This window comes from Pseudorasbora parva, chromosome 6, assembly GCF_024679245.1.
Source record: "Pseudorasbora parva isolate DD20220531a chromosome 6, ASM2467924v1, whole genome shotgun sequence".
NCBI classification, from domain to species: Eukaryota; Metazoa; Chordata; class Actinopteri; order Cypriniformes; family Gobionidae; genus Pseudorasbora; species Pseudorasbora parva.
In genome coordinates this window covers 1903579-2173138 of record NC_090177.1, presented here as the reverse complement: position 1 = coordinate 2173138, position 269560 = coordinate 1903579, and the positions used below count along the sequence as shown (strand labels likewise).

Genomic DNA, 269560 nt, shown 5'->3' with positions numbered 1-269560 from the left:
CAGACTAACAACGCTGTAGTTTGCATGCCAGGCCAGTGTGTGGCGCTGTAATTCTGCCACAGAAAAACACTAAAAACGGAGAAGAAGAGTTGTGGCTAGGCAGGGGTATAGCAGTGGTCGGAGGTGAGGCAAAATCTCACAATAAAATAACAATAAATACATTTCCTACTTAACAGATGTGTTTTATTAATGCCTACACCTACCCCGACCCTAAACACACCCGTACAGTACTGCAGATACGGTCATTAAATGAGGAGATATTGATGTGCCAGTGCCCATAGTTGTATCCCGTAACTCTTCACCATGCTGGACGTAGTGTGATGAAATCACCAATTAAGGAAATATCCGGATTCGCTGTACACAAGAAAACAGAAGATTTTTCAGATTTATCCACTTTGGGACCCGGTTCCAGAAAATATTGGATTCATGCTTCAAAAACGCCGGATCAGTGTGGACGAAATGCTGATACGGTACAAAATGTATACCTATACAGCTAAACGCGTCTCCGTGTGGACGGGGCCTAAGTGACACATTTTGGACATGGGGGTCAAATGTTAAAATTGTGTCAAACTCAAGGGGTTAATCTAGCGCTCAGAAAGCGTTCCACCCATTGCTAACCAAGCCATCACCTGCTGTTAGCATCCCATTGACTCCCATTCATTTTTGAGTCACTTTGACAGTGAATAACTTTACATCTGAGGCGTTTAAAGACTCCATTTGTCCATTGTTTATTTCTAAAGAAACACGACAATGCATAAAAGGCTCCATTACCTTGTATCTTACACTATCGCCCCGCAGAAGCTGTTTTTGTAAAAATAGGCTAACGATTGCGTCATAACCAACGCGACTCTGTCGCACAGTTGAGAAATTACCGTATAGACCTGAGGAGACGCTCGCAGGCAATCTTTTACTGTCTATGAGACCGTCGGGGGGACGTGGAGACATAAAGTCTGATAAAGTCAAGGGGGAAGAATGGGGAGAAGCCCATAGTGAGCCAAAAGCAACGGGAGAAAATATTTAAACAACGGGATTCAGATTTCACTTTCCACAACTACTAGAAGACCTACAGCTGTCAGACAGGAGGCTCACGTCACATCTACGCAGGGCCGTGCACAGACATTTTGAGGGGCAGTGGCCCAAACTAAAATAAAAGGGGCACTATAAGGGGGTTGAGAATCATCTTAATATAGAGAATGAATTACAAACCTTTTACAATACTGTAAATACAACTGGCTTTAATGCTTATTCAATGTATGTTGCTGTAATTATGCTTCCAAAAAGTTGATTCTGCGCTAATTTGATTTCTTTTTTTTTCTAATGGAGATTTAAGTAGCAAATGAGAATCATTAAAATTATTGAATATATTTTGAGACAAAGATATTTATGATTTTTGTAAATCATACACAACTGTTTTTTAATAACAGAATATGTAAAAGTATGGTATGGGGTAAAAGACATATTTAACATGATAATAAACAGCTGACTGACTTTTGTTGATATTTGTTGACATGACATGGTTATGATTCAAATGGTAAATATCATATATTAAGTTGGGTGTCCACCTTAGAGATAATCATCATATTTATAATAAAAATATGATAATAATCATAGGCTATCATAATGCAAATATCTTTAGTTGTTACTACTGTAAAACTTTATTAAATTATTATGGGATCTCATCCATTCAGTGTTTTCAGATCATTTACTTAAAAATAGTTTCTGTATTTGAAAAATATTTTTATATTAACATTATTTTACTGAACAATAATAAACGATTTTATTCATCAAATCAAACAGAAAACTGTGCAAACTTTGCTAAAGAGATTTTTTTTTTTTTTTTTTGCGCAAGTATGACCTTAGACATGATTAAAAGCAAATTTTTCTTAGGGTGTGCATTTAGCTCTATTGTAGCCTGTTTTTTATTTATATCCTTTATTACCTTTTTTTTTTGAAAATTGTGTATTAATATGGTCTTTTTAAAACATTGCATGTTAAAAATACTAGTATTAACTCATAAAATGTATTATAATCGGAAATATATTTTAGGAGTGACAAACTTTCAGATAAATATTCAGTAAACAGTGTATGATGATATACACGCTGGCATGCTGGAGCTTTGAATCCATGTTTGCAATGTTGAATTAAAACAAACTACTAATTCCGCTGATCAACCACTGTCTGTAATGTGGATTGTAGTTTGTAACATACCTGTTAATGGGACGACATTTTTGAACTGCCGTCTCCACAGACACCGGACACAGCAACAGACTTGTGTTATGAACGATGCTGCGGAGCGAGCGGGAAAACACGGAACGGATTACCGAAATTAGTGGGTTTCTAGCGGAATAGTGCACTTTTATGGGAATCTTCTGGGGGTGAGGGAGGGAAGAGGGCAAGAGGGGCACCTTAGCCGATGAGGGCAAAGGGGCAGTGGCTCTAGCCACCGGGCCACCCCCCTGTGCACGGCCCTGCATCTACGTTCTCAAGCTCAGTCTGAGCCGGGGCAGTTCGCTCCGCCATCAGGGAGTGAGTGCCTCTGATTGGCCTCATTTTCCGCCGTTGAAGTCAATTGGATAGCTCTGTCCATTTCTTTTACTGTCTATGGTCAAATATCACCCCCAAATGTTTAAATTTAGCTTGAAACTCCAGAGCAGAGCAGAGCCTTCAATTTGTAGATCCAAAAGACTAGATTTATTGATATGATGGGGTGAACCAATAAGCATTACTTTTAGTTGTATCTCTACTGAGACATCCAAAATGTTACCTCAGATATGCAGTTGCAGAAAGCGTACGGCTGCATTATCACCCGGTTTTGTGTGGCTGTAGAGATTGTAAACAGTGGCGATAATTATCTTAGACACTTACTAGGACCTGGCAGACACTATCTCTGTTTTATCTACAAGTAAATGTTCCTTCCAAGTTTAATATTACACATTAAGACCAGAAATACGCCACCTACGCTCCGTCTTATGACAAGCCGGCTTCAAAGAGAGCAGCTGGCTATCACACCAGGGAGCGGAGTGGACAAAGTCCACCGGATGTGATTTTATAGGTCTAAACGTGCCCAAGCCTGATTTATCCAGATGGCGAAAAACTATTCAAAGAGGCATTTAAAGTAAAGAAAGCTAACACCTCCCAATTCAATTAAGTATTAAATATCCAATTAGTTTAATGCCAATTCTAGATAACACACTTTAGAATATTTTCTTAAAGTAAAGTGAAGTATTTTTAGTAGTTCAATAGCATTGTCAACACTCAATCTTAACTGCATCGAGTTGCTCTTACTTAAACCGTTTAAGTTTTGTCAACTTAAATCTATCTGTGATCTGAGGAAGCGTGCTCCCAGAATGCATTGCGGCATGACTAAATTAATTGCTTTGTTTTACTATTTTTTGGCTTAATTTTACCACTTGTCTTTTGTCAGTATAAGCCCAATAACGACTGCAAATAAAATTGTAAAGGTCTTATTAATAAAAAATAATAATACTAAAAATAACAAACCATAGTTGTGTTTTGCATGTTGAGTGTTGAAGTTTGTGTGACGCATGCACGTTCAGCTGCAAGATATTATTACAAATTAAGAGGAGTTATATCATCACAATTACAAGTTTGTGCCATAAGTGTTAGCATTTTTTTTAAGGATCATTATTTGACATGAAATATAGTTATGTATTTATCATTAAATATTATATATATATACACTCTAAAAAATGCTGGGTTGAAAATGCACCGACCCAACAATTGGGTTGTTTTAACCCAATGGTTGAGTTGTTCTTTTTACAATAATATGAATGAAGTCCCAAGAGCCCAACCAAAGGAAACACCGATCTCCATAATGGTGAGCGGAAGGAGGAAATGAGTCAAACGTCCATAAAATTTTATTTATTAAGAGATATTTTATTAAACAGAAGTTCCCTTACAAAGCCAACAGCGAGCGGCCGGTGTGGACTACGAGCGGCCGGTTTGGACTACGAGCGGCCGGTTTGGACTACGAGCGGCCGGTGTGGACTACGAGCGGCCGGTGTGGACTACGAGCGGCCGGTGTGGACTACGAGCGGCCGGTGTGGACTACGAGCGGCCGGTGTGGACTACGAGCGGCCGGTTTGGACTACGAGCGGCCGGTGTGGACTACGAGCGGCCGGTTTGGACTACGAGCGGCCGGTGTGGACTACGAGCGGCCGGTGTGGACTACGAGCGGAAGGTTTGGACTACGAGCGGCCGGTTTGGACTACGAGCGGCCGGTCTGGACTACGAGCGGCCGGTGTGGACTACGAGCGGCCGGTTTGGACTACGAGCGGCCGGTGTGGACTACGAGCGGCCGGTTTGGACTACGAGCGGCCGGTGTGGACTACGAGCGGCCGGTTTGGACTACGAGCGGCCGGTTTGGACTACGAGCGGCCGGTTTGGACTACGAGCGGCCGGTGTGGACTACGAGCGGCCGGTGTGGACTACGAGCGGCCGGTGTGGACTACGAGCGGCCGGTTTGGACTACGAGCGGCCGGTGTGGACTACGAGCGGCCGGTTTGGACTACCAACGGCCGGTTTGGACTACGAGCGGCCGGTTTGGACTACGAACGGCCGGTTTGGACTACGAGCGGCCGGTGTGGACTACGAGCGGCCGGTGTGGACTACGAGCGGCCGGTGTGGACTACGAGCGGCCGGTGTGGACTACAAGCGGCCGGTTTGGACTACGAGCGGCCGGTGTGGACTACGAGCGGCCGGTGTGGACTACGAGCGGCCGGTGTGGACTACGAGCGGCCGGTTTGGACTACGAGCGGCCGGTTTGGACTACGAGCGGCCGGTGTGGACTACGAGCGGCCGGTTTGGACTACGAGCGGCCGGTGTGGACTACAAGCGGCCGGTTTGGACTACGAGCGGCCGGTGTGGACTACGAGCGGCCGGTGTGGACTACGAGCGGCCGGTGTGGACTACGAGCGGCCGGTTTGGACTACGAGCGGCCGGTTTGGACTACGAGCGGCCGGTTTGGACTACGAGCGGCCGGTGTGGACTACGAGCGGCCGGTGTGGACTACGAGCGGCCGGTGTGGACTACGAGCGGAAGGTTTGGACTACGAGCGGCCGGTTTGGACTACGAGCGGCCGGTTTGGACTACGAGCGGCCGGTTTGGACTACGAGCGGCCGGTTTGGACTACGAACGGCCGGTTTGGACTACGAGCGGCCGGTTTGGACTACGAACGGCCGGTTTGGACTACGAGCGGCCGGTGTGGACTACGAGCGGCCGGTTTGGACTACGAGCGGCCGGTTTGGACTACGAGCGGCCGGTGTGGACTACGAGCGGAAGGTGTGGACTACGAGCGGCCGGTGTGGACTACGAGCGGCCGGTTTGGACTACGAGCGGCCGGTTTGGACTACGAGCGGCCGGTGTGGACTACGAGCAGCCGGTTTGGACTTCACCGCTGCACTTCCTGCTGTAATGACGTCACTAGAACCGTTTGTTAACTAACGCTCCGCCCACAAGAACACACAAAATAGGGGGCGTGGTCTCGTTGCTCTCCCGCGTGGAGAAGAGCGTGCATTCAGCGCTTGCATCGCCCCGTTATGGTAAGAGGCGGGACCTTTCTGGGCTAAGCTGCTGTCCAATCACAACACGGGAAGTGCTGGCCCAATCAGAACTTGTTACGTGTTTCTGAAGGAGGGACTTCATAGAACAAGGAAATCATCAGGACGTTTTTAGGACAGAGGAAACAGCGCTGTACAGATAAGGCAATTGTGTGAAAAAATACTGTGTTTTTTTACACGTGAAACATGAACTCATGTTATATTGCACACTGTAAACATAATCAAAGCTTCGAAAACGTGTGAAGAACAGGACCTTTAAAAACCCTTTTTTATTTTATTGTTTGTTTTGCTTTGGTAAAATGGTACTCAAATCAGTCATGTCATGTTTACTTTGGTTTTCTAAGTAACAAAGGCATAGCATGCAAATAGCTCGGACTTCTTAATTTTAAGTAAATTCATCAGATTATTGGACATTAAAGGGGGGGTGAAATGCTGTTTCATGCATACTGAGCTTTTTACACCTTTAAAGACTTGGATTCCCATCCTAAACATAGACAAAGTTTCAAAAACTAATGTTGGACGTTTGATGGAGTATTTCTGTGTCAAAAATACTCCTTCCGGTTTCTCACAAGTTTCGGCGAGTTTTTTTCGAGTATGGGTCGGCTTGACGTTAATAGAGCGGAAGGTCCTTGTATGGGCCGTACGGGCTCTTCTCCCGGTAGGGTGCGCGCGCGTGACTAGAGCGAGAGAGCAAATGCACGCTGTAAACAGTCTCTCAGGTACAGATCCAGTCGTCCGTGAACACTTATGTCGCGCCGCGCTCCACTTTATTCCTATGGGTGACGTCGAGCGACTTCAACGCTTCAGCACAGCATTCCGGGAAGGCAGCGCTGCATTTGAACCGATTTGAACGCAGAAATGACGGGAAGCTTCAAGGCATCGCTTCAGTCGCGTCGCAAAGTGGATTTCCACGGTCACTGCTGTCACAGGACTTCACCAAATCATACCAAAGAAGTGTGTTTTTGACAGAGCGGTCCTGCTTTGGAAGATGCCGGTGAGTAAATCAACTTCAAATGTCTCTGCTATTGGCTACCGTCGCATGAGTAAACATCAGTAAACGATACGATCGCGTGCTTCGTCATTCAAATGCGCTAACGGTTACTCCATTGTTGTTCTGTATAACGTTACACTATTCTGACTCTGACGTGCAAAACCGTTTTGCTTGCTACCTCTAAGGTCTAGTCACATACAATAGTCCATAAACCGAATCATGTCCTCATAAACTGCACACAAAGGCCCCTAAATACAGTCCATACCACAGAGACGGACATCCTGATGTTGCCGTTTCTCCTGTTCAGTTTATTTCAGCCTCCGGATCTGATTCTGGATCATTATCTATATTAGCTGAGATAGATGGGTTTCTCCACGCTTGAGGACGTCACCGCTTTGCGCGCTTGTCATTCTTTAGCTCCGCCCACACGATACGCCTCCAGGCGCTCGGTTTTTTCCGGAAAGACTCGGTACATTTCTTTTATAAATATAATAAAACTAAAGACTTTTCGGAGATATGAAGGATGCAATACTACTCTATAGGTACTCAAGATTGACATGAGATTGACTGAAACTGAGTATTTCACCCCCCCTTTAAGTAACTTTTACAAAAAAACGTCTGTTGGATTTTACAGTGTATTCAGTAACAGTCGGTTATGTAAAGCTTAAATGCTCATTTAAAGCATTATGATTTTACTAAACATTAGATTTTAATCGACTAAAGCAAACAATTCAGGTGAGTAGATTTGCTGTAAAAATGAACAGCTGCGTCACTCGAGTAACAATTTGTCAGTTAGTTAATAGTTATTATTGAGGCTAATCTTAAGTAGATCTAAATATGAGGACATTACCCATGGCCCCACTTTTCAAAAGGCTTATAAATCACACAGGATGTTTAAACTCTGATCCTGTAAATGGTAAAGCATGTGTGTGAAAAACTGAAACCTCAGTCGCCTCGCTCGAAGGCCAGGCTAAGCCTAAGAAAAACCTGATCTCTGATAAGAGAGAATTCAGAGCGTGAGGAATGAACAGAGAGTGTATGCAAATCACTGACACGTTCGGCCGATGGCAAGGCCTAGAGCAGAGCTGTCTTAAAAGACATAATGGACACGAGTTAAGGTGCCACTTACTCTGGAATCCAGACAGTAAACCATTATTATCTAATATTTTAGAAGTTATGAATTGTCGTTAGAAACTATCTACTAACTAAAAATGTGTTTGATAATACAGATTTTTAAAAAATCATCTTGGTATTTTTGTGTCTTGGTATTCACACTCACTCAAACACACACACACACAGTTTTAAATAATGACTGGGAACAAACACACACACACACTTGCAAAGCTCCAGAAACACAAACTGCATCCACTGTTCCCTTAACGCTGGTTATTTGGGAATCTGAACAAGCTAATCTTTCCTTCACACAAGGGGCCTATTGCACAAAACATGGAAAAGGGATAAGCCGGGATATCTTGGTGATCTTATCATCTTTATGCAATATTTAGTACACTGCTATCTCGTAAACGTATCCTGAAGGCACACTCACACCAAGAACGATAACGAAAGATAACTGTATATTAGCGGATAAATTGAGCCAGGATCACCAAGATATCCCGACTTAAAGCACAACTCCGGTGAGAAATGAACCTAGGGGTAATTAACAGATGGTTAGCGAGTAGATCGTTCTCTGGGATGCGTTTTCATGAAAATCGAATGTAAAGAGTTTAATCTCTAAACACAGATTAGCTTATAGTGCTTGTCTATGGGGCACAGAATAAGTTAAATTAAACCGCTAGTTAATACCACTAACAAGGCTCAATATAGTCTCACACTAACACGGCAGCATGATGAGGGTCCCTACATGCAGACCGAAGCATTGAGAACTTTGTAAGAGTACAAACAGTTTAATAAGAAGATACTTTATAAAGACAGTACATTACGCATTTACAGACGGCAGCCATCTTGGAAAACAGTCTCGACCCCAGAGAACGATCGACTCGCTAACCATCTGTTAATTACCCCTAGGGGCATTTCTCACCGGAGTTGTCCTTTAATCCCTTATCCTAGTTTTATGCAATAGGCCCCAGAAACACACTTCTTTAGTGGCATTGTTGATCTCGTGTCTAAACACACATAACCCCAACCAGGCTCAATGATGGACACACTCTTCCTCTTCCTGGAGAATTGCCCATATAAGGAATTCCGCCCTTTATGATGTCATACTCGGAAAAAAAACTTTCGGAAACTTGTTTGAATCCTGAAGGAGTGTATTTGGCACAGAAGTACTCCGTCATACATCCAAATCATTTTTTTAAATTTCGTCCATGTTTAGCCCGAGAATCAACTTTTTTTCAGTGTAAATAAAGAAGAATGCATGACATAGCATTAGGACTCCCCCTTTAACAGCTTCACGACAGCATGCACAATATCAGCGTGATCGTCATGAATTAGGATTAAAAAATATATTTTTAAGACGTATAAACCATCTTAGACTTCATTAAAACCCAGCAAAACAAGAATTAATGGTAACACTTTAGAAGAATGGTCCGTTATTAATAGATAACTATGCAGGACTAATAAGCAGCACTACATTAACACTTCAGCTACTACTATTAACTAATATAGAAACAAACTGAACTAATAATTTCGATTTTAGGAGAGTTCCTTATTAAGTAATCAATAATTACTGACTGAGATTAGCCTCATTAATAACTATTAACTATCTGACCAATTACATTATTGTGTGTCTGACATGTAATTAATCATATCCATTACTCTGAATAAAGTCATAAAATGCATCACTAATTACTTAAGTGTTATCTAGTCATTATGCAGGAGCTACTGGCGATCTGGACCATTATTTTAAAGTGTAAAACATGTTTTTTTTCACTTTAAAATAATGGTCTAGCTCACCAGTCGTCCTTGAAGAGTGATTGGGTACTTGGGTAATTAGTGATGCATTTTATGACTTTATTCAAAATAAAAAAGGACAATTTTTAAGAACTACTAGTGATCTAACAATTTTTTCCACTTTAAAATAATAGTCCAGATCACAAGAAGTTTGTGCATAATGACTAGATAACACTAAAGTAATTAGTGATGCATTTCATGACCACATTAAAGGGTTACTTCTGCGATTAGCATATGGCTTTGTGTCAGTAGAAACCCTGAAGTATAATCAAATGATTGTGCTTTCCCCCCTCATATCCCCCTGAGACAAGAGATTTATGCTTTTTATTTCTGGAAAAATAACACCCATGAAGCAAATTAACGATATTTGCATCATCGGAGTGTTTGGCCAGAGGCTAAAGACTCCAGCCAGCAGAGGGAGCCGTTTCCGCATGTTTTCAACTCACATATGGGGATAGGAGATCGTCCTTACGGTACGTTCACACCGAACGCGAATAGAGCGCCTGGAGCGAATGATTTCCATGTCAAGTCAATGGAAAGGTGTGTTGACGCACGTCTGGAGGTCCTGCGGTGCGATACACGCGAATTTGAAGCGAAATGAGCGTCTTGCGCGAGTGGTCCTTTTTGTTAGCCTGACAAGCCGGACCCACATCAAGATGTTTGGTCTGGAAACTCTCCATTGACGGCTCAATCTGAGGGGCGGATAAACGGCTGTCTGTCAAACTCCCTCTGCACGCGATAGGATAGCGCTACACCAACCAGAGCAACGAAGGTGAAGCAGAGCTCGCTGACAGATTAAACATTCGCCGTATCCGGTCGGCTAAACTCAGAACACATCTTCCCTTTTTAAGAATGACTTCAGTGCCGTTCTTTGTTCTTTTCTCAGAGAAAAGCTTAACTCAAGTCTTCCAGAGTCGCGGTCAAAGCTGATTCGACAGACCGCCGCCGTCCGCCAGTTTCTTTGTTTACTAGAAGCACGCAGCGCAACTCGGCCGTCGTCATTATGGCCCCGCCCACCGACTCTATACACGATGTGATTGGCCCGGCAAGAGTTTGGCGTTTACAGCTCAGAAGGGTATTGAGAGTTGCTAGACGACACTTGCGGCAGATTAGATTTGCTGCCGCTAGGGTGCGTCTAGATTTCTAGGCTCTCTTTTTGTGCATTCACGCTTTGAAGCGAATTCGCGTCTACCGAGTTGAAAAATTTGAACTTTGTCAATTCGCGCCAGGTTAACCAATGAGGAGCCTTCTTGCTGCTGTCACGTGGTAAAGTGACGTGATGAGAAACCCTGCATATCATTAAAAAAATACTGATATTCTGTCACTAAATGTAGATTTAATGCTTTTCAGTTGATAATGTAGTTGTTTAAAGCTAAAATATGTGGTTTACCTATAAAGGCAGCGCCTATTTATAAAGAACACTCTTGCGTTTTTGGAGTTGTGAGCTCCAGGCGATCTCCGGGTGCTCTGCGCTCGTTAACCCCGGCGAGAGCAGCCTTTCCTCGGTCAGTCCTTCTGGCGTTTGCCGCTGGCTCGGATGTCTCTGTAGAGGTTAACCATCTATGGTACGGTGTTGCCTCCAGGCAACATAGTCTATTTTAGATTATTCTTAATCAAATGAAACACCAATGTATTGTTCAAACCTATCCCTGGGAAGAAGAACTCAAAAACTAACCAATGAAAGTGTAAAAAAATGGGTCACATGACCCACAGGGGTCCATTGTGTGTCCTGTTTCAGTCATGTGCACAGGTCACATGACTCCATATTTTCTCCAATGAAAACGGCATTTTTCACTAATTTCCTGTCCAGATAATCACCCACAAAAATATGAGTCACCTTCACTGGTTAGTAAAGAAGTATTTTCAAGAACTTTACATTATATATCATCAAATGTTTTAAAGTAAATAACAAAAAACTGTGTGTTGCCTCAAGGCAACATTGTACCATAATGGAATCGCGTAAGGCCATAGCAGAGGAAAAGGAAAAGAGTTAGAATTATCTAAATATATCTGCATTTTTGCACAATATTGTAATGCATGTATAAAAATAGTAATACACATACTATAACTGCATTTATTATGATCTGCACATTTTCTATAGCACTCAAAAAAGGTATAAAACACCACTGATGAGGATGAGGATGAGGTGTCGTGATGAGGAAGATCAGGCCATAGTGACAATCCGGCAGGGAGAGAGTGAGGGTGAGATCGAAGATGGAAATGAGGATGAAGATGGTTATGATATGATATAATAACTTGATGTAATAACTTGATGTGATGGCTTGATGTAATGGTTTGGTAATACATGTTCCACGATGGTACAATGTTGCCTGAGAGCAACACCTGAATTTGAAATGTTGCTTTTTATTAAATATGAAATTTGTAATACATTATAAACTGGATAAATGTGTTTGTTCAGGTCTCTGGTTAAAGAAATTGATTTTTTCAATACATTTATTCATTTTTTTCTACATGAAAACGTAAAAAGTTTAAATTTGTCCGTTGTGGTACAATGTTGCCTTGAGGCAACAAACTTTTAAAAAATAAATAAAAATAAAAATTATGAATTTTTTTATTGCTATTGTTAAAGTGTCCTATTTTAAGCAGGAAAAACACCACAAAAAAATTTTTTCTCATTTAAATCATATTGCGTACCATGACAAATAATTTGTCTTGTGTACATCTAATGGGCGATCTTTGGTAAAGTGAAGTTTCATAACTTTATATTTTATTTAAATATACATGCAGTGAAGATAATCCAGGTAGTGCGTTAGCTGAACCACACGTGTGGCTGTTAATGCTTAATATATATATTTTTGAAAATGAAAAGAGGCAGAGTGGTGTTTGAGGAGATATTTCACATGGAGCGCCTTTACCGCGTGTCTATTTCACTTCAAATGGTCGATTTATACGCGCGTCCAATTAGCTGTGAACGCGCGAATAGATTCAAAATGTTCACGCGTCAAACTAGACGCGATTTTGACGCTCAATTCGTGTTTGTTGTGAACGCAGCGTTACAGCTCAGCTCGCAGCTGCAGGCATTACACGGAGCTATGCTGAGCAAAGTGTTTTAACTTCTCAAATTAATTTCTATGAAAGTTAAGCTTCCAAAGGCATGAACTGAACTCGCGTTGTGAATGTATGCCGCGAATGTGGTCGCGATTACCTCAGCTCTCATCACGAGAGCTCATCAGCTCATTTATGACGTTAAATGTAATCTGACTCCTAATCTGAGTTAGTGCTGCGAGACTCACGCAGCGACTCGATCGTTATATTGAACACACACGTTCAGTTTTTAATTGTAGTGTCTGTTCTCCATCTCAGTCACAGTAATCCAGTAGCGGTGACTTTGGGAATGGCCTCACAGGGCAGTGAAGCATTCTGGGAATTGTTGTCTTTCATCCCCATGAGACAAAAATACATTTTCTGTCTTTTCTCAGGCTAGAAAGCACCAAATTCAAAAATAATTTCACATTTCTACTACATAATAAAAGCGCTCTCACCTGGACATATATGTGTCAGTTGTGCAGTAAAACATCACACACACACCCTGAAAGATGATCAGGACCATCAGCACTGTGAAGATCCACTGGAGAGAGACAGAAGCCATCAGAGAGACACGAGTGAGTGTGTGTGTGTGTGTGTGTGTGTGTGTGTGTGTGTGTGTGTGTGTGTGTGTGTGTGTGTGTGTGTGTGTGTGTGTGTGTGTGTGATTCAGGGGTTTAAGGTGACAAACACACACATACCAATTGCATAACTCCACACCTCTCACACTTTGTTTGAGTCTGCTTCCTTTGGTCGCCTTTGGTTTGACTCGCTCAGTTGGGGACACTTATTCAACTAAATATACAAATAAAATATATTTAATGGGTCTTAATTACTTGTATAAACTATAATAGTGATCTGCCAACATTGTCTCTCTCTGATAAATTAAAATAAGCTGATAACATCACTGTTTACTCCAGAACGACTGTACAGCCAAATCTAATTCTGCTGCAGTATTGTCCTGTTTAACACTGAAGCTGCTCTGACACAACCGCCGTTGGAGAAGAGCGATAGCAATAAAGATGACTTGACTTTATGTCTTAAAATTTGACTTGTAAAAAAAGTGGAAGAGATGTTGTTACGTCCCAGGACGTATAATTATGGTCATTTATTGATATACTGTGTTCTTGCCAATGGACCCAACGGCCTGCTGGCAATAGACCTTTTTCACAAAAAACGGAAATACGTCACTGACGCGTAGGCGGTCTTCCGCTTCGCGCTTATACTCGGCAAAATGTACACCAGCAGAGTGTTTTCTCTGAGCCTTATCAACCTGCCAAAGGTCACCTTTGCTGATGTGGCGAAAAAAGTGGACGCAAATTCCTCCACCAAGACCAATAAACTGGACAAAGGCTACTTCGCAGACACCATAAATACCATTAGAGGATGATCACATTTTAAACCACTTAAAACATGTTGTTTTGCAAAGACTAACAATAAAAAGCGTCAATATGGCAAGAAAACTTGCAAATGATGTGTACATTTTATATTTATAACACAACTGTAAAGTTTAGACGTTATTTAACCCTTACCTGCGGGTGGGTGTGTCACATAATCGTGATCCATTTTAGCAGCTGCACCGATGTCATCCGCCTGGGAGGGACCAAACGTTATAAAGGAAACCCGCCTTGAAGTCTTCCATTGTAGCCCACGGCTGTTTAAGCCACAAGATGGCGCCAGCGTTAAGCACAGAAGTAGAACCGGTCAAGATAACTCGCAGTACCCGGATGAGCGGGTGTTATCTGGAAATAACATACCGCTGGAATGCGCGATTGACCAATCAGAATCAAGTATTTCACAGAGCCGTGTAATAACGTTAAATAATGTTCCACTAGAAGTTCCTGCAGAGTGATTAGGTAACATTTGCGTAATTAGTGATGCATTTAACTACTATATTCAGAGTAAAAAAGATGATTGATTAGGGCAAGAGATGAATTCTTCCTCCTAAAACAAACTGGTCCTGTCTAAGTACGGGCCACAAGGCACGTACAGGACACACAGTGCTTAAACTCTGATCCTCTGTGAATAGGAAAGTAGGTGGGTGGGTCACCATTGCATGAAGAAAAGCTTTAAGTAAAACCTGATCTCCACTAAGAGAGAATTTAGTGCGTGAGGAATGAACAGAACGTGCATGCAAATCACTGACATGTTCGGCTGATGACAAGGCCTAGAGCAATTCTGTCTTAAGGGAAATATTTACCAGAGGCTCAGCTACATAACATCCACCAACATAGAGACGCCCCAGTCTTAGCATTTAGAGACATTTAGGCAGCACGTGTCAGGGCCTACTGGCTGTTCTCCTACTTTAGATCTAATATTGTCACATGGAATCAATAAAAATCTGCAGTAAAAATATGACTTCTCAGATCATTATCTTGTTTTGCAACCTGTCCTCCAAAAATATGACTCTATAGGTCGTTTTTTAAGCACCTTATTACAAACTATATTTACGTTTTAAAGTCATGCGCTCTCTAGTTGGCGTAAAAATAATGAGTGTCGTGTTACATCTGACGTCATGAAATGACGTATGACTGTTGTTACCAACCAAAATACGTGTTCATTTTAATGCAATGTCTGGACTTTTTACCACCATTTGTCATTTTTCAACTTAGCAAAAATATTTTTTTTTATTTACAACTACACCCACCCCATCCCTAAACCTACCCAGTGATTTATAGTGCATACACACTTTATGAGCACGTGCTCCCTGGGATCGAACTCATGATCGTCCAATCACATGTTGGTGTATAGACCCCTTCAGTGTTTGTAAACGTCGTAGTTGCGCGCGCAGCATGGGACAGTCTGCAGCATGCCACAGGTCAAATGGCCAGATATCAAACTTCACCGAATTATTGAATCAGTCTACAGTTTACAGAAAACATTTTGTTTACTTACCATGGCTTAACTGTACCGCCGTTGTCACAATGTTGGCGCTAGACTGCAGCTAACTACTAACATTAAATTATCACTTTTTTTTCTACCTTGGCTTAAGTCAGGTAATGGACCAGCTTATAGGTTCACTACAAAGGGCAAGTATTTATAAGGCACATATAAAACACAGACAATGACTATAAACATACCAATTTATATTGTTTGTGCAAGATTAGGCTAATGAATATACAAAAGCATCGTTAGCCAAAAGCATTATTAGTTTCATTGTCATCAACATAGTTCGAGTCTGTTTCCCGAAATCATCGTTCGAACGAACATCTATAAACATCATCGCCAACTTGTGTGGTGGCAGCGATAGCTCTCGACCTGTGCAGCAGATTGTCTTGTTTGCATGACGTGGATTTAATAAATCCTTATCTTTAGCAAAATGAAGCAAGCTGACATTCAGTACGATCATTTATTTTATTTTGAATACATACAAATGTCATTCATGTCTTTTAGTTTGTCTATGCACGTTTTTGAAGAGCGCGTGTGCGTACATTAAGAACGAGCTTAAGCGAATCTGGAAATTAAGCAAAATAACGGAGAAAAAAAAGAGGATTAGTCTTTAGATACCTTGCCTATAATTTATAGCAAAAAAATCTAGCATAAATTCGATCTCAAGCTAATTCAAGCAGTTATTACTCCACCACCTGCATGACATTAACACACCCCAGCCCGTTAAAGTTTGCAGCCACATATGTCGTCCATGTTCTTTAACGGCTGAGATCCTGCTGTGGAAATCCTGAAAAACTTGACTCCACAACTGGTGCGATTTTCACAGTTCACGATGCTAGTAGGCATTTTTTTCTTGATGAGAAATTCTCTGGTTAACATACAATTCAATGGGATGGAATTAACTTTCTGACCCTGACATGCGCACTGCGAACTGTGAATTTTCCTGTGACGTCACCCGTGAAGGGGTTTATAGTGCAATGCTTTACCAACTGAGCTATGCAAAATCTAAAATATTAAGTAGATAAAAGGGAAAAATGCTTTAAAATGAAAGTGTCCTGCTGTCAATAGGAGCACACCTTTAGAATATGATCCTATGCGTCGTATATAATTAAAGGGGGGGGGTGAAACACTCAGTTTCAGTCAGTGTCATGTCAATCTTGAGTACCTATAGAGTAGCATTGCATCCTGCATATCTCCGAAAAGTCTTTATTTTTTTAATAATTATATAAGAAAGATGCGCTGTTCCGAGTCTTTCCGGAAAAAGCCGAGCGGGTGGGGGCGTATCGTGTGGGCGGAGCTAAATAATGACGTGTGCAGCAGCGCGCTGCTATTGTGTTGAGTGCGTCGTAAAGCTGTGTCATCCCTAACAGCGGGAAAAACTTTATTCAAAATAAAAATATGGCTTTTAATCAGATACAGCCATACATCTATGATCCGGAATCAGACCCAGAGGCTGCAGTTGAACAGGAGCAGCAGCAAAAACGACTAGAGCAGGACGTCTCTATGTGGTACAAGTTATACACTAACTATATAATATGCTGAGCGGCTTGTGTTATTTACATATTTATACTTGAATTATATCGTCGTATTTTTGTCTTTGAAGGTGTACATGTGGGGAGTGCAGTTGTGCACGTGTGTGTGTGTGTTTACGCGTGGTTTGTGTAGACAACACGGAATAGTAGCGCATTTGAATGAAGAAGCGCGCTTATTTAGTTCAACATATTTCCCCCCTCTTTGTGTATTGTTGTTTGGAGTGCTTTTACAATACACAAACATAAAGTTACACATATAGTGGCCAGCTAAACAAATGTACACGCACTACACATCGCATGCTCCATTGATCAATTAACTATACGGGCTATTTGGGCTACTTGATGAGCAAAGACACAGACATTTGAAGCAGTCTCACTCACCGCCCGCGGTTCTAACGTTGGGACTGCTCCATCCTTCAGCATTAGGCGATCGGAAAATCCGGCGTCGAGCTGGGCCTTGTTTATGAAACAGTCGGCACCGAAATGCAGTGAACAGGTATAAACATTCGCGCAACTCAGTTGCTGATCCGGAAAAGCAAATTCCACCCACTGTTGCCTTAACGCGGGGTTTTTGGCGAATCTGTGCAGGACTGTCTTGGTCTGGCAACCAAAAACGCACTTTTTGATGTCATTGTTAATTGTGCACATCACCTGTGCAGCGCAGCCTACGAGCCAGCGCTTTGATGGGCGTAGGCTGTTGCTTTCGCTCTCTCTCTCTCTCTCTCTCTCTCTCTCTCTCTCTCTCTCTCTCTCTCTCTCTCTCTCTCTCTCTCTCTCTCTCTCTCTCTCTCTCTCTCCCTCCCTCTCTCTCTCTCTCTCTCTCTCTCTCTCTCTCTCTCTCCCTCTCTCTCTCTCCCTCTCTCTCTCTCACGCGCTTCCGGTAGAATTGTCCGTACGGCCCATACAAGGAAATTCCGCCCCCATTAACGTCAAAGGGGACGCATGATCGCAAAAAACTTGCCGAAACTTATGACTAACCAGAAGTAGTATTTTTGACAAAGAAATACTCCCATCAAACGTCCACCTTAACTTTTGAAACTTTGTCTATGTTTAGTATGGGATTCCAAGTCTTTAACAGTGTAAAAAGATCAGTATGCATGAAACAGCATTTCACCCCCCCTTTAATTAAAATATTGCCGATAGGGGCGCAACTTTAGTAAACGCTCCTATGGGTCGTATTTCAAGGAAGTGACAAACAACCTATATAGGCGTATTGGTTGGAGGACATGTTGTTTTTCGTGTGTACTTAATTTAGCCAAGGTTGCAAAACGGACTCCGTTACAAATATGGTAGGACTATCACTTCTACCACTAAATATTGCTTTATAAATAATCTTCCTGATAAGTTAAATCTACTCAGCATTTCAGAGAGCCTAGAGGGAATCGATGTTGCAATAGAAACTATTGACTCTCTTTCCAGCACTTTAGACAGTTTCTCCTCTGCGCATTAAAAAGATTAAAGAAAATAGTGCAACGCCGGGGTACAAAGAGCACACTCGGGCCATTAAAACAGCAGCCAGAAAAATGGAGCGCAGCTGGAAGAAAACTTGAGGTTTCTCGCATTTCATGGAAAGAAAGCATTATTGGATAGCCTGGATGCCAGCCGAATTTAGCCCCGCCCACAAAAATTTTAGGTCGGGCAATTCGGTCTGGCCTTGCTCCATAGAGGAGTAATTATCCCCGAACAGAAACTGTTCTGACCGATGAAATCATCAGGGCGGGCTTTAGACGGTGACGGACAGATGATCAACAGAAACTGACCAATGAGATCATCAGGGCGGGCTTTAGACGATGACGGACAGATGATCAACAGAAACTGACCAATGAGATCATCAGGGCGGGCTTTAGACGATGACGGACAGATGATCAACAGAAACTGACCAATGAGATCATCAGGGCGGGCTTTAGCCGATGATGGACAGATGATCAACAGAAACTGACCAATGAGATCATCAGGGCGGGCTTTAGCCGATGACGGACAGATGATCAACAGAAACTGACCAATGAGATCATCAGGGCGGGCTTTAGACGATGATGGACAGATGATCAACAGAAACTGACCAATGAGATCATCAGGGCGGGCTTTAGGCGATGACGGACAGATGATCAACAGTAACGTAATCATCACGTCATCAAAGGGGCTTGGATTATATTTGTTTGAATCCTAAACGGAGAGCTTGTTTGTATCTGCATTCACCATCACAATTTCTCTCAGAAATGATGATCATGTTGGGTAAGTACTCTGTGTATCATTAAATTATTTTACAACTCTGGCAAAGATCGTGTATTCCAGCCTGATTTCAGCGCGTGTGCAGACAGGGTTGCCAAGTTTTTACAACAAAACGCGGCAAAAACGCGGGGGGGTTCTCCGGTGAAAAAATGGCGTTTGGGGGGTAAAATGTGTGTTATTGTGGCAAGGTTGCTGCTAAAATTCGCACTCCAGGGTCTATATATCACATAATAGTCGCTTCAACCCGCGGACATAGAAAAGAACCCGCGGAAAAAACGCGGACTTGGCATCACAGTGCAGTTGAGCTCTGTTGACATTTGACAAGTAACGTTATGCGTCACTTCGTTGCTCTGATTGGTTGTCGGTCTGTCCAATTGATGTCTTTCCTAGTTCGGTTGAAACACGCCCCATAATCACAGCCTAATGGAGCATCAGACTCATATTCTGACTAGAATTGAGCATGACCACGTCAGGCTAATTATTGGATACAGAAAGGTCTTAAAAACTGCAAGATCTGCTTATTTTTTAATTCTCTTAGAAGAAGACAAACACAACCCTAGGTATTTATTTGATACAGTGGCTAAATTATAATAATAATAATAATAATAATAAGTTTTATTTATATAGCGCCTTTCCAGAGCTCAAGGACACTTTACAATAAACAAACAACAATAAAGCCAAGTGACAAACAGAGTAGACAGAACAACAGTAGGCAATTGATAGTGCAAGTATAATAATACAGAAATCGGAGTGAGAAGAAAAAAAAAAAAAAAAAAAAAAAAAAAAAAAATTAATCTTTAAGACCTATAACATTCAGAAAAGAGGTGTGTTTTGAGCATGGATTTGAAATCAGAGATAGTGGCAACAAAACGGAGTGGTCGGGGTAGAGAGTTCCATAATTTGGGTGCTATTACACTGAATGATCTGCCCCCCATTGAAGCAAGGCGATGGCGAGGGACAACGAGAAAGTTGGAATCAGCAGATCGTAGAGAGCGAGTAGGGTTGAAGGGGAGAAGCAAGTTACAGAGGTAAGGGGGAGCAAGGCCGTGCAGAGACTTAAAAGTGAGAAGAAGAATTTTGAATTTAATACGGTAAGACACAGGAAGCCAGTGAAGATCATGCAGAATTGGGGAAATATGAGCAGAACGTTTGGTGTGTGTGAGTAGTCTGGCAGCAGAGTTTTGAATATATTGTAATTTTGAAATGGAGCTAGCTGGTAGGCCAATGAAAAGTGCATTGCAGTAATCAAGACGTGATGTGACAAATGCATGGATGAGTGTTTCAGCATCAGAGATACTGATAAAGGGACAGAGCTGAGCGATGCGACGTAGATGAAAGAATGCTAATTTGGTGACGGAATTAATGTGAGAGTGGAAAGATAAAGAGGAGTCAAAAATTACACCAAGATTTTTAACAGTAGTAGATGGTTTGATAAGAGTGCCAGCAGTCTCACAGGTGAAGTTGGTGGGAATTTTATTAGTGAGTGATGAAGGTCCAGTGAAAATAATCTCAGTTTTGTCCATGTTGAGTTTTAGAAAATTTGAATGAAGCCAATGTTTTATTTCATGTACACAAGCAGAGATTTTGTCGGTTGTGAATGATAAAGTGGATGTACAGGTAGTGTATAATTGAATGTCGTCAGCGTAAAAATGATATTTAAAACCATGACGGCGTAGGATCTCACCAAGAGGTATGATGTAGATTATAAATAATAGTGGCCCAAGAACGGATCCCTGAGGGACACCATGCTTCAGGGGGACAGTGGGTGAGCGGAAATTCTGAAGAGAAACATAGAACAGTCTGTCAGAGAGATAGGAGGAGAACCAGGAAAGAGCAGCACCAGAAATACCCACATCCGAAAGGCGAAGAATGAGTAGTTGATGGGAGATGGTATCGAAGGCTGAGCTGAGGTCAAGCAGCAAAAGCATGGATAGAGAACCAGAATCACCAGAGAGAAGCAAATCATTAAGTACCTTAACTAGAGCAGTTTCAGTACTATGCAAAGGGCGGAAACCAGATTGAAAAGGATCGAAAAGATTATTTTCAACTAGAAAAGACTGAAGCTGGGTGGCAACAGTAGTTTCCAGTAATTTGGCTATGAAGGGGAGATTTGAAATGGGACGATAATTAGATAAAACTGTGGGATCAATGTTGGGTTTCTTGAGAACGGGGGTAACAGCTGCAGTTTTGAGTGATAGAGGTAATGAAGCAGAGGTAAGAGATGCGTTGATGAAATGAGAGATAGGTGCAGAAATGACTGAATGGCAACGTTTTAGCAGAGTAGTGGGAGCAGGGTCGAGATGACAAGATGTAGGGTTAGATTTCAAAATTAACTCGGAGACAGAAGAGGGAGTAGACAGAGAAAAAAGCAGCAAGGATTGACCAGGTTGATTCGGCAGATAACTAGTGTTAGTGGCATCATTAAAGAGACACTGGTTTACGGCATCTGTCTTTTCAAGCATGTGAGCTAAAAATGAAGTACAGAGTTCATCAGAAGCTAGAGCAGCATGAGACGGAGGTTTGATAAGTTTATTTATTGAGTTGAATAATGCTTTTGGCCTGTTGCTTGATTTATTAATTGTAGCCGATACAAAACTGGAACGAGCCAGATTCAGTGCAGATTTATAATTTTTCATATGATCTTTGAATGCCAAATGGTGAACAGTCAGGCCAGTTTTCCTGTAGTAACGCTCAAGCCGTCTACCAGTGGCCTTTAAGATACGGAGCTCAGGAGTGTACCAAGGAGATGAATGTGTGGAAGGGACACTTCTGGTCTTGAAAGGAGCATGCTCATCTAGGATATCCGAAATTATGGAGTTATAGTTGGATAGTATCAGTGAGGGTGGGGAGATATCAGAGACATCAGAGAGATTCGAAGAGGAAATAGAGTTACAAAATAATGAAATATCAACAGCTTTGAGATTGCGGTAAGATATGACAGTTGTAGAACAGTTTTTAGGGATAGGCAGGCTGAAACTAAAATCAAGAAATGTATGATCAGAAATACCAGTGTCAGTAGACGTGATAGAAGAAATATCAGTTTTTTTTTTACAAATATTTACAAATATTTGTTAATTAAATTAACAAAAAAATAAGGTTTCAACTTCTCAAGTGTCCAAACAGCACATGAAATTCTTTCCTTGCAAGACTGATAATATTAAGGCATCTTTACATAGCCGAGTTAAGGCTGCTATAAAGCGGCTCTATCCATGTGCTCAAAAGTTTGTGAAAAGATGCAACGCCGCAGGCTTAAAATACGCCAGGTTTCACCTATCTCAGCCCCCAGTTTTGATTTGGTGTAAATGAAATGCGAAACAGTGCCGCCCTAACCATGTTTTTTTGTCATGACAACCAAAAGCACGCCAAAAACATGTAAGACAGACGTTTGTTTTATGCTAATTAAAAATAATGTTTACAAATAGGGGAAACAACTGGTCCGATAAAGAAGTAAGGTACAAGATCAGAAGAAGAGATTAACATTATATATTGACAGAACTATAAGAGACAGAGACAATTGCAGAGAGACTTCAACTTTGCGGTGTGCAGAGAAACAAAAACCAGGTTACAGCTAAGATCAAAAGTCTAAAAAAGTTTTAAAGATCACAACACCAGTGGAATTATCCCAGAGTCATCCTCTTTCTATGAAATGTGTGATACTATCTGGGGACATCGTCCCTGTGCTTTGGATGTTTGACACAAGCGTAAGAAAGAGCGCAATATCTAACTGACTGCGCTACTGAAGATGGAGATGATGTAGAAGAAATTTGTCCGCCAACAAGGAGTCATATTTCTGATTTCAGACTCTTATTATGGTTACATTACTTTGTAAATTGTAATATATTAAGGACTTTTTGAAATACATTAATGACTAGTTTGTTCTTAACTGAAGATCCAGTTGTGAACTTCAATGCATTTGCAAAGGGAGTCAATGGGGCTGTAGTCATTAGGGGATAGGGGTAAGTAGATCTGCGTTTCGTCTGAAGCTGTGGTAAGCAATGTGTTCTCTCTCATTATTCGGCTCAGAGCATGTACCGGTTAAACCGGAGTGGTGCAAGAACTGAACCTTAAGGGACTCTGCATCTCATGGATGTCCACTCAGACTTATGGTCACCTATACTCACATAATAACCTCTCCCTTTTAAATATGACCTATGAACCGTTTTAGGACCATCTCGTATCAGATAGGGGTGGGGTAGTGTGTGTGTGTGTGTGTGTGTGTGTGTGTGTGTGTGTGTGTGTGTGTGTGTGTGTTGTGTTGTGTTGTGTTGTGTAGTGAACTGGTTGCTCCTCCTGAAAGAGCTGGTCCTGTTCAAGTATGCCCACGAGGCACGTACAGGACACACAGTGTTTAAACTCTGATCCTGTATGCAGTATTTCAGGTCAAAATAGAGGCTACACCTTTAAAATCTTTTTTAAGGCAGACTGGCGCCATCTGTTGACATAATTTAATATTTTTAGCAGGAGAAACGTTTAAATATATATTTAAACAATCTCAAAAACATCTTTTTGTCAAGTTTTTTTTTTGTTAGAAATAGTGATTTGAAGTGTGAGTTTATGCATTATGAGTACAGTCAAACCTGAACATTGTGTTAGAAAGAGAATGCAATGCGCATTGAGTGACCTGACACCTCCACTCGCTAATTGGACGCAGACTGTCCTTATGTTAGGCCGGAAACTCTGGTCAAAGAATGGAAAGCCCCCTCTGCACCTGCACTGAATTTGTGGCTCGTTGCTCTGGGCCAGCTGGCGGCTCTAGAGCAACTGTCCAACAGGCTGCTTGATAAAGTGGAGGAGTATAACTTAAAATGGGGGAAGTATCATGCGTATGTTATGGGTGGTTAATGGCGTTCTGGCTCATAAACATAGCTTTCAACTAAAATACACGATGGAAGGAAACTTTCTGATACAATTTTGTACCTACATGTATGAAAGTTTGTAAACTCAAGGACTGCATCACTGACATGTTTTTGTTTTTTTGTTTCTTCATTTATTTTATTTTGTTCTAGGTGTAGTGTTGTTGTTTTTTGCTTTTGTGTATTTGTTGGTTGTATGTGTGTGTTTACATCTTTTGAAAAACCAATAAACAGTTAATAATCACCCTGTGACACCACATTACCACGGTGAGCTTTTTCTGCATTATTACTGAAATCTGGAATCGATTTCACATGCTCTCAAAACTTAAAACAGTGGTTCATAGGTGTGTGTGTGTGTGTGTGTGTGTGTGTGTGTGTATATACTCACCTAAAGGATTATTAGAAACACACACTAATACTGTGTCTGACCCCCTTTCGCCTTCAGAACTGCCTTAATTCTACGTGGCATTGATTCAACAAGCTGCTGAAAGCATTCTTTAGAAATGTTGGCCCATATTGATAGGAGAGCATCTTGCAGTTGATGGAGATTTGTGGGATGCACATCCAGGGCACGAAGCTCCCGTTCCACCACATCCCAAAGATGCTCTATTGGGTTGAGATCTGGGGACTGTGGCGGCCATTTTAGTTCAGTCAACTCATTGGCATGTTCAAGAAACCAATCTGAAATGATTTGAGCTTTGTGACATGGTGCATTATCCTGCTGGAAGTAGCCATCAGAGGATGGGGACATGGTGGTCATAAAGGGATGGACATGGTCAGAAACAATGCTCAGGTAGGCCGTGGCATTTAAACGATGCCCAATTGGCACTAAGGGGCCTAAAGTGTGTCTGGCTAAAGCCCATCTGCCTCAAGGTTGTGTGTGTTGTGGCTTCACAAATGCTTTGCTGCATACCTCGGTTGTAACGAGTGGTTATTTCAGTCAAAGTTGCTCTTCTATCAGCTTGAATCAGTCGGCCCATTCTCCTCTGACCTCGAGCATCAACAAGGCATTTTCTCCCACAGGACTGCTGCAGACTGGATGTTCTTCCCTTTTCAGACCATTCTTTGTAAACCCTAGAAATGGTTGTGTGTGAAAATCCCAGTAACTGAGCAGATTGTGAAATACTCAGACCGGCCCGTCTGGCACCAACAACCATGCCACGCTCAACATTGCTTAAATCACCTTTCTTTCCCATTCTGACATTCAGTTTGGAGTTCAGGAGATTGTCTTGACCAGGACCACACCCCTAAATGCACTGAAGCAACTGCCATGTGATTGGCTGATTAGATAATTGCATTAATGAGAAATTGAACAGGTGTTCCTAATAATCCTTTAGGTGAGTGTGTGTGTGTGTATATATATATATATACAGTCTTGTTTAAAATAATAGCAGTACAATGTGACTAACCAGAATAATCAAGGTTTTTAGTATATTTTTTATTGCTACGTGGCAAACAAGTTACCAGTAGGTTCAGTAGATTCTCAGAAAACAAATGAGACCCAGCATTCATGATATGCACGCTCTTAAGGCTGTGCAATTGGGCAATTAGTTGAATTAGTTGAAAGGGGTGTGTTCAAAAAAATAGCAGTGTGGCATTCAATCACTGAGGTCATCAATTTTGTGAAGAAACAGGTGTGAATCAGGTGGCCCCTATTTAAGGATGAAGCCAACACTTGTTGAACATGCATTTGAAAGCTGAGGAAAATGGGTCGTTCAAGACATTGTTCAGAAGAACAGCATACTTTGATTAAAAAGTTGATTAGAGAGGGGAAAACCTATAAAGAGGTGCAAAAAATGATAGGCTGTTCAGCTAAAATGATCTCCAATGCCTTAAAATGGAGAGCAAAACCAGAGAGACGTGGAAGAAAACGGAAGACAACCATCAAAATGGATAGAAGAATAACCAGAATGGCAAAGGCTCAGCCTATGATCACCTCCAGGATGATCAAAGACAGTCTGGAGTTACCTGTAAGTACTGTGACAGTTAGAAGACGTCTGTGTGAAGCTAATCTATTTTCAAGAATCCCCCGCAAAGTCCCTCTGTTAAAAAAAAGGCATGTGCAGAAGAGGTTACAATTTGCCAAAGAACACATCAACTGGCCTAAAGAGAAATGGAGGAACATTTTGTGGACTGATGAGAGTAAAATTGTTCTTTTTGGGTCCAAGGGCCACAGGCAGTTTGTGAGACGACCCCCAAACTCTGAATTCAAGCCACAGTACACAGTGAAGACAGTGAAGCATGGAGGTGCAAGCATCATGAGATGGGCATGTTTCTCCTACTATGGTGTTGGGCCTATTTATCGCATACCAGGGATCATGGATCAGTTTGCATATGTTAAAATACTTGAAGAGGTCATGTTGCCCTATGCTGAAGAGGACATGCCCTTGAAACGGTTGTTTCAACAAGACAATGACCCAAAACACACTAGTAAACGGGCAAAGTCTTGGTTCCAAACCAACACAATTAATGTTATGGAGTGGCCAGCCCAATCTCCAGACCTTAATCCAATTGAGAACTTGTGGGGTGATATCAAAAATGCTGTTTCTGAAGCAAAACCAAGAAATGTGAATGAATTGTGGAATGTTGTTAAAGAATCATTGAGTGGAATAACAGCTGAGAGGTGCCACAAGTTGGTTGACTCCATGCCACACAGATGTCAAGCAGTTTTAAAAAACAGTGGTCATACAACTAAATATTAGTTTAGTGATTCACAGGATTGCTAAATCCCAGAAAAAAAAATGTTTGTACAAAATAGTTTTGAGTTTGTACAGTCAAAGGTAGACACTGCTATTTTTTTGAACACACCCCTTTCAACTAATTGCCCAATTGCACAGCCTTAAGAGCGTGCATATCATGAATGCTGGGTCTCATTTGTTTTCTGACAATCTACTGAACCTACTGGTAACTTGTTTGCCACGTAGCAATAAAAAATATACTAAAAACCTTGATTATTCTGGTTAGTCACATTGTACTGCTATTATTTTGAACAAGACTGTATATATACAGTCCCTGACAAAAGTCTTGTTGCTTGTGTACAAATTGACCTAAAGTGCCGCTGAAATATATTTCTAATCAAGATTTTTTTTTACAAGAAATGGCTCATTTTAATCCCACCAGCTTTTGTGATAATGTTTCAGTGAAAAACTAAACTTTCAAAAAGTATTCTAATATTCACAGCTTGGTAAAGCCCATTGAGTCAATTTTTGCAAAGACATACGTGTTGTCACCTTGTCATATGAGCTTCACCTGTGACTAATAATGGATCAATTAGGTCTCAAGTGTGTATAAAAAGAACCCCAGTACACTAGACCTTCACATCAACTGCAACTAGACCTCTGCAAACATGCCTAAGATTCACCCTGAGACTAAAGTTTTGATTATCAAGAGGCTGAAGACCAGATCCACTGCTGATGTGGCAGACACCTTCAATGTGTCTCAGCGTCAAGTACAGAGGATAAAAAAAAGATTTGAAGAGACTGGAGACGTTTTTGACAAGCCCAGGTCAGACAGACCCCGCAAGACAACTGCTCGAGAGGACCGTTTGTTGGCTTGAAAATCCAAGGCCAGCCCATTTTCCACTGCAGCAGAGCTCCACGAGACCTGGTCACCTGAAGTCCCTGTGTCAACCAGAACAGTTTGTCGGATTCTGTCTCGAAATGGCCTCCATGGTCGAATCACTGCCCAGAAGCCAGCACTAAACAAAAGACAATTGAAAAACCGTGTGGCATTTGCCAGGGCCCACAGCCTGCTAAAAGGATGGACGCTGGAAAAGTGGCAGAAGGTGGATTTTTCAGATGAATCTTCTGTTGAATTACACCACAGTCGCCGCAAATATTGCAGGAGACCTACTGGTGCCCGAATGGATCCGAGATTCACCCAGAAAACAGTGAAGTTTGGTGGCGGAAAAATCATGGTCTGGGGTTACATTCAGTATGGGGGTGTGCGAGAGATCTGCAGGGTGGAAGGCAACATCAATAGTCTAAAATACCAAGAAATCTTAGCTACCTCTTATTCCCAACCATAAAAGAGGCCAAATTCTGCAGCAGGACGGTGCTCCATCGCATACTTCCATCTCCACATCAAAGTTCCTCAAGGCGAAGAAGATCAAGATGCTCCAGGATTGGCCAGCCCAGTCACCAGACATGAACATCATTGAGCATATGTGGGGTAGGATGAAAGAGGACGCATGGAAGACGAAACCAAAGAATATTGATGAACTCTGGGAGGCATGCAAGACTGCTTTCTTAGCTATTCCTGATGACTTCATCAATAAATTGTAGGAATCCTTGCCAAACCGCATGGATGCAGTCCTTCAAGCTCATGGAAGTCATACAAGATATTACATTTGGATCTCACAGCACCACAACTTAATTTGCTGACATATTTTTGTATTTGCAGTAAATTTGTTCAATTTCTGTATAGGCGACAAAACTTTTGTCTTGCCAAAATTTGACCTTTCTGTCTTGATTAAATTATAAATATTTTTTCTATGAAAATTATTTATTTCAGTGCATTAAACATCATTTGGGAGGGTTTTAGCTTTTCATATGAGCTATTTCTAACACCAATTAATTAATTAAAAGTCAGGTTAATATCAGGTATTTCTAGAAAATAGATAAGCGACACGACTTTTGTCAGGGACTGTATATATATATTAACTGCATGGTTAAAGAGAGAAAGGGTTGCCATTAAACTGAACTGTGTGGATGCATTTCCGACACTTACATTGTTTTTGCTCCGTCCAATGCATCCTTTGATGAGCTGAGTTGGCTGTTTACTTCAGCTGCAGTGTTCTGATAGTAGCAATGATTTAAGAAGCTGCAAAAAATCTTAAAACCATAGCTCATCATACTTAAACGCGAGCACCAGTGATTGAAAGTCATGGCGCTGTTTAAAGCCCCGCCCCCCAAGCTGAACTGGAAGATTTGATTGGTCAGTGAATCGATTCATGATTCGGATCGCCAGAGTCACATGATTTCAGCAGTTTGACACATGATCCGAATATTGAATCGATTCACTGACTCATAACGGTTCGAAGCTTTGTCCTGAAATCGGCCATCACTATATAAGTCGTTATTTAGTGTTTTTTGCGCACTAACTCTATTCTGGCCTCTTCATCAATGATTGTAGAGCCGCTGTAGTGAGATGGGCTTTGTAACGACGTCTTTAGTGCCTTTATGGGTCTTGAGAGAGGAAATGACATTGGTGTCAATGAAGGCCTTTCTGAGCCATCGGATTTCAACACTAATATCTTCATCTGTGTGTGAAGATGAACGGAGGCCTGACGGCTGGCCATCCATATGAGAATAAGTAATTATTGACAGAATTTTCATTTTTGGGTAAACTAGCCCTTAAACACAGCTCAATGAGATTCTGCTGCTTCTGGCCAGTCGATGAATTACAGTTTAACCACTTCTGTATTGGCTTCAAGAGAGCAGTGGTGGAATGTAAGGAAGTACAAATACTTTGTTACTTTACTTAAGTACATTTTTCACGTATCTGTACTTTACTTAAGTAGAATAAATAGAGCATACTTTTTACTTTTACTTCGTTACATTTTGCAGAAATTATTATCCTTTCTACTCCACTACATTTCTACAGCGTTTCGTTACATTTTCTGATCAGTTTCAGGGCTCGAGATTAAGGCTTGCCCGGATAATAATATATAATGTACGTTATAGGCTAATGAATGACGGTTGCGCTGTTGAGGCTCGCGCAGCCTCTCGAGGAGAAATGGAAACAAATCAGCCCCGCTCTCACAAAGAAACTCAGTAACATACTGGATTAAAAATTCTAAATGTTTCGTTTTTATATTTTATAACAGTTAAAAAAAACATCACATGACACGACCAACGAGTGTAGTTTTCCTGAATACCATCACGACAGAAAATGTGACACTGATTTCATTTGACAGTTCCATAAACAGTGAATTAACATCAAGTCACTTACTGATTGCTTTATTGCTTTTGTTCTATTTCAGCAGCGAAAATATTTCCAAGATCAGATTTCCACATCCGAACCATAACGTATTGCACCGCAACAGCGCGTTACTGAATCAAAGATTCAATGCCCTATTCATAAACGACTGCCTCATTTATGAACGAATCAGCCGTTTGAACGAATCGACTCAATGACTCTCTCATAAGGATTCACCTGCCGCCATCTACTGGTGGTTTAGTTCACTTTTTTTAGTTAAAACAATCTCATAGCATTATTTAGTGCAGTTGCAATTTTTCAGTGTTAATTATTTAATTTGATTGGTAATCACCCTATTGTATCTTATTCTAATTTAATTTATTAATCAAATTTAAGAATATAAAGGGAAAGCTGAAGCAAAGCCTATATTTAATAAGATTAGGGGAAAATGTCCTTTATAAAAGGTAAAACTATCATAAATATGAAGATTTAAATACATCAAAGCTGATGAGAATGCTGCTTCAGAAAAATGACATTTAACTTTGCAGATAAGCAGAATTGTAAGTCAGAATGTAAACTGGGCAACAGATGGTAAGAACAATGACATTAACCCAAAACTAACTCAATTAAAATGCCACCGCTCATAATGTTTTCTTCTTTTTAATTATTAGAATTAGACATTAAGAGAATTCATGTTTATGGAAGTACTTTTACTTTTAATACTTAAAGTACATTTAAAATCAAGTACTTTTTACTTAAGTAGGGTTGTCGTTGTAGTACTTCTACTTTTACTAAAGTAAATTTATTTCTGGTTACTTGTACTTTTACTTAAGTACTGAGATTCAGTACTTCCTCCACCACTGCAAGAGAGACTGGGGGAGGAGCCGCTAGGTTTTACCACGCAGGCATTGTAATAAATAAATAATCTTTGATACGGCCAGCTTTAATCCTTTATTAACATCAAATACCAAAATAACAAAACTCAGAGGAACTACTCCAGCAAACCGATGGCATCGCCGGACAATGGAGCATACACTCGTAAAAATAAAGGTTCGTAAATGGTTCTTTGGCAGGGTTCCATGAAGAACCTTTAATATCCAAAGAACCTTTCCATCGCACAAAAGGTTCTTTAGACTATAAAATGGTTAGAAAAAATGGTTCTTCAAAGAACCTTTCACATTGGTGGTGGTCGAGAAGATTCCCCGCTTTTAAATGTAAAGCGCTTTGAGGACCCAGAAAAAGCGCTATATGAATGTAACAAATTATCATCATTATAAATCGGTTCTTTGGGGAACCAAAAATAATGGTTCTATGGCATCACTGGCAAACCCCATTTTTGGTTCTTCCTGGAACCTTTATTTTTAAGGGTGTAGGCGCCAAAGCTGTTGTGGATCTGCTTGTCAAAGTGGCACTGATTTAAAGAAAAGGACAGTCTTTGGCAAATAAATAAATTACAGACAGTTAAATATTACCACGTAAGCTTTATGTTACACCTCAAATGGAATTTATAGTTATTTACAGTGTTATATCCACAAACCCATTCTCTCAAACGGCTTGGGTACTTAAAAATAAGGTTCTTAAATAGTTCTTTGGCAGGGTCTATGATTCTATGAAGAACCTTTAATATCCAAAGGACCTTTCCATTGCACAAATGGTTCTTTGTAGTGCAAAAAGGTTCTTTAGACTATAAAATAGTTAGAAAAAAATGGTTCTTTAACGGACCTTTCACAAAATGGTCCTTTGGGGAACCAAAAAATGGTTCTTATATGGCAAGGCTATTCAAATCTTGCCCTAGAGGGCCAATGCGCTGCAGAGTTTAGCTCCAAACCTAATCAAACACACCTGAGCATGCTCTTCAGTGTCTTCAGGAACATTAGAAAATCACAGGTGTGTGTGTTTGATCAGGGTTGGACCTAAACTCTGCAGTGCATTGGAATCATAATGGTTTTTCTATGGCATCACTGTGAAACCCCTCATTGGTTCTTCCTGGAACCTTTATTTTTAAGGCTTAAGGCTACAACATTACTCCGCAAGAACAGAGAAAAAAGTTCTCGCCCTGGTTTGGGAGTTCCTTGTTCTCGACACATCATCTGAAACTTGGAACATACTCTGCAAGAACAGATCAATTTGTTAGTTTTCTCGAGGTGGCAAGAACAAGAACAAATAACTTTTTTCTTGCGGGCGTCTAAGAACTATTGTGTGATTGGTCAGACATTTAAACATGGCATGGTTAATGTGGATAAACTCAGATGATCGGCACCCGCTTTTCCCGTGAAGTATGGAATGTACTGCCAGAACGAACTTTGTTCTTGTTCTTGCCACCTCAAGAAAACGAACAATTGTCTTTGTTCTTGCAGAGTATGTTCCAAGCTTTAGTAGATCAGTGGTTTTCAAACCTATCCTGGAGGCACCCCAGCCCTGCATATTTTGTGTCTCCCTCATTTATCACACCTGATTCAACTCATCAGCTCGTTAGTAGAGACTGCAAGAACAAAATTGGGTGTCTATAATAAGGGAGACATAGGCCATGTCCACACAAATACATTTTCATTTGAAAACATATATAGCCCCGTTTCCACCAAAATTACCCGGAACAATTTGTACCAGGAACTTTTTTTACAGGAACTTTTCTCCCCCCAGACCTGCAGCTGTCTGCGTTTCCACCGCGATCTAAAGTACCGTGAAGATTAGGCAGATTAGTCCGGTGATGTAGGACTGCGCGTGACTGCTCCTCCAAGTCAGTGACGGACAGTAATCATTTTTGCGCGACACTATAGCCACGTTTACAAGCACACTTTTTTTTCATTCCGATTGAAAGATTTAGTGGACTGTTTACATGAGACCTTATCTAAACCGATCTGGTGTTTACATGTGATGACTTTCAATCTGAGGACTAATACAGTATTATATAAGCTATTATTATTTGTTGTAAAGTGTAATAATCATCTCAGAAAAAAATCAATTCTTCTGTCAGGCGCAGTTAAAGTAAAAACTGCCTGGGGCAATATACGCTGTGTCATTACTCCAACATTATCTTCATAACTTACGAAATAAAAAGTTTACCCCTCAGAAAAATGAGCTTTCCTCTCTGGTCAACATGAGCGCGGAGCGCGCTGTCACGTCATGTAAGGACGCACACTCTAAAGTAATCGGTCAGGTCGTTTACATGGTGAAAAACAGACTGTAAAAAAATTAATAACGAGTATTGAAGAGATTCAAGCTGTGCTGCTTTTGCTGGTTATGTATAACGTTAGGTTTACTAAAGAGGAAATTAACAACGACAGAAAAGAGCACTAATATGCAGATTCAGCAGCATATTCAGAAAGCTTGTAACGCTAGATTTAAAATGACAATGTATATTATTATCAGCTATTACGGGCATTGCACGTGAGATGGCTGAGACGAACGCGCGCCATCAGACAGAGAGCAAGACTGATATTTACTGAACGCAGACCGAACCTCGCAAAAGACTTTTAAAAATGCCGGTTGAAATAAAATGCTGCGTGAGCTCAACCTATCAGCACGTTCAGCGCCCAAGTCCCGCCCTCGAAAGTTCCTGAACTTTGAAAAAGTACTACCTCGCGAGCAGGGCCGTTTGGAGGGGGAAATATTTACCCGGAACTTCATTTAGACCCTGCGGTCGAAACACACCGAGTACCACCCAAAGTTCCTGCGGTAAAGTTCCTGTGGTGGAAACGCTCTCCAAAACGGATAAATTTGAAAACGCCCTCTTCGCGTCGTAGTGTGGACTGTGAAAGCGGAGGCTTTTTAATACGATGACGCATTTTTAGCCATGTGATGCAGTCATATGACCAATTCAGCCAAGATGGTGAACGACACTGTACAGCAGTTGTTTTGTATGCTTTCTGTTTTGTCAGCCTTGTTAAATATTATTGTCAGTTTGTACATACTGTTAAAAAACTCATTTTCTCGACATTGCCGCAAAATTTCAAAGAGTAAATAAACGAGTAGCGGAAATGACGCAAGCGTCTTCGATTTGCTCATGCGCAGTACGGGGATGTAAGCGCTTTCAGACGTTTCAGTGCTGATGAACGTTTTTTGGAAAACGATTGAAAATGATAGTGTGGACGCGGAGCGTTTTTAGACGAAATCTCCGTTTTTAAATGTATCCGGATTAGTGTAGACGTTGGGTGCTTTCACATCTCTAGTTCGGTTCATTTGGTCCGAACCAAGGGCAAACAATTATACATTGTTGCATTTTTCAGCTTTTTTAGTTCCTTTTCACACCACACTGATTGCTTCGGTCCGAACCAGTTGAAACGAACCAAAACTCAGGCACGTGACAACATCCACATCACTCATTGGCCATGGCGTATTTCCTAAACTGCTTTTCGATTGGTCAGAATTTAGGTGTGGAAAAATTCCAACAGAAGAGGCAAAGCCAGCAAACTATAATAACACTATGGAGAGACGACTGCGGGCTGGTTTTGTCCCTGGCCATAATTTACTACACTGTGTGTATTTACCAATACCCAAACAACACATTTCTATAATGAAGCGCGGATGCGACATGAAAACAACGCTCTAATGCACTGCAGACAGCGAGCGCGCATCGCTCGTCACTTCAAGAGGAGGCGTGCATTAATTATTCTTGACATGCTCATCTTCCCGAAAATATTTCCAACAATCTATCAGGTAATAATCTCATGCACAGCTAACTACGGCAGCTGGTTTAGTCCAAAAATGATCAGTACTTTTGCAGTTGGTTCTGTTCGAGGTCGGATCACGTTCTTACCACAAACAAACCGCTCCAGAGTTCGTTTGAAAGCGTACCCAGACCAGCTCTTCAAGGAGGTCTCGGTACGTTTGTTTGGTCCGCTTTTGGTGCGCACCCGAGTGCGATTGCTGCTTTCAGACCTGACCAAACGAACCGCACCAAAGAGGGAAACCAACTCTAGTAGGATTCAACCGAACTAAATGAGGCAGGTGTGAAAGCACCCGTAGACATACAAAATGCGCAGGGGAGGGGTGTCTCCAGGAAAGGTTACAAAACCACTGGTGTAGATGATCGAATACTTTTTTGGTTTGGTGTTGCCACCTCTCAAAGTCCTCCCTATAAATTATTTTCTTGATCCGCCCCTGGTGAGGAGCAGGGCTGCAGGTGCAGCGTCAGCGCCCCCTGGCTGTGGAGCTGCAGCAGCCGCACAAACTCCTCCGGCATTTTGTGCATTCGGGGGTGTGGGCGCAACAGATCGTAATAATGGTATGGAATCGGCCGCTCCTGCAGGTCGCTGTCGAACGGCCAGAATCCGTAAACGTGCACGTGCTCACACAGTTCAAGTGCAGTGCTGATCAAAAGAAAACCCGTGGAGAGGCGGACCTCCTGCAGGCCACGCCCCTTCCAGAACCGGTCCAGTGTCCGCAGGTAATAGGGGCTGAAGAACAACACCGGCTGCTGAGGTCTGATTGGCTGCAGGACTCTGAGTGCTCTGATCGACACTGATGTGCAGAATGTGTAGGCAAAGGCGGGAATAATGAGGGAGGCGTTTCCGTACACACTGACCCGCTCCACCAACGGATCCGGATTGGCCTCCAGGTTTTTGAATCTGCAGACACAGAGTTTTTAAGAAATGCTGCTAACTGTACACTAGATGATCATACAGGTGCTGCTTATATAATTAGAACATCCTCAAAAAGTGAAACTTGTTCATTATATTCATTCAGTTCACATAGACTGATATAGTTCAAACGTTTATTTCTTTTAATTTTGATGATTATAACGGACAACTAAGGAAAATCCCAAATCCCTCAGAAAATTAGAATATTACTTAAGACCAATACAAAGAAAGTATTTTTAGAAATCTTGGAAAAGTATGAACATGAATAGTATGAGCATGTACAGCACTTAATACTTAGTTGGGGGTACTTTTGCCTGAATTACTGCAGCAATGCGGGTTGCTCAGGTTGCTCAGATAGTGGCCTTCAGCTCTTCTGCATTGTTGGGTCTGGCATATCGCATCTTCCTCTTCACAATACCCCATAGATTTTATATGGGGTTAAGGTCAGGCGAGTTTGCTGGCCAATTAAGGGCGTTTTCACACCTGAAAGTCCGCACCAAGGTCCGAACCAAAGTTTGTGTTTGGACATTTGGTTCTTTTTAGTTTGCTTTCACATTGCAGTTATGCGAGCGCACCAAAGAACTTTACACTAGCACTGGCGTCCTGTCGTCATCATCTATGTGGGCTGCATCTGAACATTGATTGGTTTGTTAGCGGACGAGCGTCTGACGTCAGTGTGTTGTCAATTCAGCGGCTAACTTTGACAAGAATGAATGAACAGACCCATCGTTGCCAATACTGTTAATATTATGGCATTACTATCTGCAGCACCAACTATACTCGAGGCAAATCCACCAAATGAATGTCCTCGCTGTGCAAACATTTTATCGGCGCCGACAGAAAAGGAGGAGCTCCTAGAAGATAGGCTTTTTAGCCAAACAATGTATTTGATTTTATAGTTATGATTAAATATTATAATGTTATTTTTAAATTTCATCTAGGCTATATTGGTTATGAAACGTGCACAGATGTGCAATATATGTCAAAGACATCGAGTCAGAAATAATTTTGACCACTTCATTAAGATTTGTTTTGTAGAAAGCTTTGTATTTTGTATCTTCATTGTTTCATCATTTGCCTTCATCAAACCGTGAAGGAGTGATCATTTGCGTTGCACATGAACTGGAGCGGTCTCATAAATATACCGAAACTCAGCATACAGGCTACTTCTCAGAGCACGCTGTTCACGCAAGCTGACATGACTACACAAGCGGTTCTGTTTAAAATGCTGCGTGCTCCATCACTGCATGTGCTGTGAGTTTAATCTGTGTTTTTTCACTAATCCTACACCAGAACTTCCTGTAAATGCTCTGAAAGTCCGAACTATACAGAAAATGCTTTCACACAAGAAACAAACCGAACCTTTGTTCTGTTTGGTCCGGACAGAGACTACCTCTTTTCGTCGGACCAAATTTCATCTGTTTGGTCCGGACCATGGTCCGAGGGAGGTTTCACACCTGTCATTTTGGTTCGTACCAAACTGAAAAGTTTGAAAATCCGGACCAAACAATGTAGGTGTGAAAGCACCCTAAGAACAGGGATACCATGGTCCTTAAACCAGGTACTGGTCGCTTTGGCACTGTGAGCAGGTGCCAAGTCCTGTTGGAAAATGAAATCTGCATCTCCATAAAGTTGGTAAGCAGCAGGAAGCATGAAGTGCTCTAAAACTTGGACCCCAAACCATCACTGACTGTGGAAACTTTACACTGGGCCTCAAGCAACATGGATTGTGTTCCTCTCCTTTCTTCCTCCAGACTCTGGGACCCTGATTCCCAAAGAAAATACAAAATTTACTTTCAACAGAGAACTTTTTGTCTTTAGCCTAGGCAAAACGCTTCTGACGCTGTCTGTTGTTCAAGAACGATTTGACACAAGAAATGCGACAAACCTATGTCTTGCATACGTCTGTGTGTAGTGGCTCTTAAAGCACTGACTCCAGCTGCAGTCCACTCTTTGTGAATCTCTCCCACATTTTTGAATGGGTTTTGTTTCACAATCCTCTCCAGGGTGCTGTTATCCCTATTGCTTTTACACTTTTTTCTACCACATCTTTTCATTCACGTCACCTCTATTATTAATGTGCTTGGACACAGAGCTCAGTGAACAGCCAGCCTCTTTTGCAATGACCTCTTGTTTCTTCCCCTCGTTTGCAAGGTGTCAGTGGTCATCTTTTGGACAACTGTCCAGTCAGCAGTCTTCCTCATGATTGTGTCGCCTACAGAACTAGACTGAGAGACCATTTAAAGGCCTTTGCAGGTGTTTTGAGTTCATTAGCTGATTAGAGTGTGGCACCAGGTGTTCACAATATTCAGATTTTCTGAGATACTGAATTTGGGATTTTCCTTAGTTGTCAGTTATAATCATCAAAATTAAAAGAAATAAACATTTGAAATATATCAGTCTATGTGTAATGAATGAATATTTTTTTGCAGTTTAACCAGAGTATAAATTTTATGTAATTACAATACATCTTTAAGAAAACAATACAATCTGAACAGGACCTGCATATAGTATTTTCATTTAGAGTATATAGGGATGCCAGTAATGGCGAATTAATGTGTTTTTGAGTAAAGTGGGAGTTAAGGCCCTTTCACACTGGACGCGATTTTGACGCGCGAATGATTCGCGCGATGGTTTTATTTTTTGATCAGCTGTGTGTGTAATGAGCTCTTCCACACCAAACGCGAATGTTCTAGGTCGAAAAAACAGCATTTTTTTTTCCTGCTTCGATGTCGATTTTTTTTACTTTCGCGGAGACAGAAAAGGCTTCAACCAATCACATACACGGAGACAAAGGTGACGTCACAGCAACAATGACAGACCTTCTTATTGCTTGTGTGTCTACTCATCCCTTTTTGTTTGATAAAACAAACAAAAATTATAAGGACAACGACATGAAAGACAATGTGTGGCATAGCATTGCCAGCCAACTCGGATATCATGACTGTGAGTATGTTGTGTGTTCGTTATTTGTTGTGTTGTTGAAGGCTAGCAGGCTAGACAACATTTGGGATAGAAAGCTAACACAGAGAGCATGTTTACTTTATAATAAGGAAACAAAATGTAGTGAAACTATCTAGGGCTGCTTGTACGATACTATACATTACAAAACGCACTGTGTTTTAGTTAGATGCAAAAAAAACTGTGGAAAAATCTCAGGGACACCTATGTAAGAAAAAGGAGAGAGGAAAAGGAAACTAAAAGTGGACAGGCTGGAAAACAGAGGAAGAGGTGGAAGTACATGGAGTGCATGAACTTCCTTGAGGCTTCTACTTCTTTCAGGAGGTAGCTGTAGCCTGTTAATTCAGATGAATAAACTACCCCCCCAACCCCCAATATATCTGAAATACAGCGATGAAGTTGTATTGTTTGTATAATGAGGTGGCACAGGAAAGTTTACAGAATGCTTTTGAACAGGGTCTGCAGCAATCTTGAGGAGGATCAGGTGATTGATGATGCAGGTCAGGGCACATCTGAGAGTGAGGGAGAGCATTCCTCTCCACCTCCTCAGAAAAAAAAAATCTAAGGACTTTTTTGAGGATTATTTATTGAGGAAAGAGCCCAGGGAGGAGAAGAAAGTCAGGGAGCGAGAGGAGAATAATGACACATATCATTTTTAATGAGCCTGGCCCCAGCCATGAGAAGACTGCCGTCAGAGCGGCAGTCCTGGCTAAAAATTAAATTTCAACAAATGGTTTATGAGGCGGAGTTTAGCCTTCCATCTATATCCACATACACTGACCTATAAATGATTCTTTTTTAAATATTGTGTTATCGTTTATTCTTATTTTGTGTCCTTATAGTAATAATTTCAACAAATAAATAGAACCCCAAATCAGAAAAAGTTGGGACAGTATGGAATGTGCAAATAAGTGATTTCTAAAATTACTTTGACTTGTATTTCATTGCAGACAATATGAACACAAAATATGTCATGTTTTGTCTGGTCAACTTCATGTCATTTGTAAATATGCATCCTTTCCTGTCATTCAGACCTGCAACACATTTCAAAAAAAGTTGGGACAGTAAAGCATTTACCACTTTGTAATGTTGCCATTCCTTTTCACAACACTTAAAAGACGTTTAGGGACTGAAGACACCAAGTGATGAAGTGTTTCAGGTGTAATTTTGTCCCATTCTTCCTGCAAACAAGTCTTAAGGTGGGCAACAGTACGGGGTCTTCGTTGTCGCATTTTGTGCTTCAAAATGTGCCACACATTCTCTATTGGAGACAGGTCGGGACTGCAGGCAGGCCAGTCAAGTACCCGTACCCTCTTCCTCCGCAGCCAGGACTTTGTAATGTGTGCAGAATGTGGTTTTGCATTGTCTTGTTGAAATATGCATGGACGTCCCTGGAAAAGATATCTTCTTGAAGGCAGCATATTATGCTCCAAAATCTCGATGTACTCTTCAGCATTAATGGTGCCTTCACAGAAGTGCAAGTTACCTTTGCCAAGGGCACTGACACAACCCCATACCATGACAGACCCTGGCTTTTGGACTTGTTGCTGGTAACAGTCTGGATGATCCTTTTCTTCTTTGGTCCGGAGCACACGGCGTCCATTCCTCCCAAAAAATACCTAAAATACTGATTCATCTGACCACAGTACACATTTCCACTGTGTGATGGTCCATCCCAGATGCCTCCGAGCCCAGAGAAGTCGACGGCGCTTCTGGACACTGTTAACATAAGGCTTCCTTTTGGCACAGTACAGTTTTTACTGCCATTTGTGGATGTAACTACGTATTGTGGTACTTGACAAAGGTTTGCCAAAGTAGTCCTGAGCCCATGTGGTGATATCGCTTCTAGATGTATGACGATTCTTGATGCAGTGCCGCCTGAGGGATCGGAGATCGGTTGTTCAGCTTAGGCTTGCGGCCTTGTCCTTTACGCACTGAAATTCCTCCAGATTCCTTGAATCTTGTAATTATGTTATGCACTGTTGAATGTGAAATATCCAAATCTCTTCCTATCTTTCTTTGAGGAACATTGTTTTTAAACATTTCAATTATTTTCTCACGTATTTGTTGGCAAACTGGCGATCCTCGGCCCATCTTTGCTCCTAAAGGATTAGATCTTTCTTGGATGCTGCTTTTGCACCAAATCATAATTTCAATCACCTGTTGACATCACCTGTTTCAAATCACATCATTATTTAACCCTTTTACCTCATTACTAGCCCTAAATTGCTCCTGTCCCAGCTTTTTTTGAAATGTGTTGCAGGTCTGAATGACAGGAAAGGATGCATATTTACAAATGACATGAAGTTGACCAGACAAAACATGAAATATTTTGTGTTCATATTGTCTGCAATGAAATACAAGTCAAAGTAAATTTAGAAATCACTTCTTTCTTTTTTTATTTGCGTTTTCCAAACTGTCCCAACTTTTTCTGATTTGGGGTTGTAATAATCAAGACATTGGAGTTTTTTCACTGGCTTCAAAGGTTTTAAATTATCAAAGTACAAATATTAGCACATATTTTTCATGTCGCTTTTTCTTTACGCGTCCTGTGTGAAAGGGCCTTAAGAATGATTTTATTTAAAAACGGCAATCATTAAAAATAAGAATCTGAGAGTGTGTGAGAACACTGACCGAATCTGACTGGGGTTGATGGTTATCAGATCTGTCTTCAGCCCAACATCACTGTCATTAATAGCTGCCAAATTAAATCTGCAGGAGAGAGAAGACTTCACATTAACATGAAGAATGGATGACTACAGATGGATGTGGTCAGTGAGTGAGCAAGGAATGATGGGATGTGTTTACCGTATGACGAAGTCTGCGCTGTCAATCTCATTCCCACAGCTGCTGTTTTTCAGAATCCCACCGCTGCCGACCACAGCACACCGACCCAGATGACGACCGGACCAGGGGAAGTCCTGCACACACACACACACACACACACACACACACACACACACACACACACTAAGCCCCTAAACCTACATATCATAGGAAACATTCTGCATTTTTACTTTCTCACAAAAAAACAAACAATAAAAATACGATTTAATATGTTTATAAATCCATTTACATTGTTGCTGATCTCAGGTTTATATTACATTGTGGGGATATTTGGTTCCCACAATGTAATATAAGTACACACACGCACACATACACACATAAACACACACCTCGGGCAGCATACTGTGAAGTGCTTCATTTATTGTGTATGTTTTTATTGCACTTGTTTCATATTCGATGGATTGATTGATGGCTGTGTTGCGTTTGGTGAGGATGAATGATTCTGTGGCGTTACAACAAAACTGCAGCCTGAGTCTGTCATAAACACAGAGAGAGAGAGAGAGAGAGAGAGAGAGAGAGAGAGAGAGAGAGAGAGAGAGAGAGAGAGAGAGAGAGAGAGAGAGAGAGAGAGAGAAGGGGAAGAGTTTATGAAGAATTTCCTGTCATATGACACACTTCAGTTTTCAAAGAGTTATTGTCTGAAGAGTTTAAACATCTTGTCGTTTTCTCACAACATTTAAAACCAAATCCAATCTTCAAACTACATTTAAAGAAAAAAAAACTCTTCTGGCAAAATAAACATTCAGCTCAAAACAATTTAATCTGTTCTGAAAATCAATCATACACGTCAATATATAAACACTACACATCATTCATTAGACATTACATTAAAAGAATGCTGATCTCTACTATAGCAATCGTAAATAGTAATCAGAAAATATTGTATACTGTGTATGTATGTTCAGTGCTGCAATGTATTAAATAACAAAGAACACTGCAAAAAAATGCTCTTATTTAGTTTTTTTTTTTTTAAATTTTGTAAAATTACATTAGATATTTGTTCTTGTTTTCTTGGGGAAAATATCAAAATGAAGAGAGTTTTTGAGGAAAATAATCTTATTTCTGATTGGGACGGAAACAAGAAACAAGTTTATTTTTCTCACCCCATTGCAGATCATTTTGCCTGTTTTAAGCAAAAACTCACTTCATTTTGATTTTATTTTCAACAAAACAAGAAAAAAATTCTTGTGTCGTTTTACTGATCTAGTAAATGCAGCTTGATTTAAGAATTATTAGATATTAGACTAGAATTATTAGATTATTAATTAATAATTAGATTAATTATTAAGAATTATTAGACTAGAAACAAGACAACATGACTGAGTAAGAAGAGCATTTTTGCAGTGCATCCTGGATGTGGGGTACTAAACTAGCAGTGTAAATATTTAATACGTATCAAACCTGAAAAATAAGAGGCTAGCAGATCAAAGAAAGCTGGAAGTGAAGCTCCATGATCTTCGAGTTAGATATGAAAATACCTTCAGATGAGCCATTGGCACAAATCAAAACTGCAAGAACTTCTCTTGAAGCCATTCTTACAAAAAAAGCTAAGAAATCATTATTATGCAAAGCAACGTATGTATAAATTTGCTAATAAACAAAATAAATATATAGCCAACTTTTTACCGAGGCTCCTTCAGGCTCAAATCATCTCTACTTTGAAAGACAATGCTGGAAATATATGTCATGATAATCAAGCAATTAATAGAGTTATTTGGAGTATTATTTAAAGCTACACTGTGTAACTTTTTTAGTTTATTCTTAGCTAAAAACACTGTTCAAAAATATATGTGCTCATTAATGTATATTTACTTCTTTCAAGTAATAAAGTATTCTTGTAAGTTTATAATATACCATTGAAAACACATACGGGTGAGGGGTTCGGATGCCGGCCGCCATGTTGCTCCTCCATCTTGAAAGTACAGTAGCCAAAGAGGGACATACCCGTAAATTCAAGCTTCGCCTTTCGCGTTTTAACACTCGATGGCACCGTGTCGAATGTGAAGAGGGGGATTGCCGTGTTAATCTTGGACTAAACCGGCCACCGTAGGAGTTAAAACGAAATCAGAACTGAGAGGAACAGAAACTAATATTCACTGGAGCTTTAGAGAACTCTACTCTTTACAATTGGAGTCCGATCCAAGTGAATTACTAACTAATTGCTTTGCTAATTTATCTGAGGAGCAATAGCAAGTTCTTAAAAGATTATTTTTCTTACCCCACTGGCAGATTATATTGATTATTTTAAGCAAAAACTCTTAAGTTTTAGTTATTTTTTCCCAAAACAAGACAATAATTTTTCATTTGTCTAGTAAATGTTTCTTAATTTAAGAATTGTATGATATTTTGACTAGAAACAAGACAAAAATAAGTAAAAAAAGCATTTTTTGCAGTGTATAGATCAGATGGGCTTTGTTAAGGGAGCTCTTCATCCCATAATATTAGTTGGTTACTGTTGAATTGGCCATGAATGGTCAATAATTGGTTGAAAGAGAAAAGAACTATAAAAGCCACAAGAAAAGAAAACTTCTCCCGGGAGAGAATTGACCTGGAGAGGAAGACAAATGTTCCCCCTCATTGAACAGATGAAGAGATCAAATGGCTGTGTGATATATGCCATTAAAAATCTTATGTTGCAGAGTGAACTTGAATGAGCAAATTGTGAAATGTTCAAACTGCAGGAGAAGTTCAGAACTCTAGACACGTATAAGGAGACCCAGTCTTGCCCGGCAGAAAATGTTGAGTTTCTTTTATGATCCTATAGATGTTGTGTAATCTATTGTTTGCTAGATATGCAATGATTGCTTAAAACATTTAACTCCTATTGCATCATATGGAGAATTGGGGTTTAGCGTTTTGTAAATGTGCTGAGAAGAAAAGGGAAGTTCAACCTAGCTATCAGGCCTATATCAGGAACTGGTAGTTTCAGAAGAACAGGGAAGTTTTACCAAACTGCCAGACATATATTAGAAGCTGGTAGTTTTAGAAAGGTGTGTGTTATATACACTCACCTAAAGGATTATTAGGAACACACACTAATACTGTGTTTGACCCCCTTTCGCCTTCAGAACTGCCTTAATTCTACGTGGCATTGATTCATTAAGCTGCTGAAAGCATTCTTTAGAAATGTTGGCCCATATTGATAGGAGAGCATCTTGCAGTTGATGGAGATTTGTGGGATGCACATCCAGGGCACGAAGCTCCCGTTCCACCACATCCCAAAGATGCTCTATTGGGTTGAGATCTGGGGACTGTGGCGGCCATTTTAGTACAGTCAACTCATTGTCATGTTCAAGAAACCAATTTGAAATGATTCAAGCTTTGTGACATGGTGCATTATCCTGCTGGAAGTAGCCATCAGAGGATGAGGACATGGTGGTCATAAAGGGATGGACATGGTCAGAAACAATGCTCAGGTAGGCCGTGGCATTTAAACGATGCCCAATTGGCACTAAGGGGCCTAAATTGGAAAAATGTTGCCTGGTCTGATGAGTCTCGATTTCTGTTGAGGCATTCAGATGGTAGAGTCAGAATTTGGTGTAAACAGAATGAGAACATGGATCCATCATGCCTTGTTACCACTGTGCAGGCTGGTGGTGGTGGTGTAATGGTGTGGGGGATGTTTTCTTGGCACACTTTAGGCCCCAAGGGGCCTTAAGTGTGCCAAGAAAACATCCTTATTTAGTTCTTTTTGTGCACAAAAACTATTCTCATCTCTTCATTAATGATTGTAGAGCCGCTGTAGTGAGATGGGCTTTGTAACGACGTCTTTAGTGCCTTTATGGGTCTTGAGAGAGGAAATGACATTGGTGTCAATGAAGGCCTTTCTGAGCCATCGGATTTCAACACTAATATCTTCATCTGTGTCTAAAGATGAACAAAGGTCTTATGGGTGTCAAAGGACATGAGGGTAAGTAATTAACGACAGAATTTTCATTTTTGGGTGAACTAACCCTTTAATGTTATTAATCACTCAGGTCTCTCTGCAAAGGTAATCTCATTAGATGCTGAGAAGGCATTCGATTGGGTTAAGTGGTCATATTTATTTTCCGTGTTTGGTCATTTTAACTTGGGAAACACTTAAATGGGTCCAAATTTTAGATACACTCCCAACTTCCTGCCTTGTCACAAACGGCACCCGATTATCTGAATTCGTCTCTTCTCAAGGCACCAGACGAGGGTGTCCACTGTCACTATTATTACTTGTTTTGGCTATTGACCCAGGCCAGTAGCAATTTGTCATCAGAGAAGACTCTGATATGGAAAATGATCTATAACATCTCTCTTAATGCGGATGATGTTTTAATCTATCTAGACTCACTGCAGAATTCTTTTACCAAATGAATAGATTGCATCTCTGAATTTGGTGCCTTCTCTGGACATTAAATTATTTTTGCGTTCTTTGGGCTTGGATGTCTTTTTTGTTGTTGTTTAAGTGGTCTTCCTGTGGTTTTACATATTTGGGCATAAAGATTTCACCTAATTTGGATTGCCTTTACAAATTAAATGTTACCCCGACTATCTATATGTGGCAAGGGGGGCGTGGTTCAGCGAGGTCTGCAGCGGGAGAGAGAGCCGCGGGACGAGCGGTAAGTGAGTGGGTTGGACGCAGATTAATAACACCTGTCTCTTGTTCCAGTAATGAGCGCGGAGACGGGATAAAACACCAGCGGAACCAGAGACCAGGGAGAGAGAGAGTTCGGACGGTTGATGCCAAACCCCCACAGAGACTGAGTTACCGGAAGCCGGAAGTGCCGACCCGGAAGTGATCGTGTGTTTATGTGAATCCACACCGCAGTGTGTGTTATTGAAAGTTTGAGTTAATAAACAAGCATCAACCGTCTAGCCGACCCCCGTGTCCTCTTCCTTCCTCATACTATCGAACTTTGCTACACTGGTGCCGAAACCCGGGAAGGAAGTAGGACAGCGCCGCCGCCATGACAACGCCCTCCGCCTCGCCATTTGCGGATGTCATCAACTCCCTCGCGGTCCTCCACCAAGAACACCACCAGGCGTTGCTGGACCTTCGGACCGAACAGGAGCGCCGCTTCGAGGCGATCGTCCAAGGCCAGCAAGAGGACCGCGAGCGGTTCCGGAGCTGGATGGACCGGGAGGTTCGCGCCGAGGCCGCCGGGCGGGCCAGCGCACCGGTTCACGTGCCCCTCCAGAAGATGGGGCCGGAAGACGACCCGGAGGCCTTCGTGGATCTATTCCAGAAGGCAGCGGAGGCCTGCGGGTGGCCCCGGGCACAGTGGCCGGTGCGCCTCATCCCCCTACTATCCGGCGAAGCCCAGGCGGCCGCGCAACAACTACCGGTCGCGAACCTCCTGGACTACGACGACCTGAAAAGGGCCATCCTTCAGCGGGTCGGCCGGACCCCGGAACAACACCGACAGCGTTTCCGGTCCCTGGAGTGGGGTGAGTCCGGTCGACCCTTTGCATTGGCCCAACAGCTCCGGGACGAGTGCCGCAGATGGCTTCTGGCCGCCGGCAGCGACGTGGACCATGTTGTCGATCTGGTGGTGCTGGAGCAATTTATCACTCGGCTTCCCAGGAAGACCGCCGAGTGGGTCCAGTGCCACCGGCCCACGTCGCTGGAGACGGCCATCAACTTGGCGGAGGACCACCTGGTGGCGTGCCCGGGGGTCGGCGAACCCCCATTAACTTCTCCCTCTCTCTCTCCCCCCTCTCTCTCTCTCTCTCGCCCTGTCCCTCTCCCCAGGTCCCGCCCTCCAGGCCCTCCTCGCGTCCCCCCCAGAGGCCGGGGTGGGATGGGCCTTGGACCGTCTGGGAGTTCGCGGGCCCCGCCCAGGGGGGCGGGGCCGCTGGGGGCTGGTAGTGACAATGGCTCTGGTTCCGCCCCCTTTCCGCGCTCATCCTCCAACCCACTCCCCGCCGCCGGGGCAGCGGGTAGGCCTGGGCTGGCCTGCTGGCGGTGAGGCGATCCGGATCATTTTGTGGACCGATGTCCGATGATGGACATCGGAACAATGATCCGGATCCCGAACGTCCAGCGGACCACCCCCGATCAAGCAGGAGAGTACCAAATTCCTGTGAGTATCAAGGGGGGTACATATCAGGCCTTGGTGGATTCAGGATGTAACCAAACCTCGATCCATCAAAGCCTGATGCAGCCTGGGGCATTGGATACAAGCCGCATGGTTAAGGTGCGGTGTGTGCACGGGGATGTGGTGGAATACCCGGTTGTCCCGGTCACGATACAGTTTCGGGGGAAAAAGCATAGTATAGAGGTGGCGGTTAGTCCACACCTCCGGCATCCGCTAATTCTGGGGACAAATTGGCCCGCCTTTTCGGCGTTATTGGGGTCGTTATGCGCGGATGCCGCTTGGGAGAAGAAGGCGAGGAGGGGGGCGGCGCGAGTGCAGCTTGGGGAGACTGAGACGGGACCCTTGGGGACAGCTTCAGCGGAACCGAGCGGGATCGAGAGACTGATTCTCTCGGACCGCGATGACTTTCCGCTGGAGCAGTCACAAGATGAGACCCTCAAAAATGCCTTCCAACAGGTCCGATCGATTGACGGTCAGTCTCTCCAACCTGCCTTGCCTGTCTCGTATCCATATTTTGCCATAATCAAGGATCGGTTGTATCGAGTGACCCAAGACACTCAGACAAAGGTAGATACAACCCAGCTGTTAGTACCAAAGAGCCGCCGGGAAATGCTTTTCCAGGCGGCTCATTCTAACCCAATGGCGGGCCACCTGGGACAGGCGGCCACGGTGAATCGTTTAATGACCCGATTTTTTTGGCCAGGCATTCATGACAATGTGCGCAGGTGGTGCGCGTCTTGTCCGGAATGTCAGTTGGTGAATCCACTGGCCGCCCCAAAAGCGCCATTGCGCCCCCTTCCATTAATGCAGGTCCCCTTCGAGAGAATTGCGATGGACCTCATCGGGCCATTAGAGCGATCCGCACGCGGACATCGTTTTGCGTTAGTTATCGTGGACTACGCAACACGATATCCGGAAGCAGTGGCTCTCCGCAACATCTCGGCGAAGAGTGTTGCGGACGCCCTGTTTCGTTTAATCTCCCGGGTGGGGATTCCGAGGGAAATCCTCACTGATCAAGGCACGGCGTTTATGTCACGCACGTTAAGCGAATTGTACGGATTATTGGGCATTAAATCCATTCGAACCAGCGTCTATCACCCACAAACAGACGGCTTGGTCGAACGATTTAATCGCACTCTTAAATCCATGATCCGTAAATTCGTACAGGAAGACGCCAAAAATTGGGATCGGTGGTTAGAACCCCTCTTATTTGCTGTGCGAGAGGTCCCGCAAGCCTCCACGGGGTTTTCCCCCTTCGAGCTTCTCTACGGTCGGCAGCCACGGGGGGTGCTGGACGTCCTACGAGAAACTTGGGAGGAGGGGCCTTCTGTGGCCAAAAACGAAATTCAGTACGTCATGGACTTGCGAACAAAACTCCACACCTTGGGGCGGCTATCTAGGGAGAATTTGTTGCAAGCCCAGGACCGCCAGAGCCGGTCATATAACAGGGGTACTGAACTACGCAAATTCACACCGGGAGAGAAAGTGCTCGTTCTACTCCCGACGTCGAGCTCAAAATTAATGTCAAAGTGGCAGGGGCCGTTTGAGGTCGCACGACAGATAGGAGAGCTCGATTATGAAGTGATACGATCCGATAGGAACGGGGCACGTCAAATATACCACCTCAACCTGCTAAAAAAATGGAATGAGGTGGAATCAGTGTTGTTGGCAACGGTGATCGGGGGAGAGGATGATCTCGGGCCAGAGGCGAGCATTAAAGCGCAATCAGTCGCGCTGGCCCCTGGGGGAGATCACCTCTCACCGTTACAACTCACTGATTTATCGAAATTGCAGGCGGAGTTCGCTGACGTGTTCTCGCCCCTACCGGGACGTACCGACTTGATTCAGCACCATATCGAGACCGAGCCGGGCGTGGTAGTTCGCAGCCGGCCGTATCGCTTGCCTGAACACAAGAAAAAAGTAGTTCAGGAAGAATTAGGCGCAATGCTCGACATGGGAGTAATCGAGGAGTCCAACAGTGACTGGGCGAGCCCGATAGTTTTGGTCCCCAAAACAGACGGCTCGGTCAGGTTCTGTGTGGACTACCGCAAGGTGAACGCTGTGTCGAAATTCGACGCGTATCCAATGCCGCGGGTTGAAGAGTTGCTTGATCGGTTAGGCACGGCTCGATTTTATTCGACACTGGACTTAACAAAGGGCTATTGGCAGATCCCCTTTTCTCCATTGTCCAAAGAAAAAACAGCTTTCACCACGCCGTTTGGATTACACCAATTTGTCACGCTTCCTTTCGGCTTGTTCGGGGCGCCCGCAACCTTCCAGCGACTCATGGATAGGATTTTGCGTCCCCATGCTGCATATGCTGCTGCGTACCTGGATGACATAGTGATTTATAGTCACGATTGGCAGCGGCATATGCAGCATGTGAGGGCGGTCCTGAGGTCGCTGAGGGGAGCGGGGCTCACGGACAATCCAAAGAAGTGTGCGATTGGGCGGGTGGAAGTAAGGTATCTGGGCTTCCACTTGGGTCATGGGCAGGTGCGTCCCCAAATTGATAAGACTGCCGCAATTGCAACCTGTCCGAGGCCCAAGACCAAAAAGGAGGTAAGACAGTTCTTGGGGCTGGCGGGATATTATAGACGGTTTATACCAAATTATTCGGACCTCACCAGCCCTTTGACTGATCTTACTAGAAAGGGGCTACCAGATACGGTCCAGTGGACGGAGCCGTGTCAACAGGCTTTTACCCAAGTGAAGGCTGCTCTATGTGGCGGGCCGCTTTTACACTCCCCTGACTTTTCTCTCCCTTTCTTGTTGCAGACTGACGCGTCGGACAGGGGGCTGGGCGCAGTCCTGGCCCAGGAGGTGGAGGGGGGAGAGCGGCCGGTGCTGTACATTAGCCGTAAGCTCTCCAAGAGGGAAGCTAAGTACAGCACCATAGAGAAGGAGTGTTTGGCCATCAGATGGGCCGTTCTCACTCTCCGCTATTACCTCCTGGGGCGGGAGTTCACTCTCTGTTCGGACCACGCTCCTCTCCAATGGCTCCACCGCATGAAGGATACCAACGCGCGGATCACCCGTTGGTATCTAGCTCTTCAGCCGTTTAAGTTCAAGGTGGTCCACAGGCCGGGTGCTCAGATGGCTGTGGCCGATTTCCTCTCCAGAAATGGGGGGGGGGGGGCTGCGTCGGAGCGAGTCGGGCGGTGGGGGTATGTGGCAAGGGGGGCGTGGTTCAGCGAGGTCTGCAGCGGGAGAGAGAGCCGCGGGACGAGCGGTAAGTGAGTGGGTTGGACGCAGATTAATAACACCTGTCTCTTGTTCCAGTAATGAGCGCGGAGACGGGATAAAACACCAGCGGAACCAGAGACCAGGGAGAGAGAGAGTTCGGACGGTTGATGCCAAACCCCCACAGAGACTGAGTTACCGGAAGCCGGAAGTGCCGACCCGGAAGTGATCGTGTGTTTATGTGAATCCACACCGCAGTGTGTGTTATTGGAAGTTTGAGTTAATAAACAAGCATCAACCGTCTAGCCGACCCCCGTGTCCTCTTCCTTCCTCATACTATCGAACTTTGCTACACTATATAACTATTCACTTTGTTAAGATGAACATAGGTTTTAGTGTCTGAGTTTTTTTTTCATAGGTGATGTAATGGAAAAAAGATAAGTTGATGACCTTTCATCAGCTTCAAAGTGTAATATTGACAGTAGACACATCTTTGCATAACCAAATACATAGCTTTGCATCAAAGCAGTTAAAATACCATCCAGATGGCCTCAGCCTGTCAACAAAAGAGCTGAACAAACTTTCATCTTCTCGGTCAGTACATAGTCATTTTTATAATATGCTGATAAGTTTGAACAAGGATCATTTGGGAGCAGAAGCAGATTAGGGACTGGTGTGTCAAACACACTCTTATTTAGCAGGAAATGCAGTTTAAAATATTGCACAGATTACATATTACTCCGGTTCCACTTCCCAGACACAAATTGAACCCCAATTTTTCCAGCCTATGCAATAATTGTAAGGTTGCTGATGGATTCTGGGCAGAGTTTGTCTAGAAGGGGATCAAATATGTTCATGTGCTTTACAATTAAGACCTAAGATCTGTTTATTGGGACTTACACTGGAACTCTCTTGTGCTTTTAAAGGGTCAGTTCACCAAAAATGAAAAATATGTCAATAATAACTTAGCCTAATGTGGTTGGACAGCCGTCATATTAGTGTTGAAATCCGATGGCTCAGAAAGGCCTTCATTGACACCAATGTCATTTCCTCTCTCAAGACCCATAAAGGCACTAAAGACGTCGTTACAAAGCCCATCTCACTACAGCGGCTCTACAATCATTGATGAAGAGGCCAGAATAGAGTTAGTGCGCAAAAAACACTAAATAACGACTTATATAGTGATGGCCGATTTCAGAACAAAGATTCGAACCGATTCATGAATCGGATCACCAAAGTCACGTGATTTCAGTAGTTTGACACTTTCAAATTCTGTTACATTGTGCCCGAAAAAGTTTTTAACTCAAAAAAATATTTTATGATGCTGTTCATCTTGATTTAACACCATTATATCAGGTTTCTGGTTACTGCCATTAAAGGGGTGTAAGTAATATTTCTAAGTAATAGAAATTCTAAGTAATATTACTTACTAGAACCACTTATTTTTTAAGTAAATTGCACTGGCGATACTCATCTATAGATTGTAACTTTCACTCAGATACCCATTGCATCCAATTACAAAACCCAAGTGAACATTGCTGATATTTCTGAGTTTTGCATGATGCCCCCAGAATGCATTGTGGCATGAAGCATGTCACCATTGTTGAGATTCATAGGCTGAACCTTGATATCTGTGTGTGAGAAAAGCTTGCAGGAGTTCAAAGTGCTGTACAGTCTGTTATAAAATGTATTCAACTTTTCTGGTTAAAACTGTGCTGGATCTTTTCTAGAATAAAACAAGGTTAATAGTATATTGCTCATACTCAGGTATAAGATCTGTGAATTAAGCCACTACACAGTGATCATATTCTGATCATCAAGTGGCCGGCAGCATCTGATTGTGTTTTCTCTGCTTTTCTTGCCATAGCAAACGCAGATAGAGCAGTGAGAGAAACACTAACATTAAAAAGTCATCAACTGACTTGTAACCGGTGTGGCGCTGAAGCAGATGGCTGCTTGAAATAACGTCTCCAGACCGGTTGATTGTAATCCCCTCGAAAATACACTTGGGAAGTTTAAAATCAACTGAAATTTAACATGGAAGGGGAGAAGCCAAAAAGGGTTAAAAATAAGACAGGCTCTAAACGGGAAAAAGGAGAAATAACCGAAGATATTGACGGCGGCGAAGACGGCAGTGGAAATAATGGCGACGCAGGAAAAGCTAACGAAGCAGTGGCTAGCTCCGGTATACAGGCAATTCGAGACGAATTACGAGCTTTTAGAGCGGACTTCAAAAGTGATATGGGTGCATTTCGACTCTCGCTTCAGGATGACATGCAGAATCAGTTGAACGATTTTAGAGAAGAAATAAATCAAAAATTTAAAGACTTCTCTGGCGAATTGCAAACTAAGAACAGCAGAGTGAGGGAAGCAGAACAACGCATGGCCGACATGGAAGAATGGAATGTGGAGGCAAGTAACACACTCCTTGAAGTGTTGGAGAGTCAGGATGCTCTGCAAACAAAGATAACCGACATAGAAGCTCGCTCTAGACGGAACAATCTCCGTATCTACGGAGTCCCGGAGGAATCCGAGGGAAGCAACATACTAGTTTGTGACGAGGCTTATAAAGTCTGCTATCCATGGAAACGGAGATTTGAATACAGCCCTGCCACAGAGCACTTGCACCAAAGCCTCCCCGTGATGCACCACCCAGATCGCTGGTTCTCTGCTTCCAAGAGTTTAAAGTGAAAGAACAAGTACTGCAGACTGCATGGAAAAAGAGAGAGGTTCGGTTCGAAGGAAAGAGGATTTATTTCGACTCGGACTACCCTCCAGAGATACTGAAAAAGAGAAAGGAATATGTGGAGATTCTGAAGGAGCTCAAATCCAAGGGGATTCGGTTTCACACTCCATACCCAGCAAAACTGAGAGTGTTCTTTGAAAATGGTACCAAAACCTACGAGAATGCAGCAGAAGCAGTTAAAGACCTGAAGAAGAAAGGATTCTCGCTTGATAACTTCAAGGAACCTGAACCAAAACAGCGAAGACTTGCACCGTGGGGAAAGAACAGGTGCAAATCGACGCCGCCAAGCACACGTGGATCAAGAACGGATACGGGAGAAGTTACGAAGCTTTCAACGTGTCACTCCGGGATTAACTGATATGGATGCTTGATAGTATAGAATTGAATGTTCGATCAGGATATCTGTGGCGGAAAAAAAAACCAGGAACCTTTAAGACAACGCATCCTGATGAGCGATATTGAGCAGTATCTATATTAAGGTAGACCTCCTTTGGCATATCTAATCCCGAGAAAATTCTTTTTACAAGTCTTAAATAAAAGGATTAATATCTCGTTAACTTATTTCCATTTAATCTAGGTTAAATATTATTATTTATTTATTTGTATTTTTTATTTTATTTATTCAAATTTTACTGAGCCTGTTTGATTCTAATATTTAAACCGGTTAAGTGGGAACGGTTTAGAAATTGGCGGTGCATCGAATATTTTGTGAGTATCTTCATTCGCACTGATGAGAGGCCCTTGACGGACACAAGGATTTCCTCTCAAATTGAGGACCTACTTTAAATCTCGGACTTGGAAGTCTTTTTTTCCTTTTCTTTTTTCTATTTTCTTTTTCTTTTACTTTACTGTTCTCGCTGTTACGATTGTTCATTGTTCATTTTGTTTAGGTTATCATGGGAAATGTTATTCAAAGTTATGCGTATTGAAACAAATAAATGCATAGTCAGGAATATAAAATAATTACACTTAATGTTAATGGGCTACATAATCCGATGAAAAGGAGCAGAATTATTGCAAAAATGAAACGAGAAACAATACAGGTAATTTACTGGCAAGAGACCCACATACCTCCACAAGAACATGAGACACTAAAGAAACTTGGTTTTCAAAATACTTATTACTCATCTCATAAATCAGGACGCAGAAGGGGAGTGGCCATCCTGATTTCTAATAAAGTGAATTTTGAATCTGAAATTAAAGATAAAGAGGGAAGATATATCTTAGTTAAAGGCAAATTAGATAATAAAGAAGTAACGTTATTTAACGAATATGCTCCACCAGGAGACAATACATCCTTTATTAAGAAAATATTTGATTTAATAGCCACAGAATCCTAAGAAAACCCTTATATTTGGTGGGGATTTAAATGTGCAACTTCAGCCTCTACTGGATACAACTAATCCTTCCAAAAAGAAAAACTTAAATACTAAAATGGTTCAAAGAATGCTCAAAGAACTGGGTTTGTTGGATATATGGAGAGCATTGCATCCCAGGGAGAAACAATTTACATTTTATTCTGCAAGCCACTCTACATACTCAAGAATTGATTATCTATTTATGTATAACTCAGATAGACATACAATTAGAAATTGTAATATTGGACCCCCTTACGAAACAAAAATATATTGCCATATATTTGAAAACATCATGCAATATATTCACATATATGGGATTTAATATTTATATTTTCCAATATATTGCAATATATTGAAAGCGGCAATCATTTGTATATTTTGCAATATATTGCATGAATATATAATATATATATTATTCCAAATATATTTTAAGAAAATATGTTGGTAAATATATTTTCCTTTCGTAAGGGACTAAGGATGTATCAGACCACTCAGGAGTGTACCTTACTCTAAATTTAGATAATCAACAGAAACATACACTTTGGAGACTTAATACGAGTATCTTGAACGATACAGCGATAAAGAGGCAAATTGAGAATGAATTTGAAAGGTATCTTCAATTCAATGATACTGGGGAAGTATCTTCAAGTACACTGTGGGATGCCGCAAAGGCTGTAATTCGAGACAGAATTATTACTCTAACTGCTTTTCGTAAAAAAGAGAAACAAAAAATGTTATTATCCTTACAGGAGGAAATGAAAAACTTAGAGCTTAAACACAGCAAACAGAAGGACCCACAGATACTGATGCGATTACAAAAAGTTAAACAAGACCTAAATGGGATTTATGATGAGGAAATAGAAAGACAGATCAAATTTGCTAAACAAAGGTACTATGAAACAGGACCTAAAGCTATGAAACTTCTGTCCTGGAGGATAAGGAAACAGGCAAAAAATAAAATTTATGAAATTAGAAACCCTAAAACCCAACAGGTATGTAATAGATTAAAAGATATTCAAAAATCATTTGCATTATACTACAAAGATTTATATACTCAAAAAATTAGGGCCGATTCCCCAATTATAAAACATTTTTTTAGATTCTTTAGATCTTCCATCAATAGGGGAACAACAGAATAAAATATTGCAGGGTGAAATAACAATTGAAGAACTAAATTATGCCATATCAAAGTTAAAAGCAAACAAGACACCAGGCACAGATGGATATCCGGCTGAATGGTTCAAAATATTTAGACCCCAAGTAACACCTGTATTGCTCAACTGCTTTAATCATATCTTAAGAACAGGGAAAACGTCCCCGGTTACGTATGTAACCTTAGTTCCCTGAGAACAGGGAACGAGACGCTGCGTCAGCTGACGCTACGGGGAACGCCTTCAGCGTGACAGGTGTCTGAAATCGCTATCAAATCACAATCCTACTGACCGTCGGCAGCTGGTGATGTCATCACCGTGCGACCAGGAAGTATAAAAAGGCACCGTGCCAACATGACAACATCCGCTTCGTCTGAAGGGACTGTGGGCAGGCACACCTTGAAGCATGGCCATGTGACGCAGCGTCTCGTTCCCTGTTCTCAGGGAACTAAGGTTACATACGTAACCGGGGACGTTCCCTTTCGAAAGGGAACTCGCGCTGCGTCAGCTGACGCTACGGGGAACGATATACCCACGCCGCCATGCTGAGGGGAGTGCACGCCCCTTACTGGCAGTGAGAACTGCCTGGACGAGTGTTCGCGGAAAGTCTGAACCACTCCCCCTCTAGCCACACAGGCTGCCAGTGACATCATTCCCTACGGTCATAGCCCAAGCTATATGCCTAAGAGAGAACCTAAGTAAGTTTTACTGAGGTTTCCTACTCTCGGCTTGCTCGAGGGCCTGGGACCTACTACGTTCGAAGGAAGGAGTCCCTTAAGGGAATGTGGCTAGGGGACCCGAGGGCGCCACCAGCCGTCACTAATTCGGGAAAACCCCTCACCGAATGCCACCAGGGAGGCCTCACCTGGCATCACTTCTGTGGGACACCCCAGCTTGGCCAACCCTGTCTGTCAAAACAGAGCCTCCGGACATCGCTCTATTCATGAGCATCCAGACTGAGGGACTGCAAAGTGGCAGTGTCCTCCTCAGACCGGAACTCGGAGACGGGAATCCTGGAGAGCAGTACTCAGCTTAGTGCTTCTTACCCTTGCCATCGAGGGGAGTCTCTTCTGCTCGATCCTAGGATCTACTGAGCACATTTATTACAGGGGTGCTCAGGAGGCCTAAAAAAGGCCTATGGACTGATCTACCCGGGAGGCCCCGAGGGGGGCCTGCCCGTCTGATCAGACTCAAGCGGCCTTAAGCTCGCAGACGACCCTCAATGAGGGGAGCTCTTAAGCCAGCTTGGTAGGTAACCCATGCTGTAGGCTAGCCAGTCCCTGTCCTGAAGGGACTGCGCAGCAGAAACGGAGTCTCGTTGTGCTAGGGCATAAGCCCGCCCTTGAGTTATACCGGCGCAGGCCGGGACCCACCGGCGGGCAGCCGCTAGCTGTCAGCCCAAAGCCAGTTATACGTTCCTGTTTCAAGGAACCGTTTCCCCTCCAGGGAGGCCATGAGGCGCCTCCACCCAGCACCGTTAGTGTTAGCTGTTTGCTGTTAAAAACCGCAGGAAGGTGGCTTTACTGGTTCCTCAGAGGGCTCATGAGGCTATAACGCCAGAAGCCACCCACGCTAATGGCTAGCGTGTCACCGAGACCTTGGTCCGGGAATCCTCTCCCAAAAAGGCCAAAAGAGGCCTGACAGCATAATACACTGGCCTAACGAGCGTCCCAGCTCGGGGCTCACCCTCAGGCGGCCTGCAGGCAGGTGGCTTTACTGGTTCCTCAGGGGGCTCGTGAGGCTATAGCGCCAGAAGCCACCCATGCTAATAGCTAGCTTGTCACCGAGACCTGGTCCGGGAATCCCTCCCAAAAAGGCCAAAAGAGGCCTGACAGCATAATACACTGGCCTACCGAGCGTCCCAGCTCGGGGGCTCACCCTCAGGCGGCCTAGAGCGGCCTACTTCCTGTCAGCCAACGTGCAAACTGTCGGGAGCTGTTGCGTTCCCGGGGCTCGCCTCCAGGGAGGCCTGTTTGATGCCTACGTACAGTCCGGTCTTTTTTTAGGGCGGCCCGGAGAGGCCTATTGCCGAATGGCAGTTCCCTATTAGATTGGTGACATACGGTGCTTATCCGATGGCAAATCCCACCGGAAACCCCGCAGGGCCGGGAAACGATCATAGGACGGCCTGAAGCGGCCCGTCCCTGATAGCAGACTATGCTAGCCGCCTGGCTAGCACCCGCGCACACTGTTGCAAGACCTGGGAACCGGGACTCACCCTACAGGCGGCCTCAAGCGGCCTAGATCCTGTCAACCAATGGTCGGAACCCTAGGTCACCCCCTCAGGGGATGCCATGTGAGGCGTGCTGAAACTCAGCGAGCCCTTAAAGTCGGGCTGACAGTGGCTGTCTGCTGGCTGATGAGGACTGGGTATCCAGTCACTACCTGGGGACTCATCCCCAGGGAGGCCGTTAGGGGCCTACTTATGACGAGGTTTCTACTGCAACCGACATCGTTGGGGAGAACCCTCCCCGCTCACATGGGCCACGACGTCGGAACTCACCCGCAGGGAGGCCTACTGAGGCCTACCACCTGACCCAGAGTTAACTGCCCGGACTGCCTTGGCTGGCGTTTCCCGCCAGCCAGCCTTCTATAGTCGGTCCGCCCCAGCGGCCCATAGCAGCCTTCTGCGACGGCGCAGTCTCTCAGGCAGCGCCTACCAGCGTGGACCTAAAACACAATGCCCACAGCAGTGCACTCAGCATTAAGCGCCTTGAACCCTCTAAAGCGAGGGGAGTACAACTTACGCCACCTGCCTCCAGGGCGGCCGTCTGGTCGTCCAGCGGTCCGCCGTCCGCGCAAGGGCATCAGCCGTGACAGTGTTTGGACTCCAGGGGAGCATCCTACCAACCGATGCTTTCAGATGGTTGCGAAGTACAGCTCGACCCGGGCCTAAAAGGTGAAGCAGAAGACACAGAGCAAAAAGTGAAAGATATTGAACACACACACACATAACCGGCCATTTCCTGAACCAAGCCGGGGGGCCGCCCAGAAGTGGCGGCCGCACTAGCTCTGGGGGGCGGGGCTAGCAAAACCAGTCTAACTGCGCACCGCGAAGAGACGCCTACCCCGTCCCCACGACCACTGGCTGAGTCGCGATTCATTCTGCTAAACACCTTTATGCATTAATAATAACCCCCAAATGCAGAAGGGGGGTGGGCATTGGCCGGACGACCCTACTGCGGGGAGGCCGGGTAGGGATATAAAGCTCCTACGGGACCACCGACCGGAGCCCGGGGCAACTGCCAGGGCGATAAGCCACCGCGAGACGCCACCGTCATCCCATCAACAGCCTAGGCCAACCTGATGCACTAGCATCGGTCTGATAATCCCACACACAACGGCCCTAAATAGGGCTGGGACAGACCTTACTGTAGTTCATGCGCTAGCCTAACCTCACAAATTAATCTAGATATTTCACTAGCAGAGGTGCCAACGCTACCCAGAGGTGGCTACAGCTAAAAACGTTCGCCAGGAGAACATACGTCAGTTTATATCGCCGCTACATGCCCGCGGCATGTGCGGTGGCCTCAACTGCTCATATTACACATATCCAGAAGAGAAACAGCCTTATAAACTACTGTTGCTACACAAGCAAACGTACAACCTACATAAACACACTGTGTTTATACAAAACATCGTTCTAGCCACCTTTACCGGGGAACTACAGGCCCACTGTTACACTTTACTTCATCTTTTGTAGACAAAATATCCCTCAGGGACGCATAGAGTCCAAACATACGGCGTTAAAAAGAAGAATGTTTGCCCTAAAAAGGGGACTCACCCGCTGTCTTCCGTGCCTCATCGCTTCATGTAACATGCATGCTTCGGCGCACTAACCTGAGGGTGGGGCGCTTCATTCTCAAGCAAGGCCGATTTTGGAGGCGGCCGCGAAATCCCGCTATTCCCAGAGACGATGCACTGTGTGCGGGCAGAGCACACACCGGCCTGGCAGGCCGTCAGAGTCTCACATCCGCTCATCATCGGCCCGCGCGGCCTGGTGTGAAGCGCGCCCGGGGAGAGAAAAGAAACACAACAGAAAACAAAGGAGGGGACATATTCACATCACTTCCGCGCCCTCGGGGGCGGAGACTCACCACCCCGCTTCCGGCGCTGGAAGCGGCTCTTCTCCCCGATGTCCCTCCTCCTGTTGCGGGTGTCCCGCCTCTTCTGCGTCCTACTCCTCCACGGAGGGGGCGCCCGAGAGGCTACGCTGCTGCGTTGGCCCAATCGATGCTCCTCGGACCTCGAAGGGCCAGGGACACCCTCCTGCCTGGGCGCCGCCCCGGACCTCAGCGGAATACACGTTCTATACGCCGCTGAGCGCGCCCTCGCCTCTCTGAACTTTCCCACCACCGCCTCGACGGAGGTGCCGAAAAGCTCAGAGGGCGAGACCGGGGCATCAAGGAGAAAAGCCTTTTCTTTCCCCCCGATGTCCGCCAGGTTCAGCCACAGATGCCTCTCCGTGGCGACCATAGCCGCCATCGACCGTCCGATGGCGACTGCTGTGTGTTTGGCCGCCCGGAGAGAGAGATCCGTGGTGCGGCGCAACTCAGCCATCGCATCAGGGGGTAGGCCCTCCCCCTGATCGAGGTCCCTCAGCAGATCGGCCTGATAGGCCTGCAACACTGCCATTGTGTGCAAGGCCGCCGCCGCCTGACCCGCCGACGTGTATGCCCTGCCGTTAAGACGCGAGGTCGTCTTTAATGGTTTAGACGGCAGGGCAGGAGCTCTTAGTGTCGATGGCCGCCCAGACGCGAGATAGTTCGCGAACGTCTCGTCGATGGGCGGCATCGACACATACCCTGCCTCGGCCAATCCCTCGACATCAGCGAAGTTAAACCGCTGATGCCGATGGATTCGCGCCGAGTAGGGTTTCTTCCATGCCCCCACGACCTGCTCGTGAAGGTCGGGGAGGAATGGAAGGCTCCCGGGAGCTGGGCGGCTATGGTCGGGGAGAAACCGATCGCCCAATCTGTCTGGGCGGGCGGCCTCTCCCCTGGCTCTCTGCCACGGCAGCTGAAGTCTCAGCGCCGCGCGCCCCATTACATCATACAGCTCCCCATACACGGGGCAGGATGGCTGGGAGGATTCAGCCTCAGCTTCATTTTCCCCCACATCCACAGCCATCCTCTGATCGACCGGAAGAGCATGAGCTGACGACGAGGAGGAGTCTCCATCCGACTCCTCCTCCGTCAGCCTGCTCTCGCGACCTGGCTGATCATCCGCGAGAACTGTACTCTCTAGACGATGAGCCAGGTCCATCTGGGAGCCCCAGGACAGACGGCGCCGCTCAGCCTCAGCTTGAGCGGGACCGCTCCCAGATGCTGGCTCTTCTTCCCTCGAGAAGAAGGCCAGGCGAGAGCGGAGCGTCCTCAAGGGAAAACGCTCGCAGTTCGCGCAGGAGGCCCCCTCGAGAACCTCCCGCGCGTGCTCTTCCCCCAGGCAGAGCACACAAAGGGTGTGTGTGTCCTCAGGCGTAAGAAACCTGGGACACGGATCAGCGCACTTCCTGTACGCTCCCTTAACCTTGCGTGTGCACTTCATTTTACGACTTTCCAGCGAACCAGACAAAACAGTCCCTGAAGACGAAAGGATGTTGTCATGTTGGCACGGTGCCTTTTTATACTTCCTGGTCGCACGGTGATGACATCACCAGCTGCCGACGGTCAGTAGGATTGTGATTTGATAGCGATTTCAGACACCTGTCACGCTGAAGGCGTTCCCCGTAGCGTCAGCTGACGCAGCGCGAGTTCCCTTTCGAAAGGGAACCCCACAGTCATGGAGCGAAGCGGTAATTTCAGTTATTCCAAAGGAGGGGAAATATAAGAAGGAATGCAGTTCATACAGACCAATTTCAGTCCTAAATGTGGACTATAAATTATTTGCTTTAATCTTATCTAAAAGATTAGAGGGTATCATCCCTGAGTTGGTGGATCTTGATCAAACTGGCTTTATACAAAATAGGCAAACACAAGATAATATAAGGAGAGCATTGCAAGTAATGAGTCATGTTGTAACAGAAAATATAAGCTCAATGTTGATGAGCCTAGACGCCGAGAAGGCATTCGACTCTGTTGGATGGGATTACTTGTATCAAGTATTGGCAAGATTTGGGTTTAATGATAATTTGATTCCATTTATTAAAGCATTATACTCCTCACCAGTAGCCAGGATCAAAGTTAATGGCCACTTGTCTGAAACAATCCATTTGGAAAGAGGAACACGTCAAGGCTGCCCCTTAAGTCCTGCTCTGTTTGCCTTATTCATTGAGCCTTTGGCCCAAGCAATAAGAGAGGACTCAGAGATAAAAGGGATCTCGATTAGAGGAGATGAACATAAGATCTGTGTGTATGCAGATGATGTCTTAATGTTTCTGACAAATCTAAACTCTAGCATCCCTAAATTGATGACCTTTTTAGAAACATATACATTTTATTTTGGGTATAAAATAAATATCCAAAAAACACAAACTCTTATTTTTAATTATAGACCTAATTTGCCTATAAGACGACAATATGACTTCAAATGGAAATCTCGGTCAATAAAATATTTGGGTATAACTCTAACAAAAGATATATCAGAACTCTTTGAAAGTAACTATGGTCCTATTAATAAGGAGCTAAAGTCCGATATCTCTAAATGGACCCTGCTCCCAATGGATATGAGTCACTACCATGGATACTTTATCTCTTTCAATCATTACCTCTGGAAATATCGCAAAAAAAATTTAATGAATGGGATGGCATGATTTCTAGGTTTGTCTGGAATGGTAGAAAACCTAGAATAAGGTTTAAAACTTTGCAGTTGACAAAGGAAAAGGGAGGGAGAGCTCTACCATGTCTTCAGGACTATTATTATGCTGCTCAATTAAAACTAGGGATGTCAATTTTCACAAATTCCCATGATCGATCGTCGTTTAAATTAACGATCAATTAATCGATTAATCGTTAACCATAATACTAAAATATGCGTCTAGCATCCAGCATGACAGGATGTACAAATGATGCTCAAAACGCCATGTTCACCAAATGAATGAGAAGGATTTTTTTTATCTAAACAAAGAGCTATGGGATTGTAAAACTAGTCGATGTTATTTAAAATTTAATTAAATGACTTATTTAATAACCAAATATAACCTGTAGGCCTAATACAACACGAACGCCGCCTCAGATCTGATTATTCAGAATTTGTGGACGCACTTCCAAGAACAACGTGCTGAAACGTCACCTAAAGCCAATTAATTCAAACGATTTATTAAAATATTGTTTTCATTAATGTTATGTAATGTGACAGTCCCAATCATAGCTATTATTAGTCGCGCGTTGCTGTTTGAACAGCGTGAGGTGAAGCGGATGCGCTGAATCAACACTGGTAAGTTACACTGAAGCTTTGCTAGCGCGTTATTTAACTCAACAAAAAGCTTCCTATATGAGATTAATCAGATTTATATAAAGTTAACAAAATATTACAAATTATATATCTTCACAAAATGATGCGAATGCACAAGTGAACTTGAATTGAGTTGCTGATATTCATATTCAGAATGGGAGACGCGTACACGCGCTCGTCCTGGAACAACGCTCTGAACACGGCACCTAAACCCGATGACTTTACAACTATTTATTAAAATAGTGTTCTCATTTCTGTTATATAATATGACCATCCCAATCATCGTTATTATGCATTGCTCTGTATGCGCTAAAGCCGAAGCACTGAATGAAAACCGCTAGCCATCACTGACTGAAGCCACTTGCTAGTGCGTTTTATTTCACTGAAAGAAACGCATCCTATATGATTGATCACATATATAACGTTACAAAATAAATGTAATATTACAAATTACTTCAGCACAATCTGATGCGAATGCACAAGTGAACTTGAACTAAGTTACATGCGCGAGTCAGAATGCGTGACTCATGTTGTGCGCGCGCTCTTCCTGGATCAACGCAATGAAACGCACGGCAAATAAACCCAAATAATTAACAATCGCAATGTTTTATTACAGTAGTGTTCTCATTAATGTTGTGTAATATGACAGTCCCAATCATAGTCATTATTAGCTGTGCATTGCTGTTGGAGCTGAAGCTGATCACCGCCACGCTTTTACTACCGCTCGCCTCTAACGTTAATTATTAACCAAATGCATCCTTATGAGATAAATCAGCTATAGATGGGCCTGCACAAAATAAACACAATATTACAAAATTTGCACAAAACAAAAGGCTGCGAATGCACATGCAAGCTTGCAGTCATGATGAAGGTGTGACTCCAGCTGTAAAATGGTCCTAGTAGAACTCGGGCGCGCTCGCTTCATTTTTCCTCCCGTTTCGCGGTTGAGCCGAACGCACGCGCACGACCCTGCTTAATCGATGATCAATAAGTCTTATCGATCAAATGTCTTATCGACAATTAATCGATCATCGATTAATCGTTGACATCCCTAATTAAAACCCTTAGTAAGTTTGTGTATAACGAGCTATGAATCAAGATGGAAAACCCTAGAAGTTACACAGATGGAGACACCTATACAGTCGATACTAGGAAATAAAAATCTAGCTGAAAGGAGCTATAACAGATTGAACAGGACTGTATTTTCATTAAGGACATGGTTTATAGTATTAAAGAAATTGCAATTAGAGGAACAAGCTAGAGTTTTAAATTGGATAGCATATGACACAGATTTTGAACCAGCCAGGGTAGATGAGAGATTTAAACAATGGGTTTGGAGAGGTATCACATCTTACTGTTCAGTCATCTCTAATGGGAAATCACAGAGTTATCAGACACTTTCAAATACATTTGGATTAGAAAAAGAGGATTTTTATAGATATTTGCAGGTCAGAGATTATTTTAACAAAAAAATTAAAGATCAATTGACCGAAGATTATAATTTAATTACAGTATTTTCAAATGCTTACACATTAGAGGATAACAAAAAGCTGGTTTCAAGAGTATATGGAAGTATACAAGCATCTAAGAAACATTCGTCAAAACACATTAAACAAAAATGGGAGAAAGAGTCTGACTCACTAATAACAGATGAGGACTGGACAGATATATGTGGGATACAGGTAAATACCACAAACTCAAGATCCTGGAGGGAATCTGGATGGAAGTATTTAGTAAGATTATTTATAACTCCCAAATTAACAGCGCTACGTACAGGCACACAGAGCCATGGCTTTTGTTGGAGGCAATGTGAAACCCTGATGGCTAATCATTACCATATTTTCTGGACCTGCCCAAAGATTAAATCCTTTTGGCAAGAAGTACTGGCAGAGATTGGGAAAATTATTGGAGTAGAGATTAATTCTTCTGTCATTACATTATATTTAGGCAAAATACCAGAAAATGTGTTAGACATGGATAAATACTTAATTAAAGTATTATTAGTAAGCTGTAAGAAAGCAATAACCCATAAATGGATGCAGATTGACCCTCCAACAAAGGATCAATGGTTAGGGATAGTAAAAGAAATATACAGTATGGAGAGACTTACATTTATATTAACACTCAAATCTGAAAAATGTAACAAGCTCTGGGAAAAATGGATTATGTATGTAAACCAATGAAGGAAGTGTGATATTGTATATGAAGATTAGGCATGTGCCGATATCAGTTTTTCATGTTGCGATTAATTGCTGACGTTTTATCACGATATACGATATTGAAATAAGTTGCAAAAAAAAAGTGTTGCCATAGCATAACAGCTCTAAGAACTATTTTAGTATAACTGAATGTTTAAATACAATAATGCACCAAAAATATATACAGCTCTGGAAAAAAATTAAGAGACGCCTCATTGAGAAATCAATGTTATGTGGTCTCTTGATATTTTTCAGAGCTGTAAAAGTACAATTTTCAAACAGATTAAAGTGCAAAAGAATTAGGCTATAAAGAACAACAGGTAGGCTAACACATTACAATAAGGTCTCATTAGTTAATGCATTAACTAAGATTGAGCAATAGCTACATTTGGTACAGAAAGTATAATGTTTTTGGTAATGTTAGTTCAGAAATACTGATCATTGTTAGTTTTATCTTAGGTCCATTAACAAAGTTATTTTGATTTTAATGTTATTAAACAGTAGAATTAACATAGAATGATTCATTCTTTATAAGTATTTTTCATTGTCAGTTTGGTAATTATAAATTAACATGTTAACTAATGAAGTCGCATGTCTCAAAGTTTTACTGAATAATAACAAATAATCAGAACAGTTCTAATCATTAGGGCATGTTGTAGTCAAGATTAAAACATCAAAATGTTTAAGCTTGAAAATAAATAGCCTATTAAGTCTTTAAGTATTAAGTAAAAGGTGCTGTGATGAACAACATTGAGATTACATAAAACGAATGTCAGTTTTAAAAACTCCTTCACTAGCGCGGATGCTTTTGTTTGCGGGGTTTCCAGGGGTAACCGCCGCATTCTGCAGTTCATCAGCGCCCTCTGCTGTCACTGAGCGGCACTTCAGCAGCGCGTCTCCTTCACCCGTTCATCAGCGCCCTCTGCTGTCACTGAGCGGCACTTCAGCAGCGCGTCTCCTTCACCGGTTCATCAGCGCCCTCTGCTGTCACTGAGCGCCACTTCAGCAGCGCGTCTCCTTCACCGGTTCATCAGCGCCCTCTGCTGTCACTGAGCGGCACTTCAGCAGCGCGTCTCCTTCACCGGTTCATCAGCGCCCTCTGCTGTCACTGAGCGGCACTTCAGCAGCGCGTCTCCTTCACCCGTTCATCAGCGCCCTCTGCTGTCAATGAGCGGCACTTCAGCAGCGCGTCTCCTTCACCCGTTCATCAGCGCCCTCTGCTGTCACTGAGCGGCACTTCAGCAGCGCGTCTCCTTCACCCGTTCATCAGCGCCCTCTGCTGTCACTGAGCGGCACTTCAGCAGCGCGTCTCCTTCACCCGTTCATCAGCGCCCTCTGCTGTCACTGAGCGGCACTTCAGCAGCGCGTCTCCTTCACCCTTTCATCAGCGCCCTCTGCTGTCACTGAGCGGCACTTCAGCAGCGCGTCTCCTTCACCGGTTCATCAGCGCCCTCTGCTGTCACTGAGCGGTACTTCAGCAGCGCGTCTCCTTCACCGGTTCATCAGCGCCCTCTGCTGTCACTGAGCGGCACTTCAGCAACGCGTCTCCTTAACCGGTTCATCAGCGCCCTCTGCTGTCACTGAGCGGCACTTCAGCAGCGCGTCTCCTTCACCCGTTCATCAGCGCCCTCTGCTGTCACTGAGCGGCACTTCAGCAGCTCGTCTCCTTCACCCGTTCATCAGCGCCCTCTGCTGTCACTGAGCGGCACTTCAGCAGCTCGTCTCCTTCACCCGTTCATCAGCGCCCTCTGCTGTCACTGAGCGGCACTTCAGCAGCGCGTCTCCTTCACCGGTTCATCAGCGCCCTCTGCTGTCACTGAGCGGCACATCAGCAGCGCGTCTCCTTCACCGGTTCATCAGCGCCCTCTGCTGTCACTGAGCGGCACTTCAGCAGCTCGTCTCCTTCACCCGTTCATCAGCGCCCTCTGCTGTCACTGAGCGGCACTTCAGCAGCTCGTCTCCTTCACCCGTTCATCAGCGCCCTCTGCTGTCACTGAGCGGCACTTCAGCAGCGCGTCTCCTTCACCGGTTCATCAGCGGCCTCTGCGGTCACTGAGCGGCACTTCAGCAACGCGTCTCCTTCACCGGTTCATCAGCGCCCTCTGCTGTCACTGAGCGGCACTTCAGCAGCGCGTCTCCTTCACCGGTTCATCAGCGCCCTCTGCTGTCACTGAGCGGCACTTCAGCAGCGCGTCTCCTTCACCGGTTCATCAGCGCCCTCTGCTGTCACTGAGCGGCACTTCAGCAGCGCGTCTCCTTCACCGGTTCATCAGCGCCCTCTGCTGTCACTGAGTGGCACTTCAGCAGCGCGTCTCCTTCACCGGTTCATCAGCGCCCTCTGCTGTCACTGAGCGGCACTTCAGCAGCGCGTCTCCTTCACCCGTTCATCAGCGCCCTCTGCTGTCACTGAGCGGCACTTCAGCAGCGCGTCTCCTTCACCCGTTCATCAGCGCCCTCTGCTGTCACTGAGCGGCACTTCAGCAGCGCGTCTCCTTCACCCGTTCATCAGCGCCCTCTGCTGTCACTGAGCGGCACTTCAGCAGCGCGTCTCCTTCACCCGTTCATCAGCGCCCTCTGCTGTCACTGAGCGGCACTTCAGCAGCGCGTCTCCTTCACCCGTTCATCAGCGCCCTCTGCTGTCACTGAGCGGCACTTCAGCAGCGCGTCTCCTTCACCCGTTCATCAGCGCCCTCTGCTGTCACTGAGCGGCACTTCAGCAGCGCGTCTCCTTCACCCGTTCATCAGCGCCCTCTGCTGTCACTGAGCGGCACTTCAGCAGCACGTCTCCTTCACCCGTTCATCAGCGCCCTCTGCTGTCACTGAGCTGCACTTCAGCAGCGCGTCTCCTTCACCGGTTCATCAGCGCCCTCTGCTGTCACTGAGCGGCACTTCAGCAGCGCGTCTACTTCACCCGTTCATCAGCGCCCTCTGCTGTCACTGAGCGGCACTTCAGCAGCGCGTCTCCTTCACCCGTTCATCAGCGCCCTCTGCTGTCACTGAGCGGCACTTCAGCAGCGCGTCTCCTTCACCCGTTCATCAGCGCCCTCTGCTGTCACTGAGCGGCACTTCAGCAGCGCGTCTCCTTCACCCGTTCATCAGCGCCCTCTGCTGTCACTGAGCGGCACTTCAGCAGCACGTCTCCTTCACCCGTTCATCAGCGCCCTCTGCTGTCACTGAGCTGCACTTCAGCAGCGCGTCTCCTTCACCGGTTCATCAGCGCCCTCTGCTGTCACTGAGCGGCACTTCAGCAGCGCGTCTACTTCACCCGTTCATCAGCGCCCTCTGCTGTCACTGAGCGGCACTTCAGCAGCGCGTCTCCTTCACCGGTTCATCAGCGCCCTCTGCTGTCACTGAGCGGCACTTCAGCAGCGCGTCTCCTTCACCCGTTCATCAGCGCCCTCTGCTGTCACTGAGCGGCACTTCAGCAGCGCGTCTCCTTCACCGGTTCATCAGCGCCCTCTGCTGTCACTGAGCGGCACTTCAGCAGCGCGTCTCCTTCACCGGTTCATCAGCGCCCTCTGCTGTCACTGAGCGGCACTTCAGCAGCGCGTCTCCTTCACCGGTTCATCAGCGCCCTCTGCTGTCACTGAGCGGCACTTCAGCAGCGCGTCTCCTTCACCGGTTCATCAGCGCCCTCTGCTGTCACTGAGCGGCACTTCAGCAGCGCGTCTCCTTCACCGGTTCATCAGCGCCCTCTGCTGTCACTGAGCGGCACTTCAGCAGCGCGTCTCCTTCACCGGTTCATCAGCGCCCTCTGCTGTCACTGAGCGGCACTTCAGCAGCGCGTCTCCTTCACCGGTTCATCAGCGCCCTCTGCTGTCACTGAGCGGCACTTCAGCAGCGCGTCTCCTTCACCCGTTCATCAGCGCCCTCTGCTGTCACTGAGCGGCACTTCAGCAGCGCGTCTCCTTCACCGGTTCATCAGCGCCCTCTGCTGTCACTGAGCGGCACTTCAGCAGCGCGTCTACTTCACCGGTTCATCAGCGCCCTCTGCTGTCACTGAGCGGCACTTCAGCAGCGCGTCTCCTTCACCGGTTCAGTCGTGTGCAAACGCACGTTGGGCTTGTTTATATCGGAGCGTGTGTCCCTTTGACGCAGAATACAGCGGTGTGGAGCATTTATACGGTTGATGGGCAAAGTATTCTTGAGTGCATTATAAAAAAATGTATTAATTGTTAATAAATTATTATTTACGATATTTTAAAGTGCCCACGATAACAATCTTGTGCATATTCATTATCGTGATAAATCGCATTATCGAAAATCGGCACATGTCTAATGAAGATGTTGGAAATATTCTATGTAATGATATTGTAACATCCATGATAACTGTGTTCTTTGTTTCAATTTTAAAAAAAAAATAGTCATCAACTAAAGGAAACACTAATTGCCATAATAGTGACATAAAAAAACTCTATTAATTCTCAATAAGAGCTTATGTAGCTTTAGTTACCGTTATTGTGATTAAAACTCACGTTCAGTTAAAAGTCAAAACGTACTGAGAATAAGTCAGCCACAGAAAATCAACATCCCAAAATGGCCGTCTCTGCCACCACTGAACAAGTGGGATCTTTTTGTAAAAAAAAAAAAAATCTGTGCACATTTTCAAATGCACTTTCCTTTTTAGATTAAAATTTACTTAATATTTTAGGTGAATGTGCTGTGACTATAAAACATTAAATATTATTTGTAAATATATGATAAAATTTACTCTTTTTTTCTCAGTTAAGTTATTACATGAATAGACTTAAGATATATAGTTCCGACTTAAACTTGATTTTACAATGTAATAATTACATGAATTAATGTAATAGATTTTACCATACCACAAAGTCATTTTTTCAGTGTATTTAGTCTCATCTCGACTGACGAAATTAACACTACTGACTTGATATTTGATGACGTGTGTGTGTGTGTGTGTGTGTGTTTTGCACTTATATCCATTGATCAGGTGTCAAAAATTTATCAATCGCGGGTGGATGAGAGATAAATCATTGTGTTTGTTTGATAAAGACGTTTAGCAAGCCCTGCCAGAGAATCGTTCCGGTGCCGCTTTTAAACCAATCCTGACAGCGGAGCTGAAGCTCATTAAATATGCAAATCTTACCCAATCCTAGCCGTGGGCGTTTACTTCCAAGCCTCCAGTGACACGCCCATCAAAACCCAGTGTAGAAAATAGCTTATTACTTATTAGTTATGATTTTTTTAAATGTAAAAACCCCACAAACAACATACGTTGACCTCAGACAACAGTATAAAAAAAGAAAAAAGGCCAGTTCATGAGACCTTTAAAGGAATGTGCAACTGAACATACAAGTTGTTCCAGTAGTTAAAATAGCAGATTATGACACAAACAGTCCAATTCCCAGGTAATACATCAAAGCTCGAATGCAATGCATGTCACTTTTGGACAAAGCATAAGCGTGAATGCAGACATTAAAGACACTTACCTGTTTATCTCCCGCTCGGTTTCGTTGGATTTGTACGGGCAGCTCATGAGATCCGTTAGCTCAGCCGTGAAACTCTTCAGTTCTATACTGAGAGGGAAACAAAGACATTTAATTGGTTATTTCTTTGAAACACAAGTAATGCTGGTAGATCTTTATTCTTATGCACCTTTTGGCCGGTTTGATGACGGAAAACTTGCGTCTGAGTTTCGCGCAGCGCAGCAGCTCAAGCGTCTCTTTCATCGCATCTCTGAAAGAAAACAAGAGCAAAAGTATAAGTCTAATGCCCTTAAATGATCGATCTGTTGCACACAATCTATTGCATTCTAGTTGCGCTTGTTGTTTCTGTGGGATCCACCTCACTCTTAAAAGTTCTTGTTCAGCAAAGATTCCTCTTCCCTTTAATGGGTAAAAACAACCCAATACGCTGGGTTAAATCAACCCAATCCGGTGGGTTTAAACAACCCAATTCGCTGGGTTTAAACAACCCAATCCGCTGGGTTAAAACAACCCAATCCGCTGGGTTAAAATAACCTAATCCCCTGGGTTAAAACAACCCAATCCGCTGGGTTAAAACAACCCAATCCGCAACCCAATCCGCTGGGTTTAAACAACCCAATCCGCTGGGTTTAAACAACCCAATCCGCTGGGTTAAAACAACCCAATCCCCTGGGTTTAAACAACCCAATCCGCTGGGTTAAAACAACCCAATACATTGGGTTTAAACAACCCAATCCACTGGGTTTAAACAACCCAATCCACTGGGTTTAAACAAACCAATCCACTGGGTTAAAACAACCCAATCCACTGGGTTTAAACAAACCAATCACTGGGTTAAAACAACCCAATACACTGGGTTTAAACTAACAAATCACTGGGTTAAAAAAAGAACAATCACTGGGTTAAAACAACCCAATCTGCTGGGTTTAAACAACTTTCAATGGCTCGGTAAAAACAAACCAATCGCTAGGTTTGAAAAGTATCTGTATTTATGATTAATAAACCACTTTTATGGTGTATTTGCACACAGAATCTGCTGCTCCATAAATGTCCAATACAAACATATATTTGTTTGCACCGTGGGCGCAGTACAAAGAACATTTTTGTCTGAAGGTGCGCCTGAAGCCTGTAAGCTATACTGTCTATTGCCCAGCTCTAATCTAATACATGCGACTATATACATATTAAGATAATCATAAACATCACGATTTTCTGTAAAGCTGCTTTGAAACATTATGAATACATTAACTGGCACATTGTATGTATGTAATATGCATCAACCTGTATGTAAAAATGAAGCAAATGTTTTATTTTAAAATATAGCAACATAATATTTTCAAGTCAGTAAATCAAAAGATTAACACAGTACAAATCTAAAACATTTCTATTTGGATTAAATTTGTAATCTAAATATCCTCAATTTAACAAGACAGCAAACACATTATACTCTATTAGCGTCATCAATATACGATAGAAAACTCCCTTATTAAGATTCTTAGACTTTATTAGTTATGCACTGTAAAAAAAAAAGAAAAGGAAGGTTGAGAAGTTTCAGGCAACCCGCTGAAGAACATTTTTGAGTCTTCTCGCCTTAGGGTCAATAGTTGTACAATCTTTGTTTGAGTTATCGCAACTTGTTTCATGTCAAATAGTTGAATAAACTTTAAAAGCTGAATTTGTCATACAAAACATAAGTTGTGGCCAACTTAAACACCAGCGACATGCAGCCCGAATTTAATTCATTTAAAAGCCAAATGTGATTATTTCTAATTATAATGGCATATTGAGATAAAGCACACTCACCTGGAGTGTGTGTCGGATATGCAGTAAAACATCACACACACACCCTGAAAGATGATCAGGACCACCAGCACAGTGAAGATCCACTGGAGAGACACCGAGGCCATCAGTGAGGCACGAGTGTGTATGTGTGTGTGAGTGAGTGAGTCAGGGGTTAAAGACGACACACACACACACACACACACACACACACACACACACACACAACTCCGCCCCTGTCTAACTCACTGACTGTAAAATGTTCCCACAAACTTAAACTTGACTCTGACTCATTTGTGCTGTGCAGATTTGTTCTGCGGTTCTTTGACTTTGGGATTGTCTTTGTTTAAATTATTTTCGAAGGTATAATATTTTTTTTTATTTGGCAAGGCAAGTTTATTTGTATAGGACATTTCATACCCAATGGCAATTCAAAGTGCTTTACATACACTGTAAAAAAATTTGGTTGGTTTTTGTTGGTTTAACTTATAAAAGTAAGTAACCTGGTTGCCTTAAAATTTTTATTTTATTGAAATTAAAACTTTGAGTTGATACAATGAAGGAAATTTGTTTAATAAATAGAAACTCAAAATATTATTGTGTCTGAACCACATATAATGTGATAAATCATGAAAATACCACAATTTGGCTGCGTCATCAGAAATAAAACACACAATTACCCAATATGCTTACAACATCTGTTAATAATATTTGTATAAAGGTTGTCAAATCTCAAAAAATGTTCATTGTATTAACTCAAAAAATTTATTTTAATGAACTCAAAAAATTAAGGGATTAATTTATTAGGAATTAATTAAAATAGTGGTAATATATATAATATATATATATATATATATATATATATATATATATATATATATATATACATATATACATATATATATACATATATACATACATATATATATATATATATATATATATATATATATATATATATATATATATATATATATACATACATATATATATACACACATATATATATATATATATATATATATATATATATATATATATATATATATATATACACATACATATATATATATATATATATATATATATATATATATATATATATATATATATATATATATATATACACACATATATATATACACACATATATATATATATATATATATATATATATACATATATATATACATATATATATATACATATACATATACGTTCGACGCTTTATTTCCACTTTTCAAACATTTTCTCACTTTTTATTGAAAATAAATGCCTTTCCGATCTGATTTGTGATGGGGAAAGGGAATAGAGCGAGTGTGGCAAAAGGCGCGATCGAACCTCTGATCGATTTACATCATATCTTGATGCCGTGCGTCTTACCACTACACCACAGCCACTGTACAGGATTTGGTGAACGCAGCATATTTGTGCTTAATGTAAATAATATGGCATCTTTCGTTAGTCTGCTCCAGTAAAAAAACAAAAAAAAAAAAACAAACGAGAGGCCGTATTTATTTCCTTCCGACGCCCACGTAGAGAGCATTTGTACTTTTCATAAATAACATGCATACGTTATCCATATTCATAACGAACTGGACGTTTGATATTTAAATGACATCCATGAAGGTTATTGTAGATTATTGTCAGTGAAGTTATGTTTGCAATACGTATAGTAATTATGTAGAAAACTAGCAAGTGATAGCTTAGTGACAATATTAATAATATTTATAAAATAAATATTAGTTGATAAGATTGATACTAAGTAATTTTATTTTGTTTGACAACTTATTGGCTGAGATAAGAAGACTAACCTCTATACTGGGCTTTCTTTCGATTTTCTTCCTTTCTTTTTTTCTCTTTTTCCGTCCCTGTGCATCCGCGGGGTTTAGACGCCTCATTTTGATGAACGCGCAAGATGAGCACTGACCTGAGCTAACGCCTGAACAAATAATCAATAATCACCATCAATTCAATCCAATAATCAGGTTGATAAGTAATTAAACGTGTGGCTGAGGGGGCGCCCTATGACGATCATGTTTAATGAACATTATGTTGTATTTCGCTTGTTCCGATTCGATGCTTAATGAGTAGTAATGGGCGGCACTAGAGCGCGCTCGCGCCCCTAACACAATTGTCGCCCTAGGCAACCGCCTAGCTCGCCTATAGACGGTTTCATCGAACGCACGCGCGTTGCTACGGTTACGCGCCTGGCCCGAAGTTAACTTCCGGTCTGTGTCTGTTTGTATGGTGCACTACTCAGTAGAAATACATTTTGACGTACTATTCTTGGTTAACATGATATAAATATTAAAAATCAAGCAGAGAGCACATGACACAAGTTTCCCAACATTATTCTTATATTATGAAACAAAGAAACATGTTATGCCGACGCATTGCATAATTGAAAGGCGAGTGCGCATGCATTTATATAGGCTACTGTGAACCCACCGGTAAAATTATGTTCGTTCAAATCCAGCTCAGACATGACATAAATCTGTAGCTTACTATACTTGTTGTAGCCATTAAACAATGTTTTTTTTTCTTCATATTTATGTTTAAATATTATAATATTATTTTTAGATTTCATCTGATTATGATATAGGCTATAAGTGCAAAGATGCGAGTGGGTCAGAAATGATTTTGGTGGTTATATTTAGTTTAATATTAAGTTTTGTTTTGTAAAAAGCCTTTCTTTCGTTTTGTACAAATTGTCTCTTAATTTTAATAAAGGGTTATTCGGTTAATTGCATGTATTTAATTAATAAGAAATAAATAAGTAGACTAGGTCGCGGAAGCCATCGCTTTCATCATGAACTGAAGCGCGTCTCAAACTGAAACTCGGCAGGCTTGCCTCACAGACATGAGGAATAGCCTAATATGTGTAGAAACGAAAAGATTTAAATAAGCACATGGTCGTTTTCTCTAATGATTTCAAAAACATCTTGTAGTGCTTACCTGCTTGTAGTTATCAGTAGCTGTACTGTTATATTCTATTATATGATTTTGTCATTTCACACGGTGGCCAATTTAAATGTTACCAACTAAATGAGACATACTGAGTTTATAATTAAATTTATTAATTGCGTTTAATTATTGCATCTAAAGATTTTTCACGTGAATAAAGGCAAATAGATTTGCACACTTTGTTTAATCACTGGTCTAGTCTGTTAAACTTGTCAGAAGTTCTCGTTTCTAATCTGCCCTCGTGGTCTATTTTTTCTCTCATCAAAACCGAATACCATCAGTGGTTGTACATCAAGAGCAGGAACAGTTTTTGTGCGTTTTGTTTCGCGATCTGACCGGAACAAACAGAAAGTCTCTGCAACGGCGTTAAGCGTTAGATTAAAGCGCTCGTCTGTGTGAAGATTGCATGAGCCGCGTTTGCTGCATTGAACTGCATTGTTTGTATTAGTTAGGTTAATCCGTGAAGCAAGATGTTTTAAAAAAAGTGGTAGGGACATGTCCCACCTGTCCCACCCGCAAATTACGCCTATAAGTTAAAAAATTGGTTGATTGACGCCAATCGGACGTTCATGTTTTTTTTCCGTCTATTTGAAAGTTCGGCTAATAAACATGGTCATTTTTTTTTAAGTTACATAAACTGCTTTCAGGAGTTTTTGACCGGCATATCATCAAAATGTCCGGCACCATTTTTTTTCTAGCGGAAACTCTGGGATCAACGTGAAGGTGAGTAATGACAGGATTTTCAGTTTTGGGTGACCTACCCTTTAAGTGGGGCGTTTTCCCACTCTATATTAAAGACATAAATGGGAGATTATTTATAATAAACATGCTGAAACAAAAAAAAAATCTATACATTAAGATAATGGTGCACAATCAAAATTAAAGATGCTAACGCATAAGAAAGATAACGCATCCTCTGGTGTTATTGATGTCTACCGGAAGTTAAGTTTGGGCCACAAAAGCGCGCATGCGCAGTAGCGTTTGTTTATGTTGTTACCGTTGAAACCGTCTATAGCAAACGCCGGCCCTGTGCAGGTGTTTGTAATCGATTGCCAGGGCGACGCTGATGAGAGCTCGGGAGACTTGTCACAATATATATATACAGTACAGGCCAAAAGTTTGGATTACTATTTGTAATGTTTTTGAAAGAAGTTTCTTTTGCTCATCAAGCCAAACAACATTTAATGTTTTATCAAATCAATATGATTGAGGATAATTGATGCACTGTAAAAAATTATTTAGAAAATAAGTTACCTGGTTGCCTTAAAATTTTGAGTTCATTGAAATAAAAATTTTGAGTTAATACAATGAACATTTTTTGAGATTCGACAACCTTTATACAAATATTATTAACAGATGTTGTAAGCATATTGGGTAATTGTGTATTTTATTTCTGATGACGCAGCCAAATTGTGGTATTTTCATGATTTATCAAATTTCTTATGTGGTTCAGACACAATAATATTTTGAGTTTCTATTTATTAAACAAATTTCCTTCATTGTATCAACTCACATTTTTTATTTCAATAAACTCAAAATTTTAAGGCAACCAGGTTACTTACTTTTATAAGTTAAACCAACAAAAAACAACAATACTTTTTTACAGTGTGTGGTTCATATTATACACACACACGCTGTAAAAAATATTGTTGATTTAACTTTAAAAAATAAATAAAAATAAGTTACCTATAGTTGCCTTAAAATGAAAGTCCATCGAAATTAAATTAACACAATGAACAATAAATTTGAAATATTGCTAAAACATTATTTAAAAAAGTACGTTACCTGGTTGCCTTAAAATTGAGTCTATTAAAATTAAAAATCTACAATGAAGGAAATTTGTTTAATAAATAGAAACTCAAAATATTATTGTATGTGAACCACATAAGAAAGGTGATAAATGAAATTTGGCTGCGTCATCAGAAATAACACACACAATTACCCAATATACTTCTTTAAAAAAACTAAATATGTCTCTAAAATGTAATATTTTAATACGTTTGTAGATGTCATTGTATTAACTCAAATTTTTAATTTAATGAACTCAAAGGTAAACCAGGTAACTTTTTTTACAGTGCAATATTTAGAATTTCTATCTATTGTTCATTATGTTAATTGTTTTTTTCTCCAGTGTATTTATTATAATTTATGAATTATCATGATGTATTGGTAGGGGACAACACCATGAGTCAGGAGTGCAATTAATTCAAGAAAAATGTAATAAAGAATAATTTCTGTAGTTATACTTTTATCAAGATCTATCCACACTGCAGGATGAATGATTCTGATTGGCTGAGAGAAGATAGACAGTCAAATTTGGCATCCTGGCCAAATTTGCTCATTGGCCTCTGTCCATCATGGCCTCCTAATAATCCCCATATCCTGATTGGCTTCATCACTCGGTCTCCTCTCCACCAATCAGCTGGTGTGTGGTGGGCGTTCTGGCGCAATATGGCTGCCGTCGCATCATCAGGTGGTGCTGCACATTGGTGGTGGTTGAGGAGATTCCCCCCTTCTGTAAAGCGCTTTGAGTGCCTTGAAAAGCGCTATATAAATTGAACGCATTATTATAGTAAATGTCCACACATTGTTGGCCAATCAGATTCACGTGTCCGTAGATCGGAGGAGAGAGGGGTAAAGCTGGGCATACACTGTGCGATTTCTATGGGATTTCAGCAAGGTTACCTACTCACACTGTACGAGTAGATCGCATGCGATGTAAAGCCAGAGCGCACGATTGATGTGCTCTCACTGTGCGGTCCGACCGTCGAGCGCGTCTTGACTGCTCACACTGTACGGGTGAAACATGTGCAATAAAACCCCCGTGGCGACGATAGACCATGGTGGGTTCTTCATTTATGGGTCACACTCAGGACCTTCGGGTCTAAAAGGACCCGGAGGTCGGGAATAAAAAATAAAAAAAATTGAGTAAAATCAATGAAATATATTTTTGTTCAATAATATTTTTTCTTTTCTTTTTTGGTGTTTTGAGATAATTTTATGATTTATAAATAATATTTATGCAATAATTATGACCCATTTTTTCCCATTGAATATAATAGAATTTTATTTTATTTTATTTTTCCTTTTTTTATTAAAGCTGTATTTCATTTTAGAGTCAAGCCTAGGCCTCATGAAAGCATTTTTTTTTATTTGATTGGTGCCATCTGGTGGACACAGTGAGCATTTTTATCACGCAATAGCACATTTTTACCACTAGAGTGCATTACAGAACCTGTGTGTGTGTGTGTGTGTGTGTGTGTGTGTGTGTGTGTGTGTGTGTGTGTGTGTGTGTGTGTGTGTGTGTGTGTGTGTGTGTGTGTGTGTGTGTGTGTGAGTTTTTGTTTGTCTGTTTTGCACTCTTGATGTTTTAGAGATTCACCCCTTCACTGTTGAGTCCTTTTTTTCTGCATCCTGGCTGATTTGTAGATTATATGCACAAAAAACTCTGTATTTTCATTTTTTTGCCAATTTCCCATTCATTTCCTATGGGGGTCTTTTTTGACCCGAAGGCCCCGAGTGTGACTATTTTTTTTACGACCACTTAGACTTTTCCAATCCTGTCCCCAATTTTTTTTTCTGTCCATATACCAAGTACCAATACCCTCACCAAGTTTCGTACCATTCAGATGAAGCTACGATTTTTAACATTTCTTTCAAAAAAAAAATCGGGTCAGAAATGACCGAAGAACCCCAGAGGGTTAAAGAGAGGTAGCCTATCAAATGCATCAGCTATTGATATCAAGAGTATTTAGAATTTATGTATAAAATTATTATTATTATTAGAGTAGGCCTACTTTTATTATTAAATCAATATTACATTAATTTGCCCCCTCCCCCCAACAATAATGCATAATCGACACACTGCATACTAAAATAATAGATTACTCCTCACTATTTAAAAACATTTAGCCCGATTAAACAAGGAATTATAGGTCTAATTATATGATTATAATGTCAGAACACTGCAATAATAATGTCCGTCTCAATGAAAAGGCAGATTTATCTAAAAACAACTTGTTTAATACAAAATGGGCCTACTTCTCTTCTATTTTTTTCTCACAATATGGACCAAAATAGAAATATTAAGAAAATAAATAAGGAAGAAAAGGCAATAGGCTATCCGTGAATTACATTTATCTCTCGTTGTCTGAGAATATGCTCCGAAAGCTTGTCAGATTTTACTTTCACTTTCTGTAGTGAATAATTGACTGCGTTTAAACTGCGCATTGCGTGATATCCACTGACTCGCGTTCATGAAGAAAAAGAACACAATGCAACATGACATTATGTCAAGATGGAGAAGGTTAAATATTAATTAATATTAAAAAATAAAAATAAAATGTGAAAGTAAAACAAGTAGCCTAGCTAAATTAATGATCAACTAGCTAAATGAATAAGATGCACTGGATATATACAACACAAACTGGAGGCACAACAGTTTACTTAATTTCTGCTATTTGATAGCTGCCTACATAATTAAAGATCTCCCCCTTTTCGTTTTTTCCTTAATGCTTTAAAAAATTAAATGGTTTAACTTCTGCTTTCGTGCAGGCGCAGTGAGGGGAAATAGTGCAGTCAGTTCGTGGCTTTGCTTCAGCTGTGCGATAACCTCACGAGGGGCGAGCAGAATATCTGACATGCCAGAAATTCATCCGACCATCCGATTCCCGATCGTGAGAGGTTTGTCGCTCCTCGTTTCCCCCTGTACACTGCACGAACACCTCACGACAAACGACGCACGATAAACCTGAAAATCGGCCCGACCCAAAAAAGAGTCGCACGAGTCAGAATTCGGCTCGAAATCGGACGAAAATCGCACAGTGTATGCCCGGCTTTAGATGAGTCAGTTTTTACTCATGTGGTTTTATCTTATAGATAAGATAAAATAAGACAGAAGTGCAATAAAAAAGTCTGAAGTAAGTTCAGGAGGTCATTCTAAACGCTCAGAATGCATCTCTGACAAAGGGTTCTGGAAATATGGCTGTTCCTGTGGCTCAGTTTACCCCAGGTTAGGGGTAAGTTGATCCGAGTCAGGGGGTAAGTTGCACCATGTGGTTGTGAACGGACCTTCTGATTGAAACTGGTTTTGTATTTGGTTTTTTCGGCTGTATGTCTTGTGCCTCTTATGGTTGTTTTAGCTGTTTATTTGCCATTTCCAAGTTTGTTTTGTGTTGTTATTAACTATTTATATTTGTGTCATATTTTATTGCTCTTTTAAAGGACCGCTCCGGTGAGAAATGCCCCTCGGGGTAATTAACAGATGGTTAGCGAGTAGATCTAATTTATACATACATAAGTGCTCCTGAATCAGACCCAGATCTGATTTTTTCCAATGCGCCCACAGTGTGAACAACCAAGGCGGATTTGATGTGACTTTTACGTCAATCTATGTCGACATTTGTCACAATTATGTGCCGGCGAGTTAGCCCTACACAGACCACGCTTGTTAATCAGTTTGAACTTATTACATTTCAGCAGTTAGGAGAAATTGTAAGTGGATTAAAACCTACTGGGTCAGTTATTGGTGTGTTTCCTCCATGGTTTTTGAAAGAAAACTTTGAGGCTATTAGACCTAATATTGTTCAGATTGTAAATAAAAGTTTAGACACAGGGAATTTTCCTAACATGCTGAAAAAGGCCTTTGTGCAACCTATACCACAAAAAAACCTAAGCTGACTGATTTGACTAATTTTAGACCAGTTTCTCACCTATCTTTTTTGTCAAAAATTTTAGAAAAAGTGGTGTTTAGCCAGCTACATGTCTTTCTAGAACAGGATAAGATAGGTGACCTTTATCAGTCCGGCTTTAGGAAGTATCATTCCACGGAGACAGCCATTGTAAAAGTGTTTAATGATTTACTGCTGACTGTGGATGCTGGAGATTCAGCACTGTTAGTTTTATTAGACCTAACGGCAGCATTCGATAGATCATATGGTGCTGCTTTCACGGCTAGAAGAGAACGTGGGGTTGCAGGGCAAAGCCCTAAATGGGTTCAAATCATACCTGACTGACAGAAGCATGGCAGCACAATATGGAGAATGTACATCGCGAGCGACATCGCTTATATGTGGTGTGCCTCAGGGCTCCATCCTGGCTCCCACGCTTTTTTCCCTTTACATGCTCCCATTGGGGGATATTTTTAGAAATATACCTACCACTAACTAATAGAAACAGCCTACAATCCTTGATGTCATGTCTTTCTGATATTAAAACATGGCTGGCCTCTAATTTTTTATATCTGAATGAAAGCAAGACAGAGGTTGTAGTGTTCGGTCCCAGAGGATCTAGGGGTGCAGTAGAGTTGAATTGGCTCGCTGTCAATGAACGTTAAAGAAGGTGTGAAAAACTTGGGCGTTTTTATTGATAGCTCTATGAATTTAAACAAACAGATCAATTATGTTGTAAAGTCTAGCTTTTTTCATCTGAGAAATTTGGCAAAGATGAAATCTTGCCTGACATTTAAGAGTCTCGAATTTGCAATCCACGCTCTTATATCTTCAAGACTGGACTGCTGTAATTCTTTATATAAAGGAATTAGTCAAGCCTCTATTGCACGGCTGCAGAAGGTCTGAAATTATGCTGCGAGATTATTAATGAATATTAAAAAACATGAACATATCACTCCGTCGCTAGTCTCTTTACATCCACTCAAAAAAATGAACTTATGATGCTGTTCACTTTATTTAAGCAATTTGTCTTGATTTAACACCATTATATCAGGTTTCTGGTTCAAATGTAATTGAATCATGTTAAACTGACTTAAAACCGTCACTCTTTGACATAACTTGTCAAATTACATGATTCAATCAAGTACACTGTAAAAAAAAGGCACATTTTTAACTTTTGCAGTACAATCGACTTAGATGCTTAAATTATGTTAAACTGACTTAAAAAAATTAGTTACATCTTGTATAACTAATAAAAACAAGTTTAACATTTCTTAACTTATTTTGATGAGTTAAAACAATGTTGTCATAATTTATTGAACATTTTTTACAGTGTAACCCAATCAAACAGGACTTTCACTTCCCATCATGCTTTGCAAACGGCTGAATTTGGAGAGTCAATGTTTAAATAAAGTGCTATTTTATGCATTTCTAACGAGATGAGAAAATGGAGAGCCTTTTTAATGTTTTGTTTTGTTGTTATTTAAAAGTGTGTGTTGTGTTAGTGTTTTTGGACGTTATCACTGTGGTGAAGTGTAGAGCCTGTGCTCGTGTTTATATATACATATATAAATGAATATATATATATATTCATTTCAGAGTAATTAAACGTAATAGTTTTGGACAAAATTAAGAATGTTAACCTGATTTAACTTAACTTATCTGTTCATGGAAGAACACTGAGATCAACAACTCAAAATTTGCTTAAAATTTAAAGGACTAAATTAAGCCGGAAGGGGGATCGTGCATCTGCGGCAGTAGCACCCAGACTTTGGAATAGCTTACCAATAAATGTCAAGGATGCTGATTACACACACGTTTTTAAAAGACACACTTGTTTTCCATGGCGTATCCCTACTGTTTAAATAGATATTAATACATACAGGGAGTGCAGAATTATTAGGCAAATGAGTATTTTGACCACATCATCCTCGTTATGCATGTTGTCTTACTCCAAGCTGTAAAGGCTGGAAAGCCTACTACCAATTAAGCATATTAGGTGATGTGCATCTCTGTAATGAGAAGGGGTGTGGACTTGACAGGCTCAGAGAAGTCAAAAATAGTGAGATATATTGCAGAGGGATGCAGCAGTCTTAAAATAGCCAAGCTTCTGAAGCGTGATCATCGAACAATCAAGCGTTTCATTCAAAATAGTCAACAGGGTCGCAAGAAGCGTGTGGAAAAACCAAGGCGCAAAACAACTGCCCGTGAACTGAGAAAAGTCAAGCGTGCAGCTGCCAAGATGCCACTTGCCACCAGTTTGGCCATATTTCAGAGCTGCAACATCACTGGAGTGCCCAAAAGCACAAGGTGTGCAATACTCAGAGACATGGCCAAGGTAAGAAAGGCAGAAAGTCGACCACCACTGAACAAGACACACAAGCTGAAACGTCAAGACTGGGCCAAGAAATATCTCAAGACTGATTTTTCTAAGGTTTTATGGACTGATGAAATGAGAGTGAGTCTTGATGGGCCAGATGGATGGGCCCGTGGCTGGATTGGTAAAGGGCAGAGAGCTCCAGTCCGACTCAGACGCCAGCAAGGTGGAGGTGGAGTACTGGTTTGGGCTGGTATCATCAAAGATGAGCTTGTGGGGCCTTTTCGGGTTGAGGATGGAGTCAAGCTCAACTCCCAGTCCTACTGCCAGTTTCTGGAAGACACCTTCTTCAAGCAGTGGTACAGGAAGAAGTCTGCATCCTTCAAGAAAAACATGATTTTCATGCAGGACAATGCTCCATCACACGCGTCCAAGTACTCCACAGCGTGGCTGGAAAGAAAGGGTATAAAAGAAGAAAATCTAATGATATGGCCTCCTTGTTCACCTGATCTGAACCCCATTGAGAACCTGTGGTCCATCATCAAATGTGCGATTTACAAGGAGGGAAAACAGTCCACCTATCTGAACAGTGTCTGGGAGGCTGTGGTTGCTGCTGCACGCAATGTTGATGGTGAACAGATCAAAACACTGACAGAATCCATGGATGGCAGGCTTTTGAGTGTCCTTGCAAAGAAAGGTGGCTATATTGGTCACTGATTTGTTTTTGTTTGGTTTTTGAATGTCAGAAATGTATATTTGTGAATGTTGAGATGTTATATTGGTTTCACTGGTAAAAATAAATCATTGAAATGGGTATAAATTAGTTTTTTGTTAAGTTGCCTAATGATTATGCACAGTAATAGTCCCCTGCACACACAGATATCCCCCTAAAATAGCTCAAACTAAAAACTAAAACTTCCAAAAATATTCAGCTTTGATATTAATGAGTTTTTTGTGTTCATTGAGAACATGATTGTTGTTCAATAATAAAATTAATCCTCAAAAATACAACTTGCCTAATAATTCTGCACTCCCTGTAGATAGAGAATATTTTTATGATTATTATAAATATGTGTATTGTCATTACTAATATTGCTTTTATTTCTTTAATATATAGATGTTGTGAAGCACATTGGTCAACGTGTGTTATTTGAATGGTGCTATATAAATAAAGTTGACATTAAGCTTGCAGCGGTTCTTCTTGAAAACAGGACGCATGACAGAAAGACAGGCAGTCCACACCTGGCTCTTTGACAAAAATCAACCTCTCACCCTTTACTAACATATGATCCATAAACATCAGACACACCACACGACATGCAGAGAAACCGTCCGCAAATTACAGTTCTTTTGTTGTACAGCCTAACAAAGCTAAAAATAATGTTTATAATAATGACATATTTCAAGTTAAACCGGATCTTCAAATTCCAAAAGTTGTTGAAAACTTGGAAAGGATGTGTAAACTTTTAAACAGGGGCTTTTTTATTTTGTGGACTGTATGTAAAATATCTAATTCAGGACAGTATGAAATAAAACAAATTACATTTTGTATGATCCCTCTTATTCTGTCAAAATGATTAACATTTTGCAGATTCTGTAAGGGGTTTGTAAACTTTTGCACAATACTATATATATATATATATATATATATTAGGGGTGTAACGGTTCACAAAATTCACGGTTCGGTTCGATACGATACACTGGTGTCACGGTTCGGTACGGTTCGGTATGTTTTAGATACAGCAAAAAGAAAAAATTGGCAGATAAATTATTTTTTTTACATTGAACAAGGATGGAGCTATACTTAACCCATCTTCTATGTAGTTACAGGAATAAGACATTAGCTCTTTACATTAGCGTGTGCGGTGCAGGAGCCCCACACCCTGTAGTGCTTTCACATATGCTGCGTTTGCAGTCCGCAACTGATCCGCTGTTGCATACCACAAACACAGCATTGATTCATTTTTTTATTTAAAATCCAAAAGTTTTTACTGATCATGCCTCGTCAGAATTCCAATTATCTTTGTTTACTCTTTAATAGAAGTCAGGTTACGTAGCCTACTACATTTAAACTTGTGAAAGAAGCTTGCGTTCTGCGAGCGAGCGGCGCCTCGTGGTTCCATCCCAAAGAGGCATGAAATCGCTCTCACGGACATTTTCCTGGACCGTTCCCACCTGGTGGAATGACCTGCCGATCTCAATTCGTGCTGCCGAGTCTGTAGCCATTCTTAAAAAACATCTTAAGACACATCTTTTCCAATTGCACTTGACCAATAAAGAATTGCACTTACTGATCACCACAGCAACGACCAAAAGCGCACACTCCTGGATCATATCTACGTCTCTCATCCGGATTTGTGCCTTCAGGCGGGAATGTTACATAGTTATCATAACTATCAGAATCCAGTGTTCTGTATCTTGCGTACGTGAGTTTTTGTTGTAGATGGCTATTGCTGCGCGTTTAGCTAGAATACAAAACCAACCCATTGGGCCACTGAATCTGCATTAACGACAACAGCTGGGGCATCAGCCTTAGTCCTAATGGGTTGTTATCATAGCTATCAAAATCCAGTGTTCGGCACTTTGCGTACGTGAGTTTTTGTTGTAGATGTCTTAAAAAAAAAAAAAAAAAACCTTGTTGTGTACTGTGCTAATTAATTGAAATTTCTTACAGCTCTTACAGGTTGTTGGCCTTGTCTGTTCCGTTGCTTCTATTGCTCTCCCCTTTTTTGTAAGTCGCTTTGGATAAAAGCGTCTGCTAAATGATTAAATGTAAATGTAAAATTTAAACAACATTTTATTAAATTCATTTATTCATATTTATATACTTTAGATTTAGCTCACACAAGTGGCAAAACATTTAAACATAGTTTATAGCCTTAAATCACAAACATTTTAAATTAGAAACTTACAATAGTCTATTCAAAAACAGCCGACTCTCGTCTTTTCTTTCGTTTTTACACCCTTTTAAAAGAAATCCTGCAGGTCAAAAAGAACTTTGCTTTTCACCTCAGAGAAAGTACGAGTGCTCTCCATTATGGCACTTTTTTTTTTACCTAAATGCCAGGTAAGGTGTCGTGTGTTGCCATGTGATGACTTTGAAACAAGAGTAGGCCTATATTTTAGATAATATGCATCTGTGGTGAAATTACTACATTTTCGCGTCAGTACATGTTTATTTTAATGCGAACGATGTTCTATCGCTTTAATGCAGCAACGCAGCAAAAAATAGACTCGTACGAAAACGATCCGTGCACTGCTGCAGACGCACCGCTCCTGGAACGGACTGACGGACCGCATCCGCGTGCAGTGTGAAAGCTGTCACCCGTTAACATGGGTACATTTCAGCAGTGGTGGAGGAAATACTGAATAGAAGAAGTACTACAATGACAATCCTACTTAAAGGCACAATATGTAATGTTTCAGCATTAAAAATATAAAAGATCACTATATCTATGCTATATATTTTTTAAAGTTGTGTGTTTACATTATCCCGACAGTTCCAATTAACTTCTAAATCCAGAGAAATTAATATTTTAATTCGAAGACACGGACCGTGTCTTTATTTCCGTTATGTCGCCCGTCTTTGACGTCATATCCACGTTTGCGTCTTGCTTCCTGCGGAACTCGGCGGAACCGCCAAACTCAAAGAGGAACACTGACAGTATAAGGGGAACCCCCGTATAAAAAAGTCTGTATGATAATGGATCATGACTACTCTTTGCCTGTATGTTTTGCCAGCTCAAAGCGCAAACGTACGGGTGAAAAAAATGACCCGAGTAGATTTTGGGACAGTAGAAGAAGCAAGAGGCGTGTAAACCTTGGAGAAGCCTTTGAAAGATGGCGAAATCTTCGTGACAAGCTCGGACTGCAGAGAGATATGCTGATCTCGCTTGCGTTTTAATAAACAGGTCATTTAAGTAACCATTCAGCTAACATAATAATCATATAATCATAACATGCTGTATGTTTGCATATTGCATAGCGATCTTGACCACATTGAGACGCGTTTAGATGAATACGTATACATTTTGTATTGTATCGGCTTTTCAAACAGGCGGATTCTGTGTTTTTGGAGACTGAAACAGCTATTTTTTTAAAAACTGATTGAAAAGTATTTCTATCTGTATATTTGGTGACACGATGATGTCATGTGTAAAACGCAGATGGACTAGCTATTATTGGTTTTTATGTAGCTGGAGAAAGTAACGTTAGCTTCATAAGGTAATATGCCACTATCTCGGTCAATTAATATAAGGTGATTGTCACTTTTATCAAATGTTAATACTAGCTAGCTACATATAATATTGATTTAATAATGATCTACTTATTCATATATCTCTGAGTTCCAAAATAAATGTTTATTAGAATGATTGATGAACGTGGGGAGCGACACAGCGCGTGTTCCAATGAACAACGCATTGCTGGTGCTGGTTCTCTCATTTACTGTTTTATGTTGTTAATGATAAACGTATATAAATATACACACATATACACACACTCCCCAATCAGGCATAATATCATGAACACCCTTATAATATCGTGTTGGTCCCCCTTTTTGCTGACCCGTCGAGGCATGGACTCCTCTAGACCCCTGAAGGTGTACTGTGGTATCTGGCACCAAGATGTTAGCAGCAGATTCTTTAATCAGACTTGTTTGTTCGGCACATCCCACAGATGCTCGATTGGATTGATATCTGGGGAATTTGGAGGCCGAGTCGACGCCTCAGACTCGTTGTTGTGCTCCTCAAACCATTCCAGCTGTTCCTTATATGTACATTTTAACTTTTCCGGCCTTTTTGCTATACCCGTCTTAACTTTTTAGGAAAGTATAGCTCTCATGAAATCCAAAATGAGCCAATATTTGGCATGACGTTTCAAAATGTCTCACTTTCAACATTCAATATGTTATCTATATTCTATAGTTAATAAAATATAAGTTTATGAGATTTGTAAACTATTGCATTCCTTTATTATTCACAATTTGTACAGTGTCCCAACTTTTTCAGAATCGAGTTTGTAGGAAGAACACCCTGCTTCTTGGCTGGCCAGTTGATGTTTAACCTGGCCAAGCGTGAGTCACAAGCTTCATGAGCTCCACATACTGTATGCAAGAGTGTGAGGTGACAAGTCCGTAGCATCTGAATCGATGCCATGGGCGTCGCTAGGCCCTTTTTAGGGGGGCTTCAGCCCCTAAACTTACGCCTCAGCCCCCCTAAAAAATATGTGATTAACCTTTAAAACATATAAAATGGCGGGAGGCTTCGGCCCATATTTTAGTCTGTGTGTGTTCTTCAATTCGTAGCAGCACCGAGCGGAGCAGAGCGCACGTCAGAAACAGAGGTGTGTGTGTGCAGGGCCGTACCCAGGATTTTCTAAATACTGAGGTCCAAATATGAATTTTGGTGGGTTTGAAAAAAAAAAACATTTCCCTCCTTTACAAATGCATTTTAAGACATAAGAAAATCAAAGAATCAGCTAACTGTAGCTTTAAAACCATGCCAGTGTGCAGTATAAATTATTTTAAGAAGACAACAGATTTTTATAAATGAGAATCTGGTTAAATGTTGCAAAAAATTAGACTCCAAATTAGAAAATCAGAAAATCAGTTTTGTTGTTAAATTGAGCCAAAGACGACACGTGTGTGTCTCCGTCTTTGAAAACCTAGCTAAAGTTAATTTTTGTGATTTACATTATGTAAAGATCATTATTTGAACATATAATCCTGATATATTTAATGTTGAATGAGTAAGATCATGTCAAAGATAGAATAATATATATAACCAATGAGTGAAATCTAAATGTGATGCTCCTGATCTCAATATTAGATGATGAGACTTTAGTCTGGATTTCACAGACCAGAATCACATTATGTGTAGCAATCAGGAATATATTGTAGGCGAATGCTTTCTCTATTCTGAGCACAGTGGGCTACCTGCTCTTTCTGTCTCATCGCCATCATCTTCTCTCTTTCTTTCTTCCCCAGTCTCCTTCTCTTGCCCTGTATCTTTTCTCTTTTCAGAGCTGAGCTTTGTTTGAAGCAGTCTTTTCATTTTCATCTGTATCGGTAAAAACAAAGTTGTAAATGTAAATTTACTGAAGGCTTCCAAGAAAACCAGGTCAAGAAACCGTTATTAGTTTGCATCCCTGATTATTAAGCGCTCTCGCGGTGTTGTGATGTCAAACATCAGTCGTTGTTCGAAGCGCCGGTTGGTGGTTGTGGCATTTGTCCCGCCTCTCCTCCACTGTGATTGGACATTGATGTTCACCCAAAGTTGAACTGTGGGCGCTCAACGCGTAAAAATGGACAAAACCTGCCAGCTGTTGGCGCTATTGAAAAGTGCGGCGCATCCATTGGAAACAATTGAAAACATACGCCGGGCGAGGCGAGAACACCTGTTTGTACACGCCGCCTTAATAGGCTATTATTTTGCAACTTCTATTATGTACACCACGGAGAATTACCGAGGTCCCGACCTCAATGGTGGGTACGGCCATGTGTGTGTGTGTGTGTAAATCTGAGCGTCATTGGTAGTGTTGTAGTCAAGACCACCTAAACCGAGACCAAGACAAGACCAAGACTTTGAAGGGCCGAGACCAAGACAAGACCAAGACTTTGAAGGGCCGAGACCAAGACAAGACCAAGACTTTGAAGGGCCGAGACCGAGTCAAGACCGAGACCAGTGCATGTCCCCACACTTATGATAAAATGTGGAATATGCATATGATTGGCACTTCTCTCGTATGTGTGGGTGTGTAAGTGTACCACGAGAGAAGTTTTGATCAAATAATCAAAAGGCATTGCAGCTTTGTGGGAATTAATCTTTTTCTTCTAATAACACTTAACTTTTCATCAATGGGAGGCACTGAAGACGACGTGTCCATATTGTTTACAGTCTATGGTGGACACAAACACCAAACTGACAGAGTTTTGTGTTTTGTTTTGTGAAAAGTGCTCACTCCCATTTTTAAACTCAAAGTTCCCTAAGAATGCTAATCTGGATGAGGTATTAATCTCAGACACAGTCCATTATGTTTTAAATGAATGTGAATAACAGGAGGTGGAAGATGTATCATACAGATATGCATTAGTATGCTGCTTAAGCTAATTATTTTATATATGTACATATTTTTCATTTACAAATTGAAAATGTTATTGTGCAGCTTTATTGTGCAACAGCAAGGAAAAGAAACCCTGTACTTGCATTTTTTGATTAACTACAGTTTGATTTAACAAATATCTCTCTTGCAGGGTTTTTCCTGGGTCAAAAATGGTCTTTGGTGGTGGCTGACAGACCTAAACATACACACACACACACACACACACACACACACACACACACACACACACACACACACACACACACACGCACCATTTTAAAAAAATGCAACGAAACAATCATTTTTTATTATCTTACGTTTATATCTATTATTGATCTCTTATCTTGATGTTTCTTTTGTTCCAACAGGTTGAATTGTTTTGGTATATAATCATATCAATATTAGAAATAGCATTAACAGTTTACAAATAGCCACAATTTCTGCCATATACAATTTAATAAAATGATCAGCTAGCTAACAAACAACTTTGTTCTGTTTTCACCTCACTCCAGTCTAAACTAAATGATTTTAGACTATTTATTTTACTACACATTCAACATACATAAGCTGAAATACTGTGGATAGTTAAAACTAATAATTCTTACTCTCCACTCTTGCTAAATTGGGTAAGCAGACTAAGCACACTTGCGTTCTCATTTCGGAGGTGTTCTGAGTAAATGATTAAACTGATTCGTTCAGTTCATTGTTGAACAGATCAGTTCTTATTACTGTCGTTAAAATGATTCGGTTCAAATGAGTCATTTGGTCGTGAATCGGACATTAGCAGACCCGTTGTGTGTGAATCACGGCTGTTAGAAGATCACGGAAGGTTTGTCACACAGAAAACACTTCATAACTGGATAGAAATTGTTTCCTGTTTATTTAATGTATGATTTATGTCAGCTGTTTAGCTGGTCAAACGTTTTTTTGAGCGCAATTCACACCGAGCGGTACTTCAAAACAGTTGTCCGAACGCGCAACGTTCAACATGGATTCGGTTTTCTGAACTTTTGATTTAGCTTAATATGTGAAGTATGAGAGAGAGCTTATCTGCTTATTTTGAAGACAGAGAGAGTGCGCGCAGGGTGGAGTTCTCTGCTCTTTATTTGCCTTCAGCTGTGGTCTTGACCGGTCTTGAGACAAAATCCCGAGTCATCTTCGCCCGAGACCGAGACAAGACCGAGTAAAAATGCGGTCGATACCGAGACGAGACCAAGACCTTTAAAAAGTGGTCTCGAGACCGGTCTCGAGACCAAGACCGATCTCGAGTACTACAACACTAGTCATTGGTCTGTCACCGCTCGTCAATGTCAAAGTATTTGATAAAACCAATCAAAAGAGAGTAGGCGGGCTTTATGTTCACACAGAAACTGCTGAGCCTGAGCGCGATTTTAAGCAGCACAACTCGACGTCAAGTAGCCTAATATAAATGAAAGCAGCTAAACTAAACATTAATGTTTGACAGCTACTGATTTAAGTCAGAAATCTTAAACAAAAGACATATTCAGGCAAATAAATAAACTTTTGTCAAATTTTGCCCTTTTTAACTGAAAATATTAGCCTAGAAATCTAGACGCACCCTAGCGGCAGCAAATCTAATCTCCCCGCGAGTGTCGTCTAGAAACTCTCAATACCCTTCTGAGCTGTAAAGGCCAAACTCTTGCCGGGCCAATCACATCGTGTATAGAGTCGGCGGGCGGGGCCATAATGACGACAGCCGAGTTGCGTTTGTGTGCTTCTAGTAAACACAGAAACTGGCGAACGGCGGTCTGTCGAATCAGCTTTGACTCTGGAAGACTTGAGTTAAGCTTTTCTCTGAGAAAAGAACAAAGAGCGGCACTGAAGTCATTCTTAAGAAGGTGTTACGACCCAGTGTGTGTTTCTTTAGAAGGACAATGCTTGTGTGCCCTGTCCTGTTGTTCTCTCTCTCTCTCTTGCTTTGTCTGTGTCTCTCTCTAGCTCTCGCAGGTTAATTACCATCAGCTGCAACTCGTTGTGAGCATGCCTAAGGTTGAGCAGAGGGGTATATAAGGATCATTCAGAACCTGCAACGGAGAGGAACACTTCTTCCCCAGCCTCAGACTGCAAATGATCTTTCTCTCTGTGTGTGTAGCAGAGATCACGTGTTTATCCTCGAGTTAGAAGTGGAGCCTATACTCGATAATTGACTATTGTCTAGTCTGTCTTCTAGTGTGTGAAGAGGTATCATTTTAGCTGACTTTTGTGGGTAACTAAAAGGTATTGTCCTTTGGTATCACTTGTTATTTTGTTATTTGGGAACAGTAGGGGGAGAGTGCCTTTTTATTTTGTGTAATCTTTTCTCCTGTTTTTTGGTTAGAGAGGAAGCTCAGGGAAGTTTATGTTGTTGATTTTCATCTTTGTTTTTGGGCAGGGTAGGTAGTTCTTTTAAAACCTTAGTTAGCCTCTGTTTTGTTTATTGTTTTAGGCTATACTCTCTCCTGATGATTTATTCCCATGTTTTTGTTAAGCCTTTGGTTATACCTAGCAAATAAATACAATTACGCTATAAAGTCTTTTGTTTTCACTCTGAGACTGAGGTTGAAGTGTATTCTCCACGTTTCTTTTGTTTATTTACATCTCTAAGTTATTTCCAGGTAAAATATTTTGCTTTTTCACTTGTTATTTCCCCTTCTGGCCCCTAGACTCAGAGGGGAACGTAACAAAGGGAAGATGTGTTCGGAGTTTAGCCGACCAGATACGGCGAATGTTTAATCTGTCAGCTCTGCTTCACCTTCGTTGCTCTGGTTGGTGTAGCGCTATCCTATCGCGTGCAGAGGGAGTTTGACAGACAGCCGTTTATCCGCCCCTCAGATTGAGCCGACAATGGAGAGTTTCCAGACCAAACATCTTGATGTGGGTCTGAAAATATGTGATTCATAATGTAGGCCTCAACGATCAAGAAATTTTAAAGCTATTTTCATCAGATTAGGCATAAGATTAATAATGAATGTGTATTGTAAATGTATTTGTAAACTTTAGTACAAAAAAAAAAAGCTTGTTTCAACCTGTATTGGGCATAAGATTAGTGGGCCTAATGAATGTGTTTATATTGGGAATTAATAAACTTAAAACTTGAATAAACAGTAAATTAACGTGTCTAAGAAAATTATTCATGAAACATAAATATCAGTATGTTAATATGTAAACTATATGTTTACTTTAATCACTGATGAAAATGGCAAAACTAGCCTATATCAGTCAAAGCTCAGCGTTATGAGGGGAAGAGACAGGGCAGATAAAAACAGAGAAAGAGAGAGATGTGGAGATCAGAAAGACAAATAATCTACTGCCCAGAGACATGGTTTTCAAGCTATTGTTATCTAATTTTTTGGCCTTCAGAACATCTTAAAATGCACATATGTAGATCATAGAAATCAACATTTTCTGGGGGAAGCATGTGCCCGAACCACCCTAACATTTGGGGTATCAGTGATTATAAACCAGCCTATACTATTGGGTATGATTAATGCATACAGTATGGCCATGCAAAAAAGGTGTTAATATTTGCTTATAAATAATAATAAACAGCTAATATCCTATGGGTATGCATGATTGTAAGCTACTAGTTAATAGCGCAGTTTGGACCCTAAACTAAAGTGTGAAAAAATTTTCCATAGGCTACCCTCACAAATGAAAATCCTAGAAACGACCCTGATCGATGCCAATAATATCCAGAGCTCCCTCACGGACCAAAATAATGTATTCAATCAGAGACATTGAAGGAGGGACCTGAGCCACATTTACAGAGACTTTGAACTCTTGAAGTTTCATTAGGTGATCTTGTGGATTTGCTCCATTAAAATCAAATTCAACGGATGTGCGCTCACTTCAGCTGAATTTTTCCAAACAGTTCAGAACATCGTCAGTCACTTTCTCTGTGAATAGTTCAAATAGTTAATTACTTTACAGTTGGTTAATATTTAGACAGATTTACACTAAAACCACAAGACTTTCATCAGCTGAGGGCCTTATAATCAACCGGCTATATTTGCTGTTGCTCTGCAGTGAGTCGTTAACACATTATTTGACAAATCTAAAAAAAGCGAATGTTTTTGTGAATGCTTAACTAGACTTTGACGTGTCACTCAAACAAACAACACTTGAAGACGTCACACACTTCAGGAAGTCGAACTATAACAGCGTCTGTGAAGATAAACTCACACACCACTAACTTTTAACAGGGTTGTAATTTTATAATTGTCTCTTACTAACAAACAAAACAAAATCTATCATTTTTAGATTATGTCATTAACAATGTACTGAGTTGCAGAATGCCACTAACTAGCGCAACATTGATGCTTTAATCAAGTCTTTTTCCATCGATTGCCTTAAATTGTCGTTTGTTGAAGAGCCGCTTGTGCATGTATTAGAGAAATAAACTTTAACCGTATAGTTGTGTTTGTGTGTTTTGTGTGTCCTCCGTTAACACGTTATCCATTATTTAATTGTAGCATTCTGCAACTCAATACATTAATGATGTAATCCAGAAAATGTTAATTTTGTTTTGTTTGTCAGTAAGAGACAATTATAAAATTACAACCCTGTTAATACGATTTTATTGTAAAGTTATTATTGAAAATGTACTCAAGGCCCTCGATGAACGGTCTGATGGGGGCGAAAATGCTCATAACTCCTAAACTGTCAGGTGTAGATTCAAGAGTCTTATTTTGTTGGAATCCTTGGCTCTTTTTTTTAACTTACTACTTTTGCAAAGTAGTCCTAGGTTTTTTGCCCGAACCAAACCAGTGCAGCAAGATTCTCTGGAGTCTGATTGTCAATAATTACCACAACAACAAAAACAAAAGTAGATATTTAGATTTAAGGGCCACCAAAACATTCAAACATTTAGTAAAATGGCAAAGTAATCAGATATTTTCAATCAACTATTGGGACACCCCTCAAAATCACTGAGTTCAGGTTTTCAATACCTTCATAAATCAAGCTGTAGGCCTGCAGACGCTTCTACACACATTAGTGAAAGAATTGGTCGCTCTCAGGAGCTCAGTGAACTCAAGCGTGGGGCCGTGATAGGCTGACACCTGTGCAATAAGTCCATTCCTGACATTTCCTCACTACTAAATATTCCACGCTCAACTGTTAGTGGGATTATAACAAAGTGGAAGCCATTGGGAACAACAGCAACTCAGCCATGAAGTGTTAAATCACAGAGCGGGGTCAGCGCATGCTGAGGGTCACAGTGCGCAGAAGTCTCCAACTTTCTGCAGAGTCAACAGCTCCAGACTTCTGTGGCAGCGTAGAGAGCTTCATGGAATGGGTTTCCATGGCCAAGCAGCTCATCCAAGCCTTATATCACCAAGAGCAATGCAAAGTGTGGGATGTAGTGGAGTAAAGCAGCCGCCACTGGACTCTAGAGCAGTGAGATGTGTTCTCTGAGCGACCAATCACGCTTCAGTCTGACAATCCCATGGAGGAGTCTGGGTTTGGCCGTCGCCAGGAGAACGGGACTTGCCTGACTGCTTTGTGCCAAGTGTAAAGTTTGGTGGAGGGGGGATTGTGGTGTGGGGTTGTTTTTCAGTGGTTGGCCCCTTAGTTCCAGTGAAATGAACTCTTAATGCTTCAGCATACCAAGACATTTTGGACAATTTCATGCTCCTAACTTTGTGGGAACAGTTCTTCCTGGTCCTGTCGGTCCATAAAGACATGGATGAGCGAGTTTGGTGTGGAGGAACTTGACTGGCCTCACAAATATGCTTCTAGAAGAATGGGCAAAAATCCCCATAAATACGCTCCTAAACCTTGTGGAAAGCCTTCCCAGAAGAGCTGAAGCTATTAGAGCTGCAAACCCTACGGATTAAGAATGGGATGTCATTAAAGTTCATGTGCATGTAAAGGCATGCGTCACAAAACTTTTGTCAATATTGTGTGTTAAATTAACTATAGATGACGACACACAGTGCGAAGTACAGTTAAAGATAAACTCACAATGATAAAATCATATTTGAATCAAATATAATAAAGAATAAAACCTGTTAAGCAAATGTTTGCAGAGACAATACATTTCTGATGATGACGAACAAATTCTCGCACAGCATCTGCCGGAAAAATGGTCAGCGAATGGTCAACTATAAAGTTAAAGGTTAATTTCAGAGTGTGGTGTTTGCTGCAATCTCCAGCACCACACCTTTAAAAGAAAATCATATTTACCACATTTGTGAACGTCATTTTGCAGTTTAAACTAATAAAACACTCATTAAACACACTCATTCACTTGAAATTGATTTACATTAGCAGAGCAAGTTCCTGGTTGAGAAAAACATCTGCGTGTAAATTACAGTAAAGAGTGCTCAAAACATCACTTCTGGAAATGCTGTAAAAAAAGTAAACATCCCTTTATCGGTGAACATCTGTGTTTACATCAAGTTCATCTCCAGTCCTTGACAGAAACACTAATCCAAATGATGTCATGTACAGTTGTCTCAAAAAGTGTTTGGACACTTGAATGTCATTTGAAGATAAATATATAAACACAGAATACGTATGTAGGTGTGTTGAAAAGGAACAGTCAGTCAGAGTTGACTTTATGGTTTGTGGAATATTTCCATAGTTATTGTGATGGACACTGTGAACTTGCAGTCAATGCAAAAGTATTTCCCATGGACTATTAAAAAAAATATGGCCGTAGTGTCGTCACACGCGTGACGTCACCCATAGAAATGTGAAGAGCCGTTCTGAAGTGTAAAGTAGATACGAGCTGGCCGTCGCCATCTTGGGAGCGCGTCACGTCCAGATAACTGACAACGGGCAAAGAGGCGGATGTGGGTGGAGCTTGGTTTGCCGTTTGTCTGCTGTCTGTTAGTCATCATGTCACCTGTCACTCAAAGTGGCCACGCCCTTAATTATGCAGAACTTTAAGGCTTTATATAACGTAAACGAATGAGTTATAAACACATTCACCCCCTCACAGTCGTCACGAAGGGCAAAATTAGCCGTATAGACCAAAACCACAATTTGTCCCAGACTGTAAACATGTGTTTTTCTGCTGTAAAGTAGGGCATTTTAACAAGAGCTCAATGAGATTCTGCTCCTTCTGGAGCCGCTCTAGTGGCCAGTGGAGGAACTGCAGTTTAAGTCACTCATACTTCATGATTCAAAAACAAAATTCAATTATTCACTGGCTTACCTGGTGACTCGATGAGGTGCGAGTAAATGTCCTCTGGCAACTCTCAGACAAAAAGGTACCCTAAGGTACAAAAGTGAAAATCTTTTTACCCAATAAAGCCTAGTTCACACTGCCCGATTTTTGCCTCGATTGAGTCGCGACTGGTTTTGTGAAATCACAGACAAATGCCCGAGATCATCGGAAAGATGATCGCTCTCAAATCATCGGAAAGATGATCGCTCTCTGCATTCGCTCTCAAAACGAGAAACTTTGGGTTCGCTCTCAAAACGAGAAACTTTGGGTTCGCTCTCAAAACGAGAAACTTTGTGTTCGTTTACAAAACGAGAAACTGCGTTCGCTCTCAAAACGAGAAACTGCGTTCGCTCTCAAAACGAGAAACTGCGTTCGCTCTCAAAACGAGAAACTTTGGGTTCATTCTCAAAACGAAAAACTTTCCGTTCGTTCACAAAACGAGAAACTGCGTTCGCTCTCAAAACGAGAAACTGCGTTCGCTCTCAAAACGAGAAACTTTGGGTTCGCTCTCAAAACGAGAAACTTTGCATTCATTCTCAAAACGAAAAACTTTCCGTTCGTTCACAAAACAAGAAACTTTAAAAACCCAATAAAGCCTAGTTCACACTGCCCGATTTTTGCCTCGATTGAGTCGCCGACAGGTTTTGTGAAATCGCAGACAAATGCCCGAGATCATAGGCAAATCGGACAATCACGCAGTGTGAATAATCAAAGACGTGATCAGAGAGAATCGCCTGGGGGAAATATCTGGACCTGTCGGCGATTGAAACTCCTGCTGTGTGAACTGCGTTCTGACTGAAAATTACATCGGGAATGACCGACAGCCAATGAGAGCATGAGATACATAGCAGCGGGAGGTTCAGGGAGGAGTTATAGAACAGAATATCAGTATTTTAATAGATATATTTACAACTATATCAAACAGAAACAAAGGCCAAACATTTGCACATCCAGCCACAGCAGCAGCACATTACAAAATTATTAATTTACCTCAAACTGTCTTTGCAGAACACAATCCTGGCTCCCTCTGTCTCTCCAACAATTTCTTCTGCAATAATCTTTTTTCTTTTTCTCCACAAATCAGCGCACATACAATTTGAAGCAAACTTTGTGCAGTTTATCATTTAATAACAATTCCAAGTCTCACGCGAGAACTCTACATAGTTTGCGCATCGGAGAGAGAGAGAGTTGTCGGCGATTCTTCCTCTTGTTTAGTCATGCAGTGTGAACTCCTCTGTCGTCAAACCATCGGTCAGTGTGAACACAGCAGAGACTGAATGATACCCCAGATAGTCATGCAGTGTGAATAGAGCAGAGACCCGACGAGTTTGAAAATCGTGCAGTCTGAACTAGGCTTTAATCAGAGGTGGGGAGCGTTGATCCAGAAGGGCCACTCTCTTGCAGAGATTAGCTTCAACCCTGAAAAAAACCCTCACCTGTCTGTAACTTTAGTAATCCTGAAGACCTTGATAAGCTTCAGGTGTGTTTGATTAGGGTTGGAGCTAAACTCTGCAAGAGAGTGGCCCTTCTGGACCAACGGTCCCCACCCCGGCCCTAAATATTAGTACCTGAAAATAGTGGTTCTAAAACCTGTTTTCACACCTGAAACACAAATCATCAGCTCATTAGTAGAGACTGCAAGACATGAAACATAAAAAATAGGCGTGTAACGGTTCACAAAATTCAGGGTTCGGTTCGATACGATACACTGGTGTCACGGTTCGGTTCGGTACGGTTCGGTATGTTTTAGATACAGCAAAAAGAAAAAATTGGCAGATAAATTACCTTTTGTAATTATTTTTTTATTAAAACTAACAAAGTATGATTTTTTTTTTTACATTGAACAATGATGGAGTTATACTTTACCCATCTTCTATGTAGTTACAGGATAAGACATTAGCTCTTTACATTAGCTCTCTCCACACTTTTTTCACACACTACTGCTTCTGTCATCCCTTTGTCCCTTGTCATCCCTTCTCATTCATCGGTAATGTAATGTGCCGTTACAGTCAGGTAGCTTTGTGTAGCCCTTGACGTCCAGCCGTCTGTTGTCAGAGCAGCCGCTGTTGCTTTGGCCAATTGGTTCTCTGTTTGTGCTTTTGTTTTTTGGGACAAAGCAGGAATTACTGGCTGAAATGGGCTCGTGAAGGAACATTGTAACAGGGCTCAATTACTTTAAGCATGATCTTAAAACTCCGTCTGCAGTGCGTTTTGCGCTGCGTATGCGGTGCAGCAGCCGCACACCCTGTTGTGCTTTCAAATATGCTGCGCTTGTAGTCCGCAACCGTTAACATGGGTACATAGACTACGCACTGCAGACGGATTTAGTGTGAAGATGGGCGTAAGGTCTCATATCCGCGGCTATAAATGGGCCACTCGCCGCGGTGATGTCTTTTGCCATTTGAATAAGTTGGAAATGTCTGCCTTAATGCTGCGGGGATAGTTTGTGGCTGTTTCTCCTTTTTATCGTCTTGTTCTCGGCGTAAATGAGTTGACATGACATGAATTATTCCCGCTGCTGTACCATCATGTAGCAAATGCGACATACCGTTGTTTTTTTATCCATCACTCTTGCCAACACCATCATAGCTTACAAAGAATCCAAAGTTCACCCAAACACCAGACCTGTTGGTTATAGGAGGATCTTCTATTTCTGGTTTGTTAAACGCAATAGTCTTTTTGCCACGAACATTCAGCGCGTAGCCTACTGAGTAAGCGAGCACCTGACTGAGCAGCCTAAAACATATTTGGTGTTTTGTTTTGTTTTTTCACTTCGGCGGTGTCAGGGGCATTGCCTGTTATGTCGTTTTGGTTATTGGGCTACCTTGTTGAACGCATGTTATTATATTTCACACACTTTTTTATTTTTCCAAGTCTAATGAATTAGTCCGAGAACCGTTCGGTACATAATGCGTACCGGGTACCGAACCGAAAGCCTCGTACCGAACGGTTCAATACGAATACGCGTATCGTTACACCCCTAATAAAAAACATACAAAATATGCAGTGGTGAGGGGGTCCTATGACAGGTTTGAGAACCACTGCATTAAAAGGTACATATCAGTACTTTAAGAGTCTTTATTAGTACCTTAAAGGTACATAGTTTGAGTTTTCAGTATTTCACCTGTGTCGCTCTACACTTACCGATGAGTTTGGTGGGTTTGTGGGTCTTTCGAAGGCTTCCTTTATGCCGGTGATGAAGATGTCGTTCCTCTTGAAGCAGCACTGGCTCACAGGGTCCATCTTGTCCTTGAAGTCCAGCAGCTCCTGAACCATCTCTTTATCCTTCTCTGGAGAACTCAAGATCTCTCCGCTAGAGCTCTGCAGAAGAAACCAGAAACTTTGAGTTTGCTCTCAAAACGAACCACTTTGCATTTCCTCTCAAAACGAGAAACTTTGTGTTTGCTCTCAAAACGAGAAACTTTGCGTTCGCTCTCAAAACGAGAAACTTTGCGTTCGCTCTCAAAACGAGAAACTTTGCGTTCGCTCTCAAAACGAGAAACTTTGCATTCATTCTCAAAACGAAAAACTTGTCGTTCATTCTCAAAACGAGAAACTTTGTGTCATTTACAAAATGAGAAACTTTGAGTTTGTTTACAAAACGAGAAACTGCGTTTGCTCTCAAAACGAGAAACTGCGTTCGCTCTTAAAACGAGAAACTTTGCATTCATTCTCAAAACAAAAAACTTTGCATTCATTCTCAAAACGAAAAACTTTGCGTTCATTCTCAAAACGAGAAACTTTGTGTCCGTTTACAAAATGAGAAACTTTGTGTTTGTTTACATAACGAGAAACTGCGTTCGCTCTCAAAACAAGAAACTGCGTTTGCTCTCAAAACGAGAAACTGCGTTCGCTCTCAAAACGAGAAACTTTGCGCTCGAGAAACTTTGCGTTCGCTCTCAAAACGAGAAACTGCGTTCGCTTTTTAAAACGATAAACTTTGCATTCGCTCTCAAAACGAGAAACTTTGCGCTCGAGAAACTTTGTGTTCCCTCTCGAAACGAGAAACTTTGCGTTCGCTCTCAAAACGAGAAACTTTGCGCTCGAGAAACTTTGCGTTCGCTCTCAAAACGAGAAACGTTGCGTTCGCTCTCAAAACGAGAAACTTTGCGCTCGCTCTCAAAACGAGAAACTTTGCGTTCGCTCTCAAAACAAAAAACTTTGCATTCATTCTCAAAACGAAAAACTTTGCGTTCATTCTCAAAACGAGAAACTTTGTGTCCGTTTACAAAATGAGAAACTTTGTGTTTGTTTACAAAACGAGAAACTGCGTTCACTCTCAAAACGAGAAACTTTGCGCTCGAGAAACTGCGTTCGCTCTCAAAACGAGAAACTTTGCGTTCGCTCTCAAAACAAAAAACTTTGCATTCATTCTCAAAACGAAAAACTTTGCGTTCATTCTCAAAACGAGAAACTTTGTGTCCGTTTACAAAATGAGAAACTTTGTGTTTGTTTACAAAACGAGAAACTGCGTTCACTCTCAAAACGAGAAACTGCGTTCGCTCTCAAAACGATAAACTTTGCGTTCGCTCTCAAAACGAGAAACTTTGCGCTCGAGAAACTTTGTGTTCGCTCTCAAAACGAGAAACTGCGTTCGCTCTCAAAACGAGAAACTTTGCGTTCGCTCTCAAAACGAGAAACTTTGCGCTCGAGAAACTTTGCGTTCGCTCTCAAAACGAGAAACTTTGCGCTCGAGAAACTTTGCGTTCGCTCTCAAAACGAGAAACTTTGTGTCTGTTTACAAAACAAGAAACTTTGTGTTTATTTACAAAACGAGAAAATGCGTTCGCTCTCAAAACGAGAAACTTTGGGTTTGTGTTTGCTCTCAAAACGAACCACTCTGCATTTGCTCTTAAACCAGAAACTTTGCGTTCGCTCTCAAACGAAAAACTTTGCGTTTGCTCTTAAAACGAGAAATTTGCGTTCGCTCTCAAAACGAGAAACTTTGTGTTCGCTCTCAAAACGAGAAACTTTGCATTCATTCTCAAAACGAAAAACTTTGCATTCATTCTCAAAACAAAAAACTTTGCGTTCATTCTCAAAATGAGAAACTTTGTGTCCGTTTACAAAACGAGAAACTTTGTGTTCGCTCTCAAAACGAGAAACTTTGTGTTTGCTCTCAAAAGAGAAACTTTGCATTCATTCTCAAAACGAAAAACTTTGCATTCATTCTCAAAACGAAAAACTTTGCGTTCATTCTCAAAACTGCATTCACTCTCAAAACGAGAAACTTTCCGTTCGGTCACAAAACAAGAAACTTTGGGTTCGCTCTCAAAACGAGAAACTTTCTGCTCATACTTAAAACGAGAAACTTTGCAATCGAGAAACTTTGCGTTGAAAAAACTTTGGCTTTGCTCTCAAAATGAGAAAGTTTGCATTGCTCTTTAAACAAAGAATTTTGTGTGCGCTCTTATTTTCGAACATATGGCAGCAGTCGCATTCGACAGAGTTTCCAAAGAGAAACTGTTTTGTATTATTGGGGAGCCAGAATTTGCATTCATCGTCAGAAATGTACATTATTTTTACGTGTTGTTATTTTAAACAAACCATATTATAGATGCTTTGCCAGATTTGAGGTGAGTCGCGGTGCAAGTGCATGACAAACCTAGGGTGGACAACGATACAGTTTGTTTTATGTTTTTTAATTGAGTAACGTTACACTCCTAATTTTACCGCAAGAATAGTTAAAGACTAACGAATTTGAAGTATGCTATTGAAAATAACATTGGTCAGCAGTGTTTGAGATTTCAGTGTTTGTGTCGTTCTACACTCACCGATGAGCTTGGCGGGTCTGTGGGGTCCATCTTGTTCTTGAAGTCCAGCAGCTCCTGAACCATCTCTTTATCTTTCTCTGGAGAACTCACAATCTCTCCACTAGAGCTCTGCAGAAGAAACCAGAAACGTTGAGTTTGTTCACAAAACGAGAAACTTTTCATTCGCTTTCAAAACAAAGTGGCATGTTTCCCTGATGTTTTTATTTATTTATAGTAAACTATTGTAGTTTCTCTAAGATTACTGCAGTGCCGTCAGCCTAGGGCTGGGGAAAAAAATCACATTTTGTATATTTTGTTGTTTATGATTTTTTATTTCAGAATTGATATTAATTCAAACACTAGTCCTTACTTATAGGCAAAATGGACACTTTTGTTCCAACAGAGGGTGAAATGTCTCACTTAATGAATATTAATATAGTAATGAATACACTGAAAAGCCCTCGTTGCTGAGAAGATTCATCTTTAAAAGAGTGTGATCTCGAATCAAACCATTATTCCTTAATGACAACAATTCATCTGTCTTGACTTTTGACAAAATCATATCACAACATTAAAATCTGTTTTGGCGCTGCCGCTGAACCAGAGAGCCGCTGTCATTATTTCAACCTAACAATATCAATAGTTCTGCAATACAATAGTTCAATTATCATAGAAGTACTGGGATACAAGTTATAGTTCAGATATAAACACAGATGTCTACGGTATCGAAAAGTTTCCACTGTTTCAACACTAGGTGACTGTTAAATAATTGTATACATAATATCTGCACCAAATTATCGTAATGATAGTATCGAATTTGGAGATACCCTTACGAAAGGAAAATATATTTACCAGTATATTACTTGAAATATATTTTAATATATTGTAAATATATGGAATAATATATTGATGGTATTATAAAATATTCATGTAATATATTGCAAAATATACAAATGATTGCCGCTTTCATATATTGCAATATATTGAAAAATATAAATATTAATTCCCATATATGTGAATATATTGCCTAATGTATTGCATGAAATTTTCCAATATACTGTAATATATTTTTGTTTCATAAGGGTAGAAGCAAAAAATGGATATGAGCAAGCCCTTTCACATTACTATAATTTTAAAGGTTACAGTTAACAACAGAGCCAAAACTATTAGGCCTTAATTTAGTGATTTATTTTTAGATATAATAATTTGCACTTCTAAATCTAATTATATTATTTATCCTACTCCGTCAAATACATTTTTGAAACGTAATAATTTACACAGTTACTGACATGACAAATGTAACATAATAAATAAGACATTACTAACAAGTAGATATAATAAATAATAGTGCATTTAGTAAAATAGTGTGGAGACTAAATGACTTGCCTGAGGTAAATGTAATGCGAGATATTGTCAACAACAAAGATGATATTACTATTATAAACCATTGTTAATATCATGAGGGGTGAAACCAGTCCAGACAGCAAGTATCAATAACACAACTGCTTAAAATAAAAAAACGTAATTTAAAGATCCACATGCTTTATACACTAAGAAAACATTCATGTTGAAATGTAGGCTGGCTAACCGTCAACACGCGAATAAAGCCCGCGCCGCATTTAATCCTGAGGGAAGTACAACATATTTTTGAGCAAATAGTCCATAATATATGAGCTGGCTTAAAATATACTTTATTAATAACCAAAATCCTGCGCGTTGAAACCATGCAGCGCTGTTCATCCGTGATACCGAGTGTATTAGAATCTAGTGTTTGTTTTTAACGGAAGAGAATGAAAATAAAAGAATAAAGGCTTAAATTAATGTGTGTTCATCATAAAGCGATCGGACGTCTCTTCAGAAAATGTGGATTAACCCGCTCGATTAGTTTACCGATCTCTTAAACTTTTAAACTCTAGCTTAGGCTTACCTCGACTGTCAAAACAAGATTTCATTCAAAATATCTCCATCTGTGCTCAGCACGACGCGAGGGTGAGTAAATTACTCTTTAATGAGTTTATGTTCGCTATCGTTGGTTTATAGCAACAACACAAATCTGAATTTAAAACGGCAATAAACCAGCGCCTATACGTATTAAACTGAGGAAAATTAGCTAATTCGACATCCTTCTTAATGAAACGAATAACTAAGCGTTCAATAACATGCAATGTTTACACAAAATGCTGCATATTTCAGTTATATGACTTTAAAATGCCTAAATATCACAAACTGTATGACGATGACGTGAGGAAAGAAGAGAAAATGGCGCTGTGTGGTCTTACTCTTTTTGTTTATTTTTTATTTTTATTAAGAACAATTAAACATTACAGATAAAGAGAGAAACATTAATTTAAGAAAGAAATATACAAAAAAGATAGATAACAAATTAGTGCCGTTTTTCTCACTCAGCTTCACGCTCGAATGGTCATGTGACGCCACAGGCGCGTCTACAGTTCTACTCGTGACGTAACAGGCAGACATCTTATAAGAGTGAGTTTAGTTCGGCGATTATCAGAGTAGATGTCCCATAGCGATCCAAGCGGCGGTTTGAAGACAGTGGTAGAATACATTTTTAGCGCAATCTAGCTGGTAAAAATATTGTTAGACATGTTCGAGAACGCGTTTAAGAACTTACCTGTGGAGATGGAGAGCAGCGACATATTCGAGGAAGCGTTTAAGTATATAGCTGAGAGCACAGATGTGTTCGAGGACGCGTTTGATTACTTACCTGTGGAGATTGACAGCAGTGATGTGTTCGTTGATGCGTTTGAATACTTACCTGTGGAGATTGACAGCAGTGATGTGTTTGAGGACGCGTTTGAACACTTACCTGTGGAGATGGAGAGCAGAGATGTGTTCGTGGACGCGTTTGAACACTTACCTGTGGAGATGGAGAGCAGAGATGTGTTCGTGGACGCGTTTGAACACTTACCTGTGGAGATGGAGAGCAGAGATGTGTTCGTGGATGCGTTTGAACACTTACCTGTGGAGATGGAGAGCAGAGATGTGTTCGTGGACGCGTTTGAACACTTACCTGTGGAGATGGAGAGCAGAGATGTGTTCGTTGACGCGTTTGAATACTTACCTGTGGAGATTGACAGCAGTGATGTGTTCGTGGACGCGTTTGAACACTTACCTGTGGAGATGGAGAGCAGAGATGTGTTCGTGGACGCGTTTGAACACTTACCTGTGGAGATGGAGAGCAGAGATGTGTTCGTGGACGCGTTTGAACACTTACCTGTGGAGATTGACAGCAGTGATGTGTTCGTGGACGCGTTTGAACACTTACCTGTGGAGATGGAGAGCAGAGATGTGTTCGTTGACGCGTTTGAACACTTACCTGTGGAGATGGAGAGCAGAGATGTGTTCGTGGACGCGTTTGAACACTTACCTGTGGAGATGGAGAGCAGAGATGTGTTCGTGGACGCGTTTGAACACTTACCTGTGGAGATGGAGAGCAGAGATGTGTTCGTGGATGCGTTTGAACACTTACCTGTGGAGATGGAGAGCAGAGATGTGTTCGTTGATGCGTTTGAACACTTACCAGTGGAGATGGAGAGACCTGAACACACTGCGAAGAACAACCCAACAGGTGACTGATGACATTAACACAAATCAAAACTGATACAGAAATAATAGTAGGATACGGCTAACACTTTGGGTGCGTCTCAATCAGCTCCCTAGTTCAGTAAGCGGGACATTAATCGGGAAGTCGGCCATTTTATACGCGACATGTCATTTACATTGGCGAAATGTACGACAGTCGATAACAGCGTGCTGTATATTTTTAAAAATAGATTTACATTTACATTTATGCATTTGGCGGACATAGATAGCATTATTTTATTAAATTTCAGCATAAACATACAATGTTAGTGCCTTTTACAGTCCTTACCAGTGCCCGAATTCATGAACATGAGCTTGAGACGCGCCATTTATGATAACATTCAGACATTTATAAGTTATTAATGATGCATTTACTATAGTTTGAATAGTCATGTTTTGTTAATAAGTGATATGCTAACATTGTATAAATGTGTTGTTAACTCAGTTTTAAGAAATGTATAAATGCTTAGTTAATGATGAGTTAATAATTTACAAAACATGATCATACTTTCATAAATGATTAATAAGCGATATGCTAACATTAATGACCACAAATAGACATGAAAATGCACTATCCAAACTTAAAGGGCTGTAATTCAAGAATGCTTTTGGCAGATTATTGCTGATGTTAAAGCAAATCATGAAAAGGTTATGGAAGTATAAATTTACTGTAAAAGAAAAATACTGTACTAAATATTTTTTATTTTATGTAAATATTTTTACTCTAAAATTACTATAAAACCAAAGCCATATGTCTAACCAAGTTGTGTTTTGAATTTGATAGAGTTGATATCACACAAATTGAAGTTCCTAGGAGATTTTTGTTTCGGCGCTGTACCAAAAATAGCCACAGAGCGTCGTCCACATTCCATTGTTGTTTTTCTGATGCGCTTTCCTGTACATTTCTGTCCAAATATCACTTCCATCACAAAACAGTCTCAAAATATTGAACCTTGAGACTTTCCGACGATATACGTTTTGTTAATTTTTGATTATAAAGTAGCTAAAATATATTTTGTAATATGAAACATGCGATGCTGTCTAGGGGGGGAGACGGCTAGAGTACCGTTTCCATGGTAACGCAATGTCCGATTTCAAAATGGTTTTCACAGGATGAATTTTGAGTTTTTAAGCTTTCGAATGACACCTAATTTATGATATTTTACTAAAATATATGATACGGGGAAAAAAGGTGATCAAAAAAGAGCACCAGGCGTCCTGCCTAGGGGTTAATTGGTCCAGGCAATTAGTTAATAAAACATCGATAAAAATTAAGAGACAATATACAAAACGAAATGAACTTTAAAGAAAGGCTTTCAACAAGACAAAACTCAATGAAGTGGTCAAAATCATTTCTTCTGACATATTGCGCATCTTATGATGTGTCCTGTTCACTTTTCATAGCTAATCAGCATAGATTAAATAAAATAAAAAAACATACTATTTAAACATATGAAACTAAATGCATTTTAATGGCTACAACAAATACAAAAGGCTCCAGTGTAGAGAAATGTCCTGTCAGAGCAGGATTTGAGCGCGTGTCGTTTTATTGGTGAGCAGTTCATGAGTGGAGCTCCGTTTCGCTCACATGCTTGGGTAAGGTAGGCAGGTTTTTCACATTCATTTTTATTTCCTGCTGCTATTTAGGCTCTTTTATTGTATATGATAGTGTAAACAGCTCAACAGACCTTTTATTTTATCTAGTCCATTGCATTACGAATGTCAAAACTGTGATGTGCAGTTCAAACGAGTCTTCTCACAGATACGCTTGTTGTGCTTTCGTGTTTTATAGACTCGATATCGTTTCTTATTCAAATGTGCTGAAAGCAAAGTCTCTTCATTTTTAATGAATGACACGTGGATAGTGGCAAATTAGGGGAAGTCTCTGTGTGCGCACAGCTCTTGGTAGCGGTTATAGGCTAAATATTATCATCAATGGCATCCCAGCAAACATTGGTCTGATGGCAACGTTGTGTCTCTGGCCAAAAATAGCTAAATTTCCAAAAAATGCATTCAGATACGCTCAACGTACATCCAGTCAACTTTCATTTTGGAACTATTTTCCAACCACGACAGGACATTAGGGGTGTAACAATACACTCGTGTCACGATTCGATATTAATCACGATACGATATTTATCCCGATATTAAGCCGACATAAAGAAGAGGGTTGTTTTTTTTTATTTGTTTTTTTCAACGATAAAAACGATACAGATCGTCACATTTTTATATCGCGATATATCGTTTCCATCTGTTGTTTCTGGTTTTATTTGTAAGTTCAGTCTCATGCTGTGTGTGTTTTCCTCAGAGAACTTCAACCTTTATGATGAAACGAGAGTGCCACCTCAACTCTTCCACACTCTTTATGAAGTGGGAAAGAAACTGGAATATAATGGCCGTGTCCATGAAGGAATCAGAAAATCGGACGGCCAAAAGGTATGTTACTCTTTCTCCATAAACCTTTGACCTCTGAGTTCTGCCATAAACATCAATGTTTACAAGTGTAAAAACCTGCAAAACATTTTTTCTTTTTTAGGTGTTCATCAAATTTGTTGAGAGGCAGCAGCGCGGGGAACCATCGGAATCGGTAAGTTGACACGACTTTATTCTTCATGAATTATTGATCAACTTTGCAACATTGACACTGTTATTGACCTGAATTGAATCACATTGAACTGAATTGAATTAATTTCATAATTGACGAACTTTACAACATTGATGCTGTTATTGACCTGAATTGAATCAAATTGAACAATTTTTATTACATTTGTTAAATTCTGTAGTCAAAGCCTAGAAGCATCAGTGCATGTAAAGTTCACTGAAACGAGCTAACCTTTAGTTAATCTCTTCTCTTCTTTAGCCTGAGTTTTTCAGTGACGAGATTACTACAATGCTAACATTGCAAAAGCTTCCAACATGCGACCATGTCATACAGTTTTATGACTGGTTCGTCATGAAAGATGACGACGTGCTTGTAATGGAATATCCTCATCCCTCGGTGACCTTGGCTGAATTCATCAAGAGTAAAAAAGGTCACCTGACCGAAGACATGGCGAGACGCATCATGTGGCAGCTCGCCGATGGACTGCGCCACTGCTGGGATCGGGGGGTTTTCTTTCTCTCTGAGGGACAATTGCTCATCAACCCTGACACCCTGCAGCTGAAGATAAACTTTAGTTGCGAGGCTAAATGTCTAGGAGAAGGAGTTAAATTATCACACGCTCCATTCTTCTACTTTGTCATGAATGCGCTCATCAAAGCAATAAGACGCCCGTTTTGGAAAAAAACTGTGTCCAGAGGTGAGCTCAATATCATTGCTTGGAAAAACATACAATGCTTAAGTGTCAAACACTGATGATGAAATGTTATACACTCTAGAATAAAATCTGGGTTAAAAACAAACTAAGTTGGCTTGAAAACAGACAAACCCACCGGTTGGGTTAAATATTTGCTGAAAACAATCCAATTGCTGGGTTAAAAATAACCCAAGTGGGGTTGAAAATGGACAAACCCAGCAACTGGGTTGCTTAAACCCAGCAGATGGGTTAAATATTTGCTGTAAACAACCCAATTGCTGGGTTGAAAACAATCCAAGTGGGGTTGAAAATGGACAAACCCAGCAACTGGGCAGTTTTAACCCAGCAGTTGGGTAAGGACAAACATGGCTAATCCGCTCTCCTCTGATCACTTTCACAGAATGCGTCAGACTTCTCAAGCGACTTCGTCCCAAAGGAAAGCGGCCAGTTTACACCTTAGAGAACATTTCACATGATCCCTGGTTCGCGGGTATGAAGGAGAACGAAACCTGCAGAAAAAAGTGTGTGTTTTGTGTTTAATCAGAACGACCTCTTTTCGATGTGAAACAGGACCTTACTTTAATGCTCTGGTTATTTGACAGGTAGATGTTTCCCTGTTCACCAGCTGTAGTTCGACTCAGGATCATCCGCTTTCCCCAACGATCTGCCTTCCGCCCCTCCAGACGAGCCTCAAGTTAGACGACCTCAACGCCATCCACAGCCAAAAGCTGCTCTTCTCAGCCTCTTCAGCTACGAGGTGAGAACTCTTCCTTTATTCCACTGATCCACAATTTAATGCAGAGATTCACCAACTGGCTTTCATTTGTGAATCACAGCATCAAGATGTGCACGTAAGACTCCGCCCACCTTCTGCTGACCAATCGGAGCACTGCTGACCTCATTCGTCTACGTTGGCGGAGATAGGAAGAGTTGCCAAGCCACTGCATTATGATTTAATTCTGGTTCGCGGGTATGAAGGAGAACGAAACCTGCACCTGCAGTGTGAAAGCGCCTCCGGGAGCCGGATGGCAGTGCATTTTGGCACCCGGACTAAGAATTGTTCCTCTCTTCCCTCTCTCTTCTCTCTCGCTCCTCATGCTTCTGCCTCTGATCTCTCGCCTCGTCCGTTCTGACCCACAGGTGTTGCGGATGCCGTGGCTGGAGCGGTGTGGAGTTAAGTCTCGTGAGTACCCTTGACCTGCGGGGGGGTGTGGGGTGTTAGTCACGTTCCTGGGTGGGGGTGGGGGGAGGGCTCCGTCGCGGTATATGTTTCTGGGGGGAGGGGGGAGCGACGACAGTAAAGTTGGGGGTGTTGTGGAAGTTAGTGACGTTCATGGGGGGGTTTCGTCGCGGTATAATTTGGGAGGGGTTGTGGGAGTTGGGGGTTCCCCATTGGTGGTGGGCGGTGTTGTGGGTAGCTGGGGGTGGATAGGCGGTGGGTGGTGTTGTGGGTGGGCAGATTTGTGGGTAGGGATGGGTGGTGTTGTGGGTGGGGGTGGGCGGTGTATGATAGGAGTGGGCGGTGTTGTAGATGGGCGGTGTTGTAGATGGGAGCCGTATGATGGGAGTGGGCGGTGTTGTAGATGGGAGGTGTAGAAGGGCGCTGTTGTAGATGGGTAGTGTTGTGGGTGGGGGTGGGCGGTGTTGTGGGGAACCCCCGACTTTCACAACACCTCCACCCCTTCACAGGCCGGAGGTGCTCATGGGGCGGCGCTCTACACCCCCCAGTCTCGGCGTTCGTTGCACTCGGGGTTTGGACAGACGAGGAGAGGGAAAAGAGGTGGAAGCGGGAGGAGCAACAGAGACGGGAGAGGATAGAGAGGAAAATAAAAAATTTTAAATTTGTCCGTTCGCAAAATTTACTGACATCCGGCCATTTTAAATAAAATATTTATCCAATTATCCATGTTTTTTTTATTTCAAATATCATTACACAACACATCTAACAGTCTCAAACTGAAAAAAAATTAAATACGTTAGTACACTCACCTAGAGGAACGAAAACCCTGAATTTCAGACTAGAGCTTTCACAGACCTCCAAATATATATATATATATCTGTGTGTGTGTATGTTTGTGTGTGTGTGTGTGTGTGTGTGTGTAATGGTTAAACAGTGTAAATGAATGGTGTGCTGGGCTAAACAGAGCTCTTTTTAAAACATACTTTGTTCTTATGTTTTTATAAGTATTTGCATTCTTTAGGTAGGCATAAAATACATTCCCGTTTTTATTTGTATGTATACACTTCAGACTGTTGTCTGTCTGGATTTATGTATAAATGCAAGTTGAATTAGGCTATCTATTTTTTTAGTTTTTAGCCTGGTCATAGGAAAAACGTAGCTCTGGCAACGGTTTTGCAAACCACAAAATATGTACCAATACATACATAATGTGACGATTTCAAAGTGAAATGTCCACTGGGTGGCGCTAAAAGCTTAGTTTTCCCCCCGGAACAGATGTGCGTGAATCTGGCATTTGTTACGTTGGGTTTTTAACGTACACCCACACTGAACCCTAAACCTACCCGATATTGTTAACAAAAGCAAATGTGACAAATAATATTGTATCCATGTAATTTTAGCCTGAGTTTTGATCTCGTCTTTGAGCTCTTTTATCATGACTCGTTCCTCAAGGGGTTCGTTCCCAAGTTTGTCACATTGCAAATACAAATCTGTCTCAGCTGAGCTATCATGGACCATGGTAAAACAAAACGAAAAAGAAAATGCTGTTTTTCTGCCTAGTGTTCATTATTGTTGGAAACACTCGGACAGTGTGTGAAATATTATTACAATAAGGGAAAAGTGCCCATAGTTACCAAATTACCATTAATAGTGTCCAAATATAAGCAACATTGTTACACTTACCGCTAAGTTACATGTTTTTTCAGGTTGGAGCTGCAATTCTTGTATGCTGAGATGTCTGTTCGTTTTGGTGCACACAGTATAGCATTATGAAACTTCTTATTGACATCTAGGAGTGAAAACATGATGAACTAGAGGGAACAGGTGATCTGCCTCCCATAGCTCACACACACACCTTCGTGATCTTCCTCTGCTTTGGCCATCATCTGACTAAACACGCGCTAATTATATGCGGATGATGCGCGTACACCTTTCGCGAAGCAGCCTCTCCAACATTTCGCGAGACTTGCGAAGTCATATTAACTTGTTTTAAAATATATAATTAATTATTACCATTGACAGTAGCGGAGGAACGCCCCCGATTGTAACGCAGTAAAAGTACAGTTTTTTCACAAGAAATGTACTTGAGTAAAAGTAAAAGTACCTATTTTTAAAAATACTCTAAAAGTACAAGTTACCCAAAAAATGTACTCGAGTAAATGTAACGAAGTAAATGTAATTCGTTACTACCCACCTCTGATGCCTTGTTCCCACTGTGCAGGCTGGTGGTGGTGGTGTAATGGTGTGGGGGATGTTTTCTTGGCACACTTTAGGCCTCTTAGTGCCAATTGGGCATCGTTTAAATGCCACGGCCTACCTGAGCATTGTTTCTGACCATGTCCATCCCTTTATGACCAGCATGTGCCCATCCTCTGATGGCTACTTCCAGCAGGATAATGCACCATGTCACAAAGCTCCAATCATTTAAAATTGGTTTCTTGAACATGCCAATGAGTTGACTGAACTAAAATGGCTGCCACAGTCACCAGATCTCAACCCAATAGAGCATCTTTGGGATGTGGTGGAACGGGAGCTTCGTGCCCTGGATGTGCATCCCACAAATCTCCATCAACTGCAAGATGCTCTCCTATCAATATGGGCCAACATTTCTAAAGAATGCTTTCAGCACCTTCTTCTAATCCTGATAACTGATCTCTGGCTAATTTGGTTCTTTAAACGAACTTGTGATTGGTTTAAAATATCTGGATTAAGTTATCACTGCATGTTCCTGTGTTCCCTGAAGAGGGCCATTCAATTTGATCCGTGACAGCATTAATAAATGTTTCTTTAGGGTCAAGATCAAGTTCTCTGCATCAAACCATCCCATAATATCCGTCATCACTCACATTAATGCACGGCTCAGAGTAACTGTACAGCATGTGTGTAAGACTCCAATACAACTATAAAGTAATCATTCTGTAGCGTCTGTGGTCTCTTACAATGAGGATCAAAGATGAATTCAATGTTGATTGTAAGAGGGGGATAGCTTTTAGCCGCATGTAAATTAAGAGCCACGCCACAGAGTCTGGGGGAAGTGACATCTTCGACAGCTTTACGACCCAGTCCAAATAAAACAGGCAGTGATCGGGTCACATGACTCGATGACTCGAACCCTGTTCCCCCCCCTTACATTCTCCCAGACAGAAAGGCGCCAAGATTCCTGTCAATACACACGGACTCACAAACACACACACACATTCCTTATGAAGCTTTAATTAAGACTATTCTAGACTGTATACGAGGTAGCTTGGTGTGTATATGCATGCTCCTTGACTCATGCCTACTTAATCATGGCGTAGAAACAACGTAAGTTCATTTTAAATGCTTGTATTTCTGTGTAAAAATGTATCTCTGTTTTAATATCTCCCAGCCATAAGGTGTTTGATATCTAAATATTCCTATTTCTTCGACTTACTCAACGATGCACAAAATGGGATTGTGAAATGTATCATTAATATGTTTAGCCAACTTGGGAGTAAAACCATACAAAATCAACACCCCTTTACGACACCTCAGAAACATGCAAAGCAGGTCGTAAACCAAGACAAAGAGAACTTTTCCCGCTCAGAATTCACCCTCTGGATTGGGTAAAATAACCCAGAAGGGGGCGTGGATTAATTGTCTTAAAAGACCAGTGGAGACCACAATCGCCCTCTTCTTCTGAAAATCTCCTCTCTTCTAGTCCAGCCTCTCTTCCGAAATCTTCTCTTCTATAATCCGGTCTTCAACAATCCTTTTCTCCTCGCTTCATCAACTTACTAGCCCCAAGGGCCTTCTTCAGGAGGAGAACACGAAGCATCGCTAGAGAAAACAGCTGCTTCCCTCCCAACCTCGGAAAGAACCGCCGGACACGCAGGACATTTGAACTCGGAACACACGCACACACGCGAGAAGCCAAAACGAAACCAAAACGAAAGCAAGTATTCTTATTTTCCAAATTCAAACTGCTGTAAAGAGGGTGTGTTATTTTCCCGTTGGGACAAGTTAACTCCGTGAAGGTTGTATTTGATGAACTGAAGGAAAGCTGCTTCTTACCCCTAATTCTTTGTACCATCTCTCTCTCTCTCTCTCTCTCTTTTATCTCTCTCTAATTTTAGTCTATTCATTATTCTCTTTTATATATTCTTTCGTTAATATCTATATTTCTACTCTCTTGATGCATATTTAGTGTGTACTTTCTGTGTGAATCGTAGTGTTATTTTTAGTCTGCGTTTATTAAACCTCCAAAAGACATTTAATGAGTTGAGTCTGTTGTTCTCCCACATACACAAAGTCAATGAAACTTACGATCTAACGTTACCTAACTGCTTATGCTACTATTTTAGTAAAGTAAACTGTATGACCATTTGAAATATTGAACTTGTCCTGATCAGTAAAGTTAATGTTTCTTATGCGCTCGTAAAGCAGTGATCCCTTATTGAGAATTGATTTAAAAAGTCTATAACTAATTTGGTGGACAAACTTAGTAGGATAATTTCAAGCAATTCCGTAAAGGGTTACTTGTATTTAATTAAACATTTTTCCCTATCGGAAAATCTTAATACGTAATGAACAACTGGCAAATTATATTCATAAATTCATGAATATTGAATATTAAATCCCTTTTGAGTTAATTATTCCCCGAGATATTAAACTCAGTCATTGTTGTTACAATTCCATCAGAAATAAATCTCTCAATCAAGTGGCTGTGTCTATAGCATTGTACACAACATTATAATATTATTTTCAATGTTATATTATATTATATTATATTATTATTTAAAATGATTATTGCCCGGGTTCAGTAATGAACTCTTGTAATAAAGTAGCAATGGCATCACCTCAAGATGCGATCTAATCCTGTTCATGAAATGAGCAGGTTTAAGCTTACGGATCTGTTACTGACAACAAGTCCAGGATAAGTGTCGAAGAACATAAATCAACACCACACACACATTCTGAGCTTTAGCATTGAGCCGTGGTCAAATGAAGATAACATCAGCTAAATCGTTCAAAAAGAAGTATACTCTAGTAACAGTCCACTGGCAGAAATGCAATACTCAATATTATACCGTTGTAGGCTAAATGGATGATTTTTGCATATCAGGCACAGGCACAAGACGAAATAAAAGACTTGGAGAAGACACTGAATGACAAAAAGCGGCACACAGAACTAACCAGCAGAGCTAGATAAGATAGAAGAAGATGAGGTCAATACGAGAAAGACAACTACATGGGCGGTTCACACTTTCAGTGACTTTTTGCGCCAAAGACAGAACAATTGTGAAGTCGAGCCTAGGGCTGGGTATCGACTCGGATTTTACGCTTCGATTTCGATTCAAGCTCGTAGATTTAATACAAATACTATAGCTATTTAGAAAACAACAACAGTGAACGTAAGTTTACAAGTGGGTAATTAAAAAGAAATGAAGAGAAACAAACCTGTATATTAAACTCTTTTTTAATGTACCCAGGTGTATCTAAATCAGAACCCATCTCTACATTTCAAACGCATACAATTGTGGCGTTATGTGTCCGTGACTGTGGAAGGCAAGGCAAGATTATTTGTCTAGCACATTTCATACCCAATGGCAATTCAAAGTGCTTTACATAGAAATGAAATAAAATAGTGATAACCTGCATAATAAATAGTATCGGTTTGAGCTTAAACATTTGTTCAGTTGATTGAAAACAACTTTTCCAATGATCTTGCCTATGAAGGGGAGATTTGAGATTGGTCTGTAGATGCTCAATATGGATTACCACTTCTAGATCTGCTTCTAAACAGTTAAACACACTTTTGAAAAAGTGGAAGTGGGGAGTGTGTCAAGGGCGCAGGTTAAAGTTTTAAGGTGCTCTAACGTTTCTTCTAACATTTTACCATCAATTGCTTCGAATTCAGACACAGTAACTTTCTGAGGTTTTGATCTGATCTGTCTGAACCCAGAGCAACTCAAGGATGTGCTGATCGCCTTTCTGATATTATTGATTTTCTCTGAGAAGAAGGAGGCAAACTCACTGCATTTGCTGTCTGAGAGCATTTCTCTGGGAATGTGACTTGAGGGCTTTGTAAGTCTCTGGACGGTAGCAAAAAGAGTGAGTGTGTTGTTTCTGTGTATAATATTTGAGAAGAAGGTCTGGTTTTGTTTGCCACTCTTTTTCCTGACTTTTTAGAGGAGCAATATCAATTACATTCTTAACTTTTGAGTTAAAAGAGTCGAGGAGAAAATCAACAGATATGCTTGGTGTTATATATCCTTCATAAACAGCACATTGGTGTTCTCATTTAAGCATCTCTTTTTGACAGAGACAGATCTAGCTTCAATGGCAGGAGAGATTGATATGTCAAAGAAAATACAGAAATGATCAGACAGTGCCACATCCTTAATAACAATTGATGAAATGTTTAGACCCTTACTGATGAGTAAATCTAGAGTGTGTCCACGATTGTGTGTGGGTCCATTTACATGCTGTGTCAAATCAAAAGTGTTAAGAACAGTCATGAGCTCTTTTGTTGTTCTGGATTCAGCATTGTCTATGTGAATGTTAAAATCCCCAGCAATAGCAAAACAGTCAAACTCTGAGGAAATTGTTGATAACAGTTCTGTAAAGTCCTCAGTAAAGGCTGGAGAGTATTTCGGAGGCCTGTAAATAATGATAAGCAGAATGCTTGGAGCACCTTTTAACACAATACCCAGATATTCTAGAGTCACCAAATGACACTTGCTTACATTGATAGACATCTTTAAAAAGAGCAGCAACACCTCCACCTCTCCTAACCGCTCTGCAGACACTCATTAAAGTAAAGTTAGGAGGAGCTGCTTCATTGAGGACTGTTGCACTGCAGTTTTCTTCTAGCCACGTTTCATTTAGAAGCAACACATCTAGGTTGTTAGTGGTTATTAAGTCGTTGACTAGAAATAATGTTTTCTTAAGTGAACGGATGTTTAAAAGTGCTAACTTAACAGTATAAAAATGTTTTCCCCACATTAATCTTAGTTTGACAAGTAACAGGCAGCAGATTAGATGGGTTTGCTGTATGGTCTGACGAGGACTTATGTTACTTTCACGTAACAGAACAGAGATAGAGAAAGAGACAGGCACACTGGGTTCCCACTTGTTCTGTAAACATTTGGTAAAGTCACTGTTATCATAGCGGGGACCCAAAACACATCACCTAGAGCTGGTATGAGTTATTTTTGGTTCAGCCACAACAAATGGAGAAGGGTGTGGGCCCTTGCATTGTGACCGAAGAAATCTCACAGCAGGAGGGGAAGGCGAGCTGGGCCCATCGGCTTTGGTGATTCTGGGGCTCGACGCTTTTTGGTTGGTATCTGTGTGATCGAGTGTGATAGTCTGGTTCCAATGCTCAATTCTGATTTTTTTGCTCAGATTTTTTGTTTGGCTGTTCACATTACCTTTTAAAATGTGGCCTAAATCTGATTCCAGTGTGAACTGTTTCAGGTTTCAAACTAACCCACATGTGCAAAAGAACAATATCAATGACATCAGACGCCGTTGCACTAAAGTTCAGGAGGTTATAGAGGATGTAAGCAAAAATGTTTGTGTAATGGAAGCCATAACATTAATGAGCAGGTGCTGAAGAGGAGAAGAACACGCTCTTCTGAAGCCACGTTTTCCTGTGTCCCCGTTCTTCCATTTCGTGTGCTATTTTTTCAAAAACGGAGCGGTTATGGTAGGATCCTTCTAGCGTAGCTTGAACTGAAGTATCTCCCCATATCCTAATCAGGTCTAACACCTCACTCTCCCTCCACTGACTCGCTCCATCGCTGTTCTCCATATCTAGTCTAGTTTATAATGTTACTGTCTGTGTCTGTTGTGTCTAGGGCTAAATCGCCAGCACAAAATTGTGACAAATGTCGACATAGATTGACGTAAAAGACGCATCAAATCCGCCTTGGTTGTTCACACTGCGGCCGCTTTGGAAAAAAATCAGATCTGGGTCTAAATCTGATTTGAAAAAATCAGATCTGGGCTAGATTTGAGAGTTCACACTACCTCTGAAGAAGTCTGACCTGATCACTTGACCCCCAAAAAAATCAGATTTGGGCCACTTTTGCCTGCAGTGTGAACGGGGCCTTAGAAGCTCAGAAGCAGGGATGCTGGAGAGAGGAATAACACGTCTGAAAAAGTGAATGTGTTTCCGTCAATAAGACTGTGGCACTTAAATGTTAACATTGTGGAAACAGCTGCTCCGGATCGATTGGTTCCCTGAAGTGTGTGTTAGTCTCGTCGGATGCGGTGCTACGGTCTGGAAAGTAAGTGCGGATCTGGACAAGATTAGCAAACTCCGCTTCAGACTGGGTGCTCCTAAAACCACCTTTTCAGTCTTTTGAAGAAAGCTTGTCTTCACTGGATGAGGAAGTGTCTGTGTTTTCTCAGCTGTTGGCATGAATGTTTTGTAATGTTGGAGCTCTAAATGTCACAGATGACACAAAAATTTTAGGTGAACTAGTTGGTTATTCCACTTCGCCTTTCCGTTACTCGTCAGGGGTGAAAGGGCCTTTACACACAAGACTTTTTAAGCCCTTAAATTGTATTCTTGACCTGTGGAGAATCTGTGCAATGGGTAAGTATAGACCACTGCAAACGGCTGTGCCCTCGTATGGTGCACTATATAGGGTTATACGGACTTAGTCTTGAGGGCGTGTCTGTGAGGAGCAGGACTGCAGGTGCAGCGTCAGCGCCCCCTGGCTGTGGAGCTGCAGCAGCCGCACAAACTCCTCCGGCATTTTGTGCATTCGGGGGTGCGGGCGCATTAGGTCGTAATAATGGTATGGAACCGGCCGCTCCTGCAGGTCGCTGCCAAACGGCCAGAATCCGTAAACGTGCACGTGCTCACACAGTTCAAGTGCAGTGCTGATTAAAAGAAACCCTGAGGAGAGGCGGACCTCCCGCAGGCCACGCCCCTTCCAGAACCGGTCCAGTGTCCGCAGGTAATAGGGGCTGAAGAACAACACCGGCTGCTGAGGTCTGATTGGCTGCAGGACTTTGAGCAATTGGACTGACACTGGTGTGCAGAATGTGTAGGCAAAGGCGGGAATAATGAGGGAGGCGTTTCCGTACACACTGACCCGCTCCACCAACGGATCCGGATTCTTCTTCAGGTCTTTGTATCTACAGACACACACACACACACATCTAATGAACACTAATGAAAAAAAGCTAAATCTACTACATCCATGTATAGGTGTGTTGAATGTCTCATATTATAATTAAAAATGATGAGCCATTTTGTGCTTTTGATCGCAATAGGGCAACCTATTGGCCAATCAAAGTCATCCTCTGTCAACCTCCTTGATTTTTGTAATACCATCTGACAAAGTTTAAAGTCTCTAGCATTTACGGTTTGGTCTGCATAATCCTTTTTACGCCACGAGAAAGATAATAATAATAATAATTAAAAAACCTAAGGTCTCGAACCCCTAAATATAGCTGTAAGCAGCAGTTATCGGGGTTCAAGTCTTTTAAGGTCTTCAAGCACATGCATGAAAATATATTAAGTTTCATTTAACAAATGAGTTACCACTAAGATCATAGAAGGAAAAGACTATTTGCAGCCAATACTGGCAATTAACCTCAGGAAATATATTGTTTTTAAAACCGTTATACCGCCATCTATGGTCCGATGTCAATAAAAATGTGCATGCTTGTTAAGAATCATATGTTGCACGTTCTCAATTACTTATTACTGAATGATGGGCTTTTGGGGGACCTTTGGATTTTCTAAATGACCCGGCTATAGCTATTCAAAGGCCAAAGTTCAGTGTTTTTTGTGATAAATATTGGCCTAGAGAGCCCCGAGAATTGTGCCTCAGACGTTTTAACGAGGTTGAGCCAAAAACCTAGGACTAGGTTGCAAAAGTTGTTTTTTTTAAAATAGTCTACAATATTTCGGGAACGATTCGATTGACAGCGTCGGTCCTAGAGGTAAAGTTGCTCAGAATGAGGAGTTCTACGATGCGCTATGAATGTCGTAGACATGTGACTAAAATCGTGTGGTATACAATCCTTTACCCACGTGAAAAATGTGAAGTTTCCAGCAGCTTCCAGAGGAGACTGAATTTCTCACAGGCCTCTTCGTTCTGATCAGCCTCCATTAATCTCGTATCGAAGCTGCTGGAAACTTCGCATACTTCAAGATACGCAAATGTCCTCAAAGACAGCTTTGGCATCTTGGACAAAGACACTACATGCCAGTTGTCAAGTCAATCAGACTTAGAGTTGTGTAGTTATAGCGCCACCCAGTGGCCAGTTATTCTTTTTTACACAACCACAGAATGATCTCTTACATACACTGTATTGCCAACTTTTGGGATGCCTGTCTTTCCATGCACATGAACTTTAATGCCATCCCATTGTTAATCCGTAGGGTTTAATCTGGAGTCGGCCCACCCTCTCTAACAGCTCCAGCTCTTCTGGGAAGGCTTTCCTCAAGGTTTAGGAGTGTGTTTATGGGGATTTTTGCCCATTCTTCTAGAAGCTCATTTGTAAGGTCAGGCACTGACGTTGGACGAGAAGGCCTGGCTCTCAGTCTCCGCTCTAATTCATCCCAAAGCTGTTCTATCGGGTTGAGCTCAGGACTCTGTGCAGGCCAGTCCAGTTCCTCCACACCAAACTCCTCATCCATGTCTTTATGGAGCGACGCTTTGTGCACTGGAGCGCAGTCATGCTGGGACAGGAAGGGGCAATCGCAAAACTGATCCCACAAAGTTGGGAGCATGAATTTGTCCAAAATGTCTTCTTTCACTGGAACTAAGGGGCCAAGCCCTGAAAAAACTAACCCTTTTTTAGATAAGTATTGTCAATCAGACTCCAGAGAATCTTGCTCCACTGGTTTAGTTCTGATCGGGCAAAAAATCTAGGAACAGTTGGCAAAAGTAGTGGCAAAATTTTGCCAGGGTGGTGGTTTTGTTCGGCCACAGATTCCAACAATATAAGACACTTGAACCTACACCTGACCGTTTAAGAGTTATGAGCTATTTTGCACTTTTGGCCCAATCAGGGCGAGCCATGTGACGACGATTATTGACAATCAGACTCCAGAGAATCTTGCTCCACTGGTTCATTCCGATCGGGCAAAATATCTAGGAATAGTTGGCAAAAGTGTTTTTGGGCGGGCACTGTGAAGTACTACCAGCCCTCAAAGTTACAAGTCTCTATGATTTACGGTTTGGTCTGCCCGATCACTTTAAGGGGAGAATGCCGAGCCTTGGAAAATTAAACAAATTACAGTAAGGTTTCAGCGCTATATACACGCTTCAATTATCTCACTGAGAGAAGTGTGTGTGGATACTGACTCTCTCTGAATCTGAGTGGGGTTGATGGTTATCAGATCCGTCTTCAGTCCAACATCCCTGTCATTAACCGCTGCCAAATTAAACCTGAAAGAGAGAGCAAAATCTTTTATTTGAAAACTGTCGTCCAAAATCAATTAATGTTGGTGTCTGCATTTACGAGACCTTTATGAGTTTATTATAAAGATAATCTGATGCTGATCTTTATTCATACAAACATCCAATTTTCAATAATCACTTTACTATAAAATCGTATTAACAGGGTTGTCATTTTAAAATTGTCTCTTACTGACAAACACAACAAAATCTAACATTTTCTGGATTACGTCATTAATGTATTGAGTTGCAGAATGCTACAATTAAATAATGGATAACGTGTTAACGGAGGACACACAAAACACACAAACACAACTATACGGTTAAAGTTTATTTCTCTAATACATGCACAAGCGGCTCTTCAACAAACGACAATTTAAAGCAATCGATGGAAAAAGACTTGATTAAAGCATCAATGTTGCGCTAGTTAGTGGTGTGTGAGTTTATCTTCACAGACGCTGTTATAGTTCGACTTCCTGAAGTGTATGACGTCTTCAAGTGTTGTTTGTTTGAGTGACACGTCAAAGTCTAGTTAAGCATTCACAAAAACATTCGCTTTTTTTAGATTTGTCAAATAATGTGTTAACGACTCACTGCAGAGCAACAGCAAATATAGCCGGTTGATTATAAGGCCCTCAGCTGATGAAAGTCTTGTGGTTTTAGTGTAAATCTGTCTAAATATTAACCAACTGTAAAGTAATTAACTATTTGAACTATTCACAGAGAAAGTGACTGACGATGTTCTGGTGTTTAAGATCTGCTGTAAAAACACAAGTGAGCGCACGTCAGTTAAATTCTATTTTAATGGAGCAAATCCACAAGATCACCTACAATGAAACTGAACTGATAAACGATTCAAAAGAATCTCTGCGATCTTCTGCTCTGTGAATGTGGCTTGTTGGGGACACTAACATTTCAACTAAAGTTTTCAACTAAACATCCAAATAAGATTAATTACTAAATGAACTGTATGAACTTTATTACTGATCTGCCCACATTGTCGCTATATGTTAAATTGAAATGAGCTGATAAACATCACCGTTTTCTCCAGATCGACTGTACAGCTGAATCAAATTTTGTTGCAATATTGTCCTGTTTAACACTGAAGCTGCTTTGAAACAATCGTCACTGTAAAAGCCGGATATAAATAAAGATGACTTGACTTGGCTCAGGTCCCTTCCGTGTGGATCTGTGGGATTTTTCCACCTGTGTTCTGGTCCATATAAATCACTCTGGTTGAGTACATTATTTTGGTCAGTGAGTGAGCAAGGAATGATGGGATGTGTTTACCGTATGACGAAGTCTGCGCTGTCAATCTCATTCCCACAGCTGCTGTTTTTCAGAATCCCACCGCTGCCGACCACAGCACACCGACCCAGATGACGACCGGACCAGGGGAAGTCCTGCGCACACATACACACACACACACACACACACACACACACACACTATATTAGTGAGGACATTGCATAGTTCCCTTTCAACTCGCGCTGCATCGAGAATCATTGCTGTGGGAGCATCTCTGTGTGATTGTGTCGTGAAGCATGAGTGAAATCAATCCATTTACGTGACGGGATTTCATAGGCGGGTGAAGTAAAGACGAGGAAACTATAAAGCATACCCAAACCAAGCAGTGTTAGCCTCTGCGTCTTCAAGTGCTCTCTGTGAAATTGTGCGTCTTATTTAGGGTTATCAATCTCTGATATAGAAGAGTTATAATGGTGGTGAGCAAACAAATTGCGTGTTCCTCCCTGCCCCCTGCTATACTTCCTGCATGCCTGTGCAGTCTTGGGTATTCTTTATAGTTTCATCGTCTTGACTTCACCCGCCTATGAAATCCCATCACGGGATTGGACTGATTTCACTCGTGCTTCACAAAGCAATCACACAGAGACGGTCCCAAAGTGTCAATTCTCAACGCAGCGTCTCATTCCCTTTTTAGGGGAACCATGGTTACAGTTGTAACCAAGACATTTCCATTGATTTTATATAAGGTTTATGGTATTTTCTATGGCCTAACCCAAGCTAAACCCACGCATCACAGACAAGCGCAAAATGCTAGACTAAAATAAAAACATGTTTTAGCCAATTTAGAAGCGTTTTTACGATGTTTATAAACACTAGTAGGTCGTCATAATATTTGACACATACGCGCATACACTCTCACACACCTCAGGCAGCATACTGTGAAGTTCTGCTTTCACTTTGTATGTTTTTGTTGTGCTCGTTTCATATTGGATGGATTGATTGATGGCTGTGTTGCGTTTGGTGAGCATTAATGATCCTGTGGCGTTACAATAATACTGCAGCCTGAGTCTGTCATAAACACACACACAGAGAGAGAGAGAGAGAATTTGAAATGCAAAGTTTACAAGAACTCATTTTACAAGAGCATTCATTTTTCTGTTTACATAACTAGGAGAATGATGACATTAACTACTGTGTGATTACTCCCTGAACTTTGTGTACACTTCCCATCAGACACTCCAGTGACGTATATAAGCGGTACAACGCTATCAGCTACAGAAGAGCATCCAGATAAAAACAGAAGGAAGTCTCCTCAAGGACTGCAAGCACAGTTACACATTTCAAAAATAATAAAAATAGAGATTTGTTCTCAGAAGAAAACGGTCAAGAACTTCTAATGTGGAAAAAAAGACAATTATTCAGAAATGTTCCTGGGCCCTCATTTATCAAGGGTGCGTACGCACAGTTCTGTGCGTAGTGAGTGCGTAAGAACAGTTTCACGCAAAGTGTGGGATTTACCAACTTGTACTTATACGTAGAAATGTGTGTAAATATAAGCACACCTCTGAGCATGCTTACGCAGATAATCTAGTGGTAGAATAGCGACACTACACATAAAAAGCATTTAAGAGTGTCACAGTAAGCATTAAGCAATCCACATATGTCCTGAGTTTCCTTTAAAACACTCAATTTATAATTTGTCTAGTTTTAAACACAATGCTTAATTGGTGTCAAACCCTTTAAAAGACAGATGTGAAATATATTTGTCTCAGTGCAATGGCTTATCTTGCGTTATTGGAAGACTTGGCAAACAATGCGCTCCGCAGAGAGCGCGTTTTCCAAGATCGCGCTGATCTGCTTGGCGAGAGCACAGAGTGGCTTCTAAGTAGGTACCGCTTTCCCAAAAATGTACTGCTGGATTTGTGTCGTGATTTAGGACCAGTGTTGGAGAGAGAAACAAATCGCACGAAAGCCATTCCCGTGCACATCCAACTCCTGTCCACCCTTGGATTTTTAGCTACTGGCACATTTCAGCGTGAGGTTGGAGACATATGTGGTATATCCCAGCCATCAGTGAGTAGGATCATGCCGGCAGTGTTGGATGCAATTATTTCCTTGGCCCCAACCTACATCCAGTTCCCTTATCGAAATCCTCAACAAGCTGCAATAAAACGGGACTTTCATGCCATTGCTAGATTCCCAAACATAATTGGAGCTATAGACTGCACCCACATCGCCATAAAAGCACCATCAACCAACGAATTTAATTATGTAAATAGAAAAGGGTTTCATTCTGTTAACGTGCAAATAATTTGTGATGCAAATTTGTTGTTATTAAACGTCGTTGCGCGGTGGCCTGGGGGAACACACGACTCGTTCGTTCTGCAGAATAGCTCTGTGGGTGTGCGTCTCCAAGAAGGCGCTGTTGAGGATGGCTGGCTCATTGGTGAATTTAAGGCTACAACATGTTTAAAATGCTATTGTAGGGCTATGTACAATTACTTAAAACTATTTCATCATTAGGTGATCAAGGTTACCCGCTAAAGCCATGGCTAATGACCCCCCTAACCAACCCGAGGACCGAGCAGGAACAGACGTACAACCGTGCCCATGCGCGCTCAAGGAGCACAGTTGAGCGCGCAATAGGCCTGCTGAAAGGACGATGGCTGTGTCTGTCAAGCACGGGAGGGACACTGCAGTATCAGCCAGAAAAAGCATGCAAAATCATCATGGCTTGCAGTGTGCTACACAACTTGGCCATCAGACAGGGCATCCCTCTGCAGGAACCCCCAAGACCAGACGGCCCTATGCCCGATGCAGTGCCCCTGCCACCTCCTAATGCCGCTGGCATTCAGACAAGACAGAGGATCATACAGACATTTTAGGTAAGTCTGGCCATTGGTCAAGTGCAGAAACATTACAGCGATTTCATTTTGTGTTTTGCAGCTTCGTGGAAACAAATAACTGAAATCACATTAGTCAGCGGTTTATGGTTTATTAGCAATTGTATTTGCGCAAGAGGCAATCTGTTTCAGAGACTCGTTGATTTGAATCAATACATTCGTTATGTTGCTCAGTTGATCCTTTAGGTCATTAATGGATTTTGTTGTTTCCTCTTGATTTTGTAGCACCGCCTCACTCAGCACTCTTGGCGCACGGCGCATGGAAGGGGCAATGGATGGGCCCGGCTCCTCAAGCTCCTCAGGCACAACGGGTGTCGCTATTAAGGAAACAAATGTTCACATTAATTTAATTGAGTTTATCCTATGAATGATTTCATTAAAAGTTTACAAATTGAAATAAAATGTATGCAAACACAATATCCTATTCCAGTTGGTTTATTTTACCTTCACTTTGGGTGTTAGATGGCCCGGTTTTTTCTGTCGCAAGAGCATCAGTGTCACCGTCCTTAGTAATCCCGGACAGAGCCGTGTCTCCGATGATGCAGGCTATGCGGTTGTCCAATGGGGAAAGTTCCGTTGTTGTCTGTCCTCCTCCAGTTGCGGACATTTCTCGTCTGTGTGCTGTGACACGTTTTTTAGCCAATACTTTAATATCAAACCATTTTTTTTTTATTTCTGGGACAGTTCTCTCCTCAGACCCAACGGAATTAACTGCATTGGTGACATTCTCCCATGCAGCATTTTTTATTTTATTTGTCATTCCTCCTGCAGTGAATGAACTAAACAATATCTGTTGGTTGGATTCAACTTCATTTACAAGTATCTCTAATTCTGTGTTGGTGAAGTTCCTCTTCTTTGCTCTCTTTGCCATTATTGCAGTGAGGAAAAAACACAATCACGTAATTTTTAAAGGGAAGTGTTGTCACCATATATGGTTAATTGGAGGCGTTTCCGAATGCTAATGACCATGAATGTGAACGAGCATGGTACTTACGCACATGTGGTATTTATCAACAATGATTGCTTACTCATGTGCGTAAGAACTGTGTACGCACGTTTGATAAATACGGATTTTCGTGTACTTACACACATTCTAAATTTCAGTCGTACGACGAAATATAGAACCTTTTCTACGCACTGTTGATAAATGAGGGCCCAGGTGCTGTTTTTCTCTCCAATTGAAATGTTTTAAACTAAACATGTGTTCTTAGGAACATTTGTTGTAATCGGGAATCAGTTTCAGTCCTTTTGGTCTTTATAAAGTGCATTTAACTAACAAAAGTTTTTTAATGGCATCATCCTCCCGGAAGCGACATCATTTTAGAGAGAAAACAGCATCAAGTTGAATAGAAATCTTAAATGACAACACAAGCAGATTCAAGTTCAAACGAGAGATGAAAGACAAATGCAGTGACATTAGGCTCATTAGTGAGACATATCTAATTAATAATCTGTTAACCAGAAAATAAGGTATGACGTAATTTGACTGGAGATTAAATCACACACCTGTTTATGTCCTGTTCAGTCATGTTCGGTTTGTACGGGCAGTTTAAGAAATCGGAGAGATCCTGAGTAAAACTCTTCATGTCTAGCCTAGAGAAAGAAACACATGAGGAAAAAAATAAAACTGATTAATGCATAGAATAACCTCGGCTGATGTCGTCGATGATGATTTCATCCAACCAATAAAAGAAAAGTGTTTTTAATACAAAAAAAGTCAACCTTCAAATAATTCTGTTCAGTTCTGCACTCAACGCTTGGTGGGGAATCGTTTAGCAGAAATGACTGCTTCAGTGCGGCGTGGCGTGGAGGCGATCAGCCTGTGGCACTGCTGAGGTGTTCTGGAGGCCCAGAATGCTTCGATAGCGGCCTTAAGCTCATCCAGAGTGTTGGGTCTCGTGTCTCTCAACTTTCTCTTCACAATATCCCACAGATTCTCTATGGGGTTCAGGTCAGGAGAGTTGGCAGGCCAATTGAGCACAGTAATACCATGGTCAGTAAACCATTTACCAGTGGTTTTGGCACTGTGAGCAGGTGCCAGGTCGTGCTGAAAAACCAAATCTTCATCTCCATAAAGCTTTTCAGCAGATGGAAACATGAAGTGCTCCAAAATCTCCTGATAGCGAGCTGCACTGATCCTGCCCTTGATAAAACACAGTGGACCAACACCGGCAGTTCCACCTGAACAAGTGTCGAAGTGTCCTTGAGCAAGACACCTAACCCCAGCTGCTCCCGACGAGCTGGATGGCGCCTTACATGGCTGACACCGCCGTCGGTGTATGAATGGGTGAATGTGAGGCGATATGTAAAGCGCTTTGGATGGCCATAGGGTCTGTTAAAAGCGCTATATAAACGCAGTCCATTTACCATTTACTTGACACTGGACATTTTGGCATTTCCTTCTCCCCAGTCTTCCTCCAGACTCTGGCACCTTGATTTCCCAATGACATGCAAAATTTGCTTTCATCCGAAAAAAAGTACTTTGTACCCCTGAGCAACAGTCCAGTGCTGCTTCTCTGTAGCCCAGAAGTGTCTTGACCTGGGGAATGCGGCACCTGCAGCCCATTTCCTGCACACGCCTGTGCACGGCGGCTCTGGATGTTTCTACTCCAGACTCAGTCCTCTGCTTCCGCAGGTCCCCCAAGGTCTGCAATCGGTCCTTCTCCACAATCTTCCTCAGGGTCCGCTCACCTCTTCTCGTTGTGCAGCGTTTTTTGCCACACTTTTTCCTTCCCACAGACTTCCCACTGAGGTGCCTTGATACAGCACTCTGGGAACAGCCTATTCGTTCAGAAATGTCTTTCTGTGTCTTCCCCTCTCACTTGAGGGTGTCAATGATGGCCTTCTGGACAGCAGTCGGGTCGGCAGTCTTAGCCATGATTGCGGTTTTGAGTAATGAACCAGGCTGGGAGTTTTTAAAAGCCTCAGGAATCTTTTGCAGGTGTTTAGAGTTCATTAGTTGATTCAGATGATTAGGTTAAGAGCTCGTTTAGAGAACCTTTTCATGATACGCTAATTTTTTAAAGTTTAATTTGTATCATTACATTATGGAAAATAATGAACTTTATCACAATATGCTAATTTTTTGAGAAGGACCTGTATATACATACAAATGCAAAACCTAATACAACTCAATGATTAGGAGCCAAGAACCAAAGGTGCGATGCCTTGGAATCATTGGCGTTCTTCTTCTTCTTATTCTTCCGCTCTTGAGTCTATGGGAGCTCACAGAACCCCTTGCGGGAAAGTTATCAAATTTGGCAGACGGATAGAGGACAGACCAAACATTCAGCACAGCAAATTTAGAGTCTCTCTCTCAATCCCTCTAGCGCCACCACCTGTCCAAAGTTTGACTTATGTTTGTGCTAATAACCTTTGAACTGTAAGGGAAAAAAATACCTTTTTCAAGCCATTTTCAATTTTCTGTAAAACTTTTTCTGACTTGTCCTAGACGGTCCTATTTTTTTTAAATAATTTTTTTTACCAAAATTGAACCAGATCACCTTCAGACCATGTCAACAAAAAGTTATGGAATTCAAGTTGATTTTTACAATCCATTCTCAAATAATAAATCAACTATAAATCTAAGGATTGGGTGAATTGCGTGTGTATGACAGCACACAGAGCGAAGTAAGCAGTTAATGAAATACATCACATTTTAAGCAAATATAATAAAGATTAAAACATGTTTAGCAAATGTTTGCAGTACAAGTGATTGAAATACAGCTCGGCTGATAAACGAATTCTCGCATCGCACAGCATCTGCCGGGTAAATGTCACACACACAAACACGCTTTGACACAGCAGAGGGTGACTCTGTACACCATCAGGAAACAGCATTGAGTAAAGTACACACGTGACAATGTTAACTTTAGTAAACGTTACCAAAACCACACCACAAAAGAACTGTGTAAAACCCAGTAAACCTCGAAATTATTATTTGTGACATTCGAATAGAATATATGGAAAGGAGAACATATAGGCCTACAACTAAATGCAGGGTTCGTACACCTTTTCAAAGGTCAAATTCAAGCACTTTCAATGTCCATTTTAAAGATTTTTTCAGCACCTAACACCGCTGTAAATTACATACCAATGCATTGTCAAAATTATTATTTAGTGTTATCATCACATTAAAAAGATAATAATGCTATAAACAGCCAAAATTGTGTTTCGTAAAGCAGAAGGATCAGATATTTAACCAAATGTCTTTTAAATGTATGTCTAAGTAGACTGTGCTTACTATCTAACCTGCCTTTGGGGTAACTGTAAAAACAATTACCCTAAACAAAATCACTCGACGGGTTCGCTTCACTTTCAATTCATTTACTGAAGATTTTAAAAATGCAAACATTCGTCTTTGAGGGAGACAGTCAATCCGATTCAGCTCATTGACCTTTTCTATTTTTAATTTATTTCTCTTTTTTTGTGTGTGTATGTCTATTAAAAGTCTAGGCAATCAAATATTTCTTCTGAAGAGATCACTTTATATGATAAAGCTCAAGCTTTTTTTCATAAACATTGATTACTATTACAATTATCTCACAAATATGCTTACAGTGCGTGTTCTCCAACGGGGTAATTGTGTTGCGGTAGCTTACATACAGCACAAGAAAGCTTGACTTCAAACGGTAAAAAGAAGAGAAAACAGTAATAAAATAAGAACAAATAAGCAAAAACAATAGCACAATAAATCAGGCAGGCTTCAGTCTAACTGTATTCAGGTGAGAAACTGAATTAAAAAAATAAACTAGTTATCAAATTTAAAATAACTGTAAGAGACCGTGTGCGTCTGCGGCTGATTTTGGATTGCTCGTCAACTGAGTCTTCCTCGGTCAGAAGGAATAGACAAATCCAATGGTACAGTTTGAGAATTTATTGAGGATGAGTCAGAAACATGGAAATGATAAGGATTTGTAGGTATTAATATGACAAATAGGTGTGTTTGTGTGAGGGGGTGTGTGTGTGGTTATATCTTAAGGGCGCACACAGCACTTCTACACACAAGACTAGCACAGGATTAACAAAGGATGGCAATTCTCTGCACCGTGAATTCTCATGGCCATGTACCACACGAAAGTGAAAGCGCCTAGCTCAACCGCGAGCGAGCAGAACTACATAAGAACACATGCATTATGGGTAATGTAGTCTATGTCAGGGAACGGACTTTTAACAGCCGCCCCTGTATTTGCCTGGCAAATACACTCATTCAAAAGTCAACTAGTTTGGAGATGTGCCGCTTAAATCCTCAGGCATTTCAGGGAGTTCCACCAGTTTGGTTACTGGGCGAATGTAGACACTGTCTTTAACCTTCACCTCAGCAGCTCGAACCACACCATCTGTCCCTGGGAAAACCTTGGTGATGGTGCCAACAAGCCAAAGCCCTCTGGGAAGGTTGGAGTCAATGATCATCACGATTTTTCCCACAGTAGCATTATCAGTGGATTTCCTCCATTTATGTCTCAGCTGAAGTCCTGGAAGGTAGTTCTGGACAAAGCGTTTCCAGAAATGATCACTGATCACCTGGCTGTGTTTCCATCTTCTGTTGGAAAGGGCATCATGAGGGCCGTATACTGCCTGTGGTAATGCAGCATCGCGCCGCCCCATGAGCAGCAGGTTTGGCGTGATGGGGTCCGGATCAGCCACATCAGAGGAGGCATATCCGAGTGGTTTAGAGTTAAGGAGCCCTTCAACTTCAATGAGGGCTGTTAGGAGCACTTCCTCTGCCACAACCTGATCTTTCAGGACAACTTGCAGGGCTGACTTAACGGATCGGATTTCCCTCTCCCAAGCTCCCCCGAAATGAGGAGAGTATTGTGGGTTGAAGTGGAAGTTGATAGTCTGCTTCGCCAGTTGCTGCTGCAGCTTTGGTTCCATGCTCTCAAAAGCGCTCTGTAGTTCTTTATGGCCTCCCCTGAAATTAGTGCCCCGGTCGGACCACAGCTCATATGGCTTCCCCCGGCGTGCAATAAACCTGCGTAATGACATTAAGAAAGAGTCAGTATCAAGGCTAGAGATTAGTTCTAAGTGGACGCATCTAGTGGTGAGGCATTTGTAGATGATTCCCCAGCGTTTCTCTCTCCTACGTCCAATCTTAATCAGGTATGGTCCAAAACAGTCCTCGCCTGTAGACCAGAAGGGCGGTTTGTAGAGTCTTAGCCGAGATAAAGGAAGGTCAGCCATCTTTGGTGTAGAGGGTGAAGCGCGCCATCTCCTGCAGTCCACACACCGGTACTGATGCTTCTTAATGGCCTGGCGACCTCGGAGGATCCAGTAGATGCGGCGTAACTCTGCGTAGAGTCTCTCTGCGCCAGGGTGAAACAGCTGAACATCATAGTGCTTTATAATGAGCTGAGTCAGAGGGTGATCGGGTGATAACACAACTGGGTGGATGCTCTCAGGGTCTACGTCTGTAGCTTGACGCAGGCGGCCTCCCACTCTGACTAGTCCACTGAGCTTGTCATACTCAGGGGAAAGGGCGCTAAGACGACTGCTCGGGTGAACAGTTTTACCTGCTTGTAAGGCTTGGACCTCCTCTGTGAAGCTGTCCTTCTGTGCAGATTGAAGCAACTGGGTCTCTGCCTCCAGGCGTTCACTTGCAGTGTAGGAAGTGGTAGCTGACCTATGCAGTGATTGGTGAGTGGCCAGAATCAAATCATTCAAAGATGTGTACTGTGCTGGATCAGGCAGACTTGATGATACATTTGTAAGGCCACAGAAGGTGGTCTTTCTGAGTTCTTCACTGCCACATTCTGAGAATTCTGTCGGGGGCTTCGGCCAGGTGTCAGGAGTCTGCGTGAGAAAGCGTGGGCCCTGCGACCATCGGCTGGAGACCGTGCGCTCTGACAGTGATTTCCCTCTTGTGATATCATCGGCTGGATTATCATCAGAGTTCACATACCCCCACTGTTCCGGAGAGGTCAGCTCCTGTATCTCACAGATCCGAGTCCCCACAAAAACTTTGTACCTGCAGGAGCTGGACTGGATCCACTGAAGCACTGTAGTGGAATCTGTCCACAGGTAGACTGAGTGAAGGGTTAGTGAGAGCTCAGTTTGGAGTACCTTGGTCAGTTGGGCTCCAGTAAGCGCTGCACACAACTCCAGTCGGGGTATCGACAACTGCTTACGGGGCGCTACTCTGGAGCGTGCCATGGTGAATGAGGTGTAGATGTGAGCTGGGTGCTCTATGACTCTGAGATAGGCCACGGCTCCATAGGCCTTCTCTGAGGCGTCACAGAAGACGTGAGCCTCATATATTGTACTGTTGCTGTTGTGAGGAGGAGCGTAACATCGGGGGATGGTGATATACTGGAGATAAGATAATTCCTTTTCCCATTCGAGCCAGGACTGAAGCAGGTTTCCTTCAATGGGATCATCCCATCCTCTCCCTGTACTCCACAGGGCCTGCACAATGAGCTTTGCTCGTGTAGTGTAGGGGCAGATATAACCCAATGGGTCATACTGACTGGCCAGTACTTTGTAAACATTGCGCAGCGTCACAGTTGTGTAGGGGACAGGGCGGTGCTTGTGTCCCAGGACGTCAGTAGTGCAGTGCCAACTGAGACCCAGTGTTGACTCCTGAGGATCAAGGCCTTTAAAGTTCAGCCACAGTTCACAGCTATCTGATCTGGCTGTACTTGGCAGATGAGCGATCACCTCAGGGATGTTGCTAGACCACTGGCGTATCTCAAATCCACCTCGAGTAAGCAGCTCTCTCATTCTGTCAATGAGCAGTTTGGCCTCTTGTGTGTCAGAAAGGGACTGCAGGCAGTTGTCCACGTAGAAAGCTGTGTGTACAGAGTCGTCGATGTCTTTATAGGTATCACTGTGCTCCCTCACGTGGCTCTGAAGGGCAAAGGTAGCACAGCAGGGACTACACGTTGTCCCTGTAACTACTCGTTGGTCATTAAACAGTCCACGCTTCTGAAGTACTGATGTCCTTTAGCACTCTTTTATTTGTACATTTGAGACACCCTGAAAACTAAAATGTAAACAAAACAAACAACCACAAATTTTACATATACCCATAAAGACACAAAATCAAACAAAGAAATACATAAGATTAACTCATTTACCGTGTTTGCCTGTAACCAACAGTAGAATCATCAGGAGCCCATGCATATCTCACTTCATGTTTGCCATTCTGTTGACACTAATACTTCCGGGTTAAATAACCCAGGAAGAGTCACATGACCAATCAGTACAACTAAATTAAATCCAATACCACCAGAATTAACTAAATTAATACATGTGCATAAATAAATCACATTTAAATCAAAATACAAAAGGAAAAAATAAACCTTAAACCCCACCAATATTACATACATGTATACACCATACACAGCTGACCTACCAGTGTCAGCTACACTCCCACCAAATGACCCTTGATTTACTTAAAACATATAAATGCACAGTGTCATTTCCAGCTATCACAATACATAAACAATGAAATAAACCCCATCATTCAAAAATCCACATTCTTGGGAAAAAACAAACAAAACAAAAAAAACAAAACATTTATACGGCATATGAACTTGATCATAATCACAAAATACCAACTAATACCATTTTAACTCCACTCTACTAATATTATAGGGTGATCGTCTAAATTTGTGCTACAAGAGCTACCAGCTTTTAGATCAGACCTTCAATATGATAGGGTGATCGTTTCAATTTTTTGCTACAAGAACTACCAGTTTTTGGATCGGACGTTCAACTATAGAGGGTTTAATGAGGCGTTCACCCCTTTTTCCCAACTTCTGATCTCCCATCTGAATTTTAACTTTCCGCACCAGTCCATCATCATCCTTGTAAACTTCCAGAACTCTAGCCAACCTCCATTCATTTCGGGGAACTTCCCCTTCCTTCACAATGACAACGTCACCCATTTGCACATTCCGTCTTGGTGTGTGCCACCTTTGCCTGAGGGAGATGTTAGCAAGATATTCTATCCTCCATCTGCTCCAAAACTGTTCACTCAAAAACTGTACTTGCCGCCATCGTCTCTTCGCATAAAGATCTTCCTTAACAAATGCACCTGGTGGAGGAAGTGGGACAGATGACTTCATGGTGAGCAGGTGGTTAGGGGTTAAAGGCTCTAGACTTGTGGGATCACTGAGACCATCTACTGTCAATGGACGGTTGTTAACTATAGACATAGCTTCATAAAAGAATGTACGTAAAGAAGCATCATTTAGTCTCCCAGCATTTTGTGCCAAAACGGATCCCATTACACTCCTGACAGTTCGAATCTGCCGCTCCCAAACACCTCCGGCATGACTTGAACTAGGTGTATTCAGACAAAAATCACACTGCTTAGTCGCCAGATATTCTGCCACTCTTTCTTTACTCACTTCTTTTAAGGCTTTCTTCAACTCACTCTTTGCCCCTATGAAGTTAGATCCTTGGTCTGATCTGATGTGTCTAACAGCTCCACGAATGGCTATAAAACATCGTAAAGCATTGATGAATGCATCCGTTGTCATATCTTCCAACATCTCTATATGGACAGCTCTGGAACAAAGACAGGTAAAAAGGAGACCATATCGTTTATATACCTTGCGACCTTGCTTGGTGTAAAATGGACCAAAACAGTCCATGCCACAATAAGTAAATGGCGGAGAGGGATCAGTACGATCACGAGGCAAATCCGCCATCCGTTGTTGTTCTGGTGGCCTACGAGCTCTCCTACAAGGAACACACTGCCGTATGTACTGGGCTACTACCTTGCTGCCACCGATAATCCAAAAGCCATTGGCTCGCAGTTCATTCAGAGTCTGCCCCCTGCCTTGATGTTGAATTTTTTGATGATAGTGAGCAAGAATAAGGGATGTGATGACACCATTCCTTGGAAGGATTGCTGGATTTCGCAATTCAAGAGACGCAGATGCCCTCCTCAATCGTCCTCCCACCCTCATTATGCCATCTTGCATGAATGGATCCAGCTGATACAGAGGATGGTTAGAACGCAGCCTCCCAGATTCCTGACTGAGTACATACAACTCTTCTTTAAAGGCATCCTGTTGTGCAAGCTGAATGAGAGTGAATGAAGCCATCCTTCTTTCCTCTACACTTAAAGGTTCTGGTGTCTTACTCTTTCTTGCTAGTCTTTGAATCCGGGCAATAACATTCACCGCTGTAGTCCATTTTGAGAATCGTGATAATTGCTGTTGAAAATCCACTTGTATTTTAATCTCTGTCCTCAATACTTGAACGGCTTTGACCTCAGGATCTCCCACCAACAGCTCTAACATTCCTTGTTTAGCAACTACCTCCTCTTCCCAGAGGAATCTGGGCCCTATGAGCCAGTCTGAATTAATCAGCTCTTCTACCGTGAGGCCCCTCGAGGCATGGTCAGCGGGATTCTCTCCTGTGTTGATGTAATACCACTGTCTTGGATCGGTGGTCTCCCGGATTCTCTGGACACGGTTAGCAACAAAAACATGAAACCTTCTAGCTTCATTATTGATATAACCAAGAACCACTTGTGAATCTGTCCAAAAATATTCTCTTTCAACTTGGAGTGCCAGTTCTTCCTTCAGCATACTACTCACAGCAGCAGAAATCACTGCTGCAGTTAACTCTAATCTTGGTATAGTGACAACTTTTATAGGGGCAACTCTTGCTTTCCCCATGACCAAAGCACAATGTACCTTGCTTTCACTCACTAATCTGATGTAGGAGCACTGACCATAACCTTGACTGCTAGCATCAGAAAAATGATGCAATTCAGTTTTTAGAATCTTTCCAAAGTTCGGAGGCACGAAGCATCTTGGGATCCGTATCTTTCCTAGATTGGACAGATCCTTCAACCAACTCTCCCACCTTGGCCTCAACTCAATAGGTAGTGGTTCATCCCAACCAATGCCCTTATGGCACATCTCCTGCAGCACCTTCTTTCCAGATATAACAAATGGAGCCAAGAACCCCAAAGGATCATAAACTGAAGCCACCAAGGAAAGAATTCCACGTCGTGTAGAGGGTTTATCATCAAACACGACATTAAAGGTGAAGGCATCACTCTCCACATCCCACCTAACCCCCAAGACATTTTGTACTGGAAGATAATCATGATGGAAATCAACGTTCTTCACTTCAGCAGCACGATCACCCATGCTAATTGACTCCAGCACTTCTCTGTTGTTAGAAATAAATTTGTGAAGATACAGCTTTCCTTTAGCACACACAGCTTGAGCTTCTTCCACCAACTTGATTGCCATCTCAACAGATTCCAGGCTTATAAGGCCATCATCTACATAGAAATGATTTCGGATGAAACTAGCAGCCAAAGGATACTCGCTCTCATTCATACTGGCAAGATACTTCAAGCCATAATTGGCACAACCTGGAGAGGATGATGCTCCAAAGAGGTGTACTTTCATACGATATTCTCTGGGCTCTGTATCAGTATCTCCATTTGCCCACCACAGGAAACGCAGATAGTCCCGATCTTCTTGAATGACATGAAATCTATGAAACATTTTCTCAATGTCACACATAAGAGCAACTGGATGTTTACGGAAACGGCAAAGCACTCCAGTCAATCCATTGGTAAGATCAGGCCCAGTCAATAGATGGTCATTCAAAGCGATGCCGTCATACTTAGCTGAACAATCAAAGACTACCCTGATCTTATCTGGTTTCTTAGGGTGATAAACACCCTGATGTGGAATATACCACACATTTCCAATATCTGGTTGCTCAGTCGCTATTTCTGCATCACCATCTCTGAAGACACCCTCCATGAATAGCACATAATCACGTTTAAATTGAGGGTTCTTGTCCAGTTTTCTCTTAAGGTGCTTCAGCCGTCCTAATGCAAGCTTCTTGTTATTTGGAAAATGGGGACGGGTCTTAAAAGGAAGGGGCATCTCAAGGTGGCCACATTCATTTTGATAGACACCCTCTTTCACAATCTGTAGAAATTGAACATCCTCCTGTGATATGCTCTTTTCACGTAACGGAGTATCTACAAAATCCAGCTCAAGTGCTCTAATAACAGCAGCAGGTGTCACAGAGGGAAGTTCCTTGACTGCTATACGGTGGCATAAACCCATCATGTCCTCAGCATTGACACACTGTGGAGTTCCTCCTATGATGCTCCAGCCCAGGTCAGTCTTGATGGCATAAGGCTCTTCATCTCCACCAGTAATGACCTCTCGAGGTGCCAGTGCTCTGGAGCAGTCATAGCCAATCAAGAGACCTACTCCACAATCCATCTGACCAGGCATCTCATTGGCAATCACTTCTAGATGTCTCCACCTTTTAGCGGTTTCATAGGTGGGAATGTGTGCTCGCTCAAATGGAATGAAGTCTCTTGTATAAACGGGAGGCAGGCAGATAGGACTGTCTGAGGATAACCCTCGAACTCGAAGTCCACTGACTCTCTGACTTTCCACAATGGAGTCTTTCCCCATCATAGTGGAAAGCCTTAATTTTACAGGTTCCATTGATGCTTGCAAGCTTTCACATACTTCCTGGTCAACGAAGGTGTGACTACTCTGAGTGTCTAATAAGGCATATACACAGACTTCAGACTTTGAGTTAGACAAAGACAGCCATACTGGAACAATCATAGATGTTATACCACCCTTTCCTCCATTCACACAGCATGATAGAAACGATGCGTTTTCTTCAGTCTGCAAGCCTGTCTGTAAAAGCAACTTGTCACCTGGCTGACGATCTTCATGTAGTGGAGTTGGATGGCGCTTCTTACAAACAGCACACACAGCCCTATTTCTGCAGTCTTTGGAGCCATGTCCCCTTCTCAAGCATGCAAAGCACAACTTATTCTCCAGAACAAACTTTCTCTTTTCCTCCGCAGTCCTTTCCAATAGTTCTTGACATTCATGAATGGAATGACACTCATTACAGAAAATACATTTAACGGCATTTGTGCTACGCACCCATGTGGTCTTCAATCCACCGGACTCGTCAGTTTTGCCATCGACAAGGTTACTGGATATGGCCATAGTGCTTGCTACATCCAGATCCTTGGCATCAGTTGCCAGTGTGTTTACTCTTGAGCGCTTAACTTCCCTAGATGGCTTCTCTTCAACAATCTTTAATGCATACAATGACGACACCGGATTGCATGCGATGCGTGCTTCCTTTGAAACAAATGAAGCAAACTCACCAAAGCTTGGATAATCTTTGTCTTGGTCTAGCTGTTCCGTAACGTAACGGTTCCACCTGTTCGTCACCCAGTTAGGAAGCTTAGCCAGCATCCTCTGATTCTCCTCGCAGTCGTTCAGTACCTGAAGACCCTTGATATGTGGCATAGCATCACTACATGATTGCAGAAAGTCACTGAACTCTCTTAACTTGATATACTCGGTTGCACCAATCCTAGGCCATCTGTTAAGTTTTTCTCTGAAGGCACGTTGCACCACAAAAGAATGGCCATATCTGGCATTCAACTTTTCCCATGCTTGCTGATAGGCTTGATCGTCTTTCCTGTAGAAGCTGCCTTCTAGAGCTGATCTTGCTTCACCATCAATATACTTCTGTAGATAGAACAGCTTATCTGCTGGATTTAAGCACTGTCCCTCTATAAGGGCCTTAAAGGTTGTGCTCCACTCTATAAACTTCAATGGGTCACCAGAAAACACACAGGGTTCAGGAATAGGAAGTCGAGATAAGGCTATTGATCCTCGCAACGCCTGTACTAAAGATGCGTCACTTTGTGTAACTTGCTGATTTAAACATGTGTTAGAAACAAGGGGACTGGGGTTGGTCAACTCACCACATGCTGAAGCACACTGCTGACTCTTCACTCTTAACTCCTCTTCGGTATACACCCGGAGCCTTGCTTCCATAACCTCAATGTCTCTGCAATTTTCAAGCTTTTTCAATTGCCGCTTTTGTGCATCAATGTCAGCCTCCATTTCCACTTCAGCTTTCTTTGCAGCCAACAACGCAGCAGTCTCCGCTCTTTTCGCTGAAATGCTTGCTGACTCTGATGGGGGTTCAGAATGGTTACTAATGGCCGTGGGTCTAGAAACGGTGGATCCATATATGGACCTAGCATACTCACAGTCCAGCAGCATGCGTAGCCTTGCCCTCTCAGCCTCAGCATCAAACTCCATGCCATCTTCCACCAGACGTACTTTCATTAATTTCAATAAGTCTGCCGTTACAGCGCAACATGCATCAATTTTCCTCCTAATTTCTTGACTTGGTGGTGCTTGATGTCGCATGTTGTCATACGACTCTTTCAATTCAAGCTCTTGCTTCTCCAACCCATCCATCATATCGCACAGATCACTTTCAGAGCATTCATGTTTTAACTTTGAACGAACATCTTTAACATAAATCTTCCAATTCTCATATGTAGATTTAAACTTCCTCTCTTTTTTAGCCAGTTCTTGCTCTTTTAACTCTTGCATCTTTGGTGTTAAACGTTTATCACGGGAAGATTTTCTAGTTTCATTCGTCTTTAATAAAACAGAATTAAGCTCTTTAAGTCTTGCCTCAGATTTCTCTGTGCATGTTGTACATGATGCATGGCGATCTCTCACAACGCCCTCCATGATCTCGATCTCTGGCATATTAATCTCAGCAATTAAATTAGCTTGCTCTTGTAGTGGAAAATCATTTTGTTCAGCTAAATCACCCTGAAATGCTAAATCACCCTGGACTGACATTTCTACTCTTAGAAGTTACACTTTAAACAAAAAAATACAACATATGACAAATAACAGTGAATCACAATGCAACTTTAAATAACCTTAATTTCCCTTTTTTAAAATGAATTCAGTTTTACCAACATTATAATGTTCAACACTATTTTAATTCACAACTTAAGAACAATTATCCCTTATTAAAATGTATCTCTCTTTACATGATATCTTTATCTTATAATACTTTTACTTAACTTATAAAAACGATCCGTATTTAATGTTTGCTCAATCTAACCTGCTGATACACAGATGAATGCAGGCGGTGTACAAAGATCCTCTCTTGTCCATATAACAGAACTGCACGCTGTAGCAGTCCACCGCGAGAGAAGGACACAGAGCTGCGCGCCGAATCACAGGACACAGCCGAACAGTACTTGAAGGAATAGTATGACAAAGTCATGCCCCGGAACGATAGCGTCGATCACCACCATCTATGATCACCGCAGGATGCAGCCGACCCGCACGCAGATCCCAGAAGCGGCAGGCCACGCGAAGAAGCCGGAGAATCACCACCAAACCAACCCCGGAAGGATGGAATTAGGGCACGTTTTCACTGTAACTACTCGTTGGTCATTAAACAGTCCACGCTTCTGAAGTACTGATGTCCTTTAGCACTCTTTTATTTGTACATTTGAGACACCCTGAAAACTAAAATGTAAACAAAACAAACAACCACAAATTTTACATATACCCATAAAGACACAAAATCAAACAAAGAAATACATAAGATTAACTCATTTACCGTGTTTGCCTGTAACCAACAGTAGAATCATCAGGAGCCCATGCATATCTCACTTCATGTTTGCCATTCTGTTGACACTAATACTTCCGGGTTAAATAACCCAGGAAGAGTCACATGACCAATCAGTACAACTAAATTAAATCCAATACCACCAGAATTAACTAAATTAATACATGTGCATAAATAAATCACATTTAAATCAAAATACAAAAGGAAAAAATAAACCTTAAACCCCACCAATATTACATACATGTATACACCATACACAGCTGACCTACCAGTGTCAGCTACAGTCCCAAAGGGTAGGACTCTCCACTCATAAACATCTGGAGGCCTCTCAGTTTCACAGTCCCTCCATAAGAACCGCAGCAGGGGGCAGTCTTCAGGGAGCAGGCGGATCTGGTGAAACATGGCCTTTATATCTCCGCTCACTGCTACAGGATGCTGGCGGAAACGCAGGAGGACACCCAGCAGTGTAGGCCCAAGGGGGGGTCCTGGCAGGAGGTAGTGGTTAAGAACGGCCCCCTGGCACTCAAAGGAGCAGTTAAAGACTACCCGAGCTTTGTTGTTATGATGTACAATGTGGTGTGGTACATACCAAGATTCAGCAGAGCTATGAATCTCTTCGGGAGTCAGCTTTACCACATAACCAGAATCTATCAACCTCTTGATCTCCTGGTTATATTTGAGGGCCAGGTCAGGATTCTTTGCTAGCTTACGCTCAGTGGACCTCAGAAGGCCTTTAACTCCTTCAGAGGAGACATGCATCTGTGGGAAGTCCTTCTTCCTAAGCAGGGGGGTGGCGTATCACTCTACACCATCCACAGGTATTCTGATGGTCTTGGCCTCTAACATGGCTATGGCTTCTCTGTCCTCCTTTGAGCGGGTGACCTCCTTCCCAGGTCTATAGAGGGGAGCATCTAGTTGCCACAGACGCTGTACATCCTGTTGGAGGGCAATGGCAGGAGAAAGGCATGATATGTTCAGGCAGTGCGCCTCCCCCTGCTGTGTAGGCATACAGCAGCTCGGACCCTGGATGGCCCATCCGAGCTTGGTGCAGACAGCGACGGGTCCTTGGGCTGAACCTCGCAGGATAGAACGAACAGGAGTTATGAGGTGAGCATTATCAGAGCCGGTTAACAAAAGTGGCTGTATCTGATTGAATCCTTTGAGTTGCACTCCCTGTAGGTGATGGTACTTCTCCTTTAATAGCTCCACTGGGCATGACTGTTCAGCTAGGCTGAGCTGTTGGGCGGTGAAGGCACGTGTTTTCTTGTAACGTATTTTCGGCTTGGCCTTTGGGGACACTTGGAAAGAGACATATCCTCCTTTAATGTGGATCACATCTTGACGAATAGTACGCAGAGACAGAGATTCCTCCTCTTGGATTAAGCCTAACAACTTGACAGCAGCAGGGAGTATAATGGTTTTCTCTGAGCCATCATCAAGAAGAGCATACGTGTCCAGAGATTTACTTTGATAGTGTAACTGGATGGGGACAACCTTAAGCATCACACGGCTAGAGTGACTGATAGGAGCCAAGAACACTCGGCTGGTGCTCACTGTTAGGATATTCGGGTCCCTCCTCTTCGCCTCAGCTAGGTCATGAAGCACTAATAAGTGCTGTTCTCCACAGGTGCTGCACATTTTCCTAAGAGTGCACTGCTCGGGGGTATGTTTACGGCCACAGCGCCAACATTTGTCTTTTTCCTTTATCCAAGAAGCTACAGCTTTGAGTTCTAGCTTCTTAAACTCTGCACAGCTACTGAGGTAATGCTCTGTCCCTTCACAGTATGGGCAGTATGGCTTAAACTGCTTCTTCTTAGAGGAGTGAGAAGGATTAGCAATGTGCACCTTAGTGTCTATCTTCGGCTGGGTTTGAGCGGGATCTGAGCCATAATAGATGGATGTAGACTTACTCTGTACCCTGGACCCTGCAGAGGCTCTGATGTTGCCCCTCTCTGGGCGTGGTCTATCTGAGGGCTGTGACTGAATGGCTTGCCGTGATAACTGTAAAACTTGGGACTTGCGCTCAAGCCACCCTGAGAAATCATACATATTATAGGTGCAACTGCTGCCAGTGCGTATGATGCCACGTGTGATGCAGTGCTCGATGAAACTGTCTCTGTAGCTAGGCGGAAGCTTAGTGAGTAACCTGTCCACGTGTGAACCACACTGGAGCTCACTAGCTGCTACGTCGTCCATAGTACTGAGAAGGCCCACTAGGCTAGACACCGCCAGGGAGAAATCTTCAAAGGCTTGAGTATCACCTGCCTTAATAGGAGAGCAATTAAGTATAGCACTCAGTTCACTCTGCACCAATTGCCTAGGTTGCCCATACCTCTGCTCCAGAGCTCTCATTGCACTAGTGTAAGGAGTGCGGTCGTGAATATAGCGTCTGGCCACTTGTAATGCACATGGATGCTCTAACTGATCTATCAAAATGTGATATTTATACTCCTCTGTGAGATGAGCATGTGGCCCAAGGAGGCTGTCCAGCCCTTTCTTCAGTAATACAAAGTCACACTCTCTGCCTGATTTGAATGTCACCAGTCTAGACTTCGGGATGCCATATGAGGATGCTAAGATCATCTCCATCAGGTTTGGCTGGGTGGCTCCAGCTGTAGGAGGTACTGCGTCTTGTGCAATATATGCAGCAGGCATTGAAGGGTAGGCAGAGACTGGTGGATAAGCAGTAGAGTAGTAGCGGGCTGAATCAAGATGTGGAGCGGCATAAAGCTGGCTATAAGTCTGCGACGCTGAAATCCCCGGTGGTGGCTGATACAGTGACGCTGAGACTGCAGGGAAGTCGTGGGATCGTGCAGAGAGTACCTGGGTGGAGCTGCCTGGAGGCTGCGGGTGTTGATACCTCTGACCGTATAGGGACTCAGCCTGACTTGTTTCAAGCCCCCTGAACTGTACTGATTGGGCTACTTGAGTGACAGGTTGTAGAGCCGGCTGAATCCCTGGATAGGCCACAGGGATTCTCAGCTGTGGAACAGGCGGTGGCCCGGGCCAAGGGGCCGACTGAACTGTGGGCTGAAACGCAGTATTCAACCTGGGCTGCAGTACTGGCGGTTGGTGAAGCACAGGTTGAGGTACTAGCTCTGAGCCTGGCTGCTGTGCAGGTTGATTTGCAGGGTTAGAGGACAGCGGCACTGTCTGAGTATTTAGAGTAGGTGGAATAATAGGGCTTAAAGGTAGTGAAGCTGAATTTGGTGCTGAATGGAGAATGGGATTTGCTTTACGTAATGGTGGAGATGCAATAGGTTCTACTGGCCTTAACAGGTTCACAGGCGTTCTAGTTTCCTGCCTTTCTGCTGGTGCCAGGATGTGTAGCTGATCATTAGGATGGATGCTGCTCATGACCGCACTGCTATTCTGTGGTGTTTGAAGTAGAACAGGAAGCGAAGCAGCTCTATCTTGCTGCTGAGCATCACTCTGGGTAGGGAGAGGGCTGCATGAACTGCATGCTCGCTCCAGTTGTTCCACACGCTTGGTTAATGCACCACTGGTCTCCTTCATAGTGATTTGCATCTCATTCATCGTTTTCAGTACACTGCCCCAAGCTGCCTCCATTCTCTTCCATTTTTTCTTCTTCTTCGTCTCAGATTCCTCTGAACTGCTGCTGCTTGAAGACTCTGTCTCCTCTGGATCAGGTAGGTCATGCTCATACTCCACCAGATGTCCTGGAAGCTTCCTGCTCCTTCTTGGACGGGGACTATGCTTTGGACTCTTCTCCTGAGGAACGTCATCTTGTGGAGTTGCCATCTTGTTGACTCAGCCAATGAACATCCGGCTCGAAGGACCACTTGTAAGAGACCGTGTGCGTCTGCGGCTGATTTTGGATTGCTCGTCAACTGAGTCTTCCTCGGTCAGAAGGAATAGACAAATCCAATGGTACAGTTTGAGAATTTATTGAGGATGAGTCAGAAACATGGAAATGATGAGGATTTGTAGGTATTAATATGACAAATAGGTGTGTTTGTGTGAGGGGGTGTGTGTGTGGTTATATCTTAAGGGCGCACACAGCACTTCTACACACAAGACTAGCACAGGATTAACAAAGGATGGCAATTCTCTGCACCGTGAATACTCATGGCCATGTACCACACGAAAGTGAAAGCGCCTAGCTCAACCGCGAGCGAGCAGAACTACATAAGAACACATGCATTATGGGTAATGTAGTCTATGTCAGGGAACGGACTTTTAACAATAACATTGGATTTTCATTGTAAAAATTAAATACATATTAATCTGTTAAAGTTACAGAAGTTAATCAGTAAAGCGCAGCAAGAGATCTTTTGTCTTTTTGTAGTTTGAATAACTGCTGCCCCTTTAAGACCAGACGCAAGTGTGGACTCAAAACACTGCTCCCGTTACTCTTCTGAACCGTCTACGGCTGTATTTACGTTAATACACACCCAGATGAACATTGTGACATTTATGTGTGTATTTGACCATTAATAAGCTGGGAAAAGGAGATATTTTTTATTTTATTTACTTGTATTGTCAGAGGTCGGCTTTATAACGGTATGTGCGCACATCAGGTATGAGCGCGAAATCTGCGGGAACTTGTAGAATTATGTGCAATCCTGTGGGAAATTCAGACCGATCACACACTGTCATAAAGACAAACCCAGCAGAACGAGACGACACGGTAGTGTTCAGAGGGTTAACCTGTCGGACGGAGAGGAGAGGAGAGCAACAGGTGTAAAGAGGAGAGGTATCGTTTCAGATATTTCATTATCGATGCATATCAAAAATATCTTTTTGACAGCACTAAGTTACTTGTATGACCATCTGACACTATTTGTATGCACTGAGCTAACGTTTGTAGGCTTTAATTTGCGGATTTGTGGCTACGTTCACTGCCTATTCCTCAAATGAACATGCCTTAACGGACATGCTAATCTTACATTATCACATTATACATAGAAGTACTCTGTCACTAATGCGAATTCCTAGCAGTTAATAGCACAAGTTAAACAAATAGGCGCTAATGTATAACGTTAGGCTACAGTAAACTACTTTAGTTAGCTTACTTGAAAGTCTATGACTTAGCCTACCTTTCATGGGACTCGAAAGAGCAGACTCGCCCGTAGTGAAAAGCTGCAAGTGTTTTTGCAGACTTTACAAGAGGCACTTCGTGGGGTTTGTGGCCGTTTGATCCAAAATTCGTATTTAGCATCATTCAGCCAATCAACGCTCATTGAAACGACAACATGGGGGCGGAGTCACACGTGGAAATAGACGGGCAGATCGCGAGCACAGCAGGTTTCATTTTAGGCTCGCCAACATTTTATTTCTACATTTAATAAACAAACTATTTAGTCAGAAAGGTATTTGTTGTAAAAGAAATAGTTACAATTTCAAGCATTTTTAAGCACTTTATCCAAAATTCAAGCACTTTTCAAACCTTGAAAACACAACATCAAAAATCAAGCACCCGTACGAACCCTGTTAATTAACAATCTCTTAAATATTTTCTAATTTCGTGAACATGTTTTATTAAACATGGACCTTTATTTTCATTAAAAAGGCTTATTTCTGCTAATGTAGATTATTTTTGTAAATGTGAGCAGCTAATTTATTTGCACAAACTGGTTGGCGGTGTGATGAGACGTCATGCTTTCATGAGCTGAACTCAAAAGATCGAAGACTTTTTCTATGTACACAAAAGGCCAATTTCTCTCAAATACTGTTCACAGATCTGTCCAAACCTGTGTTAGTGAGCACTTCTCCTTTGCCGAGATAACCCGTCCACTTCACAGGTGTGGCATATCAAGATGCTGATTAGACATCAGGATTATTGCACAGGTGTGCCTTAGGCTGCACACAATAAAAGGGCACTCACACACACCCACTCACTCATTCTCTCTCACACACACACACACACACACACACACACACACACACACACACACACACTTTTCACAATTCTCACGCACCTGTCAGCCGGATTAATCACGGAAAACTTGCGTCTGAGTTTTGTGCAGCGCAGCAGCGTCATTGCATCACTGAAAGAAAAAGAACATCAAATTAATATTCTTGTGCATATCACACTCACACACACACACACACACACACACAAACAAACACTCTCTCTCTCTCTCTCACACACAAACACACACTCTCTCTCTCTCTCACGCACACACACACACACACACACACACACACACACACACACACAAACAAACAAACACACTCTCTCTCTCTCTCACACACAAACACACACTCTCTCTCTCTCACACACACACAGACACACAGACACACACACACACACACACACACACACACACACACACACAAACAAACAAACACACTCTCTCTCTCTCTCACACACAAACACACTCTCTCTCTCTCTCTCACACACACACACACACACACACACACACCACACACACGTTCTCACGCAGTGAAAAACACATTGTGGAGCAAAGAGGACACTGAGTGACGACGCACTGACAGACAGGACAGAGCAGGTTACTTTTAATATGAAATGATGTCTCAACCCTAAAAGTGTCTTTTAAAGAAATGTAAACAATAAAAACCATTCATTAAATCAAATGCATTTAATAGATAAGTAAAAAGACAGAAGATATTTTTTCTTGTTTCCAATCCAAATATCCAAATATTCTTAAATCAAGCAAAATGAACCGTCAACGGGGTGAGAAAAATAATCGTATTCGTTGGACTTATATAGTAAATGCATCTTGATTTAAAGGTGTCATGAACTGGCTTTTTTAATTGTTTTATACCGTTGTCTGAGGTCAACTAATGACGTTGGTGTGGTTTTTACATTCAGAAACATCATAAGCCTGTACTTCTGTACTTTTGCTTGAGTAAATATCTATCTTTACAGCTTTCACCAGTCATGGAGTAATATTTAACCAGCAGTACTTTTTATTTCACTCAAGTCATGGAGTTACAGATAAAAATGCAAAAATAGAAACATACTCCATTAATTCAATTACTTCTTTTTTTTTTATATTAAAAGGCAAGTTATGATTAAATTTAGATTTTCATGAGAAAGAATCAGATATGAGAGAGGTGAAGAATCGAGTGCACGCGCTCACCTGGACGAGTGTGTGTGGGGTGTATAGTAAAGCACCACACACACACCCTGAAAGATGATCAGGGCCATCATCAGCGTGAGGATCCACTGGAGAGTCACCGAGGCCATCAGAAGCACGAGGGTGTGTGTGTGTGTGCTGACTGAAAGAGCTTAACACACACACACCTGTCCTTAACTCCGCCCCCTCACCTTAAACACCTCCTCACCACTAAATGTCATAAAGTGACTGATATTCTGCAGTCATGACGAATGGCGTATTCTATCCGGTGCTTTACTAAAACTTCTGGCAACCGTGAGCACATTAAAGTGTCATTCAGTCGGTCTCTGTTCTGACTCTTGAGCTGTTTGTGTGATTGAATCTGCCATCAAACCTTCTCAGCGATGAACTGTAAGAAATCCAAGCATGATCTCTCGACTTTGCCATTGTGATCTGCTGAATAACTGCACTTACACAACCTCTGTGTGACAATACAAAGCCTTTTTCCCATCAGGCCTATATGATAAACAGCCTATGATCATTTAAAGGTGTCATGAACTGGCTTTTCTATACCGTTGTCTGAGGTCAACTAATGACGTTCGTGTGGTTTTTACTGTTACGACCCAAAATAGGGACCAACATAAGATCCATTCAGAAAGGTATATAAACCCAAATCCCAAAGGCCGTGGTAGTAAAAAGATGATTTATTTACAACAAATGAACAAAACAAACATAAACATACAAAACTTAAAGTAAGGACTGGTGAGCTAACTGATCTAAACTACAACTCAGAGTTAATGCTTCCCTAACTCCCGAGAAACACAAAAGCAAACACACAAACAATCTTCCGGGTCAGCTTCCTTACCTATGCTTTCCCACTAACCTAATATAACTAAACAAACACAACTCACCATCCTGTACAAAAGAAACCAGAAACGCAAACTTCACAGTCACAAACACCAGGTTTCCTGAGGTAGGCCACAAACGAAACTGTTTCAAGTTTCACCAGCAGCTCTTAAATAGGCAGAGGTCTCAGGTGTAAGGAATAATCAGGCTCCGCCCCCATCCAATTGGCAGCTATCCTCAGACAGGAAAGAAAAAACAAGAGAAAGAGCAGGGGCTCATAACATTTACATTCAGAAACATCATAACTAATAAGGTATAGCCTGTTTTCTCCACTGCTTTTGAGGCTCTCTCCTGAACGCTGGGTTTTGATGGGCGTGTCACTGGAGATGTGGAAGTAAACGCCCACGGCTAGGATTGGGTAAGATTTGCATATTTAATGAGCTTCAGCTCTGCTGTCAGATCACATGAGGGAAGGATTGTTTTGAAAGCGGCACCGGAACGATTCTCTCACAGGGCTCGGTAAACTTCTTTATCAAACAAACAATGATTTATCTCTCATCCACCTGTGATTTTTTTATTTTTTTTATTACTTAGCCCGCCGATCAGTGGATATAAGTGCGAACCGCACGCACACACACGCTCTTCAAATATCAAGACAAGAGAGTACACAATGAAATGAATGAACAAGAAATGAATGTTATCTCACTATTAAAGATTCACCGCCTGCCGACGGGCTTACGTTTTGGTCTGGAAAACACACACACACCCCCGGGACGATGGGCTTTGCGAGCCCTGGCCCATAACTAGGGCTGGGCGATAAAACGATAACGATAATTATCACGATATAATTTTATTAAAATTATAAAACGATAACAACAGTTTGATAATTTCTCGATATAATGCTATACGCGCTATGCGTAATGCTGCGCATGCGTATTGCAGACCGGGCTTCTGGGTGCTGCACGCGCTGTTGTTTACAGTCAGTGACTGACAGGCTTGGAGGATCGGAGTGAAGTGGAGCAATAAAAATGAGAGATAGTGAAGAAAACTCAGAGCCCACGACCAGCTCGGCGGACACAGATATCATTGACAAGTTAGTTCGCTCGACTTCAGTGGTTTGGAGATATTTTGGCGATCCCATCCGACATAAAACAGCGACGTAACGTTACGTGGACTGCATGCTTATCATAGGTTCACGTTCACCACACGGAATTTAATTATTAAATGATCGTGCTTCTTCTAAGTTCTTCCAGATAACATTGAGCCCAACACAGCGGTGAATCTACATTAACTACATTCACACACACCTCAGAGAGAGAGAGAGAGAGAGAGAGAGAGAGAGAGAGAGAGAGAGAGAGAGAGAGAGAGAGAGAGAGAGAGAGAGAGAGAGAGAGAGAGAGAGAGAGAGAGAGAGAGAGAGAGAGAGAGAGAGAGAGAGAGAGAGAGAGAGAGAGAGAGAGAGAGAGAGAGAGAGAGAGAGAGAGAGATGCACAGTGGACCTTTTTTTTTTTGCCCGTTTGCGTTTTTAGTGTTTTACTTACACAATAAGTAATGATATTATTGATATACAGTGTAGAGTAAAAAAATGCTGACCACAATTAAGATTTTAATAAATAAATCTACCTCAGTTTTAATAAATTGTTCACCTGTTTGGGAAGTGTTTGTCATGTTTTGACAATAAAGGATAGTTTAAAACCACAGTTAGCTGTCTGTTTTCTACATATTTCACTCAGGAGCAAAAATATGCCTTTAAACTTTAAAGAAATAAAGATTTGACATGTATCGTGATATTTATCGATATCGACTGATATGGAAAATGATATCGTGATATTTTTTTTGGGCCATATCGCCCAGCCCTACCCATAACATTACATGTCCGATCTGATCCCCAATCACAATGAACCAATAAATAAAGGATTCTCCAGCCTGTGACAGCGTGCTAAGGTATGTTCAGATAGACACGTACACATAATCAATACGATCTGTAACAATGCAATACTATCACATATAAAAACATGTTTTACTCACATGAGTGTGCTGCACCATTCCTGTCGGATCCACAAGCGCAGCATTGTGTTTTAATCTCAATATGTCTGCAAATCCAGTGTCCACCTGTATCTTGTTTACAAACGATTATCTCGCTATCTTCAGCGTGTTTATTGCTCGTTTAGCGCCACAAGTCGATGGGCGGAGCTACAGAAGCAGGTGGGCGGAGCTACAGAAGCAGGCTGTAGAGGCGGGTTTTCCTTTTCAATACATCATTGATTTGAGAGCCTCGTTTTCTGGGCCTGGTGTCTACAAAAGCTTTTCTTTTAATAACAAGAAAGTTTTCAGCTCCGAAACTCACATTTCTTATTTTACCATGACCTTTTATATATCAAAGGCTCAAGGGAAAGTTGATTTCTCAATGTATCACCCCTTTGGGTTGAGTATGAGTCTGTGTGACGTCAACAAGTGCGTAATGCGCGGGGGCGACCAGAGCAGGAGGGCAAATACACGTCCATTAACTTCTCCTCTTGTTCGCTCTCAAAACTAGAAACTCTGAGTGCACTTTAATATTCAAACATATGGCAGCACTCACACCGAAGAAACTTTACAAAGAGTGACTGTTTTGTATTATTGGGGAGCCAGAATTTGCATTCATCGTCAGAAATGTACATTATTTTTACGTGTTGTTATTTTAAACAAACCATATTATAGATGCTTTGCCAGATTTGAGGCGAGTCGCGGTGCAAGTGCATGCCAAACCTAGGGTGGAGAACGATACAGTTTGTTTTTTAATTGATAAACGTTAGACTCCTAATTTTACAGCAAGAATAGTTAAAGACTAACGAATTTGAAGTATGCTATTGAAACTAACATTGGTCAGCAGTGTTTGAGATTTCAGTGTTTGTGTCGTTCTACACTCACCGATGAGCTTGGCGGGTCTGTGGGGTCCATCTTGTTCTTGAAGTCCAGCAGCTCCTGAACCATCTCTTTATCCTTCTCTGGAGAACTCACAATCTCTCCGCTAGAGCTCTGCAGAAGAAACCAGAAACGTTGAGTTTGTTCACAAAACGAGAAACTTTTCATTCGCTTTCAAAACAAAGTGGCATGTTTCCCTGATGTTTTTATTTATTTATAGTAAACTATTGTAGTTTCTCCAAGATTACTGCAGTGCCGTCAGCCTAGGGCTGGGGGAAAAAATCACATTTTGTATATTTTGTTGTTTATGATTTTTTATTTCAGAATTGATATTAATTCAAACTTCTAGTCCTTACTTATAGGCGAAATAGACACTTTTGTTCCAACAGAGGGTGAAATGTCTCACTTAATGAATATTAATATAGTAATGAATACACTGAAAAGCCCTCGTTGCTGAGAAGATTGATCTTTAAAAGAGTGTGATCTCGAATCAAACCATTATTCCTTAATGACAACAATTCATCTGTCGTAACTTTTGACAAAATCATATCACAACATTAAAATCTGTTTTGGCGCTGCCGCTGAACCATAGAGCTGCTGTCATTATTTCAACCTAACAATATCAATAGTTCTGCAATGCAATAGTTCAATTATCATAGAAGTACTGGGATACAAGTTATAGTTCAGATATAAACACAGATGTCTACGGTATCGAAAAGTTTCCACTGTTTCAACACTAGGTGACTGTTAAAAAATTGTATACATAATATCTGCACCAAATTATCGTGATGATAGTATCGAATTTGGAGATACCCTTACGAAAGGAAAATATATTTACCAGTATATTACTTGAAATATATTTTAATATATTGTAAATATATGGAATAATATATTGATGGTATTATAAAATATTCATGTAATATATTGCAAAATATACAAATGATTGCCGCTTTCATATATTGCAATATATTAAAAAACATAAATATTAATTCCCATATATGTGAATATATTGCCTAATGTATTGCATGAAATTTTCCAATATACTGCAATATATTTTTGTTTCATAAGGGTAGAAGCAAAAAATGGATATGAGCAAGCCCTTTCTGGAACATTACTATAATTTTAAAGGTTACAGTTAACAACAGAGCCAAAACTATTAGGCCTTAATTTAGTGATTTATTTTTAGATATAATAATTTGCACTTCTAAATCTAATTAAATATTATTTATCTTACTCCGTCAAATACATTTTTGAAACATAATAATTTACAGTTACTGACATGACAAATGTAACATAATAAATAAGATATTACTAACATGTAAAGTAAATATAATACGATAATAGTGCATTTAGTGAAATAGTGTGGAGACTAAATGACTTGCCTGAGGTAAATGTAATGCGAGATATTGTCAACAACAAAGATGATATTACTATTATAAACCATTGTTAATATCATGAGGGGTGAAACCAGTCCAAACAGCAAGTATCAATAACACAACTGCTTAAAATTAAAAAACGTAATTTAAAGATCCACATGCTTTATACACTAAGAAAACATTAATGTTGAAATGTAGGCTGGCTAACCGTCAACACTCGAATAAAGCCCGCGCCGCATTTAATCCTGAGGGAAGTACAACATATTTTTGAGCAAATTGTCCATAATATATGAGCTGGCTTAAAATATACTTTATTAATAACCAAAATCCTGCGCGTTGAAACCATGCAGCGCTGTTCATCCGTGATACCGAGTGTATTAGAATCTAGTGTTTGTTTTTAACGGAAGAGAATGAAAATAAAAGAATAAAGGCTTAAATTAATGTGTGATCATCATAAAGCGATCGGACGTCTCTTCAGAAAATGTGGATTAACCCGCTCGATTAGTTTACCGATCTCTTAAACTTTTAAACTCTAAACTAGCTTAGGCTTACCTCGACTGTCAAAACAAGATTTCATTCAAAATATCTCCATCTGTGCTCAGCACGACGCGAGGGTGAGTAAATTACTCTTTAATGAGTTTATGTTCGCTATCGTTGGTTTATAGCAACAACACAAATCTGAATTTAAAACGGCAATAACCAGCGCCTACACATTAAACTGAGGAAAATTAGCTAATTCGACATCCTTCTTAATGAAACGAATAATTAAGCGTTCAATAACATGCAATGTTGACACAAAATGCTGCATATTTCAGTTATATGACTTTAAAATGCCTAAATATCACAAACTGTATGACGATGACGTGAGGAAAGAAGAGAAAATGGCGCTGTGTGGTCTCACTCTTTTTGTTTATTTTTTATTTTTATTAAGAACAATTAAACATTACAGATAAAGAGAGAAACATTAATTTAAGAAAGAAATATACAAAAAAGATAGATAACAAATTAGTGCCGTTTTTCTCACTCAGCTTCACGCTCGAATGGTCATGTGACGCCACAGGCGCGTCTACAGTTCTACTCGTGACGTAACAGGCAGACATCTTATAAGAGTGAGTTTAGTTCGGCGATTATCAGAGTAGATGTGCCATAGCGATCCAAGCGGCGGTTTATAAACTGGTAGAATACATTTTTAGCGCAATCTAGCTGGTAAAAATATTGTTAGACATGTTTGAGAACGCGTTTAAGAACTTACCTGTGGAGATGGAGAGCAGCGACATATTCGAGGAAGCGTTTAAGTATATAGCTGAGAGCACAGATGTGTTCGAGGACGCGTTTGAATACTTACCTGTGGAGATGGAGAGCAGAGATGTGTTCTTGGACGCGTTTGAACACTTACCTGTGGAGATTGACAGCAGTGATGTGTTCGTGGACGCGTTTGAACACTTACCTGTGGAGATTGACAGCAGTGATGTGTTCGTGGACGCGTTTGAACACTTGCCTGTGGAGATGGAGAGCAGAGATGTGTTCGTGGACGCGTTTGAACACTTACCTGTGGAGATTGACAGCAGTGATGTGTTCGTGGACGCGTTTGAACACTTGCCTGTGGAGATGGAGAGCAGAGATGTGTTCGTTGACGCGTTTGAACACTTACCTGTGGAGATGGAGAGCAGAGATGTGTTCGTGGACGCGTTTGAACACTTACCTGTGGAGATGGAGAGCAGAGATGTGTTCGTGGACGCGTTTGAACACTTACCTGTGGAGATGGAGAGACCTGAACACACTGCGAAGAACAACCCAACAGGTGACTGATGACATTAACACAAATCAAAACTGATACAGAAATAATAGTAGGATACGGCTAACACTTTGGGTGCGTCTCAATCAGCTCCCTAGTTCAGTAAGCGGGACATTAATCGGGGAGTCGGCCATTTTATACGCGACATGTCATTTAAATTGGCGAAATGTACGACAGTCGATAACAGCGTGCTGTATATTTTTAAAAATAGATAGCATTATTTTATTAAATTTCAGCATAAACATACAATGTTAGTGCCTTTTACAGTCCTTACCAGTGCCCGAATTCATGAACATGAGCTTGAGACGTGCCATTTATGATAACATTCAGACATTTATAAGTTATTAATGATGCATTGACTATAGTTTGAATAGTCATGTTGTTTTGTTAATAAGTGATATGCTAACATTGTATAAATGTGTTGTTAACTCAGTTTTAAGAAATGTATAAATGCTTAGTTAATGATGAGTTAATAACTTACAAAACATGATTATACTTTCATAAATGATTAATAAGCGATATGCTAACATTAATGACCACAAATAGACATGAAAATGCACTATCCAAACTTAAAGGGCTGTAATTCAAGAATGCTTTGGGCAGATTATTGCGGATGTTAAAGCAAATCATGAAAAGGTTATGGAAGTTTAAATTTACTGTAAAAGAAAAATACTGTACTAAATATTTTTTATTTTATGTAAATATTTTTAATCTAAAATTACTATAAAACCAAAGCCATATGTCTAACCAAGTTGTGTTTTAAATTTGATAGAGTTGATATCACACAAATTGAAGTTCCTAGGAGATTTTTGTTTCGGCGCTGTACCAAAAATAGCCACAGAGCGTTATCCACATTCCATTGTTGTTTTTCTGATGCGCTTTCCTGTACATTTCTGTCCAAATATCACTTCCATCACAAAACAGTCTCAAAATATTGAACCTTGAGACTTTCCGACGATATACGTTTTGTTAATTTTTAATTATAAAGTAGTTAAAATATATTTTGTAATATGAAACATGCGATGCTGTCTAGGGGGGGAGACTGCTACCGTTTCCATTTTTTTTTTAATGGCTACAACAAATACAAAAGGCTCCAGTGTAGAGAAATGTCCTGTCAGAGCAGGATTTGAGCGCGTGTCGTTTTATTGGTGAGCAGTTCATGAGTGGAGCTCCGCTTCGCTCACATGCTTGGGTAAGGTAGGCAGGTTTTTCACATTCATTTTTATTTTCTGTTGCTATTTAGGCTCTTTTATTGTATATGATAGTGTGAACAGCTCAACAGCCCTTTTATTTTATCTAGTCCATTGCATTACGAATGTCAAAACTGTGATGTGCAGTTCAAACGAGTCTTCTCACAGATATGCTTGTTGTGCTTTCGTGTTTTATAGACGGTTTCAACGGTAACAACATAAACAAACGCTACTGCGCATGCGCGCTTTTGTGGCCCAAACTTAACTTCCGGTAGACATCAATAACACCAGAGGATGCGTTATCTTTCTTATGCGTTAGCATCTTTAATTTTGATTGTGCACCATTATCTTAATGTATAGATTTTTTTTTTTGTTTCAGCATGTTTATTATAAATAATCTCCCATTTATGTCTTTTATATAGAGTGGGAAAACGCCCCACTTAAAGGGTAGGTCACCCAAAACTGAAAATCCTGTCATTCATTACTCACCGTCACGTTGATCCCAGAGTTTCCGCTAGAAAAAAATGGTGCCGGTCAAAGTGACCGGCAGAGGTTTCGTTTTCCGGACATTTTGATGATATGCCGGTCAAAAACACTTTATGTAACTTATTAAAAAATGACCTTGTTTATTAGCCGAACTTTCAAATAGACGGGAAAAAAACATGAACGTCCGATTGGCGTCAATCAACCAATTCTTTTTTAACTTATAGGCGTAATTTGCGGGTGGGACAGGTGGGACATGTCCCTACCACTTTTTTAAAACATCTTGCTTCACGGATTAACCTAACTAATACAAACAATGCAGTTCAATGCAGCAAACGCGGCTCATGCAGTCTTCACACAGACGAGCGCTTTAATCTAACGCTTAACGCCGTTGCAGAGACTTTCTGTTTGTTCCGGTCAGATCGTGAAACAAAACGCACAAAAACTGTTCCTGCTCTTGATGTACAACCACTGATGGTATTCGGTTTTGATGAGAGAAAAAATAGACCACGAGGGCAGATTAGAAACGAGAACTTCTGACAAGTTTAACAGACTAGACCAGTGATTAAGCAAAGTGTGCAAATCTATTTGCCTTTATTCACGTGAAAAATCTTTAGATGCAATAATTAAACGCAATTAATAAATTTAATTATAAACTCAGTATGTCTCATTTAGTTGGTAACATTTAAATTGGCCACAGTGTGAAATGACAAAATCATATAATAGAATATAACAGTATAACTACAAGCAGGTAAGCACTACAAGATGTTTTTGAAATCATTAGAGAAAACGACAAAATTACTTATTCACAAAATTACGTGTGTGAATAAGTGCTGTTTAAAATGTGCTTGCACCCGATCATATTCAGTAGAAGGTAAAAAAAAAAAATCCCTTAAACTTTAACATCCCGCTCATGCCCATCGCCGTGATCATCTGTATAACGCTGGTTGTTTACCGTGAGTTCTGAACACTGCACCATGTGCTTATTTAAATCTTTTCGTTTCTACACATATTAGGCTACATATTCCTCATGTCTGAGGCAAGCCTGCCGAGTTTCAGTTTATTTGAGACGCGCTTCGGTTCATGATGAAAGCGATGGCTTCCGCGACCTAGTCTACTTATTTATTTCTTATTAATTAAATACATGCAATTAACCGAAGAAACCTTTATTAAAATTAAGAGACAATTTGTACAAAACGAAAGAAAGGCTTTTTACAAAACAAAACTTAATATTAAACTAAATATAACCACCAAAATCATTTCTGACCCACTCGCATCTTTGCACTTATAGCCTATCATAATCAGATGAAATCTAAAAATAATATTATAATATTTAAACATAAATATGAAGAAAAAAAACATTGTTTAATGGCTACAACAAGTATAGTAAGCTACAGATTTATGTCATGTCTGAGCTGGATTTGAACGAACATCATTTTACCGGTGGGTTCACAGTAGCCTATATAAATGCATGCGCACTCGCCTTTCAATTATGCAATGCGTCGGCATAACATGTTTCTTTGTTTCATAATATAAGAATAATGTTGGGAAACTTGTGTCATGTGCTCTCTGCTTGATTTTTAATATTTATATCATGTTAACCAAGAATAGTACTTTAAAATGTATTTCTACTGAGTAGTGCGCCATACAAACAGACACAGACCGGAAGTTAACTTCGGGCCAGGCGCGTAACCGTAGCAACGCGCGTGCGTTCGATGAAACCGTCTATAGACTCGATATCGTTTCTTATTCAAATGTGCTGAAAGCAAAGTCTCTTCATTTTTAATGAATGACACGCAGATAGTGGCAAATTAGGGGAAGTCTCTGTGTGCGCACAGCTCTTGGTAGCGGTTATACGCTAAATATTATCATCAATGGCATCCCAGCAAACATTGGTCTGATGGCAACGTTGTGTCTCTGGCCAAAAATAGCTAAATTTCCAAAAAATGCATTCAGATACGCTCAACGTACATCCAGTCAACTTTCATTTTGGAACTATTTTCCAACCACGACAGGACATTAGGGGTGTAACAATACACTCGTGTCACGATTCGATATTAATCACGATACGATATTTATCCCGATATTAAGCCGACATAAAGAAGAGGGTTGTTTTTTTTATTTGTTTTTTTCAACGATAAAAACGATACAGATCGTCACATTTTTATATCGCGATATATCGTTTCCATCTGTTGTTTCTGGTTTTATTTGTAAGTTCAGTCTCATGCTGTGTGTGTTTTCCTCAGAGAACGTCAACCTTTATGATGAAACGAGAGTGCCACCTCAACTCTTCCACACTCTTTATGAAGTGGGAAAGAAACTGGAATATAATGGCCGTGTCCATGAAGGAATCAGAAAATCGGACGGCCAAAAGGTATGTTACTCTTTCTCCATAAACCTTTGACCTCTGAGTTCTGCCATAAACATCAATGTTTACAAGTGTAAAAACCTGCAAAACATTTTTTCTTTTTTAGGTGTTCATCAAATTTGTTGAGAGGCAGCAGCGCGGGGAACCATCGGAATCGGTAAGTTGACACGACTTTATTCTTCATGAATTATTGATCAACTTTGCAACATTGACACTGTTATTGACCTGAATTGAATCACATTGAACTGAATTGAATTCATTTCATAATTGACGAACTTTACAACATTGATACTGTTATTGACCTGAATTGAATCAAATTGAACAATTTTTATTACATTTGTTAAATTCTGTAGTCAAAGCCTAGAAGCATCAGTGCATGTAAAGTTCACTGAAACGAGCTAACCTTTAGTTAATCTCTTCTCTTCTTTAGCCTGAGTTTTTCAGTGACGAGATTACTACAATGCTAGCATTGCAAAAGCCTCCAACATGCGACCATGTCATACAGTTTTATGACTGGTTTGTCATGAAAGATGACGACGTGATTGTAATGGAATATCCTCATCCCTCGGTGACCTTGGCTGAATTCATCAAGAGTAAAAAAGGTCACCTGACCGAAGACATGGCGAGACGCATCATGTGGCAGCTCGCCGATGGACTGCGCCACTGCTGGGATCGGGGGGTTTTCTTTCTCTCTGAGGGACAATTGCTCATCAACCCTGACACCCTGCAGCTGAAGATAAACTTTAGTTGCGAGGCTAAATGTCTAGGAGAAGGAGTTAAATTATCACACGCTCCATTCTTCTACTTCGTCATGAATGCGCTCATCAAAGCAATAAGACGCCCGTTTTGGAAAAAAACTGTGTCCAGAGGTGAGCTCAATATCATTGCTTGGAAAAACATACAATGCTTAAGTGTCAAACACTGATGATGAAATGTTATACACTCTAGAATAAAATATGGGTTAAAAACAAACTAAGTTGGCTTGAAAACAGACAAACCCACCGGTTGGGTTAAATATTTGCTGTAAACAACCCAATTGCTGGGTTGAAAACAATCCAAGTGGGGTTGAAAATGGACAAACCCAGCAACTGGGCAGTTTTAACCCAGCAGTTGGGTAAGGACAAACATGGCTAATCCGCTCTCCTCTGATCACGTTCACAGAATGCGTCAGACTTCTCAAGCGACTTCGTCCCAAAGGAAAGCGGCCAGTTTACACCTTAGAGAACATTTCACATGATCCCTGGTTCGCGGGTATGAAGGAGAACGAAACCTGCAGAAAAAAGTGTGTGTTTTGTGTTTAATCGGAACGACCTCTTTTCGATGTGAAACAGGACCTTACTTTAATGCTCTGGTTGTTTGACAGGTAGATGTTTCCCTGTTCACCAGCTGTAGTTCGACTCAGGATCATCCGCTTTCCCCAACGATCTGCCTTCCGCCCCTCCAGACGAGCCTCAAGTTAGACGACCTCAACGCCATCCACAGCCAAAAGCTGCTCTTCTCAGCCTCTTCAGCTACGAGGTGAGAACTCTTCCTTTATTCCACTGATCCACAATTTAATGCTAAGAGATTCACCAACTGGCTTTCATTTGTGAATCACAGCATCAAGATGTGCACGCAAGACTCCGCCCACCGTCTACTGCTGACCAATCGGAGCACTGCTGACCTCATTCGTCTACGTTGGCGGAGATAGGAAGAGTTGCCAAGCCACTGCATTATGATTTAATTCTGGTTCGCGGGTATGAAGGAGAACGAAACCTGCACCTGCAGTGTGAAAGCGCCTCCGGGAGCCGGATGGCAGTGCATTTTGGCACCCGGACCAAGAATTGTTCCTCTCTTCCCTCTCTCATCTCTCTCGCTCCTCATGCTTCTGCCTCCGATCTCTCGCCTCGTCCGTTCTGACCCACAGGTGTTGCGGATGCCGTGGCTGGAGCGGTGTGGAGTTAAGTCTTGTGAGTACCCTTGACCTGCGGGGGGTGTGGGGTGTTAGTCTCGTTCCTGGGTGGGGGTGGGGGGAGGGCTCCGTCGCGGTATATGTTTCTGGGGGGAGGGGGGAGCGATGACAGTAAAGTTGGGGGTGTTGTGGAAGTTAGTGACGTTCATGGGGGGGTTTCGTCGCGGTATAATTTGGGAGGGGTTGTGGGAGTTGGGGGTTCCCCATTGGTGGTGGGCGGTGTTGTGGGTAGCTGGGGGTGGATAGGCGGTGGGTGGTGTTGTGGGTGGGCAGATTTGTGGGTAGGGATGGGTGGTGTTGTGGGTGGGCGGTGTATGATAGGAGTGGGCGGTGTTGTAGATGGGCGGTGTTGTAGATGGGAGCCGTATGATGGGAGTGGGCGGTGTTGTGGGGGGGCGGTGTTGTAGATGGGAGGTGTAGAAGGGCGCTGTTGTAGATGGGTAGTGTTGTGGGTGGGGGTGGGCGGTGTTGTGGGGAACCCCCGACTTTCACAACACCTCCACCCCTTCACAGGCCGGAGGTGCTCATGGGGCGGCGCTCTACACCCCCCAGTCTCGGCGTTCGTTGCACTCAGGGGTTTGGACAGACGAGGAGAGGGAAAAGAGGTGGAAGCGGGAGGAGCAACAGAGACGGGAGAGGATAGAGAGGAAAATAAAAATTTAAAAATTTGTCTGTTCCCAAAATGTACTGACATCCGGCCATTTTAAATAAAATATTTATCCAATTATCCATGTTTTTTTATTTCAAATATCATTACACAACACATCTAACAGTCTCAAACTGAAAAAAAATTAAATACATTCGTACACTCACCTAGAGGATTATTAGGGACACCTGTTCAATTTCTCATTAATGCAATTATCTAATCAGCCAATCACATGGCAGTTCTTCAGTGCATTTAGGGGTGTGGTCCTGGTCAAAACAATCTCCTGAACTCCAAACTGAATGTCAGAATGGGAAAGAAAGGTGATTTAAGCAATGTTGAGCGTGGCATGGTTGTTGGTGCCAGACGGGCCGGTCTGAGTATTTCACAATCTGCTCAGTTACTGGGATTTTCACACACAACCATTTCTAGGGTTTACAAAGAATGGTGTGAAAAGTGAAGAGCATCCAGTATGAGGCAGTCCTGTGGGAGAAAATGCCTTGTTGATGCTCGAGCTCAGAGGAGAATGGGCCGACTGATTCAAGCTGATAGAAGAGCAACTTTGACTGAAATAACCACTCGTTACAACCGAGGTATGCAGCAAAGCATTTGTGAAGCCACAACACACACAACCTTGAGGCGGATGGGCTACAACAGCAGAAGACCCCACCGGGAACCACTCATCTCCACTACAAATAGGAAAAAGAGGCGACAATTTGCACAAACTCACCAAAATTAGACAGTTGAAGACTGGAGAAATGTTGCCTGGTCTGATGAGTCTCGATTTCTGTTGAGACATTCAGATGGTAGAGTTTGACGTAAACAGAATGAATCCATCATGCCTTGCAGAGGTGGGTAGAGTAGCCAAATCTGTACTCAAGTAAAAGTAAAAGTAACAATCGTAATAGTTACTTGAGTAAGAGTAAAAAAGTATTCAATGAAAAAACTACTCGATCTGATTGATAAGAAGCGAAACCCCTGAATTTCAGACTAGAGCTTTCACAGACCTCCAAATATATATATATATCTGTGTGTGTGTGTGTGTGGTGTGTGTGTGTGTGTGTGTGTGTAATGGTTAAACAGTGTAAATGAATGGTGTGCTGGGCTAAACAGAGCTCTTTTTAAAACATACTTTGTTCTTATGTTTTTATAAGTATTTGCATTCTTTAGGTAGGCATAAAATACATTCCCGTTTTTATTTGTATGTATACACTTCAGACTGTTGTCTGTCTGGATTTATGTATAAATGCAAGTTGAATTAGGCTATCTATTTTTTTCGTTTTTAGCCTGGTCATAGGAAAAACCAAGCGGCAACCTCCCGCGATCTCTCTTGAAGCCAATACGGAAGTAATGTAAACTGTAATTCCTCAACTGGCCTCTAGGGACAGGCTCCAGAAGGGAGCAGAATCTCATTGAGCCCCATGTTAAAATTCTCAACTTTAAAGCAGAAAAAAACATTTTTACAGCCTGGTACAAATTGTGGTTTTGGCTTATAAGGCTAATTTTGATCTTCATGACAACTCTGAGGGGGGTGAATTTTTTTATAACTCATTCGTTTACGTTATATAAAGCCTTAAGGTTCTGCATAATTAAGGGCGTGGTTACAAGTGGATAGCCATTTATCCGCCGTCTATAGTTATTGCGTCACCTCAGCTCCGCGCATATCCCGCCTTTTTGCCCATTTTCTGTTATCCGGGAGTGACACGCGTTGACTCGCTCACAAGATGGCAACGCCCAGCTCGACCATACTTTAAGCTTCAGAACGGCTTATCAGAATCCTATGGGTGACGTCACGGACACTACGTCCATATTTTTTTTACAGTCTATGGGAAAAACGTAGCTCTGGCAACGGTTTTGCAAACCACAAAATATGTACCAATACATACATAATGTGACGATTTCAAAGTGAAATGTCCACTGGGTGGCGCTAAAAGCTTAGTTTTCCCCCCGGAACAGATGTGCGTGAATCTGGCATTTGTTACGTTGGGTTTTTAACGTACACCCACACTGAACCCTAAACCTACCCGATATTGTTAACAAAAGCAAATGTGACAAATAATATTGTATCCATGTAATTTTAGTCTGTGTTTTGATCTCGTCTTTGAGCTCTTTTATCATGACTCGTTCTTCACGGGGTTCGTTCCCAAGTTTGTCACATTGCAAATACAAATCTGTCTCAGCTGAGCTATCATGGACTATGGTAAAACAAAACGAAAAAGAAAATGCTGTTTTTCTGCCTATAGTGTTCATTATTGTTGGAAACACTCGGACAGTGTGTGAAATAGTATTACAATAAGGGAAAAGTGCCCATAGTTACCAAATTACCATTAATAGTGTCCAAATATAAGCAACATTGTTACACTTACCGCTAAGTTACATGTTTTTTCAGGTTGGAGCTGCAATTCTTGTATGCTGAGATGTCCGTTCGTTTTGGTGCACACAGTATAGCATTATGAAACTTCTTATTGACATCTAGGAGTGAAAACATGATGAACTAGAGGGAACAGGTGATCTGCCTCCCATAGCTCACACACACACCTTCGTGATCTTCCTCTGCTTTGGCCATCATCTGACTAAACGCGCTCTAATTATATGCGGATGATGCGCGTACACCTTTCGCGAAGCAGCCTCTCCAACATTTCGCGAGACTTGCGAAGTCATATTAACTTGTTTTAAAATATATAATTAATTATTACCATTGACAGTAGCGGAGGAACGCCACCGATTGTAACGCAGTAAAAGTACAGTTTTTTCACAAGAAATGTACTTGAGTAAAAGTACCTATTTTTAAAAATACTCTAAAAGTACAAGTTACCCAAAAAATGTACTCGAGTAAATGTAACAAAGTAGATGTAATTCGTTACTACCCACCTCTGATGCCTTGTTACCACTGTGCAGGCTGGTGGTGGTGGTGTAATGGTGTGGGGGATGTTTTCTTGGCACACTTTAGGTCCCTTAGTGCCAATTGGGCATCGTTTAAATGCCACGGCCTACCTGAGCATTGTTTCTGACCATGTCCATCCCTTTATGACCAGCATGTCCCCATCCTCTGATGGCTACTTCCAGCAGGATAATGCACCATGTCACAAAGCTCAAATCATTTCAAATTGGTTTCTTGAACATGACAATGAGTTGACTGAACTAAAATGGCCGCCACAGTCCCCAGATCTCAACCCAATAGAGCATCTTTGGGATGTGGTGGAACGGGAGCTTCGTGCCCTGGATGTGCGTCCCACAAATCTCCATCAACTGCAAGATGCTCTCCTATCAATATGGGTCGACATTTCTAAAGAATGCTTTCAGCAGCTTGATGATCAATGCCACGCAGAATTAAGGCAGTTCTGAAGGCGAAACACAGTATTAGTGTGTGCTCCTAATAATCCTTAAGGAGAGTGTATAACATTATGAGTGTCATCAAGGGTCCGTTCTTCATATATCGGGATGATCGGACAGATCCCAGATCTTCTAATCCTGATAACTGATCTCTGGCTAATTTGGTTCTTTAAACGAACTTGTGATTGGTTTAAAATATCTGGATTAAGTTATCACTGCATGTTCCTGTGTTCCCTGAAGAGGGCAATTCAATTTGATCCGTGACAGCATTAATAAATGTTTCTTTAGGGTCAAGATCAAGTTCTCTGTATCAAATCATCCCATAATATCCGTCATCACTCACATTAATGCACGGCTCAGAGTAACTGTACAGCATGTGTGTAAGACTCCAATACAACTATAAAGTAATCATTCCATCAGAAATAAATCTCTCAATCAAGTGGCTGTGTCTATAGCATTGTACACAACATTATAATATTATTTTCAATGTTATATTATATTATATTATTATTTAAAATGATTATTGCCCGGGTTCAGTAATGAACTCTTGTAATAAAGTAGCAATGGCATCATCAAGATGCGATCTAATCCTGTTCATGAAATGAGCAGGTTTAAGCTTACGGATCTGTTGCTGACAACAAGTCCAGGATAAGTGTCGAAGAACATAAATCAACACCACACACACATTCTGAGCTTTAGCATTGAGCCGTGGTCAAATGAAGATAACATCAGCTAAATCGTTCAAAAAGAAGTATACTCTAGTAACAGTCCACTGGCAGAAATGCAATACTCAATATTATACCGTTGTAGGCTAAATGGATGATTTTTGCATATCAGGCACAGGCACAAGACGAAATAAAAGACTTGGAGAAGACATTGAATGACAAAAAGCGGCACAAAGAACTAACCAGCAGAGCTAGATAAGATGGAAGAAGATGAGGTCAATACGAGAAAGACAACTACATGGGCAGTTCACACTTTCAGTGACTTTTTGCGCCAAAGACAGAACAATTGTGATGTCGAGACTAGGGCTGGGTATCGACTCGGATTTTACGCTTCGATTTCGATTCACAAGCTCGTAGATTTAATACAAATACTATAGCTATTTAGAAAACAACAACAGTGAACGTAAGTTTACAAGTGGGTAATTAAAAAGAAATGAAGAGCCACAAACCTGTATATTAAACTCTTTTTTAATGTACCCAGGTGTATCTAAATCAGAACCCATCTCTACCTTTCAAACGCATACAATTGTGGCGTTATGTCTCCGCGACTGTGGAAGGCAAGGCAAGATTATTTGTCTAGCACATTTCATACCCAATGGCAATTCAAAGTGCTTTACATAGAAATGAAATAAAATAGTGATAACCTGCATAATAAATAGTATCGGTTTGAGCTTAAACATTTGTTCAGTTGATTGAAAACAACTTTTCCAATGATCTTGCCTATGAAGGGGAGATTTGAGATTGGTCTGTAGATGCTCAATATGGATTACCACTTCTAGATCTGCTTCTAAACAGTTAAACACACTTTTGAAAAAGTGGAAGTGGGGAGTGTGTCAAGGGCGCAGGTTAAAGTTTTAAGGTGCTCTAACGTTTCTTCTAACATTTTACCATCAACTGCTTCGAAATCAGACACAGTAACTTTCTGAGGTTTTGGTCTGATCTGTCTGAACCCAGAGCAACTCAAGGATGTGCTGATCGCCTTTCTGATATTATTGATTTTCTCTGAGAAGAAGGAAGCAAACTCACTGCATTTGCTGTCTGAGAGCATTTCTCTGGGAATGTGACTTGAGGGCTTTGTAAGTCTCTGGACGGTAGCAAAAAGAGTGAGTGTGTTGTTTCTGTTTATAATATTTGAGAAGAAGGTCTGGTTTTGTTTGCCACTCTTTTTCCTGACTTTTTAGAGGAGCAATATCAATTACATTCTTAACTTTTGAGTTAAAAGAGTCGAGGAGAAAATCAACAGATATGCTTGGTGTTATATATCCTTCATAAACAGCACATTCGTGTTCTCATTTAAGCATCTCTTTTTGACAGAGACAGATCTAGCTTCAATGGCAGGAGAGATTGATATATCAAAGAAAATACAGAAATGATCAGACAGTGCCACATCCTTAATAACAATCGATGAAATGTTTAGACCCTTACTGATGAGTAAATCTAGAGTGTGTCCACGATTGTGTGTGGGTCCATTTACATGCTGTGTCAAATCAAAAGTGTTAAGAACAGTCATGAGCTCTTTTGTTGTTCTGGATTCAGCATTGTCTATGTGAATGTTAAAATCCCCAGCAATAGCAAAACAGTCAAACTCTGAGGAAATTATTGATAACAGTTCTGTAAAGTCCTCAGTAAAGGCTGGAGAGTATTTCGGAGGCCTGTAAATAATGATAAGCAGGATGCTTGGAGCACCTTTTAACACAATACCCAGATATTCTAGAGTCACCAAATGACACTTGCTTACATTGATAGACATCTTTAAAAAGAGCAGCAACACCTCCACCTCTCCTAACAGATCTGCAAACACTCATTAAAGTAAAGTTAGGAGGAGCTGCTTCATTGAGGACTGTTGGACTGCAGTTTTCTTCTAGCCACGTTTCATTTAGAAGCAACACATCTAGGTTGTTAGTGGTTATTAAGTCGATGACTAGAAATAATGTTTTCTTAAGTGAACGGATGTTTAAAAGTGCTAACTTAACAGTATAAAAATGTTTTCCCCACATTAATCTTAGTTTGACAAGTAACAGGCAGCAGATTAGATGGGTTTGCTGTATGGTCTGACAAGGACTTATGTTACTTTCACGTAACAGAACAGAGATAGAGAAAGAGACAGGCACACTGGGTTCCCACTTGTTCTGTAAACATTTGGTAAAGTCACTGTTATCATAGCGGGGACCCAAAACACATCACCTAGAGCTGGTATGAGTTATTTTTGGTTCAGCCACAACAAATGGAGAAGGGTGTGGGCCCTTGCATTGTGACCGAAGAAATCTCACAGCAGGAGGGGAAGGCGAGCTGGGCCCGTCGGCTTTGGTGATTCTGGGGATCAACGCTTTTTGGTTGGTATCTGGGGGCTCGCAGCGATCGAGTGTGATAGTCTGGTTCCAGCATAAACCAGCTCCTCCATTTTCTCTGAGAAGCTCAGAAGCAGGGATGCTGGAGAGAGGAATAACACGTCTGAAAAAGTGAATGTGTTTCCGTCAATAAGACTGTGGCACTTAAATGTTTACATTGTGGAAACAGCTGCTCCGGATCGATTGGTTCCCTGAAGTGTGTGTTAGTCTCGTCGGATGCGGTGCTACGGTCTGGAAAGTAAGTGCGGATCTGGACAAGATTAGCAAACTCCGCTTCAGACTGGGTGCTCCTAAAACCACCTTTTCAGTCTTTTGAAGAAAGCTTGTCTTCACTGGATGAGGAAGTGTCTGTGTTTTCTCAGCTGTTGCCATGAATGTTTTGTAATGTTGGAGCTCTAAATGTCACAGACGACACAAACATTTTAGGTGAACTAGTCGGTTATTCCACTTCGGCTTTCCGTTACGCGTCAGGGGTGAAAGGGCCTTTACACACAAGACTTTTTAAGCCCTTAAATTGTATTCTTGATCTGCGGAGAATCTGTGCAATGGGTAAGTATAGACCACTACAAGCGGCTGTGCCCTCGTATGGTGCACTATATAGGGTTATACGGACTTAGTCTTGAGGGCGTGTCTGTGAGGAGCAGGACTGCAGGTGCAGCGTCAGCGCCCCCTGGCTGTGGAGCTGCAGCAGCCGCACAAACTCCTCCGGCATTTTGTGCATTCGGGGGTGTAGGCCAATCAGGTCGTAATAATGGTATGGAACCGGCCGCCCCTGCAGGTCGCTGCCAAACGGCCAGAATCCGTAAACGTGCACGTGCTCACACAGTTCAAGTGCAGTGCTGATTAAAAGAAACCCTGAGGAGAGGCGGACCTCCCGCAGGCCACGCCCCTTCCAGAACCGGTCCAGTGTCCGCAGGTAATAGGGGCTGAAGAACAACACCGGCTGCTGAGGTCTGATTGGCTGCAGGACTTTGAGCAATTGGACTGACACTGGTGTGCAGAATGTGTAGGCAAAGGCGGGAATAATGAGGGAGGCGTTTCCGTACACACTGACCCGCTCCACCAACGGATCCGGATTCTTCTTCAGGTCTTTGTATCTACAGACACACACACACACACATTTAATGAACACTAGTGAAAAAAGCTAAATCTACTACATCCATGTATAGGTGTGTTGAATGTCTCATATTATAATTACAATTAAAAATGATGAGCCATTTTGTGCTTTTGATCGCTGTAGGGCAACCTATTGGCCAATCAAAGTCCTCCTCTGTCAACCTCCTTGATTTTTGTAATCCCATCTGACAAAGTTTCAAGTCTCTAGCATTTACGGTTTGGTCCGCATAATCATTTTTACGCCACGAGAAAGATAATAATAATAATAATAAAAAAACCTAAGGTCTCGAACCCCTAAATATAGCTGTAAGCAGCAGTTATCGGGGTTCAAGTCTTTTAAGGTCTTCAAGCACATGCATGAAAATATATTAAGTTTCATTTAACAAATGAGCTACCACTAAGATCATAGAAGGAAAAGACTATTTGCAGCCAATACCGGCAATTAACCTCAGGAAATATATTGTTTTTAAAACCGTTATACCGCCATCTATGGTCCGATGTCAATAAAAATGTGCATGCTTGTTAAGAATCATATGTTGCATGTTCTCACTTATTTATTACTGAATGATGGGCTTTTGGGGGACCTTTGGATTTTCTAAATGACCCGGCTATAGCTATCCAAAGGCCAAAGTTCAGTGTTTTTTGTGATAATTATTGGCCTAGAGAGCCCCGAGAATTGTGCCTCAGACGTTTTATCGAGGTTGAGCCAAAAACCTAGGACTAGGTTGCAAAAGTTTTTTTTTTCTCTAATATTTCGGGAACGATTCGATTGACAGCGTCGGTCCTAGAGGTAAAGTTGCTCAGAATGAGGAGTTCTACGATGCGCTATGAATGTCGTAGACATGTGACTAAAATCCTGTGGTATACAATCCTTTACCCACGTGAAAAATGTGAAGTTTCCAGCAGCTTCCAGAGGAGACTGAATTTCTCACAGGCCTCTTCGTTCTGATCAGCCTTCATTAATCTCGTATCGAAGCTGCTGGAAACTTTGCGTTCTTCAAGATACGCAAATGTCCTCAAAGACAGCTTTGGCATCTTGGACAAAGACACTACATGCCAATTGTCAAGTCAATCAGACTTAGAGTTGTGTAGTTATAGCGCCACCCAGTGGCCAATTATTCTTTTTTACACAACCACAGAATGATCTCTTACATACACTGTATTGCCAACTTTTGGGATGCCTGTCTTTCCATGCACATGAACTTTAATGCCATCCCATTGTTAATCCGTGGGGTTTAATCTGGAGTCGGCCCACCCTCTCTAACAGCTCCAGCTCTTCTCGGAAGGCTTTCCTCAATGTTTAGGAGTGTTTTTATGGGGATTTTTGCCCATTCTTCTAGAAGCTCATTTGTGAGGTCAGGCACTGACGTTGGACGAGAAGGCCTGGCTCTCAGGCTCCGCTCTAATTCATCCCAAAGCTGTTCTATCGGGTTGAGCTCAGGACTCTGTGCAGGCCAGTCCAGTTCCTCCACACCAAACTCCTCATCCATGTCTTTATGGAGCGACGCTTTGTGCACTGGAGCGCAGTCATGCTGGGACAGGAAGGGGCAATCGCAAAACTGTTCCCACAAAGTTGGGAGCATGAAATTGTCCAAAATGTCTTGAAGCATTAAGAGTTCCTTTCACTGGAACTAAGGGGCCAAGTCCTGAAAAACGAACCTTTTTTTAGATAAGTATTGTCAATCAGACTCCAGAGAATCTTGCTGCACTGGTTTAGTTCTGATCAGGCAAAAAATCTAGGAACAGTTGGCAAAAGTAGTGGCAAAATTTTGCCATGGTGGTGGTTTTGTTCGGCCACAGATTCCAACAATATAAGACACTTGAACCTACACCAGACCGTTCAAGAGTTATGAGCTATTTTGCACTATTGGCCCAATCAGGCCAATCAGGCCAATCAGGCGAGCCATACACACAATATTAGTGAGGACGACGATTATTGACAATCAGACTCCAGAGAATCTTGCTCCACTGGTTCATTCCGATCGGGCAAAAGATTTAGGAATAGCTGGCAAAAGTGTTTTTGGGCGGGCACTGTGAAGCAGAGCTGCCAACTCTCACACATTGGCCGTGAGACACACGCATTTGATTGGTTTCACACGCCACACCCCTGATTTCTCACGCTGAAGTGTCAACCCTGTCGGTCATAGTTGCCAGGGTCGCGGTTTTCCCACACAATTGGGCTATTTTAAAAAAGGAGTTGCGTGAAAAATTACGGAGCCGCGGGTTGCGGTTTTTTGGGCTACGATTAAAAAGTACCGCGGCCGCGAAACAATATAAAAGAGCCAAAGGAAAAATAAAATGGAACTGTTTATTAGTGGGTATTGATCCCCAGGAACGAATTCACTCGGCAACAACCGCTGCACGTGAGTAGACACGTCACTTGAACTGTTGAGCATTTCACAAATCAAGCATCATCACGTCACATGAGTTATGCATTCGGTGGTTTGAAGCAGCGGTTCGGTTGTCCGTGGATGAACAAGCAGCACTATAAAATGTCAGGTAATTGGAGAAAAACCATCACCACGGATGCTTTCTCTCTTTACTGCTGAAATCTATTCAGCACCACATGATAAGGGTGTGAAGAGAGCATAATGTCTAAAATGAGACAGCCCTGAGATTGTAAACTGTACACACACACAATTTTGGAATCGACTATTTTGATTGTTTTTGTAATAAGAAAACAATCAAAACACACGCACGCACACAAAAATAAGTATCTTCACCAAAGCTGCATTTATTTTATTAAAAATAAAAAAGTAATGTTGACTGTAATATTGTGAAATATTATTAAAATGTAAAGTAATTGTTTTCTATTTGAATATAGTAAAGTGTAATTTATTCTGTGATTTAAAGCTGTTTTCAGCATCATTACTCCAGTCTTCAGTGTCACATGATCCTTCAGAAATCATTATAATATGATTATTTCCTCCTCAACAAACATATGGTTATTATCAATGTTGAAAACACTTTTAGGATTATTTAATTAATAGAAAGTAAAAAAACTAAAACAAAACAGTATTTATCTGAAATAGAAAACTTTAGTAACATTGTACTACCGGGGGTAGGGGGTGGGTAAACAAAGAAAGGAATACATTTATTCAGCAAGGATGCCTTAAAAATTAATTAAGTGAAGGTATAGACATTTATATAGTTGAAAAAGCTTTATATTTCAGATAAATGCTGTTCTTTTTAACTTTCTATTAATTAAATAATCCTGAAAAAAAACTGTTTTCAACATTGATAATAATCATAAATCATTATTGAGGAGCAAATCATCATATTACAATGATTTCTGAATGATCATGTGACACTGAAGACTGGAATAATTCAGCTGAAAATTCAGTTTTGAATCACATAAATAAATTGCATTTTAGAATATATTAAAATAGAAAAGTTATTTTTAATTGTAAAAATATTTCACAATAATACTGTTTAGCTGTATTTTTGATCAAATAAATGCAGCCTTGGTGAGCAGAAGATACTTTTTTAAAAACAATCAATTTTCAAAACCAAAAGTTTCCAAACTCCAAACTTTTATAATATATATATATATATAGTTTATTTGTAAGCCCTTTATCGGAATCCAGTGGTTGTCTAATCTGATTGGACACTGAAAAATTGGGCTAGTTTTCATTCCATTTGGGCGGGTTTTGAGATGTCATTGGGCTAGAAATTTTTCTGGGACCTGGCAACCCTGCTGTCGGTCAAATGCCTGAAAGATAAGTTTATCTATAGATCTACCTGATGAGCCACTCGTAATTGATTAGTTATGCTTTCGGTGAGGGGGTTCAAGATAAATGTGCAAATAAATAAGTGTAGCGCGACCAAAAGCTACATTCCGTTTTGAGTTCTGACGAGAACGAACAATGAGCGAAGCGCGGAAGGCGTCGCTATAACTATGGTCGCAAGTTCCATCATTAACGTTAACAGAGGTCGGTGTTTCCCGAAACATTGTTCCAACAAACGTTTGCAAACTGCATCACAAAGTTGGTTGGAATGACAGCTCTCGACCTGTGATTAGAAGCAGAGTTTCTTGGTTTCATGACATGTGGACTTAAATGTCCATTTTTTAACAAAACAATTCGTAACGAAAATAAATAGTCAAGCAATGCGCACGCGAGCAGCTCATGACTGGAGTCTCCGAGCGGTTCTGTTTGCGCTTCATCACTGCATGTGCTGTGAGTAACGTGCATCTTTAGCCTAATCCTGACGCCTGAGGATCTCATTTAAGTTGCATACATTTTGTTCTTGCACTGATGTTAAATTTGTAGCCATTTTGCACTTTGACAGCCAGTTTGAGATATAGGCTATATTTGTGCAATAATTCTGACAGTTTTTCCCATTGAAATGACTGGGAAAAAGTGTCCCAATAAACCCGAATTCACCCAATACTCTTTGAAATCATAATTACATTGCATTATGTTGCTTGGAACCCCAAATATTACAACATTCTCCATTAACAGTTATTCAGTTATTTGTAACAATCTCATTGTAAAAGAAGAAGAATAAAGTAGTTTCAATATAGCTAGCTTAGCTACTTTTTGATAGTGTAGCTCCTTTTTCATAAGGGTAGCTTGAATGTAACTAAACTACTTACAGTAGTTTTACTACAAAACTTTTTTTTTTAGATCAGCCACAGCAAAAAAAGAGCCGCAAAACAGACAGGACAGACAGATTTTTTCCCTTTTCTTCCTTGTAAAAGTATGCTGTAGGTTGATGATGTATAATCAATTTGTTCTATTTAGAGAAAATCATGGCTCTACTTCAGTGCAACCCTACCCATATCGCAAACGGGCCACTGGCGCAAAGTGACTCCACATGATATTGTGACACTCACATTTCAAATGAAATGCACTGGTTTCAGATTGGAAAATCACACGGCATTCGCACTCAACCGCCACGCTTAGGATACTGACCACCTTTTCATCAGAGCATGTGAGCGAAGCAGACTGGTGTGACGCTGCGCTAGATATTCCGTTGTATGCCAGTGCACTCCACTCACACTTCCCTCTAAAATGTGAATTGTTTGATTTAAAAGTAGCAATTTCAAGCTTTCTTTAGACGTATGTTTCATGTTTATGTCATGTGTTAAGTATTAAGTGAGTTTCAGATTCTCTCGCAGACAGAAAGTGCACCGTTTTTATTTATTTTACAAAAGCACAAAGTTTTGTTGTTATTGTAAGTTTATTATAAATTGTGTCTCACATTGATCTGTATGACCAAAAATGATATCCGCTATCATGACTAGTGAGGGAAAAAAAACATCCGAACTCGCCGGCGCGATTGACGAGCGTAACGAAACCTCTTGCCTGTTTCCGGGGCCTTCCGGTAAAGCTGAAATGACAGGCTAAGTCTGTCCGTTTTTAATACATTTCTTGAATACATGTTTTAATTAGGCCTATAGATACTTATTATATGTGTGCCTTTAAAGCAAAAGGCTATGCTATATTTTATAAAGTGTAATAGATGTAACTTGTCTGGAGTGCTAAATTGCAGAGCTGGTGCAAACGTATCCATATTGATATGATCAGATCAGACGCTTTCTCTTTAAAATGTCGTTTTTTTTTTTTTTTATTGTTTTTTTTTTTTTATAATAATTGCACAGCACATATTCACATATAGGCGATTCATCTAAACAGCGTCGGGATGTTCATTAACCGTATAACGCTGTGAAGGTAGCCAGTTTTTTTAACCCCAAAGCAAAGTATGATCAAGGATACGAGCGTGTGTGTTGGAGAGAGAGATGCACGCAAAAAGAACTATACCAAACTAAGCTACGGCCAACTAAAATGGTCTAAATCAATTCCATTTGTAGCCTTCAGTAAATTAAATAGCTCAGTTTTTTTTCTGCCTGTATTGGGCATAAGATTAGTAGCCTAATGAATGTGTGCATATTGTGAATTAATTTAATAAATGTAGTTACCTTTCCCAGTAGCCTTCAATAAATTAACGTGTCTATGAAAATGATTCATAAAACATAAATATCAGTTAACCAGATTTACTTTCATCACTGACGAAAATTGTCCCTGACATGGTTTTTAAGCTATTGTTATCAAATTTTTTGGTCTTCAGAACATATTAAAATGCACATATGTAGATCATAGAAATCAAAATTTTCTCGGGGGTGCATGCCCCCGAACCCCCCTAACTACCTCACATTAGGAATCTCAGTGATAATAAAACCATGCCTTTATTATGATTAAGGGATGTAGGTCCTATACAGAATAAAGCCTTAATATTTGATTTATAAGTAACAATAAACAGCCAATATCCTGGCCATATTGGACCCTAAAATAAAGTGTTACCATTTTTGTCATACCCTCACTGGCCTCACTGGGCCCGTCATTACTAAGTTACGCCACTGTCTCTATAGTGCTTTAAAATTGTGTGTCTATAGGATGATATACAAACCGTCATATAGATGCAAAAAACAAACAAATAATAGTACTTCATTCAAATGCTGATGCATATATAGAGAGAGCTATTATTATTATTTATTTGTTTATTTATTTTTGCAATTTTTGCTTTGTACGGCAATATTTTGGTTGGCCCCACCAAATCTCACTCTAAGTTTTTTTGAAAAGTTGGCAGCTCTGGTGAAGTACTACCAGCCCTGAAAGTTACAAGCCTCTATGATTTACGGTTTGGTCTGCCCGATCACTTTAAGGGGAGAATGCCGAGCCTTGGAAAATTAAACAAATTACAGTAAGGTTTCAGCGCTATATACACGCTTCAATTATCTCACTGAGAGAAGTGTGTGTGGATACTGACTCTCTCTGAATCTGAGTGGGGTTGATGGTTATCAGATCCGTCTTCAGTCCAACATCCCTGTCATTAACCGCTGCCAAATTAAACCTGAAAGAGAGAGCAAAAATCTTTTATTTGAAAACTGTCGTCCAAAATCAATTAATGTTGGTGTCTGCATTTACGAGACCTTTATGAGTTTATTATAAAGATAATCTGATGCTGATCTTTATTCATACAAACATCCAATTTTCAATAATCACTTTACTATAAAATCGTATTAACAGGGTTGTCATTTTAAAATTGTCTCTTACTGACAAACACAACAAAATCTAACATTTTCTGGATTACGTCATTAATGTATTGAGTTGCAGAATGCTACAATTAAATAATGGATAACGTGTTAACGGAGGACACACAAAACACACAAACACAACTATACGGTTAAAGTTTATTTCTCTAATACATGCACAAGCGGCTCTTCAACAAACGACAATTTAAAGCAATCGATGGAAAAAGACTTGATTAAAGCATCAATGTTGCGCTAGTTAGTGGTGTGTGAGTTTATCTTCACAGACGCTGTTATAGTTCGACTTCCTGAAGTGTGTGACGTCTTCAAGTGTTGTTTGTTTGAGTGACACGTCAAAGTCTAGTTAAGCATTCACAAAAACATTCGCTTTTTTTAGATTTGTCAAATAATGTGTTAACGACTCACTGCAGAGCAACAGCAAATATAGCCGGTTGATTATAAGGCCCTCAGCTGATGAAAGTCTTGTGGTTTTAGTGTAAATCTGTCTAAATATTAACCAACTGTAAAGTAATTAACTATTTGAACTATTCACAGAGAAAGTGACTGACGATGTTCTGGTGTTTAAGATCTGCTGTAAAAACACAAGTGAGCGCACGTCAGTTAAATTCTATTTTAATGGAGCAAATCCACAAGATCACCTACAATGAAACTGAACTGATAAACGATTCAAAAGAATCTCTGCGATCTTCTGCTCTGTGAATGTGGCTTGTTGGGGACACTACAATTTCAACTAAAGTTTTCAACTAAACATCCAAATAAGATTAATTACTAAATGAACTGTATGAACTTTATTACTGATCTGCCCACATTGTCGCTATATGTTAAATTGAAATGAGCTGATAAACATCACCCTTTTCTCCAGAACGACTGTACAGCTGAATCAAATGTTGTTGCAATATTGTCCTGTTTAACACTGAAGCTGCTTTGAAACAATCGTCATTGTAAAAGCCGGATATAAAAAAAGATGACTTGACTTGGCTCAGGTCCCTTCCGTGTGGATCTGTGGGATTTTTCCACCTGTGTTCTGGTCCATATAAATCACTCTGGTTGAGTACATTATTTTGGTCAGTGAGTGAGCAAGGAATGATGGGATGTGTTTACCGTATGACGAAGTCTGCGCTGTCAATCTCATTCCCACAGCTGCTGTTTTTCAGAATCCCACCGCTGCCGACCACAGCACACCGACCCAGATGACGACCGGACCAGGGGAAGTCCTGCGCACACACACACACACACACACACACACACACACTATTAGTGAGGACATTGCATAGTTCCCTTTCAACTCGCGCTGCATCGAGAATCATCGCTGTGGGAGCATCTCTGTGTGATTGTGTCGTGAAGCATGAGTGAAATCAATCCATTTACGTGACGGGATTTCATAGGCGGGTGAAGTAAAGACGAGGAAACTATAAAGCATACCCAAACCAAGCAGTGTTAGCCTCTGCGTCTTCAAGTGCTCTCTGTGAAATTGTCCGTCTTATTTAGGGTTATCAATCTCTGATATATAAGAGTTATAATGGTGGTGAGCAAACAAATTGCGTGTTCCTCTCTGCCCCCTGCTATACTTCCTGCATGCCTGTGCAGTCTTGGGTATTCTTTATAGTTTCATCGTCTTGACTTCACCCGCCTATGAAATCCCATCACGGGATTGGACTGATTTCACTCGTGCTTCACAAAGCAATCACACAGAGACGGTCCCAAAGTGTCAATTCTCAAGGCAGCGTCTCATTCCCTTTTTAGGGGAACCATGGTTACAGTTGTAACCAAGACATTTCCATTGATTTTATATAAGGTTTATGGTATTTTCTATGGCCTAAGCCAAGCTAAACCCACGCATCACAGACAAGCGCAAAATGCTAGACTAAAATAAAAACATGTTTTAGCCAATTTAGAAGCGTTTTAACGATGTTTATAAACACTAGTAGGTCGTCATAATATTTGACACATACGCGCATACACTCTAACACACCTCGGGCAGCATACTGTGAAGTTCTGCTTTCACTTTGTATGTTTTTGTTGTGCTCGTTTCATATTGGATGGACTGATTGATGGCTGTGTTGCGTTTGGTGAGCATTAATGATCCTGTGGCATTACAATAATACTGCAGCCTGAGTCTGTCATAAACACACACACACACACAGAGAGAGAGAGAGAGAGAGAGAGAGAGAGAGAGAGAGAGAGAGAGAGAGAGAGAGAGAGAGAGAGAGAGAGAGAGAGAATTTGAAATGCAAAGTTTACAAGAACTCATTTTACAAGAGCATTCATTTTTCTGTTTACATAACTAGGAGAATGATGACATTAACTACTGTGTGATTACTCTCTGAACTTTGTGTACACTTCCCATCAGACACTCCAGTGACGTATATAAGCGGTACAACGCTATCAGCTACAGAAGAGCATCCAGATAAAAACAGAAGGAAGTCTCCTCAAGGACTGCAAGCACAGTTACACATTTCAAAAATAATAAAAATAGAGATTTGTTCTCAGAAGAAAACGGTCAAGAACTTCTAATGTGGAAAAAAAGACAATTATTCAGAAATGTTGCTGGTGCTGTTTTTCTCTCCAATTGAAATGTTTTAAACTAAACATGTGTTCTTGGGAACATTGTTGTAATCGGGAATCAGTTTCAGTCCTTTTGGTCTTTATAAAGTGAATTAAACTAGCAAAAGTTTATTAATGGCATCATCCTCCCGGAAGCGACATCATTTTAGAGAGAAAACAGCATCAAGTTGAATAGAAATCTTAAATGACAACACAAGCAGATTCAAGTTCAAACGAGAGATGAAAGACAAATGCAGTGACATTAGGCTCATTAGTGAGACATATCTAATTAATAATCTGTTAACCAGAAAATAAGGTATGACGTAATTTGACTGGAGATTAAATCACACACCTGTTTATGTCCCGTTCAGTCATGTTCGGTTTGTACGGGCAGTTTAAGAAATCGGAGAGATCCTGAGTAAAACTCTTCATGTCTAGCCTAGAGAAAGAAACACATGAGAAAAAAATAAAACTGATTAATGCATAGAATAACCTCGGCTAATAATAACCTTCAAATAATTCTGTTCAGTTCTGCACTCAACGCTTGGTGGGGAATCGTTTAGCAGAAATGACTGCTTCAGTGCGGCGTGGCGTGGAGGCGATCAGCCTGTGGCACTGCTGAGGTGTTCTGGAGGCCCAGGATGCTTCGATAGCGGCCTTAAGCTCATCCAGAGTGTTGGGTCTCGCGTCTCTCAGCTTTCTCTTCACAATATCCCACAGATTCTCTACGGGGTCCAGGTCAGGAGAGTTGGCAGGCCAATTGAGCACAGTAATACCATGGTCAGTAAACCATTGACCAGTGGTTTTGGCACTGTGAGCAGGTGCCAGGTCGTGCTGAAAAACCAAATCTTCATCTCCATAAAGCTTTTCAGCAGATGGAAGCATGAAGTGCTCCAAAATCTCCTGATAGCGAGCTGCATTGACCCTGCCCTTGATAAAACACAGTGGACCAACACCAGCAGCTGACATGGCACCCCAGACCATCACTGACTGTGGGGACTTGGGGGGGGGGGGAGGGGGGGAGGGGGGGCAGTGGCTCAGTGGTTCATGTAGGTTGTCTACAAACTGAAAGGTTGGTGGTTTGATCCCCGGTTCCACCTGACCAAGTGTCGAAGTGTCCATGAGCAAGACACCTATCCCCAGCTGCTCCTGATGAGCTGGATGGCGCCTTACATGGCTGACACCGCCGTCGGTGTATGAATGGGTTAATGTGAGGCGATATGTAAAGCGCTTTGGATGGCCATAGGGTCTGTTAAAAGCGCTATATAAACGCAGTCCATTTACCATTTACTTGGCACACTGGACATTTTGGCATTTCCTTCTCCCCAGTCTTCCTCCAGACTCTGGCACCTTGATTTCCCAATGACATGCAAAATTTGCTTTCATCCGAAAAAAGTACTTTGTACCCCTGAGCAACAGTCCAGTGCTGCTTCTCTGTAGCCCAAAAGTGTCTTGACCTGGGGAATGCGGCATCTGTAGCCCATTTCCTGCTCACGCCTGTGCACGGCGGCTCTGGATGTTTCTACTCCAGACTCAGTCCACTGCTTCCGCAGGTCCCCCAAGGTCTGGAATCGGTCCTTCTCCACAATCTTCCTCAGGGTCCGCTGACCTCTTCTTGTTGTGCAGCGTTTTTTTTCCACACTTTTTCCTTCCCACAGACTTCCCACTGAGGTGCCTTGATACAGCACTCTGGGAACAGCCTATTCGTTCAGAAATGTCTTTCTGTGTCTTCCCCTCTCGCTTGAGGGTGTCAATGATGGCCTTCTGGACAGCAGTCAGGTCGGCAGTCTTAGCCATGATTGCGGTTTTGAGTAATGAACCAGGCTGGGAGTTTTTAAAAGCCTCAGGAATCTTTTGCAGGTGTTTAGAGTTCATTAGTTGATTCAGATGATTAGGTTAATAGCTCGTATAGAGAACCTTTTCATGATACGCTAATTTTTTAAAGTTTAATTTGTATCATTACATTATGGAAAACAATGAACTTTATCACAATATGATAATTTTTTGAGAAGGACCTGTATATACATACAAATGCAAAACCTAATACAACTCAATAATTAGGAGCCAAGAACCAAAGGTGCGATGCCTTGGAATCATTGGCGTTCTTCTTCTTCTTATTCTTCCGCTCTTGAGTCTATGGGAGCTCACAGAACCCCTTGCGGGAAAGTTATCAAATTTGGCAGACGGATAGAGGACAGACCAAACATTCAGCACAGCAAATTTAGAGTCTCTCTCTCAATCCCTCTAGCGCCACCACCTGTCCAAAGTTTGACTTATGTTTGTGCTAATAACCTTTGAACTGTAAGGGAAATGAAATTACCTTTTTCAAGCCATTTTCAATTTTCTGTAAAACTTTTTCTGACTTGTCCTAGACGGTCCTATTTTTTTTTTTTAACCAAAATTGAACCAGATCACCTTCAGACCATGTCAACAAAAAGTTATGGAATTCAAGTTGATTTTTACAATCCATTCTCAAATAATAAATCAACTATAAATCTAAGGATTGGGTGAATTGCGTGTGTATGACAGCACACAGAGCGAAGTAAGCAGTTAATGAAATACATCACATTTTAAGCAAATATAATAAAGATTAAAACATATTTAGCAAATGTTTGCAGTACAAGTGATTGAAATACAGCTCGGCTGATAAACGAATTCTCGCATCGCACAGCATCTGCCGGGTAAATGTCACACACACACACACGCTTTGACACAACAGAGGGTGACTCTGTACACCATCAGGAAACAGCGGTGAGTAAAGTACACACGTGACAATGTTAACTTTAGTAAACGTTACCAAAACCACACCACAAAAGAACTGTGTAAAACCCAGTAAACCTCGAAATTATTATTTGTGACATTCGAATAGAATATATGGAAAGGAGAACATATAGGCCTACAACTAAATGCAGGGTTCGTACACCTTTTCAAAGGTCAAATTCAAGCACTTTCAATGTCCATTTTAAAGATTTTTTCAGCACCTAACACCGCTGTAAATTACATACCAATGCATTGTCAAAATTATTATTTAGTGATATCATCACATTAAAAAGATAATAATGCTATAAACAGCCAAAATTGTGTTTCGTAAAGCAGAAGGATCAGATATTTAACCAAATGTCTTTTAAATGTATGTCTAAGTAGACTGTGCTTACTATCTAACCTGCCTTTGGGGTAACTGTAAAAACAATTACCCTAAACAAAATCACTCGACGGGTTCGCTTCACTTTCAATTCATTTACTGAAGATTTTAAAAATGCAAACATTCGTCTTTGAGGGAGACAGTCAATCCGATTCAGCTCATTGACCTTTTCTATTTTTAATTTATTTCTCTTTTTGTGTGTGTGTGTGTGTCTATTAAAAGTCTAGGCAATCAAATATTTCTTCTGAAGAGATCACTTTATATGATAAAGCTCAAGCTTTTTTTCATAAACACAATTACAATTATCTCACAAATATGCTTACAGTGCGTGTTCTCCAACGGGGTAATTGTGTTGCGGTAGCTTACATACAGCACAAGAAAGCTTGACTTCAAACGGTAAAAAGAAGAGAAAACAGTAATAAAATAAGAACAAATAAGCAAAAACAATAGCACAATAAATCAGGCAGGCTTCAGTCTAACTGTATTCAGGTGAGAAACTGAATTAAAACAATAAACAAGTTATCAAATTTAAAATAACATTGGATTTTCATTGTAAAAATTAAACACATATTAATCTGTTAAAGTTACAGAAGTTAATCAGTAAAGCGCAGCAAGAGATCTTTTGTCTTTTTGTAGTTTGAATAACTGCTGCCCCTTTAAGACCAGACGCAAGTGTGGACTCAAAACACTGCTCCCGTTACTCTTCTGAACCGTCTACGGCTGTATTTACGTTAATACACACCCAGGTGAACATTGTGACATTTATGTGTGTATTTGACCATTAATAAGCTGGGAAAAGGAGCTATTTTTTATTTTATTTACTTGTATTGTCAGAGGTCGGCTTTATAACGGTATGTGTGCACGTCAGGTATGAGCGCGAAATCTGCGGGAACTTGTAGAATTATGTGCAATCCTGTGGGAAATTCAGACCGATCACACACTAACACACTGTCATAAAGACAAACCCAGCAGAACGCGACGACACGGTAGTGTTCAGAGGGTTAACCTGTCGGACAGAGGAGAGGAGAGGAGAGCAACAGGTGTAAAGAGGAGAGGTATCGTTTCGGATATTTCATTATCGATGCATATCAAAAATATCTTTTTGACAGCACTAAGTTACTTGTATGACCATCTGACACTATTTGTATGCACTGAGCTAACGTTTGTAGGCTTTAATTTGCGGATTTGTGGCTACGTTCACTGCCTATTCCTCAAATGAACATGCCATAACGGACATGCTAATCTTACATTATCACATTATACATAGAAGTACTCTGTCACTAATGCGAATTCCTAGCAGTTAATAGCACAAGTTAAACAAATAGGCGCTAATGTGTAACGTTAGGCTACAGTAAACTACTTTAGTTAGCTTACTTGAAAGTCTATGACTTAGCCTACCTTTCATGGGACTCGAAAGAGCAGACTCGCCCGTAGTGAAAAGCTGCAAGTGTTTCTGCAGACTTTACAAGAGGCACTTCGTGGGGTTTGTGGCCGTTTGATCCAAAATTCGTATTTAGCATCATTCAGCCAATCAACGCTCACTGAAACGACAACATGGGGGCGGAGTCACACGTGGAAATAGACGGGCAGATCGCGAGCACAGCAGGTTTCATTTTAGGCTCGCCAACATTTTATTTCTACATTTAATAAATGAACTATTTAGTCAGAAAGGTATTTGTTGTAAAAGAAATAGTTACAATTTCAAGCATTTTTAAGCACTTTATCCAAAATTCAAGCACTTTTCAAACCTTGAAAACACAACATCAAAATTCAAGCACCCGTACGAACCCTGTAAATTAACAATCTCTTAAATATTTTCTAATTTCGTGAACATGTTTTATTAAACATGGACCTTTGTTTTCATTAAAAAGGCTTATTTCTGCTAATGTGGATTATTTTTGTAAATATGAGCAGCTAATTTATTTGCACAAACTGGTTGGCGGTGTGATGAGACGTCATGCTTTCATGAGCTGAACTCAAAAGATCGAAGACTTTTTCTATGTACACAAAAGGCCAATTTCTCTCAAATACTGTTCACAGATCTGTCCAAACCTGTGTTAGTGAGCACTTCTCCTTTGCCGAGATAACCCGTCCACTTCACAGGTGTGGCATATCAAGATGCTGATTAGACATCAGGATTATTGCACAGGTGTGCCTTAGGCTGCACACAATAAAAGGGCACTCACACACACTCACTCACTCATTCTCTCACACACACACACACACACACTTTTCACGATTCTCACGCACCTGTCAGCCGGATTAATCACGGAAAACTTGCGTCTGAGTTTTGTGCAGCGCAGCAGCGTCATTGCATCACTGAAAGAAAAAGAGCATCAAATTAATATTCTTGTGCATATCACACACACACACACACACACACACACACACACAAACAAACAAACACTCTCTCTCTCTCTCACACACAAACACAAACTCTCTCTCTCTCACACACACACACACACACACACACAAACACACACAAACAAACAAACACTCTCTCTCTCTCTCTCTCTCACACACAAACACACACTCTCTCTCTCTCACACACACACACAAACACACACACACAAACAAACACACACTCTCTCTCTCTCACACACACACACAAACAAACAAACACTCTCTCTCTCTCTCTCTCTCACACACAAACACACACTCTCTCTCTCTCACACACACACACACACAAACACACACACACAAACAAACACTCTCTCTCTCTCTCTCTGTCACACACAAACACACACTCTCTCTCTCACACACACACACGTTCTCACGCAGTGAAAAACACATTGTGGAGCAAAGAGGACACTGAGTGACGACGCACTGACAGACAGGACAGAGCAGGTTACTTTTAATATGAAATGATGTCTCAACCCTAAAAGTGTCTTTTAAAGAAATGTAAACAATAAAAAACATTCATTAAATCAAATGCATTTAATAGATAAGTAAAAAGACATAAGATATTTTTTCTTGTTTCTAGGGTGAAAAAAATCCAACTATCCAAATATTCTTAAATCAAGCAAAATGAACCGTCAACGGGGTGAGAAAAATAATCGTATTCGTTGGACTTATATAGTAAATGCATCTTGATTTAAAGGTGTCATGAACTGGCTTTTTTAATTGTTTTATACCGTTGTCTGAGGTCAACTAATGACGTTGGTGTGGTTTTTACATTCAGAAACATCATAAGCCTGTACTTCTGTACTTTTGCTTGAGTAAATATCTATCTTTACAGCTTTCACCAGTCATGGAGTAACATTTAACCAGCAGTACTTTTTATTTCACTCAAGTCATGGAGTTACAGATAAAAATGCAAAAATAGAAACATACTCCATTAATTAAATTACTTCTTTTTTTTAAATATTCAAAGGCAAGTTATGATTAAATTTAGATTTTCATGAGAAAGAATCAGATATGAGAGAGGTGAAGAATCGAATGCACGCGCTCACCTGGACGAGTGTGTGTGGGGTGTGTAGTAAAGCACCACACACACACCCTGAAAGATGATCAGGGCCATCATCAGCGTGAAGATCCACTGGAGAGTCACCGAGGCCATCAGAAGCACGAGGGTGTGTGTGTGTGTGTGCTGACTGAAAGAGCTTAACACACACACCTGTCCTTAACTCCGCCCCCTCACCTTAAACACCTCCTCACTACTAAATGTCATAAAGTGACTGATATTCTGCAGTCATGACGAATGGCGTATTCTATCCGGTGCTTTACTAAAACTTCTGGCAACCGTGAGCACATTAAAGTGTCATTCAGTCGGTCTCTGTTCTGACTCTTGAGCTGTTTGTGTGATTGAATCTGCCATCAAACCTTCTCAGCGATGAACTGTAAGAAATCCAAGCATGATCTTTCGACTTTGCCATTGTGATCTGCTGAATAACTGCACTTACACAACCTCTGTGTGACAATACAAAGCCTTTTTCCCATCAGGCCTATATGATAAACAGCCTATGATCATTTAAAGGTGTCATGAACTGGCTTTTCTATACCGTTGTCTGAGGTCAACTAATGACGTTCGTGTGGTTTTTACTGTTACGACCCAAAATAGGGACCAACATAAGATCCATTCAGAAAGGTTTATAAACCCAAATCCCAAAGGCCGTGGTAGTAAAAAGATGATTTATTTACAACAAATGAACAAAACAAACATAAACATACAAAACTTAAAGTAAGGACTGGTGAGCTAACTGATCTAAACTACAACTCAGAGTTAATGCTTCCCTAACTCCCGAGAAACACAAAAGCAAACACACAAACAATCTTCCGGGTCAGCTTCCTTACCTATGCTTTCCCACTAACCTAATATAACTAAACAAACACAACTCACCATCCTGTACAGAAGAAACCAGAAACGCAAACTTCACAGTCACAAACACCAGGTTTCCTGAGGTAGGCCACAAACGAAACTGTTTCAAGTTTCACCAGCAGCTCTTAAATAGGCAGAGGTCTCAGGTGTAAGGAATAATCAGGCTCCGCCCCCATCCAATTGAGGGAATGCACGTGACGTCATCGTCAGCTGGAGTGACTGTGATTACGCCCCGCTGAGTGGCAGAAAGACTGAGAGGCAGCACTGGTTTACAGCGCGAATGCAGCGAAAACACACAAAACCAGGCCCGGCGCCAGAAGGGGGGAAGGGGGAGGCTTGTCCACGGACCGCAGTCATCGCTGTTCTGAGCTTGAGACAGACTTGATAATAGCGTGTCATTTTCTCACTCAAACCACTGCAGCTTCTGCTTTTAGAGTGAAACGCTGCACATAACTGCTTGTCTAGGATATGTAATCCTCTGTAATAATTCATAATAATAGCATATTCTCAGCGAAAAGGAGCTAACAAAAGATCCAGTGTGTATCTGTATTTGCACTCGGCAAATGATTACATTTCCAACGTGTTTCGCCTCGGTGAGTACTGTAGCCAATCACAGACATGTTTGTGGACTTCTACAACGGATTTGGCCAATCACATGTGTTTAATTTGGACTCACTCACCGCTCGAGCGTTTGTCCAGGCGCTGAGTTCAGTTAAACACGCGCAGCAATCCTCTGTAAGTGCAGACATTGTGAAAATAAGAGATTCATTGTATACCAACGTCACTGCGGAACTTTGTGAGATTGCATTTATTGAATGAATGACAGCGTTTAGTGAATATAAAGTATATTACCACCACTACACGCTTCAAAACACGGACCCATCCACATATACATGTGGGATTCACTTGAAAAATTTTATGAATGACAGTAATAAACATTCTTGTCGAAATGAGGCTCCTAAAAATGTCAGGAAAACACGATTCCTGGCTGCATATCATTATCCACGGATCACTGAATCTTTGGTAAGTTGTAAGGATCGTTTGCTGTACTCGTGTTTTCCTCCATTAACTCCAGTCACGCAGCTGCTCTTCTGCCACTCAGCCCCGGCTGAGGGGGCGTTACGGCGGGAAAGTGACGTCGATGCATTCCCTCTATTGGCAGCTATCCTCAGACAGGAAAGAAAAAACAAGAGAAAGAGCAGGGGCTCATAACATTTACATTCAGAAACATCATAACTAATAAGTAATAGCCTATTTTCTCCACTGCTTTTGAGGCTCTCTCCTGAACGCTGGGTTTTGATGGGCGTGTCACTGGAGATGTGGAAGTAAACGCCCACGGCTAGGATTGGCTAAGATTTGCATATTTAATGAGCTTCAGCTCCGCTGTCAGATCACATGAGGGAAGGATTGTTTTGAAAGCGGCACCGGAACGATTCTCTCACAGGGCTCGCTAAACTTCTTTATCAAACAAACAATGATTTATCTCTCATCCACCTGTGATTTTTTTATTTTTTTTATTACTTAGCCCGCCGATCAGTGGATATAAGTGCGAACCGCACGCACACACACGCTCTTCAAATATCAAGACAAGAGAGTACACAATGAAATGAATGAACAAGAAATGAATGTTATCTCACTATTAAAGATTCACCGCCTGCCGACGGGCTTACGTTTTGGTCTGGAAAACACACACACACCCCCGGGACGATGGGCTTTGCGAGCCCTGGCCCATAACTAGGGCTGGGCGATAAAACGATAACGATAATTATCACGATATAATTTTCCTCGATAAAACGATAACAACAGTTCGATAAATTCTCGATATAATGCTATACGCGCTATGCGTAATGCTGCGCATGCGTATTGCAGACCGGGCTTCTGGGTGCTGCACGCGCTGTTGTTTACAGTCAGTGACTGACAGGCTTGGAGGATCGGAGTGAAGTGGAGCAATAAAAATGAGAGATAGTGAAGAAAACTCAGAGCCCACGACCAGCTCGGCGGACACAGATATCATTGACAAGTTAGTTCGCTCGACTTCAGTGGTTTGGAGATATTTTGGCGATCCCATCCGACATAAAACAGCGACGTAACGTTCTGGGACTGCATGCTTATCATAGGTTCACGTTCACCACACGGAATTTAATTATTAAATGATCGTGCTTCTTCTAAGTTCTTCCAGATAACATTGAGCCCAACACAGCGGTGAATCTACATTAACTACATTCACACACAGGCTTATTGCCTTGTTAGTTGCGGTGGGTGACTTACAACAAGCTAACGCTACCAAACTATAATCACTAAAACATCGGACTTGTACACGATCGCTATCATAGTCGTTTGTCTTTGGTGATGTATTAATGACTCGGCATCGCCTGTATCAAAAGAGAAATAATTTCATCCGATGTTTAAAATAACTAAAATAGACTAGACAGCCCTTACTGGAGATCCGAAATTCTGAACTTTGCTCTCTCCCTCCTCTCGCGACCAGCCCACTGTCGGTGAGGTGTGTGTGTGTGTGTCGTCGAGATGCGCGCGCGCGTGTGTGTGTGTGTGTGTCGGTGAGTGAGAGAAAGAGAGAGAGAGAGAGAGAGAGAGAGAGAGAGAGAGAGAGAGAGAGAGAGAGAGAGAGAGAGAGAGAGAGAGAGAGAGAGAGAGAGATGCACAGTGGACCTTTTTTGTTTTTGCGCGTTTGCGTTTTTAGTGTTTTACTTACACAATAAGTAATGATATTATTGATATACAGTGTAGAGTAAAAAAATGCTGACCACAATTAAGATTTTAATAAATAAATCTACCTCAGTTGTAATAAATTGTTCACCTGTTTGGGAAGTGTTTGTCATGTTTTGACAATAAAGGATAGTTTAAAACCCCAGTTAGCTGTCTGTTTTCTACATATTTCACTCAGGAGCAAAAATATGCCTTTAAACTTTAAAGAAATAAAGATTTGACATTTATCGTGATATTTATCAATATCGACTGACATGGAAAATGATATTGTGATATTTTTTTTGGGCCATATCGCCCAGCCCTACCCATAACATTACATGTCCGATCTGATCCCCAATCACAATGAACCAATAAATAAAGGATTCTCCAGCCTGTGACAGCGTGCTAAGGTATGTTCATATAGACACGTACACATAATCAATACGATCTGTAACAATGCAATACTATCACATATAAAAACATGTTTTACTCACATGAGTGTGCTGCACCATTCCTGTCGGATCCACAAGCGCAGCATTGTGTTTTAATCTCAATATGTCTGCAAATCCGGTGTCCACCTGTATCTGGTTTACAAACGATTATCTCGCTATCTTCAGCGTGTTTATTGCTCGTTTAGCGCCACAAGTCGATGGGCGGGGCTACAGAAGCAGGTGGGCGGAGCTACAGAAGAAGGCTGTAGAGGCGGGGTTTTCCTTTTCAATACATCATTGATTTGAGAGCCTCGTTTTCTGGGCCTGGTGTCTACAAAAGCTTTTCTTTTAATAACAAGAAAGTTTTCAGCTCCGAAACTCACATTTCTTATTTTACCATGACCTTTTATATATCAAAGGCTCAAGGGAAAGTTGATTTCTCAATGTATCACCCCTTTGGGTTGAGTATGAGTCTGTGTGACGTCAACAAGTGCGTAATGCGCGGGGGCGACCAGAGCAGGAGGGCAAATACACGTCCATTAACTTCTCCTCTTGTTCGCTCTCAAAACTAGAAACTCTGAGTGCACTTTAATATTCAAACATATGGCAGCACTCACATTGAAGAAACTTTACAAAGAGTGACTGTTTTGTATTATTGGGGAGCCAGAATTTGCATTCATCGTCAGAAATGTACATTATTTTTACGTGTTGTTATTTTAAACAAACCATATTATAGATGCTTTGCCAGATTTGAGGCGAGTCGCGGTGCAAGTGCATGCCAAACCTAGGGTGGAGAACGATACAGTTTGTTTTATGTTTTTTAATCGAGTAACATTACACTCCTAATTTTACAGCAAGAATAGTCTAACGAATTTGAAGTATGCTATTGAAAATAACATTGGTCAGCAGTGTTTGAGATTTCAGTGTTTGTGTCGTTCTACACTCACCGATGAGCTTGGCGGGTCTGTGGGGTCCATCTTGTTCTTGAAGTCCAGCAGCTCCTGAACCATCTCTTTATCCTTCTCTGGAGAACTCACAATCTCTCCGCTAGAGCTCTGCAGAAGAAACCAGAAACGTTGAGTTTGTTCACAAAACGAGAAACTTTTCATTCGCTTTCAAAACAAAGTGGCATGTTTCCCTGATGTTTTTATTTATTTATAGTAAACTATTGTAGTTTCTCCAAGATTACTGCAGTGCCGTCAGTCTAGGGCTGGGGAAAAAAATCACATTTTGTATATTTTGTTGTTTATGATTTTTTAATTTCAGAATTGATATTAATTCAAACTTCTAGTCCTTACTTATAGGCAAAATAGACACTTTTGTTCCAACAGAGGGTGAAATGTCTCACTTAATGAATATTAATATAGTAATGAATACACTGAAAAGCCCTCGTTGCTGAGAAGATTCATCTTTAAAAGAGTGTGATCTCGAATCAAACCATTATTCCTTAATGACAACAATTCATCTGTCTTGACTTTTGACAAAATCATATCACAACATTAAAATCTGTTTTGGCGCTGCCGCTGAACCAGAGAGCTGCTGTCATTATTTCAACCTAACAATATCAATAGTTCTGCAATACAATAGTTCAATTATCATAGAAGTACTGGGATACAAGTTATAGTTCAGATATAAACACAGATGTCTACGGTATCGAAAAGTTTCCACTGTTTCAACACTAGGTGACTGTTAAAAAATTGTATACATAATATCTGCACCAAATTATCGTGATGATAGTATCGAATTTGGAGATCCCTTACGAAAGGAAAATATATTTACCAGTATATTACTTGAAATATATTTTAATATATTGTAAATATATGGAATAATATATTGATGGTATTATAAAATATTCATGTAATATATTGCAAAATATACAAATGATTGCCGCTTTCATATATTGCAATATATTGAAAAATATAAATATTAATTCCCATATATGTGAATATATTGCCTAATGTATTGCATGAAATTTTCCAATATAGTGTAATATATTTTTGTTTCATAAGGGTAGAAGCAAAAAATGGATATCAGCAAGCCCTTTCACATTACTATAATTTTAAAGGTTACAGTTAACAACAGAGCCAAAACTATTAGGCCTTAATTTAGTGATTTATTTTTAGATATAATAATTTGCACTTCTAAATCTAATTATATTATTTATCCTACTCCGTCAAATACATTTTTGAAACGTAATAATTTACACAGTTACTGACATGACAAATGTAACATAATAAATAAGACATTACTAACATGTAAAGTAAATATAATAAATACGATAATAGTGCATTTAGTGAAATAGTGTTGAGATTAAATGACTTGCCTGAGGTAAATGTAATGCGAGATATTGTCAACAACAAAGATATTACTATTATAAACCATTGTTAATATCATGAGGGGTGAAACCAGTCCAGACAGCAAGTATCAATAACACAACTGCTTAAAATAAAAAAAACGTAATTTAAAGATCCACATGCTTTATACACTAAGAAAACATTAATGTTGAAATGTAGGCTGGCTAACGTTAACCGTCAACACGCGAATAAAGCCCGCGCCGCATTTAATCCTGAGGGAAGTACAACATATTTTTGAGCAAATTGTCCATAATATATGAGCTGGCTTAAAATATACTTTATTAATAACCAAAATTCTGCGCGTTGAAACCATGCAGCGCTGTTCATCCGTGATACCGAGTGTATTAGAATCTGTTTGTTTTTAACGGAAGAGAATGAAAATAAAAGAATAAAGGCTTAAACTAATGTGTGTTCATCATAAAGCGATCGGACTTCAGAAAATGTGGATTAACCCGCTCGATTAGTTTACCGATCTCTTAAACTTTTTGATAACTAGCTTAGGCTTACCTCGACTGTCAAAACAAGATTTCATTCAAAATATCTCCATCTGTGCTCAGCACGACGCGAGGGTGAGTAAATTACTCTTTAATGAGTTTATGTTCGCTATCGTTGGTTTATAGCAACAACACAAATCTGAATTTAAAACGGCAATAAACCAGCGCCTACACATTAAACTGAGGAAAATTAGCTAATTCGACATCCTTCTTAATGAAACGAATAACTAAGCGTTCAATAACATGCAATGTTGACACAAAATGCTGCATATTTCAGTTATATGACTTTAAAATGCCTAAATATCACAAACTGTATGACGATGACGTGAGGAAAGAAGAGAAAATGGCGCTGTGTGGTCTCACTCTTTTTGTTTATTTTTTATTTTTATTAAGAACAATTAAACATTACAGATAAAGAGAGAAACATCAATTTAAGAAAGAAATATACAAAAAAGATAGATAACAAATTAGTGCCGTTTTTCTCACTCAGCTTCACGCTCGAATGGTCATGTGACGCCACAGGCGCGTCTACAGTTCTACTCGTGACGTAACAGGCAGACATCTTATAAGAGTGAGTTTAGTTCGGCGATTATCAGAGTAGATGTCCCATAGCGATCCAAGCGGCGGTTTATAGACAGTGGTAGAATACATTTTTAGCGCAATCTAGCTGGTAAAAATATTGTTAGACATGTTCATGAACGCGTTTAAGAACTTACCTGTGGAGATGGAGAGCAGCGACATATTCGAGGAAGCGTTTAAGTATATAGCTGAGAGCACAGATGTGTTCGAGGACGCGTTTGATTACTTACCGGTGGAGATTGACAGCAGTGACGTGTTCGAGGACGCGTTTGAACACTTACCTGTGGAGATGGAGAGCAGAGATGTGTTCGAGGACGCGTTTGAACACTTACCTGTGGAGATTGACAGCAGTGATGTGTTCGTTGATGCGTTTGAACACTTACCTGTGGAGATGGAGAGCGGAGATGTGTTCGTGGACGCGTTTGAACACTTACCTGTGGAGATGGAGAGCAGAGATGTGTTCGTGGATGCGTTTGAACACTTACCTGTGGAGATGGAGAGCAGAGATGTGTTCGTGGATGCGTTTGAACACTTACCTGTGGAGATGGAGAGCAGAGATGTGTTCGTGGATGCGTTTGAACACTTACCTGTGGAGATGGAGAGCAGAGATGTGTTCGTTGATGCGTTTGAACACTTACCTGTGGAGATGGAGAGCAGAGATGTGTTCGTTGATGCGTTTGAACACTTACCTGTGGAGATGGAGAGCAGAGATGTGTTCCTGGACGCGTTTGAACACTTACCTGTGGAGATGGAGAGCAGAGATGTGTTCGTTGATGCGTTTGAACACTTACCTGTGGAGATGGAGAGCAGAGATGTGTTCGTTGATGCGTTTGAACACTTACCTGTGGAGATGGAGAGCAGAGATGTGTTCGTTGATGCGTTTGAACACTTACCTGTGGAGATGGAGAGCAGAGATGTGTTCCTGGACGCGTTTGAATACTTACCTGTGGAGATGGAGAGCAGAGATGTGTTCGTGGACGCGTTTGAACACTTACCTGTGGAGATGGAGAGCAGAGATGTGTTCGTGGACGCGTTTGAACACTTACCTGTGGAGATGGAGAGACCTGAACACACTGCGAAGAACAACCCAACAGGTGACTGATGACATTAACACAAATCAAAACTGATACAGAAATAATAGTAGGATACGGCTAACACTTTGGGTGCGTCTCAATCAGCTCCCTAGTTCAGTAAGCGGGACATTAATCGGGGAGTCGGCCATTTTATACGCAAAATGTCATTTACATTGGCGAAATGTACGACAGTCGATAACAGCGTGCTGTATATTTTTAAAAATAGATAGCATTATTTTATTAAATTTCAGCATAAACATACAATGTTAGTGCCTTTTACTGTCCTTACCAGTGCCCGAATTCATGAACATGAGCTTGAGACGCGCCATTTATTATAACATTCAGACATTTATAAGTTATTTATGATGCATTTACTATAGTTTGAATAGTCATGTTTTGTTAATAAGTGATATGCTAACATTGTATAAATGTGTTGTTAACTCAGTTTTAAGAAATGTATAAATGCTTAGTTAATGATGAGTTAATAATTTACAAAACATGATCATACTTTCATAAATGATTAATATGCGATATGCTAACATTAATGACCACAAATAGACATGAAAATGCACTATCCAAACTTAAAGGGCTGTAATTCAAGAATGCTTTGGGCAGATTATTGCGGATGTTAAAGCAAATCATGAAAAGGTTATGGAAGTTTAAATTTACTGTAATAGAAAAATACTGTACTAAATATTTTTTATTTTATGTAAATATTTTTACTCTAAAATTACTATAAAACCAAAGCCATATGTCTAACCAAGTTGTGTTTTAAATTTGATAGAGTTGATATCACACAAATTGAAGTTCCTAGGAGATTTTTGTTTCGGCGCTGTACCAAAAATAGCCACAGAGCGTCATCCACATTCCATTGTTGTTTTTCTGATGCGCTTTCCTGTACATTTCTGACCAAATATCACTTCCATCACAAAACAGTCTCAAAATATTGAACCTTGAGACTTTCCGACGATATACGTTTTGTTAATTTTTGATTATAAAGTAGCTAAAATATATTTTGTAATATGAAACATGCGATGCTGTCTGGGGGGGAGACGGCTAGAGTACCGTTTCCATGGTAACGCATAGTCCGATTTCAAAACGGTTTTCACAGGATGAATTTTGAGTTTATAAGCTTTCGAATGACACCTAATTTATGATATTTTACTAAAATATATGATACGGGGAAAAAAGGTGATCAAAAAAGAGCACCAGGCGTCCTGCCTAGGGGTTAATTGGTCCAGGCAATTAGTTAATAAAACATTGATAAAAATTAAGAGACAATTTATACAAAACGAAATGAACTTTAAAGAAAGGCTTTCAACAAGACAAAACGAAATGAAGTGGTCAAAATCATTTCTTCTGACATATTGCGCATCTTATGATGTGTCCTGTTCACTTTTCATAGCTAATCAGCATAGATTAAATAAAATAAAAAAACATACTATTTAAACATATGAAACTAAATGCATTTTAATGGCTACAACAAATACAAAAGGCTCCAGTGTAGAGAAATGTCCTGTCAGAGCAGGATTTGAGCGCGTGTCGTTTTATTGGTGAGCAGTTCATGAGTGGAGCTCCGCTTCGCTCACATGCTTGGGTAAGGTAGGCAGGTTTTTCACATTCATTTTTATTTCCTGTTGCTATTTAGGCTCTTTTATTGTATATGATAGTGTGAACAGCTCAACAGCCCTTTTATTTTATCTAGTCCATTGCATTACGAATGTCAAAACTGTGATGTGCAGTTCAAACGAATCTTCTCACAGATACGCTTGTTGTGCTTTCGTGTTTTATAGACTCGATATCGTTTCTTATTCAAATGTGCTGAAAGCAAAGTCTCTTCATTTTTAATGAATGACACGCGGATAGTGGCAAATTAGGGGAAGTCTCTGTGTGCACACAGCTCTTGGTAGCGGTTATAGGCTAAATATTATCATCAATGGCATCCCAGCAAACATTGGTCTGATGGCAACGTTGTGTCTCTGGCCAAAAATAGTTAAATTTCCAAAAAATGCATTCAGATACGCTCAAAGTACATCCAGTCAACTTTCATTTTGGAACTATTTTCCAACCACGACAGGACATTAGGGGTGTAACAATACACTCGTGTCACGATTCGATATTAATCACGATACGATATTTATCCCGATATTTTAAGCCAACATAAAGAAGAGGGTTGTTTTTTTAATTATTTTTTTTCACGATAAAAACGATACAGATCGTCACATTTTTATATCGCGATATATCGTTTCCATCTGTTGTTTCTGGTTTTATTTGTAAGTTCAGTCTCATGCTGTGTGTGTTTTCCTCAGAGAACTTCAACCTTTATGATGAAACGAGAGTGCCACCTCAACTCTTCCACACTCTTTATGAAGTGGGAAAGAAACTGGAATATAATGGCCGTGTCCATGAAGGAATCAGAAAATCGGACGGCCAAAAGGTATGTTACTCTTTCTCCATAAACCTTTGACCTCTGAGTTCTGCCATAAACATCAATGTTTACAAGTGTAAAAACCTGCAAAACATTTTTTCTTTTTTAGGTGTTCATCAAATTTGTTGAGAGGCAGCAGCGCGGGGAACCATCGGAATCGGTAAGTTGACACGACTTTATTCTTCATGAATTATTGATCAACTTTGCAACATTGACACTGTTATTGACCTGAATTGAATCACATTGAACTGAATTGAATTCATTTCATAATTGACGAACTTTACAACATTGATACTGTTATTGACCTGAATTGAATCAAATTGAACAATTTTTTTTTACATTTGTTAAATTCTGTAGTCATAGCCTAGAAGCATCAGTGCATGTAAAGTTCACTGAGACGAGCTAACCTTTAGTTAATCTCTTCTCTTCTTTAGCCTGAGTTTTTCAGTGACGAGATTACTACAATGCTAACATTGCAAAAGCTTCCAACATGCGACCATGTCATACAGTTTTATGACTGGTTTGTCATGAAAGATGACGACGTGCTTGTAATGGAATATCCTCATCCCTCTGTGACCTTGGCTGAATTCATCAAGAGTAAAAAAGGTCACCTGACCGAAGACATGGCGAGACGCATCATGTGGCAGCTCGCCGATGGACTGCGCCACTGCTGGGATCGGGGGGTTTTCTTTCTCTCTGAGGGACAATTGCTCATCAACCCTGACACCCTGCAGCTGAAGATAAACTTTAGTTGCGAGGCTAAATGTCTAGGAGAAGGAGTTAAATTATCACACGCTCCATTCTTCTACTTCGTCATGAATGCGCTCATCAAAGCAATAAGACGCCCGTTTTGGAAAAAAACTGTGTCCAGAGGTGAGCTCAATAACATTGCTTGGAAAAACATACAATGCTTAAGTGTCAAACACAGATGATGAAATGTTATACACTCTAGAATAAAATCTGGGTTAAAAACAAACTAAGTTGGCTTGAAAACAGACAAACCCACCGGTTGGGTTAAATATTTGCTGAAAACAATCCAATTGCTGGGTTAAAAATAACCCAAGTGGGGTTGAAAATGGACAAACCCAGCAACTGGGTTGCTTAAGCCCAGCAGATGGGTTAAATATTTGCTGTAAACAACCCAATTGCTGGGTTGAAAACAATCCAAGTTGGGTTGAAAATGGACAAACCCAGCAACTGGGCAGTTTTAACCCAGCAGTTGGGTAAGGACAAACATGGCTAATCCGCTCGCCTCTGATCACTTTCACAGAATGCGTCAGACTTCTCAAGCGACTTCGTCCCAAAGGAAAGCGGCCAGTTTACACCTTAGAGAACATTTCACATGATCCCTGGTTCGCGGGTATGAAGGAGAACGAAACCTGCAGAAAAAAGTATGTGTTTTGTGTTTAATCAGAACGACCTCTTTTCGATGTGAAACAGGACCTTACTTTAATGCTCTGGTTGTTTGACAGGTAGATGTTTCCCTGTTCACCAGCTGTAGTCCGACTCAGGATCATCCGCTTTCCCCAACGATCTGCCTTCCGCCCCTCCAGACGAGCCTCAAGTTAGACGACCTCAACGCCATCCACAGCCAAAAGCTGCTCTTCTCAGCCTCTTCAGCTACGAGGTGAGAACTCTTCCTTTATTCCACTGATCCACAATTTAATGCTAAGAGAGTCACCAACTGGCATTCATTTGTGAATCACAGCATCAAGATGTGCACGCAAGACTCCGCCCACCGTCTACTGCTGACCAATCGGAGCACTGCTGACCTCATTCGTCTACGTTGGCGGAGATAGGAAGAGTTGCCAAGCCACTGCATTATGATTTAATTCTGGTTCGCGGGTATGAAGGAGAACGAAACCTGCACCTGCAGTGTGAAAGCGCCTCCGGGAGCCGGATGGCAGTGCATTTTGGGACCCGGACCAAGAATTGTTCCTCTCTTCCCTCTCTCATCTCTCTCGCTCCTCATGCTTCTGCCTCCGATCTCTCGCCTCGTCCGTTCTGACCCACAGGTGTTGCGGATGCCGTGGCTGGAGCGGTGTGGAGTTAAGTCTCGTGAGTACCCTTGACCTGCGGGGGGGTGTGGGGTGTTAGTCACGTCCCTGGGTGGGGGTGGGGGGAGGGCTCCGTCGCGGTATATGTTTCTGGGGGGAGGGGGGAGCGACGACAGTAAAGTTGGGGGTGTTGTGGAAGTTAGTGACGTTCATGGGGGGGTTTCGTCGCGGTATAATTTGGGAGGGGTTGTGGGAGTTGGGGGTTCCCCATTGGTGGTGGGCGGTGTTGTGGGTAGCTGGGGGTGGATAGGCGGTGGGTGGTGTTGTGGGTGGGCAGATTTGTGGGTAGGGATGGGTGGTGTTGTGGGTGGGCGGTGTATGATAGGAGTGGGCGGTGTTGTAGATGGGCGGTGTTGTAGATGGGAGCCGTATGATGGGAGTGGGCGGTGTTGTGGGGGGGCGGTGTTGTAGATGGGAGGTGTAGAAGGGCGCTGTTGTAGATGGGTAGTGTTGTGGGTGGGGGTGGGCGGTGTTGTGGGGAACCCCCGACTTTCACAACACCTCCACCCCTTCACAGGCCGGAGGTGCTCATGGGGCGGCGCTCTACACCCCCCAGTCTCGGCGTTCGTTGCACTCGGGGGTTTGGACAGACGAGGAGAGGGAAAAGAGGTGGAAGCGGGAGGAGCAACAGAGACGGGAGAGGATAGAGAGGAAAATAAAAATTTAAAAATTTGTCCGTTCCCAAAATGTACTGACATCCGGCCATTTTAAATAAAATATTTATCCAATTATCCATGTTTTTTTTATTTCAAATATCATTACACAACACATCTAACAGTCTCAAACTGAAAAAAAATTAAATACATTCGTACACTCACCTAGAGGATTATTAGGAACACCTGTTCAATTTCTCATTAATGCAATTATCTAATCAGCCAATCACATGGCAGTTCTTCAGTGCATTTAGGGGTGTGGTCCTGGTCAAAACAATCTCCTGAACTCCAAACTGAATGTCAGAATGGGAAAGAAAGGTGATTTAAGCAATGTTGAGCGTGGCATGGTTGTTGGTGCCAGACGGGCCGGTCTGAGTATTTCACAATCTGCTCAGTTACTGGGATTTTCACACACAACCATTTCTAGGGTTTACAAAGAATGGTGTGAAAAGGGAAGAGCATCCAGTATGAGGCAGTCCTGTGGGAGAAAATGCCTTGTTGATGCTCGAGCTCAGAGGAGAATGGGCCGACTGATTCAAGCTGATAGAAGAGCAACTTTGACTGAAATAACCACTCGTTACAACCGAGGTATGCAGCAAAGCATTTGTGAAGCCACAACACACACAACCTTGAGGCGGATGGGCTACAACAGCAGAAGACCCCACCGGGGACCACTCATCTCCACTACAAATAGGAAAAAGAGGCGACAATTTGCACAAACTCACCAAAATTAGACAGTTGAAGACTGGAGAAATGTTGCCTGGTCTGATGAGTCTCGATTTCTGTTGAGACATTCAGATGGTAGAGTTTGACGTAAACAGAATGAATCCATCATGCCTTGCAGAGGTGGGTAGAGTAGCCAAATCTGTACTCAAGTAAAAGTAAAAGTAACAATCGTAATAGTTACTTGAGTAAGAGTAAAAAAGTATTCAATGAAAAAACTACTCGATCTGATTGATAAGAAGCGAAACCCCTGAATTTCAGACTAGAGCTTTCACAGACCTCCAAATATATATATATCTGTGTGTGTGTGTGTGTGTGTAATGGTTAAACAGTGTAAATGAATGGTGTGCTGGGCTAAACAGAGCTCTTTTTAAAACATACTTTGTTCTTATGTTTTTATAAGTATTTGCATTCTTTAGGTAGGCATAAAATACATTCCCGTTTTTATTTGTATGTATACACTTCAGACTGTTGTCTGTCTGGATTTATGTATAAATGCAAGTTGAATTAGGCTATCTATTTTTTTAGTTTTTAGCCTGGTCATAGGAAAAACCAAGCGGCAACCTCCCGCGATCTCTCTTGAAGCCAATACGGAAGTAATGTAAACTGTAATTCCTCAACTGGCCTCTAGGGACAGGCTCCAGAAGGGAGCAGAATCTCATTGAGCCCCATGTTAAAATTCTCAACTTTAAAGCAGAAAAAAACATTTTTACAGCCTGGTACAAATTGTGGTTTTGGCTTATAAGGCTAATTTTGATCTTCATGACAACTCTGAGGGGGGTGAATTTTTTTATAACTCATTCGTTTACGTTATATAAAGCCTTAAGGTTCTGCATAATTAAGGGCGTGGTTACAAGTGGATAGCCATTTATCCGCCGTCTATAGTTATTGCGTCACCTCAGCTCCGCGCATATCCCGCCTTTTTGCCCATTTTCTGTTATCCGGGAATGACACGCGTTGACTCGCTCACAAGATGGCAACGCCCAGCTCGACCATACTTTAAGCTTCAGAACGGCTTATCAGAATCCTATGGGTGACGTCACGGACACTACGTCCATATTTTTTTACAGTCTATGGGAAAAACGTAGCTCTGGCAACGGTTTTGCAAACCACAAAATATGTACCAATACATACATAATGTGACGATTTCAAAGTGAAATGTCCACTGGGTGGCGCTAAAAGCTTAGTTTTCCCCCCGGAACAGATGTGCGTGAATCTGGCATTTGTTACGTTGGGTTTTTAACGTACACCCACACTGAACCCTAAACCTACCCGATATTGTTAACAAAAGCAAATGTGACAAATAATATTGTATCCATGTAATTTTAGCCTGTGTTTTGATCTCGTCTTTGAGCTCTTTTATCATGACTCGTTCTTCACGGGGTTCGTTCCCAAGTTTGTCACATTGCAAATACAAATCTGTATCAGCTGAGCTATCATGGACTATGGTAAAACAAAACGAAAAAGAAAATGCTGTTTTTCTGCCTAGTGTTCATTATTGTTGGAAACACTCGGACAGTGTGTGAAATAGTATTACAATAAGGGAAAAGTGCCCATAGTTACCAAATTACCATTAATAGTGTCCAAATATAAGCAACATTGTTACACTTACCGCTAAGTTACATGTTTTTTCAGGTTGGAGCTGCAATTCTTGTATGCTGAGATGTCTGTTCGTTTTGGTGCACACAGTATAGCATTATGAAACTTCTTATTGACATCTAGGAGTGAAAACATGATGAACTAGAGGGAACAGGTGATCTGCCTCCCATAGCTCACACACACACCTTCGTGATCTTCCTCTGCTTTGGCCATCATCTGACTAAACGCGCGCTAATTATATGCGGATGATGCGCGTACACCTTTCGCGAAGCAGCCTCTCCAACATTTCGCGAGACTTGCGAAGTCATATTAACTTGTTTTAAAATATATAATTAATTATTACCATTGACAGTAGCGGAGGAACGCCCCCGATTGTAACGCAGTAAAAGTACAGTTTTTTCACAAGAAATGTACTTGAGTAAAAGTAAAAGTACCTATTTTTAAAAATACTCTAAAAGTACAAGTTACCCAAAAAATGTACTCGAGTAAATGTAACGAAGTAAATGTAATTCGTTACTACCCACCTCTGATGCCTTGTTCCCACTGTGCAGGCTGGTGGTGGTGGTGTAATGGTGTGGGGGATGTTTTCTTGGCACACTTTAGGCCTCTTAGTGCCAATTGGGCATCGTTTAAATGCCACGGCCTACCTGAGCATTGTTTCTGACCATGTCCATCCCTTTATGACCAGCATGTGCCCATCCTCTGATGGCTACTTCCAGCAGGATAATGCACCATGTCACAAAGCTCCAATCATTTAAAATTGGTTTCTTGAACATGACAATGAGTTGACTGAACTAAAATGGCCGCCACAGTCCCCAGATCACAACCCAATAGAGCATCTTTGGGATGTGGTGGAACGGGAGCTTCGTGCCCTGGATGTGCATCCCACAAATCTCCATCAACTGCAAGATGCTCTCCTATCAATATGGGCCAACATTTCTAAAGAATGCTTTCAGCACCTTCTTCTAATCCTGATAACTGATCTCTGGCTAATTTGGTTCTTTAAACGAACTTGTGATTGGTTTAAAATATCTGGATTAAGTTATCACTGCATGTTCCTGTGTTCCCTGAAGAGGCCAATTGAATTTGATCCGTGACAGCATTAATAAATGTTTCTTTAGGGTCAAGATCAAGTTCTCTGTATCAAACCATCCCATAATATCCGTCATCACTCACATTAATGCACGGCTCAGAGTAACTGTACAGCATGTGTGTAAGACTCCAATACAACTATAAAGTAATCATTCTGTAGCGTCTGTGGTCTCTTACAATGAGGATCAAAGATGAATTCAATGTTGATTGTAAGAGGGGGATAGCTTTTAGCCGCATGTAAATTAAGAGCCACGCCACAGAGTCTGGGGGAAGTGACATCTTCGACAGCTTTACGACCCAGTCCAAATAAAACAGGCAGTGATCGGGTCACATGACTCGAACCCTGTTCCCCCCCTTACATTCTCCCAGACAGAAAGGCGCCAAGATTCCTGTCAATACACACGGACTCACAAACACACACACACATTCCTTATGAAGCTTTAATTAAGACTATTCTAGACTGTATACGAGGTAGCTTGGTGTGTATATGCATGCTCCTTGACTCATGCCTACTTAATCATGGCGTAGAAACAACGTAAGTTCATTTTAAATGCTTGTATTTCTGTGTAAAAATGTATCTCTGTTTTAATATCTCCCAGCCATAAGGTGTTTGATATCTAAATATTCCTATTTCTTCGACTTACTCAACGATGCACAAAATGGGATTGTGAAATGTATCATTAATATGTTTAGCCAACTTGGGAGTAAAACCATACAAAATCAACACCCCTTTACGACACCTCAGAAACATGCAAAGCAGGTCGTAAACCAAGACAAAGAGAACTTTTCCCGCTCAGAATTCACCCTCTGGATTGGGTAAAATAACCCAGAAGGGGGCGTGGATTAATTGTCTTAAAAGACCAGTGGAGACCACAATCGCCCTCTTCTTCTGAAAATCTCCTCTCTTCTAGTCCAGCCTCTCTTCCGAAATCTTCTCTTCTATAATCCGGTCTTCAACAATCCTTTTCTCCTCGCTTCATCAACTTACTAGCCCCAAGGGCCTTCTTCAGGAGGAGAACACGAAGCATCGCTAGAGAAAACAGCTGCTTCCCTCCCAACCTCGGAAAGAACCGCCGGACACGCAGGACATTTGAACTCGGAACACACGCACACACGCGAGAAGCCAAAACGAAACCAAAACGAAAGCAAGTATTCTTATTTTCCAAATTCAAACTGCTGTAAAGAGGGTGTGTTATTTTCCCGTTGGGACAAGTTAACTCCGTGAAGGTTGTATTTGATGAACTGAAGGAAAGCTGCTTCTTACCCCTAATTCTTTGTACCATCTCTCTCTCTCTCTCTCTCTCTCTCTCTCTCTCTCTCTCTCTCTTTTATCTCTCTCTAATTTTAGTCTATTCATTATTCTCTTTTATATATTCTTTCGTTAATATCTATATTTCTACTCTCTTGATGCATATTTAGTGTGTACTTTCTGTGTGAATCGTAGTGTTATTTTTAGTCTGCGTTTATTAAACCTCCAAAAGACATTTAATGAGTTGAGTCTGTTGTTCTCCCACATACACAAAGTCAATGAAACTTACGATCTAACGTTACCTAACTGCTTATGCTACTATTTTAGTAAAGTAAACTGTATGACCATTTGAAATATTGAACTTGTCCTGATCAGTAAAGTTAATGTTTCTTATGCGCTCGTAAAGCAGTGATCCCTTATTGAGAATTGATTTGAAAAGTCTATAACTAATTTGGTGGACAAACTTAGTAGGATAATTTCAAGCAATTCCGTAAAGGGTTACTTGTATTTAATTAAACATTTTTCCCTATCGGAAAATCTTAATACGTAATGAACAACTGGCAAATTATATTCATAAATTCATGAATATTGAATATTAAATCCCTTTTGAGTTAATTATTCCCCGAGATATTAAACTCAGTCATTGTTGTTACAATTCCATCAGAAATAAATCTCTCAATCAAGTGGCTGTGTCTATAGCATTGTACACAACATTATAATATTATTTTCAATGTTATATTATATTATATTATATTATTATTTAAAATGATTATTGCCCGGGTTCAGTAATGAACTCTTGTAATAAAGTAGCAATGGCATCACCTCAAGATGCGATCTAATCCTGTTCATGAAATGAGCAGGTTTAAGCTTACGGATCTGTTGCTGACAACAAGTCCAGGATAAGTGTTGAAGAACATAAATCAACACCACACACACATTCTGAGCTTTAGCATTGAGCCGTGGTCAAATGAAGATAACATCAGCTAAATCGTTCAAAAAGAAGTATACTCTAGTAACAGTCCACTGGCAGAAATGCAATACTCAATATTATACCGTTGTAGGCTAAATGGATGATTTTTGCATATCAGGCACAGGCACAAGACGAAATAAAAGACTTGGAGAAGACACTGAATGACAAAAAGCGGCACAAAGAACTAACCAGCAGAGCTAGATAAGATAGAAGAAGATGAGGTCAATACGAGAAAGACAACTACATGGGCAGTTCACACTTTCAGTGACTTTTTGCGCCAAAGACAGAACAATTGTGATGTCGAGACTAGGGCTGGGTATCGATTCAGATTTTACGCTTCGATTTCGATTCACAAGCTCGTAGATTTAATACAAATACTATAGCTATTTAGAAAACATCAACAGTGAACGTAAGTTTACAAGTGGGTAATTAAAAAGAAATGAAGAGAAACAAACCTGTATATTAAACTCTTTTTTAATGTACCCAGGTGTGTCTAAATCAGAACCCATCTCTACATTTCAAACGCATACAATTGTGGCGTTATGTGTCCGTGACTGTGGAAGGCAAGGCAAGATTATTTGTCTAGCACATTTCATACCCAATGGCAATTCAAAGTGCTTTACATAGAAATGAAATAAAATAGTGATAACCTGCATAATAAATAGTATCGGTTTGAGCTTAAGAATTTGTTCAGTTGATTGAAAACAACTTTTCCAATGATCTTGCCTATGAAGGGGAGATTTGAGATTGGTCTGTAGATGCTCAATATGGATTACCACTTCTAGATCTGCTTCTGAACAGTTAAACACACTTTTGAAAAAGTGGAAGTGGGGAGTGTGTCAAGGGCGCAGGTTAAAGTTTTAAGGTGCTGTAACGTTTCTTCTAACATTTTACCATCAATTGCTTCGAAATCAGACACAGTAACTTTCTGAGGTTTTGGTCTGATCTGTCTGAACCCAGAGCAACTCAAGGATGTGCTGATCGCCTTTCTGATATTATTGATTTTCTCTGAGAAGAAGGAGGCAAACTCACTGCATTTGCTGTCTGAGAGCATTTCTCTGGGAATGTGACTTGAGGGCTTTGTAAGTCTCTGGACGGTAGCAAAAAGAGTGAGTGTGTTGTTTCTGTTTATAATATTTGAGAAGAAGGTCTGGTTTTGTTTGCCACTCTTTTTCCTGACTTTTTAGAGGAGCAATATCAATTACATTCTTAACTTTTGAGTTAAAAGAGTCGAGGAGAAAATCAACAGATATGCTTGGTGTTATATATCCTTCATAAACAGCACATTCGTGATCTCATTTAAAGGGATCCCCTGGTGTTGAGACTTGTATGGCTTAATATAACATAAATGATGTCTCTTACTGAATTATGTGGTAGAAAACCCATGAAAGATCTACATTATTTAAAAAATCGATTTTATATTTGGACCATGGGCGGCGCCATTTTGTTTGCGTTCTAGGTTGATGACGTAGAGTGGTTGAACTCCTCAATCAGCTGGCGTTACCCGTTGCTATTTTTACCACAACGCAACTCGACAATTGTTTCAGAGTTAAACAAAACAAATGAATTGCTTTGTAATTGTACTTAAAACACACTCAAACATACATGTGCACACAAACTCACCTACACAAGTCACAAACAGATCGGCGGGCGCGCACACACACACCTGACTGCTCTGTCTCAATCGCATGCATCATCACCAAAACATCCTGCCTCTCTTCCTCACGTTACTTTATCCCATCGTCCTACATAGATATTTCCCTCTGCTGGTCACATTAGGCATTATAGTTAATCTACTATCAACAGTCTATCTAGGGAACAGGATGTGTTGAACAGAATATCAACACAGGGAATAGATTGAGGGTTATGTATGCGCGCGCAGTGCGTGCGTGTGTGTGTGTGTTCGCGCCGATCTGTTGGGGTGTGTGTGTGTGTGTTCGCGCCGATCTGTTGGGGTGTGTGTGAGTCTGTGTGAGAGAGAGAGTTTGTGTGCACATGTATGTTTGAGTGCGTGAAGTCGGACAGCTGTGTGTAAATCGGCTTTACTCGTTATTGCGGTGAACGTGAGACTGAATGACTGCACTCGAACATGTCCACTATGGTGTCGGACAACACTACAAATGTCCGTCCCTTCAAATAATGCCCTATTTAAGGGTATAGGGGTCGATTTCAGATTCAGCCCCTGTCGTGGAGACTGAGCAGCCCAACATCTCGATTGAGACAGAGCCTGTCGTGTGCGCGCCCGCCGATCTGTTTGTGACTTGTGTAGGTGAGTTTGTGTGCACATGTATGTTTGAGTGTGTTTTAAGTACAATTACAAAGGAATTCATTGGTTTTGTTTAACTCTGAAACAATTTTCGAGTTGCGTTGTGGTAAAAATAGCTACGGGTAATGCCAGCTGATTGAGGAGTTCAACCACTCTACGTCATCAACCTAGAACGCAAACAAAATGGCGCCGCCCATGGTCCAAATATAAAATCGATTTTTTAAATAACGTAGATCTTTCATGGGTTTTCTACTACATAATTCAGTAAGAGACATCATTTATGTTATATTAAGCCATACAAGTCTCAACACCAGGGGATCCCTTTAAGCATCTCTTTTTGACAGAGACAGATCTAGCTTCAATGGCAGGAGAGATTGATATATCAAAGAAAATACAGAAATGATCAGACAGTGCCACATCCTTAATAACAATCGATGAAATGTTTAGACCCTTACTGATGAGTAAATCTAGAGTGTGTCCATGATTTAAATGTTTACATTGTGGAAACAGCTGCACCGGATCGATTGGTTCCCTGAAGTGTGTGTTAGTCTCGTCGGATGCGGTGCTGCGGTCTGGAAAGTAAGTCCGGATCTGGCACCTGTACAAGATTAGCAAACTCCGTTTCAGACTGGGTGCTCCTAAAACCACCTTTTCAGTCTTTTGAAGAAAGCTTGTCTTCACTGGATGAGGAAGTGTCTGTGTTTTCTCAGCTGTTGCCATGAATGTTTTGTAATGTTGGAGCTCTAAATGTCACAGACGACACAAACATTTTAGGTGAACTAGTCGGTTATTCCACTTCGGCTTTTCGTTACGCGTCAGGGGTGAAAGGGCCTTTACACACAAGACTTTTTAAGCCCTTAAATTGTATTCTTGACCTGTGGAGAATCTGAGCAATGGGTAGGTATAGACCACTACAAGCGGCTGTGCCCTCGTATGGTGCACTATATAGGGTTATACGGACTTAGTCTTGAGGGCGTGTCTGTGAGGAGCAGGACTGCAGGTGCAGCGTCAGCGCCCCCTGGCTGTGGAGCTGCAGCAGCCGCACAAACTCCTCCGGCATTTTGTGCATTCGGGGGTGCGGGCGCATTAGGTCGTAATAATGGTATGGAACCGGCCGCCCCTGCAGGTCGCTGCCAAACGGCCAGAATCCGTAAACGTGCACGTGCTCACACAGTTCAAGTGCAGTGCTGATTAAAAGAAACCCTGAGGAGAGGCGGACCTCCTGCAGGCCACGCCCCTTCCAGAACCGGTCCAGTGTCCGCAGGTAATAGGGGCTGAAGAACAACACCGGCTGCTGAGGTCTGATTGGCTGCAGGACTTTGAGCAATTGGACTGACACTGGTGTGCAGAATGTGTAGGCAAAGGCGGGAATAATGAGGGAGGCGTTTCCGTACACACTGACCCGCTCCAACAACCGATCCGGATTCTTCTTCAGGTCTTTGTATCTACAGACACACACACACAACATATCTAATGAACACTAGTGAAAAAAGCTAAATCTACTACATCCATGTATAGGTGTGTTGAATGTCTCATATTATAATTACAATTAAAAATTATGAGCCATTTTGTGCTTTTGATCGCTGTAGGGCAACCTATTGGCCAATCAAAGTCCTCCTCTGTCAACCTCCTTGATTTTTGTAATACCATCTGACAAAGTTTCAAGTCTCTAGCATTTACGGTTTGATCTGCATAATCATTTTTACGCCACGAGAAAGATAATAATAATAATAATAAAAAAACCTAAGGTCTCGAACCCCTAAATATAGCTGTAAGCAGCAGTTATCGGGGTTCAAGTCTTTTAAGGTCTTCAAGCACATGCATGAAAATATATTAAGTTTCATTTAACAAATGAGTTACCACTAAGATCATAGAAGGAAAAGACTATTTTGCAGCCAATACCGGCAATTAACCTCAGGAAATATATTGTTTTTAAAACCGTTATACCGCCATCTATGGTCCGATGTCAATAAAAATGTGCATGCTTGTTAAGAATCATATGTTGCATGTTCTCACTTATTTATTACTGAATGATGGGCTTTTGGGGGACCTTTGGATTTTCTAAATGACCCGGCTATAGCTATCCAAAGGCCAAAGATCAGTGTTTTTTGTGATAATTATTGGCCTAGAGAGCCCCGAGAATTGTGCCTCAGACGTTTTAACGAGGTTGAGCCAAAAACCTAGGACTAGGTTGCAAAAGTTGTTTTTTTATATTAGTCCGTATAATATTAGTGAGGACATTGTCAAGTCAATCAGACTTAGAGTTGTGTAGTTATAGCGCCACCCAGTGGCCAATTATTCTTTTTTACACAACCACAGAATGATCTCTTACATACACTGTATTGCCAACTTTTGGGATGCCTGTCTTTCCATGCACATGAACTTTAATGCCATCCCATTGTTAATCCGTAGGGTTTAATCTGGAGTCGGCCCACCCTCTCTAACAGCTCCAGCTCTTCTGGGAAGGCTTTCCTCAAGGTTTAGGAGTGTGTTTATGGGGATTTTTGCCCATTCTTCTAGAAGCTCATTTGTGAGGTCAGGCACTGATGTTGCCAGGGTGGTGGTTTTGTTCGGCCACAGATTCCAACAATATAAGACACTTGAACCTACACCTGACCGTTTAAGAGTTATGAGCTATTTTGCACTTTTGGCCCAATCAGGGCGAGCCATGTGACGACGATTATTGACAATCAGACTCCAGAGAATCTTGCTCCACTGGTTCATTCCGATCGGGCAAAAGATCTAGGAATAGTTGGCAAAAGTGTTTTTGGGCGGGCACTGTGAAGTACTACCAGCCCTCAAAGTTACAAGCCTCTATGATTTACGGTTTGGTCTGCTCGATCACTTTAAGGGGAGAATGCTGAGCCTTGGAAAATTAAACAAATTACAGTAAGGTTTCAGCGCTATATACACGCTTCAATTATCTCACTGAGGGAAGTGTGTGTGGCAGAGTTTCCGCTAGAAAAAAATGGTGCCGGTCACTCATTTTGATGGTATGCCGGTCAAAAACTCCTGAAAGCAGTTTATGTAACTTTAAAAAAATGACATAATCAGGCCGTATATGCAACATGTTTATTAGCCTAACTTTCAAATAGACAGAAAAAAAACATGAACGTCCGATTGGCGTCAATCAGCCAATTTTTTTAACTCATAGGCGTGATTTGCGGGTGGGACAGGTGGGACATGTCCCAACCACTTTTTTAAAACATCTTGCTTCACAGATTAACCTAACTAATACAAACAAAACATCTCTGGTTAACTAGAAGAGTATAATTTCATTCGTTTGTTAAATAAGAGGCGATCTGGCGCTCGTTGCCGCTGTTATCAGTTGAGCAGATTTCTCTCGCGGCTCATGCAGTCTCGACACAGACGAGCGCTTTAATCTAACGCTTAACGCCGTTGCAGAGACTTTCTGTTTGTTCCGGTCAGATCGCGAAACAAAATGCACAAAAACTATTCCTGCTCTTGATGTACAACCACTGATGGTATTCGGATTTGAGGAGAGAGAGAATAGGCTACGAGGGCAGATTAGAAACGAGAACTTCTGACAAGTTTAACAGACTAGACCAGGGATTATGAGCAAAGTGTGCAAATCTATTTGCCTTTATTCACGTGAAAAATCTTGGCACAACACTATTGTGTTTAGATGCAATAATTAAACGCAATTAATACATTTAATTATAAACTCAGTATGTCTCATTTAGTTGGTAACATTTAAATTGGCCACCGTGTGAAATGACAAAATCATATAATAGAATATAACAGTATACTGATAACTGTAAGCAGGTAAGAACTACAAGATGTTTTTGAAATCATTAGAGAAAACGACAAAATTACGTGTGTGAATAAGTGCTACCTGTTTAAAATGTGCTTGCACCCGATCATATTCAGTAGAAGGTAAAAAAAAAAAAATCCCTTAAACTTTACCATCCCGCTCATGCCCGTCGCCGTGATCATCTGTATAACGCTGGTTGTTTACCGTGAGTTCTGAACACTGCACCATGTGCTTATTTAAATCTTTTCGTTTCTACACATACTAGGCTACATATTCCTCATGTCTGTGAGGCGAGCCTGCTGAGTTTCAGTTTATTTGAGACGCGCTTCAGTTCATGAGCAATGAAAGCGATGGCTTCCGCGACTTAGTCTACTTATTTATTTCTTATTTATTAAATACATGCAAATAACCGAAGAAACCTTTATTAAAATTAAGAGACAATTTGTACATAACGAAAGAAAGGCTTTTTACAAAACAAAACTTAATATTAAACTAAATATAACCACCAAAATCATTTCTGACCCACTTGCATCTTTGCACTTATAGCCTATCATAATCAGATGAAATCTAAAAATAATATTATAATATTTAAACATAAATATGAAGAAAAAAAACATTGTTTAAAGGCTACAACAAGTATAGTAAGCTACAGAGTTATGTCATGTCTGAGCTGGATTTGAACGAACATCATTTTACCGGTGGGTTCATGAGCGCGCGCCTACGGATTATTGAGTTCATTTTCATCGAAAAATGTAGTGCTGTGCCGGCCCGTTGTCATAAATTGTTCTCGTGATGGAGCGGTAGTGGAGCGCTCTCGGAGCGAGTAAAAACCACAACGCTCCGACTTTTAAAAAAAAATCGCTCCTCACTCCATTCAAAATCTCGCCGCTCCACTCCTCGCTCCGCTCACATAGGCCTACTCTGCTTCGCAGGCTGTGGAGAATTGCAATCCTCCATAGCCACGGAGGGCATCACGTCGCAGGCTTACGGTATCGATAAGAGGCAGTTTTAATCTGACAATTTGACCGAAAAGATTTCATTTTGTCGGACATTTAATTTTTTTCCCGGCCAATGTCCGGTAATTACCGGACAACGGAAACCCTGGTGTGTGGATACCGACTCTCTCTGAATCTGAGTGGGGTTGATGGTTATCAGATCCGTCTTCAGTCCAACATCCCTGTCATTAACCGCTGCCAAATTAAACCTGAAAGAGAGAGCAAAATCTTTTATTTGAAAACTGTCGTCCAAAATCAATTAATGTTGGTGTCTGCATTTACGAGACCTTTATGAGTTTATTATAAAGATAATCTGATGCTGATCTTTATTCATACAAACATCCAATTTTCAATAATCACTTTACTATAAAATCGTATTAACAGGGTTGTCATTTTAAAATTGTCTCTTACTGACAAACACAACAAAATTAACATTTTCTGGATTACGTCATTAATGTATTGAGTTGCAGAATGCTACAATTAAATAATGGATAACGTGTTAAGAGGACACACAAAACACACAAACACAACTATACAGTTAAAGTTTATTTCTCTAATACATGCACAAGCGGCTCTTCAACAAACGACAATTTAAAGCAATCGATGGAAAAAGACTTGATTAAAGCATTAATGTTGCGCTAGTTAGTGGTGTGTGAGTTTATCTTCACAGACGCTGTTATAGTTCGACTTCCTGAAGTGTGTGACGTCTTCAAGTGTTGTTTGTTTGAGTGACACGTCAAAGTCTAGTTAAGCATTCACAAAAACATTCGCTTTTTTTAGATTTGTCAAATAATGTGTTAACGACTCACTGCAGAGCAACAGCAAATATAGCCGGTTGATTATAAGGCCCTCAGCTGATGAAAGTCTTGTGGTTTTAGTGTAAATCTGTCTAAATATTAACCAACTGTAAAGTAATTAACTATTTGAACTATTCACAGAGAAAGTGACTGACGATGTTCTGGTGTTTAAGATCTGCTGTAAAAACACAAGTGAGCGCACATCAGTTAAATTCTATTTTAATGGAGCAAATCCACAAGATCACCTACAATGAAACTGAACTGATAAACGATTCAAAAGAATCTCTGCGATCTTCTGCTCTGTGAATGTGGCTTGTTGGGGACACTACAATTTCAACTAAAGTTTTCAACTAAACATCCAAATAAGATTAATTACTAAATGAACTGTATGAACTTTATTACTGATCTGCCCACATTGTCGCTATATGTTAAATTGAAATGAGCTGATAAACATCACCCTTTTCTCCAGAACGACTGTACAGGTGAATCAAATTTTGTTGCAATATTGTCCTGTTTAACACTGAAGCTGCTTTGAAACAATCGTCATTGTAAAAGCCGGATATAAATAAAGATGACTTGACTTGGCTCAGGTCCCTTCCGTGTGGATCTGTGGGATTTTTCCACCTGTGATCTGGTCCATATAAATCACTCTGGTTGAGTACATTATTTTGGTCAGTGAGTGAGCAAGGAATGATGGGATGTGTTTACCGTATGACGAAGTCTGCGCTGTCAATCTCATTCCCACAGCTGCTGTTTTTCAGAATCCCACCGCTGCCGACCACAGCACACCGACCCAGATGACGACCGGACCAGGGGAAGTCCTGCGCACACATACACACACACACACACACACACACACACACACACACACTATATTAGTGAGGACATTGCATAGTTCCCTTTCAACTCGCGCTGCATCGAGAATCATTGCTGTGGGAGCATCTCTGTGTGATTGTGTCGTGAAGCATGAGTGAAATCAATCCATTTACGTGACGGGATTTCATAGGCGGGTGAAGTAAAGACGAGGAAACTATAAAGCATACCCAAACCAAGCAGTGTTAGCCTCTGCGTCTTCAAGTGCTCTCTGTGAAATTGTGCGTCTTATTTAGGGTTATCAATCTCTGATATAGAAGAGTTATAATGGTGGTGAGCAAACAAATTGCGTGTTCCTCCCTGCCCCCTGCTATACTTCCTGCATGCCTGTGCAGTCTTGGGTATTCTTTATAGTTTCATCGTCTTGACTTCACCCGCCTATGAAATCCCATCACGGGATTGGACTGATTTCACTCGTGCTTCACAAAGCAATCACACAGAGACGGTCCCAAAGTGTCAATTCTCAAGGCAGCGTCTCATTCCCTTTTTAGGGGAACCATGGTTACAGTTGTAACCAAGACATTTCCATTGATTTTATATAAGGTTTATGGTATTTTCTATGGCCTAACCCAAGCTAAACCCACGCATCACAGACAAGCGCAAAATGCTAGACTAAAATAAAAACATGTTTTAGCCAATTTAGAAGCGTTTTAACGATGTTTATAAACACTAGTAGGTCGTCATAATATTTGACACATACGCGCATACACTCTCACACACCTCAGGCAGCATACTGTGAAGTTCTGCTTTCACTTTGTATGTTTTTGTTGTGCTCGTTTCATATTGGATGGACTGATTGATGGCTGTGTTGCGTTTGGTGAGCATTAATGATCCTGTGGCGTTACAATAATACTGCAGCCTGAGTCTGTCATAAACACACACACACACAGAGAGAGAGAGAGAGAGAATTTGAAATGCAAAGTTTACAAGAACTCATTTTACAAGAGCATTCATTTTTCTGTTTACATAACTAGGAGAATGATGACATTAACTACTGTGTGATTACTCCCTGAACTTTGTGTACACTTCCCATCAGACACTCCAGTGACGTATATAAGCGGTACAACGCTATCAGCTACAGAAGAGCATCCAGATAAAAACAGAAGGAAGTCTCCTCAAGGACTGCAAGCACAGTTACACATTTCAAAAATAATAAAAATAGAGATTTGTTCTCAGAAGAAAACGGTCAAGAACTTCTAATGTGAAAAAAGACAATTATTCAGAAATGTTCCTGGTGCTGTTTTTCTCTCCGATTAAAATGTTTTAAACTAAACATGTGTTCTTGGGAACATTGTTGTAATCGGGAATCAGTTTCAGTCCTTTTGGTCTTTATAAAGTGAATTAAACTAGCAAAAGTTTATTAATGGCATCATCCTCCCGGAAGTGACATCATTTTAGAGAGAAAACAGCATCAAGTTGAATAGAAATCTTAAATGACAACACAAGCAGATTCAAGTTCAAACGAGAGATGAAAGACAAATGCAGTGACATTAGGCTCATTAGTGAGACATATCTAATTAATAATCTGTTAACCAGAAAATAAGGTATGACGTAATTTGACTGGAGATTAAATCACACACCTGTTTATGTCCCGTTCAGTCATGTTCGGTTTGTACGGGCAGTTTAAGAAATCGGAGAGATCCTGAGTAAAACTCTTCATGTCTAGCCTAGAGAAAGAAACACATGAGAAAAAAATAAAACTGATTAATGCATAGAATAACCTCGGCTGATGCCGTGGTCTTTAATTATGTCTATACAAGTCCTTCTAAAAGAAATTAGCATATTTCATCCGACCAATAAAAGAAAAGTGTTTTTAATACAAAAAAAGTCAACCTTCAAATAATTCTGTTCAGTTCTGCACTCAACGCTTGGTGGGGAATCCTTTAGCAGAAATGACTGCTTCAGTGCGGCGTGGCGTGGAGGCGATCAGCCTGTGGCACTGCTGAGGTGTTCTGGAGGCCCAGGATGCTTCGATAGCGGCCTTAAGCTCATCCAGAGTGTTGGGTCTCGCGTCTCTCAGCTTTCTCTTCACAATATCCCACAGATTCTCTATGGGGTTCAGGTCAGGAGAGTTGGCAGGCCAATTGAGCACAGTAATACCATGGTCAGTAAACCATTGACCAGTGGTTTTGGCACTGTGAGCAGGTGCCAGGTTGTGCTGAAAAACCAAATCTTCATCTCCATAAAGCTTTTCAGCAGATGGAAACATGAAGTGCTCCAAAATCTCCTGATAGCGAGCTGCATTGACCCTGCCCTTGATAAAACACAGTGGACCAACACCAGCAGCTGACATGGCACCCCAGACCATCACTGACTGTGGGGACTTGGGGGGGGGGGTCCATGAGCAAGACACCTATCCCCAGCTGCTCCTGATGAGCTGGATGGCGCCTTACATGGCTGACACTGCCGTCGGTGTATGAATGGGTGAATGTGAGGCGATATGTAAAGCGCTTTGGATGGCCATAGGGTCTGTTAAAAGCGCTATATAAACGCAGTCCATTTACCATTTACTTGGCACTGGACATTTTGGCATTTCCTTCTCCCCAGTCTTCCTCCAGACTCTGGCACCTTGATTTCCCAATGACATAAAAAATTTGCTTTCATCCGAAAAAAGTACTTTGGACCCCTGAGCAAGTCCAGTGCTGCTTCTCTGTAGCCCAAAAGTGTCTTGCCCTGGGGAATGCGGCACCTGTAGCCCATTTCCTGCTCACGCCTGTGCACGGCGGCTCTGGATGTTTCTACTCCAGACTCAGTCCACTGCTTCCGCAGGTCCCCCAAGGTCTGGAATCGGTCCTTCTCCACAATCTTCCTCAGGGTCCGCTCACCTCTTCTCGTTGTGCAGCGTTTTTTGCCACACTTTTTCCTTCCCACAGACTTCCCACTGAGGTGCCTTGATACAGCACTCTGGGAACAGCCTATTCATTCAGAAATGTCTTTCTGTGTCTTCCCCTCTCGCTTGAGGGTGTCAATGATGGCCTTCTGGACAGCAGTCAGGTCGGCAGTCTTACCCATGATTGCGGTTTTGAGTAATGAACCAGGCTGGGAGTTTTTAAAAGCCTCAGGAATCTTTTGCAGGTGTTTAGAGTTCATTAGTTGATTCAGATGATTAGGTTAATAGCTCGTTTAGAGAACCTTTTCATGATACGCAAATTTTTTAAAGTTTAATTTGTATCATTACATTATGGAAAATAATGAACTTTATCACAATATGCTAATTTTTTGAGAAGGACCTGTATATACATACAAATGCAAAACCTAATACAACTCAATAATTAGGAGCCAAGAACCAAAGGTGCGATGCCTTGGAATCATTGGCGTTCTTCTTCTTCTTATTCTTCCGCTCTTGAGTCTATAGGAGCTCACAGAACCCCTTGCGGGAAAGTTATCAAATCTGGCAGACGGATAGAGGACAGACCAAACATTCAGCACAGCAAATTTAGAGTCTCTCTCTCAATCCCTCTAGCGCCACCACCTGTCCAAAGTTTGACTTATGTTTGTGCTAATAACCTTTGAACTGTAAGGGAAATGAAATTACCTTTTTCAAGCCATTTTCAATTTTCTGTAAAACTTTTTCTGACTTGTCCTAGACGGTCCTATTTTTTTTTTTTTTACCAAAATTGAACCAGATCACCTTCAGACCATGTCAACAAAAAGTTATGGAATTCAAGTTGATTTTTACAATCCATTCTCAAATAATAAATCAACTATAAATCTAAGGATTGGGTGAATTGCGTGTGTATGACAGCACACAGAGCGAAGTAAGCAGTTAATGAAATACATCACATTTTAAGCAAATATAATAAAGATTAAAACATGTTTAGCAAATGTTTGCAGTACAAGTGATTGAAATACAGCTCGGCTGATAAACGAATTCTCGCGTCGCACAGCATCTGCCGGGTAAATGTCACATTTTATATACTTTATTTGATTCCACATTAGAAGTCATTTCATTGGGGATCACATTTTTTGAATTATCTGACAGATTAAAACACAGCAGCACATGATCATAGATTATGCAGTTCTAAGGGTACAGGAAACATCGCCTCTTCCAGATAAATATGCTTCCTATAGTAGCTGAGACTGAGCCGAACTTGGCCAGCTGTTTGGCCCCTGTTTTAGAAATCCCCCAATACGAAGTCCACGGGTCGCCAGCCTGTGCACATGACCCAAACTACCAAACACTAACACTATAAGCTGGCATATATACCCAATGTTCTCAATCAAAGATACCAATAACTGATATTTCAGAGTCTTAGAGCAGTAAGAGTCCTCCATAAATAAGTCAAATGCACATGACACTTCAAATAGTTTGACTGTTTTGCTATTCTGAGAGATGTTAACAATACACACACACACACACGCGCACACGAAGAAGTTAAGTACACACGTGACAATGTTAACTTTAGTAAACGTTACCAAAACCACACCACAAAAGAACTGTGTAAAACCCAGTAAACCTCGAAATTATTATTTGTGACATTCGAATAGATTATAAGGAAAGGAGAACATATAGGCCTACAACTAAATGCAGGGTTCGTACACCTTTTCAAAGGTCAAATTCAAGCACTTTCAATGTCCATTTTAAAGATTTTTTCAGCACCTAACACCGCTGTAAATTACATACCAATGCATTGTCAAAATTATTATTTAGTGTTATCATCACATTAAAAAGATAATAATGCTATAAACAGCCAAAATTGTGTTTCGTAAAGCAGAAGGATCAGATATTTAACCAAATGTCTTTTAAATGTATGTCTAAGTAGACTGTGCTTACTATCTGACCTGCCTTTGGGGTAACTGTAAAAACAATTACCCTAAACAAAATCACTCGACGGGTTCGCTTCACTTTCAATTCATTTACTGAAGATTTTAAAAATGCAAACATTCGTCTTTGAGGGAGACAGTCAATCCGATTCAGCTCATTGACCTTTTCTATTTTTAATTTATTTCTCTTTTTGTGTGTGTGTGTGTCTATTAAAAGTCTAGGCAATCAAATATTTCTTCTGAAGAGATCACTTTATATGATAAAGCTCAAGCTTTTTTTCATAAACATTGATTACTATTACAATTATCTCACAAATATGCTTACAGTGCGTGTTCTCCAACGGGGTAATTGTGTTGCGGTAGCTTACATACAGCACAAGAAAGCTTGACTTCAAACGGTAAAAAGAAGAGAAAACAGTAATAAAATAAGAACAAATAAGCAGAAACAATAGCACAATAAATCAGGCAGGACTAGGTCAAACTGTATTCAGGTGAGAAACTGAATTATCAAATTTAAAATAACATTGGATTTTCATTGTAAAAATTAAACACATATTAATCTGTTAAAGTTACAGAAGTTAATCAGTAAAGCGCAGCAAGAGATCTTTTGTCTTTTTGTAGTTTGAATAACTGCTGCCCCTTTAAGACCAGACGCAAGTGTGGACTCAAAACACTGCTCCCGTTACTCTTCTGAACCGTCTACGGCTGTATTTACGTTAATACACACCCAGATGAACATTGGGACATTTATGTGTGTATTTGACCATTAATAAGCTGGGAAAAGGAGATATTTTTTATTTTATTTACTTGTATTGTCAGAGGTCGGCTTTATAACGGTATGTGTGCACGTCAGGTATGAGCGTGAAATCTGCGGGAACTTGTAGAATTATGTGCAATCCTGTGGGAAATTCAGACCGATCACACACTAACACACTGTCATATAAAGACAAACCCAGCAGAACGAGACGACACGGTAGTGTTCAGAGGGTTAACCTGTCGGACGGAGAGGAGAGCAACAGGTGTAAAGAGGAGAGGTATCGTTTCGGATATTTCATTATCGATGCATATCAAAAATATCTTTTTGACAGCACTAAGTTACTTGTATGACCATCTGACACTATTTGTATGCACTGAGCTAACGTTTGTAGGCTTTAATTTGCGGATTTGTGGCTACGTTCACTGCCTATTCCTCAAATGAACATGCCTTAACGGACATGCTAATCTTACATTATCACATTATACATAGAAGTACTCTGTCACTAATGCGAATTCCTAGCAGTTAATAGCACAAGTTAAACAAATAGGCGCTAATGTGTAACGTTAGGCTACAGTAAACTACTTTAGTTAGCTTACTTGAAAGTCTATGACTTAGCCTACCTTTCATGGGACTCGAAAGAGCAGACTCGCCCGTAGTGAAAAGCTGCAAGTGTTTCTGCAGACTTTACAATAGGCACTTCGTGGGGTTTGTGGCCGTTTGATCCAAAATTCGTATTTAGCATCATTCAGCCAATCAACGCTCACTGAAACGACAACATGGGGGCGGAGTCACACGTGGAAATAGACGGGCAGATCGCGAGCACAGCAGGTTTCATTTTAGGCTCGCCAACATTTTATTTCTACATTTAATAAATGAACTATTTAGTCAGATAGGTATTTGTTGTCAAAGAAATAGTTACAATTTCAAGCATTTTTAAGCACTTTATCCAAAATTCAAGCACTTTTCAAACCTTGAAAACACAACATCAAAATTCAAGCACCCGTACGAACCCTGTAAATTAACAATCTCTTAAATAATTTCTAATTTCTCTAAACATTTCAATTTCGTGAACATGTTTTATTAAACATGGACCTTTATTTTCATTAAAAAGGCTTATTTCTGCTAATGTAGATTATTTTTGTAAATATGAGCAGCTAATTTATTTGCACAAACTGGTTGACGGTGTGATGAGACGTCATGCTTTCATGAGCTGAACTCAAAAGATCGAAGACTTTTTCTATGTACACAAAAGGCCAATTTCTCTCAAATACTGTTCACAGATCTGTCCAAACCTGTGTTAGTGAGCACTTCTCCTTTGCCGAGATAACCCGTCCACTTCACAGGTGTGGCATATCAAGATGCTGATTAGACATCAGGATTATTGCACAGGTGTGCCTTAGGCTGCACACAATAAAAGGGCACTCACACACACTCACTCACTCATTCTCTCACACACACACACACACACACTTTTCACGATTCTCACGCACCTGTCAGCCGGATTAATCACGGAAAACTTGCGTCTGAGTTTTGTGCAGCGCAGCAGCGTCATTGCATCACTGAAAGAAAAAGAACATCAAATTAATATTCTTGTGCATATCACACTCACACACACACACACACAAAGACACACACACAAACAAACACTCTCTCTCTCTCTCTCTCACACACAAACACACACTCTCTCTCTCTCACACTCACACACACACAAAGACACACACACAAACAAACACTCTCTCTCTCTCTCTCACACACAAACACACACTCTCTCTCTCACACACACAAACACACACACACACACACAAACACTCTCTCTCTCTCTCTCTCACACACAAACACACACTCTCTCTCTCTCACACACACACACACACAAACAAACACACTCTTTCTCTCACACACAAACAAACACTCTCTCTCTCTCTGTCTCTCACACACACACACACACACACACACACACACACAAACAAACAAACACACACTCTCTCTCTCTCTCACACACACCACACACACGTTCTCACGCAGTGAAAAACACATTGTGGAGCAAAGAGGACACTGAGTGACGACGCACTGACAGACAGGACAGAGCAGGTTACTTTTAATATGAAATGATGTCTCAACCCTAAAAGTGTCTTTTAAAGAAATGTAAACAATAGACATTAGACAAAAATGTAAACAATCTGTAAAAAAAAGTAAACAATCAGACCATTATTGTGGATCTGACCATTTTATTTTATTTTATCTTTTTTTTTTAAATTACTATTATTATCTTTACGACTGTTTTAACTATGCTTGTTTTTAATTTTTTATTCGTCCATTTGGTATTCTTTTTTTCTCATGCATTTGTTACCACTGTTTTAATTAATTTCTATGTAAAGCACTTTGAATTGCCATTGGGTATGAAATGTGCTATACAAATAAACTTGCCTTGCCTATTTTTTCTTGTTTCCAATCCAAATATCCAAATATTCTTAAATCAAGCAAAATGAACCGTCAACGGGGTGAGAAAAATAATCGTATTCGTTGGACTTATATAGTAAATGCATCTTGATTTAAAGGTGTCATGAACTGGCTTTTTTAATTGTTTTATACCGTTGTCTGAGGTCAACTAATGACGTTGGTGTGGTTTTTACATTCAGAAACATCATAAGCCTGTACTTCTGTACTTTTGCTTGAGTAAATATCTATCTTTACAGCTTTCACCAGTCATGGAGTAATATTTAACCAGCATTGCTTTTTATTTCACTCAAGTCATGGAGTTACAGATAAAAATGCAAAAATAGAAATATACTCCATTAATTAAATTACTTCTTTTTTTAAAAAAAATATTAAAAGGCAAGTTATGATTAAATTTAGATTTTCATGAGAAAGAATCAGATATGAGAGAGGTGAAGAATCGAGTGCACGCGCTCACCTGGACGAGTGTGTGTGGGGTGTGTAGTAAAGCACCACACACACACCCTGAAAGATGATCAGGGCCATCATCAGCGTGAGGATCCACTGGAGAGTCACCGAGGCCATCAGAAGCACGAGGGTGTGTGTGTGTGTGCTGACTGAAAGAGCTTAACACACACACCTGTCCTTAACTCCGCCCCCTCACCTTAAACACCTCCTCACCACTAAATGTCATAAAGTGACTGATATTCTGCAGTCATGACGAATGGCGTATTCTATCCGGTGCTTTACTAAAACTTCTGGCAACCGTGAGCACATTAAAGTGTCATTCAGTCGGTCTCTGTTCTGACTCTTGAGCTGTTTGTGTGATTGAATCTGCCATCAAACCTTCTCAGCGATAAACTGTAAGAAATCCAAGCATGATCTCTCGACTTTGCCATTGTGATCTGCTGAATAACTGCACTTACACAACCTCTGTGTGACAATACAAAGCCTTTTCCCATCAGGCCTATATGATAAACAGCCTATGATCATTTAAAGGTGTCATGAACTGGCTTTTCTATACCGTTGTCTGAGGTCAACTAATGACGTTCGTGTGTTTTTTACTGTTACGACCCAAAATAGGGACCAACATAAGAGCCATTCAGAAAGGTATATAAACCCAAATCCCAAAGGACGTGGTAGTAAAAAGATGATTTATTTACAACAAATGAACAAAACAAACATAAACATACAAAACTTAAAGTAAGGACTGGTGAGCTAACTGATCTAAACTACAACTCAGAGTTAATGCTTCCCTAACTCCCGAGAAACACAAAAGCAAACACACAAACAATCTTCCGGGTCAGCTTCCTTACCTATGCTTTCCCACTAACCTAATATAACTGAACAAACACAACTCACCATCCTGTACAAAAGAAACCAGAAACGCAAACTTCACAGTCACAAACACCAGGTTTCCTGAGGTAGGCCACAAACGAAACTGTTTCAAGTTTCACCAGCAGCTCTTAAATAGGCAGAGGTCTCAGGTGTAAGGAATAATCAGGCTCCGCCCCCATCCAATTGAGGGAATGCACGTGACGTCATCGTCAGCTGGAGTGACTGTGATTACGCCCCGCTGAGTGGCAGAAAGACTGAGAGGCAGCACTGGTTTACAGCGCGAATGCAGCGAAAACACACAAAACCAGGCCCGGCGCCAGAAGGGGGGAAGGGGGAGGCTTGTCCACGGACCGCAGTCATCGCTGTTCTGAGCTTGAGACAGACTTGATAATAGCGTGTCATTTTCTCACTCAAACCACTGCAGCTTCTGCTTTTAGAGTGAAACGCTGCACATAACTGCTTGTCTAGGATATGTAATCCTCTGTAATAATTCGTAATAATAGCATATTCTCAGCGAAAAGGAGCTAACAAAAGATCCAATGTGTATCTGTATTTGCACTCGGCAAATGATAACATTTCCAACGTGTTTCGCCTCGGTGAGTAATGTAGCCAATCACAGACATGTTTGTGGACTTCTACAACGGATTTGGCCAATCACATGTGTTTAATTTGGACTCACTCACCGCTCGAGCGTTTGTCCAGGGGCTGAGTTCAGTTAAACACGCGCAGCAATCCTCTGTAAGTGCAGACATTGGGAAAATAAGAGATTCATTATATACCAACATCACTGCGGAACTTTGTGAGATTGCATTTATTGAATGAATGACAGCGTTTAGTGAATATAAAGTATATTACCACCACTACACGCTTCAAAACACGGACCCATCCACATATACATGTGGGATTCACTTGAAATTTTTTATGAATGACAGTAATAAACATTCTTGTCGAAATGAGGCTCCTAAAAATGTCAGGAAAACACGATTCCTGGCTGCATATCATTATCCACGGATCACTGAATCTTTGGTAAGTTGTAAGGATCGTTTGCTGTACTCGTGTTTTCCTCCATTAACTCCAGTCACGCAGCTGCTCTTCTGCCACTCAGCCCCGGCTGAGGGGGCGTTACGGCGGGAAAGTGACGTCGATGCATTCCCTCTATTGGCAGCTATCCTCAGACAGGAAAGAAAAAACAAGAGAAAGAGCAGGGGCTCATAACATTTACATTCAGAAACATCATAACTAATAAGTAATAGCCTATTTTCTCCACTGCTTTTGAGGCTCTCTCCTGAACGCTGGGTTTTGATGGGCGTGTCACTGGAGATGTGGAAGTAAACGCCCACGGCTAAGATTGGGTAAGATTTGCATATTTAATGAGCTTCAGCTCCGCTGTCAGATCACATGAGGGAAGGATTGTTTTGAAAGCGGCACCGGAACGATTCTCTCACAGGGCTCGGTAAACTTCTTTATCAAACAAACAATGATTTATCTCTCATCCACCTGTGATTTTTTCATTTTTTTAATTACTTAGCCCGCCGATCAGTGGATATAAGTGCGAACCGCACGCACACACACGCTCTTCAAATATCAAGACAAGAGAGTACACAATGAAATGAATGAACAAGAAATGAATGTTATCTCACTATTAAAGATTCACCGCCTGCCGACGGGCTTACGTTTTGGTCTGGAAAACACACACACACCCCCGGGACGATGGGCTTTGCGAGCCCTGGCCCATAACTAGGGCTGGGCGATAAAACGATAACGATAATTATCACGATATAATTTTCCTCGATAAAACGATAACAACAGTTCGATAAATTCTCGATATAATGCTATACGCGCTATGCGTAATGCTGCGCATGCGTATTGCAGACCGGGCTTCTGGGTGCTGCACGCGCTGTTGTTTACAGTCAGTGACTGACATGCTTGGAGGATCGGAGTGAAGTGGAGCGATAAAAATGAACAATAGTGAAGAAAACTCAGAGCCCACGACCAGCTCGGCGGACACAGATATCATTGACAAGTTAGTTCGCTCGACTTCAGTGGTTTGGAGATATTTTGGCGATCCCATCCGACATAAAACAGCGACGTAACGTTCTGGGACTGCATGCTTATCATAGGTTCACGTTCACCACACGGAATTTAATTATTAAATGATCGTGCTTCTTCTAAGTTCTTCCAGATAACATTGAGCCCAACACAGCGGTGAATCTACATTAACTACATTCACACACCTCAGAGAGAGAGAGAGAGAGAGAGAGAGAGAGAGAGAGAGAGAGAGAGAGAGAGAGAGAGAGAGAGAGAGAGAGAGAGATGCACAGTGGACCTTTTTTGTTTTTGCGCGTTTGCGTTTTTAGTGTTTTACTTACACAATAAGTAATGATATTATTGATATACAGTGTAGAGTAAAAAAATGCTGACCACAATTAAGATTTTAATAAATAAATCTACCTCAGTTGTAATAAATTGTTCACCTGTTTGGGAAGTGTTTGTCATGTTTTGACAATAAAGGATAGTTTAAAACCACAGTTAGCTGTCTGTTTTCTACATATTTCACTCAGGAGCAAAAATATCCCTTTAAACTTTAAAGAAATAAAGATTTGACATTTATCGTGATATTTATCGATATCGACTGATATGGAAAATGATATTGTGATATTTTTTTTGGGCCATATCGCCCAGCCCTACCCATAACATTACATGTCCGATCTGATCCCCAATCACAATGAACCAATAAATAAAGGATTCTCCAGCCTGTGACAGCGTGCTAAGGTATGTTCAGATAGACACGTACACATAATCAATACGATCTGTAACAATGCAATACTATCACATATAAAAACATGTTTTACTCACATGAGTGTGCTGCACCATTCCTGTCGGATCCACAAGCGCAGCATTGTGTTTTAATCTCAATATGTCTGCAAATCCAGTGTCCACCTGTATCTTGTTTACAAACGATTATCTCGCTATCTTCAGCGTGTTTATTGCTCGTTTAGCGCCACAAGTCGATGGGCGGGGCTACAGAAGCAGGTGGGCGGAGCTACAGAAGAAGGCTGTAGAGGCGGGGTTTTCCTTTTCAATACATCATTGATTTGAGAGCCTCGTTTTCTGGGCCTGGTGTCTATAAAAGCTTTTCTTTTAATAACAAGAAAGTTTTCAGCTCCGAAACTCACATTTCTTATTTTACCATGACCTTTTATATATCAAAGGCTCAAGGGAAAGTTGATTTCTCAATGTATCACCCCTTTGGGTTGAGTATGAGTCTGTGTGACGTCAACAAGTGCGTAATGCGCGGGGGCGACCAGAGCAGGAGGGCAAATACACGTCCATTAACTTCTCCTCTTGTTCGCTCTCAAAACTAGAAACTCTGAGTGCACTTTAATATTCAAACATATGGCAGCACTCACATTGAAGAAACTTTACAAAGAGTGACTGTTTTGTATTATTGGGGAGCCAGAATATGCATTCATCGTCAGAAATGTACATTATTGTTACGTGTTGTTATTTTAAACAAACCATATTATAGATGCTTTGCCAGATTTGAGGCGAGTCGCGGTGCAAGTGCATGCCAAACCTAGGGTGGAGAACGATACAGTTTGTTTTATGTTTTTTAATCGAGTAACATTACACTCCTAATTTTACAGCAAGAATAGTCTAACGAATTTGAAGTATGCTATTGAAACTAACATTGGTCAGCAGTGTTTGAGATTTCAGTGTTTGTGTCGTTCTACACTCACCGATGAGCTTGGCGGGTCTGTGGGGTCCATCTTGTTCTTGAAGTCCAGCAGCTCCTGAACCATCTCTTTATCCTTCTCTGGAGAACTCACAATCTCTCCACTAGAGCTCTGCAGAAGAAACCAGAAACGTTGAGTTTGTTCACAAAACGAGAAACTTTTCATTCGCTTTCAAAACAAAGTGGCATGTTTCCCTGATGTTTTTATTTATTTATAGTAAACTATTGTAGTTTCTCCAAGATTACTGCAGTGCCGTCAGTCTAGGGCTGGGGAAAAAAAATCACATTTTGTATATTTTGTTGTTTATGATTTTTTAATTTCAGAATTGATATTAATTCAAACTTCTAGTCCTTACTTATAGGCAAAATAGACACTTTTGTTCCAACAGAGGGTGAAATGTCTCACTTAATGAATATTAATATAGTAATGAATACACTGAAAAGCCCTCGTTGCTGAGAAGATTCATCTTTAAAAGAGTGTGATCTCGAATCAAACCATTATTCCTTAATGACAACAATTCATCTGTCTTGACTTTTGACAAAATCATATCACAACATTAAAATCTGTTTTGGCGCTGCCGCTGAACCATAGAGCAGCTGTCATTATTTCAACCTAACAATATCAATAGTTCTGCAATACAATAGTTCAATTATCATAGAAGTACTGGGATACAAGTTATAGTTCAGATATAAACACAGATGTCTACGGTATCGAAAAGTTTCCACTGTTTCAACACTAGGTGACTGTTAAATAATTGTATACATAATATCTGCACCAAATTATCGTGATGATAGTATCGAATTTGGAGATCCCTTACGAAAGGAAAATATATTTACCAGTATATTACTTGAAATATATTTTAATATATTGTAAATATATGGAATAATATATTGATGGTATTATAAAATATTCATGTAATATATTGCAAAATATACAAATGATTGCCGCTTTCATATATTGCAATATATTGAAAAATATAAATATTAATTACCATATATGTGAATATATTTTGCCTAATGTATTGCATGAAATTTTCCAATATACTGCAATATATTTTTGTTTCATAAGGGTAGAAGCAAAAAATGGATATGAGCAAGCCCTTTCTGGGACATTACTATAATTTTAAAGGTTACAGTTAACAACAGAGCCAAAACTATTAGGCCTTAATTTAGTGATTTATTTTTAGATATAATAATTTGCACTTCTAAATCTAATTAAATATTATTTATCTTACTCCGTCAAATACATTTTTGAAACATAATAATTTACAGTTACTGACATGACAAATGTAACATAATAAATAAGATATTACTAACATGTAAAGTAAATATAATACGATAATAGTGCATTTAGTGAAATAGTGTGGAGACTAAATGACTTGCCTGAGGTAAATGTAATGCGAGATATTGTCAACAACAAAGATGATATTACTATTATAAACCATTGTTAATATCATGAGGGGTGAAACCAGTCCAGACAGCAAGTATCAATAACACAACTGCTTAAAATAAAAAAACGTAATTTAAAGATCCACATGCTTTATACATAAGAAAACATTAATGTTGAAATGTAGGCTGGCTAACCGTCAACACGCGAATAAAGCCCGCGCCGCATTTAATCCTGAGGGAAGTACAACATATTTTTGAGCAAATAGTCCATAATATATGAGCTGGCTTAAAATATACTTTATTAATAACCAAAATCCTGCGCGTTGAAACCATGCAGCGCTGTTCATCCGTGATACCGAGTGTATTAGAATCTAGTGTTTGTTTTTAACGGAAGAGAATGAAAATAAAAGAATAAAGGCTTAAATTAATGTGTGTTCATCATAAAGCGATCGGACGTCTCTTCAGAAAATGTGGATTAACCCGCTCGATTAGTTTACCGATCTCTTAAACTTTTAAACTCTAAACTAGCTTAGGCTTACCTCGACTGTCAAAACAAGATTTCATTCAAAATATCTCCATCTGTGCTCAGCACGACGCGAGGGTGAGTAAATTACTCTTTAATGAGTTTATGTTCGCTATCGTTGGTTTATAGCAACAACACAAATCTGAATTTAAAACGGCAGCGCCTACACATTAAACTGAGGAAAATTAGCTAATTCGACATCCTTCTTAATGAAACGAATAACTAAGCGTTCAATAACATGCAATGTTGACACAAAATGCTGCATATTTCAGTTATATGACTTTAAAATGCCTAAATATCACAAACTGTATATGACGATGACGTGAGGAAAGAAGAGAAAATGGCGCTGTGTGGTCTCACTCTTTTTGTTTATTTTTTATTTTTATTAAGAACAATTAAACATTACAGATAAAGAGAGAAACATTAATTTAAGAAAGAAATATACAAAAAAGATAACAAATTAGTGCCGTTTTTCTCACTCAGCTTCACGCTCGAATGGTCATGTGACGCCACAGGCGCGTCTACAGTTCTACTCGTGACGTAACAGGCAGACATCTTATAAGAGTGAGTTTAGTTCGGCGATTATCAGAGTAGATGTGCCATAGCGATCCAAGCGGCGGTTTATAGACAGTGGTAGAATACATTTTTAGCGCAATCTAGCTGGTAAAAATATTGTTAGACATGTTTGAGAACGCGTTTAAGAATTTACCTGTGGAGATGGAGAGCAGCGACATATTCGAGGAAGCATTTAAGTATATAGCTGAGAGCACAGATGTGTTCGAGGACGCGTTTGATTACTTACCTGTGGAGATTGACAGCAGTGACGTGTTTGAGGACGCGTTTGAATACTTACCTGTGGAGATGGAGAGCAGAGATGTGTTCGTTGATGCGTTTGAACACTTACCTGTGGAGATGGAGAGCAGAGATGTGTTCTTGGCGTTTGAACACTTACCTGTGGAGATGGAGAGCAGAGATGTGTTCGTGGACGCGTTTGAACACTTACCTGTGGAGATTGACAGCAGTGATGTGTTCGTGGACGCGTTTGAACACTTGCCTGTGGAGATGGAGAGCAGAGATGTGTTCGTGGACGCGTTTGAACACTTACCTGTGGAGATGGAGAGCAGAGATGTGTTCGTGGACGCGTTTGAACACTTACCTGCGGAGATGGAGAGCAGAGATGTGTTCGTGGACGCGTTTGAACACTTGCCTGTGGAGATGGAGAGCAGAGATGTGTTTGTGGACGCGTTTGAACACTTACCTGTGGAGATGGAGAGCAGAGATGTGTTCGTGGACGCGTTTGAATACTTACCTGTGGAGATGGAGAGACCTGAACACACTGCGAAGAACAACCCAACAGGTGACTGATGACATTAACACAAATCAAAACTGATACAGAAATAATAGTAGGATACGGCTAACACTTTGGGTGCGTCTCAATCAGCTCCCTAGTTCAGTAAGCGGGACATTAATCGGGGAGTCGGCCATTTTATACGCGACATGTCATTTACATTGGCGAAATGTACGACAGTCGATAACAGCGTGCTGTATATTTTTAAAAATGGATAGCATTATTTTATTAAATTTCAGCATAAACATACAATGTTAGTGCCTTTTACTGTCCTTACCAGTGCCCGAATTCATGAACATGAGCTTGAGACGCGCCATTTATTATAACATTCAGACATTTATAAGTTATTAATGATGCATTTACTATAGTTTGAATAGTCATGTTTTGTTAATAAGTGATATGCTAACATTGTATAAATGTGTTGTTAACTCAGTTTTAAGAAATGTATAAATGCTTAGTTAATGATGAGTTAATACTTTACAAAACATGATCATACTTTCATAAATGATTAATATGCGATATGCTAACATTAATGACCACAAATAGACATGAAAATGCACTATCCAAACTTAAAGGGCTGTAATTCAAGAATGCTTTCGGCAGATTATTGCTGATGTTAAAGCAAATCATGAAAAGGTTATGGAAGTTTAAATTTACTGTAAAAGAAAAATACTGTACTAAATATTTTTTATTTTATGGAAATATTTTTACTCTAAAATTACTATAAAACCAAAGCCATATGTCTAACCAAGTTGTGTTTTAAATTTGATAGAGTTGATATCACACAAATTGAAGTTCCTAGGAGATTTTTGTTTCGGCGCTGTACCAAAAATAGCCACAGAGCGTCATCCACATTCCATTGTTGTTTTTCTGATGCGCTTTCCTGTACATTTCTGTCCAAATATCACTTCCATCACAAAACAGTCTCAAAATATTGAACCTTGAGACTTTCCGATGATATACGTTTTGTTAATTTTTGATTATAAAGTAGCTAAAATATATTTTGTAATATGAAACATGCGATGCTGTCTAGGGGGGGAGACGGCTAGAGTACCGTTTCCATGGTAACGCAATATCCGATTTCAAAACGTTTTTCACAGGATGAATTTTGAGTTTATAAGCTTTCGAATGACACCTAATTTATGATATTTTACTAAAATATATGATACGGGGAAAAAAGGTGATCAAAAAAGAGCACCAGGCGTCCTGCCTAGGGGTTAATTGGTCCAGGCAATTAGTTAATAAAACATCGATAAAAATTAAAGGGGGGGTGAAACACTCAGTTTCAGTCAGTGTCATGTCAATCTTGAGTACCTATAGAGTAGCATTGCATCCTGCATATCTCCGAAAAATCTTTATTTTTTTAATAATTATATAAGAAAGATGCGCTGTTCCGAGTCTTTCCGAAAAAAGCCTAGCGGGTTGGGGCGTGTCGTGTGAGCGGAGCTAAATAATGACGAGTGCGCGTCGCTGCTATTGTGTCGAGTGCGTCGTAAAGCTGTGTCATCCCTAACAGCGGGAAAAACTTTATTCAAAATAAAAATATGGCTTTTAATCAGATACAGCCATACATCTATGATCCGGAATCAGACCCAGAGGCTGCAGTTGAACAGGAGCAGCAGCAAAAACGACTAGAGCAGGACGTCTCTATGTGGTACAAGTTATACACTAACTATAATATGCTTAGCGGCTTGTGTTATTTACATATTTATACTTGAATTATATCGTCGTATTTTTGTCTTTGAAGGTGTACATGTGGGAAGTGCAGTTGTGCACGTGTGTGTGTGTGTTTACGCGTGGTTTGTGTAGACAGTAAGCGGACTGGTTTTGCACGGCAGGCTAAGTTAGTGTTTACATAGAAAAACACGGAATAGTAGCGCATTTGAATGAAGAAGCGCGCTTATTTAGTTCAACATATTTCCCCACTCTTTGTGTATTGTTGTTTGGAGTGCTTTTACAATACACAAACATAAAGTTACACATATAGTGGCCAGCTAAACAAATGTACACGCACTACACATCGCATGCTCCATTGATCAATTAACTATACGTGATCATGTTTGGGCTACTTGATGAGCATAGGCAAAAACACAGACATTTGAAGCAGTCTCACTCACCGCCTGCGGTACTAACGTTGGGACCTTTATCGTTGGGACTGCTCCATCCTTCAGCATTAGGCGATCGGGAAAATCCGGCGTCGAGCTGGGCCTTGTTTATGAAACAGTCGGCACCGAAATGCAGCGAACAGATATAAACATTCGCGCAACTCAGTTGCTGATCCGGAAAAGCAAATTCCATCCACTGTTGCCTTACCGCGGGGTTTTTGGGGAATCTGTGCAGGACTGTCTTGGTCTGGCAACCAAAAACGCACTTTTTGATGTCATTGTTAATTGTGCACATCACCTGTGCAGCAGCCTACGAGCCAGCGCTTTGATGGGCATAGCCTGTTACTTTCGCTCTCTCCCTCGCTCTCTCTCACGCGCTTCCGGTAGAATTGTCCGTAAGGCCCATACAAGGAAATATCGCCCCCATTAACGTCAAAGGGGACGCATGATCTCAAAAAACTTGCCGAAACTTATGACTAACCGGAAGTAGTATTTTTGACAAAGAAATACTCCCATCAAACGTCCACCTTAACTTTTGAAACTTTGTCCATGTTTAGGATAAGATTCCAAGTCTTTAACAGTGTAAAAAGATCAGTATGCATGAAACAGCATTTCACCCCCCCTTTAAGAGACAATTTATACAAAACGAAATGAACTTTAAAGAAAGGCTTTCAACAAGACAAAACTCAATGAAGTGGTCCAAATCATTTCTTCTGACATATTGCGCATCTTATGATGTGTCCTGTTCACTTTTCATAGCTAATCAGCATAGATTAAATAAAATAAAAAAACATACTATTTAAACATATGAAACTAAATGCATTTTAATGGCTACAACAAATACAAAAGGCTCCAGTGTAGAGAAATGTCCTGTCAGAGCAGGATTTGAGCGCGTGTCGTTTTATTGGTGAGCAGTTCATGAGTGGAGCTCCGCTTCGCTCACATGCTTGGGTAAGGTAGGCAGGTTTTTCACATTAATTTTTATTTCCTGTTGCTATTTAGGCACTTTTATTGTATATGATAGTGTAAACAGCTCAACAGACCTTTTATTTTATCTAGTCCATTGCATTACGAATGTCAAAACTGTGATGTGCAGTTCAAACGAGTCTTCTCACAGATACGCTTGTTGTGCTTTCGTGTTTTATAGACTCGATATCGTTTCTTATTCAAATGTGCTGAAAGCAAAGTCTCTTCATTTTTAATGAATGACACGCGGATAGTGGCAAATTAGGGGAAGTCTCTGTGTGCGCACAGCTCTTGGTAGCGGTTATAGGCTAAATATTATCATCAATGGCATCCCAGCAAACATTGGTCTGATGGCAACGTTGTGTCTCTGGCCAAAAATAGCTAAATTTCCAAAAAATGCATTCAGATACGCTCAACGTACATCCAGTCAACTTTCATTTTGGAACTATTTTCCAACCACGACAGGACATTAGGGGTGTAACAATACACTCGTGTCACGATTCGATATTAATCACGATACAATATTTATCCCGATATTTTAAGCCGACATAAAGAAGAGGGTTGTTTTTAAAAAAAAAAATTCAGCGATAAAAACGATACAGATCGTCACATTTTTATATCGCGATATATCGTTTCCATCTGTTGTTTCTGGTTTTATTTGTAAGTTCAGTCTCATGCTGTGTGTGTTTTCCTCAGAGAACGTCAACCTTTATAATGAAACGAGAGTGCCACCTCAACTCTTCCACACTCTTTATGAAGTGGGAAAGAAACTGGAATATAATGGCCGTGTCCATGAAGGAATCAGAAAATCGGACGGCCAAAAGGTATGTTACTCTTTCTCCATAAACCTTTGACCTCTGAGTTCTGCCATAAACATCAATGTTTACAAGTGTAAAAACCTGCAAAACATTTTTTCTTTTTTAGGTGTTCATCAAATTTGTTGAGAGGCAGCAGCGCGGGGAACCATCGGAATCGGTAAGTTGACACGACTTTATTCTTCATGAATTATTGATCAACTTTGCAACATTGACACTGTTATTGACCTGAATTGAATCACATTGAACTGAATTGAATTCATTTCATAATTGACGAACTTTACAACATTGATACTGTTATTGACCTGAATTGAATCAAATTGAACAATTTTTATTACATTTGTTAAATTCTGTAGTCATAGCCTAGAAGCATCAGTGCATGTAAAGTTCACTGAAACGAGCTAACCTTTAGTTAATCTCTTCTCTTCTTTAGCCTGAGTTTTTCAGTGACGAGATTACTACAATGCTAACATTGCAAAAGCTTCCAACATGCGACCATGTCATACAGTTTTATGACTGGTTTGTCATGAAAGATGACGACGTGATTGTAATGGAATATCCTCATCCCTCTGTGACCTTGGCTGAATTCATCAAGAGTAAAAAAGGTCGCCTGACCGAAGACATGGCGAGACGCATCATGTGGCAGCTCGCCGATGGACTGCGCCACTGCTGGGATCGGGGGGTTTTCTTTCTCTCTGAGGGACAATTGCTCATCAACCCTGACACCCTCCAGCTGAAGATAAACTTTAGTTGCGAGGCTAAATGTCAAGGAGAAGGAGTTAAATTATCACACGCTCCATTCTTCTACTTCGTCATGAATGCGCTCATCAAAGCAATAAGACGCCCGTTTTGGAAAAAAACTGCGTCCAGAGGTGAGCTCAATAACATTGCTTGGAAAAACATATAATGCTTAAGTGTCAAACACTGATGATGAAATGTTATACACTCTAGAATAAAATCTGGGTTAAAAACAAACTAAGTTGGCTTGAAAACAGACAAACCCACCGGTTGGGTTAAATATTTGCTGAAAACAATCCAATTGCTGGGTTAAAAACAACCCAAGTTGGGTTGAAAATGGACAAACCCAGCAACTGGGCAGTTTTAACCCAGCAGTTGGGTAAGGACAAACATGGCTAATCCGCTCTCCTCTGATCACTTTCACAGAATGCGTCAGACTTCTCAAGCGACTTCGTCCCAAAGGAAAGCGGCCAGTTTACACCTTAGAGAACATTTCACATGATCCCTGGTTCGCGGGTATGAAGGAGAACGAAACCTGCAGAAAAAAGTGTGTGTTTTGTGTTTAATCAGAACGACCTCTTTTCGATGTGAAACAGGACCTTACTTTAATGCTCTGGTTGTTTGACAGGTAGATGTTTCCCTGTTCACCAGCTGTAGTTCGACTCAGGATCATCCGCTTTCCCCAACGATCTGCCTTCCGCCCCTCCAGACGAGCCTCAAGTTAGACGACCTCAACGCCATCCACAGCCAAAAGCTGCTCTTCTCAGCCTCTTCAGCTACGAGGTGAGAACTCTTCCTTTATTCCACTGATCAACAATTTAATGCAAAGAGATTCACCAACTGGCTTTCATTTGTGAATCACAGCATCAAGATGTGCACGCAAGACTCCGCCCACCGTCTACTGCTGACCAATCGGAGGCACTGCTGACCTCATTCGTCTACGTTGGCGGAGATAGGAAGAGTTGCCAAGCCACTGCATTATGATTTAATTCTGGTTCGCGGGTATGAAGGAGAACGAAACCTGCACCTGCAGTGTGAAAGCGCCTCCGGGAGCCGGATGGCAGTGCATTTTGGCACCCGGACTAAAAATTGTTCCTCTCTTCCCTCTCTCTTCTCTCTCGCTCCTCATGCTTCTGCCTCCGATCTCTCGCCTCGTCCGTTCTGACCCACAGGTGTTGCGGATGCCGTGGCTGGAGCGGTGTGGAGTTAAGTCTCGTGAGTACCCTTGACCTGCGGGGGGGTGTGGGGTGTTAGTCACGTTCCTGGGTGGGGGTGGGGGGAGGGCTCCGTCGCGGTATATGTTTCTGGGGGGAGGGGGGAGCGACGACAGTAAAGTTGGGGGTGTTGTGGAAGTTAGTGACGTTCATGGGGGGGTTTCGTCGCGGTATAATTTGGGAGGGGTTGTGGGAGTTGGGGGTTCCCCATTGGTGGTGGGCAGTGTTGTGGGTAGCTGGGGGTGGATAGGCGGTGGGTGGTGTTGTGGGTGGGCAGATTTGTGGGTAGGGATGGGTGGTGTTGTGGGTGGGGGTGGGCGGTGTATGATTGGAGTGGGCGGTGTTGTAGATGGGCGGTGTTGTAGATGGGAGCCGTATGATGGGAGTGGGCGGTGTTGTGGGGGGGCAGTGTTGTAGATGGGAGGTGTAGAAGGGCGCTGTTGTAGATGGGTAGTGTTGTGGGTGGTGGTGGGCGGTGTTGTGGATGGGGGTGGGCGGTGTTGTGGGGAACCCCCGACTTTCACAACACCTCCACCCCTTCACAGGCCGGAGGTGCTCATGGGGCGGCGCTCTACACCCCCCAGTCTCGGCGTTCGTTGCACTCGGGGGTTTGGACAGACGAGGAGAGGGAAAAGAGGTGGAAGCGGGAGGAGCAACAGAGACGGGAGAGGATAGAGAGGAAAATAAAAATTAAAAAATTTGTCCGTTCCCAAAATGTACTGACATCCGGCCATTTTAAATAAAATATTTATCCAATTATCCATGTTTTTTTATTTCAAATATCATTACACAACACATCTAACAGTCTCAAACAGAAAAAAAATTAAATACAGTAGTACACTCACCTAGAGGATTATTAGGGACACCTGTTCAATTTCTCATTAATACAATTATCTAATCAGCCAATCACATGTCAGTTGCTTCAGTGCATTTAGGGGTGTGGTCCTGGTCAAGACAATCTCCTGAACTCCAAACTGAATGTCAGAATGGGAAAGAAAGGGGATTTAAGCAATGTTGAGCGTGGCATGGTTGTTGGTGCCAGACGGGCCGGTCTGAGTATTTCACAATCTGCTCAGTTACTGGGATTTTCACACACAACCATTTCTAGGGTTTACAAAGAATGGTGTGAAAAGGGAAGAGCATCCAGTATGCAGCATAGAGCCCTGCACGGCCCTCAAATCTAGGCCCTAGCCCGGCCCTGGCCCGAGACGCTGAGGCTCTAGCCCGGCCCTGGCCCGAGACGCTGAGGCCCTAGCCCGGCCCTGGCCCGAGACGCTGAGGCCCTAGCCCGGCCCTGGCCCGAGACGCTGAGGCCCTAGCCCGGCCCTGGCCCGAGACGCTGATGCCCTAGCCCGGCCCTGGCGCGAGACGCTGAGGCCCTAGCCCGGCCCTGGCCCGAGACGCTGAGGCCCTAGCCCGAGACGCTGATGCCCTAGCCCGGCCCTGGCGCGAGACGCTGAGGCCCTAGCCCGGCCCTGGCCCGAGACGCTGATGCCCTAGCCCGGCCCTGGCCCGAGACGCTGAGGCCCTAGCCCGGCCCTGGCCCGAGACGCTGAGGCCCTAGCCCGGCCCATGTCCGACAGCTTATCAAAATTCTCGGCCTGAGTCCGACAAGGAGCCGTGTTTTTTTTTTTTTTTTTTTTAACATTGTTGCAGCCATTAAAATAGTTCTGTTTTGTTTTTATCACTGTGTGATATTTTCCCCCATCTAGCGGTGAAAAGGGTTTTGACCATCCAGTGAATATTAGTTTCTGTTCCTCTCAATTCTGATTTCGTTTCAACTCCTACAGTGGCCGATTTAGTCATGGCTTCAGTTCGACCTCTTCGGTGAGAGTTGCTTCAAGTGATGAGGTTACTTGTGAAAACTATTATAATTTGCAGTTATTTAATTTGCCAAATGAGCTATGATCAAATTAATTTATGTAAAATGAATAATAGTTTTACGTTTTTTTTTTTTTTTTTACCATTTCATTGCTAACATCAGCTATCAGGTTCCAGACGAATGCAAGCTAATCTTAGTAAAGTAACTTTTATCAGTGCTATCGTTATTCTGTATATTGTACGACATCACTAGCGTAAGGCAAACAAATTATAATGCAATTCAAATATTAATCTCATGTTATCCGTCATAGAACACGGATTTATGTTATAAGGTAAACAATACTTTTTCATCATTGACGCGAGGAAAACTATCCTAGACGTCGTTCTAGTGTTATGCACAGCACACCATGATATAATTAGCCAAGCAACAATAAAACTTCCAATATACACGAATAGGCTGAATTAATATTACCTGTCGAGGAGAAAGCAGGCAACGTCGGCGATCTTTTTAAAACCGTTGCTCCTCATGAGCTCTCCATCTTGGAAAGGCCACTCCAGTATTTATTTTGTCTTGTTGATTTGCCCGTTGCGTTGCCGTCTTAATTCTCTTTTCCGCTTCCTTGGCGACTCTGATACATATCCCGCAATGTTACTAGGTCCCCGACCCGGGTCGAATTCGGTAATCAATTCCGGGACGTGGTTGCTTTTACACAGAAGGCGACCCGGCAATGCTCCGGGAATATTGCGGGTCCGACGTGCAGTGTGAAAGGGGCTTAAGAGTGATCCTCCATCATCATATAGCAGCCTCAAGCAATCCCCCTCTTCACATGCGACACGGTGCCATCGAGTGTAAAAACGCGAAAAGCAAAGCTTGAATTTACGGGTATGTCCCTCTTTGGCTACTGTACTTTCAAGATGGAGGAGCAACATGGCGACCAGCATTCGAACCCCTCACCCGTATGTGTTTTCAATGGTATATTATAAACTTACGAGAATGCATTATTACTTGAAAGAAGTAAAAATACATTACTGAGCACATATATTTTTGAAAGAACTAAGTGATTTTAGCTAAGAATAAACTAAAAAAGTTACACAGTGTAGCTTTAATGTCAAAGTAGTTATATTTCGTTTCGTTTCTTAAGTTAATTTAGAAAAATGTTTAGAGCTTTTTTTGTTTGTTAAATTAAAGTTTTCATTTTTTTAAGTGACAAACAAAAGCGGCCAGCGGCCGACAGTAAATTAACCGCATATTTAATCGATTTAGTCTCTCAAATCAACTCTTGACTTGTCTTGCCTATAATAAAATCCATAGATATAAAACACTTCAAGCATCACAATGTTAGTTAATTTCGCCAACTATTACCACCAGTAGCCTAAAAGGCATTTCTGACGAGCTGAGGCAGGCTGATTCTGCTCGCGGCTCTCGCAAACGGAGCTAAACAATCTAAAAACAAATAATAAAAAAAGAACATGCAGGTTGTCTTATAGCCTACCTTACACCTACGCAAATGAATATAAATCCCATCTTCAATTCCCGGGCTATATGCTCATTTAACGGAGTTTACAGTAACGGAAGCAAAAGATTCAAGATGCATTTTATTCAGCAGCTTATTTCAAATTCAAAGACCACATAAGAGAGAGCGACCTAAGCGCACTGGTAAGATCATTTAGTCTCATTCCTTTTTATTGAAGATGATTGTGTTTTTGAGCATCTAAGACTTATTTTAAGTTTCATTTATGGCCATTTGTGTTGGCTTGCATTAGTCATTTGCGGCGATGCTGCAGCACCATCATATCTATCTGACTACAACATATAGCCCATAACACATTATGTTACCACTGTGCAGGCTGGTGGTGGTGGTGTAATGGTGTGGGGGATGTTTTCTTGGCACACTTTAGGCCCCTTAGTGCCAATGGGGCATCGTTTAAATGCCACGGCCTACCTGAGCATTGTTTCTGATCATGTCCATCCCTTTATGACCACCATGTGCCCATCCTCTGATGGCTACTTCCAGCAGGATAATGCACCATGTCACAAAGCTCGAATCATTTCAAATTGGTTTCTTGAACATGGCAATGAGTTGACTGTACTAAAATGGCCGCCACAGTCCCCAGATCTCAACCCAATAGAGCATCTTTGGGATGTGGTGGAACGGGAGCTTCGTGCCCTGGATGTGCATCCCACAAATCTCCATCAACTGCAAGATGCTCTCCTATCAATATGGGCCGACATTTCTGAAGAATGCTTTCAGCAGCTTGTTGAATCAATGCCACGTAGAATTAAGGCAGTTCTGAAGGCGAAAGGGGGTCAAACACAGGATTACTGTGTGCTCCTAATAATCCTTTAGGGGAGTGTATTACATAATGAGTGTCATCAAGGGTCCGTTCTTCGTATATCGGGATGATCGGACAGATCCCAGATCTTCTAATCCTGATAACTGATCTCTGGCTAATTTGGTTCTTCAAACGAATTTGTGGTTGGTTTAAAATATCTGGATTAAGTTATCACTGCATGTTCCTGTGTTCCCCGAAGAGGGCCATTCAATTTGATCCGTGACAGCATTAATAAATGTTTCTTTAGGGTCAAGATCAAGTTCTCTGTATCAAATCATCCCATAATATCCGTCATCACTCACATTAATGCACGGCTCAGAGTAACTGTACAGCATGTGTGTAAGACTCCAATACAACTATAAAGTAATTATTCCATCAGAAATAAATATCTCAATCAAGTGGCTGTGTCTATAGCATTGTACACAACATTATAATATTATTTTCAATGTTATATTATATTATATTATTATTTAAAATGATTATTGCCCATTGATTCAGTAATGAAATCTTGTAATAACGTAGCAATGGCTGGGACAGTTTTTAAGCATCACCTCAAGATGCGATCTAATCCTGTTTACATGAAATGAGCAGGTTTAAGCTTACGGATCTGTTACTGACAACAAGTCCAGGATAAGTGTCGAAGAACATAAATCAACACCACACACACATTCTGAGCTTTAGCATTGAGCCGTGGTCAAATGAAGATAACATCAGCTAAATCGTTCAAAAAGAAGTATACTCTAGTAACAGTCCACTGGCAGAAATGCTTTTGGAAATGCATGGCAGAAAAACTTTTTGCGCCAAAGACAGAACAATTGTGATGTCGAGACTAGGGCTGGGTATCGATTCAGATTTTACGCTTCGATTTCGATTCACAAGCTCGTAGATTTATTACAAATACTATAGCTATTTAGAAAACATCAACAGTGAACGTAAGTTTACAAGTGGGTAATTAAAAAGAAATGAAGAGCCACAAACCTGTATATTAAACTCTTTTTTAATGTACCCAGGTGTATCTAAAACAGAACCCCTTCTCTATATTTAAAATGCATACAATTATGGCGTTTGGAAGGCAAGGCAAGATTATTTGTCTAGCAAATTTCATACCCAATGGCAATTCAAAATAGTGATAACATGCATAATAAATAATATCCATTTGAGCTTAAGAATTTGTTCAGTTGATTGAAAACAACTTTTTCAATGATCTTGCCTATGAAGGGGAGATTTGAGATTGGTCTGTAGATGCTCAATATGGAGGTATCCAGATTTCTCTTTTTCAGGAGAGGCTTAACTATTGCAGTTTTAAGAGAGATTGGAAAAGTCACATAAGCCCCTTTCACACTGCACGTCGGACCCGCAATATTCCCGGAACATTGCCGGGTCGCCTTCTGTGTGAAAGCAGCCACGTCCCGGGATTGATTAACGAATTCGACCCGGGTCGGGGACCTAGTAATATTGCGGGATTCGACCCGGGACGAGCGCTGTGTGAACAAAAGCCGAAACTAATGCCGCAACGTGTACGTAGTTATCGTGCGACTCCTAGAGCTTGTTTCTTCAATAACACAACCCTGCAGTGCCAGAAGAGCTCGTCGGTGTTTTAAACGCAGAGAGTGTTCGTATACAAAAGAAACTAAAATTAAACAAGCAGAAATGAGCGCAAACTGGACACAAGTCGAGACCACGGAGCTCCTTACTATCCGCGCTGAAGCGGAGATCGCTCGCCGTTATACTTCACATCCGGATGTCACGTGTCAACTCGACCCGGGACCGTTACGGGTTGTGTGTGAAAGCGCACATATTACGGTATTTCGCTGGCAGTGTGAATGGACCAAATCTAGCGGCCCGGGAACAAATGCCGGGTCGCATTATCCGTGTATTTGCCGAAATCGCAGTGTGAAAGGGGCTATAGAGAAGTGAGGAGTTTACCACTTCTAGGAGATTTGCTTCTAAACAGTTAAACACACTTTTGAAAAAGTGGAAGTGGGGAGTGTGTCAAGGGCATAGGTTGATGTTTTAAGGTGCTGTAATGTTTCTTCTAACATTTTACCATCAATTGCTTCGAAATCAGACACAGTAACTTTCTGAGGTTTTGGTCTGATCTTTCTGAACCCAGAGCAACTCAAGGATGTGCTGATCGCCTTTCTGATATTATTGATTTTCTCTGAGAAGAAGGAAGCAAACTCACTGCATTTGCTGTTTGAGAGCATTTCTCTGGGAATGTGACTCAGGGGAGGCGGGGGGGGGGGGGTTGTTAGTCTCCCTACAATAGCAAAAAGAGTGCGCGTGTTGTTTACGTTTCTGTTTATAATATTTGAGAAGGTCTGTCTAACTTTGCCTAGTTCCACATTGAAAGCATGAAGGCTGTCTTTATCGATGTTATAATGGACTGCAAGTACATGTGTTCAGATTTCCTGCATATCTGGGGGCTCAAGGCGATCAAGTGTGATAGTCTGGTTCCAGCATAAACCAGCTCCTCCATTTTCTTTGAGAAGCTCAGAAGCAGGGATGCTAGAGAGAGGAATAACATGTCTAAAGTCTAACTGTGGCACTTATATTTTTACATTGTGAAAACACAGCTGCTCCGGATCGAATTGGTTCCCTGAAGTGTGTGTTAGTCTCGTCGGATGCGGTGCTACGGTCTGGAAAATAAGTGCGGATCTGGCACCTGTACAAGATTAGCAAATTCCCCTTCAGACTGGGTGCTCCAAAAAACAACCCCCAATTCGCATACTATCCATCCTAAATAGTATTCGAAAATCGAATTAGTATGTCCTAAATCGTAGTATTTTGAAAAGAGTATTCCAAAGATACCCGGATGGTTTACTATTTCTGGTCCGAATTCGAAGTATGGATCGATGGGCACTCTAACGGCTGATATTACCCACAACCCACTGCGAGTTGGATGAGGATTCAATAAAAACTACAAACGCGGATAAAAAGTGTTAAAATCTACAAACATGAAGGATGTGCGAGTTCAACGGTTAAGTAGAGAAGTTTAGATAAAGGGTTTGAGTGATCAACTATCAATATTTAACCTGACAAAAATATATTTATTCAGTGTTGTCCACATTATATTTCACCTGCAGCAGCACTGAGGACTTTTGTAATGACACATTTGGCCATTTAACTTTTAAGCGGCTACATTTTTCTCCGATACGGTAGGAGATTAAACTGAATGTGGAGGATTTGAACTGTGACGAAACTGGCGATGATTGACAGAGCAGATAAACGGTGACGGGATGCTCGTAACTAAGCGACAGAGTCCGTTAAAGATGGCGAAGTAGTCCCGAAGCTTGCATACTTTTCTGCTACACACTCAAAAGTATATACTTTTTCTTCACAAAAAGAGTACATACTTTTAGGACTTAGTATAAGTAGGCGAATTGGGACGCAGCACACCTTTTCGGTCTTATGAAGAAAATGAAAAGCTTGTCTTCACTGGATGAGGAAGTGTCCGTGTTTGCTCAGCTGTCGCCATGAATGTTTAGGAATGTTGGAGCTCTGAAACGTCGCAAAATTTGCGCCGCGGCTGATGTTAATGCAAACTATAAGATTTTAATGCAAACTAGTCGCTTATTCAGCTTCGCCTTTCCGTTATGCGTCTGGTGTGAAAGGGCCTTTACACACAAAAACTAGGGGCAAGATATGCGCTTATTGGCGCTTATTTTATCATTTATCTTTTTGCATAGAATGAGTAAAGCTGGTTGTTTTTAGGATGACATGTTTTTTTTTAAAGTCGAGAGGCTTATTTTTTTAGGCAGCTCTACCTCAGTGGTCTACCTGTGCTTGTCAATGTCAATATAATCAAGATGGACAATCAAATCAAAGAAGGCGGGTCTTACTGTCATAGTGTCACAACCTATTTTTTTACAGTCTATGGTTACTAGAATTTGTGGAAAGATTAAATTCTCTGAAAACGTGAGCCTGTAGAAAGTGTTACAGTCCCCAAATTTAAAACCTCTTGTAAACTTGTCTTGTACCATATTTAAGACTCTTTATGCCCTTAAATTTGACCTGCCGGAGACTCTGAGCAATGGGGTAAGTATAGACCACTACAAACGGCTGTGCCCTCGTATGGTGCACTACGTAAGGTTATACGGATTTAGTCTTGAGGGCGTGTCTGTGAGGAGCAGGACTGCAGGTGCAGCGTCAGCGCCCCCTGGATGTGGAGCTGCAGCAGCCGCACAAACTCCTCCGGCATTTTGTGCATTCGGGGGTGTAGGCCAATCAGGTCGTAATAATGGTATGGAACCGGCCGCCCCTGCAGGTCGCTGCCAAACGGCCAGAATCCGTAAACGTGCACGTGCTCACACAGTTCAAGTGCAGTGCTGATTAAAAGAAAACCCGTGGAGAGGCGGACCTCCCGCAGGCCACGCCCCTTCCAGAACCGGTCCAGTGTCCGCAGGTAATAGGGGCTGAAGAACAACACCGGCTGCTGAGGTCTGATTGGCTGCAGGACTTTGAGCAATTGGACTGACACTGGTGTGCAGAATGTGTAGGCAAAGGCGGGAATAATGAGGGAGGCGTTTCCGTACACACTGACCCGCTCCACCAACGGATCCGGATTCTTCTTCAGGTCTTTGTATCTACACACACACACACACACACACACACACACACACACACACACACACACACACACCATTTACAGATAATACAGGCAATTTACCACAGGAAATATATTGTTTTTCTAAACCGTAATAGCGCCATCTATGGTCTGATCTCAACAAAAGTTTGCATGCTTGTTTAGAATTATATGTTGCATGTTCTCTCCTATTTTCATGAAGCTTCAAATTTTTGTATAGGAATGATAGGCTTTTGGGTGGACTTGGCCACACCTTTGTTCTAAATGACCCAGTTATAGCTTTCCAAAGGCCAGTTTTTTTTGTTGACCTTGACAGTCCTGAGAATTGTGCCCCAGAGGTTTTATTGAGGTTGAGCCACAAACCTAGGACTAAGTTGCAAAAGTTATTTTTTGAAATAGTCTCAATATTTAAGTAACAGTTTGATTGACAGCGTCGGTTGCTTAAAACGAGGAGTTCTACCATAAGCTATGAATGTCCTAGGCATGTGACTTAAATCGTGTGGTATACACTGGTGCGCAGTCGTGTTGGGACAGGAAGGGGCGTTCCCAACTGTTCCCACAAAGCTGGGAGTATGAAATTGTCCAAAATGGCTTGGTATGGTGAAGCATTAAGAGTTTCTTTCACTGGAACTAAGAGGCCAAGCCCAACCCCTGAAAAACAACCCGACTTCATAATACCTAACTCCACCTAACGTTACACTTGTCACAATGCAGTCAGGCAAGTCCCGTTCTCCTGGCCACCGGCAAACTCAGACTCGTCCATGGGATTGTCGGACTGAAGCGTGATTGGTCGCTCAGAGAACACGTCTCACTGCTCTAGAGTCCAGTGGCGGCTGCTTTACTCCACTGCATCCCACGCTTTGCATTGCTTGGATGAGCTGCTCGGCCATGGAAACCCATTCCATGAAGCTCTCTACACTGTCCTTGAGCTCATCTAAAGGCCACAGAAGTTTGGAGGTCTGTAGCTATTGACCGTGTGGAAAGTTGGTGACTGCGCACTGTGACCCTCAGCATGCGCTGACCCCGCTCTGAGATTTTTACGTGGCCTAACACTTCGTGGCTAAATTGCTGTTGTTCCCAATCGATTCATCTTTGTTATAATCCCACTAACAGTTGAGCGTGGAATATTTAGTAGTGAGGAAATGTCAGGAATGGACTCATTGCACAGGTGGCAACCTATCACGGTACCACGCTTGAGTTCACTGAGCTCCTGAGAGCGACCCATTCTTTCACAAATGAAGGTGCGCCGAGTTTAGTGAAAAGATCTCATTCTGCTTACAAATTTTAGCCATTTTAGCAGAAGTGGCTCCTCCTACTTCGTAAATTGTCGCCCTTAAAGACTGTGAATTAAAATGTTTTTTATATATATATATATATATATATATATATATATATATATATATATATATATATATATATATATATATATATATATATATAATTATTGACAATCAGACTCCAGAGAATCTTGCTGCACTGGTTCAGTTCCGATCGGGCAAAAAATCTGGGAAAAGTTGGCAAAAGTGTCTTTTGGGTGGGCCCTTTGACATTGTGAGTACTACCAGTCTCTATGATTTACGGTTTGGTCTGCCCGATCATTTTAAGGGCAGAATGCTGAGCCTTGGAAAATGTAACCAATTACAATAAAGTTTCAGCGCTATAAACACGCTTCAATTATCTCACTGAGAGAAGTGTGTGTGGATACTGACTCTCTCTGAATCTGAGTGGGGTTGATGGTTATCAGATCCGTCTTCAGTCCAACATCCCTGTCATTAACCGCTGCCAAATTAAACCTGAAAGAGAGAGCAAAATCTTTTATTTGAAAACTGTCGTCCAAAATCAATTAATGTTGGTGTCTGCATGTCAATGTCTAGTTCAGCATTCACAAATGAATTTGCTTTTAAGAATTTGTTTTTCAATGAATGTATTCATGACCCACTGCATAACAACAGCAAATATAGCCTAAATATAACAAACTGTAAAGTAATTAACCATTTGAAAAGTAACTGCAGCTGTTTTGGCGTTTCAAATCTGCTGTAAAAACACAAGTGACACGCATCAGTTGAATTGAGAATGGAGAAAATCCACAAGATCATCTACAATGAAACTGAACTGATAAACTAAAAACCCGATTCCAAAAAAAGTTGGGTCACTGTACAAATTGTGAATAAAAACAGAATGCAATGATGTGGAAGTTTCACATTTCAGTATTTTATTCAGAATACAGCATAGATGAAATATCACATTTTTAAACTGAGGAAATGTATAATTTGAGGGGAAAATAAGTTGATTTTAAATTTCATGGCATCAACACATCTCAAAAAAGTTGTGCCAAGGCCATGTTTCCCCCTGTGTGTCATCCCCTCTTCTTTTTATATCAGTCTGCAAACGTCTGGGCACTGAGGAGACGAGCTGCTCAAGTTTAGGAATAGGAATGTTGTCCCATTCTTGTCTAATACAGGCTTCTAGTTGCTCAACTGTCTCAGGTCTTCTTTGTCGCATCTTCCTCTTTATGATGCTCTAAATGTTTTCTAATGGTGAAAGATCTGGACTGCAGGCTGGCCATTTCAGTGCCGGATCCTTCTTCTGCTTCTTCTTCATGATGCTGTAATTGATGCAGTATGTGGTCTGGCATTGTCATGTTGGAAAATACAAGGTCTTCCCCGTCCAAGAGACGCCGTCTGGATGGAGCAGATGTTGTTCTAGAACTTGGATAGACCTTTCAGCATTGATGGCCTTTCCAGATGTGTAAGCTGCCCGTGCCACACACACTCATGAACCCCAGACCATCAGAGATCAGCTTCTGAACTGAGTGCTGAGAACAACTTGGGTTGTCCTTGTCTTCTTTAGTCCGGATAAAATGGCCCAGTTTTCAAATTTTGATTCTTCTGACCACAGAACAGTTTTCCACTTTGCCACAGTCCATTTTAAATGAACCTTCTGGATCATGTTTAGATATGGCTTCTTCTTTGACCTGTAGAGTTATAGCCCGGCGACGGCGAATGGCACGGTGGATTGTGTTCACCAATGTTTTCTGGAAGTATTCCTGAGCCCATTACAGTAGCATTCCTGTATGTGCTGCAGTGCCGTCTAAGGGCTGAAGATCACGGGCATCATCCAGTATGGTTTTGACCCTTGACCCTTGTTCCAGATTCTCTAAATCTTTGGATGATATTATGCGCTGTAGATGATGATAACTTCAAACTCTTTGCAATGTTTCTCTGGGAAACTCCTTTCTGATATTCCTCCGCTATTGTCCGCCGCAGCATTGGGGGAATTGGTGATCCTCTGCCCATCTTGTCTTCTGAGAGACACTGCCTCTCTGAGAGGCTCTTTTTATACCCAATCAGGTTGTCAATTGACATAAAAAGTTAACAATTGGTCCTCCAGCTGTTCCTTATGAGTACATTTAACTTTTCCGGCCTCTTATTGCTACTGGTCCCAACTTTTTTGGAAAGTATAGCTCTCATGAAATCCAAAGTGAGCCAATATTTGGCATGAAATTTCAAAATGTCTCACTGTCAACATCTGATATGTTATCTATATTCTGTTGTGAATATAATATAAGTTTATGAGATTTGCAAATTATTGGATTCCTTTTTTTTTCAAAATGTGTACAGTGTCCCAGATTTGTACAGATCTGTGGGATTTTTCCACCTGTGTTCTGGTCCATATACAGTCTTGTTCAAAATAATAGCAGTACAATGTGACTAACCAGAATAATCAAGGTTTTTAGTATATTTTTTATTGCTACGTGGCAAACAAGTTACCAGTAGGTTCAGTAGATTGTCAGAAAACAAACAAGACCCAGCATTCATGATATGCACGCTCTTAAGGCTGTGCAATTGGGCAATTAGTTGAAAGGGGTGTGTTCAAAAAAATAGCAGTGTCTACCTTTGACTGTACAAACTCAAAACTATTTTGTACAAACATTTTTTTTTTCTGGGATTTAGCAATCCTGTGAATCACTAAACTAATATTTAGTTGTATGACCACAGTTTTTTAAAACTGCTTGACATCTGTGTGGCATGGAGTCAACCAACTTGTGGCACCTCTCAGCTGTTATTCCACTCCATGATTCTTTAACAACATTCCACAATTCATTCACATTTCTTGGTTTTGCTTCAGAAACAGCATTTTTGATATCACCCCACAAGTTCTCAATTGGATTAAGGTCTGGAGATTGGGCTGGCCACTCCATAACATTAATTTTGTTGGTTTGGAACCAAGACTTTGCCCGTTTACTAGTGTGTTTTGGGTCATTGTCTTGTTGAAACAACCGTTTCAGCATAGGGCAACATGACCTCTTCAAGTATTTTAACATATGCAAACTGATCCATGATCCCTGGTATGCGATAAATAGGCCCAACACCATAGTAGGAGAAACATGCCCATATCATGATGCTTGCACCTCCATGCTTCACTGTCTTCACTGTGTACTGTGGCTTGAATTCAGAGTTTGGGGGTCGTCTCACAAACTGCCTGTGGCCCTTGGACCCAAAAAGAACAATTTTACTCTCATCAGTCCACAAAATGTTCCTCCATTTCTCTTTAGGCCAGTTGATGTGTTCTTTGGCAAATTGTAACCTCTTCTGCACATGCCTTTTTTTTAACAGAGGGACTTTGCGGGGGATTCTTGAAAATAGATTAGCTTCACACAGACGTCTTCTAACTGTCACAGTACTTACAGGTAACTCCAGACTGTCTTTGATCATCCTGGAGGTGATCATTGGCTGAGCCTTTGCCATTCTGGTTATTCTTCTATCCATTTTGATGGTTGTCTTCCGTTTTCTTCCACGTCTCTCTGGTTTTGCTCTCCATTTTAAGGCATTGGAGATCATTTTAGCTGAACAGCCTATCATTTTTTGCACCTCTTTATAGGTTTTCCCCTCTCTAATCAACTTTTTAATCAAAGTACGCTGTTCTTCTGAACAATGTCTTGAACGACCCATTTTCCTCAGCTTTCAAATGCATGTTCAACAAGTGTTGGCTTCATCCTTAAATAGGGGCCACCTGATTCACACCTGTTTCTTCACAAAATTGATGACCTCAGTGATTGAATGCCACACTGCTATTTTTTTTTGAACACACCCCTTTCAACTAATTCAACTAATTGCCCAATTGCACAGCCTTAAGAGCGTGCATATCATGAATGCTGGGTCTCATTTGTTTTCTGACAATCTACTGAACCTACTGGTAACTTGTTTGCCATGTAGCAATAAAAAATATACTAAAAACCTTGATTATTCTGGTTAGTCACATTGTACTGCTATTATTTTGAACAAGACTGTAAATGGTTGAGTACATTATTTTGGTCAGTGAGTGAGCAAGGAATGATGGGATGTGTTTACCGTATGACGAAGTCTGCGCTGTCAATCTCATTCCCACAGCTGCTGTTTTTCAGAATCCCACCGCTGCCGACCACAGCACACCGACCCAGATGACGACCGGACCAGGGGAAGTCCTGCGCGCGCACACACACACACACACTATATATTAGTGAGGACATTGCATAGTTCTCGTGAAGCATGAGTGAAATCAATCCAATGGCGTGACGGGATTTCATAGGCGGGTGAAGTCAAGACGAAGAAACTATAAAGCATTCCCAAACAAAGTATTGTTGGATAGGTTACATAAGTGGATTGGTCTCTCTGGTATGGCTTTACAGTGGTTTGAATCATATCTGTCAGAACGCACTCAGTTTGTTTATTCTGGTAAAAACAGATCTCAGACTGTTCCTTTGCGGCAGGACGTCCCTCAGGGGTCGGTGCTGGGTCCTACTCTCTTTAGCATTTATATGTTGCCTCTTGGGCAGATTATTCAAAAGTATGGACTGGGGTATCATTGTTATGCAGATGATACCCAGATTTACATTAGTACTCAACCTGATGTTACATCAACACTTTCGATTTTATCTGATTGTTTACTGGAAATACAGGCCTGGATGAAACAGAACTTCCTACAGTTAAACTGTTCAAAAACTGAAGTTCTCTTGATTGGCACCTCAACTGCTGTAAATAGATGTAATAATTTTAAACTTACAGTAGACGAGTGCCAGATTCTCCCTTCTGCGCAGGTGCGTAATTTGGGTGTGATTTTTGATGCACAGCTGACTTTTAACACTCATTTTAAAAATGTTACTAAAGTAGCTTTTTATCATCTTCGGAATATTGCACGTCTAAGACCATTTCTCTCTATGCCTGATGCAGAAAGGCTTATTCATGCCTTTATAACATCTAGGCTTGATTATTGTAATTCTCTTTTTGTAGGGCTACCTGCAAACATTATTAAGAGGCTGCAATATGTGCAAAATTCAGCTGCTCGTGTTTTAACGCACACACCATCACGCAGTAATATCACTCCTGTGCTTTCTCAATTACACTGGCTTCCGGTTCGGTCACGTATTGATTTTAAAGTTCTTACCTTAACTTATAAAGTTGTCCATGGGCTGGCCCCGGATTACATTTGTAATTTAGTTACAGTTTCCATGCCATCTAGGTCTCTCCGCTCTGCTGGTTCTCTCACTCTGTACCAACCTCGTTGTAAACTTAAAACTATGGGTGGGAGGTCTTTTTCTTGTATTGGTCCCAGGTTGCGGAATTCTCTGCCTTTTCCTATCAGGAATGCTCCATCTTTTGATTGTTTTAAGAGTTTACTCAAAACGTATATTTTTAGTGAAGCTTTTAAGTAATAATTTTACCATAATTACTAATTTTCTGTATCACTGTGATTGTTCATTATGGAGTAATGTTTATGTATTGTTGTAACGCTTTGAGTGTAAGAAAGGCGCAATACAAATAAAATTTATTATTATTATTATTATTATTATTATTAAAGTAGCATTAGCCTCTCTGTGAAATCGTGTCTTATTTGGGGTTGTCGTCTCTGATATATAGGAGTTTTAATCATGGCGATAAACATTTTAAATTGCCTGTTCCTCCCTACCCCTAGACATACTTCTTTCATGCCTGTGAGCGACTTGGGTATGAGGAGCTCAAGAAAGGCCTGGCCTGTTCTCTGCTGGATCCAGAGCCTTTTCTCAGGGTTTGGAATTATGCGTTGCAGCTTCATCGCCACCCGAACCTCCTCACCGAAAGACTGGGGGTCAGGGCGAGCTTTCATCCGTAGCCTTTTCGAGATCAGATAAGGACCATCATTATCTTTAAGAAGTCCTCGAATTCATCCAAAAATAAAAATGTGATGTTTAGCCCCAGTGCATCCAAGATGTAGGTGTGTTTGTTTCTTCAGTAGAACACAAATAAAGATTTTTAACTCCAACCGTTGCAGTCTGCCAGTTATAATGCATGTGAATGGGTAACAACTCATTCAACTCATGAGAGTAAAAGAAAACATGCTTAGACAACATGCACAAAGAGCCCTGTGGCTCAAGACGACACATTGAAGTCTTAAGACACGAAACGATCAGTTTGTGTGAGAAACCGAAAAGTATTTGTTTTTACCTCATATTCAGACGAATCTCATCTAGGCGTGATCATAGATATATATTAGATTCCTCGCGCAGATTGGCCGAATGAGGCATCTACATAATATATATCTATGATTGCGGCAGGTTTGACCTTACCAGACGGCAGTAATAGCGGATGGCAACACTAGATGAGATTCGTCTGATATGAGGGAAAATAAAAACAAATACTGTTGTGTTTCTCTCAGAAACCGATCGGTTTGTGTCTTAAAGGACAACTCCGGCAAATTTTTAAGTTTATCTTGATCGTTATATCTTTGTGAGGACAGTCTATAGAAAAAAAAACGAACCGGATTGGTGCTTGTAACGCGGAGTTATTACAGTTAATGCCCAGAGCCGCCCTCAGCTAAACGGCAGCTTCAGGGGCATAAACGTAACAGGTGTCTTTGTGCCTCTTAACAGACACAACATGCAATGAAAATGTCCAACATGAACAGGTCCCTCACATGACAACGAGATGCTTTTAGCCACTTAGCCATTGTTTAAATACACCTGTTTTAGACGGCTAGCTGTGTCTCGCGCTGAAGTCCCGTGAGAACGCAGCGGTAGCCGGAAAATAGGCAGTCCAGTTGGGAAGAGCGTCATGTGTGTGTAAAGCAAGATTATAAATTACTGCACATCTTTCCTCAAGCCGAGTGTGCCCAAATGGAAGGATAAATAAAGTGTACATTACCTCCACAGCGGCTGCACCCGTCTTTAACCACCGAATGGCATTATTCTTCCACCGGCCCGGCTGTGTTGTGTCTGTGTAAGTCAGTCAAGTGTTCGCTGCAAATGTATACAATTCGGAAAGGCACAAACGCGTACAATGTCTTCTTCACTCGTGAGCCCGATCGGATCTTCACTCTAGTGATGCCCGGCCATGAACGAATCATTCTTTTTAACTGTTTTTTTTTTTAAGCGGTTCTTTTTAGTGAACCGTGCGAACCAGTTCACCAAATCAGACTGAGTCCTTCTAAACTCAGTCAGGTTCACGTCTCACATGAGCGCTGACCACACACGTTACTTTAGTTACTCACTTTCTGACATGAGTGACAGTCCCTCCGAATATAAATAAACTAATGTCTTGAATTATATGTTGTAACTCCAACCGTTCACTGAACTGAGTCATGTTTTGCTGAGAGATCTGATGAACTCACGAGCCACTGATACTGAGCATGAGCGAGTAACTGAACGAGCAGCGGTCCTCCTCATCGGATCAGCAGGACAGACTCGAAAACTATTTCTCTCGGACACGTTCAATACTGAGGACCGACGAGGACCCACTCACATGCATTATGACTGGCAGACTGCAACAGTTGAAGTTAAAAAAAGACACCTACATCTTGGATGCCCTGGGGGTCAGCAGATAAACATCACATTTTCATTTTTGGGTGAACTATCCCTTTAATGTCTCCTCAGGCGACCGTTCTGCCAACCATGTCCCCTTGTGTGTGTTTTAAGGGCGCAGTGAGCCCATATGAGGGAAAACTTTTTTTAAAAGTTGCCGCGTTCCGTATTGCGCAGCTTCCTTCCCTTCACAGCTGAAAGTATTGGTTCCCCTAAACCCCAAACGTAACGCCAGATTTAGCACAATCTCTGATTATTGTAAAATGCAGTCTCTACTCTTGCTAAATTGCAGGACGTGATTGTTAATGATAATAAATAATAATAATAATAATAATGTCTTCGATTTATATAGCGCTTTTCAAGGCACTCAAAGCGCTTTACATTGAAGGGGGGAATCTCCTCAACCACCACCAATGTGCAGCACCACCTGATGATGCGACGGCAGCCATATTGCGCCAGAACGCTCACCACACACCAGCTGATTGGTGGAGAGGAGACCGAGTGATGAAGCCAATCAGGAGAGGGGGATGATTAGGAGGCCATGATGGACAGAAACCAATGGGCAAATTTGGCCATGATGCCGGGGTTACACCCCTACTCTTTTTCCGAAAGACATCCTGGGATTTTTAATGACCACAGAGAGTCAGGACCTCGGTTTAACGTCTCATCCGAAAGACGGATAAATATAAATAGATAGAACTATTTAAAGCACTAGTGTTTTCAAAAGTACCAACCGCGATACCAAATCGGTACTGAAATGTTAAAAATGTGACGCTTTGAGTGCTGTTGAGCGGAATCGTAAACACCTCTGACTGGCCATTGTGCTCACGCGCTCATCGGATGTGCCTGTGATTGGCTACAATGATCAACGCACGGCAGCGGTTTGAAACAACACGGAAGTGTTTGAGAAGTGTTTTGAAAGCGGGAGCGGGAGCGTTTGAAAGCACAAGCAGGCGTCGACCAGCGGACCGGTAGGCTGATAGACACCTGCATTCAAACGCTCTGAGTGTATCTGTGCAAGCGCTCCGTGAAAAACGTCATTGATGTATTTTTACAACATGTTTGTGAAGCGCTGATCAAAGTAGCCAATCATAGACCTATTTGATGAGCGCGTGAGCACAATGGCCAGTCAGAGGTGTTTACGATTACACTCAACAGCGCTCAAGCGTCATATTTTTAACATTTCAGTACCGAATTGGTATCGTGGTCGGTACTTTTGACAACACTATAAAGCACAATAATCCACGCAAGAGTTTCCAACTTCAAGGCAGTTTATGCTTGTGCGCTTTGAAACCGACTGCAACTCACACATAATGGTACTTTAGGCTTCATGTGCGCGCCTATTCCATCAAATACACACAACAAACAGCCCATGTCAAACTGACCGCTTGGAGAGTATCCACTTAAACACAGTTTATGTATCCCGTCTTTCGGATGAGACGTTAAACTGAGGTCCCGACTCTCTGTGGTCGTTAAAAAATTTTTCGGAAAAAGAGTAGGGGTGTAACCCCGGCATCCTGGCCAAACTTGCCCACTGGCCCCTGTCCATCATGGCCTCCTAATCATCCCCATATCCTGATTGGCTTCATCACTCGGTCTCCTCTCCACCAATCAGCTGGTGTGTGGTGGGCGTTCTGGCGCAATATGGCTGCCGTCGCATCATCAGGTGGATGCTGCACATTGGTGGTGGTTGAGGAGATTCCCCCCTTCTATGTAAAACGCTTTGAGTGCCTTGAAAAGCGCTATATAAATTGAACGCATTATTATTATTATTATTAATGGGCATGAATAGTTGGGATAAAATATGAATATTTTTAGATCTGCATTTGGTCTTAAAGGGGTAGTGTCTAATAAACCCTGAAGATTATGTCTTTGATGTGAATCAAACAACAAAAGGTGAAGAGAAAGATACTCGCAGGATACTCTGTTATTTAAAATTGATTACTTTATTAGATGTCTTTTGTAGGCCATTACTCAAACAGTAATGTTAGACCTTCCTGAAATTATAGGAACACTCCACTTTTTTGGAAAATATGCTTATTTTCCAAGTCCCTTAAAGGTAAACAGTTGAGTTTTACCGTTTTTGAACCCATTTAGCCGATCTCTGTATCTGGTGGTAGCACTTTTAGCATAGCTTAGCCTACATCATTAAAGGGTTACTTCAGCGATTAGCATATGGCTTTGTATCAGTAGAAACCCTGGAGTATATTCAAATCATCGTGCTCCCCCTCATATCCCCCTGAGACAAGAGATTTATGCATTTTATTTCTGGAAAAATTCCTCTCGTGACGCAAATTGACGATACTTGTGTCATCTTTGGAACGTTTGCCCAGAGGCTAAAGACTACAGCCAGCAGAGGGAGCCATTTCCGCATGTTTTGAACTCGCGCGTCGGTGATGGAGATCACACTCACAGCACAGCTCAGCTACAGGCACTCATTTAAACGCATGCTGAGCAATGTAAGTGTTCTAACTTCTCAAATTAATTTCTATGAAAGTTAAGCTTCCAAAGGCATGAACTGAACTCGCGTTGTGAATGTATGCCGTGAGTGTGATCGCGATTACCTCAGCTCTCATCACGAGAGCTCATCAGCTCATTTATGACGTTAAATGTAATCTGACTCCTGCAGTTAGTGCTGTGAGACTCACGCGGCGACTCGATCGTTATATTGAACACACACGTTCAGTATTTAATTGTACTTTCTGAACTCAGTCACAGTAATCCAGTAGCGGTGACTTTGGGAATGGCCTCACAGGGCAGTGAAGCATTCTGGGAATTGTAGTCTTTCATCCCCATGAGACAAGAATACATTTTCTGTCTTTTCTCAGTCTAGAAGGCACCAAATTCAAAAATAATTTCACATTTCTACTACATTAATGACCCAGTTTAAATACAGATTCATCTTCCCAGCGCTGAAGTACTCCTTTAAATCAGATTAGACCATTAGCATTGCACTCAAAAATTCCCAAAGTTTAAAAATTTTGTGTGATGGGTAGCATTCAGGTTGAAGTCCCCACCAGGCTAGAAAAACATGTACACATAACTCATACACACCTCGGGCAGCATACTGTGAAGTTCTGCTTTCACTTTGTATGTTTTTGTTGTGCTCGTTTCATATTGGATGGACTGATTGATGGCTGTGTTGCGTTTGGTGAGCATTAATGATCCTGTGGCGTTACAATAATACTGCAGCCTGAGTCTGTCATAAACACACACACACACACAGAATTTCAAATTAAAAGCTTACGAGAACTCATTTTACAAGAGCATTCATTTTTCTGTTTACATAACTAGGAGAATGATGACATTAACTACTGTGTGATTACTCTCTGAACTTTATATACTCCTCCCATCAGACACTTCAGTGACGTATATAAGCGGTGCTCTGTCAAGCCCTCGTCGTCAGTGAGGAACCTGGGTGTGCTCTTTGATACCAATCTTTCATTCGAAAGCCACGTTTCTAGCATCTGTAAAACCGCATTCTATCAATATATCTAAATTACGGCACATGCTTTTAATGCCAAATGCTGAACAGTTAGTCGATGCGTTCATGAGCTCAAGGCTAGATTATTGTAATGCTCTACTGGGTGGTAGTCTATGATAGATAGATAGATAGATAGATAGATAGATAGATAGATAGATAGATAGATAGATAGATAGATAGATAGATAGATAGATAGATAGATAGATAGATAGACAGACAGACAGACAGACAGACAGACAGACAGAGATACGGACGGACGGACAGACAGAGATACGGACAGAGATACGGACGGACGGACAGACAGACCGACAGATAGATAGACAGACACAGACGGACGGAACGACGGACGGACAGACAGACAGACACGGACGGACGGACTGACAGACAGACAGACAGACACAGACGGACGGACGGACGGACGGACAGACACGGACGGACGGACGGACAGACAGACAGACAGATAGATAGACACGGACGGACGGATGGACGGACGGACGGACAGATAGATAGATAGATAGACACGGACGGACGGACAGATAGATAGATAGACACGGACGGACGGACGGACAGATAGATAGATAGACACGGACGGATGGACGGACGGACGGACAGATAGATAGACACGGACGGACGGACGGACGGACAGATAGACAGACAGGGACGGACGGACGGACAGATAGATAGACACGGACGGACAGACGGACGGACAGATAGATAGATAGACACGGACGGACGGACGGACGGACAGACAGATAGATAGACACGGACAGACGGACGGACAGATAGATACGGACGGACGGACAGACAGATAGATAGATAGACACGGACGGACGGACGGACAGACGGACAGATAGACACGGACGGACGGACGGACGGACAGATAGACACGGACGGACGGACAGATAGACACGGACGGATGGACAGACGGACAGATAGACACGGACGGACGGACGGACAGACGGACAGATAGACACGGACGGACGGACGGACGGACAGATAGACACGGACGGACGGACAGACGGACAGACGGACGGACAGATAGACACGGACGGACGGACAGACGGACAGACGGACGGACAGATAGACACGGACGGACGGACGGACGGACAGATAGATAGATATGATCATATTAGTCCAGTTCTGTCAACACTGCACTGGCTCCCTATTAAACATCGCACACATTTTAAAATCCTGCTAATTCCTCAAAGCACTAAATGGTTTAGCTCCGGTACTTAAGCGAGCTCTTAACGCATTATACTCCATCACGTCTATTGCGGTCTAGACCAACTGAGTCTGGTTTCTTTTCTTTTTTCTCTCCATTTTGGTCAAGAAATTTTCTTGGTTCCTTTGGCTTGCTCAGTTGGGGACACTTAAATTTCAACTTTATCACTAATCTGTCCGCATTGACACTATATAATATTAAAATGAGCTGATAACATCACAGTTTTCTCCAGAGCAGCTGTACAGCCGAATCGAATTCTGTTCTGTTTGATTTTTTTTTTTTAAAGCGCTATATAAATAAGGCGACTTCACTTGAAACATTAAGAGCTACAGACGAGCATCCAGATAAAAACAGAAGGAAGTCTCCTCAAGGACTGCAAGCACAGTTACACATTTCAAAAATAATAAAAATAGAGATTTGTTCTCAGAAGAAAACGGTCAAGAACTTCTAATGTGGAAAAAAGACAATTATTCAGAAATGTTCTCTGATTGAAATGTTTTAAACTAAACATGTATTCTTGGGAACATTGTTGTTATCGGGAATCAGTTTCAGTCCTTTTGGTCTTTATAAACTTTTTTCCTCCTGTCAACACTTAAGAGGACGGGGATCTCAGGATCTGCTCTCCAGTGGTTCAGGTCTTACCTCTCTGGTAGGTCCTACAGGGTGTCATGGAGAGGTGTAGTGTCTAAGTCACATCATCTAGCTACTGGGGTTCCACAGGGCTCAGTCCTTGGACCACTTCTCTTCTCCATCTACATGCCATCATTAGGTTCTGTCATTCAGAAACACAGCTTCTCTTATCACTGCTATGCTGATGACACTCAACTCTACTTCTCATTTCAACCAGATGATCCTACAGTCAGTGTTCGTATCGCTGCCTGTCTGACAGACATTTCTGACTGGATGAAGGAGCATCATCTTAAACTCAATCTTGCAAAGACAGAATTACTTGTTTTCTCAACCAACCCAGCACTTCATCAAAATGTCTCTATTCAGCTTGGTTCATCGACCATAACTCCATCAAGGACAGCCAGAAACCTTGGAGTTGTGATTGATGACCAGTTAAACTTCACTGACCACATTACTGCAACAGCCCGGTCCTGCAGATTTGCTTTATACAACATTAGAAAGATCAGACCCTTCCTATCAGAACAGGCTGCACAACTCCTGGTTCAAGCTCTTGTTCTCTCCAGACTGGACTATTGTAATGCTCTTCTGGCTGGGCTTCCAGCATGCACTATCAAACCCTTGCAGCTGATCCAGAATGCAGCGGCGAGAGTGGTCTTTAATGAGCCGAAGAGAGCGCATGTTACGCCTCTCTTCATCAAACTGCACTGGTTGCCAATGGCTGCTCGCATCAAATTCAAGGCACTAGTTATCGCCTACAAAACAACCACTGGCTCTGCACCATTATACCTAAACTCACTTATTCAGACTTACACACCCTCCAGAAGCTTGCGTTCTGCGAGTGAGCGGCGCCTCGTGGTTCCATCCCAAAGAGGCATGAAATCGCTCTCACGGACATTTTCCTGGACCGTTCCCACCTGGTGGAATGACCTGCCGATCTCAATTCGTGCTGCCGAGTCTGTAGCCATTCTTAAAAAACATCTTAAGACACATCTTTTCCATTTGCACTTGACCAATAAAGAATTGCACTTAACTATCCATTAATTTTAGTTTGTTTGTCCCAAAACCAAAAAACAAAAATTGTGTACTGTGCTTAATTAATTGAGACTTCTTACAGCTCTTACTTGTCTGTTTCGTTGCTTCTATTACTCTCCCCTTTTTTGTAAGTCGCTTTGGATAAAAGCGGCTGCTAAATGATTAAATGTAAATGTATAAAGTGCATTTAACTAACAAAAGTTTATTAATGGCATCATCCTCCCGGAAGCGACATCATTTTAGAGAGAAAACAGCATCAAGTTGAATAGAAATCTTAAATGACAACACAAGCAGATTCAAGTTCAAACGAGAGATGAAAGACAAATGCAGTGACATTAGGCTCATTAGTGAGACATATCTAATTAATAATCTGTTAACCAGAAAATAAGGTATGACGTAATTTGACTGGAGATTAAATCACACACCTGTTTATGTCCCGTTCAGTCATGTTCGGTTTGTACGGGCAGTTTAAGAAATCGGAGAGATCCTGAGTAAAACTCTTCATGTCTAGCCTAGAGAAAGAAACACATGAGAAAAAAATAAAACTGATTAATGCATAGAATAACCTCGGCTGATGCCGTCGGGCCCACGCAGGGTTGGGAAGGTTACTTTTAACACGCATTTCACTACAGATCAAAATACACGCTTTAAAAACTATTTGTATTTGTTAGATTACACAAGATTTGTAACTCAATGTAAATACTTAAGAATACTAATAAGGACCGTAACAAAACAGGACTTGGTTTTCCTCTGCATGTTTTAAACAACATCAGTTTTCCACAATATTTACTGAAGCTAAAAATAAAAATCGTAGAAAAAAATAAAAAATTCTGATGCTCGAAAAGGAAACACAACGTTTTAAGATCTGGGTTGTTTAAATATTCTGAATTAGATGAACACGGTAAATTGTACTGTTGTCTTCAGGGAAACATGTAGTTATTTGCTTCCAAACTAAATAAAAAAAATCTTTAAACAAAATAAGAAACATTGACACACTGTGCAAAAGTGTTCACCCCCTGCTCTTTTATAACAATAAAACAGATAATTATGACTTTTTATCTTACATTTCTGGCCTGTTTTTACACAATTACGAGTTATATAAAGTCAGAATTGAGTGTTATAAATTTGGAATCGTGCAATTTATCTTCCCCCCTCATAATTGTACATTATAACTATATGATTTGTGAGATATAATCTTGCAATTGTGAGATAAAAAGTGGCAATTACCTAAACGAATGACAGTCATTTTGTCTTGTAATCGTCTATTGAATGACTTATTCAGGACAGTGTTAAATAAAAGAAACATGCCATTTGTATGATCCCAGATCCCTCTTATTTTGTTAAAATAATTAAAACGCGATATGAAACTTATGAGCAGAAATGTAGCTTAGGATGCTTTTGTAGACAGTAAAGATAACAATAAAGATATAGTTCTAAAAATCGTTCTCAATATTAAAGAATAGTCCACACCACAGCTATAGAGATAACGAGATTGCGAAACGATGTTGTTGGAATCAGCTTCAGAACAATGTTATCCAGCGGATGAACGGTCAAAACATCGTCAGTAATTCAGAATCAATCCTGCTGTAACGAGCTCAAGCGTTTAAAGTGGCGAACAAGAACTCGCTTAGAAGAACCAGAACAATATCGTCCGCTGGTGTGTGTATCTAACACCTGGATATGGTTATTTTTGAGCCATTCCATTGCAGATTTTGCTTTATGTTTTGGATCATTGTCTTGTTGGAAGACAAATCTCCGTCCCAGTCTGAGGTCTTTCGCAGACTCCATCAGGTTTTCTTCCAGAATGGTCCTGTATTTGGCTCCATCCATCTTCCCATCAATGTTAACCATCTTCCCTGTCCCTGCTGAAGAAAAGCAGGCCCACACCATGATGCTGCCGCCACCATGTCTGACAGTGGGGATGGTGTGTGTTCAGGGTGATGAGCTGTGTTGCTTTTACACCAAACATAACGTTTTGCATTGTTGCCAAAAAGTTCAACTTTGGTTTCATCTGACCAGAGCACCTTCTTCCACATGTTTGGTGTGTCTCCCAGGTGGCTTGTGGCAAACTTTAAACAACACTTTTTTCTTCTTGCCACTCTTCCAGAAAGGCCAGATCTGTGCAGTATCCGACTGATTGTTGTCGTATGGACAGAGTCTCCCACCTCAGCTGTAGATCTCTGCAGGTCCTCCAGAGGGATCATGGGCCTCTTGGCTGATCTCTGATCAGTCTTCTCCTCATATGAGCTGAAAGTTTAGAGGGACGGCCAGGTCTTGGTAGATTTGCAGTGGTCTGATACTCCTTCCATTTCAATATTATCGCTTGCACAGCGCTCCTTGAGATGTTTAAAGCTTGAAGTCTTTTTGTATCCAAATCCGGCTTTAAACTTCTCCACAACCGTATCTCGGACCTGCCTGGTGTGTTCCTTGTTCTTCATGATGCTCTCTGCGCTTTAAACGTACCTCTGAGACTATCACAGTGCGGGTGCATTTATACGGAGACTAGATTACACACAGGTGGATTCTCTTTATCATCATTAGTCATTTAGGTCAACACTGGATCATCCAGAGATTCTCACTGAACTTCTGGAGAGAGTTTGCTGCACTGAAAGTAAAGGGGCCGAATAATTTTGCACGCCCAATTTTTCAGCTTTTGATTGGTTAAAAAAGTTTGAAATATCCAATAAATTTCATTCCACTTCATGATTGTGTCCCACTTGTTGTTGATTCTTTACAAAAAATTACAGTTTTATATCTTTGTGTTTGAAGCCTGAAATGTGGCAAAAGGTCGCAAAGTGTAAGGGGGCCGAATACTTTCGCAAGGCACTGTATGTATATATATATATATATATATATATATATATATATATATATATATATATATATATATATATATATATATATATATATATATATATATATATATATATATATATATATACACATACACACACACACCCACCCACACACTTGAGGAAACCAATGTATTTATACCAATATATACTTGAAAGCATCAATGTATCTATATACACAGGGCCGTACCCACCATTGAGGTCCCCGAGGTTTCCAATGGATGCGCCGCACTTTACAATAGCGCCAACAGCTGGCAGGTTTTGTCTATTTTTACGCGTTGAGCGCCCACAGTTCAACTTTGGGTGAACATCAATGTCCAATCACAGTGGAGGAGAGGCGGGACAAATGAGTTTTAAATCTGATACTTTTGTACTTTTACTCAAGTGATGTTTGAATGGAGGACTTTCTACTTTTACTGGAGTATTTTTTTATTTAGGTATATATACTTTCACTCGAGTATAACTTTTGAGTACTTTTACCACCTCTGCAGTAAATTTACATTTACAACTTTGTTTTTACCGATACAGACGAAAATGAAAAGACTGCTTCAAACAAAGCTCAGCTCTGAAAAGAGAAAAGATACAGGGCAAGAGAAGGAGACTGGGGAAGAAAGAAAGAGAGAAGATGATGGCGATGAGACAGAAAGAGCAGGTAGCCCACTGTGCTCAGAATAGAGAAAGCATTCGCCTACAATATATTCCTGATTGCTACACATAATGTGATTCTGGTCTGTGAAATCCAGCCTAAAGTCTCATCATCTAATATTGAGATTAGGAGCATCACATTTAGATTTCACTCATTGGTTATATTATTCTATCTTTGACATGATCTTACTCATTCAACATTAAATATATCAGGATTATATGTTCAAATAATGTTCTTTACATGTAAATCACAAAAATTAACTTGAGCTAGGTTTTCAAAGATGGAGTCACACATGTGTCGTCTTTGGCTCAATTTAACAACAAATCTGGTTTTCTAATTTGGAGTCTAATTTTTTTCTCAACATTTTACCAGATTCTCATTTATAAAAATCTGTTGTCTTCTTAAAATAATTTATACTGCACACTGACATGGTTTTAAAGCTACAGTTAGCTGATTCTTTGATTTTCTTATGTCTTCAAATGCATTTGTAAAGGAGGGAATTTTTTTTTTTTTTTTTCAAACCCTCCAAAATTCATATTTGGACCTCGGTATTTAGAAAATCCTGGGTACGGCCCTGTATATATCTATATATATGTTACTTTAAAGTACCTTTCAACCATCCCCTTAAAGTCAGTTATGTTATTCTTAAACTTATCATGGAACTGAAATGGGGTGTTTGGTAAAGAATTGTACAGAATTGAGCGGCGTGAATGTTGCTGTAAGATGGCGATTTTCTTAAATGCGAGATATTCGTTCACCTTTTGGCTGTTTTGATCTCGGAAAACTTGCGTCTGAGTTTTGCGCAGCGCAGCAGCGTCTCCTTCGTCGCATCTCTAAAAAGAAAAAGAACATCAAATTAATTTTCTTGTGCATGTCGCAGTATTTCCGTCACACAGGATCTTAAATCCTCAAAGCCTGGATTATTTAAGGATTATATACATTAGCAGAGCAAGTTCCTGACTGAGGGAAAGATGATTGTGGTGTGTAAAGGGTTTCAAAAGAGGCGTAGAATGATGTGCCTGTTGGAAAGTCACTGCATAATTCTTTTCATGTTCTCAGTGAGCAGCCACAAATTAATTCATACAAACATTTTTATATCAATAAATAAAATTTCTTTATGGTAACCTTACCCTTAGAAATGAGAATCTAACTATATTCTAATTTAAGAGTATTTAAAAGCATTTGTGCAATCCATTCTGGACACATATTTTCATGTGATAAGCAGCCCTAAAAGGGTTCCCGCTCTTTTTCAGCGATCAATTTCCAGGACTCAGTTTTATTACAGAGAAAAAAAGACAGAAATCATGCCCTTGTCATTAATCACTCTTTAAGTCTTTAAAAGGCGTATAGTTTATTACCATGATTAACTTTAAAATCAAAGTGTAATGTGAGCTCTTAAAGGAAGTGTGTGTAAGATTGTGGCCAAATTTTCAAGCGACTGTAGAGCGGTGTATCCATAGATATCCATAATAAAGGCTAGATGTCTTATGGCGGCTCACCATTGTCATCACCGGCGGCCATCTTGTCACAGGCAAGCTTTCTGTCAGGCTCTGTGAACCTGATGTAAGAGGAGTGATCTGTACGAACATAAATACTCTTATCTCGCTCAAATCTTGACGGATTTACAAATGGTTTGGTTTCTCACAAACGTTATTAACATGGCTACACATCTGGATGCTTTAACACGTTGAAATGGCAGCTTTTCGTTTCAATAAACGACTTAATCGTGCAGCTTGTTTAAAAAAAAACAATATTCTAGCCGCTATAACTCTGTGCCACTACTTCACACAAGTATTCTGCTTTTTTCCTATAAATAATAATACTTTAAATAAATTATAAAGTATATTTATATATGCTATAGCTAGCTCTGGAAAAAAAATTCAGAGCTGTATATATATATAATATTTCACACAGTTTTAGTAGACTATATATTGATTTAACATAAATACCTTGTGTGTGTGTATTCATTGCACCTGTCTGTTCTGTTCAATGTTACTTTCATATTGAAGTCCGTGGTTATAATTATTCATAAGTATGTAGTGTCATAACTACATCTCTGACGTTTATAATTAACGAAACAGTTTGAAAATCAGTTGAAATTTGAGCAAGTTATGGTTATTTAAAAGTACACGCACCATTAAAACACACTGTTACGAGTGAGCGAGCTGCCTGTGACAAGATGGCCGCCAGTTGCGGACGGCGACCTCCATTGGCCAACAGCGCGCACGAGACATCTAGCCTTTATTATGGATATCTATGGGTGTATCCCTCTCCCGCTCCCCTGACTCGAGACTCGAGGTTGCCTGATTGGCTGCAGGATCAGCAGAACGTTTGTAGATCTGCAGTTGTGGTAACTAGAGCAGATCTGGCAACCCCAAACACTACTGACTCCTGATTGGTCGATTAGGTGGAGGGCGGGGCTCCAAAACACAACATGACATCATCCACATCAGCTGAGGGCTGCAACAACAACTTTATAATGACAATATCCTGGCTGGACTACTGTTGGCAGTGATAGAAGTGTTTGACATGAACATGATTTATTAATGTTTAGAGACATATCAGCGCCATTTTATGATTCATTGAAATACATTTCTACATACAGCTCCTTTAAATCATACAGAATTCTGACTTCATGTCTCGCAATTCCGACTTAATATCACTCAATTCAGACTTTATATCACTCAATTCAGACTTTATATCTCACAATTCCGACTTAATATCACTCAATTCAGACTTTATATCACTCAATTCAGACTTTATATCACTCAATTCAGACTTTATATCACTCAATTCAGACTTTATATCTCGCAATTCCGACTTTATATCACTCAATTCAGACTTTATATCACTCAATTCAGACTTTATATCACTCAATTCAGACTTTATATCACTCAATTCAGACTTTATATCTCACAATTCAGACTTTATATCACTCAATTCAGACTTTATATCACTCAATTCAGACTTAATATCACTCAATTCAGACTTAATATCACACAATTCAGACTTTTTATCTCACAATTCAGACATTTTATCTCACAATTCAGACTTTATATCACTCAATTCAGACTTTATATCACTCAATTCAGACTTTATATCACTCAATTCAGACTTTATATCACTCAATTCAGACTTTATATCACTCAATTCTGACTTTATATCTCGCAATTCAGACTTTATATCACTCAATTCAGACTTTATATCACTCAATTCAGACTTTATATCACTCAATTCTGACTTTATATCACTCAATTCAGACTTTATATCACTCAATTCAGACTTTATATCACACAATTCAGACTTTATATCACTCAATTCAGACTTTATATCACTCAATTCAGACTTTATATCACTCAATTCTGACTTTATATCTCGCAATTCCGACTTAATATCACTCAATTCAGACTTTATATCACTCAATTCAGACTTTATATCACTCAATTCAGACTTAATATCACTCAATTCAGACTTAATATCACACAATTCAGACTTTTTATCTCACAATTCAGACTTTTTATCTCACAATTCAGACTTTATATCACTCAATTCAGACTTTATATCACTCAATTCAGACTTTATATCACTCAATTCAGACTTTTTATATCACTCAATTCAGACTTTATATCACACAATTCAGACTTTATATCACTCAATTCAGACTTTATATCCATCAATTCAGACTTAATATCACACAATTCAGACTTTTTATCTCACAATTCAGACTTTTTATCTCACAATTCAGACTTTATATCACTCAATTCAGACTTTATATCACTCAATTCAGACTTTATATCACTCAATTCAGACTTTATATCACTCAATTCAGACTTTTTATATCACTCAATTCAGACTTTATATCACACAATTCAGACTTTATATCACTCAATTCAGACTTTATATCCATCAATTCAGACTTTATATCACACAATTCTGACTTTATATCACACAATTCAGACTTTATATCTCTCAATTCAGACTTTGTATCCATCAATTCAGACTTTATATCCATCAATTCAGACTTTATATCACTCAATTCAGACTTTATATCACTCAATTCTGACTTTATATCACTCAATTCAGACTTTATATCCATCAATTCAGACTTTATATCACTCAATTCAGACTTTATATCACTCAATTCAGACTTTATATCTCTCAATTCAGACTTTATATCACTCAATTCAGACTTTATATCTCTCAATTCAGACTTTATATCCATCAATTCAGACTTTATATCACTCAATTCTGACTTTATATCCATCAGTTCAGACTTTATATCACTCAATTCAGACTTTATATCACTCAATTCAGACTTTATATCTCTCAATTCAGACTTTATATCCATCAATTCAGACTTTATATCACTCAATTCTGACTTTATATCACTCAATTCAGACTTTATATCCATCAATTCAGACTTTATATCACTCAATTCAGACTTTATATCACTCAATTCAGACTTTTTATATCACTCAATTCAGACTTTATATCACTCAATTCAGACTTTATATCACACAATTCTGACTTTATATCACACAATTCAGACTTTATATCACACAATTCAGACTTTATATCACACAATTCAGACTTTATATCCATCAATTCAGACTTTATATCACTCAATTCAGACTTTATATCACTCAATTCAGACTTTATATCCATCAATTCAGACTTTATATCACACAATTCTGACTTTATATCACACAATTCTGACTTTATATCTCTCAATTCTGACTTTATATCACTCAATTCTGACTTTATATCTCAATTCTGACTTTATATCTCTCAATTCAGACTTTATATCTCTCAATTCAGACTTTATATCTCTCAATTCAGACTTTATATCTCTCAATTCAGACTTTATATCTCTCAATTCTGACTTTATATCACTCAATTCTGACTTTATATCTCTCAATTCTGACTTTATATCTCTCAATTCTGACTTTATATCACTCAATTCAGACTTTATATCACACAATTCAGACTTTATATCACACAATTCAGACTTTATATCACTCAATTCAG

General features: G+C 41.2%; 6 protein-coding genes and 1 long non-coding RNA gene across 7 annotated transcripts; 3 read left to right on the top strand and 4 right to left on the bottom strand.

Annotated features, from left to right (window-relative positions):
• Positions 1–34695: 34695 nt before the first annotated feature.
• On the bottom strand, positions 34696–72788 carry LOC137078272 (alpha-2,8-sialyltransferase 8E-like). The gene is made up of 7 exons (XM_067445431.1): positions 72681–72788; positions 71047–71127; positions 70881–70967; positions 41664–41808; positions 41296–41408; positions 41122–41199; positions 34696–35514 (listed from the first exon to the last, which is right to left on the bottom strand). Exons 1-7 carry the CDS (start codon positions 72782–72784, stop codon positions 35022–35024), a joined length of 1101 nt encoding a protein of 366 aa, XP_067301532.1. The 5' UTR covers positions 72785–72788; the 3' UTR covers positions 34696–35021.
• A 47391-nt stretch (positions 72789–120179) lies between these two features.
• LOC137079164 (alpha-2,8-sialyltransferase 8E-like) lies at positions 120180–128846 on the bottom strand. The gene is made up of 5 exons (XM_067447126.1): positions 128767–128846; positions 125281–125425; positions 124400–124512; positions 123017–123100; positions 120180–120833 (listed from the first exon to the last, which is right to left on the bottom strand). Exons 1-5 carry the CDS (start codon positions 128844–128846, stop codon positions 120350–120352), a joined length of 906 nt encoding a protein of 301 aa, XP_067303227.1. The 3' UTR covers positions 120180–120349.
• A 6395-nt stretch (positions 128847–135241) lies between these two features.
• On the bottom strand, positions 135242–142964 carry LOC137078205 (uncharacterized). The gene is made up of 2 exons (XM_067445318.1): positions 142684–142964; positions 135242–142589 (listed from the first exon to the last, which is right to left on the bottom strand). The coding sequence occupies exon 2, from the start codon at positions 141903–141905 to the stop codon at positions 135930–135932; it is 5976 nt and encodes a 1991-aa protein (XP_067301419.1). The 5' UTR covers positions 141906–142589; positions 142684–142964; the 3' UTR covers positions 135242–135929.
• Positions 142965–156546: 13582 nt separating this feature from the next.
• On the top strand, positions 156547–162663 carry LOC137078203 (serine/threonine-protein kinase pim-1-like). Its single transcript, XM_067445316.1, has 7 exons — positions 156547–156665; positions 160579–160706; positions 160807–160857; positions 161131–161569; positions 161862–161982; positions 162064–162218; positions 162300–162663. The coding sequence occupies exons 1-6, from the start codon at positions 156575–156577 to the stop codon at positions 162065–162067; spliced, it is 834 nt and encodes a 277-aa protein (XP_067301417.1). The 5' UTR covers positions 156547–156574; the 3' UTR covers positions 162068–162218; positions 162300–162663.
• A 5238-nt stretch (positions 162664–167901) lies between these two features.
• On the bottom strand, positions 167902–261510 carry LOC137078202 (alpha-N-acetylneuraminide alpha-2,8-sialyltransferase-like). Its single transcript, XM_067445315.1, has 13 exons — positions 261460–261510; positions 257721–257865; positions 251206–251318; positions 247564–247647; positions 216569–216655; positions 215709–215853; positions 214824–214936; positions 213444–213527; positions 180767–180853; positions 179843–179987; positions 178972–179084; positions 177588–177671; positions 167902–170797 (listed from the first exon to the last, which is right to left on the bottom strand). Exons 1-13 carry the CDS (start codon positions 261480–261482, stop codon positions 170314–170316), a joined length of 1707 nt encoding a protein of 568 aa, XP_067301416.1. The 5' UTR covers positions 261483–261510; the 3' UTR covers positions 167902–170313.
• LOC137078204 (serine/threonine-protein kinase pim-1-like) lies at positions 195455–200011 on the top strand. Its single transcript, XM_067445317.1, has 7 exons — positions 195455–195532; positions 197821–197948; positions 198049–198099; positions 198374–198812; positions 199210–199330; positions 199412–199566; positions 199648–200011. Exons 1-6 carry the CDS (start codon positions 195493–195495, stop codon positions 199413–199415), a joined length of 783 nt encoding a protein of 260 aa, XP_067301418.1. The 5' UTR covers positions 195455–195492; the 3' UTR covers positions 199416–199566; positions 199648–200011.
• Positions 236325–236816, top strand: LOC137079497 (uncharacterized). The gene is made up of 3 exons (XR_010905526.1): positions 236325–236447; positions 236529–236683; positions 236765–236816. It is a non-coding gene; the product is annotated as an uncharacterized lncRNA (long non-coding RNA).
• Positions 261511–269560: the final 8050 nt, after the last annotated feature.

What these genes read in the sequence shown, in the direction of transcription:
- LOC137078272 (XM_067445431.1), bottom strand. Translation starts at nt 72,784, where the DNA reads ATGGCCTCGGTGTCTCTCCAGTGGATCTTCACTGTGCTGGTGGTCCTG. An exon ending in ATATCCGACACACACTCCAG is followed by an intron (nt 71,128 to 72,680) that starts GTGAGTGTGCTT and finishes GTTTTCTTTCAG; the next exon opens with AGATGCGATGAAAGAGACGC. An exon ending in AGCGCAGACTTCGTCATACG is followed by an intron (nt 41,200 to 41,295) that starts GTAAACACATCC and finishes TCTCTCCTGCAG; the next exon opens with ATTTAATTTGGCAGCTATTA.
- LOC137079164 (XM_067447126.1), bottom strand. Translation starts at nt 128,846, where the DNA reads ATGAAGAGTTTTACTCAGGATCTCTCCGATTTCTTAAACTGCCCGTAC. An exon ending in TTCACAGTATGCTGCCTGAG is followed by an intron (nt 124,513 to 125,280) that starts GTGTGTGAGAGT and finishes ATGTGTGCGCAG; the next exon opens with GACTTCCCCTGGTCCGGTCG. An exon ending in AGCGCAGACTTCGTCATACG is followed by an intron (nt 123,101 to 124,399) that starts GTAAACACATCC and finishes TCTCTCTTTCAG; the next exon opens with GTTTAATTTGGCAGCGGTTA.
- LOC137078205 (XM_067445318.1), bottom strand. Translation starts at nt 141,905, where the DNA reads ATGTCAGTCCAGGGTGATTTAGCATTTCAGGGTGATTTAGCTGAACAA.
- LOC137078203 (XM_067445316.1), top strand. Translation starts at nt 156,575, where the DNA reads ATGGAGAGCAGAGATGTGTTCGTGGACGCGTTTGAACACTTACCTGTG. An exon ending in TGCGAAGAACAACCCAACAG is followed by an intron (nt 156,666 to 160,578) that starts GTGACTGATGAC and finishes TGTTTTCCTCAG; the next exon opens with AGAACGTCAACCTTTATGAT. An exon ending in GCGGGGAACCATCGGAATCG is followed by an intron (nt 160,858 to 161,130) that starts GTAAGTTGACAC and finishes TCTCTTCTTTAG; the next exon opens with CCTGAGTTTTTCAGTGACGA.
- LOC137078204 (XM_067445317.1), top strand. Translation starts at nt 195,493, where the DNA reads ATGGAGAGACCTGAACACACTGCGAAGAACAACCCAACAG. An exon ending in GAAAATCGGACGGCCAAAAG is followed by an intron (nt 197,949 to 198,048) that starts GTATGTTACTCT and finishes TTTCTTTTTTAG; the next exon opens with GTGTTCATCAAATTTGTTGA. An exon ending in GCGGGGAACCATCGGAATCG is followed by an intron (nt 198,100 to 198,373) that starts GTAAGTTGACAC and finishes TCTCTTCTTTAG; the next exon opens with CCTGAGTTTTTCAGTGACGA.
- LOC137078202 (XM_067445315.1), bottom strand. Translation starts at nt 261,482, where the DNA reads ATGACTGAACGGGACATAAACAG. An exon ending in AGCGCAGACTTCGTCATACG is followed by an intron (nt 213,528 to 214,823) that starts GTAAACACATCC and finishes TCTCTCTTTCAG; the next exon opens with GTTTAATTTGGCAGCGGTTA. An exon ending in CCCACTCAGATTCAGAGAGA is followed by an intron (nt 180,854 to 213,443) that starts GTCGGTATCCAC and finishes TTCTTTCTCTAG; the next exon opens with GCTAGACATGAAGAGTTTTA.